The sequence below is a fragment of the Equus asinus genome, chromosome 8 (assembly GCF_041296235.1).
Source record: "Equus asinus isolate D_3611 breed Donkey chromosome 8, EquAss-T2T_v2, whole genome shotgun sequence".
Lineage (NCBI taxonomy): Eukaryota > Metazoa > Chordata > Mammalia > Perissodactyla > Equidae > Equus > Equus asinus.
In genome coordinates this window covers 34,668,529-34,944,922 of record NC_091797.1, presented here as the reverse complement: position 1 = coordinate 34,944,922, position 276,394 = coordinate 34,668,529, and the positions used below count along the sequence as shown (strand labels likewise).

The following is a 276,394-nucleotide window of genomic DNA, read 5'->3' as shown; positions in this document are numbered from 1 at the left end:
AGAAATAATACCAAATCCACAGAATCTCTTAAACAGAACACAATAGGGCGGAATATTTCCCAACTAATTTTATGAGGCCAAGATTGTCTTTATCCAAAACCAGAGAAGAACACTACAAGAAAACTCTACAGGTGAACATCCTTCACGAACACAGATGCAAAAATTCTCAAGAAAAACTTAGCAAGTCGAGCCCAGCAATTACACAAAGGATAACACATCACGACCAAGTGGGGTTTACCCTCCAAAAGCAAAGCTGGTTCAACACTCGAAAATGGATCAATATAACTCACATTAAAAATCTAAAAAAGAAAAATCATGATCATATCAATTGATACATAAAAAGCATTTGACAAAATTCAACATTCACTCATGATAAAAACTCTCAGCAAGTTAGAAACAGACAAGAACATTCTAAACCTGATAAAGGCTACTACAACAAACTACAGCTTCCATCACACTTAATGGTGAAAATCTAAAGCTTCCCCCTAAGACTAGGAACAAGGTTAAGAATGTCATTCTCTCACTACTCCTGTTCAACTTTGGATTGGAGGCACTAGCCAGTGTAAAAAGGCAAGAAAAAAGAAATAAAAGGCATCCAGACTGGAAAGGGAAAAAATAGACTTGCCTCTATTTGCAGAGAGCATGATTCTATATAGAAAATCTCAAAGAATCTACCAAAAAAGCTACTGGAACTACTAAGTGAGTTTATCAAAGTTGCAGGACTAAGGTCCTAATGTACAAAACTCAATCGCATTTCTATAGCCTAACAATGAACAAGTAGAAAACACTTTTGAAAGTAAGTACCATTTACAGTAGCATCAAAACCACCAAATACTTATGAATAAATGTAACAAAATATGTGCAGGATCTGTAGGCTAAAACTACAAAAAATGATGGGAAAAAATAAAAGAAAGCCTAAATAAATGGCAACATATACTGTGTTCACAGACTGGAAGGCTTAATCCTGTGAAGCTGTCAATTCTCTCCAAACTGATCTACAGATTCCCAGAAGGAGTTTTGTAGAAACCTATAGATCCCAGCAAGAGTTTTCATAGAAATCAAAAAGTTGATTCTAAAATTTATATGGAAAGGCAATGGGATTAGGATAGGCAAAACAATTCTGAAAAATAATTAAAAAGTTAAAGAACTCACACTACCCAATTTCAAAATTTACTAGAAAGCTGACAGTGTGCTACTGGCAAAAAGACAGGACCACAAATCACTGAAAGAGAAGAGAGATTCCAAAATTAACCCAAACATACAAACTCAAATGATTATAGAAAAAAAGATAGTCTTTTGAACACTTGGTGCTGAAACAATTATACATATGCAAAAAAAAAAAAAAAAAAAAAAGGAAAGAACCTCAACAGTTACCCCATCCCCCCACAACACCTCACACCTTAAACAAAAAAGTTACTCAGGATGCATTATAGACCTAAACGTAAAACTAAAACTAAAAACTTCTAGAAGAAAATAGAGGAGATAATCTCTATAACCAAGGATTAAACATTTCTTAGATATTACACTAAAAGAATTATCCATAAAAGAAAAAAAAATAAACGTCAAAATTAAAACCTTCTGCTCTTCATACTATTAAAAGAACGAAAGGAGAAGCCATAGCCTGAGAGAAAATATTTGCAAGACACTTATGTGATAAAGGACTCATAACAGAAGATATTAAGCACTCTCAAAACTCAATAAATAAGAAAACAAACAACCCCATTAAAAAAAAATAAAAGACAAAAGATCTAAAGTGACACGATCAAGACGATATATAAATGGTAAACAAGCACACTACACATCTACTAAAATAGCAAAATAAAATAAAAACAAAAAGTAACCAGCAGTACAAGTACTGGCACAGATACAAAACAACCAGAACTGTCAGGTTGCTGGTAGGAATGCAAAATGTTACACTTTGGAACATAGTTTAGCAGTTTCTTACAAAGCTAAATACATACTTACCATTTAACCCAGCAATCCCATTCCTAGGTACTTACCCAAGAGAACTAAAAACTTACTTTTACCCAAAAACTGGTAAGTCAATGCTAATAATGGCTTTATTCATAACAGCCCCAAACTGGAAACAACCCAAATGTCATTCAGCTCGAGAATGGATAAGCACTGTGGTACATCTCTACAATGGAATACCCCTCAGCAAAAAAAGGAATGCACTAATCATAAATGTACAGCATGGTTGAACTGCAAATGCATTATGCTAAGTACCTGGGCGTCCCAAAAAATTTTTCTCCCATATGTGAATGGCTTAATGGAAAATAAAGAAAACAACATAGAAACAAGATTATTCTGTGTAATAGTTTTAATGACAGTGACCCACTTCATTAGCTAGTACACAAGTTCAGCAGCTGTAACTGAGACTCCAAGTAACAGGCTTACACAAATTAGGAGTCTATTTCTCTGCCATGTGATGGGCCTGCTGTAGGGAGTCCTGGACTAGGGTGCTGTCAGCAACACAGGCTCCTTTAACGTTCTGTTCTGGACTCCCGAAGGCAGTGATTCACAAACTCTGCTTCACAGTGGAATCACTTGGAAATTTTTAAAAACACTCATGTCTTGGCTCCCACCCCCAGACATTCTTATTTGATTGGCCCACAGCATAACCTGGGCATTGGAATTTTTAAAAGCTTCCTGGGTAATTCTAACGTGCAGCAAAGTTTGGGAATTATTGTCTTAAAGAATTGCTTGCATCCACACGGTCCAAGACGGTTTATGACCACATCTGCATCCCAAACAGGAGGAAAGAGGATGGAGGCATGAACCAGAAGTGCCAACATCATTTCTGCTCACAGCTCACTGGTCAACCACATGGTCATACCTGGTTGCACGAGATGCTGAAAAAGGTAATTTTTATTTTAGTCAGCCATGTGCCCAACTAAGAATAGTTTTATTAAAAGAAGAGGAGGAGGACAGATATTGGGAGATAACCAACAATCTCTCCCACCACTCCCTCTCTTTTTCATTCAAACAGAAACAGTCCAATCTGGCAAAAGCGCCAAATCCTTAGATGTGAAGAAAAACTCCTAACGGTCTCTTTGACTTGGTCAGGTATCTTCCAACCACATGCAGACTGAGCCAGAGATTGTAACCCATCATCATCAGAGGGAGGAAGGTCCAAGCTTGGTGACATATGTATCAGAATGGCTACCTCAGAAAATTCCTGTGTTTTCACTTGAGTGGTGTGCCGGAGGAGTAAACTGTTCTGTTGGCCAAAAGCAGGCAGGGACATCAAAACTCCATGAACCCACCCAGCTGACTGATACAGTGAAGAGTTCTCAGCGCAACATAGAGAAACTTCAAAGGAAGGGGTCTTCCTCTAAAATCTGCCAAATATGTTGTGCCTGAAATCTTATTTTTGTTAAACTACTTGTTGAGGCTCTTCATTCTAGTTTTGCTTGGTTTTGCCTTTGCATTCAAGCCTTGTTTTCCAGAAGAAATGCAGGCACAATCAAATTGTAATTTCATCATCATGCATCTTGGATGCTGCAGTTAATCTAAATAAAATAAAATATACATAAACATATGAAGTAAGAGATACCTTAGAAAGTAACATCAAACTATTTATAAATGACTCAACTTTCACATTATCAACCTAGCATTAAGTAAACCATTCCTTTACAGAAAATCCCCTTTATGACACTCTAGTATCATATACTCTTTACCAATGAAAAACACTCAAGTACAGAAAAATTAATTTCTTGAAAGCCACATAATTAGTAAATGGTAGGACTTCTGGATTGGAACTTCTAATGGTCTGACTTCAAATCTCTCATATTTCCATTATACCATGGAGCATCTCATGTATCCTTATATAGCTATATCGATCCGTAGTTTTTTATGTCTAAGTTATTTTCTGCTGCTGTTCCACGTCTGCCCTCCCTCTCACCCTCCTTCTCTCCTACTAGACAGTCCTTGCCTGTCTGCTGGCCCCCAACCCCAAGACCACATTGGAAGGAGGGAAGGCAGGGCAGAAAGGGCCCACTGGCCCACCACCTCTCAATGTCCCTCCGTAGAGCCTGGGCCCATTCAGGCGCCCCAGTCAAAGCCACATCAAGCTTCTGGCTACTGCTCAGCACACCCTTAGGTGTGGTTTCTCTGGACTTCTCATCTGTAATTTTGGTTTTCTGGTTTGGTTTTTTTTGAGGAAGATTAGCCCTGAGCTAACATCTGCCGCCAATCCTCCTCTTTTTGCTGAGGAAGCCTGGCCCTGAGCTAACATCCATGCCCATCTTCCTCTACTTTATATGTGGGATGCCTGCCACAGCATGGCTTGCCAAGCGGTGCCATGTCTGCACCTGGGATCTGAACCGGTGAACCCCGGGCCGCCGAAGTGGAACGTGTGAACTTAACCACTGCGCCACCAGGCCGGCCCCCTAATTTTGGTTTTTAGTTAGTCTAATTCGGGCATTCCTTCATTTCACACTGAGCATCTATTTCCTCTCTGATATCCCTGTCTCTGGCCTCCCCTCTGCTATTCACTTGGGAATCCATTACAAAGTAAAACATCCAAAACCCTATTTTCATCATCTTACTCCCTAGCCAAGATCACCAGAAGCTCCCCGTTAGCAATTCACATGGAAAACTCTCCAGTGCTACTATGAGGAAACCACCCAATATTTTCTTCTACACCGTTAAGCAGCATTGAGTTTGCCTGATGTCTGTGTTAAAGAGCAGGCTGTAAAATAAGAAAACCTGTAGTGGTTTCTAAGGCAACTAGCTGTTTGTTAATAGCAGTTATGTGCTGGGAAAGGGAAGATGAAGAAAAATCTTCTAAAGAACTTTTAAAAAAACCTGTTCCTTTAAGTAAAGCATATACAGGGAAGTACAGAAATCATAATAAATGTTCACAAAGCAAAACTCAACACATCTGTGCTCCCACCACCCAGATTCATAGAAGTAGATCAAGAAGCAGTGCCTAAGGAAATTCCGATTGAAAGGGGACAGCCACATGATATTTCTCTTTTCTTTTGCTCTCCTTTGTGTACCACAGAGGATACTTAGGCTAGAGACTTGGACCTCAAGACAAATTTTCTCTGGAAAAATTAAAAGCAAGCAGTTAGAAGTCTTGCATACAGAAGGGTCAAAACTGAAAGAAAAACAGACATCTGATGCCAAAGAGTTTTTTGTTGTTGGTTTTTGGTTTGTTTTTTTTTTTTGAGGAAGATTAGCCCTGACCTAACATCTGCTGCCAATCCTGCTAAGAAAGACTGGCCCTGAGCTAACATCTGTGCCCATCCTCCTCTACTTTATATGTGGGACGCCTACCACAGCATGGTGTGCCAAGCAGTGCCATGTCCACACCTGGGATCCAAACTGGCGAACCCTGGGCTGCCAAAGCAGAACGTGTGCACTCAACCGCTGTGCCACCGGGCGGCCCCCACAAAGAGCTTTGTACTCACAAAATGCCAGAGCAAAAACAGGAGTAGCATATATTTCCCATAATATTTATAATCATAAGAAAAGATCCAAGGTGAGTTTTCTACTTAAGCCTGAAAAATACCAGTACTAGCTTAAGCAGGGAATTGATAATAGTTGAAGTTTAGTGAAAATGGCCAAATTGTATGCTGGAGTTTACAGAAGTATCGGTTGTAATTTCCAAAAAATTTCCTTAAAAGTGAGGGGATGCTAAAAGGACAATAATTAGTTAAAGAATACATAAAATAAAAAGCTGTAAAAGCTGACATCAAAAATATAAAACATGGGAGGAAGGAAGTAAAAATGTAAAGCTTTGGAATGTGTTCAAATTTAAGTTGCTATCAACTTAAAACAGACCAATATATACACAGGATGTTATATGTCAACCTCACAGTAACCACAAAGCAAAAACTTATACTAAATACACAAAAGAAAATGAGAAAGAAACCTAAACATACACTAAAGAAAACCATCAAACCACAAGGGAAAAGAAAGTAAGAGACGTAGGAACAGAAAGGAACTACAAAAACAGCCAGAAAACAACAAAATGGCAATAAGTACTCATCTATCAATAATTACTTTAAGTGTAAATAGATTAAACCTTCTAAATGGACTAAGGGACTAATAGACTAATACGCTCTCCAATAGGAAGACAGAATGGCTAAACAGATTAAAAAGCAAGACCCATCTATATGTCGCCTGTGAGAGACTCACTTCAGCAGGCCACACACAGCCTGAAAGGGAAGGGAAGGAGAAAGAGATCCCAAGCACAGGAAACAAAAAGAAAGCTGCTGTGGCTACACTCACATCAGACAAAACAGATTTTAAAACAAAGACTGTATAAAAGACAAAGAAGGGCATGACATAATGATAAAGGGTCAGTCCAGCTAGAAGATATAACATTTATAAATACATACGCATCCCACATAGAAGCACCAAAAAACATAAAGTAAATTAATATGGACCGAAAGGGAGAAACCGACAGCAATACAATCATAGTAAGGGACTTTAACACTCCACTTACATCAATGGATAGATCATCCAAAAAGAAATCAATACGGAAACATCAATCGTAAACAACACTTTAGGCCAGATGGACTTAACAGATTTATACAGAACACTCCATCCAAAAGCAGCAGAATACACATTCTGCTCAAGTGCACGTGAAACATTCTCTGGGAGAGATCACATGCCGGGCCACAAAAGTCTCAATAAATTCAAGAAGATTGAAATCATATCAAGCATCTTTTCTGACCACAGTGGTATGAAACTAGAAATCAATTACAATAAGAAAAGTGGAAAAACCACAAAAATGTGGAGATTAAATAATATGCTACTGAACAATAATGGATCATTGGAGAAATCAAAGAATTAAAAAAAAACCTAGAGACAAATGAAAACAGAAATACAACATACCAAAATCTATGGGATACAGCAAAAGCAGTTCTAAGAAGACAGTTCATAGCAATACAGGCCTACATCAAGAAACAAGAAAAGGGGCCAGCCCAGTGGCACAGCAGTTAAGTTCGCATGTTCTGCTTCGGTGGCCTGGGGTTCACAGACCCACACATTGCTTGCCAAGCAATGCTGTGGCAGGCATCCCACATATAAAGTAGAGGAAGATGGGCATGGATGTTAGCTCAGGGCCAGTCTTCCTCAGCAAAAAGAGGAGGATTGGTGGTAGATGTTAGCTCAGAGCTAATCTTCCTCAAAAAAAAAAAAAAGAAAGAAACAAGAATCTCAAATGAACAACCTAACTTTATACCTAACAGAACGAGAAAAAGAAAAACAAGCAAAGCCCAAAGTTAGTAGAAGGAAGGAAATAATAAAGATCAGAGTGGAAATAAGTGAAATACAGACTAAAAAGACAATAGACAAGATAAATGAAAGTAAGAGCTGGGTCCTTGAAAAGATAAACAAAACTCTCTATTTGCAGATGACTTGATTTTATATATAGAAAAGCCTAGAGACTCCACCAAAAAACTGTTACATCTAATCAACACATTCAATAAAGTTGCAGGATACAAAATTAACATATAAAAATCAATAGTGTTTCTATACACTAACAATGAATTATCTGGAAAAAAATATAAAGAAAACGATTCCATTTACAATAGCATCAAAATCAATAAAATATTTAGAAATAAATTTAATCAAGGAAGTAAAAGATCTCCACAAGTGAAACCAACAAGACACTGATGAAAGAGAAGAAGACACAAATAAATGGAAAGGTATCCTGTGTTCATGGATTATAAGAATTAATATTGTTAAAATGTCCATACTACCCAAAGCCATCTATAGATTCAATGCAATCCCTAACAAGAGTCCAACGGCATTTTTTTTACAGAAGTAGAAAAAACAATCCTACAATTTATATGAAACCACAAAAGACCCTCAATAGCCAAGCAATCCTAAGAAAGAAGAAAATGGGAGGTATCTCACTTCCCGATTTCAAGCTATATTATAAAGCTATAGTAAATCAGAATAGTATGGGACTGGGGCCGGACCGGTGGTGCAGAGGTTGAGTGCTCACGTTCCACTTCTCGGCAGCGTGGGGTTCGCCAGTTCGGATCCCAGGTACAGACATGGCACCGTTTGGCACACCATGCTGTGGTAGGTGTCCCACGTATAAAGTAGAGGAAGATGGGCATGGATGTTAGCTCAGGGGCCAGTCTTCCTCAGCAAAAAGAGGAGGATTGGCAGTAGTTAGCTCAGGGCTAATCTTCCTCAAAAAGAAAAGATAATAGTATGAGACTGACATAAAAACAAACACATAAACCAATGGAACAGAATCGAGAGCACAGAAATAAACCCAGGCACAGATGGTCAACTAATATTTGACAAGGGTGCCAAGAACACTCGATGGGAAAAAAAGACAAATCTCTTCAATAAACGGTACTGGGAAAACTGGACATTCATATGTAAAAGAATGAAACTAGACCCCTACCTTACGCCACTTATGAAAATTAACTCAAAAGGATTAAAGACTTAAACATAAGACAGAAACCATAAAAGTTCTAGGAGAAAACAGAGGAAAAAAGCTCCTTCACATGGGTTATGGCAATGATTTTTTTGGATGTGACACCAAAAGCAAAGACAACAAAAGCAAAAATAAACAAGCAGGTCTACAACAAACTAAAAAGCTTCTGCACAGCAAGGGAAACCATCAACAAAATGAAAAGACAACTTCCCAGAATAGTAAAAAATAACTGCAAATCATCTATCTGGTAAAGGGTTAATATCCAAAATATATAAAGAACTCACACAACTCAATGGCAGAAAAACAAAAAATCCAATTTAAAAATGTGCAAAGGATCTGAGTAGACATTTTTCCAAAGAAGATATAGGAATGGCCAACAGGTACACGAAGACGTGCTCAACATCACTAATCATTAGGGAAATGCAAGTCAAAACGACAATGAGATTTCATGTCACATCTGTTAGAATGACTATCATCAAAAAGACAAGAGATAACAAACGCTGGCAAGGATGTGGAGAAAAGAGAACCCTTGTGCACTATTGGTGGGATTGTAAATTGGTACAGCCACTATGAAAAACAGTACAGAGGTTCCCCAAAAGATTAAAAATAGAACTACCATATAATCCAGCAATTCCACTTCTGGGAATATATCCAAAGGAAACAAAAATACTATGTTGAAGAGATATGTGCACCCCGATGTTCACTGCAGCATTATTTACAAAAGCCAAGACACGGAAACAACCTAAGTGTCCACTAATAGATGAATGGATAAAGAAGTTTTCATACATACATATATATATACACACACACACACACACAATGGAAGATTATTCAGCCATAAAAAAGAAGGAAACCCCACCATTAACAACAACATAGATGGACCTTGAGGGCGTTATGCTAAGTGAAATAAGTCAGAGAGAGAAAGACAAATACTGTATGATCTCACTTCTATGTGGAATCTTTAAAAAAAAAACACCTCAAAGAAAAAGAGATCAGACTTGTGGTTAACAGAGGTGGGTGGCAGGGGTGGGGGGGATTGGATAAAGGTGGTCAAAATGTACAAACGCCAAGTTATAAGATAAATCAGTACTGGGGATTTAATGCACAACATGACAACTATAGATAACATTGTTATATGGTATACTGAAAGTCACTAAAAAAGTAAATCCGGGGCTGGTCCCATGGCCTAGTGGTTAAATTTGGCACGCTCCACCTCGGCAGCCCGGGTTTGTTTCCCAGGCATGGAGGTACACCAATCGTCAATGGCCATGTTGTGGCGGTGACCCACATACAAAATAGAGGAAGACTGGCAACAGCTGTTAGCTCAGGGCTAATCTTCCTCAAGCAAAAAGAGGAAGATTGGCAACAGATGTTAGGTCAGGGTGTATCTTCCTTATCAAAAAAAAAAGGAACATCAAATGGCCTATAAACATAGGAAAAGGCATTCAATCTCATTTGTAATCATGGAAAATAAAAATTAAAAAGTGACACCACCACAATAGTAAAAATGGCTAAAATTCAAAAGTGTGAAAATATGGAGTGTTGACGAGAATTTGCAGCAATGCAGACTGTAGTTATGGTAGGGTTGAGGAGAACTTATAAAACCTCTCTGCAAGGCGAGCCTACAGCGTAGTGGTTGAGTTCACATGCTCCATCTTGGCGGCCTGGGGTTCACCAGTTTGGATTCCGAGTGCGGACCGAGCACCACTTGTCAAGCCATGCTGTAGCAGCATCCCACACAGAAGAACCACAAGGACGTACAACTAGGATATGCAACTACGTACTGGGGCTTTGGGGAGGGGAAAAAAAGAGAAAAGGAAAAAGAGGAACTGGTAACAGATGTTAGCTCAGGGCCAACCTTCCTTACCAAAAAGCATACCTTTGAAAAAAAAAAAAACCTCTCCAGGAAGTGGTGTAGAAGTAACCACTAAAGTTGAACACATGCTTAACCAGTGATCCAGCAACTGCACTTCTAGAGTTATTCACAACTGTAAGCACACACGTGTAAGATACACATATGAATATTCACAGCAGCCAAAAACTGGCCAAGAACCCCAGAGTCTATCAACAATAGTATGAATAAACTGTGGCACTCATAAAATGAAATACTGCACAGCAATGAAAACAAATGAACTGCGGCTACAAGCAACAACAGCTGAAGAAGAAGTGTCATGTTGGCAAAAGAAGTCTGACATACAAAGGAATTCAGTATGTGATTCTTTTTTACATAAAGATAGAAAAACGGTCAAAAGTAAACCACACAGTGCCTAGGGACGCATACTTAGGTGGTGGCAAAGCTATAAAGAAAACCATGGACAAAAATGCTGCAGAGGTCGGGCAGCTGTATGAGAGAGGCGGTGAAGATGAAGAGGCGGCACAAGGGAGGGGGCTTCTGAAGGGCTGGCAATGTTCTATTTCTTGAGCTGGATAGCGCTTACAGGGTGATTTTTTACTGAAATATCATTGTGCCACACTTTTTACGTTTATGACGTTTCTGAATGCGTCAATTTCACCAAAAGCACATCTATATCTATCTACCTACCTATCTATCTACTTTTAAAGTAATTGGGGGAAACAATTCTTCCTCATTCTCACGGTTTCCTGAAGAAGAGATTTCCTCAAACCACTCCCCACTCCCCGACCCCTGGCCTTTTGAGGACTGACCCAACCAGCGGGTTTTGGAACAGGAGCTGAGCATGTTTGGCCCAGCCCCTTGCCCTTTTCCTCTTCAAATCTTCGTGCAGAGGGGATGATTTCTCATCTGTTCCGTCAAATGGAAGCTTAGCTAGCAAGTTCTGATGGGGTAGGGGTAGGGGGCGGGGAGGCCTCAAGTGTTGGGTGACAAGTTCAACTCAAGGGAGGGTAAGCAAATCAACTAGCTATTTCTGAGTTATTCCCTCAATTACAGTTTCATAAAACTAATAAAGGTGGCATTTTAGTCTCTGTCTGACTCCTGTACCTCTTGTTCTGAAACTGGCAGGGAGAAAAGAGGATGTTATTTATTGTGCCCCCAATATCACAGCAAGAAAGAACAGATAAATGATTTTTTTCTCCTAGCACTAAAGTTCACTATTTTCCTTTCCTTACCGCTGACAACCAGGGAGTAACCTCCTACATACACCAGGATTCAACTTTTAATTAAGAAGCAACAATACACTAACAACAAAGTAGCAGAAAGAGAAATTAAGAATACAATCCCAATTACAATTGCAACAAAAAGAATAAAATACCTAGGAATAAACTTAACCAAAGAGGTGAAAGATCTGTACACCAAAAACTATGAAACATTGTTGAAAGAAATCGAAGAAGACACAAAGAAATGGAAAGATATTCCGTGCTCTTGGATTGGAAGAATTAACATAGTTAAAATGTCCATACTTCCTAAAGCAGTCTACAGATTCAACGCAATCCCTATCAAAGTTCCAACAACATTTTTTACAGAAATAGAACAAAGAATCCTAAAATTTATATGGAACAACAAAAGACCCCGAATAGCCAAAGGATTCCTGAGAAAAAAGAACAAAGCTGGAGGTATCACACTCCCTGATTTCAAATCATACTACAAAGCCACAGTAACCAAAACAGCATGGTACTGGCACAAAAACAGACACACAGATCAATGGAACAGAATTGAGAGCCCAGAAGTAAACCCACACGTTTGTGGACAGCTAATATTCGACAAGGGAGCCAAGAGCATACGATGGAGAAAGGAGAGTCTTTTCAATAAATGGTGTTGGGAAAACTGGACAGCCACATGCAAAAGAATGAAAGTAGACCATTCCCTATACCATGCACAAAAATCAACTCAAAATGGGTTAAAGAGTTGAATGTAAGACCCGAAACCATAAGACTTTTAGAAGAAAACATGGGCAGTATGCTCTTTGACATCGGTCTGAGCAGCATATTTTGAAGTCCCATGTCTGACCAGGCAAGGGAAACAAAAGAAAAAATGAACAAATGGGACTACATCAAACTAAAAAGCTTCTGCACAGCAAAGGAAACCATCAACAAAACGAAAAGACAACCTAACAATTGGGAGAAGATATTTGCAAACCACATATCAGATAAGGGGTTAATATCCAAAATATACAAAGAACTAATACAGCTCAACAACAAAAAAACCAACAATGCAATTAGAAAATGGGCAAAAGATCTGAACAGAGATTTCTCCAAAGAAGATATACAGATGGCCAACAGGCATATGAAAAGATGCTCAACATCATTAGCTATCAGGGAAATGCAAATCAAAACTACAATGAGATATCACCTCACTCCCGTCAGAATGGCCATAATTAACAAGACAGGAAACAACAAATGTTGGAGAGGATGTGGAGAGAAGGGAACCCTTGTTCACTGCTTGTGGGAGTGCAAACTGGTGCCGCCACTATGGAAAACAGTATGGAGTACCCTCAGACAATTAAGGATAGATCTACCATATGATCCAGCTATTCCACTGCTGGGTATTTATCCAAAGAACTTGAAAACACAAAGGCATAAAGATACTTGCACCGCTATGTTCATTGCAGCATTATACACAATAGCCAAAACATGGAAGCAACCTAGGTGCCCATCAAGGGACGAATGGATAAAGAAGATGCGGTATTTATACACAATGGACTACTACTCAGCCATAAGAAATGACGAAATCTGGCCATTTGTGACAACATGGATGGACCTTGAGGGTATTATGCTGAGTGAAATAAGTGAGAGGGAGAAAGTCAGATACCAAATGATCTCAATCATAAGTAGAAGATAAAAACAATGACAAAAAAAACACATAGCATTGGAGATTGGATTGGTGTAAGTTAACAGAGGGGAAGGGGGAGGGGGAGGGCAAAAGGGGTGATTAGGCTCACATGTGAGGGGGTGGACTATAATTAGTGTTTGGGTGGTGAATATGATGTAATGTACACAGAATTCCAAATATGATGCACGTCTAAAAATAATTTTAAAAAAAGAATATCTTTCCAAGAAAAAAGAAAAGCAACAAAATCTGCAATGAGGGCCTATACTATCTATATTTAGGGTCATAAATGATACTACTAAGTTTATTTTTTTTAGGTTAGTGACTTACAATCTTAATGAGTTCGTTTAAAACTTAGATATATCAGCAGGGAGAGGGAAGCAAAAAGAACAATTTAGAATAATACAAGGTGCTAAAATTCCAAGCTCAAAGGCATACTACAATGGCAGAAGTTCTGGAATGACAGAGGCCAGAAAATCCACAGCACGAATAGCACTGTAATGCTGGGCAGGACAGCCACAGGCCTTGCTAGCTGAGACTGGGACTGCTTTCCTCAGCAAAGCTTAACACCTACTGTATTCCTCAGGGCTTCCTAACCAAGAAACTGTACGATAAAAAGAAAATTCCCTCTCCAATCCCTTACCGCTCCTGAAAAACAGCACTGTGCTCCCTCTCATTTTAAACATTGTATGCTTATTACTATGGGAAAAGAGAAGGGATCAGGAATTTGGAGAATTCATCCTACATTAATTGAGCACATATACGCCACAAAATGTTTTAGGTTCCTAGGGATAAAGATAAAAGACTATTTCTATCCTCCATGTGCTCAGTCAAGGTAAGGAGACACATAAAAACAAAAACAAGGTGAGGGATGGGAGTGCACATGCGGGTGTTATGAGAGCCAGAAAAGAAGTTCAGACAACCAGCTAGGAATTAGAGAAATGACACCTGCATAAAGTTTTTAAAGATAAGAACTGAAACAGTGTTTGGGAACTATATAAAGTTCATTATGGCAGGTGCATGTGGTACAAATAAGTGAGCGGTGTGGAGGGGCCTGTGCATATCATGCTATATGTGCTAGGCTAAGGAGTTTGGATGAGATCCTAAAAAAGCACTAGAGAGCTACTGAGTGGTGGAGGTAGAAAATCAAATCTGTGCTTGAACTGGAAAGAGGCAGAAGGGGCAGGGAGCCTACTGTGACAGTCCAGGTGGGAGAGAAGGGCAGCAACTGAGAAGAATTCTCAGAACTTAGCAACAAATTAACTGTGAGGGGTGAGAGGGAAAAATCCCAGGTTTTGTCCTGAGACTGAAAAGACCAAAACTCTTAGCCAGAATATAAAAAGAGTAATCTTTCTTTTGTTCTTATGAGAAGATAGTGTGTTCAGTTTTGCACATGTTGAGCTCCAGGTGTCTGAGTTTCAGGAGAGAGATATAAGCTGGAAATAAATTTTGAGAACATTTAGCATACAGATTAGCAGATCTCAAATATACTTTTCTGGCCAAATGCATAAGAATTATCTGGGGAAACACTGAAATCATGGAGTGCCAGTAACACTTAAATAAACTCTATAGTTGAAAAAAAAAAGTACTATTATTAGTAAGTGATTATGATGGGGGTCTAGATATGAGAAACAGTCAAATAACAATTATTTCTTCTTTATCCAAGCAATGAAGCATCCAGTTTGCTTATTGGAAAATGGGGGGAATCTCCCTTCATCATAGCAATAAAAATGATAAAAGAATCTGTATCAAGAAAACCCCAAGATCTTAATTGAAGAAATAAACCAAGACCTGAACACACAGAAAGCAAATCACATTCTTGGATGGCAAGACATAAAAAATGCCAACTCTATCCAAATTAAGTTATATATTTAATGCTTTTCCATTTAGAATCACAATATATTTTTTCTTTGAGGGGAGAGAATGGCAAAAAATGATTTCAGAGTTTATGTGGAATACACACCCAAGAACATGTATGGAAAAGCATAAAAGTAACAGTTAGCTGAGACTTATCTTTCTAAATTTCAGAAAATACTATAAAGTCAATGAAATAAAATCTGTGGTATTGGTGTAAGAAGAAAGAAACAGATGAGAGGATTAGAATATAGAATCAAAAAATCTAGAAACAGGTTTATGAAAGAATTTCATATATGACAAGTGTGGTAGTTCAATTCAATGAAAAAAGGACAACTATTTAATAAGAAGCTACCACAACAACCCATCCATCTAATGCATGCTGTCCAATATAGTAGCCCCTAGCCACACGTGGCCAGTGAGCACGTAAAATGTGCCTCATCTGAAGTGAGATGTGAAGTTTCAAAGACTTACTATGAAAAAAGAACATAAAATATCTCATTAATAACTTTAAAATTGATTGCTTGTAAAAATAGTATTTTTGATACAATGTGTTCAGTTGGTAAAATAAAATGTTATTAAAATGAATTTCACCTGTTTCTTTTTACTTTGTTTAAAGATTGGCACCTGAGCTAACAACTGCTGCCAATCTTCTTTTTTTTTTCCTTTCCATTTTTTCTCCACAAATCCCCCCAGTACATAGTTGTATATTCTAGTTGTGGGTCCTTCTAGTTGTGGCATGTGGGACACCGCCTCAACGTGGCCTGACGAGTGGTGCCATGTCCGCACCCAGGATCGGAACCAGAGAAACCCTGGGCCACCGTAGCAGAGCATTCGAACTTAACCATTCAGCCATGGGGCCGCCCCCTCTTTTTACTTTTTGTAATGCTGCTACAACTAGAAAACTTAAAATTGCATAACTAGCTTGCATTATATTTCTATTGGACAGCAATGCCTTAGAGAAAAATAAAGATTTTCCCTTTACATATTTTTTAAAATAAAGATAATGACTTAAATGTAAAAAATAAAAAATATTCTAAGAAAACCTAGGAAAGCAAATTAGAATCTGGGGGCCAGGACGGATTTCTTAACGAGGACAACGTGCTGTGTGTATATGTAAGTAGAAATCGATAATGGACAAAGGACAGGATTGGAAATGCACAGAAACACAAACACCAACGACAAACAAACAAACAATGATACCAACAAAAGATACTCAAAATTACTAAGGAAGAGAAAATGTAATTCAGTCACTAAGACATCTCTTTACTGGCTGTAAAAAAACAAAAACATAGATAACACCTGTCTTTACTGGGAAAGAGGGAGAGGGGCAAGCTCATACATTGCTGCCAAGACAAATGTAAAGAGTAACAGGCTTCTGAAACAACAAACGGAAATATCCGTTAAAATTAGAACTACATAATATCCTTCGACCCAGAAACCTTTCTCACAGTAATAAATCCACTAGCATAAGGACATATGTTCAGAAAATCTTTACTGTAATACTGTTTGTGTAGCAGCAAAAAAAAAAAAAACCAAAGTAAGGAAAAAGAGAACACTAAGCAACAAACCATCGACAGGAAACTAGGTAAACGCCCATGAGCTGATAAAAGGTTGAAAATGCATGGTACCTACAGAATAAGACCTGCTAGACAATCATTAAAAATTTTAAATGAAAAACAGTAAATTTTTTAAATATGAAACTTTCAGCACTGGCTCCACTGGAGGGAAATAGACTATCTCATAATATGCTGGTGTGGGTATAAAGAGGTACAGCTTTATGGGAAGGAAACTGGAAGACCCCATCAGAATTTTAAATTTGCATGCCTTCCAACCCAACAGCCCAACTTCCAGGAATTTGTCCTACTAATACATGGCACGACAATCTAAAGATACATGTGCAAATATGTCAAATTCTTGTGTTGTATCTTTAACACAATGTTATATGTCAATTATATCTCAATAAAACAGGGAGAAAAAATATATGTGCAAGAATGTTCACTGCAGGCTTTATTTAATAAGACATGGAAAGAACCTAAATGTCTACTCTTTAAAAAAGGTTGAGTAAATTATACATCTACAAAATGAAGTAATAATGCAGACTTGAAAAAGAGTGGGGTAGTTCTATGTCACTGAACAGGAAAGATAAAAGACAGCCAGCAGAAACTATCAAAAGCAAACTGAAGACTGTCTTTCTGTATGTTTGAAATTTTTCATAATAAAAAAATGATGAGGGAAAATTAGATGCTTTGCCTTAAGAATCCCAGAAGTCTGGACAACTGAACCCTCTCCCTCCCCAACCCACCATATCTGGCCTCAACCAGTTTTCTACCTGCAACGCTAATAATATATCTGTTTCCTCTATATGACTCAGAGATTTCAAGATATCTTTTATTCTCCTTTCCTGATATAAAAACAATATTAAAAATATATATTTTAAAAAATTTTAATGACCCTTTATCTCATTACTTAATTCATTTTTGCATACTCCTGGAAATCTCTTAGAATAATTTAACATTATAACTCAATGCTATTCCACCTCTACTGAACTACAATTCCTTTTAATCTTAAACAAGGAATATCCTCCCTTGTTTAAAGAATGTACTTCTATCCTAGTACATTCATAAATCTCAGCCCACCAAGTTTTACAGGTCACATAACAAACTTGTGTTAAGATCTCAGATTTCCTTTATTATTATTTTGTGTTATTATACAGACAGCTGGAAATAAGAGATCACAGCATTGTGTTCACCCTCTTTCCCAATTATTCTCTCTTGGAAAATACTGTGTCCTTCATTATTGTTCTATGTCAGGGGTCAGCAAACTATGACCTGCTACCTATGTTTGTGTGGCCTGAAAGCTAAGAATGGTTTTTACATCTTTAAATGATTGTGGGCAAAATCAAAAGGAGAACACTATTTCACCACACATGAAGAATTTATATGAAATTCAAATTTCAGTGTCCATAAATAAAGTGTCATTGGAACAAAGCAATGCTCGTTCATTTAGTATTGTCAAATGCTGTCTTCAGACTACAAAGACAGACTATGGGCCACAAAGCCGAAAATATGTCTTATCTGGCTCTTTAAGATTTGCCAATCCCTGTTCTATGTCATACTACATGTCCTTCATAATTTTACAGTTTTACCTAAACATTCTCCCGCCTCCCTCAATATCCAGCATAAAGTTCTCTTAATAATCTATTAGTCTCCAAACAAATACATTTCTTCATCATCCTTGGAAATGCACTTCAATCCTGGGAATTTCCTTAGTCTAACCACATCCCTGGTCACCTACAGAAAGCCAGAATGGAGGGCGAGAAACACCTTAAAAGTTACAAATAAACAAATCAAACCCAGAACCAAACCTCACCATCATCACTCTCCCTCCAAAAGCAAGGCTAAAGAGGCTGACCGCCCAGTTGGTGGCTTTCAAACTATCCTACCTTAGGATTGAGGCGTTTTGTGAACTAGAATAAGTACTGCCGCTAAATTCCTAAAGGCCAAATAGCAATGAGGGAAAAAAAGTTTACGTAATTTTCTCAAGTTTAACCCTCTTCAAATCATTGGCTCCCGAAAAAAGTGAGCAAAAAGCAAAGGAACAGTAAAGAACAAGTAGACCAATTGTGATCCTAAATCTTTATACCTCAAACATTTGATATTTTCTGCAAGCAAACAGTTTCTAGTCTTCCAGAATGAGAGGTTAAATACTGCACAGTGTTTGTAAACAGCATCACAACTTAACAGAGGAGCAACGGTCCATTGGGTCATTTCCTCTCGGAGAGTACACCGAAATTTGCTCATCTCTCTCAGTGGGCATTCTGCGGCCAAGCCTAGGGGGAGAGAGGGCAGGGCAGGCTGCCTTTCCTACCAGCAGTGTCAGACATTCCTAGCACTAACGCCTCCCCGGCCCCACCACACCTCTACCCAGCACTAGCTCCTCCCCAGCTCCAACACCTCTACTCAGCACCTCCTCCCCAGGCTCATCACACCTCTCTCAGCGGACTCATCTCCAGCCTCACCACCTCGCCCTCTTCCTCCAAAGTCACAGGCCTGCGAAGCTTCCAGCAGAGGAGAGGAAAGCAGGGAGGCTATAATGCAAAAGTCTGGAGTCCCACACAAGCACCACCTGCTCTTGTGGAGAATTGCAAGTCACAGCCCCCAAAGTGGAAAGAACAGGCCGCGGTCCGTACCCACTTAACAGTGTTTACCGCGCTTGCTGCTGTCGGGCCCGGAGCCAGGAGCTGAAGATACAAAGGTGAACCGCGGAGTCGCAGTACCAGCTCTTTCAGGGCTCCCGCTTCGGCGGGGGAAGTAGGTCATTTCAGCAAAGCCAGCCAAGCAGGGGTAGGGCGAGGAGCATTCGAAGCCCACGGCACGGAGAACTCACTTAATCCCTGAATGTTAAAAGGCTAGACTCAAGTAATCGGAAGTGACGTGCCAGCTGAGACCCGCAGGTCCGCCACGCAATTGGCCGCCGCCTCCACTAGCCACCTTCCCCCTGGACTGGCTGCATAGAGGATAAGTGTAGCTCAAAGTCCCCAACCCGCCCTGGCCCCGCCCCCGGCGGCTCCCAGCCCCACCCGGGCCCAGACGAGCCTGGCCAGAGCCCAGGCCCGCAGCCTGGACGGGACAGCCCCGCCGGCCCGGGAGTCCATCGGCGCCCTGCGGGCAATGGGCTTCAGCGCTCAACCACGCGCATGCGCGGCCCTCTTTCTCCGGAGGCTTCCTCGGGTCACCTGGACGACGGCATTTCAGCCACCTGCCCCTCCGGGTCCCTTCTCGCCCTTGACTCCTCCTGGGTTCTCACCTCCGGCCCCCGCCTTCTCCTTCCTCCACAGGCACCGCTAGGCCCTCCCGCGGCCACCCGGCGACACCCCGGCTTCCACTGACACGAGCCTCTCGGCGCGGCTTCCGCTTCCGGCGAGTATTGTGTGTCGCGCTGCGGGGCGGGGGCGGGGGGAGGAGGAAGGAGGGAGGCAGCGCTCCGGCGGCTCCGCGCCCCGCACTCCCGGACCCGAAGCCGGGAAGGTAGGTGCTGTCCCGCCTCCGCGCCCGGGCCCTGGGGCCTGCCCCCGCCGGCCGGCTCCGCACGCCGCGTCCCAGCGCCCCAAGACTGCGTCACCGGCCCCCCGCACGTAACCACTGCTGCCTCCGCCCGCCTCGGGCCCGGGCGGACGTTTTGCCGCCCCGGCGACGTCAGCGCGTCCGGCGTTGCTTGGCTACCCCGCCGTTCCCCCGTCCCGCTGCCGCTCGCCTCCCCGGGTGCAACTCTGACGCCGGCACCGCGGCTCTCGGCTGCGTCATAGCGGCGGGCATCCCACCTTCACGTCACACCTCCTCCTCACCTGGACACGCACCCCTCCCTCCCTGCCGACTACGACGTTTCCTCCCCCCTCCTCTCCAGTCCCCCTGCGCCAGATCTGGCGGGAGAAGATGGAGACCGGGGTGGGACCGAGTTGTGGACCACGCTCAGGAGAGGGTCGCAAAGTGGGACCCCGGACAGTGGTAGAAACAAAATGAGGACGTCCCTGAAGTTTGCCCTTCTACTGAGACACAAGGAATAGAGGGAAAGAAATGACCAACCCAGAGGCACCCGAGGCCTCACCATGGCTGTAGCTCCAAGCCCTCTCCATACTTCCCTAACCTTTTCCCCATTTCTTTTCCACATCACTTCTTTGCCAGTCTAGATCCATCCTGGTCCCTAACTGCATACAATTCAACTTACTCCAGGTGAGGAGGCCACCTAATTTCTAGAAGATTGGGGAAGGGACAGGGTCACTAGTCAAAGTCGGATTTCCATAGGTAGCGAAAAATCATCTGACTGAACTCTCCTGGTTGAGGGGAGAAATTCAGCTCCAAATAAGTTATCAGCTCCTACTCCAAATTAAACACTTTTCAAGTGTGCCATCAATATACACAGGAATAATCATTGTTAACCCAACTCATTACATGGCCACTTCTCTCTCAGCACATAGACCTACTAAATTTCCTTCCTTCTTTTGGGTCCCTTGATGGGGGTGGAGGGGGAGGGTATGGAATAGAGAATCAGCTATTTCATTGATAAAAGAGGTGACATTTAAGGATAAAGTAGAGGACCAGCCTTCTGCTTTATAAATCTCTTTGATGCGTTTCCAATTCTTTTGAGGCTTCACTTGAGGGAGATTTTGTTACCTCTTTTCTTCCTCTTAATTCCCAACCACTCTAGAACCTATTGGAGCCACAGTATGTCCGAGGAATTAGTTATCAATATCTATTTCAAAAGACTCCATTCACTGCTGAATATTTAGAATAGACTCGTCAGCCCTCTTTTCAAGAAGTTATTGGCCTGGGCTCAGTAATATGCTCTGTAGTATAGTTGCCATGAATTTATCACTTTTCAGCAGTTGCAGATGTCCAAACGCACACAAATAGAAATGGGATGTCATGTGAATCATTTCATTCCAAGAAGAGGGCACAGTTCTTCTAGGCTAGTCTGATAAAAGGAAGAATTTCAAACTTTCCTGAAAAGAAGAGGTTGTTACCATTGCCTAACTCATGCCATTTATTACCCTTTGAAAGAGTAAGAGAACAGTGGCAGGGAATCAAGCTTAGGCTCCCATGGACTACTGCAATAAAGCTCTTTATAACATTAAACTTTGTATTTAAGAAATCTTAATTAATACTTTGACTTTTATGGCACTTTTTGCTTTCCCAAATTCCTTTGTCATCTATTGGAAAAATATGTTAAGCTAGGGCTACATTAGTCTAGAATTAGTGGTTCCAAGATACAGGTGGTATGAGCCTGCATCAGGAGAAATACACTGGGTTGAAAGAAGCCTCTGTTTCTAACAAGAGGAAGCAGAGGTAAAAGACAGAAGAGATTGGGGGTTGTGTGTCAGTTTGGTGAAGAGGGAAAAAAATTAGATTGATGGCTGGGAGTCACAAGTTTTGGAAATGAAGAAACAAAAGACAGGTTGAATTTAGTGGAAGAGAGGTGTAAAGTACCAAGATGGGGCTAAATCTGGAGTTGGGATTTAACAGGGGGGTAAATGTCAGACGAGGGATGCTAAAAAAAACCTCCAACTAATATTTTTCTTTTCTCTGCCTCTTTCCTATCCTCAAGTTAAATAATGGCAGAGACAAGTCTGTTAGAGGCCGGGGCCTCTGCAGCCTCCACAGCTGCAGCTCTGGAGAACTTACAGGTGGAGGCGAGTTGCTCTGTGTGCCTGGAGTATCTGAAGGAGCCTGTCATCATTGAGTGTGGGCACAACTTCTGCAAAGCTTGCATCACCCGCTGGTGGGAGGACCTAGAAAGGGACTTCCCTTGTCCTGTCTGTCGAAAGACATCTCGCTACCGCAGTCTCCGGCCTAATCGACAACTAGGCAGTATGGTGGAAATTGCTAAGCAGCTCCAGGCCGTCAAGCGGAAGATCCGGGATGAGAGCCTCTGCCCCCAGCACCATGAAGCCCTCAGCCTCTTCTGCTATGAGGACCAGGAGGCTGTATGTTTGATATGTGCAATTTCCCACACCCACCGGGCCCACACCGTCGTGCCACTGGACGATGCCACACAGGAGTATAAGGTGGGGAACAAGACACATGATGCTAATGTGGGGGAAGAGGGAGGAACGCAGAGGGTGGGAGACTCCCTGGGTAGGGGATCAGAAGCTCCTGAGGGCAAGACTGTATCTGGTCCTCACTCTGTAGACCCTCAGAGCTACATATGCAGGGAGCACATAGTACGTCTGGTCAGTTATCCCCAAGCATGAAGAAGAGCAGTGGCGTGGAGTACCCCAAAATTTCTCTCTGACTTTTGTAACACAAAATTTGAGTATGTGGTCTTGGAATGTATCATATTTTTCATAAATGAATGAAACCACATGGAAAAAATCAAACTTGGGAAGAAGTGAGAAGTAGTCTGGTTTCTTCATTCTCTCCCCCTGCTCAGAATGCTGCTTGTTCTCCCGTTGGTATTGGGAATAGGTAACATAACGTTAGCCTGATCCCCACCAGACTAAGCTGAACCAGTCTGTAGTTTGCATCTTCCCCAATGGATAACATGGCATCTGGTTTAACTTACTGCTGAGACACAAGGTAAATGCTTGAGTAATAGGAACTAGAGATTTTAATGTCTTAGCACTTTATCAAGTACTTTGCTTAATTATGTTAATAAAATCTTGGAAACAGGATTTGAGGTAGTTTATAGTATAAGTAAGATTTTATTATGTTTGCCAGTGGTTAGAGTTGGATGGGAAGATGAGTTTGAAGAAGGATATGAGGGTACAGAAGGTCACTTTGACATGATAGGCAGTTACTTGAGTAAGAAAATGGATAGGGTTGGGGAAGGGCACAGAGTTGGTGACAGCTGGACAACTAGGAGATTCAGCGAGAGGACAGTTTGGTGAGCAAGGTGATGGGGACAAGCTGGTGGCAGGTGGAGGGACTTGTAGGAAGTTGACACCCCACATGACAGTCAAGGAAGAGTTGGATCAAGAGGTGGTGAGATGCATAGGAAGCAAACAAATGATTTAAAACAAAGGTAGGTTCTGCCAGCCAACCCAAACGCCACCTCTCCTGCTTCCCACCCCTCAGGAAAAACTGCAGAAGTGCCTGGAGCCCCTGGAGCAGAAGCTGCAGGAGATCACCCGCTGCAAATCCTCTGAGGAGAAGAAGCCTGGCGAGCTCAAGGTAAAAGGCAGGCAACCCCACTTGGCCTGCTCTGCAGGCAATTAACCAAACATTAACTTAACCACACATTATTTAATCCACTAGTTCTGATTTGTTAGAAAACTGCTATTCTCTCAGAAATAATGGCATTTTATAGCCATGACTGTCATTCAATATTGTACTTAAATTACCTGCCATGAATTAAGCATTGAAGAGAAGGATGTAAGAGGTAAAGGACAGACACAACATCTTACATCTGGCAAGCTGAGGGAGTTCATGCCCCTTGGTCTCGTTTTCTTTGTGAAGCAGGGAAGGAGGCTGTCTGCTGAGAGTAGAGTTTCTTAGAGGGATGGAGGAGAGGAGAATTTGGAAGGTTCACTGGGGAGGAAGGGAGAAGGAGCTGACCAAGAGCTCCCAGAAGAACTGCCAGTGACATCGGGACCACATTCTCTTAACTCAAGTACGCTACATGATGTTGGTTTATTCCTAGAATGTTCCCCTCCCCATCTTCTGTCTGTAGGATCCTATCCATCCTTCAGGCAGGATGAAAGCCACTTCTATGCAGCCTTTCCTGACCCTTCAGAAATTAACTTTTTTCATTTTCATAAAATTTTGCATCTCCTTTGTAGCATAACCATATTTGTAGCATGGTATTTTGGTATCTGCCCTTATTTCTTCTATTGAACAGTGAACAAGTATTAATAGTCCTATGCATTAATTCATTGGGTGTCCATGACATTCCAACCTTACAGGGTTATATTAGGTCTTAGGGTTCTGCCCAGGTTGCAGTTCTAAGAGTTCAGGCCACAGTTGGCACAAGTAGGACAAAGAGAAGCTACAAGACAAAGGGAAGGGAGTCCTGGAAGTCATCTTTGGCAAAGGTGAACTTAGATACCCCGTAAGGTAGGTATTATTACCCCCAGTTTACACAAGAGGAAACAGAACTTGGATAAGTGTCTAGTCCAAGATCATACAGCCAGTATGTGGCAAAACAGGGATTCTAGTTCTGCATGAAACAATAAATATTTATTAAGCTTCCAGTATAGGTCAAACCCTGTATTTGACATTGGGGAACGATGATGAGCAAAAGCACAGGCCCTTCCTCCTTGAGCTTAGAGTCAAGTAGGGAAAATAGAAAATGACATGGCACAAAAAGCACAGTTGCAAATTCATAAGAAGACAGCGTAGAAATTTGACGACATTAAAGGCTTCTAGAAGAAATAATGAGTTTTTGGAGTTGAGATTTAGGGATCACCAGAAATTAAACACAGGTTTTAAAATAGTAGAAACAATAACTTTTAACAATGACAATATTTCAAAAGAAAGCAAGTATTATTAACTTAGTCCTTTATACATTTTAACGAAGCAAGCATTTGAATTTTATAAAATTTGAACTAATTTTGATTGCAAAGGTGAGCTTTAAAAAAAAGTTCTTCATTCTTTTGGAGGGCCCCTGAAAAACTTAAAATGTGTGAGAAATGAAGCTTACTCCCAGCCATTAACTTTCCTTTTCCCATTGATCAGCTTCTTAATGGTAAAGGATGGAGAGGGGTCTAAAAATTTTTGAAACCTTCTAAATTCTGGAACAGAACTGTGCTGTTTTTAAAAAATGTAAGTTATCATTTCAGTGGTCTCTGAAACTACCAACATTCCTTTTGTGACCATTTGAATTCTCCTTCCCTCTCCCTCCAGAATCAGACCCAGTGCCCTTTTTAGAAATAAATAATTTGTAATTAACCGTACTGAAATGAAAATTATAGATAAGATAACCTATCTACATAATTTTTTAAAAAGACTAACATGCCCAAATATAGGATATATAATACAACATAAAGAAAAGTAATTTATAATAAAATCTTGCGTGGCTACCTTGAAAGACACTACAATGTAGTTTTATCCTTGCACCTATATGTGACCTCAACAATGCAAAAAATAAAAATTCAGACTGATGCAATTGGTAGTAATGTTGACTCAAATACCACAACCAGCTTAGCTCTTGGCAACATAATTTCTCAAAATGATAAGTAACTTTTGGTAAAGTTCTAAGAAAAACAAAGTACAGTCTTAATGAGTTTTATTCAGCCATTCCTGAAGAACCAAGGTATATTAAAAGCATATAAGAATTGCTCTGTATTTATATATAAAATGGCCTTCAAGTCCAGGCCCACATTTTTGAATATCCAGCAGAATATGAGAAAATGGTGCAGGCCAATTCATCTTGCTGGGTTATCTCATACATTGGAGGATTGCTAGCCTAGCATCCTTGCCAGGAGCACCCCCAATCATAGCAAACAAAAAAAATACCCCCCATTTCCAAAATACCCCTAGAAGGAGGTAACACCCTCATTAAGAACCACTGCCCCTGGCCCCGTGGCCAAGTGGTTAAATTCACGCACTCTACTTTGGGAGCCTGGGGTTTCACCGGTTCAGATCCTGGGTGTGGACGTGACACCACTCGTCAAGCCATGCTGAGGCGGCGTCCCACATAGCATGAGTAGACTGTACAACTATGTACTGGGGGCCTTCAAGGAGAAGAAAAAGAGAAGCAAAAGAGGAATATTGGCAACAGATGTTAGCTCAGGTGCCAATCTTAAATATATATATATTTATATAATATATATTTATTTATTTATATTTATATAATATATATATTTTTATATATATAATTTAAAAAAAAAGAACCACTGCCCCACTTATATAGAGTGAAAAAGAAAAGGGATTATGGGATTATACAAGGGATAGCCCTTCTGCTTCCTATTTACCAGTTATGAATCCTAAATTCTGCCCATACATGACCCCTAAGCACACACACAGAGGGAAAAAGGCTGTGTTTTACTTAAGGATAATTGTTGTGAGAATATGTTTTGTTGAGCGTGTGCCTGAGAAGGCAGCAGTGGAATGGGAAGCAGCAAGTGGCTCTGGAACTGGAGCTAGTCAGGCTCTGCTGAGAACTAGCCTGGAATCCAGAAACCCCAGGCTTGTAAGGCCCACCCTGGCTTTGCAGCCCCACTCTCTCTTCGCCCTCAGCCCTGCCTTTCAGGCCATATCCACTTCCTCTTTCCAGAGTCCCAGTGTCTGCTTTTCACTTGCTTCCCTGTTGGGTTGATTTCTCCCCATCAGTCACATGACGCTTAGAGAATCCTTCTTGAGGGAGATCACTTCTTGTTGCAGTGGAGGTACAGAAGGGAGGATGTACTTGCTGATAACCCTCAGAAAGGGTTATGGCTGGTATTTGAGTCCTATATTATCAAATTTCAGGAATGTTAGGGGTTTAAGTCTATGTGCTGCCTGAAAGAAAGGATGTTTCAAATTTCAAACAACTACGGTAGTCCCCTCCTATCCACGGGGGATACATTCCAAGACCCCCAGTGGATGCCTGAATCCGAGGATACTACTGAACCTTACATATCCTATGCATACATATTTGAGGCACAACAGCAAAACTAACACATACTTCTTTTTTCTTCTCCACAATTTCACAGATAGAAGATTCATTCTTACCATAGATCTTAGCAACCTCAGCATACAATTTTTTTTCTTCCCTTTTTAACTTGAGAATGTTTACCTTTTTACCTAAAGGAAGCATTTTGTGACTTCTCTTTGGCATATCCAAATTGCCAGCATCACTACCCTTGAGCTTTGGGGCCATTACTAAGTAAAATAAGGCTTACTTGAACACAAGTACTGCAATACTGTGACAGTCTATCTGATAACCAAGAGGGCTACTAAGTGACTAACAGGCGGTGGCGTATATACACTAGACGAAGGGATGCTTCAGTCGCCGGTGGGATGGAGCAGGACAGCTCAGCTAAAGATTTCATCACGCTACTCAGAATGGTGCGAAATTTAAAACTTGTAAATTGTTTGCTTCTGGAATTTTCCTTTTAATATTTTCAGACCACAGTTGACCTCAGGTAACTGAAACCACAGAAAGTGAAACCACAGATAAGGGGGGGGGCTAATGTAAGTTACTAATAAACTTCTAGAACCTGTTCCTGGGTTGGGAACTGTCAGTTCTCTGAAGTAACTTGAAACTGTTTAACAGGTTCAGCCCTGAAATCTACGTATATATTTTGTAACAAACCATTGCTAAACACTTACTGATTCTGATACTTTTCTAGTTGGTTCTCTGGTTTTTATCAGGTAGATATCTTGCAATATACAAATGATGACAATGTTATCTCTAACTTTCCAGTATTTGTACTTTCCTTTTCTTGATACATTACCTTGAACTTTAGAGTTGGGAGTAGCAGAGATATCTCTGTTATGTATAGTAGCAGATGTCTTAATATTATTGAGTTTTTCTGTCTTGAATTTTTTTACTAAAACGTAAAAGTACAGCTTTTTTAGAAATTAATATAATTAAAGAAAATAAAAAAATTTTAAACATTGATTTTTTTTTTATCCTCCCAATGGTCTTCACTTCACTTCACTTGGGAGCTATTCTTACAGAAGGAAATTCCAGTGGAGGGAAACATGAGTGTCCTTTTAAACTATTTCCAATGACACTGAAAGTCTGTGTTAATTCAAACACATGGAGGGTGGGGAAAGGCACCCTACGGCCACTGGCCCCGCTCAACATAACACCCTCCCTCTTTTCTCAGAGACTAGTAGAGAGTCGCCGACAGCAGATCTTAAAGGAATTTGAAGAGCTTCATAGGAGGCTGGATGAAGAGCAGCAGATGTTGCTTTCACGGCTGGAGGAGGAGGAACAGGACATTCTCCAGCGCCTCCGAGAAAACGCTGCTCACCTTGGAGACAAGCGCCGGGACCTGGCCCACTTGGCTGCTGAGGTGGAGGGCAAGTGCTTACAGTCGGGCTTCGAGATGCTTAAGGTTCGGCCTTTGCTCCTGCATAGCCCCTCAGGTGCAGCGCAGTATAGCTTTGCACAGGCCATTCTGTCAGCCCAGGATGCTCACTCTTCTGCTCTGCTTCTCTAACTCCAATTCTTTCTTCCAGACATACTCAAAGGATCTTTCTCTATAGAAAGGCTTCTCTGATTCCTCCCATCCCCTTCTAATCATTTCTTTGTTCTTATGTCTTGTCAACAATTATGTGCTTAATTTGTACCTAAGTAAAAATTCAGTCTTTTGAAAGAAGGGACGTCAAGTCTGAATTAGTGAAAAACTATTCATTAAGAATTGTGTAAATGCAGTTACCGTTACTTTTCAGTCCTAGAACTTGATTTATTAGTGCTAGAAAAGAATAGAAACATAGTTTGAAGGACACTTGAAATTATGTATAAAATAATATATTACTTTCGATATGTAAATGGTGCCTCTAACATGTTTGAACTAATCTGTTCTCTTAAGCAGATGAATGGTGTTAGCAAGGCTGTAGGAAACTTTTATCTTAGCGATCAGATTACCAGCATTTGAATCAGTGAGGCTTCATTGTACATTTATCTGCATGTTATGTATTGCTTGGTATTTATTCTTATGTCCTTTCATGTATGTGTGTTCCGCCTTCCACATTAAACTGGGAAATCCTTGGAGGGCAGAGATTTGTCTTCTTTGTTTTCTGGACCCCAAGTATTCACAAATCAGGATTGGCACACAGTTATTAACGTTTATTAAGCAATACCAGACCGGGGATACCAAATCACCACAGGAAAGTATGAATCGTTCCTATGCCACCAGTCTGGAACTATCTCTACTGATCCTCAAGGAGACAGGTGTGTGGTTGGTACTTGGGGGACAGAGTAAAGAGCAGACAGAATCCCTGTCCCTTTCATGGAGCTCCCAGTGTCCTTGAGGAGCCAAGACAAACACACAAGAAACCATTTGGAAGTAATATAAATTACCAAGCTTCATGATGACCAGAAGTTGAAAGTGGGAATTATGTTGTGAGAGATGTACTCAGATCCCTTTAGAGTCCCCTTGCATTGTGACCCTCAGTTTGCCCTATCCTATTTTATAGATCTAGAACTTTTGGGAGGAGGGGGAACCTTTTGCCTTTAGGACCCTTGAATACCGGGACCAATATTGCTTTCTTTTCTCCTTCCCTCTAGGATGTCAAAAGTACCCTGGAAAAGTAAGTGATTCTTGCATCTCTTTGAGTGAGTTAGGTCTTGGCTAGGAACTAGGGGTACAATAAGGAGTCGGAGGAGTAAGGATGGAAAAGTCATGTAATGTCTGGGTAGGAGAAGGTTCATTGCATCCATCAAGCCAGTAAGAGAGCAAATCATCAGGAGTCATAGGCCCTTACCTTTTCCTCTTTGAGCATTAGGACTTCCTTGGTGAGGAAGATACCAAGATAATATAGAACCACATTCTGCCTGTGCCTGTGGGTGGAACTGTGCCCAAACGAGATGTAAGAAGGGAGGGGTTGGGAGAATAGGGGAGGGTGACTATTTGCATGAACTATAACAGTATCGCCAGAATCTTTTGAGACTCATTCTTAAGATAAGGGTCTGTTCAGGGGACCACATGGCTCTCTATAGATTAGCAAAAGAAAGCAGCAAGCAAGTACTTGTCTTCAGGGAGAAGGGAGAAAGTGGGAGGATGGAAAATTTTAGTGTCTCCCTAAAGATGACCACATCTGAACACACTCGGCTGCAGCTTCCCCTGACCCTGCCCTCTCTTCCCCTATCTCCCTATCCCTCTTAGATGTGAGAAGGTGAAGACCATGGAGGTGACTTCAGTATCCATAGAGCTGGAAAAGAACTTCAGCAATTTCCCCCGACAGTACTTTGCCCTAAGGAAAATCCTTAAACAGCTAATTGGTGAGTTGTTCCCAAAAGGAAAGTAGCAGGGAGAAGGAAGTCCTTAGGTCCTGCTTTATCTGGGCTTCAGTTATCCCATCTGTCACTTTTCATGCCCATACCCGCACCTACCCCTTTACCTGGCTTTTGGTCTCTGGGTCGCAGAACTCAAAGGGAGCAGCCTTAGATGTCGTCTACTCTTAGTCCCACAGTTGTGTCTGAATAGGGACCCAGAAAGGTTAAATAATTTGCCTAAACTCGTCCCCTCTTGAGAGTGAAAGGGAGTGTCATTAATATTTACTCATGGAAAATAGTCCTAAACCAGGACTGTTCCAGGAAAACAGACACATGGTCACCCCATCCCTAGACCATAACGCTGTCTTGTCCTTCTTAACATTCTCCGTTCTTTCTGGCCCTGGACTGTGCCTTGCACTTCTCCACACAGTGAGATAGATGATGATGTCAGAGGGGGATGGAGAGAGAACCAGGCGGGAGCCTAAACCACCAGCCCTTGCAGAGTCAAGCCATCACCATCTGTTTATTTTAGGGCCAGGGTGAGAAGTGAAGCCGTTGTTCCCTCCCCTCCCTTAGATGACACCATGGATTGAGAAAGTTAACCAAACCACGGTGTTCTGGGACCTTTAAGGGAATAGGCTCTGTAACGGCGGGCTGGGAGAGTGAGGCAGGGGCGTTTAGCTATTCCCGTCCTCATCTAGCTCCCCACTCTGGCTTCTCCCGCCAGCGGATGTGACCCTGGACCCTGAGACTGCTCATCCTAACCTCGTCCTCTCAGAAGATCGTAAGAGCGTCAAGTTCGTGGAGACGAGACTCCGGGATCTCCCTGACACACCTCGGCGTTTCACCTTCTACCCTTGCGTCCTGGCTACTGAGGGTTTCACCTCAGGCCGACACTACTGGGAGGTGGAGGTGGGCGACAAGACCCACTGGGCAGTGGGTGTGTGCCGGGACTCCGTGAGCCGCAAGGGCGAGCTGACTCCACTCCCTGAGACTGGCTACTGGCGGGTGCGGCTATGGAATGGGGACAAATATGCAGCCACCACCACGCCTTTTACCCCTTTGCACATCAAGGTGAAACCCAAGCGGGTGGGCATATTCCTAGACTATGAGGCCGGCACACTGTCTTTCTACAACGTCACAGACCGCTCTCATATCTACACCTTCACTGATACTTTTACTGAGAAACTCTGGCCCCTCTTCTACCCAGGCATCCGGGCTGGTCGGAAGAATGCTGCACCACTTACCATCAGGCCCCCAACAGATTGGGAGTGACAGGTAGGGTCGTGGGAATAACTGGGGTGAGGCAGGGTCAAGAGTATGGGCCTTCCTCCCTGTGACCTGGTGGAATGTCTTCATGTCTGCCTGGTTCCAGTCCTGAACCATCTGGGAGAAACACCTTGGTTTCTGGAATGGTTTATATGGAGGAGTAGGTGGGACTGGGCTGGAATGAGAGCACAGCTGTGTCTCCCTCGTAACTGTCAGGGTGGGGAGCTGGTTCCCAGGGGATTGTCTCCTCTGAAGTCCATCAGGTTTCCTATTGCACAAAGACGGGTTGGGAAGGAAGGAGAGACTTTTCCAGAAACAAAAATTCTGTGAGAGGTCTGACTTGCTCAAACCGAAGGAGGAAACAGAAACTCCTGTACATCCTTTTAGGGGGTTCTTTGACCCAGAATAGTCTTATTTCTTGTGGAAGATCACAGGGGTCTGTGTACCTCTAGACTGAAATAAAGATGAATAACAGTTGCTCTTATGGGTCTAGAAGTTAAGGAGTTTTTTTGAGGGCAGAGATTGAGCATCAAGAAGGTTAGAAAAAAGGTCAGGGAAGGGGGCTAAAGGAACAGATTCCTAGAGACTAATGAAAGGGAGAGGGGTTTCTTTGGTCTTCTATTCCCAGAGTAGGGTTGCCATTATGAGTAGGATTGCCAGAGGTAGGAATGTGGGGAGGAGAGGATGAGAAGAGAGAAGAGGAGAACCCAGGTCCCTGCCTCAGCCTTCAGCAGAGCTGGCTTATTGCCTGCCTCCTTATAGTTGATTTTCTCCAAGAAGTCAGCCACCTTGTTCCTCCTCAGAAGCAAGGTGCCACAGATTCTGCAGGACACGTCTGCCCTTTCACCGCTTTCCCAAGGGAACTTGGAAAGTAGAGAGTCAGGTATTAGAGGAAAGAGAGAAGTATTTCTGTCCAAAGCCCTGGCCTTAAAGAATGTTACTAAGTAGCTACTCCCCAAATGTCAGCCTTGCTACCTGGCTGAGGGGTCCAAGCCAGAAAGGGAGAAAGGAAATGGAGTCTTCCTCACCCTGAGGACAGGGTAGAAGAGCGTGGTCTGTAGGGAAGGGCCAGATAGGCGTCTTCCTTTTGCCTGTGTGCATCTGGCCTGGAACTAGTGTTCACAAGAGCCAGTCTTTTGCTTGTTTGTTGCCATCCTTCACCGTTTACCATTTCCCCTATCGGAGAATGTAAATCATTTTAATGTTAGGCCAAAACAAACAACCTGTAGGGTACATATGTTGTCCAAAAAGGTAAAGCGATGCATGCCAAACCAACCTAAAATGACTGGGATTATCTGCTACTTGGATAATCGGGTTCACAGAAGATTGGGACAAGAAACTGCAGTTTATTGAGGGCATTTCAGTTCCTCCTACCACCTCAACAGGACTTTGTCCAGACTCTCCTCTTACCTTTGTGCCTTGACTGTGGTTCTTTGTGGCAAGATTTTGGTTGGTAAACATAATATGGAACAAAGGATCCACTGAAGTGATCTCTGTGTTGTGTGGTCATTGACGATAGTCTTGTGTTACTACGTCAGAATCATTGGGGGTTAAATGCATGTTCCTGCGGCTCACCCTCAGTGATTGGTCAGGGTCTGGGGTGGGCCTGGGCATCTACATTTTAAACATACTCTCCTCTCATTTGAGTCTGGGGACCCTTGTGAAACTCATTCCAGAGGAGGTTTCAGCCATTTCCTCCAAGCTGGAGGCCTGGTTCCTCACCCAGGATTTTTTTCCAGGGGTTTTGAGGTGGGGGAGAGGCCTCATCCTCTCCTGACTTAGGTTGCCCTCTCCCTGTCAAGAGTTCATTCCTGTTCTGTCCCTCCAGCTTGCATCCCTCTACTTCTGACCTCAGGAACTGGTGGTCATTAACTATGAGGCAGAGATAAATACAAGATGCCAAACAGAACAAGTGGGAGACAGAAACAGGTCATAGGGAGGGGTGTGAAGTACATGTCTGTGTTGGGGTTGGGGTGTAGTTTCAGGGGCAGGTGATGCCTTCGGCAGGTCTCTGTGTGTCAGTACCTGAGACTAGGAGTTAGTGAGGATCACCTACTGTGTGTCCAGCATCGCATAACAGGGAGTGTGTTTCTTTGGTGAATGGAAAAGAGTGGAAGTAAGCTGTGCTTTCTGAGGGCCAGGAGCCCTCTTCCCTTGCTCCACCATCCTCATGATGCCTTGTAATTTCACTCCCAGTGGCACCAGTGCTTTTTTTAATGTATAACCTCTGTTCCTTTGGTGTGTAGATCTTCCAGGCATCCGCCCTTGGCTTCAGGAGAGTAGGGCAGAAGGTCTAGCTGGACATAAATTGCACGTGACCAACTCCCCAACCTATCTGCGTAAAGAGACCAGTCTTCTGTCCAGAAAATGCTTAGCAGTTTAATATCCTCTCCCGTTCCACTAGCCTCTCCACTCTCTACCTAGTGTAATTGATCATACACCTGAAGAAGACTAGAAGAAAGCCAAAACATAAAGGGACCCCGGGTTTGGATTGCGAGGGGATGCGTTTACAAATAGGTCTGTGAGGCCGCAGGGTGGCGCCAGAGTAAGAACCTCAAGGGACATGCGCGAGGGAGCGCTTCGCGGGACCAGGAACTACGCTTCCCGGGAGCCCTTGCGCGGACACCGGGCGGGGTTCTCCGAGAGGCGGGACCTGCGGACAGCAGCGTGTGGGGCGCTCAAGCGACGCGGATGGCGGGGCCCGTGAAGGACCGGGAGGCCTTCCAGAGGCTCAGCTTCCTGTACCAGGTGAGTCCGCGTCGGAGCCGCACCGTGAGGTGGCCGGGTGCGGCCAGGCCCCGAGTGACCGCTCCCCTCCCCCAGGCCGCCCACTGCGTCCTTGCGCAGGACCCCGAGAACCAGGCGCTGGCGACGTTTTACTGCCACACGGAGAGGACCATCGCGAAGCGGCTCGTCTTGCGGCGGTGAGACGGAGCGGAGCCTGGCGGTGGGCGGGACGGGGAAGAATGGGAGAGGCAGCGCAGGAGCCCAATCCCCATGCCCCTCCGCCCACAGGGACCCCTCGGTGAAGAGGACCCTCTGTCGTGGCTGCTCTTCCCTCCTCATCCCGGGTCTGACCTGCACGCAGCGCCAGAGACGTGAGTGTTCCTGGGGCAAGCGACCCCTTCCTCCATTTGGAAGGGTGTAGAGCGTGGGATTTGCAGGAGCAGGCTTTTTCCAGCTCGGGGTTAAGTTGCTAATTGCACGTGGACAAACTAAGGTTTGGGCTTGGCTTTTATACTCTATCTGGGCAACAGAGAAATGATGTGGCCGTAAGAGGCAATCCCACCCGTGCGTAATAATAGATATTATTTGGCGTCGTGGAGGACATGATTCCTATCATCATTCATTCATTCAACAAATATATAATTTTCTAAAATGTGCCAAGTATTGTGCTAGATTTATTATTCTCATTGCAGTTCTAGTCTTATGGGACAGACTAAGATAGAAACAGTTAAAATAGTGTAGAAAAGTGCTTTATCTGGGAGAGTGGGGTGCTAAATTACTTATGCCAGGGGTGATGAGGTTAAGCAAAGGGAGTGGAAAATGGGAATTCTAGGCATTTGTGAGGACTCTGAGACAAGAGAGCTTGTGGTGCTGCCCAGGAAATGAGAGTTCAGGAGGCTGGAGTTTGAGGTAGGCAAGAGAAGAGGTTGGAGAAGGAAACAGGGCACATCTTGAAGAGTCTTGTTAAGGAGTTTAGGCTTTATCATAAAGAATACCAAGAAATTGGTAGAGTTTATGCAGGGGCCTGACACCATCAAATTTGCATTCCAAGTGGGGAGGTGGTGGAATTCCTACTGGAAACAGTGGAGGCAAAACCAGGTACAGGAGACCTTTTCCTCTCCTAAACGTGGGCACTCTCTTCCTTTTTCCCACTTTCACCCCAGGCTGCAGGGGACGGCGCTGGACAGTTCAGACCTGCCTAACATGCCAGCGCAGCCAACGGTTCCTCAACAATCCTGGGCATCTGCTCTGGGGAGACCGGCCTGAGGCCCAGCTGGGGAGCCAGGCAGGTGAGCAGCGGTAGAGAAAATGGGGGATAGGGACAATGGGGAATGTCCCAGTGTGTCCCAAAGAAGACACATAGGTGAGCTCTGGGTTGGTGAGAGGTGCTAAAGTCTTAGAACGCTCTTCTGCTCATCTACACAGATCCCAAACCACCAAAGCCCATGCCGAACACAGCCCACCCCATTCCAGCCCACCTTCCTGAGGAGAAAGTGCAGCCTCCGAGCTCCAGTCACCAGTGACAAATTCACCCTATCTTCCAAATAAATAAAGTTTAATTTTGTTTCACTTTGTGTGATTATGTTTTGTGAGTATTTCAGCTCTTAATTCATTTTCCTCTGTTTCTCTATTTCTCTGTCACTGGCTAACCTCTCCTTTGTCCTTACCATCCTCGTAGTCCTGCCATTTAGGGAGATCCTGATTTCCATAGACCACTTGGTCCCACTCAGCTGCTCCCATTTCCAGGATCCTGACCCCAGTGCACCTTCGTCTCTTCTTCCTCAGTGCAATGCCTCTTTTGGAACTCAGGCTCCCAGGTTGTCTGCAAGGGCCTGAGCCATCTTAAGGCATTCCATATTTAGGGAGCTCTGACTGTTGACTAAAGGGCTGGACAGACTGCTGATGCCACTGATGCTATTTTTTAAAAAGTTTGGGTGGAAGGAGCTTCAGATCCTCCAAGCCCACTCAGAGTTGGTCTTTTCCAAACCTCTAGATTTTTCTTCTGTAAAATTCTAATAAGGGAAATTGTACAAACCTGAACTAACCAAGTCAAAGGTGCTAACAAAAGGACACTGGCAGATATCACACAAGTATGCTCTGTAGGGAAACCTTCAAGGTTTTCTTGAGAATCAGTGAACAACAAAAATTGTTTTGTTTGACATCCCTAGAGAACTACTCAAGGACAGAATTTCAGACTGACCTCTTTCCTAGGTGCCAGCCAGTCATTCTACCCTAAAAGCATCCAAACTAAATTCACTATTCCGAGGATATAGTTTTCTTTCCTCCCCTTCTCTTATGAATCCTGTGTTGCACTTACTTATTGCTGCATAAAAATCGCTCCATAACGTTGTGGCTTAAAACAACAATGATTTCTTATTTCCCCTGATGCTGTAGGCTGGGCTGAGTGCTTGGCTGGGTGGTTCTTCTGTTCCATATGCATCAGCTGGAGTCCTTCAGCTGCATTCAGCTGGTGGCTGGTCCCTGGTCTGGAAGACCCAAGAAGCTTCATTTGCATGTCTGGTACCTCATTGCTTCTCCATGTGGCCTTGCTATGTAACTGGCTTTGATGTCATCACAGAATGGCTGTCTGGGGGTGGTTGGACTTCGTACATGGCTTCTAGCTTCCACAGAGAGCATTCCAAGTGAACAAGCTCCAAGGTGCAAGTGCTTATCCAGCCTCTGTTCTTGTCACACTTGTTAATGTCCCCGTGACCAGAGAAAGTCGTATGACCAAGCCCAGAGTCAATGTGGAAAGGGCTACACCAGGGCGTGAATACTGGGAGGGTCGTTGGTTGCCTGGGGACCACCAATGTAGCAATCTACAGCATCCTTGTTTTGCCTTCACCCCTGACTCAGTCTTTCCACTGATTACTTCACACGTCAGTATTCTCATGGAAAATACTAAACAGTGTGCACATAACTAAATGTTTCTGAGTTCTTTGACAGTTTATTTCTGTAGATAGTGCCTACCTGGGTCAACTGTAGCAGCCAACAGAAATATGTACCCTTGGGGCCGGCCCAGTGGTGCAGCAGTTAAGGGCGCACATTGCACTTCGGTGGCCCAAGGTTCACTGGTTCGGATCCCGGGTGCGGACATGGCACTACTTGGCAAGCCAGGCTGTGTAGGTGTCCCACATATAAAGTGGAGGAAGATGGGCACGGATGTTAGCTCAGGGCCAGTCTTCCTCAGCAAAAAGAGGAGGATTGGCAGCAGATGTTAGCTCAGGGCTAATCTTCCTCAAAAAAAAAAAAAAAGAAAAGAAAAGAAAAAAAGAATGCGTACCCTGAAAGTGCACCCCTTGGAGACCTGGACCCTTTGTGTCCTCACTCTCCTTCCTTGGTTCCCCCCATGAGTCTCATTTCTGAGCTCGGTTGTTCTTACACACTAAATCTGATTTTTGGCCAAGTTTGTTTTGAGTGTGATTATGCTCGCGCATGACTGTCCACGTCCACAGTGGGATTTCTCTAACTGGAGATCAGAGCCCTCTTCCTCCTTCCAAAACCATCCTTTTTCATGTTTACTTATTGTGACATAGTAATTGTCAACATATTCAAAAATGGATTTCCTATATCAGAGGAAATCAAATCCTAGTATGTAATAGTCAGCTTTCTTTAGTGTTTATGAATGATTTACTAATTCAAAATTTGTGCCTTTTTAGGACCCTTGAAATAAAATTAATAGAGGAGAGAGACCAAACACATCATTCCTACTGAATCAAGAAAATGAGGTCTTCCAAAAGCAATAGAAACCAAGACTTACTCATTTCTGAATCTTATCATTCCTAGACCTTAGGTTTAGCATTTTTTAAAACTGGTAAAAATGAGTATCATTGTTGTCACAAGGAGAAAGAAGGATTGAGAGACTGTCCTCAGTTCAGAAGGAAATTAGAAAATTACTTAGATTCTCAACAAAGAGAATAATAAATAATAATTCTAGCTTTATCTATGTCACATAGTTACTGTAACTATCAAATGAGATAATACATATGGAGGTACCTTGAAAATTGGGTATTATAGGGCATTTTGATAGAGTGTAAGTAGTAATCAAAATTATGCTTTGGGAATAATAATAAGTATCAAAACATATTAGAAAAGACATTTCGTGGACATCAAGGAACCTGAGTTATTGTCACCACAATATGTATTAGTAAAATGAGACAGTTTGACTATGTTCTTTTCCTAAAGTTTCTTCCAACTGGAAACTAACAAATGAAGTTATCCAATTTTTCCAGTAGATGTCAAAAAGCCAGATTTCTTTCGGACTTTTTCACGCATTCATTCAATAGATATTTTCTGAGGGCCTCGTCTGTGGCAGGACATTCCTCAGGACTTAGGATATACATCAGTGAACAGGAGTTAGGGGTAAGACAAGCAAAAAGTAATGTTTGACAATAAATTATATATCATAAAAGGATGTGTGCAATACAAGAAGTCAGGAGGGTAAGGAAGCTGTGGGGTACAGGGTCCAGTTTTAATTAGAGCAGCCTAGGGAAGCAGCCCTGAGAAGGTGACCACAGCAGACTCCGCAGATGCTTCTTCCGTTCTCAGACAACCCCAGAGAAGGTCACTTCCTGCAGATACTTCCCATACATGACAAGAATTTCTGTCTCTCTACCCAAGGGTATTATGTGGAAGCAGGAGCCATGTAGGGTAAGCCAAAACTGCCAGGGAGTGATGCCCCCGGGAGCAACCCCAAACAGTGAGGGATGAGAGTTGGTGGATAAATATTCTACATAGCGTCTCAGGGTCTCCAGCAGGTGGCTTGAGCCCTGGTGGCATCAGTGCTTAGATGTGCCCTTCACACACTTTCCTCCCTCCCCCGTTTCACTCCCTACTTCCTCGCTTTAATCCCTGGGATGATCTTCCAGGTAAACTACTTGCACCAAAGTCTGTGTCTCTGGGTTTGCTTTGGAAGAATCAAACTAAGTGTGACATTTGAAAAAAACAACTTGAAGGAGCTAAGGGACCTATCCATGCAGGTGACTGGGGCGAAGCTTCTGGGTAGAGGGAACAGCTAGGGCACAGGTCCCGAAGTGGGAGTCTGCCCAGGACGTTCAAGGATCAGAAAGGAGGCCAATGTGAGTGGAACGGAGTGAGCAAGGTGGAGAGTAGTAAATGTCCCCAGAGAGAGAATGGGAGGCCAGGGATCTTTAGGCCTTCATCAGGAAATTGACTTGTTCATTGAGAGGCTGCTGGAAATTTTTAGCCAGGAATGACATGACCTGGCCTAACATTTTATAAGGATCACTCTGTTCTTTTAACAGTAGACTAGGAAAGCAAGACTGGCAGAAGGGCAAACAGGAGGCTGTTGCAGTCGCCCGTTTGAGAGATGATAGTGGCTTGGACCGTGGTGTTAGCAGTGAAGATGGAGGGAAGTGTTCAGATTTTCAATACAGTTCGAAGGCAGAGCCCACTGATTTCCTCGTGAACTAACAGTGGGCTGTGAGAAAAAAGGATAAACAATTCCACAGAACTGAAGTTGAAAGGGTCTCCTGATACGTACTATAATATAACATTCATAACAAGGTGTTGGTCTGTACTTTGAGAATATCTTTTGAGAAAGATATTTGACGAATTCCTGTTTGGTCAGAATGTAGAGAGAGTCCGGTGTATCTCCGGCCCCAGTGTGGGGAAGGGAGGTGTGGATTTGTTGCCTAGAGCTGCCATAACAAAGTACCACAAAATAGCTGGCTTAAAACAACAAAATTGATTCTCGTACAGGTCTAGAGGCTAGAAATCAAGCCACGAGCAGGGCCACGCTTTCTCTGAAGGCTCTGGGGGAGGATCCTTCCTTTGCCGCTTCTTAGCCTCTGGTGGTTGCTCTCAATCCTTGGCTTGTAGACGCATCATTTCGATCTCTGCCCCCATCATCCGATGATGTTCTTCCTGGGTGTATCTGTCTCTGTTCAAATTTCCCTCTTATGAGGACAGCAGTCATTGGAGTAAGGCCCACCCTAATCGAGTACGACCTCATCTTAACTTGATCACATCTGCAGAGAACCTATTTCCAAAGAAGGTCACATTTGCTGGTTCTGGGTAGACAAGAATTTTGGGGGGACACTATTCAGTTCAGTCCACACTGTGAACCACATGTGTAATTTGAAATTTTCTATTTGCCACATTTTAAAAAGTAAAAAGTAGTAGGTAAAATTAATAGTATTTTTATTTAACCAATACATGCAAAAATTATAATTTTAGCATGTAATCAATATAAAAGACTATTGATGAGATATTTTATATTCTTTTTATTGTGCTTAACCTTTTTGAAATTATTGTTTTGAGCCTCCAAGGGTTAGAAATTCTCTAATATTATGTCCTACCACGGGAAGTCTTTCCTCCAGATCTGGAGATTCCAGAATTTGCTGAACACATCAGAATTGCTTATACCTCAAACTCCAGATGAAGGGCAGAGTGAGCACAGAGACAGAGTTGGGAGTAGGACCCCAACTCAGCTTCCTCTCCCAGCTTTCTTCCACACAGTAGGCCCTTCACCCTCCCCAATCTCCAGGACTTCACAAGCCCCAGGCACAAGTCAAGAGCAGTCAGGAGATAGCAAACCCAGAAGGGAAGTCCTTCCTGCAGTCTAGCCAGCCCCATTCCTGCTGTAGCCTCAGTGCTTCCCCAGTCGAGCCCCAGGTCTATGCAGATCCTAGGACACTCTTCCTCCCTATAAGGCAGGGCTCACTCTTTCACCCCCTTCAGGACTTAGCTAGAAAGTCACCTCTCAGGAATGCCTCCCCCGAGGATAATATTTAAAATTGCAACCTGCTCCCTTCATCTTCTCTATTTTGTTCTTTTTCTCTAAATCACTCTTTCCTTACTGACACCCCAATAATTGACTTCAGTTACTTTATTTACCTGCCCTATCTTCCACCTGAACGTAAGCTCCATGAGGGCAGGGATTTTTCCTGTTTTAGTTTGATGCATCCCAAGTACCTAGAATAGTGGCTGATGTGTAGTAGGTGCTAAATAAATAATGAAAATAAATCAAGAAATCAGAACTCCTTAAAGTTGAGTCTGGGGCAAAAGGGGTAGGCATGTTCCTCAGTACGTGATTTTGAAGTCCTTTTGGGGTAGGGAGAAGCAAGGTTGCTCAGCTTTCCCCTCCGGAGCCTCGCAGAGAGCCCGGCAGCTCCCTCACCACTCCGGACGCAGCCACATGCACATGGCCCCCAGATGAAGTCCCACCACCAGCTGTCTCGCCAGCCTCTTGGGGGGTTCTAAGATCCGGGGGTTCTCAGATAAAGGAGTAATAGCCACAGCGCCAGAAGGCCCTATGGCTCGGGGGCAGCCTGTGGGGCCCTGGGGAGTCCTCCCCTGGCCCGCGACCCCCAAACTCCTGGGTCTTCGGCAGGGACAGAAATTACATTTGGGTCCAGGACTGCAGGACCTCTAACTTCAGAAATTGGAGGTGGCAGGGAGACAAGCCTGAGGGGGTCAAGACAGCAGATCGGCGTCTGCTTAGGTCCACGAAGAGAAAGAAAAGAGGCGGATACCGGACTCTCCTGGCTAGGGAGGGGATGCCTTTCAGGCTCCAAGAGATTAAGTGGTCTGACGCCAATGGGGGCAGGGTTCATCCTTGGTGTCCGGGGAAATGATGGTTGGATGCCTGGATCCTGGAGGTGTGGGGAGCCGCGGAGGGACCTCCCTCAGGGTCCGCGGGCCGGGAGGATGTTAGAAGAACGCTTCACTCAGTGTCATCGTGGATCTCCTTGTAATAGAATACGGTCTCCAGACCCTACGCCACGTCCTGCCCTTGGTCCTGCCGTACTAGGGTTGGAGAATCACCCGGTTGATTCCTGGAGGCATCTTCATCCCTGGAAGCATCAACCAAACAAGTCTCAGGGACTCGGGAGTCCAGGTCTCATTCCAGGAGCCTGAGGGGTTGTGGGGGTCCACCACCGACCTGGGAACCAGCTATTATGGCCTGTAGACCACGCTCTGCCCTGAGGGCAGAATCCACGGTCATTCAACTGGGAGGAAACATCTGTGGCAGTGTGGAATTTGGGAAACACTTCGCACTTCGAACCTAACACGGGATAGGGGCTTTTCCATGCGTACAGAACTCCGTGCACCTGCTGGGGGCCCAGGAAGACCTTGGAGGGGTCCTGACTACGCTGGCGAAAGTGGAGCCCGAGTCTTCCGTCCTCAGCCGTGTGACCACACGGGGGCGCCGCCGCGCTGCTCTCGGATTCTAACTGATGCCCTGGAGACACCTGAGTCTACCAGGGAGCGGTGGCTGACCTGGAGGCTGGGCATCAATGTGAGGAAGAAGAAGCAGCCTTCTGAGCAGCCCAGGACTCTGCAAGGCTCTGGCTCGTCGGTGGGGCAGGGACTGGAGGAGAGGAGACCTCTGGATGCCTGCTCTGTCTCTGAGGTTTCCATCTCTTCTGTCCACAACTCTTTTCTGTAGCCCTGAGGTGGCAACACCCACGTAAATAGAAAAGTAGATAATATTTTCTCCTACTCCCCATTCTTTTCCTGAGGGCTATTTTTTTAACTTTTTATTTTAGAATAGTTTTAGATTTACAGAAAAGGGGCAAAGATAGTACAGAGTTACCATATATCCCACAGTTTCCTCTACTGTCAACATCTGACATTACTATAGTACATTTATCATACCTAATGAAGCAATACTGACATTATTATTAACTGAACTGCATACTTCATTTGGATTTCATTGGTTTTTCCCTGATGTCCTTTTTCTGTCCCAGGACTCTATCCAGGAGACCACATTACATTTGGTCCCCTTCATGTCCCCTTAGGCTTCACTGACTGTGACAGTTTCTTGACTTTCCTTGTTTTTGATGACCTTGACATTTTTTAGGAGTACTGGTCAGATATACTATAGAATGTTCTTTGAAGTGGCTTTATAAATTTTGATCATGATTAGACAGGGATTATGAGTTTGGGGACAAGACGAAGTGCCATTCTCAACACAACGTATCAAAGGTATATAATGTCAACTTGATTTATCATTGTTGATGTTGACCTTGAGCACCTGGTGTCCTAGTTTTCTGTCACTGCTGAAACAAATTACCACAAGTTTCATGACTTAAACAACAGAAAATCATTCTCTCACAGTGCTGGGGGCTTGAATTCTGAAACCAAGATGTTGGCAGCCCTGTCCTCTCTCTGGATGCTCTCGGGAGAATCCATCCCTTGCCTCTTCTAGCTTCTGGCAGCTGCACAGCATTCCTTGGCTTGAGGCCACATTACTCCAGTCTCAGCCTCCTTCTTCGTATCACTGTCTCTTATGTCTGTCTCTATTATAAGGATATTCATCATTGGATAAAGGCCCACCTGAATAGTCTGGGATGATCTCCTCTTCTCAAGATCTTTAACTTAATAAAATCTGCAAAAACTCTGTTTCCAAATAATTTAACATTCACAGGTTCTGGGGATTGGAACATGGACATTTCTTTGAGGGGTCACCGTTCATATCACTATACCAGGCTAGTGTTTCCCGCATTTCCCCCACTATAAAGCTACTTTTCACTGCCCCCTCCATATTCTGCTGAAGGAAGACACTGTGGGCAGGAAGTTTTGCTCCACCTTCTTGAGGGCAGAGTATCTACATAAATTATTTGGATTCTTCTATATGGGAGACATCTATTCTTCTCATTCAGTCATTTATTTGTATCAATATGCACTCATGAGTATTTATTTTATACTTTGGCCTATAATCTAGTATTACCTCATTTTGTGTAAAATTGTTCATTTTGTCCCTTGGGACTTCTTTCAGTTGTCTCCTGAGTCCCTTTGACATATCCCCATGCTTTTATTTTTTGAGGACTTTCTTTCTTTCTGGCGCTTACTAAATGCTCTAGACTTACCATGTATATTCCCTGATCCAGCCCCAGAACCAGACGTTTCTCCAAGGAACCTAGATTCCTTTCATTAGAGAATAATATTAGAAACCAAGTTCTGGGCACTGTGTTGCTTGTTGCTATTCAAGTATCATTGCTTCAGCCTTTCTCAGTGGGTAAAACTGGTAAATATGTGTGGATATAATAATCCATGTATACACACATCTAAAATTTTTACTATATGTGTATATGAGGCATGCATATACACGTATATATTAAATTAAACATAATTCCAACTGAGGCCTCCAGCTCTAAGTCAGCACTGTGGGGTTCACTCTAGCTTTTCCACCCTTGCTTGTCTGTAACCTCCCATATCAACAGTAAGAAACTTGGCTCCCACAGTCCACCATCCTTTTTCTTATTGTCAATCCCAATATACGTATACAACTATTTCAGAATTTTTAACCTGTCCCCCGGAGGAAAACAACTTTACCAACTAGAAAACAGTGCTTGTGTACAGTTCCTTTTGTCTTTAGTCTTATTGTTTCCACTTATTCCCAAAGTTACTTAGGCATTGTCTCTTTCCCCACCACCTTCAGTGAGGTGAAGTCAGACATTTGTAATACAGTTGGATGCTTTTATCACAGTCTGTATTCCACCCTGGGATCCCCCACCCTCCTGGTTGACTTTGTTAAATTTGCGTACATTAAGATGAACTCTTCATGCTGTAATGTCCTATGGTTTTGATGCATGGATAGTTTTGCATCTGTCCCTACAGTACCATGCAGGATAGCTCACAGCCCTAAAATTCCCCATGCTTCACCTAGTCAACCCTCTCCCCTTCCAAAACCCCTGGCCATCACTGATCATTTTTTCCATCTCCAAAGTTTTGCTTCTTCGAGAACGTCACATAAATGGAATCATACAACATGTAGCCTTCTCAGACTGGCTTCTTTCGCCTAGCAATATGCACTTAACATTCATCCATGTTGTCACATGGATTAATAGTTCACTCCTTTTGTTCCCTTAATAGATTTCTGCTTAATGGTGTGGATATAGGCCACCATTTGTCTGCTCATCTATTGAAGGACATCTTGGTTGCTTCTAGTTTTGGTGATGATAAATAAGGAAGTCATGAAAAGACAAATATTCTATGATTCCACTTATATGAGGTACTTAGACTAGTCAAAGGACATAGAACATAGAATGGTATGGGGCTGGCCCGGTGGCGCAGCGGTTAAGTTCACAAATTCTGCTTCAGCGGCCCAGGGTTCACCGGTTCGGATCCTGGGTGCAGACATGGCACTGCTTGACAAGCCATACTGTGGTAGGCATCCCACATATAAAGTAGAAGAAGATGGGCATGGGTGTTAGCTCAGGGCCAGTCTTCCTCAGCCAAAAAAGAGGAGGATTGGCAGCAGATGTTAGCTCAGGGCTAATAGTCCTAAAAGAAAAACCACAAAAAAAAGAACATAGAATAGTAGTTGCCAGGGACTGGGGATGGGGGTGAATGAGGAGCTATTGCTTAATGGGTAAAGAGTTTCAGTTTTACAGGATGAAAAGAGAAATGAAAATGGATGGCAGTGATAGTTGCATAACATTATGAATGTATTTAACACTAGTAAACTGTTCATTTATAATGATTAAGATGGTAAATTTTATGTTGCATATTTTACCACAATAAAAAAATTTGGAAGAAAAAATTTAACTTAGAGTAAGATGACCAAGCAATTCCACTCCTAGGCGTACACCTGAGAGATTGAGCACGTGTGTTCAAACGAGAACTTGTGCACAAATGTTCATAGCATCGTTATTCCTAATCGCCGAAAGGTGAAAATAACCCAGCTGTCCATCAACTGATTTATTCATAAATAAAATAGGGTAAATCAATGTAATGGAATATTATTTGGCAAAATAAAGAAATGAAGTCCTGACATATGCTGCAACATGGATGAACCTTGAAGACACTATGCTAAGTGAGAGAAGCCAGCTGGAAAAGACCATACATTGCGTGATTCCATTTATATGAACTATCAAAAACAGGCAAATCCATAGAGACAGAAAGTAGACTAATAGTTACCTAGGGCTAGGAGATTTGGAGATAAATAGGAGGGAGGAGCAACTGTTAATAGGTACAGAGTTTCTTTTGGGATGATGAAATGTTCTAAATTTGATAGCGATGATGGTTGCAAAACTCTGTAAAGATACTAAAAATCATTGCATTGTACAGTTTAGATAGATGAATTGCATGGTATATGAATTACATCTCAATAAACCTATTATAAAAACACATATCTGTAAAGACAATGCATTGGAACTAGTTAGGGAATTTTTCATTATTTGTAACATAGATAAAAACACACTTTGGTTAATATTCGTACACACTACTTGTTAAACTTTGTGAATAAGTTATTTCCTAAAGGACTGTCCATAGTGATTGGTCTCTGATCCATGGATCTAAGAACAATCATGATTTACTTCAATCCCAAAGTCACACAAATGTTATTCTTTGATGAAATGAACTCAGTTACATTATGTTGTGCTTTGTGAAGCCAACTAAAAGGTACTTTGACATATGAGAAGTGGCCACAATCCTTCTCACGGAAATTACCTGGGGCTCCTGGTTCTTTAGGGGATATGATTATCAAAACAGAAATTAACAAACAACAATAAAAACAGTCTTACGTGAACCACTATCTAATGCCTTCAGCCATTAGTGGAACCCAGGATTAAAGAAGAAGCCTCCATCCCACCACCTTCCGTTTTCCAACGGTGCTTCCTGTCTGTCCTCAGGCTCTGTGGGGGAAAGAGTCTTTCTAGAAGCACAACGCACAGAGGAATACCAAAGACTTTGACGAGAAGGCTCAGTTAAAAGCTTCTCTGAGCCCTTTGTCGGTCCAGCATAGGGTAAGGGATTCTAGAAAAGAAAGAAGAAAAGTGGACTGAGAGACAAGCTGGTGTCACTCTCTCTTCTAGGAACCAGGGAGACAGCCGGCAGGAGTGCCCCGTGTGGCAGAGGAGAGGGCTCATGGAAAGGTCCAAACGTCTCCAGTTTGGGAGCTCAGCATCTCCAGCATGGAGAGCGATGTCTGGGAGGCAGAAGATGACTAAGGTGGTGGAGTGGGGCGAAACAGTGGGAGGGAGCACCGGAGAATGCCCCTCTACACAGGGCTTTTTCAGAAGTTCCACTTTTTGTTTTCCAACAACCCCTTTTCAGGTTATTCTGCCTGGAGACCTATGATGCTTGCCAATTTCTGTTTCTGTTGGGTACGCTTTCTAGAGAAGCTAATTAGAGGAGGTTATTTTCACAGAGGAGCCCGAAGGTACCCAGAGTTCTCCCTCAACTCCAAGAGGTCCAAAGGCGCCAGATCACCGGGGCCCAAAACCTCCACCTGCTCCTCTGATGCTGGTCCTGACAGAGACCCAGGTGAGTGAGTGTGGGAAGGGGAGTGAAACTGCCTTTGGGGAGGGAGGAAGACAGGAGTGTCCCTGAGCTAACATCTGTGCCAATCTTCCTCTATTTTGTATATAGCATTCAGCCACAGCACGGCTGCATGAGCGATGTGTAGGTCCGGCTGGAGGAGTGATGTGTAGGTCCGGCTGGAGGAGTGTTGTGTAGGTCCGGCTTGAGGAGTGGTGTGTAGGTCCGTGCTGGGATAACTGGACACCCCAGGCCTGGGAAGCGGAGGGCGCAAACTTAACAGTTATGCCACCTGGCTACGCCCTGGTCTCAACTTCCCCCTTGTTCAGTTTCCCTCTTTTCACTTTGACTACCCCACCCTCAGTCCAGTCACGTACACACATTGAGGAACCTGCATTGGGACAAAGCCTGCAGGAGGTCGGGCTGAGTCATTGTCACCCTTTCTACCCCAAAAGCCCCACTTCTTGAGGGGTTTCCATAGCACCCTGAAGGGCCAGGACTCGCAGACCCGGATACTTCAAAGGCAACTGGCTGGACAACGGGCCATCTGTCTCCATGGCCGGGACCCACTGGGACCCCACTGGCCCCTCAGACCTGAGGGGAGAACACACTAGTGTTTGTACCTCCCTACAGTGCCGAGTACCTGACAGCTGCTCTGGCTCATTACTGTCTTGGAGTCAGGATCCGGCGGTGCAGGGGCCAGGGTCTCACACCTCCTGCCTGAGTTCAGCGGCGGATGCCCGGGAATCGGGAATCGGAGCCTGTGCGCGGGTGTGAGCTGCCTGCCTACCTCTGAGCAGATTCCAGAATAGGGACCCTCGCTCCGGAGCAGAGGCGGGACCCGAGAGTGGAAGCCAACCTGGATGGCAGTGCGCTTCCAGACCTACCTGGAGAGCACGTGCCTGGAATCGATCCATAGGTCCCTGGAGAACTGGAAGGAGATGCTGCTTCGTGCAGGTACCAGGGCCAGCCTCCCTGGACCTCCTCTGAGGCTTGGGATGTGTCCACAGCACTGTCCATAAGGACGGGAGAGAGCAAGGCATCGATCAGAAAACCCTCCCCGCAGCTTAAGGGGTTCCGATGGGGAGGTGAAATTTTTCCGGAACTCTAAATGCTTTACCTTGGCCCAGCGCTTTCTGGGACATTTAGGGACCACGAGGCCTGGGGGAGAGAAGGTAGGAAAAAGGACTGAGACATAATGGAAGGGCAGTTTCCCTTTGAATCTGACCTTGAAGACCAAGCTCTGCCTGGGTTTCTTTCTCTCAGACTTGGCCCTAAACCTCTTTCCAAGGCCTGCTGCTCCATGTGGCCCTGCTTTACCTATGATGGACCAGAGCTCTCTTCCTCTCCCCGATGCTTCTGTGACCTCCTCTTCTGTGTGTCTCACCTCCAGTCTAGAACCTGCTCTAAAAGGGCATTTCCTCTGAGGCGTCTGTGAAGGAAGCCAGTGTTTGACTTTCTACTTTCCCTCCCAATTCTCCTGTCTATTCCCAAAGTGGTTACATATGCCTCTGTTTAGTGAATCGTGGGAAGAAAATCAATGGAAATTTTGCAAGTGTAACTGTTCAGAAACACGACTAATTATCTCAGCTTTTTTTGCTTTACCTAAAAATAAGTTAACTTTGTTCATCTTTCTAAAAATTGCTTTGGTTATTTTAAATATTTTTTAGGTCTTTTATGTTTACATATAAATTTTTTAAATCAGCTCATCAATTTCTACCAAAAGCCGCCTAGAATTTTGTTTGGAATTTTGTTGGATCTATGGATCAATTTGGGGAGAATTGCCATCTTAGCAACGTTGAGCCTCACTATCTAGGAAAAGGGGGTGCATTTATTTGTGCTTCTTCCTCTCAGCAGCGTTTCTTGGTTTTCAGTGTCTTGGTTTTCTGAGGTCTGAGACATTGTTTCTAAGATTTATTCCTAAGAATTTGATGATTTCTGGCACTAGTGTACTTGGAATGATATTTAAATTGTATTTCCAATTATTTGTTGCTTATATATAACATATTTGGTGACAGTTTTGTATATTAAACTTATATCCTATTAGTTTGTTTTGCTAAAAGATTTTTGCCTCTGTAGTCCCGAGTAATATTTGTCCCTAAATTTCTTTTTCTTTTTTCCATTTTATCGTTTTGTTTTAATTTAAGTTGAAATTTAACAAAACAAATTTGTCCGTTTCATCGAAGTTGACATAGAGTTGTTCATAGCATTCTCTCACTATCCTTTTAATGTCTGTAGTATCTGTGGTAGTAATCCCTTTTTCATTCCTAATACGGTGATTTTTGTTCTCTTTTTCTTTTTCTTTTGGTGAGGAAGATTGGCCCTCAGCTAACACCTGTTGCCAATCTCCCTCTTTTTTTTTCCTTCCCCAGAGCCCCAGTACATAGGTGTATATCCTAGTTGTAGGTTATTCTAGTTCTTCTCCATGGGCTGCAGCCACAGTATAGCCTGATGAGTGGTGAGTACTTCCGTGCCCAGAATTCGAACCAGTGAACGGGGAACCTCCGTAGCAGAACACATGAACTTCACCACTGGGTCCTGGGGCCGGCCCCCTATTTTTATCTTGATTAGTCAGCTTAGAGGTTTGTCAAGTTACCAAAGAACAAAGTTTTGCCTTGTTAATTTTCTCTGCTGCTGCCTGTTTTCTAGTTAGCTGATTTCTCATCTTTCTTTCCTTCCTTTAGCTTACTTTGTTCCTGCTCTTCTTCTTCTAGTTTCTTAAGGTGTAACTTACATCACTGATTTCAGATCTTTCTTCTTTTCTAATCCAAACACTTAAAGCTTTAAGTTTCCCTAAAAGCACTCCTTTAGCTGCATTCCACAAATTTTCATGTTGTATTATTGTTATCATTCAATTCTAAATGTTTTTGTACTTCTTTTGTGATTTTGTCTTTGACCCACGAATTATATAAAAGTGCGTTCATTTCCAGATATTTGGGGCTTCCTGTACTATATCCAAGTGGTGTAATTTCTAATTTCATTACATTATACTCAGACAATACACCCTGCATGATTTTTATACTTTTAAATTTATTAAGATGTGCCTTCTAGCACAGTACATTGCCCCATCTACCTTGTGCCCTCGAAAAGGTTTATTCTTCAATTGCTGGATGTCATGGTCTACAAAGGACAATTAGATCAAGATGGGTGATAACTCTTTTCCGGATTCTCTCTTCACTGATAGTTTTTTTAGTTCTATCAATTGCTGAGAGATGGACTCTAAATCTGTTTTGATTGTGGAATTGGAGGAGCAGGGGTCTTTCGTTTGTTTTGGTTTTGGTTGATATCTGACCACCGCGTGTGCGCAGCTTTGCCAGAGAGGAGTCTCGGCCGCTTGTTTCCCGGAAGGACCGAGCCCAAGAGGCTGTCAGCTTCCCCAGACGGACGCCGCGCCAGCAAGGCGGCTCCTGGGCCCAGGAAGCTGAGGGCTAATGTTGTCTTTGAACAGAATTGTAAAGAAAAAGACACGTTCCCTGGCCTTGGTCCTACCGAGGTCAACGTGTCAACGTGTCAGTAAACCGGTCCCAGGGAACGAGTCGACGACGACGACGACGACGACGACGGGCCTCCCGGCTTTCGTGTAGCTCCTCCATCAGGGCCTGGGGTCCCCTCTGCTCTCCAGATATCGACCCCCAGCCGACGATGCCCGCCCCGAGGCTGATCGAGGGACCCCAAGACAACCCTCTGCTGGGGCCAAAGTGCCCGCAGGAGGTGACTCATTTGGGACCTGCGAGGCGAGGCGAGGCGCGCGCACTGTGCTGCCAGTCCCCCCAGCCCTGCCCGGGGCAGACAGCCTTCTCGGAGCAGCACCAGGACAGCAAAGCCTGTTTGGGAGCTTATTGAGGCCGCGGATTCCGCTACGGAACTGCGCGCCAGGCGGGAGGCAGAGAATGATGACAAGCAGATACCGGAACCTCAGATTCCGGTGTGAAAAGGCGACACGTGACTTAATGACTCCAGGCCTTAGGAGCCAAGAACGGTGCTAAGGAAGTGGCTGCCCAAGCCAACTAGGATGAAAAGGAGGGATGGGGGCTGGGTACAGGGCAACTAGAAACTGACAGAAGGGGGTGGGGGCCGCCAGGCTGGAAACTGAGTGCGGGTGCGTTTTAGCCAGTTTCTGACAACGTGGCGGAGGAGTCCCGGCTGCGGGCGCGGGACCTGGGCGCCCGGGTGGGACCCGCCACGTTTGGGCTCCGGAAGTGAGTCGCAGGCCCGGCCCAGCGCTCGCAAGTCGCCGGCCCCCTCCCCGCCGGGTTCGTCTTTTCCCCTCTTTCTTCCAATTCTGCCCACTTTTCCTCCCTCTCTTGCCACTCGGGCTGCAACCCCGACTCAACCGTCCTTCCTCTCCGGCAATTGGGGTAGAGATGGCAATGAGGGCGGCAATGAGGGCGGCGTCAGCCGTTCCAACTGGGGTTTATGGAGACATCCCCGGTGGAGCCACCAGGGCCTTAACGTTTGCGTCGCGCTCTCTGGTTACAGAGCACGTTCCCCCACAGCTTTCCTCGCCGCAGCTGCACGGAGGGTCTGATCATCCGGGCCCTGGAAGGAAAGTGAGGCCCGATCTAGGAGGCCGGCCCCAGGACACCCAATCCTTCCGCAGGACCAGAATCCAGGCTTCTCAGAGATGGAGCCGGTCTTCCCAGGGCTGGAAGAGTCAGAGGAGGTCCCAGCCCAGGACCTTATATTTCTCGGCCTGCTTCCGAGAAATGAGGACAGGAATGGCGCTAACTCTCCCCTGCGCTGGCTCAGGGTGGGGTCTCCTGGGCCTGGCAGCCTGCTCCAAAGACTCGGCTTTCCCGGCCAGAGGCGAGCTCAAGTCCAAAATCTATCCCCGAAGAAGAGGAAGAAAAGCAGATATGCATGACTCAAAAGTTTACCAGCGCAAACCACAGACCCGACAAAGGACGGGTATCTTGACCACCTAAAGAAAACTACCATCCATCAATTTTAAAAAATCAAACTATGCTGTAGGAAACTGGACAAAGACATCAACAGAAATTGCATTAAAGGGAATATGTGGGTGGCAAATAAAGACAGGAAAAGATGTTCAACATCACTGGCCATTAGGGAGATGCAAATTAAAACCAAAATCAGAATGGATAAAATAAGAAGCAGCAATAACAGCAAACACTGGATTCATTCATTGCTGGAGGGAATGTAGACTGGTGCGCCACTCTCCACAGTGTATGGTCGTTGTTTCTTTTTTTTTTTTTTAACAAAACTAAACATGCAATTCTATGCCCAGAAAAGCCTGGGGCTGAGGATGCCTTTGGAAAGAATTATACAATGACAAAGTCAAGGTGGATTTTTTTTTTTTTTTTTTACCATCTCCTAATGAGACTAGCTTGTCAGTTAGCTGGTCCCAGGGAGGATGGTGCCTGAACTGAAACTAGACTCCTGGGTTCTTACCCACTGGCTCTCCTTTAAAACGGGGTCTCTCCTCCTCTTGAAGAATAGAGAACCTCCAGTAGAGGATTCTAGCTCCCTCACCTTGAATTCAGCCACCCACGCCCTGCCACTCTGCTTGCTCAAACGCTGCCCAAGAACTGATAACATGTGGAACAGATTGTAGCAGCTGGAACCCAGGAAGAGCATTGTGGGCAGAGGTAAATGAGTGCAGAGGGGTACAGGGAGTTGTTGGGAACCTGGAGCCATCTGGTGCGGAGGCTGTCCTGCAGTCCCCACCAGGCCAGTCCTGGAGCTGAAAGGGTGTGTCAAGAGGGCAAAGGCTCTGCAGGGCTCACCTGGGCTCTGTTGCAGAACAAGGGAGGGAGATGGGAGGTGAGAGGAAACCCTAGAGTACAGGGTGAATAGGGAATAAGTGTTCCAGTCATTCAACGCTTTGTCAGTCATGACAGGAGCCCAAAGAGTGGAAGGAAGAAGAGCAGGATGGGAAGGAGAGGGTCAAGGGTTGGGGATGGGGATGGAGAGACAGGGAACAAGGGAGTGAAGAGCTGGGGAGGATGATGGTGCCACTCTGAGAATCAGGTGCCTAGTTCCATCTTAGTAGGTTTGTAACCACGTTAGTGTGGGTGTCCCAGCAGGTGGAGGAGTCTTAGCTTGAGACCAGCCAAATCTGGGTTTCCAAAGATATTCCCAGGCCCCTCCACCACCACACCTAATAGGAATCCCCGGGTCTCTTCCCAATGACACTATCTTTCTTCCTCATTTCCCTTCCCCCTTCTTCTCCCTGCCTTTTCTCCTGGCCTTGAGCCCCATTTGCCCTGCCTCTCCTCTCTTTCTTACCCTCTGATAGTTCAAGAAAGAACAGAAATGCAGGCAGAAGTCAGATGTTTTCAGAATCTATTTGGTGATCTCTGGGGCTGTGTTTTAGGATGATAACGTTGTCCCAGGCTTCAAAGCATTTCCCCCTACATCTTTTCCTTAGGTATGTGAGAAAGGCCATCAGATCAACCCATTGCCCAAGGAAGGAAATTCAAACCCGGAATCCCGAAGATGCTTGTGCAAGATCACCCATTCCTTCAGATTAACCTCCCCAAACAGAGACTTGCACAGGCTCTAAGAATCAGACAAGACCTCAGGCCTTGGTCTTTGTTAGTCTGCCATTTGCTTATGAGATCAGGATGGGAAAGATTCAGACTCTTCATGCATTACAGGGTCATCTGTGATCCTTGGTGGGGATCTTCCTGTGATCCTACTTGTTCCTGCTGGGGGTCACCATGACTCCTGAATCAAACCCTGTAAAATAGGAAGAAAATCAGACATGAATGCATCTAAAATTTTCCTCTCATGAGCCCTTTTTTGGGAAGTACAGCAATGTGCTCCAGGAAAAGAAGGGAGTATACTGAAAAAGAGGAAGACTTGGATCTGGGAAACAAGGGCATCAACCCATGAGAAGGGAAAGGGAGTCACCAGGGAGAAGGGCAGGGAGAGGAGTCTACAGGACAGCTGGCAGTGGGCCCAGACAGGAGCAGGCTGGGCTGGGTGGGTGGGAACGCTGAGGGGAGGCTTCACCAAGAAAGGACCTAGACAACAACCATCATGAGTGTGAAGGGATTGAGAAAAGATTCACTTAACTGGGGGAGCGTTGGGGGATAAATTTATGAAATTAGAAGATCATGGAAAGTAAGAAAATGAAAACATCAGGCAATTTTTAAACCCCTCAAAAACATCAATATGTCCAGAAAGGACAATTAAGGAAGTTTAGCATGTAGCTCAGACCTGAGGAACATTCCCATAAGTGAATAATTGTAACTCTGTCTCCTGGTCCAGTTAAAACAACCATATACCTACACTAGGAGGATGAGATTGCATTTGTTGGGGGGCAGGATAGGAACTGCGGGAGGAAGCGATTTTGGAATGTCAAAGATAATGTCTAAAAGTGAAAAATCAAAAGCACGAATGTATGCTATCAAGAGACATGGAGGTAAAGAACAAAACATAAGCTAAAAGGGTTGAAAGTGGTTGTTTACCAGAAAGGGGACAGATGGGAATGGTTGAGGGGAACGGAGGGGAGACATGGTGTTCTGTAACAGGTAAGTTAAAGAGGGGGAAGCAGGCAGGCAGCCTTCCTCAGGTTTCCAAGAAGTCTGTGGGTTCCTGAAACCCTTTTCTCTGAACCAGCGCAGGATTGGCCCTGGGGATGAGGTCCCCAGCACCCAGTGCTATCAAGGGCACCGAGGCTGCTGTAATGTGGAGGGAGGAAAGAGGAGTCCTCCACCCTTTGACCTGAGCCAGGAGGCATTCTGTAGTCTCCCTCTCGGCTCCTTTCTGGGGTCAAATGACAAATTGCCTCTAAATTCATTCACTTGAATAAAATTCCTCCCCTTACTTCCTATACCCCTCACCACCGCCATTTCATCGAACTGTTGTTCTGCACATTGTTCATGGATTCCTTTTTGCCAGCCAGAGAGAGAGGGTAGAAGGCGAGCTCACCCAGCACAGCCAGAAGGAGGCAGCTCCAAGGACACCCGCAGTGACCAGAGCCCACCCCAACCCAGGGCTGGAGGTGCTCAGTGAGATTCTCAGCTGCGAGGGAGATATCTCCTGTGGGTCGAAAGAAAAAATTAGAATTGAGAAGCTATTCCTTATTTGACAGAGAGTGCCAACACAATGGGAAAGCATAGATAAAAGCCAGAGATTCTCACCACAGAAGATGGAAGCATGCGGGGCAGGGGAGGACAAGGAAGAAGGTTGTGATCAGGGAGGGGCACTCAGGACTCCTGGGCCCTGGCCAGGCTTATAACTCTTGACCAAGAGAAGGATACTTTGGGGTTCAGTATAATTACTAAACGAGGGTCACATATATGTTCTAAGGACCTTGATGCATGTAGATCATATTTTACAATTGAAAATAATGAAATAAGAAAGGAAACTTCAAAAATAACAAGCCGGGGTGTTGTAGAATCACCAGTCAGCCCCGAGTCCTGCATTTTCAACCCTACTCAGGTACTGGCCCTGTGACCCCATCCATGCCTGACCCTCCCACCCTGCAGTTTCCTCTCCTGTAAGGAGATGCTGAGGTTGTCAGGACAAGTGGTGAAGGACAGAAGGACCCAAGCTGAAGCCCAGTCAGTCACCTGTACTTACAGATGGGAGAACCCAGCTTAGCCTGAAAGGGCACTAAAATGGGGGAAAAAAGAAAGTTCCCACCCCAGCTCAGGTTTTCCTGCCTCCTGATGCCCCAGGGCTGAGGGCTGAGCCCAGTCGGGTTTTGATCATGAGCCTCCTTCTAGCTCTGGGACCCGGACTTTCCCCCTCCTCCCTCGAGACCCCCAGATCGACGTACCAGGTTCAGGTTCATCTTGGGCACTGCTCCCTCCGACATGGTGAAATCTGTGGTCCAGCCGCTGCTGACAATCTGGTGCAGCCTCCTCTGGAGAGCGCGCACCGGGCCCCTTGCTGAGAGCTGGGACTAAGGGAGCAAGCCAGCTGAGACTGAGACCTCAGAAAGTTTCTCTCACAAATCGTGCCGGGGTGGTATGATTACGTACCAATGACACAACCACATGCAAAACTCAACCACTGTAATGCTTGCTGTTAAGTCTTTCCTGTCTTAAATTTGAAACCACTGTCTTGGTTGCTTGCGGTTGAGGTTTGCGGAATGCTAAAAAGCACACAAAGCTTTGACTGATACAAGATTCCAGGGGTCTTGCGGCAAGCGCTGGGTCAGGGCCCACCTCATCCACCCCCACTCCCCCTCACCCCCCCTACCCCCCCACCGCCCGCAACAGGGCTCTCCATCTCCTTCCCTCCCCCGCGGGGCGAGGCTGCCACAGGAGCAACGTTTCCCTCAAACCTGGGATATTCAATTCTGGCTCCAAATCCGAGCTGCCACTGGAACAAGCCTTCACAATGAGCCAGACCAGGCTGACCGGGAAGAGGGGTCCGAATTGGGCGAAACCAGCGGGATTCTGCCCCAGAGCGGAGCACTCGGGGCCGCGGAAGCTCAGTCAGAAGGAAAGGGCTGGACCATGTGGGGTATAACCAGCGGGTGGGACCCTTGGTTCCTCAGGACGCCGGCTACCCTCCCCCCATAGCTTGGGGCGGGACAGGCCCCATCGCGCGCTGCGGGACCGGATCTGCGTTCAGCGGGTTTGGGAACCGCTCTCCCTTTGAGGACTCAGCCGGCTTCCCCGGATGCTCAGCGCTGGGACCCGGGAAGAGGAGGGCAGGTGGCCTCTGGCAGCAGGCTCCAGCCTCCCGATTTCTCTCTCTGATCATCTGATCACCTGGCTTTTCAAAATAGTGAAAGTGAATAGTGAAATCTCCGCCTCCCTCCATCCCCCACTCCCACCCCGTTCCCCCTTTACCGGAGAGGGAGACCCTCTCTGGGCTGGCGGCCTCGGGGTGTAGAGGGAGCCCCGAGCTGAAGCTCCTTGCAGACACGCCTCAGAAGTCACTGCTGTTTGGCAGGAAACTCTTCAAGATGATCTCAGAATCCAGAAGTTGGATTCATGGCGGGGAGGGGTGTGCACCCCTTCCACTCCTCCTACCCATCCCCCCCACCCCCTACCCCACACTCCCCCACCCCCAATCCCCACCCCCCCACCCCCCCACCCCCCAACCCCGCCAGCTCTCAGAGAAGAGCCTGGCCGGAGTCCAGGGACCCAGGACTAGTTCTTTGAATGGTAATCAAAAAACGTACTTGTGGGCTGATGAGATTGGACCTGACGAACTGGGAAATGGGACCGCAGGGGTGGGATCCAGGAGGGTGGGAAGCCTGCCTCGACTGCACAGAGGGCGAGTAGGCGATGGGCGTCACGGGAACCGAAACGCCGGCGTCCATTTGGAGACTTGGAGGCGCAGTCAGTTGTATTTCGTACCTGCCCGTCCGAGGGTCGAGGGTCGACAGCTCTGTGCTCAACGAGCTGGGGACGCTCAGAGAGGGAGAGAGAGAGAGAGAGAGAGAGCTGAGCCCGAGACACTTTAACGCACAGGTCCGACCGCCCCTGTGCCCAGGCATGCAAGCCTGCGAGCGATGGTGTCTTCGAAAGAGTGATACAAAGATAAAGTCAAACTAATTTCTGCTTTCCCTTAGTGAGTGCAGCCGATCAATCAACCGGTCCCAAGGGAGACGGTGCCCGGACTAAGACTGGGCCCCTGGGCTCCTACTCAGGACCTCCCCATAAGGCCGGGTCTCCCTTCCTCTTACAAAAAGCGAGCCCCCAGCGGAGGCGCCCAGTCCCCGGGCCTCCAGTTCCTCTTGGCGCGGCCCGCACCCGCCACACCGCCCCGGAGAGGAGGATCCCAGCGGGAGCTGCTGTAGCTCAAAAATCCCAGAGAGGCGCTCGTGGGGCGGGGAGTGCGGAATGGGACAGCGAGCCCTTTGGCGCCCCAGGGGCCCGCCGGCCCAGACTGTCCTGCAGCTCGTCGCCAGGGCTCGACCCGAGCAGAAAGGGCGAACCCAGGGGAGGACAGGAGGAGGCAAAGGTCAGTGTCAGGTCGCCTGGACTTTGCTGCGGAACAGGGAAGGGAGACGAGAGTCCAGGAATAGAGATTCCTAAGCAAACCTGCGCCGCGGTGGCATAAGGGGACCAGTGCGTTTGCACTCAAGCCTTTGGCAGTCAACACGAAGCAAAAGGAGCAGCGGCCAAAAATAAATTAGGGGGCTTCTGGGGAGAGATGCTGGCCCAGGTCAGAACGCCTTCGAGCTTGTGGTTCATCCTCCTCATAGGCATTGTCCTCTTTGTCAGGGCGGACCTTTCCCCCCAGGCGCTCTGAAGCCCCGACCTGTAACTTCTGAGGAGCGCCGACTGCGCCTGCGGCTGGTGGCTTCGCACTCCAGACCCCGCTGGCCTCTCAGAGTCCAGGGTGGGACAGCTGTTCCTGAGAAGAACCTTCGTCCTTCCAGTTTTTCCCGCGGACTAAACGGGTATTCTGTTCACCCAGAAATATACTCTCCTAATAAACAATTTTGAGGTGGGAGGGAATGACATAGGGGAGGGGGCGATTTCACACATTGCGTTTTCGAGGTTGTACTGTTTTTATTTTGTTGCTGATTTTTATTTGTTTGTTTGTACAGCTGTAGCAAAAACTAATTTAATTGTCATTCTGTCTTAAAGTGTTGCCGCTGGCACCACACTGTGCCTGGGTTATCATTACCTGAGGACCCTAAGAGTAGTGCCTACCACAGAGGGGGCTGATCAGGAGACAATGAGCTAATATTGATTTCCCTCTTGTACTGTTAGCCTTACAAGTGATCTTCAACACCATGAAACACAGTTGATTCTAAGTGTCCACAAGCTTGTTGATTGTTTCTGTTGGTGGGTGAGGATTGAATAGAGGGAGAACTTGGTTCCACCAACTGAGTTAGTTCCTGTTTGGTGAATCAAAAAAAAGCCAGCTGCAGTTCACACTGAACACTTTGGAGCCAGTGCTTGGCACTCTAACAAAGGAAAGCTTTTTTTTTTTTTTTTTTTTTTTTTTTTTTTTGCAATGAAACTTTTACCCTGAGCTGATCTTCCTCTTTCCTTGGGGAAGATTCTCCCCAAGCTGACATTCACTACAAATCTTCCTCTCTTCTGAACGTGGGCCAGCACCACAGCATGGCCAATGACATTTTTTGCAGGAATAGAAATATCCATCCTAAATTTATTACAGAATCTCAGGGGACCCCAAATACTTAAAACAATCTTGAAAAAGGAGGACAAAATTGGAGGACTCATTTTTCCTGATTTCAAGACTTATTACAAAGCTACAGTCATCAAAATAGTGTGGTACTGGCATAAAGTCAGACATATAGACCACTGGAATAGACTAAAGAACCAAAAAATAAACCTGCACATATACAGTCAAATGATTTTAGAAAAGGATGCTACCATTAGTCAATGGGAAAAGGACAATCTTTTCAACAATTGATGATGGGAAAACTGGATATCCACATGCAAAAGAATGAAGTTGTACCTTTACCTAACAAGATTAAAAAATAAATTCAAAATTGGATCAAAAACATAACTATAAGAGCTAAAACTATAAAACTCTTAGAAGATAACATAGGGGGAAAGCCTCACAATGTTGATTTAACAATGATTGCTTGGATATGTCACCAAAGGCCCAGGCAACAAAAGGAAAAACAGACAAACTGGACTTCAAAAAAAAAAAAACCCTTGGTGTACCAAAGAACATTATCAATAGAGTAAAAATGCAAATCATAGAATAGGAGAAGATATTTGTAAATATCAGGTATCAAAGATCTAATAAGGAGTTAGTACTGAGAATATACAGAGAACCCCCTAAAACTCAACATCGAAAAAGAAAATAACCCAATTCAAAAGTGGGTAAAGGACTTAAATAGACATTTCTCAAAAAAATATATATGAATGGCCAATAAGCATATGAAAAGATGCTTAATATTCTTAATGATTAGGGAAATGCAAATCGAAACCACAATAAGATACCATTTCACACACATTAGGATGGCTACTATCAAAAACACAGAAAATAACAAGTGTTGGCAAGGATGTAGAGAAAATGAAACCTTTGTGCACTGTTGGTGGAAATATAAAACAGTGGAATTACTATGGAAAACAGTATCGTGGTTCCTCAGAAAGTTAAAAATAGAATTACCATATGATCCAGCAATTCTACTTCTGGGTTACACAGAATTGAAAGCAAGGACACAGAGACATATGTGGACATCATGTTCATAGCAGTATTATTCACAATAACCAAAAAGCAGAAGAAACTCAAGCATCCCATGATGAACGAATGGATAAGCCAAAGGTGGTATATCCATACAATGTAATATGATTTGGCCATAAAAAGTAATGAAATACTGACACATGCTACACTATGGATGAACCTTGAAGACATGAGTGAAATGAGCCAGTCACAAAAGGATAAGTACTGTATTATACCACTCATACGAGGTACTTAGAGTGGTGAAATTCATAGATACAGAAAGTAGAATGGTGATTTCTAGGTGCTGAGGGAAGAGGAAATGAGGAGTTATTGCGTAATGGGTACAGAGAGTCAGTTTGGCAAGGTGAAAAAAGTTCTGGGGATGGATGGTGGTGATGGTCTCACAACATTGTGAATGTACTTAATACCACTGAACTGCACACTTGAAAATGGTTAAAATTGTAAATTTTTTACACTTTCTTTTAAAGATTGGAACCTGAGCTAACATCTGTTGCCAATCTTTTTTTCCTTCTTCTTCTTCTCCCCAAAGCTCCCCAGTACATAGTTGTATATTCTAGTTGTAGGTCCCTCTGGTTGTGCTATGTGGGATGCACCCTCAGCATGACCTGATGAGTGGTGTAGGTCCACGCACAGGATCCCAAGCTATGAAATCCTGGACCACCCAAGCAGAGCACATGAACTTAATCACTGTGCCATACGGCTGGCCCCTACATATGTTTTTATTTTTATTTTATTTTTTTTTAAGGAAGATTAACCCTAAGCTAACGTCTGCTGCCAATCCTCCTCTTTTTGCTGAGGAAGACTGGCCCTGAGCTAACATCTGTGCCCATCTTCCTCTACTTTGTATGTGGGATGCCTGCCACAGCATGGCTTGATAAGCAATGCATAGGTCTGTGCCTGGGACTGGAACTGGCAAATCCCAGGCCGCCAAAGCAGAATGTGCGAACTTAACCACTGTGCCACTGGGCTGCCTCCCTTACATATGTTTTTATAATCAGTTCTACTCAATAACATACTTAATCTAACTGAAAAATCCAAGAGAGTACTAACCAATCAATAATATACAAATTTTAATTTAATTTAACTGAAGTAAATTTATTTTAAAAGATGAATAGTTACAGAAATAGCTTCAAAGACAATGAGTACACAGAATTTTTATATCACACTAGCATCACTCAGAATTTAGATTTTGACACCCTCAACATGTATACAACTATCATGAATCCAGCAGAAAATAAGACTCAGAAAGACCATACCGCAGTAACAGACCTAATATAGACAACTGTGTCTAATGTAATGGAGAAAATGTGAGGCAAGAAATTCAAATAGCATCAAAAAGTAACAGCGGATAGTTGACAGAGTTGACCAAACCACCACTATAAATCAGAAAGACAACTTCAAAATTAGTAGTGGACTATTTAATGACATGAAAAATGGTGCTCATTCTTCAGTAGCATCTTGAGGACTGATTACAGATGAGAACACTGATATGAGATATTTAAGAAGTTAAATTATTATAATTTTTTTCTTTTTTTTCTTTTTATTATTTTTTATTGAGGTATAACTGACATACAACATATTAGTTTCAGGTGTATAACATCATGATTCAGTATTTGTATATATTGCAAAATGATCACAATATGTCTAGTTAACATCCATCACCACACATTGTTGCAAAATGTTTTTTCTTGTGATGAGAACTTTTAAGATCTACTCTCTTAGTAACTTTCAAATATGCAATACAGTATTATTAACTATAGTTGTCATGCTATACATTACATCCCCAGGTCTTATTTATTTTATAACTGGAAATTTGTACCTTTGATCCCTTTACTTATTTTGCCCAACCCCACCCCCCACCTCTGACAACCGCCAGACTATTCTCTGTATCTATGAGCTTGGTTGTTTTTTGTTTTTTGTTTTAGATTCCATGTATAAGTGAGATAATATGGTATTTGTCTCTTTCTGTCTACCTTATTTCACTTAGCAAAATGTCTCAGGGTCCATCCATGTTGTCGCAAATGGCAAGATTTCATTCTTTTTTATGACTGAATAATATTCCATTGTATATACCATATTTTCTTTATCCATTCATCTGTCAGTGGACACTTAGGTTGTTTCCATATCTTGGCTGTTGTAAATAATGCTGTAATGAACATGGGTGCCTATATCTTTTCAAGTTAGAGTTTTGGTTTCTTTGGATAAATACACAGAAGTAGAATTGCTGGATCATATGGCAGTTCTACTTTGATGTTTTGAGGAAGCTCCATACTGTCTTCCATAGTGGCTGCACCAATTTACCTTCCGACCAACAGTGCACAAGGGTTCCCTTTGCTCCACATCCTTGCCAACACTTGTTATTTCCTGTCTTTTTAAAGAAGAAAAAAAAAAAAGATTGGCACCTGAGCTAACAACTGTTGCCAATCTTCTTTTTTTTTCTGCCTTTTCTCCCCAAATCCCCCCAGTACAAAGTTGCATATTTTATTTTTTTATTTTATTTTTTTACAGATTTTATTTTTTTTTTCCTTTTTCTCCCCAAATCCCCCCAGTACATAGTTGTATATTCTTCGTTGTGGGTCCTTCTAGTTGTGGTATGTGGGACACTGCCTCAGCGTGGTTTGATGAGCAGTGCCATGTCCGCACCCAGGATTCGAACCAACACTGGGCCGCCTGCAGTGGAGTGCATGAACTTAACCACTTGGCCACGGGGCCAGCCCCCCAAAGTTGCATATTTTAGTTGTGGGTCCTTCTAGTTGTGGCATGTGGGACACCACCTCAGCATGGCCTGATGAGTGGTGCCATGTCCACACCCAGGATCCAAATGGGTGAAACCATGGGCCACCAAAGCAGAGCCCACGAACTTAACCACTCGGCCCCAGGGCCAGCCCCTCTCGTCTTTTTGATAACAGCCATTCTAACAGGTGTGAAGTGATATCTCATTGAGATTTTGATTTGCATTTCCCTGATGATTAGTGATATTGAGCTTCTCATGTGTCTGTTGGCCATCTGTATGTCTTCTTTAGAAAAATATCTATTCAGATCTTCTGGCCATTTTTTAATTGCATTGTTTGAGGGTTTTTTCACTATTGAGTTGTATGAGTTCTTTATATATTTCGGATATTTACTCCTTATCAGGTTTTTTGATATTTTTTTTGCAAATATTTTCTCCCATTCAGCAGTTATCTTTTCATTTAGTTGATGATTTCCTTTGCTGTGCAGAAGCTCTTTAGTTTGATGTAGTCCCACTTGTTTATTTTTGCTTTTGTTACCTTTATTTTTGGTGTCATATCCAAAAAATCATCACCAAGACCAAGGTCAAGGAGCTTATTGCCTCTGTTTTCTTCTAGGAGTGTTATGGTTTCAGAACTTACATTCAAGTCTTTAATCCACTTGGAATTAATTATTGTGTATGGTGTAAGATTGTGGTCCAGTTTCACTCATTTGCATGTGGCTGTGCAGTTTTCCTAACACCATTTATTCAAGAGACTGTCCTTTCCCCATTGCATATTCTTGGCTCCTTTGTCATAAGTTAATCATATATGTGTGGGTTTTTTTCTGGGCTCTCTATTCTGTTCCATTGATCTATGTGTCTATTTTTATGGCTATACCATACTGTTTTGATTACTATAGCTTTGTAAGATAGTTTGGGAGTCAGGGAGTATGATGCCTCCAGCTTTGTTCTTCTTTCTCAGGATTGCTCTGCTTTTTGGGGTCTTTTGTGGTCCATACAAACCTTAGGATTGTTTGTTCTATTTCTGTGAAAAATTCCATTGGAATTTCTATAGAGATTGCATTGAATCTGTAGGTTGCTTTAGGTAGTACAGACATTTTAACAATATTGATTCTTCCAATCCATGAGCATGGAGTAACTTTCCCTTTGTTTGTGTCTTCTTCAATTTCTTTCATCGGTGCCTTATAGTTCTCAGTGTGCAGGCCTTTCACCTTCTCAGTTAAATTGATTCATACGTATTTTATTCTTTTTGATGTAAATGTAAATGGGATTGTTTTCTCAATTTCTCTTTCTGATAGTTTGTTGTAAATTTTTAGGCATATTTTACACAATTTAAAATTAATTAACTTAATTTTTAAGTGCTAAAAAATTTTAAGCTTAATTTAAGAAATATTTACTGAGTTCCCATCCAGTATCATGTAATTTATTATATTCTAACCATTTCTCGTTTAAAATTGGCACTTGTGTTTTCTTGCCAGTGGTTTGTCATATGTCATTTCTATAGTCTCTTCAACTTCTCACCCATGGTATTATTTATTTATTTTCGTATAGTCAGTAATCCACATAATTCCAGTATAGGCTACCTGTCAGCTTTAATAACTGAAACATATGTATTATAGCAAGGAAAGTACTCATTTCTTGTTTGAATCTTATTAAATTAAAATCTCTAAAGATGTTTTACTTTCCCAGGATTTAAGTATTCTCTTTTCACAATTTCTATTAAAGTGAATGTGTCAGTCACAGGACAGCACGAAATGGATGACACCCTCAAACAAGATAATTGAGTACAAGTTAATGAGGAGATTATTTGAATAGATGTGTCAGCTTTAAGGAAAAGTAAGAGGGCACAATGAAGCGTTTTGGGACTAGCAACACTAGGAATACTAGGCCTGAAGGGGCCTGCAGGGGCAAAGGGAGTGAGCAGCTGCTAGTCCTCTGAGAAGGCAAGCTGTGGCTGCAGGAGAGGGCACCCAACCAGAGCTGTAGCCTTCAATAGAGGAGTGGGCTACTGCCAACCCACAGACGAGCAAGAAGGAACCCTGGGAAATAAATATCCCTACCTCACTCTCCTCTTGACCCGTAATCCAACTGGTGTTTCCCATTGTGTGAAAACAGCCAGAAGCCAGAGGGCAAGGGAGCCCATCCACGCTGTCCAAAAAGGGTAGCCTGGCAGGGCACAGAGCATGGTCAAAAAGGTTGAATAGTGGCAAATGTAGATGTCCAGTATAGACTATCCACCATTTTTTTTAATTCATAGACTTTACTCTTTAGAGTAATTTTAGGTTTACAGAAAAATTGAGCTGAAAGTACAGAGAGATCCCATACACCCTCTTATCACCCCCATTTGTTTCCCCTATTATTAACATCTTGCGTTAGTATAGTATATTTGCTACCTTACTGATACATTATTATTAACTAAAGTCCATAGTTTACATTAGGGTTCACTCTAGGTGTTGTATATTTTATGGATTTTGACAAATATATAATGACACATATCCACCTCTCTAATATATATATGTGACAAATATATAGAGAGGTAACAAATGCATACACATATATAACAAATATATTTAATACATATATTATCCCTCTCTCCCTCCCTGCAAACACTTGGCAACCACTGATCTTTTTACTGTCTCCATAATGTTGCCTTCTCCAGAATGGCAGATAGTTGGAATCATACAATGTGTATGGTTTTCAGATGGGCTTCTTTCGCTTACCAGCATGCATTTAAGTTTCCTCCATGTTTTTTTTTCAAAGCTTCAGCACATGGTTGTATATCCTAGATGTTAGTTTCTAGTTCTCTATGTGAGCTGCTGCCACAGTATAACAACTGACAGACAGATGCTATGCTTCTATGCCAGGGAAACGAACCTAGACCAGAGCAGTGAGAGCACCGAATCTTAACCACTAGACCACCAGGGTCGGCTCTCCTCCATGTTTTTTTACAGCTTGATAGCTCATTTATCTTTATCACTGAATAATATTCCACTGCCTGGATGTACCTTAGCTTATTTATCCGTTCACTTACTGAAGGACATCTTAGTTGTTGCCAAGTTTGGGTAATTATGAATAAACATTCATGTGCAGGATTTTGAGTGAACAGAAATTTCCCACTCACTTGAGTAAACACCACGAAGTGTGATTGCTGGATAATATGCTAAGAATATGTGTGGTTTTCTAAGAAACTGTCGAAGTGGCTACACCATTTTGCATTCCCACCAGCAATTAATGAAACTTCCTGTTGCTCCACATCCTCACCAGCATTTGGTGTTGTTAGCGTTTTGGATTTTAACCATTCTAATAGATGAGTAAGGCTATTTCATTATTGTTTTAATTTGCAATTACCTAATGGCATATGATGTGGAGCATATTTTCATATGCTTATTTGATATCTGTTTACCATCTCTGGTGAGGTATCTGTTTAGATTTTTTTGGCCTATGTTTTAATTGGGTTGTTTGTTTTCTTATGGTTGAGTTTTAAGAGTTCTTTGTATATTTTGGGTACCAGTACTTTATCAGACGTGTGTTTTGTACATATTTCCCCCAGGCTGTGGCTTGGCTTTTCATCCTCTTAATAGCGTCTTTCACAAAGCAGAAGTTTTTCACAAATTTAAGAGCTTAGCAAACTCTAAGCAGGCTAAATACAAAAACAACCACACCTATACAGAGCTTAGTTAAATTGTTGAAAATGAGACAAAGAGAAAACCTTAAAAGTAACCAGAGGGGCCAGCCCGTTGGTGTGGTGGTCAAGTTGTAAGCTCCGCTTAGGCACTGGGTTTGCTAGCTGGATCCCAGCACCCACCTATACACAGCTTATCAAGCCATGCTGTGGCTGCATCCCACATACAGAAAGTAGAAGAATGGCACAGATGTTAGCTCAGGGGCAATCTTCCTCACAAAAATAAATAAATTAGATAAAATAAAATATTTCTTTCTTCCTTTTTTTGGTTACAGAGACCTCCCTTTATTCTCCTCATCAGTATCACTGATACTCTCTGGTTCACATTTCCCAATGCAGCTCGGCTCCTTAGAGTACTTAATGTGCAATCTCACGTTGCGGCCGGGGAGGGAGCTTGGGCCAGGGGGCAGGGTGTTAGCACACAACGCGGACAGGCGCAGTCTGTCCTGCGTGGAAGAGGTGCGGGTGAGTGAGCAGCCGGGGGAGGGGCACCGTCACAGTCTTTTTTGCATTGGTCAGTGATCCTCCATTCGTGCTTCTTCCTGACTTCCGGGGTGGGGAGACCGTGCAGCTCAGATCAGGGCAGGGCAGAAGGAAAAGCAGCAGGCCACCCAGGAGGGGGGTCAGGGTGGGAGAGGCGCAGGAGTGGCTCCTGGGGTAAGCCACAAGCCCGGTCTTTGGCTCTCCCAGTGAGGAATTTCCTCCCCTGCACCGCTGCCCAGCCCCTCTCCCCACCCCCCAACTCCCACCCGCCGAAACCAACACACAGTCCTGGAGCTAGGGGCACCTCCTGGGATCCCTGAAATGAGGGGCTCTGCCACCCGACCCAGTGCTGCCGGGCCTTGGAGGAGGGGGTCGAGGGCAAGCCCCACTCAAGGACAGGCAGGAACGGCTGGGCAGGGCCCTGCCCAAGACAAGGGGGTAGGGAGGGAGAAGACCTCAGTCCCAGACAGTGGCCCCCGCTGAGGTCTGGAAGGAGGGGAGCGCCTGGGAATCCTACTTCCTTTTGGGGTCTGGTGGGGCCCCAGTTCCCTGGCCTCGGGCGACTTCCCAAGAGACCAGGATATTGTGCTTTGGCATCCACCCTGGGGCCAGGTCAGGACGCGGGGGCGGGAGAGAGGAGACTAAGGTGCTTGTGCTTTAGCTGGAGATGTTGACTCCGTCGCACACGCGGGCCGCTAGGGGCCAAAGGGCCAGGGCCGGGCAGCCCAGCGGAGCGCCAGGACCCCAGCCCGACCCGACACCCCAGCCCCGCAACAAGCAGATGCCAGAAGGCACCCAGCCCTGCAGGCTGGCAGAGCTGCTGGTCGGAGGGAGGCCTCTCCGTCAGGTTCCAAGGGTCCAGTGCGGGCGGGCCCCCACCCCGCAACGCCCTGTCTCTGGAGAGAGAGCCCGCTGGGCTCCAACGGCCGGTCAGCTAGGGAGGAGACGAGAGGCGGTGAGGACAAGGTCCAAGACAAAAATACAAAATGTGAAGTGACACCCAGTGTGGGGTTGAGCAGTAAAAAAGAGCCCTCCCAGTTCATAAGTACAACCCAAAACAAAACCGCTTGCTCTGGGCGAGGAGAGAGATGGTTAGAGAGAAGATTCTACAAACGACTGCTAACAATGAAGTGGACCTACCTTATTCTCAGAGCTGGGCTCGCCAACTAGCCAAGGCAGCCGGGGACACCTTTCAAGGCAGCCCCAGGACGGGGGTGGGGGAGCAGCGGGCGTGGGGGGCGGGAGGGCGGTGGTGGGGAGTGGAAAGGAAGGAGACAGCCGAGCCTGGGCCCCCTCGGAACGCGAACCCACACTCCACACGCTCGCACGCATGCAGCCCACCCTCGGCCCCCACCCCGTCCTGCCTTACACGGCCCCAGGAACAGAAGGGGACATCAGACACAGTCCCGCTGGTTCACAAAGTAAAAGGAAGCTTATACTTCAATATCTCACTGGCTAAAAACATGTTTTAAAAAGTATGTACAGGGGGTGGGGGCTGGGAGCCCTGCCGTGGGACGGGGTAGGGGTGGGGAAGGGCGGGGGGACAGCAGGCCCCCAGCCTGCTCCCCTGGGTTCCAACCCTGGTCCTACAGCCTCCTCGATCTTCATTTGCTTAAAAGCAGAACTTCTACAAACGCACGCGCTTCTGCCAACCCGGGAAACCTCTTCTTCTGTCCTCAGAGACTTTCAGTCTGCCCCCAAGAGCCCCCTCACTCAGGACTGCCCCTCGCAGGCCCAAGGGGACTGACGGCGGCAATGGAGGCTGCGCCCGGGGAGGGAGGGAGAAGGGTACCAGGCCGCGACCGCAGGGGAGTTGTGGAATTTCTGGACCCGCTTCTTCGCTGTAAAACGGTCAGTCCCCGCGGCCTCGCCTACCCCAGCCCCAGGCTCAGGGACAGACGAGGGAGACAGGAAGGCGCTTTTGGAAACAAAGAAGCACTGGGAGGTGGTGGCGGGAGGGGTCCTGAGAACTCTGGGGCCCCTGAGAGTCCCAGGGGACCGCAGTGAGGGGCGGGGCCTGAGGAATTCTTCCTCGCGGGAAAAGAAAGTAACCAGAGAAGAATGCACACTGCGTTCAAATAAGCAACAATAAGACTGATGCCTGATTTTTCAACAGAAACTGTGAATGCCAGAAGACATTGTGATGACAGCTTTAAAGTGCTGAAACAAAAATCTCCAACTTAGAATTCTGTATTTCTCAAGAACAGCCTTCAAAAAATGAAGATAAAAGAAAGATGTGTTCAGACGAACAAAAACTGAGGGAGTTCATCAGCTGCGCACCAGCACTATAAGAAGCACTGGAGGAGGCTCTTCAGACTGGAGGAAAATTATCCCAGCTAGAAGCACAGAACCACAGGAAGAAATGAAGGTGCTGGACAGGGTTAATATATAGATAAATACAAAATAATAATGCCCGGGGAAAATTATTTTTTATTGAGTTGATAATAGTTTACATTATTGTGAAACTTCAGATGCCATTATTTCTTCTCTATCACCATATAAGTGCTCCCCTTCACCCCCTGTGCCCACCTCCCACCCCCCTTCCCCTAGTAACCGCCGAACTGTTTTCTTTGTCCAGGTGTTTATCTTCCACATATGAGTGAAATCATCTGGTGTTTGTCTTTCTCAGTCTGGCTTATTTCACTTAACATAATTCCCTCCAGGTCCATCCATGTTGTTGCAAATGGGATGATTTTGTCTTTTTATGGCTGAGTAATATTCCATTGTATATATATACCACGTCTTCTTTATCCAATACTTGGTCGATGGGCACTTGGGTTGCTTCCATGTCTTGGGTATTGTGAATAGTGCTGCAATGAACATAGGGGTGCATATGTTACTTTGAATTGTTGATTTCAAGTTGTTTGGGTAGATACCCAGTAGTGGGATAGCTGGATCATATAGTATTTCTATTTTTAGTTTTTTGAGGAGTCTCCATACTGTTTTCCATAGTGGCTGCACCAGTCTGCATTTCCACCAGCAGGGTATGAGGGTTCCCTTTTCTCCACACCCTCTCCAAAATTTGTTATTTTCAGTCTTGGTGATTACAGCCATTTTAACAGGTGTAAGGTGGTATCTTAGTGTAGTTTTGATTTGCATTTCCTTGATGATTAGTGATGTTGACCATCTTCTCATGTGCTTATTGGAGATCTGTATATCTTCTTTAGAAAAATGTCTGTTCATATCCTCTGCCCATTTTTTGATCAGGCTGTTTGTTTTTTTGTTGCTCAGTTGTGTGAGTTCCTTATATATTATGAAGATTAACCTCTTGTCAAATATATGATTTGCAAATATTTTCTCCCAATTGGTGGGTTGTCTTTTTGTTTTGATCCTAGTTTCTTTGCTTTGTGGAAGCTCTTTAGTCTGATGAAGTTCCACTTGTTTATTTTTTCTTTTGTTTCCCTTGTCTGAGAAGACATGGTATTCAAAAAGATCCCTTTAAGTTCGATGCCAAAGAGTGTACTATCTATATTATCTTCCAGGATTTTTATGGTTTCAGGGCTTATCTTCAAGTCTTTGATCCATTTTGAGTTTATTTTTGTATATGGCGTGAGATAATGGTCTACTTTCATTCTTTTGCAAATGATTGTCCAGATTTCCCAACACCCTTTGTTGAAGAGATTGTCTTTTCTCCATTGTATGTTCTTGGCACCTTGTTGAAGATTAGCTGTCCACAGATGTACAGTTTTATTTCTGGGCTTTCAGTTCTGTTCCATTGATCTGTGTGCCTGTTTTTATACCAGTACCATGCTGTTTTGATCACTATGGCTTTGTAGTATATTTTGAAGTCAGAGATTGTGATGCTTCCAGCTTTGTTCTTTTTTCTCAGGATTGCCTTAGCAGTTTGGGGTCTTCAGTTGCCCCATATGAATTTTAGGATTCTTTGTTGTATTTCCGTGAAGAATGCCATTTGGATTCTGATTGGGATTGCATTGAATCTGTAGATTGCTTTGGGTAGTATGGACACTTTAACTGTGTTTATTCTTCCAATCCATGTGAATGGAATCTCTTTCCATTTCTTTATGTCATCATCTATTTCTTCTAATAATGTCTTATAGTTTTCATTGGATAAGTCCTTCCCCTCCTTGGTTAAATTTACTCCTGGATATTTTATTCTTTTTGTTGCGATTGTAAATGGAATTATATTCTTGAGTTCTCTTTCTGTATGTTTGTTATTAGAGTATAGAAATGCAACTGATTTTTGTAAGTTGATTTTGTACCCTGCAACTTTATTGTAGTTGTCAATTATTTCTAATACTTTTCCAATGGATTCTTTAGGGTTTTCTATATATAGGGTCACATTGTCTGCAAACAGCAAGAGTTTCACTTCTTCACCCACACTTTGGATCCCTTTTATTCCTTTCTCTTGCCTAATTGCTCTGGCCAAAACCTTCAGTACTATGTTGAATAAGAGTGATGATAGTGGGCGTTCAGTTTTTGCCCATTGAGTATGATGTTGGCTCGGGGTTTGTCATATCTGGCCTTTATTATGTTGAGGTAATTTCCTTCTATCCCCATTTTGTTATGAGTTTTTATCATAAATGGCTATTGGATCTTGTCAAATGCTTTCTGTGTGTCTGATGAGAGGATCATGTGGTTTTTATTCCTCATTTTTTTAATGTGGTATATCACATTGATTGATTTGCAGATGTTGAACCATCCCTGTGTCCCTGGTATAAATCCAACTTGATCATAATGTATGATCTTTTTGATGTATTTCTGTATTTGAGTTGCCAATATTTTGTTGAGGATTTTTGCATCTCTTTTCATCATTGATATTGGCCTGTAGTTTTCCTTTTTGTGTTGTCCTTGTCAGGCTTTGGTATCAAAGTGATGTTGGCCTTGTAAAATATGTTAGAAAGCGTCTTCCCTAATTTTTTGGAATAGCTTGAGAAGGACAGCTATCAAATCCTCTCTGAACGTTTGGTAGAATTTTCCAGGGAAGCCATCTGGTCTTGGGCTTTGATTTTTTGATTACTGTTTCAATCTCTTTACTTGTGATTGGTCTATTCAGATTGTCTATTTCTTCTTGATGCAGCTTTGGGAGGTTGTAAGAGTCTAAGAATTTGTTCCATTTCCTCTAGATTGTCCATTTTGTTGGCATATAGCTTTTCATAGTATTCTCTTATAATCCATTGTATTTCTGTGATATCTGTTGTTATTTCTCCTCTTTCATTTCTAATTTTATTTATCTGAGCTTTCTCTTTTTTCATCTTTGTAAGTTTGCCTAGGGGTTTGTCAATTTTTTTATCTTCTCAAAGAATCAGCTCTTTGTTTCATTGATCCTTTCTACTGCCTTTTTTGTTTTAATAGCATTTATTTCTGCTCTGATTTTTATTATTTCTCTCCTTCTGCTGACTTTGGGCTTTGTTTGTTCTTCTTTTCCTGATTCAGTTAGGTATAGTTTGACGTCTTATTTGGGATTTTTCTTGTTTGTTATGGTGAGCCTGTATTGTGATGAATTTCCCTCTTGGTACCACTTTTGCTGCATCTCAAGTGAGTTGGTATGTTTTGTTTTCATTTTCATGTGTCTCCAGATATTTTTTTATTTCTCCTTTAATTTCTTCAATGATCCATTGGTTGTTCAACAGCATGTTGTTTAGTCTCCACATCTTTGTCCCTTTCTCAGCTTTTTTCTTGTAATTAATTTCTAGCTTCATACCATTATGATTGGAAAAGATGCGTGTTTTATTTCAATCTTCTTAAATTTGTAGAGGCTTGCCTTGTTTCCCAACATATGGTCTATCCTTGAGAATGTTCCATGCACCCTTGAGAAGACTGTGTATTCTGCTGGTTTTGGATTGAGTGTTCTATATATGTCCATTAAGTTCAACTGGTTTAGCTTTTCATTGAACTCCACTGTTTCCTTGTGGATTTTCTGTCTGAGTGATGTATCCATTGATGCAAGTGGAGTGTTGAAGTCCTCTACTACTATTGTATTATTATTGATTTCTTCTTTTAGGTTTGTTAATAGTTGCTTTATGAACTTTGGTTCTCCTGTGTTGGGTGCATAGATATTTATAAGTGTTGTTTCTTCTTGATGGAGTGTCCCTTTCATCATTATATACTGCCCCTCTTTGTTGCTCTTTGCCTGTCTTGTCTTGAAGTCTACTTTGATACAAGTATTGCAACACCAGCTCTCTTTTGTTTGCCATTAGCTTGGAGTATCATCTTCCATCCCTTCACTCTGAGCCTGTGTTTGTCATTGGAGCTGAAGTGCATTTCCTGGAGGCAGCATATTGTTGGGTCTTGTTCTTTAATCCATCTTGCCACTCTGTGTCTTTTTATTGTAGAATTCAATCCATTTACATTTAGGGTGATTATTGACATATGAGAGCTTAATGCTGCCATTTTATCACTTGTTTTCCGGTTCTCCTGCATTTCCTTTGTTTCTCGTCCTGTGTGTTTTGGTCTACCAATTCAGTTATGTGGAAACCAGCCTGGTGGCACAGTGGTTAAGTTCACGTGCTCTGCTTCAGCAGCCCAGGTTTCGCCTGTTCAGATCCCAGGTGCAGACATGGCGCCACTTGGCAAGCCATGCTGTGATAGGTGTCTCACATGTAAAATAGAGGAAGATGGGCACAGATGTTAGCTCAGGACCAGTCTTCCTCAGCAAAAAAGAGGAGGATTGGCAGCAGATGTTAGCTTAGAGCTAGCCTTCCTCAAAAAACAACAAAAAACAAAAAACAAAAAAAACACAAACCAATTCAGTTATATAGTTTTTTATGTTGGGTTTCTTTGTTTTCTCCTTATTTATTTGTGTCTCTGTTCTGCTTTTTTGTTTAGTGGTTACCATGAGGTTTGTATGCAAAATCTTGTAGATAAGATAGTCCATTTTCTGATGGCCTCTTCTTTCCTTAGACTAAACCAGTTCAGTCCTTCTTCCCTTCCCCTCCTATCTTGTTTTTCTCACACCTTATTCCATCTTGTGTTGTGAGTTTGTGGTTAAAATGACAAGATTATCTTTGTTTTTGGTGTTTTCCTCCCCTTTATCTTTAATGTTATACTTGAGTATTTGCTAACCTGTTCTGATGTACAGCTACAATTTTCTGATTCTTTCTACCTATTTATCTCCTTATTCCATGCCTTGTAACCCCTTTCTCCATTTTTTTTTCAGGTATGAAGGCCTTCTTGAGGATCCTCTGTAGGGGAGGTCTTGTGCCTACAAACTCCCTTAGCTTTGGCTTATCTGGGAAAGTTGTTATTTCTCCATCATATCTGAAGGCTATTTTCACTGAATAGAGTATTCTTGGCTGAAAGTTTTTGTCCTTCAAAGATTTGAATATGTCATTCCAGTCTTTCCTAGCCTGTAAGTTTTCTGCAGAGAAATCTGCTGAAAGTCTGATAGAGGTTTCTTTGTAGGTTATTTTCTTCTGCCTTGCTGCCCTTAGTATTTTTTCTTTGTCATTGACTTTTGACAGTTTCACTACTATATGCCTTACAGTAGGTCTTTTTACATTGGCATATTTAGAAGATCTGATAGGCTCTTTCATGCGGATTTCCATCTCCTTCCCCAGGTTTGGGAAGTTCTCTGCTATTATTACTTTGAACAAGCTTTCTCTTCCATTCTCCTTCTCTTCTCTGTCTTGAATATCTATAATTCTTATGTTGCATTTCCTAATTGAGTTGGATATTTCTCAGAGATTTTCTTCATTTCTTTTTAGTCTTAGTTCTCTCTACTCCTCTGTCTGGAGCATTTCAATACGTCTATCCTCGATTATGCTGATTCACTCCACTATGATGTTGCTCAAACATTCAGAGAATCCAAATTTTGTTTTATCTCATCGATTGTGTCTTTCATCTCTAATATTTCTGATTCGTTCTTCTTTATAGTTTCAATCTCTTTTGTGAAGTAGCTCCTGAACTCGTTGAATTGTTTCTCTACATTTTTTTGTAACTCATTGAGTTTTTTGATGATAGCTATTTTGAAGTCTCTGTCATTTAGATTACATATTTCTGTGTCTTCAGGACTGATTTCTGGGTACTTGTCATTTTCTCTCTGGTCTGGAGATGTAATATAATTTTTTATTCTGCTAGAGGGTGTGGCATTGTTCTTTCACATCATGGTATTATTTGGTCACACTTACTGCTTACCACTGGGTGGGGGTCAAGAACTGCATTTTCTGAGCCCTCTGACTTCTGCCAGGATCCCAGGTGCTGGAGCTGGTGCTAGGTGGGGAGGGGGAGGGGTGCTTTCTTCATTGTGCTCTTGGGGTTTTCTTACTCTACCCTCGATATCTGCTCTCCTGTGGTATTGGCTTGATGAAGTCACCCCTGTGATAGCTTTCACCTGGGTAGGGAGCTTTCCCCTAGGCTGAAAAGGACCTTGGGGAACTTTGATGTTCCTGCAAATGGGCATCCCCTCCCCTTTTCCTTCCATCTTGGAGACTGCACAGTCCCAGATCACAGTCTTTTGGGGAGGGAGCGAAGTTTTCTCTTACCCCATTCCACCTCCTCCAAGGGGGACTCCAGCCTCTCCACCCTCCCATGTATGATTGTGTTGGTCTTTTGTGTTGTGTGGATGTCCTCTGCTGGAGGATAAATGTCTTTTTCATTGTATCATGGAGGGAAGAGATCACTGGGAGAGCTCACTTAACCATGATGCTGATGTCACTCTCTGGGTAAAATTTTTAAAGTAATGTTCTGTAAAGTCTGTAACACATATAGAAGTAACTGTGTATGAATACAACCCAAAAAATCTAATGGTACTGCCTAAATATTTTTCATTTGTCTTATTAATAAATGTTAATACAAATTTGGGAAGATTTTATTATTTCAAATAACTGAAAGTATTTAATGATGTTAATTTCATATTTTCTTCATTGTTGTCTACAAGTTTTCTATATTCGGAACACTAATCTTAACAGAACATGAATTCCATTCTGTTAACATTGTTTAGCATTTTGAACTTTTATCAAACAGCCTTTGAGTACAATTTGTATCCAACATTTACATCATTAGCAATAGTACCCATTATTCTTTTTGGATGCTCAAATTGCTTTTCATTTAAAAACAAAAATTACAGGGCTAGCCCAGTGGTGCAGTGGTTAAGTGCACACATTCCGCTTCGGCAGCCCAGGGTTTGCCAGTTCAGATCCCAGGTGCGGACATGGCACTGCTTGGCACGCCATGCTGTGGTAGGTGTTTTACATATAAAGTAGAGGAAGACAGGCTAGATGTTAGCTCAGGGCCAGTCTTCCTCAGCAAAAAGAGGAGGATTGGCAGCAGTCAGCTCAGGGTTAATCTTCCTCAAAAAAAAAAATTATTTGTCATATTTAGCACCACTTCTTACATAATATCAAAAGACATTCTATTTGAATAGAGAGAATCAACATCACAAATATGTCAATTTGTCCAAGTTAATTTATAAATTTAATGTGTCCCCATAGCTTTTTCCTGAAGTTATTCAGTTTTACTATAAAGCTCATATAGAAAATTAAACAAGCAAGGATGTATGAAAAGGAAGAACACTGAAGGTAGGGTAACTTGAGCAAATATTTAAATTATATGAATCCTTCACGATTAAGAGAGTATGATATTAGCAAATGAATAGACAAATGGATTTCTTGGGGGAAAATACGATATTAAGAAATAGGATCAAGTAAACATGAAAATTTGGTATGTGATAAAGTGGCATCTCAAATCCCTGGGGGAATGATAGGCTTTTTTGTTAATAGTATTAGAACAACTAGACAGCCTTCTTGGAGAAGATAAAATTAAAGCCATTCTGGGGTCAGCCCTGTAGCCAAGTGGTTAAGTTCGCACACTCTGCTTCAGTGTCCCAGGGTTTCACCAGTTCGAATCTTGGGTGCAGACATGGCACCAATCACCAGGCCATGCTGAGGTGGTATCCCATATGCCACAAGAGAAGGACCCACAACTAAAAATATACAACTATGTACCAGGGGGCTTTGGGGAGAAAAAGGAAAAATAAAACCTTTAAAAAAAAATTAAAGCCATACTTCATACCACACACCAGAATAAAACCCAAGATCAGAAATTTAAATACAAATAATGACACCATGCAAGTACTAAAAGATCTCACTGGTTAATTCCTTTATAACCTTGGGATTGGGAAGGCTTTTCTAATTATGATTCAGAATACAGAAGTAATAAAAGAAAAGATTAACAAAGCTGATTGTATAAAAATAAAAAATATTTTTGTTATAAAAAACATAAACCTTGGGCCAGCCCCATGGCCGAGTGGTTAAGTTTGGCACACTCTGCTTTGGTGGCCTGGGTTCAGTTCCTGGGCCTGGACCTATACCACTTGTCAGTGGCCATGCTGTGGCAGATACCCACATGCAAAATAGAGGAAGATTGGAACAGATGTTAGCTCAGGTCCAATCTTCCTCAGGAAAAAAAACCCAAAACACAAGAACCACAAACCAAATTAAAAGACAAATTACAAATATGTGTAACATATCATAGATAAATAGCTTATCTCCCTACCACAGTTCTTAAAAACCCAGAAGACACACACACACACCAAAAAAAAGGAAACTGAGCAAAAGAGATCAATGGAGAGTTCACAGAAGAGGCAAAGCAAATGGCCTTTGTTTATATGAAAACATGCTTAATTGCATTCATAATAAAATAAAATTAAAGCTACACTGGGATAAATTTCTCATCAATCAGATTGAAAAAAGTGCCAAAAGTTGTCAAAACAGCCTGTTAGTAAGGCTGCAGAGAAACAGGTTCACTATTAAACTGCTGATGAGAGGACAAAATGTTTACTAAAATCCCTCTGGGGTAGAATTTAGCACCATCTAACAAAATTACCTCTATATTTACCCTTTGACTCAGAAATTCCAGTTCTAATAATCTATTCTCCATTTGCATTTCCACAAATGTGAAACATACGCATGAGAGTATTCATTTTGACATTATTTGTCATAACAAAACATTGGAAATGACACTCTCTCCATCAGTAGGAGACTGTTTGAATAAACTATGGTGCATCTGAATAAACAATGGAATGCTACACAGCTATAAAAGGAATGAATAACATCTGTATATGTATACTAATATGGAGTAATCCTCAGCATATATGGTTAAATGACAAAAGCAAGGTGAAAAGATATATCTATACAATGCTACTCTTTGTGTAAGAAAGGGGACTAAGAATATTCATGCATGTGTGTTTATTTTTGTAAAAAGAAACTGTGGAGGAATAAAACAGAAACCAATAATAATGGTTACTTAAAGGGGGGAGAAAGAAATGGATGGGGAGGATAGGATAAAAAACTTGTCTCAGTGCATCTTTTTTAATCTCATTTTTACCTTTGGAACATTGTAAATATTTTACATATTAAAAATGAAATTAATTTAAAAAGAAAAAATCAAAGTCTAAAATTGAAAACTAAAGCAAATGAACACGTTTATTTAGCAAATTTTAAGGTAACTATTAGAGAAAATAATCATCTCAGGTGACTTCTGAATTCAGTACTTTGTACATCCTTCATGGTAACTATTCTAAAGACTAAAAGAAAAGCAAATAAATACTAAATTTCATTCATTAATTTTATTGTTAGTAGTAGTAAATATTGCAATTTTGAAACTATTTTATGTATATTTTAGGATGAAGCAAATAGGTCAATATGTCAGGGTTATTATGAACCAATATTTTTAATTATCCTGATAAAAGATATAAAATTCAAAATCAAGAAGTTAAGGGAGGAAACTAGAATTAAAATTGATTTGGAAATATCAATATGAATTCAAGATTTTTCTAAACACTGAAAATGTCTTAAAGCAGTGATACCTCCAGAGCAGTGAGCTCTCTCGGCACCTAAGCAGTGCTTTCTATACTGTTCCTCACCAAAAGAACCAGTGCTCCCTGGAGAAATGGCTGATTCCATGTCAGGAGCTTGGGAAAGTAAAAACTGAGCCTGGGACATCTTGTTGGGCCAAAAGCAAGAATAGTGCTCACAGACAACTTTGAGGGTATGTCAAAAGGACAACTAGATTCAGCTTAAAAGGGCTCCCACTGGACACATTCAGTACAGTTTGAGCAAAAAAAGAATAATGACTGTAATTGATTGTAAAATACTGAATGGATACAAACCCAGATCTATAGTTTAAAAAAAGAAAAAGATTAATTTTCTACCTTTGTAGATTAATATTATACCACCACCTTACACTGAAAATTGGTAATTAAGGGGAAATAAGCATTTACCATGCCTTTCTAGAAGGAAACCTAGTTTCCCAGTTAACTCTCCAGGTAACTACCTCCTAATAAATGTAGGAACGAGAGAAGTAGAAAAGCACCTTTTTGTAACCCCTGATGAGATAACTCATTCAGGCAAGGATCACTATGGATGCCAATTATTAGGTGAAAGGTTATTTTTAGAATATTCACACAGTGTCAAAGAACCATGCAGATGACTTACTAATTGCAAAGGGTAAACTGTACCTTTAGGGAACAGATCTGACAGTGTCCATCTGAATCAAGTGAGTATCTTTAGCTTCACTAGCTATGGGATGACCTCATACTATATGCCTTCTGATGTAAAGCAATGTGAAGTATATGGCATTTTTGAAGCATTAGTTCCAAAATTGGGTAACTAGAATCTAATTTTAAAAGTTGCAAAAATGCCGCCCCCACCCCACAACCAGCTCAGCAGTTAGCCAGAGCGCACACAGACAGAAAAGCAGCCAGAGGCTAGGGGGACCACATGGGTGAAAGAAAGCACCCTCCCCCCTCAGCAGGGCACACCAGCTCAACAGTCTGCCAAAGAGCACACAGACTGAAAAGTAGTCAGCGGCTGGACTTAGGAGCGATCAATGGCAGGCTCAGAATACACAGCTCCTGACTCCCACCCAGTGGCAGCAGGTGGAAGCTGTGAACAAATACTATCACCATGCAGAGGCAGAAATCTACCCCTTCAAGCAGGATGAAAAAAAATATATTAAATCTCCAGATGAGAAAGAAAACAACAAGTATACAGAAATCAATCCTGAAGGCACAGAAATTTATAATCTAAATGACAGAGAATTCAAAATAGCTATCATAAAAAAAATAACTCAATGAGTTACAAGAAAATAAAGACAGTTCAAGGAAAACAGGAACTTCTTCACAAAACAGATTGAAACTATAAAGAAGAACCAATCAGAACTGTTGGAGATGAAAAATACAACAAATGAGATAAAGAAAAATCTGGACTCCCTAAACAATGAAGCTGATATTATGGAGGACCAAATTAGCAATTTAGAGGACAGAAATCTAGGAACACTTCAGATGGATGAGGAGAGAGAACTAAGATTAAAAAGAAATGAAGAAATTCACCAAGAAATGTCCAACTCAATTAGGAAATGCAACATAAGGATAATAGGTATTCTAGAGGGAGAAGACCAGAAAGCTTGTTCAAGGAAATAATAGCTGAGAACTTCCCAAACCTGGAGAAGGAGCTGGAAATACAAGTGAAAGAGGTCAATAGATTTCCCAACTATATCAACGTAAGAGACCTCCTCCAAGGTATATGGTAGTAAAGCTGGCAAAAGTCAGTGATAAAGAAAAAATATTAAGGGAAGCAAAGCAGACGAAAACAGCTTAAAAATGAACCCCTATCTGACTTTCAGGGGACTTCTCAGCAGAAACATAGCTAGGAGAGAATGGAATAATAATATGTTCAAAATTCTGAAAGACAAAAACTTTCAGCCAAGAATATTCTATCCAGTGAAAATATCCTTCAGATATGATGGAGAAATAAAAACGTTCCCAGATAAAGAAAAGCTAAGGGAGTTCATTGCCACAAGAGTGAAGGGGTAGAAGATGATACTCCAAGCTAATGGCAAACAAAGGAAAGCAAGTGTTGCCATACTCATATCAGACAAAGTAGACTTCAAGGTAAAACAGGTAAAAAGAGACAAAGACATAACACATAAATATTTATGCACCCAACGCAGGAGCCCCAAAGTACATAAAGCAACCATTAACAAACCTAAAAGGAGATATTAATAACAACACAATAATATTAGAGGACCTCAACACCTCACTTACATCAATGGATAGATCTTCCAAACAAAAATCAACAAGGAAATAATGGAATTAAACAAAAAACTAGACCAGACAGACTTTATAGCTATAAAAAGAAGACTCTATCCAAAAACAGCAGAATATATATTGTTCTCAAGTGTGCATGGAACACTCACAAGAATAGATCATATGGTGGGAAACAAGGTAAGCCTCAACAAGATTAAGAAGATTGAAATCGGGGGCAGCCCTGTGGCCGAGTGGTTAAGTTCACGTGCTCAGCTTTGGCAGCCCAGGGTTTCGCCAGTTCGAATCCTGAACACCGACATGGCACTGCTCATCAAGCCATGCTGAGGCAGCATCCCACATGCCACAACTGGAAGGACCCACAACTAAAAATACACAACTATGTATCGGGGGGCTTTGGGGAGAAAAAAGGAAAAATAAAATATTTACAAAAAGAAGACAAATCATATCTACCATCTTTTCTGACCATAATGCTATGAAATTAGAAATCAACTACAAAAAAAAAAAAAAGCTGTTAAAGGGACAAAGATGTGGAAACTAAATAACATGCTACTGAACAACCAATGGAGAAATTAAAGGAGAAATAAAAAAATATCTGGAGACAAATGAAAATGAAAACACACCATACCAACTCATATGGGATATGGCAAAAGCCATCATAAGAGGGAAATTTGTAGCAATACAGGCTCACGTTAACAAAGAAGAAAAATCTCAAATAAGTAATCTTAAACTACATCTTAAACTACTACTTAAACAGAACTAGAAAAAGAAGAACAAAGATCAAACTCAGCAGAAGGAGGGAAATAAAAATTAGAGCAGAAATGAATGAAATTGAAACAAAAAAGATGATAGAAAGGGTCAATGAAACAAAGAGCTAACTCTTTGAGAAGATAAACCAACTGACAAACTCTTAGGCAGACTCACTAAGAAAAAAAGAGAGAAGGCTCAAATAAATAAAATTAGAGGGGCCAGCCCCGTGGCCGAGTGATTAGGTTCGCGGGCTCCGCTTTGGCTGCCTGGGGTTTCGCTGGTTCGGATCTTGGACTCGGATGTGGCACTGCTCATCAGGCCATGCTGAGGCGGCGTCCCACATGCCACAACTAGGAGGACCCACAACTAAAATATACAACTATGTACCAGGGGGTTTTGGGGAGAAAAAGGAAAAATAAAATCTTTAAAATTAGAAATGAAAGAGGAGAAATTAGAATGGATGCCACAGAAATACAAAAGATTATGAGAGAATACTATGAAAAACTGTATGCCAACAAATTGGACAGTCTAGAAGAAATGGATAAATTCTTAGACTCTTACAATCTCCCAAAACTGAATTAGGAAGAAATAGAGGGGCCGGCCGGGTGGCACAGTGCTTAAGTGCGCACATTCCGCTTCGGAGGCCCAGGGTTCACCGGTTCGGATCCCAGGTGCGGACATGGCACCGCTTGGCAAGCCATGCTGTGGTGGGCATCCCACGTATAAAGTAGAGGAAGATGGGCATGGATGTTAGCTCGGGGCCAGTCTTCCTCAGCAAAAAGAGGAGGATTGTCAGCAGTTAGCTCAGGGCTAATCTTCCCCCCCAAAAAAAAGAAGAAGAAGAAGAAATAGAAAATCTGAATAGACCAATCACAAGTAAAGAGATTGAAACAGCAATCAAAAACCTCCCCCCAAATAAAAGTCCAGGACCAGATGGCTTCTCTGGAGAATTCTACCAAACATTCAAAGAAGATTTATTACCTGTCCTTCTCAAACTATTCCAAAACAATTGAAGAAGATGGAGCACTTCCTAATACATTCTACGAGGCCAACACCATCCTGATACCAAAGTCAGACAAGGACAACACAAAGAAGGAAAATTACAGGCCAATATCACTGATGAACATAGATGCAAAAATTCTCAACAAAATATTGGCAAACCAAATACAGCAATACACCATGAGCAAGGGGGACTTATATCAGGGACACAGAGATGGTTCAACATCCAGAATCAATCATTGTGATATACCACGTTAACAAAAGAAGGAATAAAAACCACATGATCACCTGAATAGATGCAGAGAAAGCATAAGATCCAACATCTGTTTATGATAAAAACTCTCAATAAAATGGGTATAGAAGAAGGTACTTCAACATAATGAAGGCCATATATGACAAATCCACAGCCAACATCATACTCAATGGGGAAAAACTGAAAGCCATCCCTCTGAGAACAGGAACAAGACAAGGAGACAAGGGTGCCCACTCATACCACTCTTGTTCAACATAGCACTGGAAGTTTTGGCCAGAAGAATTAGGCAAGAAAAAGAAATAAAAGAAATCCAAATAGGCAATGAAGAAGTGAAACTCTCACTGTTTGCAGACGACCCGATTTTATATATAGAAAACCCTGAAGAAATCATCAGAAAACTATTAGAAATAATCAACAACTACAGCAAAGTTGCAGGGTACAAAATCAATTTACAAAAATCAGTTGCATTTCTATACTCCAATAATGAACTAACAGAAAGAGAACTCAAGGATACAATTCCATTTAAAATTGCAACAAAAAGAATAAAATATCTAGGGGCTGGCCCCGTGGCCGAGTGGTTAAGTTTGTGCACTCTGCTGCAGGCGGCCCAGTGTTTCTTTGGTTCGAATCCTGGGCGCAGACATGGCACTACTCATCAAACCACGCTGAGGCAGCATCCCACATGCCACAACTAGAAAGACGCACAACGAAGAATATACAACTATGTACCGGAGGGCTTTGGGGAGAAAAAGGAAAAAATAAAATAAAAATAAATAAAAATAAAATACCTAGGAATAAATCTAACCAAGGAGGTGACAGACCCATACAAAAAAAAACTATAAGACATTACTGAAATAAACTGATAATGACATAAAGAAATGGAAAGATATTCCACGCACATGGATTGGAAGAATAAACATAGTTAAAATGTCCATACTACCTAAAGCAATCTACAGCTTAAATGCAATACCACTCAGAATCCCAATGACATTCTTCACTGAAGTGGAACAAAGAATCCTAAAATTCATATGAGGCAACAAAAGACTCCAAATAGCTAAAGAAATCTTGAAAAAAAGAACAAAGCTGGAGGCATCACAATTCCTGACTTCAAAATATACTATAAAGCTATAGTAATCAAAACAGCATGGTACTGGTACAAACACAGGCACACAGGTCAATGGAACAGAACTGAAAGCCCAGAAATAAAAACACGCATCTACAGACAGCTAATCTTCAACAAAGGAGCTAAGAACATACAATGGAGAAAGGAAAGTCTTCTTAATAAATTGTGCCAGGAAAACAGGACAGCCACGTGCAAGAGAATGAAAGTAGACCATTATCTTACACCATACATAAAAATTAACTCAAAATGGATCAAAGACTTGAAAGTAAGAACTGAAACCATAAAACTTCCAGAATAAAATATAGGCAGTACACTCTTTGACATAGGTCTTAAAAGAATCTTTTTGAATACCATGTCTACTCGGACAAGGGAAACAAAAGAAAAAATAAACAAGTGGGACTTAATCAGACTAAAGAGCTTCTGCAAGGCAAAAAGACAACCCACCAACTGGGAGAAAATATTTGCAAATCATATATCTGACAAGGAGTTAATCTCCATAATATATACAGAACTCACACAACTGAACAACAAAAAAAGCAAACAACCTGATCAAAAAGTGGGCAGAAGATATGAACAGACATTTGCCCAAAGAAGATATGCAGATGGCCAATAGGCACATGAAAAGATGTTCAACATCACGAATCATCAGGGAAATGCAAATCAAAACTACACTTAGGTATCACCTTACACCCATTAGAATGGCTATAATCACCAAGGCAAAAAATAATGAATGTTGGAGAGGTTGTGGAGAAAAGGAAACCCTCATACACTGCTGGTGGGAATGCAAACTGGTGCAGTCATTGTGGAAAACAGTTTGGAGATTTCTTAAAAAATTAAAAATAGAAATACCATATGACTCATCTATCCCACTCCTGGGTATTTATCCAAAGAACTTGAAATCAACAATGCAAAGAGACTTATTCACCCATATGTTCATTGCAGCACTATTCACAATAGCCAAGACATGGAAGCAACCCAGGGGTGCATCAACTGATGATTGGATAAAGAAGAGGTGGTATATACGTACAATGGAATACTACTCAGCCATAAAAAAAGACAAAATTGTCCCATTCGCAGCAACGTGGATGGAACTTGAGGGTATTATGTTAAGTGAAATAAGCCAGATGGAGAAAGACAAACACCATATTATTTCACTCATATGTGGGAGATAAAACACACAGACAAAAAGAACAGTTTAGTGGTTACCAGGGGAAAGGGGGTTGGATGCAGGCACAAGGGGTTAAGGGGCACATTTATATGGCGACTGACAAATAACAATGTACAACTGAAATTTCACAATGTTATAAACTATTATGACCTCGATAAATAAATAAATATAAGTCATGGGGGTGTAACGTACAGCATGGTCACTATAGTTAATAATTCTGTACTGCATATGAAAGTCGCTAGGAAAGTAGATCTTAAAAGTTCTCATCACAAGAAAAAAAATTCTGTAATTATGTATGGTGATGGACGTTAATTAGACTTATTGTGGTGATTATTTTGTGATATATACAAATATTGAATTATACTTATGTCAGTTATACCTCAATTAAAAAAAGAACAAGATTTGAAACTCAAAACACACAAGCTTTTGGAAAATACTTGTTCAACTTTTTCAATTTGTATAAAGAGTTTTTGTAAGTTACAAAAAAAAATTTAGGTTTTTGTTTTCGTACACCATTGATTTCAAGACTACTTTTTAAAAGCAAATAGTATGGTGAAATATCAAAAAAAAATTGAAAAGAACAAAATACAGGGAGATAGAGGAACAAGTTAAACAACACCACAGAAACAACAAGACAAACCCAGAATGTAGAACATTCTGTAAGACAACTGGCCTAGTCTCTTCAAAGAGTCAGTTCCATGCAGAAAAAAAGACTGGATTGTTCTGGATTAAAAAGAAAAGGGGAGCGAGGAGGACACAGCTACAAAGCAATGTGTGGAGCTTCACTGGATCCTGTTGAGTTTTTTTAAACGCTATAAAAAAAAATTTAAATTGGGAAAGCTTGAATATGGACTAATGTTAGATGATGTTAGGAATTATTGACTCATTAGATGTGATATTTCTATCGCAGTTGTGTAAAATATATACTGAAGATTTGGGGATGAATTGTCCTGATGTCTGCGACTTGCTTTCAAATGGTTCAGGGAAAAAAAGAAGAGAGAAGTAGACAGATAAATGGGTGGATAGATAAGATGGACACTAGCAAAGCAAATATTTCAAAATGTTGGGATTTGTTGAACATTTCTGTTCCGTGTTTCGGTGTTTATTGTCCTTTTTTTCCCCAGTTTTTCTGTGTGTTAGACAATTTTCAAAAAAAAGTTGGAAAGAATTTCCACATTGTTCTGATTTTTACATAGTAACAGAAGACATTCCAGGCTGCAGCATATTAATATTATTTCTTCTTTGTTCTCCTGAGAAATAAAAAGATTCTATTTATGATACCTCCAAAGGCACATTAAGAAACATATCCAAACTTGGCTGTCTCTTTATTCAAGTCTGGCTTTAATACTGTATTTAAAATTCTTAAATGTGTAAATATTAAAACACTGCAACTTACTGCTGACACAAAAGTGGCTATGTACTCGCAACAAAATCAAAGTAGAAGTTAAACTAGTTAGAAGCAGTAGCAACTCCGTCTAATTATAAGATCATTTAAACGGGCAATTTTAAAGAATGCTTCGTAACGGTGCAAAGCTGCCTCTCAGCCTGCAGTGACGCTGCCAGGCCAGCAGGCGGCGCTGCAACGCATCTCAGGTGCAGCGAAAAGCTCATTCACCGATGGCTGTTGCCAACTCTGAACTTGAATTTTCATATTAGAATTCATTCTATTAATTATTTTAACTGCTTTTTGCAGTTACTCTTAAACTGCTTACTAATTGGTACAGAAGTGTTTGAACAACTGGTTGAGCCGTAGCAGTGCAAACCGGCTGAACGTCAGCGCTGTTTCCTCCCCTTACGACAGAAGCCAACCCGGCTCCCGCCCGAGAGAGTAATCTCTGCACGGGGAATCTCAGCGCCACCCCGCCTACTGTCCAGAGCTTGTTTATCCTAATCTCCACCTTCCTGCATTTTCAACCTTTCCTCCTCCACTCGATCCTTCCTCCAAACATCATGTGAAAAAGCTCAAAACTTGAAAAAGTGCCTCAAGTCCATATATTCTGCTCCCTCTGTTTTTCTCTTGCAAACACAACCGAACTTCTTGAAAATTATATCCTTTCCTCCACTACTTCCACTTCTTTCCTCCAAAGTATTCCTCAGTCCCCGACATGCGGGGCTTCTGATCTCACCTGTCCGATACAACTGCTCCCACCAAGATCACCAAGGCTCCTTGTTGCCAAATCCAGTGGGCACTCTTCATTCTTCATGCCATCTTCATACCATCACTGGGCGGCAGCAGGCCACACTGCGCCCGTCCTTCCTTCTGCCCTTGGCTTTCACCACACCACACTTTCCTAGGTTTTATCCTGTCCGCTGGTTCCTCTTGTCCTGCCCTCCCTTTGGTATGTTCACTTTCTTCCTCAGCCCTCTTCTCTTCTCAGCTACACACTTTCCATGGACGATCTGAATTACCCTCCTCCCACCTATATGTCGAGGACGCCCAGATCTCTGTCTGCAGCCACAACCTCTCTTCCCCGAAGTTCCACTTGCATAAACCCTGTCTCAGGAAATGGCTCCAACCCACTTCAACTTCTTTAAAGTTGCCAAGTCAGAAACTCGATGTGTCCCTCTCCCCACTGCCCCCCACAGCAAAACAATCCCCACACCCTGTCAACTCTACCTCCTAAGCATCCCATAAAACTATTTCTCTGGGCTGGCCCCGTGGCCAAGTGGTTCAGTTCACACGCTCTGCTTTGGTGGCCCAGGGTTTCACCAGTTCGAATCCTGGGCACGGACCTAGCACTGCTCATCAGGCCAGGCTGAGGTGGCGTCACCCGTACCACAACTAGAAGGACCCACAACTAAAATATATACAACTATGTACTGGGGGGCTTTGGGGAAAAGAAAGAAAAATAAAATCTTAAAAAAAAAAATATTTCTCTTCTTCCATCTGCCACTACCTTAATTCTGGTGTCCATTCTCTTCCCCTGGGATCGTTGAAAAAGTTTCTGATCTCTCCCCTTTCCAAACCGGTCTCCACACTGCAACCAGCATGGTCTTTCTAAGGCACAAATCTCATAGTCTTAGGCCTTAAGTTCGTCAGTGTTCCTCTGGATAAGGCGTGCATCTTTAGCATGGCTGAGCCCACCTCTCCAGCTTCACCCTTCCTCACTCCTCTCTTGCACCCTCTGCCCCAGCCATGCTGAACAATTCCAGTCTTCCAAAGTTGTCATGTGCTTCCCTGACCTTTGCTGTCCCCTCTGGAACGCTCTTCCCCTCTCACTGCCTGGCTAACTCCCGTTCAGTCTTCGGGCCTCAGCTTGAAGGTCTGTTCCTCCAGGAAGCTTCCTCTGACTCACCAAGCCTGGCTTAGTTGCCCCTGTCAACTGTTCCCATAGCAACTCTTTACTACATACTAGTAAATTTTTTTGGTCTTAAATAACTTGCTACACAAACACAGCTTCCAGCCCTGTCCTCACTCCTTCCTGGTCAGCACCCCAAGGCCCCTCCTATATGGAGCCACCACTATCCTATGGGACCCTTTACTACCCTTCTCACAACACTTATCACACTTTTTTGGTAATTATCTATTTAATTGTTTCCATTCGCCAATAAATTTTGAGCTCCACAAATGACTATTTCTATATCGCTTACGATGTGGCAGTGACAGGCAGATAGTAATTGCTCAACAAATGTCTGGTGGGTGAATGAATGAATGAATCCTTGGGGCGACTATAGTTCTATCCAGCTGACTTACAACAGCTCAGTGGTTAGATGTAAACTAATTCTTTTATAATTTACATAGTGCTATAGAATTGTACTATTAGATTATTATTAGTGTCTGGCTGTTCTACTCCTTGAGGTAGGGTCTATGCTTTATTCAATGTTTTGGCCCAGAATTCAGCATGTCTGACACATACTGTTTTCAAACAATTTTTGTTGATTGTATCAATGATTATAAGCAATGAAGAAACAGAGGCCCACATCATTGAACTTCTCTGGACCAGACACAGCTACCTTAAGAAGCAGGACTAGAAGTAAGTCTGGAAAAAGGGAAGCTTGGAAGGAAGTGGGTTCCATGTCTAAATGAAATTTCAGCATGAATGAGAGAAGCACTGCTTTCTCTCCAAGAGACCGGCCAGAAGCTGTGGGAACTGCCAGAGCCCAACCTCCATGGTCAAGTATCCCCACCGTGGACGTGACCCAGGCGGGAGGGGTGTGAGGACTGGGGTTCCAGGCATCTCAGCATGGAGGGGAGCTTCTAGGCAGCTCCAACCCCAGCCTCAGGCACTGGTGTTGGGTATTATTTACCCTCCTCCTCCCGGTCTGTTTGTTGCTAAGATAGTTCTTCCCTCAGGGATACTTTCCGCAGACCCATCAGTCACTGACGGGCCTGGGAAAAATCACTTACAGTCTAGCCCTTGGGGATGTTACAGTTGCCTCCTTCCAGGTCGGCAGCATAAAAATCCCCCCTCCTCAACTCAGGTCTCAACTCCTCATCCCCACCCCCCACCCTCCCAAATACCCCTGGTGAGACTCATGTGACAGCATAAGGTACAGGGAAGAGAAGCAGCACAGAGGAGGAAGTGGGGTACAAAGAGCATTCTGATTTTTCTTCTTTTTCTCTGCTTTTTGACATGACTCCAATGTCCCCGCCCCACCTCCAGCAGCAGAGTCCCCTGACCTTCCCTGAACATCAGGAACCCTCAGAGGCAGCCGAGCTGGGGCCTTTCTTCCATCAGAACACCCAGCCCGAGGCTAAGGAGCCCAAGGTGGGAGACAGGTGGGTTTTTCTCTCAACTGGGACTTTTTCTCGCTTACACCACATTTTGGGCAACCTTTTAGCACATTTACCTGCTGGTAGTATTTAAACTTTGCACTGGAGTGCAAACTCCAGGACTTGTGTTATCACTGGGACCAATGGAGGAGGTTGCTTGAGGGAACGTGGTCCAGACACCTCAGCTTCTTTTGCTCCTGGGTTGACAGGGTCACTGCCGGCATCACAGAAACGCCCAGAGACCCAGAAGCTGAATAGGATGCTTTACAGTGAAGACAAGGAATCTGGTACGCCGTCTTCTCCTCACCCTGACATCTAATGGTCAACCTGTCAAACACTTTTTGCTACCACCCAACCCAGAGAACACTGTGGCAGCCAATAAATCAAAACTCATTCTGCCTTTTCTCCAAAAATTAAACCCAGGAGTCCAGCTGATTGCCGAACAAGGGAGAAAGACAGCAGGATGAAGATGCCCTGACTCACAAGAGAGCTGATCTCTACTGACATGCAGATGACACCAGCTCACCTCGGCTCCATCCCAAACCAGGGTAAACGGGATTCAGGAAGCTGGTTCTGTGCCATCCCTATGAATCTCACACACTTCAGTGTGTACGGGCTTTGAAATAATCAAACTTAACGCTGTACTTAAAGGACTGTTCTGCTCAAATCATAAACGTGCACGCTACTTGTCTGTCAGCAATTAAGACTCTACTCATATAGGTTGAATCAACATTCTCACAAGCGTTTAGTCTTAACTAAAAATTCCTATGCACAGGAAGTCCTAGAATTATACTGTACAAGCCCCGAGGATTTGGAGAACATCACACACCCTTCCTAATCCAAAAACTTGGGTGCCTGAGAATGGGGTCTTGATCACGACCAGGCTGCAAATTCAGGTCAGGCCCTGTTTGTGCATCTTTATATGCTCAGTGCTTAGCATAGGTTAAGACGCACAGTCAGCCCTCAATAAATATTTGCTGAATTTGAATAAATCCTGTAAAAATCTCACTTAAAGACATCAGCTCGTGATGCCTTCTCTTACTGCTTCTTCTCTCAGAAGCTCCTGGTATAACCCAGGTCTGGCAGCAGGGGGCGCACAAGGCTGCTGCACAAATCGGAGAGGGAACGGCACAAACTCCAAAAGGGGCTGGATTTCCACCAGGCCTCAAGTCTGAAGTGACCTCCCCTTCCATGTGGATAATGGCATTCCTAAAGTGCAAGTGGGAGAGTGAGCACAGGAGGTCTGCAAACATGGCAGCCGTTTGGGCCTGAATTAACTCCCAGGAGAACTTCTCCTTCACAAAGAGGGTGCACACAAAAAGGGCGAAAGGAGAGCGCCTCCCACAGCTGTCAGCCTGAAACAGCCGCTCTCACCTCAGTCCATCTGGGGAAGGAGCTACAAAGCAGACAATCTTTATTCACAATTGGGGTGGCAGAGGGAGAGACCCCCAGGTCAGTCCAAAAGCAAAGATAAGTGGGTGGGGAAGATGGCGCAGGGCAGAGACTCAGCACTCGTCCTCGCCCAGCAGGGCGTAAGGGTTTCGCGCGGCCAGGCTGGACCCTGGAGCTGAGGTTGGGGTGTCCTCATCCCCTTCCCCCTCCTCATCCGCATCCCGGTCCTCCTCTCCCTCCTCCTCACAGGAGCTGCTCAGCTCTTCCTCTTCCTCCTCTTCCTCGTCACCTGCCGGCCCCACCCTGCCCTGCAAAACCACCAGCTCCAGGGTCTCCGGATGCGACTCCCAGGTGCCTGGGGAACCAAAACAAGAAAGAGAATGGAGGAGAGTTTTGAATAAGGAACTAAAGCCAGAGAAAGATGGCGAGATGCCAAAACTAAGAACAACAATTTTTATAGCTCCTGGCATTCACTCATTCATTCATGCAACTCATGCACTGAGCACTGAACAGAAGCTCTGTACACATTAACGCCAATCTTTACCACCACTGTGCCGGGGGACGACTATCACCCTGGTCTTGCAGATCAGGAAATCGTCTCAGAGGCGCTCAGTACCACAGCGCTGGCTGAGGGTGCAGATTCCCGAATCCTTGCTGGGTGGCCACAAAACCCACCCCCTTTTGCCAACACTATAGCAGGGGCTGGGGGAGCGCACTGGCTGGCTGACCTTTCTGTTCAGTGTAGCCGGGGGGATGAAAACACAGGCTGAGGCGGCCGTCCAGCGCCAGCCGCAGGAGGCTATTGGCTGCTCTGTACACATCGTTCCGGGCCGCCCTGGCTGTCTTGTAACCACGTTTCTCGGCCCAGGCTGGAAGGAAAAAACGATAATGGAGAGGGAAGCCTGTTAACCAGGCCCGGTCACCATTACCCTACTCCCATAACAGAGTCCTTCTAATTTTCCCCAGAACATTCCAGGCCAGAGATCTTGCTGGCCCTGAGACAGAAATCTAGGAATGAGTGGCCAGCTGCTCCATCGACGGCAGGACCTCTGAGAAGAGGAGAGGAGATGGGGCGAGGGGAGAAGCCAGGCACACAGACCCTACCTTCACAGATGTCCCAGGCACACCAAGGGTGTTCTGCGGAGGGGTCCTCGGCCTCGGGGTGGCGCAGGTGGAGCAGGACCTGCACAGGGATCCGGGAGGCTAGATAGCCCACGGCGGTGTATGGCTCCTGGATTTGGGCGATGGGGTAGATCCCCGCCAGAATCTGAGAGGAAACAAGAGCACTAAGCACCTTCCGAAATCCCCTGCCTTCCCTCCCTCTCTGCCCCCTCTGCCCTCCTACCTGCAACTGCCTGGGCAGAAGGGAGGGGAAGATGAGGCCCGGGCAGTCACAGAGCTTCACGGAGGGGGTGAGAAAGTAGGTCTGAAAGTATCGAGTGTGGCCCGGGGTTCTGGAGACACTCACGACCTTCCGCCCCACCAGCCCATTGATCAGCGAGGACTTTCCCACGTTGGGGAAACCTGAGGAAGGCAAGGAACATTAACATCTGACAGATCCTTACTCTGTGGCGCTATAGCTATCCATGAAAGGGGAACTAAGGCTCAGGAATTAAGGAAGCGGTACAACACTGCAAGTTACAAATCATGCTGTGCACTGCCAGGATTGAATCCTGGCCTCTCCACTTACCAGCTCTGTGACCTCACGGCAACTGACTTAACTTTCTCAGCCTATTTCCTCATTTTACCAGCGCAGAGACCTCCAGCCTCAGAGCGGTCAGGATTAAATGAGAAACAAACACAACTGCGTGGTTCAGTGCCTGCAGCAGACTAAGTGCCAAGTGAGACACGCATCTCACGATTATCGTAACTTCTCCAAGGAGAAGACTGCAAGCCCTGGGGCTCACTGCCGCTCCCTTCATAACCACCCCCTTCATTCTGGCCGGGTTCAGCATCTCCACTGATCTCTTCTGCACTCTGGCCTCTCTGTGCCAGCATCTCACTTCCAAAGGTCATTTCCTCCACCCACCTCCGATACCCACTCCCATGGTCACACCCTGGACCGTGTCACTTCATACCTCCAAAATCTCAACTGCAAGCACCTCTCTCTCTGCCCTGACATCCCATCTTTCCAGCTCACTTATTCTGGTTCCTCCATCCCAATAATTCCTTGACCCTGCCTCTAGCATGGGAACACTACTCAACACCCAACTCATGTCCTCACTCCCCTTCTTACCCAACTTAGACTCCACTATCCAGCTCTACAGCCAGTCCCTTTCACAGACACTGAACTTCCTGGTCCCACCTCTCCCCTCCAGCTTACTCAGCTGCCAAAACCCAACCCTGTAAATTCAACTCTGCCCATTCAGCACCTGCTCCTGGGCAGCTGACTGGGGCTGGCAAAGTCACCACTGTGCTGACTGCGCTCTGCTTACACCCACTGAAGTCTCTCCTCTCGAAGGAGGGAGGGAGTAAACCACCCGCCTTTGACAACCCCCACCAGCTCCCTTTCTCTGTTCCCTTTATAACGAAACTCCTGAAAAAATCTACTTTTTGTCACCACTTCCTGCCATCTTCTTTGTGTCCATAAACTATAACATACACAAAAATGCATGAAACATAAGTGTGCCTGATGAGCCCCATATCACTCGCCCTGGGCACAGAGTGTGACACACTTCCTCAGAGGCCCCATTGGTCCTTCTGGATCCTAACCCTCTCCCTCTGCACATGCAAGCCTTATCCTGAGCTGTAAGCGATTCCACTCCTTATGTTTCTTTTGAGGTTTATGACCTGTGTTATCTCTGAACGATGCCATGCAATTTTGCAGCTTTTCAACTTTACACAAATAAAATTGTGCAGGATGGATGCTGTGGTGTCTGGTTCCTTTCTCGTACAATGTTATGTGAGGTTCTGCCATGTTGGTGCCTGTTATCTCATTGGTCTACCCTTACCTGGCTTTCTCTCCTCCAGTCCACTGAAACCACTGATCCACACACTGCCAAGCCCGCTGAGCAAGTCTCTGTGCTCATCTCACTCAACCTTCAGCAACATGGGACACAACTGGGCCCTCCTTTGCTCTCCAAACACTGTTTTCATTTGACTTCTGGGACAGCCTCTTGGTTTCCTCCTCCTTTGCCCAACCTCTAATTGCTGGCTTGGCTTCCTCTTTCCACCTGCCTCCTCTCCCCAACTCATCCAGTCCATGCCTTTAAATACCACTTATATCCACCAATGGCTCCCCAAATTTATAACCACACCCAAATTCAAATCTGCAGTCCTGTCCCCCAAGCTCCCGGCTCCTCTGCTCACTACTGATTCCACATCTCCACTCGGGAAATTTAAAAAGAATCTCAACTTCAAATCCTAATTCCCCTCCGCCCCCCAGCCCCTCCAAACCTGCTCCTCTCCCAATCTTTCTATCTCAGTATTCCCAGTACAACAACCTGGAACTCCCTTTCTATTACTCAGTTTCTCTAGGCCCCAAGTGCAACCCATCTGCAGTCTCATTTTCTCTACCTTTTAAAGGTAGAGACATCCTGTTCCTGACCCCGTCCCACCACCTCCACCTCTACCACTCTGCTCGGAGCAGCTCTCATTTCGCCTCAGACTACTGGAATAGCCTCTGACTGCACGCTCTCTGCTTCCTTTCTTGCCCACCCCCCACCATTTATTCTCTACTTGGCAGCTAAAGTAAACATCTACAAAAGGAAATCAGACCCTGTCACTCCCCTGCTCAAAACTCACCAATGGCTTCTCATCAGACTTGGAATAAAACCCAAAAAGCCACAGGACTTGACACGATGTGGTCCCTGGCGACCTTTCTGGCCTCATTCCTGATCTCTTTCCTGTTCCCACACCCCAGTGCCCTGGGCGCTCTGGCTCGTCCCACAATCACCAACCTCATCCCTTCCTCAAGCCCCTCTCACTGACTGACCCTTGAACTTTCCCCACATCTCCTAACAGCCAGTTCATCTCAGCATCTCGGGCTCTTCTCAGGAGCCTTCCCCTGAGGACCCCTCCTTTCCAGTCACTCTCTGTCTCCTTCATTACTTTATTTCCTTCATTGCCCCTAAATAATATGATTTCAGATCACAAATCAATCTACTCACAAGAAAACAAGCTCTGTGAGGGTAGGGACTTTTCTGCCATTTTCACGGCCTAGAACAGCACCTGGCACCTGGTGCCAGTAAACATCTGTTGAATGGACAAACGGATGAGAGTGGGAGGGAGCTCCAAGCTCAGGGCTGCCTGTGCCATAGCACACGCTCTCCCTATCACATCACCCTAAACACAGACAGGTCAGTGCAGAGCCTCCTGAGAGGAGAAACATGGCCCCCCAAGAGGGAAAGCCGGGATCAAAAGTCCGGGGAGGGAAAGCCAGGGCGAAATGACTGGAAAGGGAGCAATCTGTCAGCAGGCAGGCAGGTTTTCCCCAAGACAAAAAGGAGACCGAAAGATAAGCCAGGAGCGTTTCCAAGGGGTCCAGCCACTCTGCTCCCCCTAATTTCTTCAGGGTTGGGCCTTTTTTGGTTCCAATGTCACCTCAGATACTACAACTTTGCCAAAGTCATTTTTCACCTCTCCCACCCAAAATGAAAAGGAGGCCTAGGTTCTAATCATACATTCCTTTCTCCCCGACCAAGAGCAGAGACAACACTCTCAACTAAGGGAAGATTCTCCTTGACAACAGATTTAAAGGGTTAAGACCCAGAAGGAATGAATACTTGCTAAGTTCCCACTATGATTTAATGATCACTCCACCACGACTAATTACTACAATTGAAACAGTTAATATATACAAATCACTCAGAACAGTGCCCAGTACACGGTAAGCATCATCTAAGCGTTAAATGTTGACATCTATTTTTATTACTGTTATCACTATCTGTCTAGGCTTTGTTAGGCTCTCTCTACACTACTCCCTTCACTCCTCACATCCACTCTTTTCATTGGGTATCAGTGTTCTCATTTTTAAAATCAAAGCAACGAAGACTCAGACTAAGTATCTCAGACTAAGACAAAGCAACTAAGACTCATAACTTGCTCAAGATTAGAAACAGCTGAGAAGAGGCGGAATTTAATTCAGGCGTGCCATGACCGTTCCACTACAGCCCATGGCCTCCTCTGCCCTCAGAGACCCTGGAGCCGAATGAGACCTGATCACCTTCCCTCTTTTCCAAATATCAAAACTCTGTACCTCCGAGGAGGCCGTCACGCCTGGGCCATGCTCCCTTACCCACACAGCCGATGGTCACCACCCCATCCTTGTAGCGCTCCCGGGTCGGGCCGGTTGGCTCCATCGCTGAGTCAGTCTGCTGCTCCACCAGGACTGCTGGCCCGTCCTCCTCTTCCTCCTCCTCCCCGGAGCCATTACCCCAGGTGGCCCCAGCCACATCCCGGGCAATCTTCTCCCGCCAGCTGCTCAAGTCCACTGCTCAGGGAAGAAGAGGAAGAAGGTTCTCCCCAGGGCCACCATGTGAGGGCACAGACTACGCACTGCACAGCTGATGTAACTGGCGCCCTCTGGAGTTGGGTAGTGCCAACCTGCACAACAGCTGACTCTCCCAGCCTTCACTTGACCCCACTGTGCAATCATGTGCATTTCCCTGAGTTTCTGAAAAGTACTGAAAAGACTGAAGGCAGTAACCACTGGAGTTCCTGCCCACCTGCTGCCTTCCTTGTCCCACCGGTCAGTCTGTCTGCTCCCTCCTCCATCCCTCCCTCTGGTCTCTTGCCTGTATTTGTAATAGAGGGGAAGGTGAGCAAAAGGACTCCGGGCCTTGGGTCTCCCCCATGGCCTCCTACACTCCCTCCAAGGGACACATACCTTTCCCTGCAGTGATGGCTTCACAGGCTCTCAGCAACTGCTCTGGCCCCAGGGCCCGAGTCCATCCTCTCCCCCGCCTCCGACTCTTCTTCAAGACTGAGATCAGAGGGCACAAAAAGGTTAGCACCCCATCGGTCCCACCACCCATAGGCGTAAAATCAGGCACCCCTTGTCAACAAGCCTCTCTGTGCTCCTCTTTACCCCCTGACACCCACCTCTCCCATGTTGCCCTCCTCATAGCCTACTCACCACTACTAGGGTCCTGTGGGGTACGGGGGTCCCGAGGGAAAGAGGTGAAAAGGACGATGTGGAGCTGGGGATAGTGTTGGTGGAAATAATGCTTCCAGGCAACCACGAGAGCCGGCGGGGCCAGATCCACCTTGTTTAGGACCAGCACCAGAGCCAGCCCAAGTTCTCCAGTCACGTACTCATAAAGTGCTGGTGGGAAATTCACAACCTGGGAGAGGGGTGGTAACAGGATGCAGCAATGAGAGGTCAACCCAGAGTTCTGCCTCCAGTTCCCCACTCACCAGGCACAGCTCAGAGACACGACCCTGGTGGGAGCAGATTCTGGGGAAGAAAGGTAAATCAGCCAAACTGAACTAGGAAGACAATGCAGGGATAAGTAACACCTGTGCACGTGTCTCTGCGGGGCTTCCTACAGGTCCTGATTAGGGATGGAAATGAGCTGAAAACAAGATAAGGAAATAATGACACATAGCACACTGGGGTAAAGGCTGGAAGCAGGACAGGGATGGCAGCTGGGGTAGAAATTACTATCTATTTTTGTGTGTACACAACTGCCTACATATGTACACATGCATACATGTGTCTATGCACATATGTGTATATTTGCATGTTGAGCATGTGTGGCTGTGTATGCGATTGTGTGAATGCACACATGTATGTGTTTGTGAGTATATGTGTAGGAGTGTGTGCATCCACGTCATTAAGGACATCCAACCTAAATGTCCCCACAGACCTCCCTTTCTCCCACTGGAGGACAACAGTGAAGCGGCAGACAGGATTCACACAAGGGCCGTCTGGCAGCAGAGTCCAGAGCCTGAACCACACCCTAGCATTCCAGGTAAGGCTGAGTCCTGTGGTGACTGATGTGGCAGGGCAGGGGGATACCCCAGCTGCCTTCGGAGAAGCTCCTGGAGCTCCATACTTGGACTTCCTATTGGTCTAGCTCTGGTGGGCTGGGAAACAGAATATGTAGTTTTTCATCAAAGGAAGTAAAAGAGAGGATAGTCACTTGGCCAGGGGAGGAGTGCCAGGCTGTGGTACGGATGAATAAAGGACTGAGCTCCTGACTGCGGCATCAGCACGGGGCAGGGGAGACTGGAAAGGAAAGCGCACACCTCTCTGTCTCCCAGCTCCTGCCTCTGCCCTTTAGCCCACAAGAATCCTCCTCCCTCCACCCCCTTGTACTTTCATCCCCAGTACTCACTGGATGTCGGATATCAGTGATAAGCAGGACGATGTCAGACATCTCTAACACTCGCCACAGCTGCCTCCATGTCTGAAAAGACAAGGTCGCAAGAAGAGAACCTGAGTCCCTCTCCTGCCTGATCCTAGACCCATTTGAGCCTGGGTCACTAGGCCCCACTCCTGTCCCTACTCCATTCTCACCTCCAGATTATGCTCAAAGTAGCTGAGTTTCTCAGAGCTGTAAGCCCCATGAATCTTCCCAAGATACTCCTGGAAGCTCCGCTCCTCCTGGCTCATTAGTTGCTCCTTGGACATCTCATAACTCCAAGGAGGACGTCGCGGAAAGTCCAGAACTGGGAAATCAAGAAAAAGTCCCAGTAACTATGAGGATAGTTTCAGGACTCAAGGGTGCTTCCCAGACCCCTCCTTCCTGACAGTCAGCTCTTCCTCTTCCAAACTCCCTCCCTCAGCCCACTGCCGGTCCCAAACGGCCAGATGTTGAGCTCTTACTCACCTGACCCAGGCTGATAAACCTCCCGGATGTCCAGCTCCAGCACCTCAGCGCTGACTGGTTGCAGTACTTGCTCCCGGGCCGCTCTCTTTCTCCTCTCCACCTCCTCCCGGCTCTCTCGCTCAAAATGCAGCCGGTATCTAACGGGACAGAGACCACGGCATCCATCACAATCCTGCGGCCACAAACTCCAATCTTCTCTCCTCTTGGGCAGACAACTTCGCAAAGCTTTCTCTCCGGAGTTGTTCAAATCTCTCTGAGTCGGCCCTCCCCCAAGTCCCTCTTTCACGTAACATTAGCCCTTCCCCTAAGCCTCGCTTTTCTATAAGCCAAACTGTCTCCAGCCCCTCCGGAAGGGAAGACTGCAGCCCGCTCCGGTGAGCCCGGCGGCCCGCGGAGATCCGGGGCATCCCGGCCCCACCACCTCCAGTTTCAAGCCTCCACCAGCAGCAGCCTGCTTTCCCCCAACGCTCTGACTTCCGCGTAGGCGGGGAAGCCCGGGCCAGCGACCCCCGCCCACTCTCACCGATTTGGGGCATAGCCTCGCGGGCCCAGCCCCTGGGAAGGCTGCTGATTGAGCCTGCGGATGTGATGGGTCACAGACTCCCCGTCTGAGGTGTCGGTCTGCTCCTCCCGCCGCTCCCGGCTCCCGCTGCGGCTGTTGGAACTGGATCGCAGCCCATCTTGAAGCCCTGCGGGGAGGAGCTGGCTGGTGACGCCAGTGCTGGCCGGCTCTCAGGGGCCTTAAGACCCCCTCTTCGGCCGGCCTGGCTCCCCCTCACCCTACCCCACTTCTTTTGAGGCCCGGTCCTCCCAGCCACCCTGCCACGACCCTCCCGGATGTGCGTGGGGGGAGTCACTCCTCCTCCAGGGATCTGCGGGGATGGCGCCCCGTTCGAGCTGGAGAGATTCCCCTCCCCCAACTCTCCATCCTTCCCCACTCCTTCCAGATTTAGTGAGGCTGGGGTGAGGAAATCCCCTCCGTGGTCGCCCGCGCGCGTCGGCGCGAGGCCACCACCCCCTCCTACGCCCCCCAGAGGTGCGGCGGGCACACCCCTCCTTCCAGATGTGCGGGAGCCGGAGCCCCGCCCCCTCCTCTCGCTCCCGCACTGACCTCGCTTCCGCTCCCGCTTGTCCTGCAACTGCTTCTTCTTCTGCTTCACGCTGAAGGGCTTCTTCCTCGGCATGGCCCGGACCAGTCACCTGGCCCGCCCTCCGCCGAGCTCCCGCCGCCTCAACTGACTCCCCCCCGGGGCAGCCCCCGCCGCAAGGGCCCGGGACCCTTGAGGGGGCGGGGCTCTGAGGTGACGTCAGCGGGCGGGCCCGGCCGATTCGCCCAGGCGGCCGGGGTGGAAGGCGGACGAGGGGAAATACAGTCACTTTCCTCTAGGAACGAGGCGCGAGGATGATGCGGGTGGGCTACCCGCACGTAAGAGCCAGTAGCATCCAGAGGGCGCAGCGGCGGCGAGGAAGGAGGCGCGCGTGGGAGGATCGGGCTAACTTCGTCACGGACGCTACCAACTCCCGCTCGGAGGAGGGGGGACGCGTGTCATCACTACCTTGCGCGCCGGGGAGAAGCTACCACTCACCTGGAGGGGGGCGGTGGAGCGGAGGGCGGGTCCTACCACCTGGGGGAGAGGGGGTGTGGACACGCAGAAGCTACTTTAGCAACCGCCGGGTGTGACCTTAGTGGAAAGCGGAGACTGCGTGTCCCGGGATTGAAGCCAAGTTGCTGGGCTACACTGGGGGCAAGGTCAGAGGTCTTGAGCGACGGATGGTGGTCTGAAAAGTCCCGGGTCCCGCCCCGCTGGGACCCAAATTCCTTGTGGGAACGATGATAAGGAGCAGGTTTACAGATAAGGGTAAGCGCCGGAGAGGAGAGACATCCAGGTGGGAGAGGCACTTTTGGAGGGAGGTCAGAGGGCACGAAGTTGTGCCTGCAGCAGTTGCCATAGTAACCGGGTACCGGATGTGGCGATCTTAGGATGCGACAGCCCTCTCTTCTCAGGCCTTCTGGCCCGAGAGCCTATCCACTCTATGGCACACTGTGAAGAACCGGTTGTGGGTTTTTTTCGGTGAGAGAAGAAAGAAATTTTCTTTTTAAGCTTTTATAGGAACGCAGCAGAGGGAAGGTTTGAGATTGCCGCCACGCCTGGCAGAGACTGAGGGAGGCAGCTGGTGTGAGAATGCGGCCGCACAAAAGCCCCCTGCAGCCTTCCGGAAGTGAAATGGCGGGAGCCTCAACCTCACTGTCCACCGCCCCCCCGGAAGCGGAAACAGAATCCCAGCGTGCCCCTTCCTCACTGCCCTCCAAATCCCGCTGCAGCCATTGCCGCAACCACGATGCCGAAACGAAAGAAGCAGAATCAGCAGCAGCAGCCGCCGCCGCAGCAGCCCCAACTGCCAGAGCGGGAAGAGACTGGAGATGAGGAGGATGGGAGTCCCATTGGTGAGGAGCCCGGGAGGGGTGTGCACATGCCTGTCAGCCGGTCAGGACGAGGGGTTAGGGGCTGAAAAGGTGCGGGGGAGGGGGCTCTAACGGAAGGAGGAAGGGCGCACGCGTTGGGGCGGAGGTGGGGGCTGTCCGGGATGGAGCTCTGAAAGAGTTCTCTTACTTGAACCCTCAACTTCAATCTGGCCCCTAAAGCTTTCTAAAGAAGGCAGGGGAGAAGATAAAGAACTCGTGTGCGCAGCCGCAGAATGGCAGGGGAGAGGGGGCGTAGAGAGGTTGCAGATTTCGTTGACTGGGATGACAATTTGTGACCATACTTTCACAGGGAATGTGAAAGTGCAGTCTTCTCTAAAACTACTCCCGGGCAGGGCGAGGGGGTGGTGGGGAGGGAAGGGAAGCTATCTGATTGGCCGGCAGTTAAAGAGAGGGATTGGATTATCTCTGGTATCTCTGAGATGATCTGGATAACAACAATGGAAAGGAAGGAGTTGTAGGTAACCTTCCCGCGTTATCCCCCTTGACTGAGTCTCCACTTTTGGCAAACCCTGAAAACGCTTTGCGAAGGAAAGGGCAGATAGATGGGGTGAGAATTCTTAACACCCTTAAGAATATACCTGGCTTTACTGGTTGGATTAAGAAATGAGTAATAGAAGAAAACCATAATAAGAACAGGATCATCAGTCCTTTAGTCCATTCTGATGACCATGTTTTCATGTCTACTCTTAGGACCACCCAGCCTTCTGGGCCCTCCCCCCATGGCCAATGGAAAGCCTGGTGACCCCAAGTCAGGTGAGGAAGAAGGGGCCCCCAATCTTTTGATTAGTTCCTGGAAAAGGGAGTAAGGGAGGGAGTGAAACTCAGAGAGAATATATCCTTTAAAATAAAAAAAAATCAGTGATTCTGTACCTAAATGAATGGAGAGATGCTGTATACTCACAGTTTGAAAAACTCAATGTTGTAAAAATGTCAGTTTTTCCCAAATTGCTCTATAGATTCAGTGCATTCCCAGTTAGAATCCCTATAATGGTTTTGTGGAAGTAAACATTCTACATTATTATTTGGAAATGGAAATGCACAGGATCCGAGTGAGACAATGCAAAGACAGTCTTGAGGTGGGAGGGCTTACTCTGAATATCAAGACTTAATGTAAAGCTATAGTAGTTATGACAGTGTGATACTGGCACAAGCATAGACATTTAAATCACTAGGACAGCATAAAGAATCCAGTAAAAGGCCCACACATATCTGGACACTTAATTAATGATGAAGACGAAACTGAAATAGTGGTTTTTTCAGTAAATGATGCTGGATTAATTGGACATTCATGTGAGGGAAAAAATGAAATTTGATCTATTCGTACCATATACAAGTGGCTTATAGATCTAAGTATAAAAGGTAAACAAATAGTTCTAGAAAATAAATATATTTCATGGTCTTAGAATGGATAAGAGTCCTTAAACAGACAAGAAATACACACTAACTATAAAGGAAAGATTGATAAACTGAACTACATTAGAACTTACTATTAAGAAATTAATAAGAAGCCATAGAGTAGAAGATACTTACAACAAATATAACCAATAAAGAGCTCATATCTAGAGTATATAAAGAACTCTTTCTAGACAACCTGTTAGAAAAATAGGCAAAAGACAAGAACAGCCACCTCATAAAACCTGAAATCTAAACGGCCAAAAACACGAGAACAAGAACTCAATTGTTAGTCGTCAAATAAATGCAAGCTAAAAACACACCGCTTTGAAATGGAAAGCCTTGCACACTGTTGGTGGGATTGTAAAATGGTACGACCACTGTGGAAAACAGTATGGAGGTTCCTCCAAAAATTAAAAATAGGACTACCATATAATCCAGCAATCCCACTTCTGGGTATATATCCAAAAGAATGGAAAGCAGGATCTTGAAAAGATATTTGCCTTTCCATGTTCATAGCAGCACTATTCACAATAGCCAAGAGATGGAAGCAACCCAGATGTCCATTGACAGATGAATGGATAAACCAAATGTGGTATATTCATACAATGGAATTTCCCCAAAAAGGCAGAAAATCCCATCACGTGCTACAGCATGGATGAACCTTGAGACCATTATGCTAAAGGAAATAAGCCAGTCACAAAAAGGCAAATACTGTATGATTCCACTTGTATGAGGTATCTGAGGTAGTTAAATTCATGGAAACAAAGTAGAATGGTGTTTGCCAAGGACTGGGTAGACAGAGAAAAGGAAAGTTATTTAGTAGCCATAAAGTTTCACTTTTGCAAAATGAAAAAGTTCTAGAGATCTGTTTCACAACGATGGCACTTGACTTAACACTACTGAGATATACACTTAAAAATAGTTAAGATGGCAGATTTTTTGTTACATGTTTTACCACAATTGAAAAAAAAAACACCACTTTTCACCCTCATCAGAATGGCGAAAATGAAAAAGATTGACAATACAAAGTGTGGTCAAGACTATGGCACAGCTGCTGGTGGGAGTGTAAATTGGTACAACCACTTTGAAAAAACAGTTTGACTTTATTAAACTCGAGCATACATGTCCTCTAGGACCCAGCAATACCTCTACTACATATATACTCAAGAAAAATGCAAACGTGTGTGACAAAGACATGTATCAAAATGTTCATGGCAGCATTTTTCGTTATAGCCCCAAACTGGACTCCACCCACATGTCCACCATCAGTAGAATGGATAAATAAGTTGTTGTGTGTGCATGCAATGGGATGCTACACTGCCATGAAAGTGAACGAACTGCTGCTACAGGCAACCTGGAGGAATCTCACAAACACCATGTTGAGCGAAAGGAGCCAGACACAAAAGAATGCAGACTGTATGATTCCATTTATGCAAAGTTCGAAAGCAGGCAAAAACTAACCTATGGTGCTAGAAGTCAGGATAGCGGTTACCTTTGGGGAGGAGGGTGGAATAGTGGGGGGCGGAGGGGCACAAGTGGGGGGACTTCTGAAGCGCTGATTAGGCTTTATCCCTTCACCTGGGTGGTAGAAACACAGATATGTTTACTATGGTGATAACTGAGTTGTGCACTTAAAAGTGGTGTATTTTTGTACGAATATTGTACTTCAATAGAAAGTTAAAAAAAAATCAGGGCTTCTCTATCAGGATTAAGCTGGCCACTGATCACCTTTCCATCTCTCTCTCTCTCTCTCTCTCTAGCTCTTCACAGAGGTCCTCCGGGATCAAGGGGACCAATGATTCCACCACTACTGAGTCTCCCACCTCCTCCCCGGGGCAGAGGCCCAATTCGGGGAGGCCTAGGCCCCAGATCTGGCCCATATGGTCGTGGTTGGTGGGGAGTCAATGCTGAACCTCCTTTTCCTGGACCAGGCCATGGGGGTCCTTCCAGGGGAGGCTTTCACAAAGAGCAGAGAAACCCTCGAAGGCTCAAAAGCTGGTCTCTTATCAAGAATACCTGTCCGCCCAAGGATGGACCCCAGGTTATGGAAGGTGAGGTCCTTTGTTGATGCCTGTACACATGTAATACCCATCACTCTTAGAGTGACTTAATTCCCAGAATGCCCGTGACTCTTCTCCTTTGGGCTATCCTTTGTCCTTTTGAAGTAGGAGTAGCCTTGGATGTTTTTTCTCCCAGAAGAAGCACCACCATTCCAAAATATCTAGAAATGGTAGGGAGTAGGAAATCTGACCACCCTCTCTTTGCTTTTTGTTACATTTGTGTTCTTTCTTGCATTTTAAACTGTTTGATTTTCACTTGTTCACAGACAAATCCGACCGCCCTGTCTGCCGACACTTTGCCAAAAAGGGCCACTGTCGATATGAGGACCTCTGTGCCTTCTACCACCCAGGCGTCAATGGACCTCCTCTGTGAGACTGTGCCTTCCCATCCAGGCTGGAAGGAGCCCTCTGTGACCTAGCGGCCATATATTTCCCTGTGGCCCTGTGATGGCTACTGTGAGGCTGTTCCACCCACCACCCTCAGTCAGTGACGCCCACCCCCATCTGCCACCTCCCCCATTTGGGGTCCAGAGTTGTGTTTCATCACTGGTGCGCGGTGTGCACTATTTCTGCTGATCCAGCCTCCAGAGACTCGCCTTCAGGACCCCATCGTTGCTCCCTTCAACTGCCTCCTGGATCCTCTTCCCCTCGCCAACTGACTGCAGAACAGGAAACCTCTTTGGTGCTGTTTCTTGTGCATCTGTCCACCCAGCCCCATATTGCCCTCAATTCCTGAGAGGCCTGGAGCAGTTTCCTACCATTCCCTTCTTCTAGCTGCTTGTTTTAAGTCCTTTTTATGTGACACCCCTCTACCCCCAATGTTGTCAGCTGCTCTGTGAAACTCACCAGGTTGTCTGACCTGGGGTCAAGTTTGGATGACTGGTACAGAGTCACTCCCTGAAAGGCCACTCCCTGCTTTTGGATTTCGTAGTTTCTGCGTCAGTAGCATGATCCCCACCGCTATGGTCTGTGATCACTGTGCTTTGTGAAACTGTACATCCCTTCGTAGCCTTCCTCAGTGTCTGTGGCATTTTCGTGACTTCCCAACACTAGCGTAAGTTTTTCTGCCAAAATGAACGAGGCTCTTGGTGCCCTCTAGACGTTCCCCACCTCCCAACCTGGGAGAATTGTGCAACTTTCCACAAGACTGCCTCCCTGGTCCTCCCTATTCTTCTGGTGTCAGTTTTTCTGGATTCAACCCAGGCCCGTGAGATGTCCCGTGAAGTCTCTGATGGGCCTGCCCTATCTCCTCTCCAGCCCTTTTCAGTTAGACTACGTCATGTGAGGCCACCAGCCCTTTCATTTGAATTCTGTGAATCTCCACCTGGCCTGCCTTTGGGTGGAACCTGGACAGTACTGTCGCCCTTTTCCAACCCTCTTCCCCTACATCCCTGGTACTGGTTGTTTTCTGTGAAAACGGCAGTGAACAGGTTCAGTTTTGAACTGGCCCTGAGGAAATGGGTCAGGAGTTGTATGGGCAAGAGGGAGGGATGAGAGCCGTTGGAGAACTGAGAATGAATTTTTTTTCTTTTTAACGTTTTTTTACATTAGTAATAAACGCAGTGGAAACAAGCATTTTCTTTAATCCCTGTGTTCCAGTCATCTCTGGAAGTGCAGATGAAGCTGTTCTTGTTGGAGTTAGTTTATTCATTTAGTTCATACACAGTGATGGAAAAAGGCAAAACTTAAGTTTCTTCCAGTCTGAAGGAACCAGTGGGGTCCCCTTAATCGATAGGCGTTAACCATACCAGGCTGCCTTATGTTCAGGGGTAAAGTTTTGACGGAGAAAAGAAAGGTCAGGTACCTATGGAGTAATATTTCAAGCATTTTACCTGTGTTTGTAGGTTTGATATTTATGGACTGGCAGTGACAAAGCAATCTTTCAGCAAATATTTGTAGCGTGCCTGTGGGCCAGGCAATAGACTAGGCACTAGAGATAACTGAGCCCAAACCAATCAGTTTTAAATATAAAGAGGGAGACATGTTTATGAGAAAATCAAATAGGTGTAAAGTTACACATGTCAAAAGTGCTGTGGAGAAGCGAGACGTGATGAAAGGGGAGTATGGGGAAGATCACAACTGAGCCAAGTGCTGAAGGACAAGCCGGAGGTGAGGTGGGAGAGTGTAGTCCAGGCAAAGATGTTTGCTAAGAGACCAGAAAAGGGAGGTAAGGCAGGAGGAGGAGGAACTGGACCACACAGGGCCTTACAGAACGCAAGGATTTGGATCTTAAGACAGAAGGCTTTGAGGGGTGCTAGGCAGGTGAGTGTCATGGATTAGATTGGTTTTTTCAAAAAGGTCAACTCAATGTACAGAGCTGGCCAGGCTTGGAAGTGGCCAAGGTTACTTCAGTAGTCCAGATGAGTTGTGATGGTGGTATAAGCTTGGGCAGTGGGATGGGAGGAAAGTGGACATAAGAGATCAAAATGAAGGTATTTTAGGTTTTTTGGGGTAGTTCTGGCTTGCATAACTAAGTGCCATTTAAAAAGAAAGATGTTGGAAGAAAACAGGCAGAATGCCACTAATTTGCTTTTGGAGTGGTTGAGTCTGAGCTGCCTTTTAAGACATCCAAGGAGAGAGAGAAAGTAGATAGTTGGATATACAGATTTGGTATTCAGATTAAAACTGGAGACATAAATGTGAGTTACCTGCTTTTAGGTTGTGGCTGAAGCTGTGAGCATGGATACATTGATTCACTTGGTGAATAGTAAGCACCTTCTATGGCCCAGTTTATCACATTTAAGTTCAGTTGTAACAGAAACCAAAATTAGTCTTAAAGCAAGATAGAAGCTTATATCTCTCACAAGTCAATAGGTAGATAGTCCAAGGCATATGTGACAATCATGCCACAAGGTCTTCAGATGTTCAGAAACCCCCTCCCCTCTCGGCTTTTAGCTCCACAGTCCGTGGGGTCAGACCCTCCTATTCACAGTCCACAGTGAAGCTCTAGCTTGCTCATCCATGCTCCGAGCCTCAGGATGGAGGAAGGGCAGAGGACACCAGCCATCTTGGAGGAAATTTCCCCAAAGCTAGCACAGAGCTCTTCAGTTTATATGCCACTGGCCATAACAGTCCTATGGCCAATACCTAGCTACCAGCAAGGCTTGGAAAAGTATTCTATTCAGGCAGCCATGCGCTAAGCAAAATATTGGACTTTCAGCAGGTGAGAACTTTAGGGTCTGATAAACATCCTCTACCAGCCACTCCCTGCTAAAATTTGGTGATTCAATAGAGAATAAGACAGTGAAAGTGTCAATGCCCTCCAGCCAACAACCACCAGGGCACACCTGTAGTCAAAGTTGAGTTTATTAACTGCAGAGGTTATTAAGAGAGGGTTAGGAATGACAGGATTAGGGTTTATGTCAGGTGATTTGGGGAAGGTTCAAGGAAATGGGAATTGTTCTGGACTGGGTGTTGTTAGGAAGTCGGAGCAATTCTATGATTGCTCATCTTAATAAAGCTCATCTAGAAGAGGGGAGGAATGAAATATGGCTAAAGGAGTATCTGGTAAAAAAAAAAAAAGCAACCATCTTCCATTTTAGCGAGAGAGGGCTGTTTAGTCTTTATGCTTTTGCACAGCGACCTTGTTTTTGTCTGTGCTTAGCCAAGATTACGAACTCTGTCTGACTTCATCATGGTCACAGAATGACCTTGCCTGACGTTGGTGTTCTGTTTGATTGTTTATGTTCAATAGGAGAGCACCATGGCCTGGAAGTGAGCGCCAGGCCAGCTCTTAGCAACACCAAGGCCTGGCTGTCAGTGTCAGCCCAGTTCCCAGTTGTCAGGAGCTGTTTTTCTCAAAAGTAAACAAATGAGTAATTATAGATCGTGACTAATGATAAGAAGGAAATAAACGGGATACTATATGGAGAATAATGGTTGGGGGTGCTTCTCAAGACTTGGTGGTTAGTATAGGCCTTTCCAAAAAATCTAACTGAAATCACCTGGGAGAAGAATGCCAAGGGGGGAGAAGAGAAGGCCTAGGACTTAGCCTTGAGGAACGCTGACGTGTAATGGCCAAGTGAAGAAGCACAAGGATGAACCTAACAGGGAGACTGAGGAAGGGTGACCAGAGAGGCTGGGAGAAATCTCACAATGTAGTGTCCTGGTTGCCCGCTCTGTGTCAGGGACCACTCTCAGTTTATATACATTGTCTTATTTAAGCCTCACATTCATTCAGTGAATACTTTAGTGCCTACTCTGGGCCAGGGACTGTATTAGGGGCTGGGGATATACCAGTGAAAAAGACAAAATCCCTGCCCATATGGTGCTTACGGTCTATTGAGGATGATAGACAATAAGTACATGTATAATATAATCGAGTAATAAGTACCCTGAAGAAAAACAAGGTGAAGGAAAAGGCTGGAGGGCGACAGTTTGAAGAAAACAGGTCAATACTACGATTGATAGGGCTTCTTTCAGCAGGTAGCATGAACAGAAGCCAAAATTAAATGAGAAAGCAGCCATATGAATATCTGGATGAAGTGCATTCCAGGCATAGGGAACAGCAAGGACAAAGGCCTTGAGGCAGGAATGAGTTTGAGGTGTTGGAAGTAAAAATAGAAGACCAGTGTGGCTAGATTTGGGGGAGATGAGATCAGGAGGTTCAACAGGGACCAGTTCATACAGTGCCCCAAAAGCTGTGGCAAAGCATTGGGATTTTATTCTGAGTGTTCTGAGCGAATGATTTATATTCTAGAACTGCCACTGACTGTAGACATGAAGGATGGACTAGAGGATGGCCGGCGACAGGGAGACCAGTTAGGAGGTTACTTCGGTGGTCCAGGGGAGAGAGATGGCGGCTTGGTCTGGGGTAGAGGTGGAGAGAAATGGGCAGATTTGGGATATGTTTTACAGTCTCAGTTGATGGCAACTCCATCTTTCTAGTTGCTCAGTTCAGAAACCTTGGAGTTATCCTCAATTTTTTGTCACACCTGACATCCAATTCATTAACAAAACCAGCCGGCTCTTTTTTCAAATCTATCCAGAAACCAGCCCTTTTCACCACCTCCACTACTGTCACCCTGGGTTGAGTCACAACCACCTCCTATCAGGTCTCCTTGCTTCTGCCATTCCCCCTATTCCACACCCCTGTCTGTTCTCAGCACAGCACCCAGTCATCCCTTTAAAACATATGTCAGGTCATGTCACTCCTCTGCTCAGAACATTGTAATAACTTCTATTTTAGTTGAGAGTAGAAGCCAAATCCTTAAGATGACCTAAAAGATCCTTCTCAGTCCAGCCCCTGCTTTGCTCTTCTATTCTCCTCTCCATCGCTCATGCTTTGCTCACTCGCGGCACTCCACCCACACTGGCCTGCTTGATGTTTGTTCCTCATATATCCCAAGTATACTTCTGCTGTAGAGCATCACTCTAGCTCTTCTTATTGCCAGGAAGGTGCTCCTGGAAATCCATGTGGCCAAAATTCTCACCTTCTTCAAGGATTTGCTTGAATTTCACCTCACTGAGGCCTCCTGAACACTCTGTTTAGTACTACAACCTGCCCTCCTGATACTTTTTTTCCTCTTTTTTTGAGGAAGATTATCCCTGAGCTAACATCCATCACCAATCCTTCTCTTTTTGCTGAGGAAGATTGGCCCTGAGCTAACATCCTTGCCCATCTTCCTCCACTTTATATGTGGGACGCCTACCACAGCACGGCTTGCCAAGCGGTGCCATGTCTGCAGCCGGGATCCAAACTGATGAACCCTGGGCTGCCAAAGTGGAAAGTGCGAACTTAATCACTGTGCCACCAGGCTGGCCCCGCTCCTGATACTTTTTACCTTGATCTATATTTTCTTTTTTCCATAGTATTATCTCTCCTGCTAGAAATGTAAGCAGAGAACTTTATTTTATTCAGTGATATCCCAAGAGCTTAGATGAGTGCTTGGCACATACTATGCACTCAATAAATATATTTTTTAATGAATGAATGAAGCAGACATGGCTTGCTGATGAGGAAGAGGAATGGAAAAAGAGGATGACCTTTCAGTTTGGGCCCAAGTATCTGGATGAAAGGTGGTACAATTTCTTCATGTGGAGAAACCTGGAAGAGATGCAGTCTTGAGTAAAAACAACAGCTCAGTTCCATGTGTATTAATTTGAGAAATTTATTAGAGATCTCAGAGAGGATGTCCAATAAGCAGTTGGATTTGTGAATCTGAAGTTTAGGGCAGAAGTTGGGCCCAACAAGACACATTTGGGGATCTTCATCTGTTATAGAGGGTATTTAAACTGTCATCTATGCCATCTATAAGCATCTATTGCTTAGTCATGAGATTTAGGTAATAAGTCTAGATAAAGAAGAGTATCAAGGGACTGGCCCCATGGCTGAGTGGTTAAGTTTACGTGCTCCACTTCAGCGGCCCAGGGTTTCACCAGTTTGGATCCTGGGCACAGACCTAGCACTGCTCATCAAGCCATGCTGAGGTAGCGTCCCATATAGCCCAACTAGAAGGACCTACAACTAGAATATACAACTATGTACTGGGGGGCTTTGGGGAGAAGAAGAAGGAAAAAACATTGGCAACAGATGTTAGCTCAGGGCCAATCTTAGAAGAAAGAGTGTCAAAGAATAAGCCCCAAGGCACTTCAACATTTAGACTTCAGGAGGAGAAGCCAGGAAAGGAGGGAAAAGAGAGCAGCCACTGAGATAAGAGGAAACCTGCAGAGAGCAATGTCCCTGAAGACAACAAAGGAAGAAGGGAGTGACCATCTGTATCAAATGCTTATGGGAGAGTGAGTAGGATAAGGGCAGAGAACAAGCCCCATTTTGCTGACCTTGGCAAGAGTGGGTTCAGGCAATGGAGAGGACAAAAGCAAGATTGTAGTAGTTTAAGGAGAGAATGGGAGCTGACAGAGCTATGGGAGCATCTTGCTCCAACACCTATTAAATGGTAATGTTAGAAGTGCAGTCAAATCTTCATTGTGATTATGGTTTAATGGGTGTATATACGTAAGACTTATCAAAGTGTACACTTTGCAGTTTATTGCCTGTCAATTTATTGTATGTGCAGTTTATTGTATATAATTATACCTAAGTAAAGCTGTTACCAAAAAAATAAAGTGAACCCAAGCTCGTGATTTCTGTTTATTAGGCTAGAGTTCCTCGTTTACAACTCTTACAATATTGTGACATACCTTAACGCTAGACCCACAAGGCCTATTCCTGAGTCGATGAACTGCGCCTATCTGCTCTTAACCAGATGTCAAGGGCTGGTAGAAAGTAGCATCCACTTTAAAAAAGAAAAGATGCCTCCATTCCTTCATACTAGTCGCAAATTACTATGTTCAGTCCTCAGTCACGCGGCGTCACGGAGTCACCAAGTCGGGGTTCCCCGACCGTCATAAACGCTTTGCTGACTCGACAAGAGCCGGCAGCCCCGCCCCGTCACTGCAGGCCACGCCCCCGGCAGAGCCGCAGGCACGCCCCCGAGATGACGGCGCGGCGAGCACGTGCACCTCCCGGGGGCGGGGTTGGCCTCGTGGGCGTGGAGAGCCCGCCCCGTTCGGGCCCCACGCTACCGGAAGCGGAAATAGCACCCGGCTCCGCCAGAGTAGTCGTAACTGCAAGCGCGATGCCGAAGGGGCCAAAGCAACAGCCGCCGGAGCCCGAGTGGATCGGGGACGGAGAGAGCACGAGCCCCGCCGGTGAGGCTGGGAGGCAGGGAGGGAACGAGAGAGGGAAGAGAAGAAGAGACGGAAGAGTGCTTGCGCCTTAGGAAAGGGTCACGGGGCGTGAGAGTGACCGGGCCGTGCGGGGGTACTGCGCATGCGTGCTGTGGGGCCGGGAAGAGTTTGCCGCGGCGGGAGTGGTTTAGGCGTGCGGGCGAAAGAAGAGGTGCCGCGGTGTCGCACACGAACTTTGCTGGGACTGGGCAAGAGACGAGGAAGAGCATATGGTACCGAGGGAGAGATGGGGAGAAATGAGACAGTCCTCTTTTCTTTATTGGACGTCTTTCCACCACACTAGATTCCACATCCCGCAGGATTGCATAAGCCATGCCTCGGCCTCCTACCCCACCGCCTGCGCGCGCGTGCGCGCTCACACACACCTCGCCAGCCCGTGATCCCACCTACTTTTCAAGAGTGTGACTCCTTCCTGTGCTCTCTCATAGAACATATCTCTCTCAACTAGAGCAAGAGTGTAGATGCTGGGTGTTGGAATGGGCGTTAGGGTTTATTTAAAAGTGGCGAATTTTTGTTGGGTACGTATTTTTTTTTTTTTTACTAAGCACTGTATATACGGTGCTTTGGGGAGGGAAGGAAAAAAGTATGAAGACTGCCCTTCAAAGGGGAGGTACAATGGACACAAATAATTACAGTAGGTGCACAGTGACTAATTTTACAAGCATTTATTGGATGTCTACTTTATACTTGGTGATGTGCAGAGGACTTGGAAATGTGGCGATAAAAGATAAGCCTTGCCCTGATGGAGCACCCAGTCTAGTGGAGGGGACAGAGGATTAACCAGACAGTAGTTGACAGAGTGTGATGAATGTACCTGAGAATTCTATGGGACTCAAGAAGAGAGGAGAAGCATCTACTGAGACAGGTAGGGTAGGAGTGTCCGCAGAGCCGCCCAGGAATATGTGATAGCTGAGTTTATTCTCAAAGGATCAGTATGGATTGTAAGGGGCAGAGGAAGAAGTTTATGTGAAGGTAGAGACATAGATGAGCCTGTCTGGTTTCCAGTATCAAGTGACTAGTGTGATGGTGTTGGAAAGATATACAGGAGACGGATAATGAAAGGCTTTATATGCTATTCAAGTTTAATCCTAAGACATTGAGAAGGAGGACCCATTGAAGTGCATAAGGAATGATAGGGTCAGCTCACGCTGACAAGACTGAGCAGTGAAGGATGACTTGAATTGAATTGATCAAGACTGAAGACAGGGAGCCCATTTAGGAGGCTCTGGCAATGATCCAGGTGAGAAGTAGCTAGAGAGTAAGCCAAGGCAGCAAAGCCTAGAGAGTTACTAAGGAAGTAACATTGACCAGAACTGGGACTGGCTGAATGAAGGGAGAAGAATTGAGGATGACACTCACTTAAGAACCTCAGTGGGTAGTGGACTTACTTGAAAGACGTAATGGGCTGTAGGGTGAGGAGTGGGAAGAGAGAAGGGCAGCTTTTGAATGCTGAGCTGGAGATTTCTGGGGAATTTCTAAGAGGAGATGACGAGGAGAGAGCTTATTAGTGACTGTGGAGTGAGCTCTAGACCGGAAGTAAAGACACAGGCGAGTGTAGTTGAAGTGTTGGCTGTGGAGGAGTCCCCTAGAGAGTGTTTGCAGATTGAAGCAAAAGAGGGCAGAAGATGGTAACCCAAAGAACCTCGACAGGTAAGGGAAGTAAGGTAGGGGAGGAGGCTGAGGAGATGAGATTGAGAAAGGCGAGCAGCCAGAGAAACTGGAGGCAAACCAGGAGTAGCAGGGTCCCTGAAGTTAAGTAACTACAAGAGAGGAGAACTGAAGGATGAGGAGGTAGGTAGCGTGGAATGTTGCAGAGAAGTCAAGCAAAATTAGGACTAAAACAATACTTTTTGGGTTGCGCAACTAAGGGGACAGAGGCAACTTTGGCAAAAGTATTCGTTAGGAGATGATCCCCACATCAGACTGCAGTGTGTTCAGAAAGGAGTGGGAGATGAGGAAGTGGAGCTAGTGTGGGCTGTGCTCTGAGACTTGGTGAAGATAAGGATAGAAAACAGAAATTGGAGGAGGAGCTGGTAAGGTGAAGGGAAGTGTTTTATCTGGCTTTGGAGTAAGAAGCAGGGCTGGCCCAGTGGCGCAGTGGTTAAGTGCCCATGTTCCGCTTCAGCAGCCCAGGGTTTGCTGGTTCGGATCCCAGGTTCGGACACAGCACCGCTCAGCAAGCCATGCTGTGGTAGGCATCCCATATAGAAAGCAGGATGATGGGCACGGATGTTAGCTCAAGGCCAGTCTTCCTCAGCAAAAAGAGGAGTATTGGCAGTGGTTAGCTCAGGGCTAATGTTCCTCAAAAAAAAAACAAAAACAAAAAGTAAGGGACCATAAAGTTAGAAGCAGCTTAAGTGTTGTACTGAAGGGGAGGAGCTTTTAGAAGAGGAGATGGAAGATACAGCATAGCTTCAGCCAAACACAGGCTTTTCCTCTTCCTTGGTTGTGATACTTTCTCGCAATTTCACGTGTGCACAGGATTTTCCTCTCCGTAGGTCAGGAGGATCAGAGTGATATTTAAAGGAAGGCGAGATGGTGTGATTGTGTTAGTCCTTGGGGAGAACTTAGTGTCTGGGATGAATCACTCCTCGGTGTTGTCACGGTGAGCTGAGCATGTCATTCCTTCTGGTGTACTGCCATGGATTGTCCTTAAAGCCTTTAGGAGTAGACTCCTTGGAATAGGATATAAAGCCTTTCGTTATTTCTCCTGCACATCTTTTCAGCTCCATCACGCTGGTCACCCAATACTGAGATCAGATTTTGAGATGTGTTCTGGGTGGAGGATACAGATTAAGCAAAGACAGACATAAGCATGCCTGGGACTTAATCAGGGAGCGGGGAGAAGCCAGTGTCCAGAACATAGGGGTGGATAGGGCAGCAGATAAGCAGAAAAGATAGTCTAGGGCCCTTTTAGTCTGTGAAGCCCTAAACTATAGAGATTGTCCTTCGTTAATGTCCGGTTTTGGGCAGAGTAGATGCTCAGTAAAACTTTACTGAATAAATGATTACTATGGACTACGTGGAATTATGGTCTGAAAGTGCTTAATGTGATAGGTAGTAGAAAGCCTTTGTTTTGTTTTGTTTTGAAAGCTACACGCTTACAGGCGTGCTTTTGGATAGAATTGGGTGGCAGTAGATGGCATGATCTGGAGGAGAATATGACTCTGGGTAGGCCTAGACGTGAAGGCAAATCATGAGGGTGCTGGTTGCCTCCCAGGCTGATGTGGGGAGGGAGAGAGGGAGTTAGGTATAGCCCCCCGCCTTCAGGAACACAGGGCTGGACAGAGGGAGGAGCTGGGATCTGTTCAGTCAGTAAACTTTTATTGACTTCCCACTTTGCTCCCTGGGAACACAAGCTAAACAGTCTCTCAGGTCCCTCTCTGGGATGACAGACTGGTGCACAGACAGTTAAGTGTAACATGGTGTGATTTGTGCTAGAATGTTGTGCGAGATGAGCAGGTGGGGCCTAGACCCAGATGTTCATTTACTGATCTTCGCATGGCCTGCAGGTCTCACAAACGGCATATCCCAAATCATCATGTCTTGGTCCTCTCTTTCCCCCCATGGGCAGGCAGGGGTAGGGAGAGGAGACCTCTTCCAGTGTATCCTGGGTTAATATACGATACCAGTAGCCCAACTAATTTTCCAGCTAAAAACATAGGAGTCATCTTTGAATACTCTCTTACTTCTCACTTCTGCCTTCACCCTATGAATTCTGCTGCTGTCCCTCCCACTGCTGCCCTGGACCAACCCACCATTGGCTTGTCTGTCTTGTGGGACCGTGCAAACATCTAGGGAGTGATATTGAGCTAGAAGAACAGTAAAATAGGGTGGAGGCCGCTAAGAGCTTTTGCAGGGGAGTTCAGGCTGCTTTGGAATTTGTAGATAGGCATTCACAATGTCTGCTTAACCTTCTAGATAAAGTGGTGAAGAAAGGGAAGAAGGACAAGAAGACCAAAAAGACGGTGAGGAAATGAGGCTTGAGGATGAGAAATGACTGTGGCTGTTTGCAAGCAAAATATGGCCACGTGAAGGAGGTGGGGCCCGAGGGAGGAGGAAAGATCTTGTAGAGAGAGGAAGCAAGGCAAGGGGGGAATGGAGGGTCGGTGGGCCTGTGTGTGGCAGAGAAGGGCTTGGTTGGTCTCTGAGGCACGTTCACCTATATCTTAACTCCCTTTACAGTTCTTTGAAGAGCTGGCAGTAGAAGATAAACAAGCTGGGGAAGAAGAGAAAGTGCTCAAGGAGAAGGAGCAGCAGCAGCAGCAACAGCAGCAGGTACAAGTGTCAGAGGGCCCACCATCCTGGGAGGCATCTTGGGTCCACCAACCCATCTCCAGGCCACATTGGTTCACTCAGCTCATGGGGAACTCTCTGTGGGGCCAAGATTCAGCAGGAACATGGGCTTCATTCTTTCACTCTTTTTTTGCTTTCAGCAGCAAAAAAAGAAACGAGATACCCGAAAAGGCCGGCGGAAGAAGGATGTGGATGATGATGGAGAGGAGAAAGAGCTCATGGAGCGTCTTAAGAAGCTCTCAGTGCCAGCCAGTGATGAGGAGGATGAAGGTAAATGACCCGAGGGGAAATGGGTACCTGGTATCGCTGAGTCGTGAGGAGTGAAGTGCCTTGTTCCGTGGTCTCTGAGTTGGATTAGATTGAAAAGCCAGACATTGTAATGGTCTTTGCTACCTCATTGTCTCCCCTTGTCATTTCAGTACCTGCCCCGATAGCCCGAGGAGGGAAGAAGACCAAGGTAAGCCATTGGTGTAGTAAACAGTGACCCCAGGAGGACAGCCTTGACCATCCCATTGACTTCTTTGGCCCTTTCATTCTCTAGGGTGGTAATGTCTTTGCAGCCCTGATTCAGGATCAGAGTGAGGAAGAGGAGGAGGAAGAAAAGCACCCTCCTAAGCCTGCCAAGCCAGAGAAGAATCGGATCAATAAGGTGAGCATGGTGGCTCTGCTGGTCACTCCCACCCCATGTAGCACCTTGTGGCCATGGTGTGTAATCCTGGCTTGTTTGCCTGCTTTTAAACCAGCGCTTCCAGGTCTGTCTTGCTTACAGTGTCAAAATCAGCTTTTTAAAATACTGTTGTCATCCCTCTGAAATCTACAGTGATTCTGTTACTTTCAAACTCAAAATCTAAAACAAAGTCCTTCCAGTCTTTGCTCTTCCACTTGGACTCTCCACATTGTCTCTTGGGACTCTTCCACGTTTACCTTTCAGATCAGCCTGATCTCATCTTGGCATCCAGGTTGACTGTGTCTGTGTTGAAGCCTTTGTTCTGTATGCTGTGTCTTCCCTCTTCTCTAGAACGCCTTGTCCAAGCCCACGTCCATTACCTCTTCTCAAGATTCACCCTCTTGAGGAAGCCCTCCAGGGCTAGCTAGTACTGCCCCACCCACGTTGCTCACTGGGCCTGACTTCCAGCCCCTTTGCTTTGCTAATATTCTCTAATGATCTCCTCAGCATCTGGTCTCAAGCTGGAGGCAGAGGTTTTTAGGGTCTCGTTTTCTCCTTGGCCGCACTCAGTATGGTTAACGCCCAGTCCTAGACTCCCTAGAAATGCTTGTTAAGCAACAAAGGAGCAGATTAATTTGTGTGTCTGTCTCTCCTCCAGGCTGTATCTGAGGAACAACAGCCGGGGCTCAAGGGCAAAAAAGGAAAGGAAGAGAAGTCAAAGGGGAAGGCCAAGGTGAGAGAGAAGTGGCAGGAGGGGGTGCTGGGTCTCAGGAATTTGAGCATTTCATCAGACCTGCTATCTTTTCCCTTCAGCCTCAGAGTAAATTTGCTGCTCTAGACAATGAAGAGGAGGATGAAGAAGAAGAAATAACAAAAGAAAAGGAACCACCCAAACAAGGGAAGGAGAAGGCCAAGAAGGCAGAGCAGGTGTGTATTTTGGTGTTGGGGGAAGGTGGGCTGAGGCACTGGGGCTCTGTGGCCTAATACAGGGGGACAGAGGGCAGGATCTGGAGGTGTTAGTATCCAGAGCAGGAGTTGGTAAACGTCTATAAAGGGCCACATAGTAAATATTTTTGGCTCTGTGGTCTGCATACAATCTCTGACACTTACTCATCTTTTTCTTTTTTTTTTGACAACTTTTTGAAAATGTAAAAATCATTCCTAGCTCACGGTCCATATAAAAACAGATGTCAGGTCAGATTTAGCCCACAGGCCCGAGTTTGTAGCCCCTGACCCAGAGAGGAAAAGACCCTGGCGTTAGCCTCAGACAGTCTGGGTTCTGGCTCTGCCACTCACGGGCTGTGTGACCTTGAGTACATCTTTCCACCTCCTTGGGTCTCACTTGTCTCATCTGCATGACGTAAGTGAGTCTGGTGATCTCTAAGGTCCTCTGTATCTCTGATACTTTTCACTTCTGTGATTCTGCGGGGTTTCTCATTGGCTGTACATTAGGGCTTCCAGACCTCTTCTTTGCATGTTAAGGTGTAGCCACAGAAATTCAATTTTGATGCGTGAGGAAAAGAACCTGTTCCATTTACATTGTATTGGTAGTTGTATTTATAGGTACAGATACATTGTTAATTTTCACATATACTCACTCACACCCTCTGTCTTGTACCATTCCTGGTGGCAGAAATGGATAAAGGACTGCAGGAACACCCAGGGTAGGTATGAGTGAGAGATGATCCACCAAGATACCTCAGGACTGAGTGGAGAAGGAAAGAGCATGCTGCGGAACTGGGGGTAGATGACATGAAATCTGGGTTCTACAAGGGGTCCTTCATTTTCTTTACCATCCCCTGGTTCTCACAGGGTTCTGAGGAAGAAGGAGATGAGGAGGAGGAGGAAGGGGAGTCTAAGGCCGATGATCCCTATGCTCACCTTAGTAAAAAGGAGAAGAAAAAGCTGAAGAAACAGGTAAGACCTTATGTTGTTAGTGGTCAGAGGTAGGAGAATTTGATTTTTTTTTTTTTTAAATGCTTCAACTAGGGGACGTGAATTGGGGGACAAGAAGTAGAACTTTGGGTGCTACTTCAAGTAAAACAGTTGGAGTAAGGAAAGAATTGTCTTCTGTGAGCCTGTGTCCATGTCTGATGACATGGGGCTGTATCGTGGTGATGGGAAACTGGCAGACAGTGGCCTCGAATGTGATTTTTCCTTCCTTCTCAGATGGAGTATGAACGCCAGGTGGCTTCATTAAAAGCAGCCAATGCTGCTGAAAATGACTTCTCCGTGTCACAAGCAGAGGTGTCCTCCCGGCAAGCCATGTTAGAAAATGCATCTGACATCAAGGTAAGGTCTGAGGGGGCCTGCCCAACCAGTTCGCCTGGGGAAGTGCCAGTTCTCACATGTCCCTGACTGGCCATGGCAGCCAAGGGAGGTGGGGCATGAGTGGCTTGTCCACTGGGAAGAAAGCTTGGGGGTGTTTTCCACACCTTGACTTCTGGCAGCTTGAGCGAGAAGGTAGAAAAACCAGTAGAAGTAGAGGAGTCCACCTTTGGAGGGAAGGAGGGTGGGACGGGCTGGACTGGCTTCGTATTTGGGAGACTCCCATTAGAGGCAGTGAAGGCGGTGGCCTACTAGGGGACCGGCATGGTGAGGGCAAGGCATTCTGCTGTAGGTGCTAGTTTGTCAGAGGCTTCTCTGGGGAGAAAGCTGCATCTCCTGGCTGAAAGGGAGAATTCTCATGTGCTCCTTCCTTCCCCCTGCCACTCTTTCCCTACTGATTGCAGCTGGAGAAGTTCAGCATCTCGGCCCACGGCAAGGAGTTATTTGTCAACGCAGACCTATACATTGTAGCTGGCCGCCGCTACGGGCTGGTGGGACCCAATGGGTAAGGAGAGGAGGGGCAGGACGGAAAACAAGGGATTCCTGTGGTGGTCTGGTCCTAATAGCTCTCATTCCCCAGCAAGGGCAAGACCACTCTCCTCAAGCACATCGCCAACCGGGCCTTGAGCATCCCCCCGAACATCGATGTGTTGCTGTGTGAGCAGGGTGAGCCCAGTGGTGGAAGGGGGCTTGGTGGGGAGGTGAAACTGAGTGGCTTGAGGGGTGGGCAATTGGAATAGAAGAGCCAACCAAGAACAGAAGGAATTGTGGCTGTGGGGTTGGAAAGGTTATGGGGGGATACTGGGGACTGGGAAATGGATGCTAAAGAAAGAGGGGGAGTAAAGGAGGGGCTTGAGAAGATTTTACTTAGAACAAGTACAAAGAGCTGAGCAGGGTCAGGCAAACCAGAAATGGAGCTGAAGGGAAGAAGGAATAGGAGCCTTGGCCCTTGGGGCGAGCTAACTGTTCTCCCCTTGCCCCCAGAGGTGGTAGCGGATGAGACACCAGCAGTGCAGGCCGTTCTTCGAGCTGACACCAAGCGATTGAAGCTGCTGGAAGAGGAGCGACGGCTTCAGGGACAGCTGGAGCAGGGCGATGACACAGCTGCCGAGAGGCTAGAGAAGGTAGAGGAGATGGCGCAAGGGACACAAACGAAGACTTGGGGGTTCCTGGGACCTTCAGACTTGTGTCCTCTTCTCCCCCCTCCCAGGTGTATGAGGAATTGCGGGCTACCGGGGCGGCAGCTGCAGAGGCCAAAGCCCGGCGGATCCTGGCTGGTTTGGGTTTCGACCCTGAAATGCAGAATCGGCCCACACAGAAGTTTTCGGGGGGCTGGCGCATGCGTGTCTCCCTGGCCAGGTGGGCTACCCACCTCACTACTCTCCCTTCTAGCCTCAACCCATCCAGACTCTTTGCCTTCTTCCCATTCTTCCAAGGCCAGTAGGGAGGTTCAAGGCTATTTTCTTTTCCTTTACAGTGTTGTCAGACTCGAGGTCGTTTCTCCATTTTTCTCCCTGCCTGTGGTATATTACCCATGTCTCCTGCACAGGAGCTCTCTAAGGATAGATTGGGAAGGAGTGTTCATGGTCTTAGGCTCCAGCTACCAGAGGCTTCTCAGGGGTTCTCTGAGCAAGGATCTTCCTCCCGCTGACCCTACACTCTGCTGCCTCACCCTCTAGGGCGCTGTTCATGGAGCCCACGCTGCTGATGTTGGATGAACCCACCAACCACTTGGACCTCAATGCTGTCATCTGGCTCAATAAGTGAGTTGCCCTTGCTTACAGTCTTTGCATCATTGGTTCCTGTTCTGCCCTCATTTCTTCTAGCTGTTCTCCCCTCTGCCCTTGACAGCTCTCAGTCCAGCCCTCCCTCTTCTCCTACCTGCCCCTGTTGTCTGTGTGCTTCCCCTGACTTAACCCTAACTTGACCATTGTGACATTTCCACACTCTCCTCTAAAACCCAGCTACCTCCAGGGCTGGCGGAAGACGTTGCTCATCGTCTCCCACGACCAGGGCTTCCTGGATGACGTCTGCACTGATATCATCCATCTCGACGCCCAGCGGCTCCATTACTATAGGGGCAATTACAGTAAGTAGGAGTATTTGTGGGTAGAGGGAAGAGATGGGGCCTTGAGGCCTGGGAGAGAGGGCTCGTAGGGACATGGTGACAAGCTCAGTCTTTTCAGAGTTCTGGACAGTGATGCCCACCTTGATCTTCCCTAATCCTGGTCGCCCCTCTCCTGGGGAGAGGGGCAACCATTGATGCCCATCCCCATCTCCTGCCCCAGTGACTTTCAAGAAGATGTACCAGCAGAAGCAGAAGGAACTGCTGAAGCAGTATGAGAAGCAGGAGAAGAAGCTAAAGGAGCTAAAGGCGGGCGGCAAGTCCACCAAGCAGGCAGTGAGCACCTCGGGGTCTTCCTTGGCTGGGGGGCCCTTCTCTCAGGAGAATGGAGAAAGGGGGTGACTCTGGGACGCCGACCTACGTTTCCAGGACTGCTGTGAAGGGTGTGGGTTTCCCCCTTTCTCCTTCCTCTCCAGGAAAAGCAAACAAAGGAAGCCCTGACTCGAAAGCAGCAGAAATGCCGACGGAAAAACCAGGATGAGGAATCGCAGGAGGCCCCTGAGCTCCTGAAGCGCCCAAAGGAGTACACTGTGCGCTTCACTTTCCCCGACCCCCCGCCGCTCAGCCCTCCTGTGCTGGGTCTGCACGGTGAGCGCCTGGAGGCCTGAGCGGCCGGGGGCGGAAGTGTGTGCTGTGTGCCTCAAGTCCTCTCTGCCCAGCAATGGGGTCTGTTCCTTGTCTCCAAGGCCAGCATTCAAGGGACATTCACAGGGACCTTCAGGGTGACTCTAGAAAGAAAAGAAACCTCTTCTTTTCTTGACTTTCAGGTGTGACGTTTGGCTATGAGGGGCAGAAACCACTCTTTAAGAATCTGGATTTTGGCATCGACATGGACTCAAGGAGTGAGTTGGGGCTGGGTGGCTCGGGAAGTGGAGCAGGAGCTCCAGGGAAAGTTTCTGGGCGCCTCTGACCACCAGCTCTCCTCCTTGCAGTCTGCATCGTGGGCCCCAATGGCGTGGGGAAGAGCACTCTGCTGCTGCTGCTGACAGGCAAGCTAACACCGGTGAGTCCTGGAGCCTGGGAGGGAGGACTGTGACGGGAGAGCATGGAAGTGTGAAAGCGCAGCTGTGCACCAGGGCCTGGAATCAGGGAACCCCTTCTGCAGTGGACAGTTAAATCCGGAACTCGTCATAGGTGCTTAATTTCCCCAAGAGGAGCCATAGGGGAGAGCAGTTTACATCAGTTCAAGGAGAGCCAGGAGAATGGGGGTCGAGCTGAGGGCATCCCCCTACGTGTGTGTTTTGGTTATACAAGAAATAGACATCCATCATAGAAAGAGTAGAAATTGGCTAAGCCAGAGAGAAATCTAGAGATAACCAGTATTAATTTTGGCAGATTACTTTCTTCTTTTTTCCTTTCCAAATGTGCATAGAATTTTTTTAACAAAAATGGGGTTATCCTATGAATTGTTTTATAGCCAACTTTTTCCAGATAATACACATCAAGCGTTTTTTCATGCCAGTAGTTAAATGTGGACATTTATTTATATGGATCTACCATAATTTATTTGATATCATTTAGATTATTTCTGATTTTTTTTAAAAAAGATTTTATTTTTCCTTTTTCTCCCCAAAGCCCCCCAGTACATAGTTGTATATTTTTAGTTGTGGGTCCTTCTAGTTGTGGCATGTGGGACGCCGCCTCAGCATGGCTTGATGAGCGGTGCCATGTCCACGCCCAGGATTCGAACTGGCGAAACCCTGGGCCGCCGAAGCAGAGCGTGGGAACTTAACCACTTGGCCATGGGACGGCCCCTGTTTCTGATTTTTCACTAAAGGACAATACTATAGTAAATATTATACAGCTTTATGAATTTAGTTTTTCCTTAAGATAAATTCCCTGGAATGGCTTTTAGGACTTTTGCGATAGATCTCTGTATCACGCTTTAGAAAGGCTGTAGCCGCCTCAACTCCCTCCAGGAAAGTGTGGAGAGGACCGATTTCCTCACACCCACCGAGCAGAGCTTTAGAAAGGTGCTCTTAGATCCTCCCACGCACTGTCTTCTGAGCCCCATCTGCGCTGGACCCCTGGAACCAGGCGTGTGGGTGTCGCTGGCTGGGAAGGGGCTGCTCTTTGGTTGTGGTTCTGAGTCTGCACTTTCTGTCTCCCCTCCATGATGCTCCTCTCTTACTCCCCTTTTGCCCTGTGCTCTCCTGATTTCCTGTGTATGCCTTTGTCACATTAAGGAGACCATCCATGTTCCCTTTCCTGTGCTACCTTGTTCCAAGCCTGATCTGATATTTGTCTCCCGTTTAGAAAGTTGGGGTGCAGAAGCAGGTATGGAGCTGCAGGACTTTCCCCGTTTTTCTTATCTTACCCCTGCTCTTTCCTTGCAGACTCGTGGCGAAATGAGAAAGAACCACCGGCTGGTAAGTTGCCTTTGGGAACTGGGGAATAAGAGTGCTGGAGGAAGTAGGACTTTCACTGACCACCTCCCTCTCTTCTCTGGCAGAAAATTGGCTTCTTCAACCAGCAGTATGCAGAGCAGCTTCGCATGGAGGAGACGCCCACTGAGTACCTGCAGCGGGGCTTCAACCTGCCCTATCAGGATGCCCGGAAGTGCCTGGGCCGCTTCGGCCTGGAGAGTCACGCCCACACCATCCAGATCTGCAAACTCTCTGGTACCACTGGTGGGGGCTGGGGAAGGTGTCCTCCTGCTTAATACTCATACCTCCAGACTGTACCTAGAGGCAGAAAGGAAGAGGAACCAGGACTTGGGGGACCTCAGCACACACACAGATGCACATTCAGGGTTTACCTTCAGAAATGGAAGGTAGTAAAGTGTGATGGACTTCCTTTTCCTTTGCTCCAGGTGGGCAAAAAGCCCGAGTTGTGTTTGCAGAGCTGGCCTGTCGGGAGCCCGATGTCCTCATCTTGGTGAGTGAGCTGGACTGTGGGAGAGGGATAAGAGTGACAGTGATGACAGGTAGCCGTAACGCTCAGTCGTGGAATGTCTGTCCATAGGACGAGCCCACCAATAACTTGGACATCGAGTCTATTGATGCTCTGGGGGAGGCCATCAACGAATACAAGGGTGGTAAGGCAGTGTGCCCTCCTCCTTTCCTTGGGGACCGTAGTGTCCTTCGGCTAGGGCTCCCTTCTTCCAGGTCTGATTCCTCATTTCCTCCCTTCTCCTTGCCCTCCCATCTTTCCATGTTTCTTCAAAGCTGTGATCGTTGTCAGCCATGATGCCCGACTCATCACAGAAACCAACTGCCAGCTGTGGGTGGTGGAAGAGCAGAGTGTCAGCCAGATCGATGGGGACTTTGAGGACTACAAGCGAGAGGTGTTGGAGGCGCTGGGTGAAGTCATGGTCAGCCGACCGCGAGAGTGAGCTTTCCTTCCTGGAAGTCTCCCGAAAGATCAGCTTGCGTGGCCTGGAAGTCTCCTATTGTCACCCTCTCTTCACTCGGAAGCCTGCCTTTGGTCTGCAGCTGACCCAGCAACTACTCAGGCACACAGAGGCGGAGTGTGGTCTTGATGTGACCAGAATACCACTTTGCTTCCTTTTCTCTGAAAGACTTGTCTGTTCCGCTTTTCTAGAGATAACTGAGCTGGCCTTATCCTTGACTTCCCTCTCTACAAACAGAGCTGACCTTCATTAGTGTGGGGTTCCATCCAGCCAAGTTAACGTGGCCAGTTGTCTCGAGACTCATCACTCAAAGCCTGCCGCTGGGCCGCCCTCCAGCTTCAGGCCCAGCTGGTCTTTGAGTGGTGCTCTTCTTCTCTGGTGGATTCAACGCTGACTTACTGAGACAAACAGCTGTCGCAGCTCAGAGCTGGAGGAGAGTTCTGAGCCCAGCCTGGGATTTGGTGCCTGCAGCCTCTTGTCTGGTTGGGGACTTGGGGGCAGGAAAGGAATGCTGCTCAACTTGAATCTCCCTTTACAAGGGGGAGAAATAAAGGAAAGGAGTTGCTGCCACCCTGTCACTGTTTGGAGATTCATGGGAGCTGGAACGGTTCTCAGTCTTGATTGGCTTTATTCAGCGTTCTCTCAGCAGTTAGTATCCTCTCCTCCCCTCTAATGCAGACGGACCTAACTTGCAGTCTTCCTAACGTGCAGTAAGACTGCACCTAGACGGCTCTTTGAGGAGCCTCCCTCCCCTCCCCCAACCCTTCAGGCGAGGAGAAGGGAAAGTGATTGATCTCTTCTAGCGCTGTCCAGGCTCTCCCTGTGGTCAGAGGCCACAGGGCTGATCCTCTCAACAGTTACTAAGTCACCTAACACGCACACTCCTGTGGGGTACACAAGAAGGGAAAAGTCGAGGTCTGCCTCCATGAATAGTCTACTTAGAGAAGACTTAGAAAATAAGACAGGAGCACACAAGGTGATGCGACTGCCAGGTGTGTGGTACTTTGGATTGTAAATTGCCACATGTTCATAGAAGGGAGAGATTATCCATGACTTGATTATTTGGCAGGATCACTTGAAGGTGGACCTTGAAAAGTAAGGATTTGAATAATGAGGGAATCGAGAGTCATTTTTGGAACCTAGGAAAAGGGCAGATCTAAAGCTTGAAAGGAAGAAAAACTATTTGGGTGTTAATGAGAGCACATGGCTGGTGTGGCCACTTTTCTCATTAGAGTTTGATTGGAAAGTAAAATAACAAGTGGCCAGTGGTTGGTGGTGATTTTAGGAAGTGGTGAGCAAGGTGGACTATAGAAACTTAGGGGTGGACCCCGTAAGTTTTGTCGTGGGCATGAGGTGATAAATCCTGAACTAGGGTGTGAGAGGGACAGAAAGGAAAGGACAGATGGGAAGAGCTAGGTGTGGCAGTTAGAGAGAAAAGAAGGATCAGATGTATCCAGTCCCAGGGTGAAAATGAAGAGCTGTTCAGTTGAGACTGACTGAGTTTGGACAACCGCTCTTGGAAAAACATTTCCTGGAAAAATACTAAGAATAAATAATACTGGACCTCAAGTACAAGGTCTGTAGTGGAAGTGAAGGTCGGTGTGGAGAGAGGTGCGGAGGAGCTCTTAGGAAGGAACACCCCCCTTAATGAAATTTGAGGGGAAAAAATGAGGGTCTTGTTTCCAGTTCCTGAGTAAGACATTAGATGTAATTTCCCCAGTTCCATGAAGCAGATCTACCAGAATAGGGGGAGCCAAGCTGCAAGTTCACTTACTAATGGTGTAACCTGGGACAAGCTGCTTAGCCCCCTGGTACCCGTTTCCTCATTTGTAAACGGTGAGAGAAAGGACCTACCTCACAAGGTTGTTAAGGGGTTAGATAGCAAATTATTCATAAAGTGCTTTAAATTCTTTTGTTACATGTATCTCCTATTATACTCTACACTTAATTTTCACTTCACTAGTCTAGATGAGATAGTACATAAAATATATGGGAATGTTATTTATAAAATGAATACCAAAATGTTGTATTTCGAGTTTTTAATCACTAACTTCATTACAGATACTTCAGATGCTCCAAAATAACATCCGTCCACGGGCACAAATTTCATTTCTTCCTTCAATATACATACTATGTAATGGAATTATTAACAACACACATAAATATGGGCAAAAGGATGCCCCTCCTCTAAAAAAAAGCAGCATAGAAATGGAGTGCGAAAGGAAAAGAAAGAACACATGTACATGGTACAATATATGGAGAACCGAAAGCCTGGGAAATGGAATTTCATTCACAGAATTATCTTTATTCATAAGCAACTTTTATTACTTACAAATCATGCACTAATGCACATAATGGGCACCGTAGAAATGTTTTTAAGAAGTAGCGATTCTTCTCCACACTTCTTAATGAAGAAACTTAAGACTCAGAGGACAGTAACTTGCCCACAGTCATGCAGCCTGTAGAGGGGGTTCCTGGGATAATGGCCCTTGTTATCTGACTCCAGTTTCCTGGGCATTCTCCCTAATGTGTAGAATGTGGATAAGATACCCAAAAGATGAGTCCTAGAGGGGCATGATAGGACTGTTGTAGGAACACAAAAGACACATTAGGGAAGACGCAGCGCTACAATGGAAAGAATGGAAACTGGAAAAGGGCCCTGTGGCTACACTGGACTTAAAGGAGGCCTGGGGATATGAGAAGTTATTCTTGTGTGGCCAATGCTGAATGCAACAACCAGGATACTTGAACTGACTGTTCCAGGGCAGTGGCTCTCAAAGTGTCCTAGAACAGCAGCATGAGCATCACCTGGGAGTCCATTAGAAGTGCAAAGAGGAACTGAGTGGTGCCTTTGGAGGGGGTCACCTTTAGATTGAGTGATTAGGGAAGACCTTGCAGGAAGTAACGAAGTTAAAGCCTGAAGGTGAAGAAACCAACCAGATAAGTAGGAAAGAAGAGCCTTCAGGAAAGGGACCAGAAGGTGCAAAAGCCCAGAAGCTGGAAAGCGATGTGGTCAAGGAACATGGCTTGAGCTTAAAGCTTGAGCAGGGGGCAGAACGCACAGGGCCTTGCAAGCCTTGATGGGGACTTGGGATATGATTCTAGGAGCAACGAGAGGCCATTGGTAGTATTTGTGCAGGAGCTGCTGGGTGAAGAATGGTGGGTCAAGGGGAGTCAGGAGATGCCAGGAGAAGAGTTGGATGTTTCTATGGAAATGAGATAACCCTTCTTCCTCTAAGAAATGAAGGAAGATAGTGTCAACTCAGCTGTTTGCAGGTGAAGAGAAGGGGAAATGGTCGTCGCATTGGAGGGGGCTCACTTGCTCAGGAGTTTTGGTGCCAGGGGGTCGAGGAAGTTTGCCAAGCAGCAGTAAATGTTGAAGCAGTGCTAATAGTTTGTACTGGGCCAAGAGGATAGGATTTCGTGATTTTTCAAAATTACATTTACTGCCTGGGAGCAGGAAGGGGAGAAATAGAATAATGATTCAGAATTGGAGCTTGAAGTGGTGTGCCTGGGGAAGGGTTGACAGAGAACGCCTAAAGTTGAAAGGTTATCTTGGGGGGGAAATGGAAGCAAAAAGGAAGAACAGACCAGCTGGAAACGGGGGAGAGAAGTGCCTGCAGGGCTTGGTGAAGAAACAGACCTGGGTCACCAGGCCTGCTGAAATGGAGGCCATGCTCAGCCTTTCTCTCCCTACTAAAAAAGGGAAAATCTTCTCTTTAAGTAACAGGTTACTTTAAATTTTCATGGCGAATTTGAAAGAAAAATGGTTGAACTAATTTTTGAATTAAAATAGAAAAAGCTTTCAACTCTCTTTAAGGGTTCTTGTGGCCTCTTGCAGGAGACACAGGGAAGAAGGTGAGAAGCAGGCAACAGATGGAAGCAGAAGGAAAGAAACGCGAGTTAAAGAATGACCCGCTAGGTTGTGACGTTGGTTTGTTTTTTCACTTGAGCTGTGTACTTCATTGGTATTTCACCTTTTAGCTTGGCCCTTAGATTACATCCTCTTCTCAGGTCGTCTCCCAAGTGCACAGAGCAACAACAGGCTGACTGACTGAACTCTCCCATCCCGAGACTGCGCAGGAGGAGGAGAAAATTAACCATCCGCCTTACTAAATGTAAATAGCGCCTGTGAAACTTGGGGAGTTGTTGCCCTCATGTGGCCGATCCTGGAAATAACAGCCAAGATACTTGTGTTCCAGGGCAGTCTTTTCAGTGTTTTCCAGATCAGCATCAGCAACACCTGAGAAGTTAGAAATGCAAAATCTCGGAATCCAGACCTACTGAATCAGTTTTGCTGGACCCCACCCCAAGCCCATCTTTTAACAAGCCCTTCTGATGATTCTGATGAACGCTAAAAGGTTGAAAAACACTCTTTTCAAAGCAGTTCATGCTCCAGTATCCCCATCATCCCCCAAAATGTAATATATTGCTAATTTCTAGTTTCAAGAATAGCAGCACTTCCTAGCGTTAATCCTACCCCTCCATGTTCTGGTCTCCAAAACCTCCTGTCTCCCCAGGAATCTTATTCCATCAAGCAGCCCCTCAATTTAATACCTGTGCTTAAGAACCCAACCTCTTCTTGCAGCAGGGCCGTTTCCCTCTACTCTGCAGAGCCGCCTTTTTGGGGAGAGCAGTCTGTTTCCCATTTCTTGCTTCTCACTTTCTCCACTGTAACTGCTCTAAGAAGGACCCACGTATTTTTCTCTCCTTCCCCAGAAACTGCTCTCGGATTTTTCCTTCCTCAGCCAGTCTCCCTGCTCCTCTCTTCCACCCACCCTCACTTAAATTCCTTTCCCTGAGCAACTCCGCGGGTAAGATGGTAGGTTCATCTAGAACTGATGCGCCCACACCGCCTGCAGCTCCAGCAATCTGTGAAGAGCTCTGCATTCCCCAAGGTCCCGCTGCGCAAAGAACGCTGACCCATGGGGTCCACTCCATAGCCTGTGGTGTTCTATATTGAGTATTCTTTCACCAGTATTTCACTTGATACCAACACTGTGACTTGAAGGTAGAACAAGCGTTAGCTCCAAAGGATTGAAAAACAGATTCCATAAGGGGTTGTACTTTTGTTTGAGGACGATTAGCCCTGAGCTATCTACTGCCAATCCTCCTCTTTTTGCTGAGGAAGACTGGTCCTAACATCCGTGCCCATCTTCCTCTATTTTACATGGGATGCCTGCCACTGCGTGGCCTGACAAGCCGTGCACATGTCCACACCAGGGATCCAAACCGGCGAACCCTGGGCTGCTGAAGGGGAACGTGTGAACTTAACCACTGCGCCAATGGGCCGGCCCCCAAGGGGTTGTATTAATGTACCTTAAACAATAACTGATAATGGGTGGGCTTCATTTTTTTTAACAAAGCGTCCAAACACACCAGGGGTTAAATAAGCTGCTTCTCTTTCCACTGTTTATTATTAATGTACAAAATATACAAAACCAAAAGAAAAAGAAAATACTCATCCTCAAATCCATTGTGGCTCGAACCCAAGACCCTGCACAAAACCCAACCGATCCACTGTTTTCATAGAAAACAACTGATGCTGAGACAGGTGAAGGAGGGGGCTGGGAAAGGGCAAGTCATGTCGAATCCACCCAGGAAGGCACCTGGTGGGGATTCAGAGGTGGCTGACAGGGCAAGGGAGCTGGAGGCCTCACACCGACAAGCTTCCAGGTGGGGCAAGGAGCGTGCTAACTCCCAAAGGCAGTGCATGTAGTGTGACGGTCAGGCCCAGCACGCCGGGCTTAAGCTGATGAAAAGCTGGTCTCACTGAAGTTTTACAGTTTCCAGAATGAGCTGCAGGCAGGGGTGGACCAACACCATTGGCCTCACCTATGCCAGCTAAAACTTCCACTTGATGCAGACGTAAATTTGCCATCATTGAACCTAGCAGACCCATGATGCAGCCTTGGGTGGTCAAGGAAGGTTGCAAAGTCTTACTTGAGAAGAGACTCAGAACGTAAAGCCTGTGAGGGGAGGAGTGGGGATGATGTGTTCCAGAACTCAAATCCAGCCTGATTGAGCCCTCTCAGTGCAGTGGGATATATAATACCCCTTTTACCATCTCCCCACCCCAGGAGGAATAATGAACTTGGCTGGGATGATTTCATAAGTGCAGTTGATCCTGTGTCAGTTCTGTGTGCACGTGGAGGACCCACAATAGGAGAGCAGAGGTGTTCTCCAGGATAACCAGCTTTAGGTTCTCAGGCATAAAGGGTAATACTGGAAAGGGGTCTGGGGTTACAGGGCAAATCTCCTCAAAAAGTGAAGCCAAATGGGTCTCCTCTTCAGCAGTCCAGGGTACAGAATGTGTCCAGTCTCTCTCCTCCCCAGACTGGAGGAAAATATGTACATCAATGCGCACCAGTGATCAGAAAACCCCCAGGAACCCAAACAGGTGGGAACTGAGGGGGCCGGCTCCTCATCAGCTGGGGAAAGGGAAAAATGGGCCTCACAGAAGCCATAAGAAGGTGGAAGGAGCAAGGCTGCAGTCCACAGGGGTGTGTGTGGGCGGGGCAGGCAGGTGGGCCCTAGGGCAGGGGGGGCCCATTGACACCCGGGTGGTAGAAGGCACAGTTGTTCTCATAGCGGCAGTTGCCCTTCATCATGAAATGTCGGCAAACAGGGCGGTTTGACATGTCTGTGGGAATGATGGTGGAATGGTTAGACAGGAGATGGCTAAGAGGTCAATGCCACCCTCACAGCCCCCCAGCCCCCTCCCAGTCTATGGCATCCTAGAACTTTCAGACAGAGGCAGAGTCTTGGGGATTTGGGGGAAGGGCAAAGGGTAGGAACTGCCATGCATGCTGGGAAAGGGACGATCTCATGTTCTGCCTGGCATACCAGGGTAGTGATGCTCCCCAGAAACTAGTATGGGACACCAAGAGCCACAAGGGGGACAGGGAGCATCCTCACCTCCTCCATGGCTGTGGCCTCCATCGTGCCCTCGGTGGCCCCCTCCTCCATGGCCAGGGCCATCATGGCCACGGTGTTCATGAGGGGGTGGCCCTCGATGGTCGTGGCCTCGGTGACCAGGGACATCATGAGGCCGGTGGCCATGGGGCCCCCCATGTCCAGGACCTTCATGGGGGCGATGTCCACCACTTCCACCCATACTCCCGCCAGGGCCTTCATGGGGGCGATGTCCACCACCAGCACCCATTCCTCCGCCAGGGCCTTCATGGGGGCGATGTCCACTGCCTCCACCCATGCCACTGCCAGGGCCTTCATGAGGACGATGGCCACTGCCACTGCCCATGCCGCCGCCAGGGCCTTCGTGGGGACGATGTCCCCCACCTCCACCCATGCTACTGCCAGGGCCTTCGTGGGGGCGATGTCCACCACCCATGCCACTTCCAGGGCCTTCATGAGGACGATGTCCACTGCTGCCGCTCATGCCTCCACCAGGGCCTTCATGAGGACGATGTCCACCACCTCCAACCATGCCCCCACCAGGGCCCCCTCGTCCATTTGGGGGTCCTCCTCCAGAGCGACCTCCTCTGGCCCCTCGGAATGGAGGAGGAGGAGGAGGTTCATTTCCGCCTCGGCCACCACGGCCTCTATGATATGGTCCAGGACCCGGTCCTGGACCCCCCCGCATAGGGCCACCCCGCATGGGGTCACCTGGGCCATCCCAAAAGGGATCGCCCCCCCGGGGAGGGGGTGGGGGACCGAGGAGACGTGGACCCACTGGCCCACCAGGGCCCCCAGGGCCTCCATGGGGACCTGATAGGGGAAAATAGAAAGAGAAACAATATCAGCTACCTATTTACCCTCAGGAACCTCCACCTTCCAACCTAAAGTACCTCCCACCTTTTGGTCAATTGTATACTATTACCAGGCAGAAATTAAGCAGATAAGCCCATTCCAACCTCTCACTCACTACTTACCTGGCATAGGTCCCCCAGGTCCAGGGGGGAAGTGCTGCATGCCCTTGGGGCCCCCAGGACCTCCTGGTGGGAAACCATTGGCTATTGGACCAGGGCCTAAGAGTCCATGTGGCACTGTTAATGAAAAAAGGAATAAAACAGTTGGCAAGAAGATTCTAGAAGAGTGCTATGACTTCCCACTTAGATATCCCCAACTGACCCTCTCAGACCAACCTGGCAGAGCAATGCTCTCTCTGTCCAGTCTTCCCCTCCCATGTCTTGCCACCTAGTGGCAACACCCCTGCTCTTCAGGGTCTGTGAACTCTGCTTCCCCTAACTCCACTGCAGGCTTCCTCCCCCAGGCCCCGGGGCTGGCCCTGATGATTACCCAGCATCTGCTTGATCTTGTCCGAATAGTCTGGTTGCTTCAGCAGTTCCTCTGAGGGATGACTATTTGGGCTACCCTGTGAGGCAAGTGAATAGAGAGCAAGGTCAACAGAGAGCAGTAAGGGTAAAGCCAAGAGAGGAGGGAAGCAGGAAGATGAGGACGACTGGAGTAAAGAGAAAGGGAGGTTCCAGAGAAAGTGGCAAAGAGGAAGGAGGGCTCATACCATGATGGAGGTGAGGATCTCCTGGACATTGATGCCTCCTCCTCCAGGACCCTGGGGGCTCTTCCCAGCACCCATGCTTCCCATAAGATTGGCCAGAACAGGAGGCAACTTGGAGCCACCTGCCCCATCAGGTGAGCCTCCAGCGCCCCCAGGCTCCAGGGCCTCCGCATATGGGGTCTCATCCATGGAACACTCCTGAAAGAACAGGAGACAATCAGGACTAACTAAAAGAATGGAGAGAGAGTCTCACACAAAGATTCATTAAAGCCAATCACAACCTCCACTGCCACGGAACACCTACTCACCTCGTCTAGGGGGATGAGTTTCGGGGGTATAGGTTCATAGGGCTCAGGATCAGGCTCGTGAGGACTGTCAGGAGTGCCGCAGGCAATGGGAAAAAGAAGAATGATAGTCAAATTGTTTATTTATTTATTTATTTATTTTTTGAGGAAGATTAGCCCTGAGCTAACATCTGCTGCCAATCTTCCTCTTTTTGCTGAGGAAGACTGGCCCTGAGCTAACATCCATGCCCATCTTCCTCTACTTTATATGTGGGATGCCTGCCACAGCATGGCTTTTTCTGCCAAGTGGTGCCATGTCCATACCCGGGATCCGAACCCTGGGCCGCCGAGAAGTGGAACGTGCGAACTTAACCGCTGTGCCACCAGGCCAGCCCCAAGTCAAATTATTTATTCAGGCCCTCAACTTTCTTCCTAACCTTGACCCCCTTCTTAGTTACCCCAGGACACGTTTCCCTCAGGAGTCCAAGTGCTCAACAGCCCAGGGCCTGAACCTCACTCTGCTCACCTTTCCTTGTTCAGGAATAGCTCCTGAAGGATTCCTTTCTCCCGCTCAGCCTGGATGTATCGCTCCTGGCTGTTGCTTCCAGGCGTGACAAGAGGTGAAGGCAGAACCAGGGGCCGGGGGCACACCCAGGGCACCTTCTCCTCCATGTTGTCATGGCTCAGACGCCGGGCTGTCTCAAATGCATGTCGGTCTGACAATATCTCTCGCTTAGCTGCCTCGCCAAAGTCCTTGATCTTATTCACATTTACTATTGGGAAGGAGAGAAAAAGCAAGAAGAATGTAAGCACAACCAAGTCCTTTGGAAACTCTCTATACCCACATATTATAAAGGAAACTTGCCCTCTAACCTCGTTCAGTTTCATCCAGTTCAAAATAGAAATATTCTCTCAGTTTGCCCTCCTCAGGCCACGTCACACTTTTCCTCTTCCTGCCTTTCCGGGTCAGCTGGCTGGGATCTCCAGGACTCTCCACTGGCTTTGCATCCAGAGCTCCTGGCTCCAAAGAGGCTGTAAAGCCGGAGAGGTTTCAGACCCAGGCCATTCCTTTCAGGAAACCTCCCAACCTGAACTAGTTTTGAGACTTACCTGTATCCATGAGCTCTGGGACTTCAACAGGGGGAACTGGGGTCCCTGGACGGTCTGTGTCCATGGCCTCAGAAGGAGGTGCTGGTTCTGGGGAAGAAGGTTTGGCTGTGCTTGGTTCTATGCTCGTTTTCCCTTCAAATGGGCTTGGCTATTATGAAAGAAAAAGAAGTTAATGAGCTGACAGGAAAGCCAGGGCAGTCAGTCCAGAGTCCTAGGCAGGATGGCCCACTGCTTCTAAAGGAAGACTCTGTCTCTAACACTGCCCCACGGCCACCAGTCTGCATCTGAGACCACCTCCTCTTGCTTTCCTCCCCAAGCACTCCGAGATGCTGGGCTCTTCCTTCTACTTTACCTTTTATACCCTGTCACTGAAACCTACGGCCCAGGGCCCATACCTTGGCAGCTGTAGGTGACAGCACCTTCTTCTTCTTCTTAATTTTGATCCCAGGAACAGGGGCTGAATTGAGTGCATCCAGAAAGCCCAGGCCCTCCATAGCTACAAAAGGAAAGAGCAGAAAATGGAATCATCAGATCTCCTTCACAACCCTATTCCTACAGAGAGTCTGGGCAGGACACAGGGCAACGGAGACCCTGCCTCAACTTAGGACACAATAAACTCAAGGTGACCAGGTAGCATGTGCAGGAGAATTCATACAAGAAATTCTCGTCGTTATTCTTTCTTTCTTTTAAAGGCAGGCAGCCGTTGCTCTGGATGTGAATTAGAGCTCAAATGACTGACGAAACCAGCCCTGCTGACATGACAGATTATCCTGCCAGCTGGGAGGGCCCTAACCAAGGACTGAACAGCATAAGCCTCCCTAGCTCATCTCTAAAATTACTTCTAAGTAATCCTGTGAATGGGGAGTTCCAGAGGCACAAAAATTAAAGGACATAAGAAATCAGAGGAAAACAATAAAAGAGAAAAAAATAACTTCCCCCCGCCCAGGACATTCATTCCCATGAAGTCTTGCTCCCAAATCAAAGTAGATCCCCCCACTGTAGACTCACGCTGTGGTGGGATGATCTTCACTTTGATCTCTTTGGTGGCATTGGGTGTTGTGTTGAGTGGCTTGTATTTCTTCTCTGCAGGGGGGGCAGCATCTCCTGGAGAAGCTGTGGAGCTGTTAGAAGAGGAACTGTCAACAACATCAACTAGCCCCTTCTTTCTCCCTCGTGTCCACACACCCAGCCCATTGAGAAAGCCAGAACATGGTCTATACCTCTGGCGCTTGAGGGGGATGGGTTTAAGGTTATACTTGTCAGAGACCACCACTGCACTGGCGTTCTTCTTCACAGGCACCAAAGATGGGGTTTCCAGCTCCAGGCCTAGGGGAAAAGACATGGTGGTGGGGTTGAACTCACTCCCCACCCTCTTGACTTTGCCTCCCTGTTCCCACCCTTCAGTCTTCATCTAACCTTATACACCACCCCAAAGCTTTGCCCACTAGTCTTCCCTCCTCCACAGGTTAACCGTATCATAAATCCAAGCATTCCACCACAAGGCTCTGGGTGTGCATATACCCACAGACCCCCCTGCCCCCCCCACACACACCCCACTCAGAGGCCAGCCCACGGCCTTACCGGTGGAACGGAACTTGGCGTGACTGGGTGCCGTGGTCCGAAGAGACTTGGGCTTCTCCTTCTTCTTCTCTGGGGCCTCCTCAGTCCGGGTTTCAGCCTTCACCTCAGTCAAGGGTCGCTCAGGAGGGGTGGTTCGACTCTTTCCTTCTTCCTTACGTTTCTTCTTATCTTTCTCTGTTGTGGAAAAGCAAAGCAGAAAAGGATTTTGTTTAGGTAAAGAGAAAGACCGTCACTACGAGGTGAAGCAGGCTGAGGGCACTGAAGGCCGCGTCCCATAGGAAAGAAAGAAATACACGGAATAAAGTACTAAGGAACTTACCAGCAGGCTGAGTACTGCTCTGGGAGCGGATGACAGCCATCCAGTCACTGACAAGGACTGAGGCCAATTTCCGGAGCTCTGCAGGTGAGAGAAAGAGGAAATATCTCAATAATTTAAAATATTATTCTTCCAGTAATAGAAAACAGAGATGTTTAAAAATATACTGTGAAAATCTGGGTAATGGAAAAAGTAACCCAGAGTTTTAAGAACATCATGAGATAGGCTCAAAGCCCAAACTCTTAAAAATGGAGCTATGAATCACAGAGTTGTCTTCTATTCAGATAATTTTCAACCCTGATGGGATCTCGACACTAGGAGGTGAAAAGAATTAACACTTATTACAGAGGATGTTGTAAAGACTACATTACTGCATTACATGTACCTCATGTGACTTGAAAATTTTTTTTTTTTTTGAGGAAGATTAGCCCTGAGCTACCATCTGCTGCCAATCCTCCTCTTTTTGCTGAGGAAGACTGGCCCTGAGCTAACATCCATGCCCATCTTCCTCTACTTTATATGTGGGACGCCTGCTACAGCATGGCTTGCCAAGCAGTGCCATGTCTGCACCCAGGATCTGAATCGGCAAACACTAAGTGCACACGGCGAACGTGCGCACTTAACTGCTGCGCCACCGGGCCAGCCCCAGATTTTTTTTTTTTTTAAGGAAGATTAGCCCTAAGCTAACATATGTTGCCAATCCTCCTCTTTTTTGCTGGGGAAGACTGGCCCTGAGCTAACATCCGTGACCATCTTCCTCCATTTTATGTGGGACACCTGCCACAGCACGGCTTGACAAGCAGTGTGTAGGTCCACACCTGGGCTCTCAACTGGTGAACTCCAGGCCACTGAAGCAGAAGGTGCGAACTTAACTGCTGCGCCACCAGGCCGGCCCCAACCTGAAGATTTTTAATCTCCCCTCATGGACACAGAAGCATAGAGATTAAAGCCACAAGTCTATACAGAGCCAGAATGAGGCCAGTGCCTCTGCTCTTCCCCTAACCACTTGTTGAAAGAAGAGAAACTAAACTCAGGAGAAAGGCAGGCAGGGTTCTAGTATCTGAAGGGCTGATAGATTTAAAAAGAAACAGTATTAGCCTGTGTTGTCCTGAAGGCAAACTTAATGAAAAGTTTCAAGGAGGCAGATTTAGACTCATCTTAAAAAAATTTTTTCCAGGGAACCTTTTTTCCTAGAATGCTGTTAGTAATAATGGCTTTAAGAAAAAAAATTAAATGAGGCAAGGGTGAAAAAAAAAGCTTAAAAACAGACCAATTTAGGGTTGTGGAAGCAGAGTTTATCTAGATAAAAAGGATGCTCAGACAATTTAAAGATAAAGAACAGAATCTGTTTCTAAATAAATGAAAAAAAAGCTTTGTAGCTCTTTCCTTTTGTACTTGGCAAATACCATCTCTTATCTATGGCCCCTCTCTTCTTGCCAACACCTCCACTTATGAACTCATTCAATAATGAGATTGTCATAGAACTTTAAAACATAACCCTTCAAATGAGTCACACAACCAGCAATTTCTGTACCTAAGGCAACATGAACTCCAGTGCAGGAATATCCTAAAGCCTTCTTGGAGCACCTGATGCTAATTAGTCCAGTAAGACTTAACTACAGTTGATAAGCAATTTACACATTTCAGGATCTAAAAGTACAGAATAATAACTAAATCCTTTTTCATAGAAGGCATCACAATGAAGCCAGGTGGAAAACAGGAACAATGTACCCAAGATGAAGAAACAGAAGATGGGCAATGATTTAATGGGATTTCCCGTGTTCTATGTTACACTACAAATTATTACAGACACTCTAAGATGTCACAAAATTAGGTACTAAAAGGACCTGAAACCTGAGAATTAATACAACTAAAAGAATAGAAAGCTAAGGAATGTTTTTCACTTGAATAATACCGTGAGTTAAAATAAAATTGGGATCCTTTATCTTGGAAAAGTGTTCCCAGAATTTTCCCCTATACTAAAGGAACTTTAGACAAACTTACCCAAGCCTAGATGCTCCCTCCACATCAAACAGCCAAAGCCTCTTTCCAAAAAAGACCTAGCACCCCACTCCCTTTAGACACAGAACAAGTCTGTATTTTGATCGGGGGTCATCTTGGCTGGAATATTGCTCACTTGTGGGATACTAGTACCTTGTGCTCCTGGGTTTATGCCTTGGGTAGGGATTAAGGAAATTTTTAAATTTCATTTTATTTAAATTTTTAAATAAGAAATTAAAATTTTCATTTCCTTAATCTCTAAAGAAAAGGCTGTGACCTTCTGGAGCCAAGCTTTGTCTTCTGGCCCTTACCAGGAGCTCCAAAACCCTTTGTCTTAGGAAAAATAAAAATCTGTTGCTATCAAAGCAATGATATACTCCACGAGTCAGGATGATGCCATGTCTTATAGGAAGGTGTTTATTGGTAGAACCAGTACATCTATTGTTATGAAAACAGACACAGAAGGGACCAGAATATGCTCTATTTAGGAAAAGAGAAGGAAATGACGATGAGACACTCTAGGATGACATTATTTCCCAAAAGAATTCTAAGTGTATGCCTTTTAGGCCAAGAGATCTTAAGAATCAGTTTCTAATTAAAGTATGGTACCTTATCTTACATTCAGTGGCATAGAAATGGACAAATCTCAAGAGGAACTGAAAACAGGAAAGATGGGACAGGTTAGAGGAATTAAATTTTCAAAAGAAAGAGAAAAGTAAGGTGAGGTAGAAAGAGGAAGGTAGGAGTAGAGGCACAACACAAGGATGGGGAAAGAAAGGAAGGTAATTAAGTGGAAGTAATGGACGAAGGCCCAGGACAAGAGGAGGACAGGCCCCTACCTTCATCTTCACTTGACTTGCTCAGTTGCTTCACCAGTTTGGCTGTGTTGTTCTGTGAGAGATGGGGAGCAGCAGAAAGGTAAATGCCATGAGGAAAATAAGCCCACTCAGAACTAACCACCCCACAAACTCACTCACAATCTCTTAAGGGTCCCTTAACAGCAACTAACACTGATACCTTACTTTACCTTTTACAAAACCTTTGTAGACATATTCTTACTTAATCCTTACAACAACCCAGATAAGTAGGTACAATTACTCCCATTTCATAGATGAAAAAATTGAGGCTCAGACAAATGAAGTGCCCCAAGCCCCAAATATCAAAAAGATAAATTCAAATCAAGTCTTCTAATTCCAAATTCCTATTTTTTCTACCATTCTACCTCAGAGACACAAGACTGCAGGCAATGAGAGTTGGTGTGAGTTTTGCATCTATCGGCTATACCAGAAAGGAAGAACTGGGATTGTAAAGACTGAAGGTACCTGTTTGAGATGGTCCACAGTGAGCGGTAGGTGCTGCAGGGTCAGTAGAATTTGCTGCAAGAGGGGAATGTTGTTGGTTGTCTTTGAATATGTCAGCCAATTGTTAAGAAGCTTGTAACCACCAACGTCAATAAACCTGCAGGCAGGTAGGAGAGAGTCTGTACTGCCCTTCTTGGGTTTTTGGAAGTACAATATCCCACATTCCTAGTCCCTCATCAGCAACCCAGGAACCCCATGCCTCACCTCCCCCACCTTCTAACTACGTCCTCCCATTCCAGCCACCCAGATCCCCACTTACTTGACCAATATTTCTGGTGAACGGGTCTGCAGGAGAATGTTCAAGTAAGTGCATCGACTCACCATCTTTCGTGCTTCCTTCATGAGACTGTAAGAGATGAGTTAAGGTCAGCAATGGAGCAGCCAGAGAGCACCTCTTCTTTTAGCAGGAGAGTCTCTAATCTGTGGGAGTGCCTCGAGATCTCTGATGGTTTGGGACTTTGCTCTAGGGTGAGAGGGTCACACAGGCCTCTTTGAGGATGGGATGTGATGGATCCAGAGTGAAATGGAAACCCAAGGGAGGATGGAGACATTGAAGTCTCTGATCTGGGGAGGTGAGCGTCACTATTTCCCTGACACGCAGGGCACATTTACTTCTGCTCCCGGGTGAAGAGTCCTAGCCCTTAACAACCATTCTTTCTAGTCTGTTCAGGACTGGCTTAGTCATTTGCTTTCCCCTGGGAAACCTGAGGGTCCCTGAAGGAAAATGACGTTTTGGGAATGTGAAACGTGACCGAAAACAGAACCAAGAATTCTGTTACCTGGCTCCCCTGCTTCCTTCCTGCCTTCCAAAAGTGTGACTCCCTGAGGACTGTGAATTTCCAAATATCCAGATTCTATTACAGTCAGGGACCAAGGGATCATCTTTTCTTATTACTTATTCTAAAATGATTGGGTTTGAATTCTATTCTACTGAGTCTCCCTTTCCTCTCCAGAAAGTCATTCCTGCCTGCCTTAGAAAATTAGTTACATATTACAGCACACAATACCCTCCACTCACAATGAATCCAAAGAACAGTACAAACTCACCTGAAGATCTTGGCAATCCCATCCACACTCTTGACTTCCCCATCTCGGTTAAGGAAGCTATCCAGGCCCTTGAGAAGCTCTTTGGGGTCTATGGGACCCGAACCCATGATAGAGGTTTCTAAGATGAGAGGACAAAACAAACCACAGAATAAATGGGAGGCAAGGACAATCCCAGTAGGCCCTCTAACAAATTCTATCTCTGCATTTGACAAAATATAGTGACTGACTACAGAATCTACATTCAACTATACTCATCATTTTCTAGATAAGAAAAAAACAACACAGACCACTGTCGCTGAGAAAACAGCCCTGGTAAGTTAAGCATGGTGTTAATACATGACGGAACAGGAAGACGATTAGATTGGAGGACTGGGGCAACACACCTTTCTCTCCCAGTTACATCCTTCCTAGGACAGCTGAACTTCACTAGATTGTATTAGGGCTAAGATTCACGTCCCCATAACAAAATGTGCAACTCTCTGAGGCATTTTTGCTTATCATTAGGTCCTGTCTCTCCTCAGTTGCTAATAAATCTGGCTTGAAAAAAAAAACCAAAACTGTAGCTTCTTAAAAACAGGGCCAATCTGGAGTGCCTGGGCTAAATGTCTTCTAAGAGTCAATTCCTTTGCCTCTTAGCCCATTAAGAGTCATAATCACCACAAGTGGCTGGATATGTTCTGCTTGCACCAGTAAACAATCAGCTCAAGTGGTAGGTGATGGAGAAGAAAACAAAACTTGAAAACAGAACCTTTCCCCCAGGGGAGTTGTGGGTTAACTCCCAGAAACAAAGACAAATGGATACAGAGGGAACCACACAGGTCCACCTAAGCCTTGAACAGAATGTCACTCGTTAACCAAACACTGCAGAAGTTTTTACTGTTTCAAAATTTAGAGCAAGTCTGGTTTGTGGTTTCAAAACCAAAGATGTGAATCTCACCCCCTACTCCCCCACAAAAATCACACCATCTAAGACCAGGCCCCCCAAGAAAGGCCTGAAATTAGAAACCATGGAGCCAAAAATAATGGAACAGATATAGCTAGAAGCTTGAAAAAGCCAGTAAATGTTAAGTACTTTAGACCAGCTTAGAAAAGAGTTAATTAAACGCTAGACTGCTGTTATGGGACAGAGAAGAGTGAAGCAATTTCAAGGCCAGAATCAAGTTCCAGAGAGGTCATTCAGAATCAATATGGTTCTGAGATTTTTATCCAGCCTTAACTCTAAACACCGGCTTCTGAGATCCAAAAAAGAAAGGCACCTTGTAATATCTGCATTTGGAAAATGCAGCTAACGGGGTAGGAAGGAGGAAGGAGAAATCCCCTGCATCCTGCTTCTAGAAGAGATAACCCACATCCCAGCAGAAGGGTGGGCAAATCAGGGTTTTCCAAAGATGTGCAGAAAAGAGAACAGGTTTCTTATAATGTGAATTAGCTCTATTTGTTCTCAGACAAACCAAAAAAGAAAAATAAGCATAATAATCTCAACTTTTCAGCCCTCTCCCCCAAAAAGGTCAATAAATTTCTAAATTTATAGGCCCTAAGAACCTAGACAAGAAGAGGCAGAAGCAGGGAGGAGGCTGGTTCTTGGGATCATAACCTGCGGGCTGAACAGAGAGAGAGATGAGGTAAAAAATGCTGCGAGGTGAGCAAAGCTGGGTTAACCGTGCTGTCACTGCTGCCCTGGAACCGCCACAAGTACAGGTAGAACCTGAGGTAAAAGGAAAAAACATTCAAGGAGAACACCAGGTAAGATTAGAAGTCCACAGGCCAAATCCACTGAAGTGTAGTGATCCTTACAGAGACAGACACAAGGGAGAAAGGAATTTTTCCCATGTAGTAAGACACTATAAAGTGATAGACACTATAAAGTGATATATAGACACAATAAAGGGATATATAAAACAGATTTCCTGTCTGTTAGAGACTGGAAAAGCAATGAAGGAATCCAAAGTAATACATATCATCAAAATATATACAATTTGACAAAAAAGCCTTAAATTATCACTTCAAACCAGTCCCCCCTAAACACAGCTGACCCCACTGATCCAAACCCAGAATTGAATATACATCACCTCAGAGAACTCCCTTTTGCACACCCAACTGCCAGCTAAGCCAACAGGTCTGCTATCCCTTCTTCCTCCAGAAACTCAAACTGTCACCTAAGTTCAAATGTCCTTTCACTTGAGAGACTAGGAGTCAAGAGACAGAATAACCATCCTTAGAGAAAAAGAGACCAATGAGCACAAAGCTAAATTCTGTCCAGTGCCTTTTGCTGGGAATGGGACCCAGGGACAACTTTTTAATACCCATTCATAACAAGCAAGAATAATAGTCAAGGGAAGCTAGGAAACAAAGAAGAAATGTTAAATATTCACTTTCCACTATTATTTTTCCTATTATTTATATCTTGGAAACATAACTAAATTTTGTCTCACAAGCACCAATCATGTGAGAAAACATAAGCAGGATTTATCCTGATGGCTTCCCTCCAGGCAGATTAGTTTCATAGTGATTTAAAATTAAGGACCCCAAGTATCTTACAACCTAATTTCCTGACTTTGAAGTCAGTGCATTTTGAAAGAAGTTCCAAGGCACTCAAGCGGAAAGGAATGAAGAGCCTAAATTCCTGGCCCATGCCTACAGTAGGAAAGGCAAACGAGCTGACCAGGGAAGGAGGGGCAGTGACCAAGTGTCCTAACATTACCTACTCATATTTGGAGCCTGGAAGGAAAGTCTGAGGAAGCTTTCTGGAACCAAAAATAATCCAGGGCATGATACGTTTTAATTTCCTTGAAGGCAGAACATACAGAGGGAGGGGGGAGAAAGCAACCCCTGGCCTTATCTCCACCTTGTCCTAGGCTGTGCTTTCCTTACGGAGGATGTTGCAGGCAGAGACATGAGCTACTGACAAAAGGCACTGGGGAATTTCCGTTTTTACCAGAAATAAAAATTAAAAGTCCAGAAGTGACACTGACTCCTGCCTCCAAAATGCATATTACTTGAGGTTTATTTAATTAAATAGGGTGAAAACTATCTAGCTCAGCTAGTTATTCTATAGCCATCACCAATGACACAGAACTGAACTGGCTCAGGGCAGAAACTGTATGCAAGCCACAGCCCTTTTAAAAACAATCACAACACTCTTCTAACAAAGGAGGAAAGAGTCTGAGTTTACCTTAACTTAGAGGCTTAAACACTTCTGGAAATGAAAATGCTTTGTACCTAACCCCTTATATTCTCCTTCCTTTCACTGGTGTTTGAGGCATTTCCTAGGCATTTTGAGGCAAGAGTGGACTAAATTCTCTCTCAGGTGATTTACAAGGTTGTACCCCTCTTTTAGGTAGTAAGCCCCTATTCCTCAAAGTCATTTTGAAAACCTGGTACAGGATCTCCCCAAAAACGCTTATTTGCCTTTCAATAAGGATGTAAACTCACACCCACCCCCCAATAGAAGAGGGTCCTAGAATAGAACTCTGGCCACAAACTACAAGGATCAGGTTCTCCGAGTTTCTCTGGATGGACTGGATTTGGTTTCCCTAGAAGACCTTGTTTGCCATCTCCCATGTTAAGGAAGATCTTTATTAATCCCCTGCTCACTAGAGATCAGGAACCCCAGTGGGTAGAATGTTCAGCTCCCAAGGAAGGTATGCTGCAGAGGCACATGGCAAACTGCTTAAAAGATAAAAAAAAAACTTGTGGTCAATAGACATGTGGAAGAGTCCCTCCCATCCAATCCAGAAGTTTAAGTAATAATTTGAGAATCTGTACCCAGTAGAAAATTAGCCCTGAAGTCTCACCCAAGTCACCACAGGACAGTTGTACAAAATGGCTTTCCAATTCTGCCTAGAACCTCCACGCTTTAATGTAGGACTTTAAAAAATGAGAAGTATATGGAGAGTCTGATAAAGATCTGACTTTGAAAAAGTTGGAGGAAGAAAGATAAGAAAGGGACAGGACCCCATACCCCCCTCAGATAGGGCATGGCTTTCGAACATGCACCCCTTGCTACAGCACTGCACGAGTTGAAAAATGAAGAGGACAATATTTTCCCATTAATGTTTTTAAGGAATTTCTTTTAGAAGGGAAGGAAAAAGAAATTCAAAAAAGGTGGCTCTTTGGAAAAAAGAAATAAAGGTTGTGAAATGTAATACCAGAAAGGGTTTGCTTACCAGAAACCGTAGCTTGATTCCCCCTGCCTTGAGTTTACAACTGCAGCCTCCTTTCCTAAAGATTCACTTCTCATCCTAGTACCAATGTACAGGAGCTAAGCAACTGGAGAACGTGATACAGCACTGAACACAAAGAGTTTATCCCCAAACCCAGAGGAGGGAATAAGGGCGATTTAGAAGAAAGTCCTAAAGAACCCACCCTCCCCCAGATTCTCATTATACAAAGCGACCAAATGCAGGAGGCCCAAGGACTGCTTCCTGAGCAGAAATGGCACATTCCAGTGTCATTAGGCCCCATTTGTCTATTCGTTATTCTTTCACAAGCTCGTGTCTTTCCCCAGTATCCCCAACACACATATATACATACACACACGCTCACACACTCTCCTAAAAAGCTCCCAGTCTTCTAGTTGGTTGGACGGGCTTTCCACCCCTGGCAACTGAAGCAGGGAAAACTTCCAAGCAGTTGCGATGAGTGAAAGGTGAAAATAAAAGCAACAGGCTCTCATTATTAAATGTAAAAACCAGAGCCGCCCAAGGAGACGGACAGCATGAAGACCTAATTCCTATAAGCTTTTTTCCTGTTAAGATAAAGGCTATAAAAGATAACATTGTAAAGAAAATAAGGAAAATGTCTTTTCCTGTCTCGCAGCAGCGTGCACAGGGACTCCAGAAGGCATCTGCTCAGGGGTGGAGTTTCAAGAGGGTGGAGAGAGGAGGAAGAAAGCTGATTACATCACCTTTCAAGGCTGCTCCTCCCCCTTGACCAAGTTTCTAGGGCGGCCCTAAGCTCTGGATGGCAAAGGGGGAGAAAAACAACAAAGAAGCAGGGACGCCATTTTGTAATGGAGAAGAGGAAAACTTAACAAAGCTGTCCGGGCTCTGCCGGGAGCTAGTTACATTAAAAAACACCCTTTTTTAGTAAAAACAAAAACAAAAAAAGCCCCCCATCCCGAATAGTCTTTGACCTATTTTGAGTCAATAAGAGCGTTGTGAAAATAAAAGCAATTAAAATATTAAAAGAACAATTTTCTGCGGGGAAGAATTGAATTTGCAATCGAGGTTCAACCCGCTCCGATCGACCACCCCCATCCTCCCTAGAAAGGGAAAGGGGGAGGACTTGGACCCCTCTCAACAAATAGGGCTGAGGTGGGAGGACAGGAGAAAAATGGGTCAACACACAACCTGCGACGCCGCTTGGAAGACAAAAGGACAAGGAAAGTCGCCATATTGAAGCAGGGAAGAAAAAAATTCCTTTTAACGACACAAATCTTTTAGAAAGCTAGCATTCAATTGCACTAAATGGCTTTTAAAATTATACTCCTGCATTCCACATTTCCCAACCTTTCCACCCTCTATTTATTTAACTGTATCCCCCCACCATAAAGTATCAAGTTAAAATGTTAATCACTTTTTGCTTTTAAATAACCTATGCAATCTGCAACAATTACAAAACATTTCTACCTCCCCAAGTATTATCTTGTATGTACTGGCTCTAAGATTATATTTTGCCCTGATTTAAGTGTCTTGCAATCTTTATTCCTAGATTGCCACCTATTTTAACCACACAAATATATACCCCAAGCAAATTACATTAAAACTGAGAGGATTTAACAATCATTTTAAGTCATAGCCAGCTATTATTTCTCTCTGCCCATCTCCTTACCCTGCAATCTTTATGTACAGATTGCTTATTAATCTGGCAAATTGAAAGGCGCCCTGCTTGTCTCACACACAAAGAAGTGGGACTTCTGGGCCACAAGATCCACCATCTTTTGTATGTGAGCTCATTAACCCTTTTGAAGACTGCTAACGAGAGGAAGGTAACCATTCCTCTTTATAAAAAGCAAACACTATGGCTTTGGCAGTCTGGAAATTGGCTGGATTACCAAGGGTTAACCATCAAAATCCTCATTTGCTGGCCCTCCCTCCACGCTCTCCTTGCCTGCAGCAGGGCAGGAAGAGGTAGGTGGTAGGGGAAAGAGAACAAGACTGTTTAGACCCAAAGGCCCTTTTTTAATGGAGATTAAGTGACCGGCTTGGTCCTTCTCCAGTTCTCTATTTTGTTCTATGGTCTCACTTCTTCCTCTCATTATTTTTGGTTTCACAACGGGAAACGTTGATTTCTTGTTGCAAGGCTGGTTTTTGAAAATTCGACACTTACTATCCAATTTTTTTGCGACGTCAGCACCTCGGGCTCAGGGGGGAGGGGGTTAAAATTTTGGAGAAAAAAAATAAAACAACCAACCAGGACCCAAAACTCAATTACTTGGGGGCCTCATTGGATCAAAAAGTCTCTTAAAAAAAATAAAGGCCAACTCAGTATTCATTTCCCCCCCCACCCAACTCCATTTAGGGAGGGGGGTCGTAGAAAAAAAGTTCTGAGTGGATTCAAAAAAGTAAACGCTGGATGAGTGAATTTGGGCGGGTTTGGGAAGGGAGGGTGGTTGATTATTTTTGAAGTTATGTGGTGACAGTCCTTCGGCCACAGATTTCAAGTCCCAAGCAGCGTGGGCTGGTGGGGCGGACAAGATAGGTGGGAAGGGGCAGAAGACACAAGTGGTTGGGCTGGTGGCTGCTGTTTTCCCTTTCCCCCCTCTCAGGATCCTTTCAAGGGCTTAGATGTTGCTGCGGCTTGTTTCTTTTTTCCTCGTGGCCGGCCTGTCTTTCTCCGAGAAAATTCAAACCTGGGATAAAAGGAACACAAGGGAGAAAGATGTAATCAGTACGGGCTGCTTTTAAACACCCAAAAGGTCCATCTTGGTTATCCCCGAACACCTCCATGTCCCATCCCGAACACAGCCGCTTTATATAAGCCATGGCTCTCAACGGAACCCGTGCCTACCCCGTTTCCCACTGCAACGCACTCCGCAAAATTTTACCCCCTAACCGCCAAACCACCGAAACTTACCTCTAAACGAACCCCAGAATGGCGGCTGCCCGCTCGGGCGGAGTCTTTTATACCCGGACGCCGCCCAACGCGCCTAAACGTGCTAGTGAAACGCCCTTGTCGCGCGACATTGTGCGTGAGGCGTGAATTCATTGGTCAACCAAAAAGACAACTCTCTAGCTTATTGGCTCTCCTTCCTTCGCCTTCGCTCAGCCCCTTCCCCCCCCGGCACCTTCTTCCGCCTCCTTCCTGGCCCCCACCGCGTGCGCGTGACCAGAGAGCCTAGCCCCTCCCTTTCCTCTCCTTCCACCACTTCCGCCCTCGAGACAGTTCTCACCCTGGGTTGGTAGAACCAGGCCGGCGCATGCGCACTGACAGGATCTCGGTCCAAATCGCCTTCGAAATTGTTTAAAAGGCAAACTCTAAGAATGAGATTTAAGAGTCATAGTGACTGGCTCAGCAAAAACGCAGTTTTGAGGCCGAATTCGATTGTGACGCAGTTGAAATTAGCTTCTCCCCACGGCCCCCCTTTCACGCTTCCGTCCTGACGCAAGTACGCGGCCGCCTCCCGCACTGCGGGCTTGTCCTTGGCCCTACCCTAGTCAGTTTCCTGGAGCATGCGCAGTCTCCCTTTCGGCCATTCCTGCTTTGGGCGTACGTCAAGATGGCGGCCTCCGTATTGAATACGCTGCTGAGGCGCCTTCCTAGCCTTTCGCCCTTCAGAGGTGCCTACGGAGTTCAGGTAACTCCTTGGAGCACACTTTGTACAACCCCAACTTACCTATATCTTCTCTAGGTCGTCCCTCCACTGCTGGGAATCCAGGAGCGGAGACCTTGCCCAGTGCTTGTGCCTCGGCTGTGTAGGCAACACATTGCTTCCACCGCCTTCCCCCTTTCCATCGCCCTCCTGGATACTGCGCGTATTTTCTAATCCCGAGCCAAGGGCAAAGAGCCAGGCTTAGATGTCATCCTCTTCCCAAGTTACCATCTCGGCTAAATAACTAGGTGAAGAAATGGACCCCTTGGCCATGCACAACCAGCTCTTGACCATGCAGTTGGTGTCTAAACCTGTGATGCTCTGGCGTGTCCTTGGGTTGCGGGACACGAACTTCTACCAGGCCTGCTATCTCCGAATAAAACAAGGATACATTCTCACGATCTGGGGACCAGTTTATTAGCTCTCTATCTCACTAAATCAGTTTCTTATCAGAGCATACATGAGAGCCTTAACGCAGTCCTTTGGACTGAGATTTTCCTCCAGTCTCATGTACTCACCACCCTGGAGGTTCTTGGTAGAGCCAGGACAGGTTCTTGGTCGGGCAGGGTGAGATAGGAAGGCTTACCCAGCTGCCACTCCCAAAAGTGGGATTGAAGAGTAGGTGACAGGGGTCACCATGGAGTTAATAATAGGCTTGGTAGCTTTAAAGCTGGCGTTAGGACTCAGGTTTGTTCTGCCATGTGGAATGTTGTTGACCTTCCATTTTTTATAAGGCTGGGCAACTCAATGATTCGGCTTTGAATTGAGCTGAACACTCACCTGTCCTCTGTATCCCCTCCCTGCCACCCATCTTACTTCCAAGAAGCTAGACATCCTCCCTTTTCCTTTATTCTGTCTTTTCCTCCGTTAGACTCAGTTCATCCCCACAACATGAATACCTTATATGTGTCAAGTTTTTCAGTTGTCTTTTCAAATAAGATTGTCTCCCAGGCACCTATCCTAGTTATCCCTTAACATTAGCTTCTCTTTCAAGATCCATTTGGAGATAGGGAGAGTGGTTGTTGATGGTGTTAATTTAACACTAACAAAAATGCTACCTTCCATATGTATTCCTGCTATGTTCCATTAACACAATGGGCGTGCATTCCCCTTCTCCTCAAGGTGTAGGCAGCAAAACAATCAAGTGCCTTCCTTGAACTCATTCTGCTATTTCTTGTCCTCTTTTTGTAGGTTCCCTGCCAGACTCTTTGCACTGAAGCCCCCCCTGAGGAAGAGTCTTTGCCTCCAGTTCCTATTTCCCCTTATCAGAATGAACCCTGGAAATACCTGGACTCAGAAGGTACCTTTAAATGGGGAAGGGGAGAGTCACGTGGGGACTGAAATAAATGGACAAAGACACCTTCTCCACCCCTACCCAGGAATTCCTTGTGTGGTCTTTCATTTCAGAATACCAGAATCGCTATGGGTCTCGCCCAGTCTGGGCTGACTACCGTCGCAACCACAAAGGTGGGATACCGCCACAGCGGACTCGAAAGACATGTATTGTAAGTTTCGGAGGGTGGCCATGGGTGGGATGAGGTGTAGAGGTGGAGGCTACAGTGACAGTGGCGGCAGCACTTTTTCTGACAGGCCTTTGAATACCTTCACCTGCTAGTTTCTTCTCTCTACAGCGTGGAAATAAAGTTGCTGGGAATCCCTGCCCCATCTGCCGGGATCACAAGCTGCATGTCGACTTTAGGGTAAGGAGAATATTTTCTCCAGCATGAAGATTTGGAGCCTCTTTTCAATGATAAGGAGATCACCAGAGGTGCCCTACTCTTTTTCATATCCTAGTGCCCCTACAATCCATTTTGTACTGACTTTCTAGCAATATAAAAAATCCTTCCTAAGGCTGGCCCAGTGGTGTAGTGGTTAAGCTGGGAGCACTCTGCTTGGGTGGCCTGGGGTTTGCCGGTTTGGTCCTGGGTATGGACCTATACCACTCATCAATCAATCAATGAATGTAGTGGCAACCCACATACAAAGTAGAGAAAGATTGCCACAGATGTTAGTGCAGGGCCAATCTTCCTCACCAAAAAAAAAAAAAATATATATATATATATATATATATATCTTTTCCTTCATCTTTTTGCCCTCTACTGTGAGTTATACTAAAAAGCTTCATCCCTTAACTATGAAATTTACAGTGTAAGTTGGCAGGCAGGAAAAATGCCTATTTCTAATGGGAAATCAATGCCCAAAGCTCATTTATAGCCATCACAATTATTAGCAAGTAGATTGGGCTAGTTTTTTCCTGAGGTTTTCTTATTTTATCATGTTGATGTTTGGTGTGTCCTGAGACTTGGGGCTGGAGGGCAGATACATGAAGCAAGGTATAGAGTCTAGTTATTTTTTCAAAAAGGCTTCATCATGAGAAGGACAGGAATTGCTCCTTAAAGACTTCAGAAACCTTATAAAAATGAAAATGGGAAAATGCTCTTCTGAGCATGCAGTGAAGGGGTTAGCGCAGAAGTTGAACGGATAGTCATCAGGAAAGTTGGAGGGCATTCATCTGTCAGTCAGAGGGTGGGGATGTCCGACTGCCCTCAGGCTTCTTCTGACACAGGTTGTAGAGAAGTCTAATAGATAACTTCTCGATTTCAACTGTGTACGACTGGATATAAAAAGAGATTATAACCAGTTGAGTATATCGTTTATAATCAATTACATAACCAAGGGAGAGAGAAAGATTACAACTTGAATAGTTCAGATGAATCTGCCTGCCATTCCACTCTACGAGTGTACCTGCTTTTTCCTTGGGTCTCACCTCCTGTGATTAACTTGCTGGCTGAGAGTCATTCTACATAATTAAAACCGTAAAATTGACCTTAATAAATACATATATTACGTACAGCATGCTATTATATACATTAATCATTTATACATTCATATTACAACATATACTACATTTCCTGGGTGATATCAGGAATTGCCAACTGACAGTCCCCAGTTTTTTGCATGAAGGGCTGATTTTAGAACCTAACCCCTGAAGAAGAGAATTCTATGTGAGTCTCAATGACAGAATGTAAGGTGTACATGTCAAAGGGTTGAGAGGCCGGGAAAGGGGGGAAGTTTGCTGGAGGTTTCAAGAATGTGTTCAGTCAAGTGATGGCGCTAAAACTGGGACGTGAAGGAGGGTAGCATCTGGAAAGACATAGAGGGATTCTGGTTGTCATGTGGGTGTGTAGGGATTGTGCACCTTCAGTCTCTCAAGGTCTTACTGCTCTCCCCTCCCTCTCTCATGTTTCTCTACCACTTTCCCCCACAGAACGTGAAGCTCTTGGAACAGTTTGTCTGCGCCCACACGGGCATCATCTTCCATGCTCCATACACAGGTTAGCCCGTCATCCCTGACACCAGCAGAATAGCTTTTCCTTGGAGCACTTCTCATTTAGTCAGTCAGACAGCAGGTATTTGGTGGCTCCTACTATGGCATGAAGAGTGTGATTGAACTTTGTGGAAGTCTTGGCTTAATGGGGATACTTATATGCTAATATGTGAACCAAAGATACAGGCAGGTACGAATGTAAGCAAACGATCTAACTGTAGCTCTTAAAAGATAAATGGTGGTCATTATTTTCTTTCCATAGCATTACTTCACTTTTACAAAAGGCTCTCAAAAATTGACTGTCACACGTCAGTGCATTTATACCACTGACAATTCAATTAGATTTCCCAAATTTGGAATTGTTATCTTAACAATTCAAGATTATATCTATTCCTTAACTACAACCACAGGCCAGATCTAGCTTGCTGCCATGTCCATTTGTTTTCATATTGTCTACAACTGCCTCCAGGCTACAATGGCAGAGTCAAGTAGCTGAGACAGAGACTATAGGACCTGCAGAGCCTAAAATATATGGCCGTACACAGAAAAATTTTGCCAGCCTCTGCTCTAAAGCAAGATCAATTTGCAAAGGATAATCTGAATCCACCATTTGGAGGGTGGCAGCATGTTCAGTGGAGTTCGGTTTGTCAGAGAGTTTTATGGTCAGGCTGTAAAAGCCTGAAGGGACTATTTTGCTACTCTCTCAGATCACTTTCCCCGGATCTGAAATCCTTTCTTCTTTTATTGAATCTTTTTCTGTGGGTTATCTGACTCAACCCTTTAATTAACCACACCTGCCCTTTGAATTATGCTCCACTTCCTGTCTTGGAGTCTTTACTATTAAATGGCTTCTCTATAGTGGCTAGACACTCCGAAGTCTTCATCCCAGCTCTGAGAGAGAGAGAGAGAGGATTCTTCCCATTAGGCAGGTTCCCATTAGGCAGGTGGGGAGGCTGAGGCCCATGGAGGGCTCAGGAGAATGGGGTCATTAGGTAGAGCCAGGTGTTCCAAATCCAGCTCTCTGTCACCATATAGAAACACTTGTGTTCTTTATTTACCGTGTCTCATAGAAGGAGCACTGAGTTACCTTTTTTCTCCCTACAGGGGTGTGTATGAAGCAGCACAAGAAGTTGACCGAAGCCATCCAGAAAGCCAGGGATCATGGTAAGCATGAGAAGGGGCACAGGGCAGTTTTGATAGATGTGGAGAAGGTGGCTTAGGGCTAGAGGGTGGATGTAAATGTTCTTACCTATCTGAGAAGATAACACCCAACATATTCTTCCCAAGATACTCTTCTTTCATCACTTCACTGTCCCTTGTTCCCTCTCCTGACTCTCTTACGTTGTCATTGCCTTGTCCCCTTGTTCCTCCTTTTTCCTTCTCTTTTTTTAATACTAAAGTTTCCTCTCCCAGGGCATTGGCGTATTTTTTTTAAAAGATTGGCACCTGCACTAACATCTGTCGCCAATCTTTTTTTTTTCTTCTTCTTCTCCTCCCCAAAGGTCCCCCAGTACATAGTTGTATATTCTAGTTGTAGGTGCTTCTGGTTGTGCTTTGTGGGACACTGCCTCAGCATGGCTTGATGAGCAGTGCTAGGTGTGCGCCCAGGATCCGAACTGGCAAAACCCTGGGTCGCTGAAGCAGAGCACACAAACTTAACCACTCGGCCACGGGGCTGGCCCCTCCTTCTCCCTCCCCCCTTCCCCCTCCCAAGCTGAGAAAGAGTCTTGAGCTAACATCTGTTGCCAGTCTTCCTCTTTTTGCTTGAGGAAGATTTTCCCTGAGCTAACATCCATGCCAATCTTCCTCTATTTGTATGTGGGTCACCATCACAGCATGGCCACTGACAAGCGTTGTAGGTCTGCACCCAGGAACCGAACCCAGGCTGCTGAAGCAGAGCACTCTAAACTTAACCACTAGGCCATGGGGCTGGCCCCTCTTTCCTTTCTTCTCCCGCTTGTTTTATAACTATTGGTCCCAGTGCCATAGGTAGATCACAGAATGATATTTGTATAAATTTCTGGCCCTGGGCTCCAAGACACCTTTGCACAAATTCGAAAAAGGTGCCCCTCCATTAGGGCAGATGCAGCTTCATAGCCTTGGTGCAGGCAAGAGCCCAGGCAGTATGTCAGCCCACACTTGCTCCCTTGGCCAGTTGCCTTTCTATAGTGTACAACATGCATAAATGTACACAGTGGCTCTGACTGGTCCCTCCTTCCCTTTATAAGTCATTTTCCTTACTGCCTTAATCTTAACTACTCCTCCTTGCTTTCTCTTTTTTAATCCCCTAGGTCTCCTCAATTACCACGTTCCCCTGGTTGAACCGCGGGACCTTGACTTCAGTACCTCTCATGGAGCTGTGAGTGCTACTCCACCAGCCCCCACCCTGGTTTCAGGTGACCCCTGGTACCCGTGGTACAGCTGGAAACAGCCACCAGAGAGAGAGCTGTCCCGCCTTCGCCGGCTCTATCAGGGCCGTCTCCGAGAAGAGAGTGGCCTCCCACCTGAATCAATGCCCGAGGTTCCCCTCACAACCCCAGCTGAAGGCTCCTCCACTGAGCAGGCAGGCCCCCAGAGGGCTCTATAGGAGCTGTAGACTGGGCAGGGATTAGGAGATTGTGCCTAGGAATTACGTGATGAGATTTCACCCTGAAAAGTTGTGTCTATTTTGTGGCCAATGGCAGGCCCAGGGCCAGAGAAAGAAAATGATTGTTAAAGGGGATAACTACATCCGAGGCTGAGGGAGGGCGATACAGATGTGCATGGGAACCCCCAACTCCTATGTATTGTAAATAGATGGGCTAAATATTCTGTCGGTGTTTCAGACTTCTCCCATCTCGGCTTTTCCACAATAAAACTGTCTCCTGCCTCTGGGTTGACTTTCAGATGAATTCCATTGTTTGGGGGGAATGGGTGCTGTTGTGGGGAAAGGAATAGTCAGGCTTGAGACAGCCTGGCCAGTGACTCTTGGGACAAGAAGCCACCTGGGATGGGCAGTTGTGCCATTCTGTCATGATTACACTTGTGGCCCCCTGTGCCCGACGCAGTGTTCCCACCATACCCAGCTGTTCAGTGAGGGGCTAAAGGGCTGGAATGAGACAACTAGGCCTAGGAAAAATGCGTTGCTGTGGCATCTACTGCCATGGGAGGCGGGGGTAGGGAGAATGGCGTTGCTAAGGGACAGCTGGTCTAGCAAGAAGAACAGGGTCTCCGGAGTCGGCCGACAGGGCACTGGCGGGTGGCAGGAGCAGGCGGCCCCGTAGGGGCGGGTCCCGGGCCCCTCCGCACGCGCCGGGAAATAAAGGCTCCGCAGGGCGGGGCGGCGAGGGAGGGGCGGAAGTGACGTCGCGTGGGGCGGGCCCGGCCGCGCACAATGGGCCATGGAGTTCCCGTTCGATGTGGACGCGCTGCTCCCGGAGCGGATCACGGTACTGGACCAGCACCTGCGGCCCCCGGCCCGCCGACCCGGAACCACAACGCCGGCCCGGTGACATCTCAAACCCGCCCCATGGCCCTTCTCTCCCCGTTCCTCTCGAAACCTGGTCCAGGCACCACGCCCCCTTCTTAGTGACGGCCGCTCCTTTTGACGTCCTGGCTCGCCCTTTTGGTGACCTTTGACCCTAGACTTAGTGGGTTGATCGGCGCTTGGATATGTGACCTTTCACCACTTGGCCCAATATGTGGTCCCAACCAAAGGATGTGGTTGACCCGGGCTTACCTTAAGGGAGGAGGGAGTGTACCACATTGAAAGGATATGTGGCAAAACTTTGGGTTCCAGAGGGGTGGAGTGGAAAATCAGAGCGGAAGACTCCAAGGTAAAGTCAGAGAGTCTTCAGTGCTAAACCTGGGTTGGGGTTGTAGCCCAGGTTCCCAGCGAGTGATTGCTCAGGACTCTCTAATTCAGTGCAAATCTGACTCTTTATCTCCTTTCTTTCTATAGTGTTGATTTGCAGCAGCAAATTATGACCATTGTAGATGAATTGGGCAAGGCTTCTGCCAAGGTATTGGGGAGTCCTAAGAGGGAGTAAAGGGAGGCCTCTCTGGGGACAGTAGACAAGGAAGGCCTGAGTTCTTTGGAAGAGACTTAAGAAAGTCTCTCTTCACATTCCCGCAGGCCCAGCATCTTCCTGCTCCCATCACCAGTGCATCGAGGATGCAGAGTAACCGCCATGTTATGTATGTGCTCAAAGACACTTCAGCTCGACCGTGAGTGCCAAATGTTCTTTTTAAGTCTCGTACTTAATTCCTTCCTTCCCCAGTCCCTCTCCCATTTTTTTGACTCTGCTTCTTCTGCTACTAGCTTGTTTATTATTTTCCCCATCCTGCAGGGCTGGAAAAGGAGCCATTATTGGCTTCCTCAAAGTTGGATATAAGAAACTCTTTGTATTGGTGAGTGTTATTGGAAGCTGAGAGTTCATATGCCTTGACTCCTGAGAACAAAATTGCTGGAGGTTGGGAGGTGGGTCCTTAAAGATATTTGTTGTTCTTTATCCCAGGATGATCGTGAGGCTCACAATGAAGTAGAACCACTTTGCATCCTGGACTTTTACATCCATGAGTCCGTTCAACGCCATGGCCATGGGCGAGAACTCTTCCAGTATATGTTGCAGGTATCACTTATCTCTTCACTTATGTCCAAAATGGAGATCAAAGGCACCTTTGCCCTGAGCCCTTCCAGAAGCCCTGCCTCCCACCCCCCATATTCCCATATGCTTCCATTCCCTTCCCAGCTCCTGGGTTTCTTTGGTATGCTCTCCCCACCCCTGCCCCTACCTGAATCTCCTGTTCCCTGCAGAAGGAGCGAGTTGAACCACACCAACTGGCCATTGACCGACCCTCACAGAAGCTGCTGAAGTTCCTGAATAAACACTACAACTTGGAGACCACAGTCCCACAGGTTAGAGGTTTCAGAGGGTAGATCCCCACTGAGCATTCCCATTGAATTTATTTATTATTTGGGGGCAAAAAAGTGGCACCTTTCAAGCGCTCCTTATTCTCCATTATACAGGATTCATTTTATACAACTAAGCTCTTTCTTTCTTTCTTTCTTTCTTTTTTTGTGGTACTATTTCTCATCCTGCAACTCTCATCTGTTTTGATTCTTCATCATGGGCCGTTCTGTACACGTAATAATATGTTCTTGCCCCACACATAACCAGCTCATTGTCACCTCCTTGTTTTCACACAGGCCATTGCTTAGTCAGTTAACATTTATTAAGGGCCCAGAATAAAATACATTTCCTGTTCTCAGGGAGCTTTGGTCTACTGTGGGGAAGGTGATTTGTTTATAAGTAAACGCAATATAATGTTACAAATGCTATCCATTCATTCAACAAATGCTTACTGAGCACATTGGACTGTACTGGGCCCTAGGAATACTTAACAAGACAGATCAAAGTCTCTGCCCTTGTGGGGCTTATATTCTAGTTGGGGAGACAGACAAACATAAATAAGTATGTACTACAGTTGACGTTGAGTGCTCTGGAAAAATGAGAGGCCATGAGAGGACTTGGGAGTGCCATGGTGGAGAAGGGAGTGTGTGGATTGCAAATTTAAATGGGATAAGCAGAGGAGCCGCACTGAGAGTGTTATTTGAGCAATAACTTAAAGGAGGTGTGAATAAGAGCCGACTAATGTCTGGAGGGAGAGCATCCCTGGCAGAGGGAACGGCTGGTGCAAAGGGCGTGAGGCAGAGTGTGCCTGGAAGAGTGAATTGGCTGGTGTGGCTCCAGCAGCATGAGTTGGGGAGTAGGTGTGGTAGATGAGATCAGAGCGGTAATGGGGGAGCAAGGACATTTGGGGCCTTATAGGCTGTTGCAGAGACTTTAACTTTTACTCTACGTGAAAAGAGGAGCACCATCCTAGGGGTCTGAGCAGAGGGATGATATGATGTGACTTAGGTTTTAACAAGACCACTTTGTCTCTTAAGAACAGGCAGTAGGAGAGCAAGAGTAGAAGCAAGTAGACCAGTTAGGAAACAACAATCCCGATGAAAAATAGTGGTGGCTCAGACCAGGATGGTGGCAGTAGAGATGGTAAGGAGTGGTCAAATTTTAAATATTTTGAAGTTAAAGCAAGTAAGATTTCCTGATAGATTGTATGTGGAGAAAAAGAGGGAGAGAGTTAAGAATGATCCCAAAGTTGGCCTGAGCAGTTGGAAGGATGGCATTGCATTAACTGAGATGGTAGGTGGAGCAGCTTTGGTGGCAATAGTAGGATTCTGTTTTGAAGATGCTGACTGGAGATGTCTGTGATGAGTCCAGGTTGAGTAGACAGGTCCGTCTCTGGAGTTCAGAGAAGAGGTTTGGGATGGAGAGTTTTCAGCATACACAGGGTATTGGAAGCAGTGAAACAGGATGAGATCACCAAGGAGTGAGTACAGAGAGAGAAGTGGTCCAAGGACTTGAGCCCTTGGCACTTGGGCACTCTTTTAAGAAGTCAGGGAGAAAAAGCAGAACCAGCAAATCCGACCAAGGATTGGTGAAGTAGATGAAAACTTGCAAGAAAGGTGACCTGGAAGACCAGTGAAGAAAGTGTTTCCTCGAGGAAGGAATAGCTTACTGAGTCAAATGCTACTGATGAGTGAAGTAAGAAGACGTCTGAGAAGTGACTGTCGGATTTAGCTGCGTGAAGCCACTTGTGATCCTGACAAGCAGTTTTGGTGCAGTGGTGGGTGGAAGCCTGGATGGAGTGGGTTTAGGAGATTGAGAAGCTAGGAGCTCGAGACAGCAAGAATAGGCCAGTCTTATAAATGCTGCTTTAAGAGGAACAGAGAAATACAGTAAGAGCTGGAGAGGGAAGTGGATCAAGAAAGGATTGATTGTTTTCATTTGGAAGAACTAATAGCCTAAGAATGATTCAGTAGAGAGAAAATTTGATGATGTCAGAGAAAGTGGGGAGAATTGCTGTCGCAGTGTCCTTGAGTGGGTGGGAGGGGTTGGGATTTAATTGACAAGTTAGCTTGGATAGGAGCATGGACAGTTAATCCATTGTAACAAGATTTGATTGACATGCTTACACAGGTGGCTTAAGGACGTGGTGGTGAGCACTACGTTTAGGTTTGGGTTGAGTAAAGAAAGGCTTGACTTATGTTTATTCTTGAAACGTTAGTGTTTATCAGGAGGACATAAGTGGGTGGGCTGAAGTGCTTTTCATGTAGAGGAGCCAGCATGAGCAAAGGCAGAGAGCTATTAAACTACCTTTCAGGGCACTGCAAGCAGTTTTGTGTGGCTGAAATGCTGGGCGTGTGTTTGTTGGGAGAGGATGAGGATGGGCTGGTAGACATTACAGCAGGATCAAGACAGGAGATAGGCAGAGTCTGCTTAGAATGCCCTCTCACGGTACAGTTTTCCAGTAAGAAGCAGCAGAGAGCAGTGGAGGGAGCATAGGATTTGACATCAAATGCATTACCCAGGTAACGTGTAGGACCAGAGCAGCGTAGAGTGCAAGCAATGACTGTTCCATGAGCTCTGTGTGGTATCTGCATGCATCCTCTCAGTGCATCCTTGTACATCTCTTTGAGGTAGGTGCTATTATTGAGCTCTTTTTGGGTAGATACAGATTAGTGACTTGACCAACTTCACATAGCTAGTAAGTGGTGGAGCTCAAATTTGAACCCATAGCCCACTCTTAATGACTACACTGTATTCCTAGCTGAAACGCTACAGCCAGAATCAGGAGTCAGGGGCTTGAGGCCAAGCTCTGCCATTTGTAGCTACTTGGCTTTGGGCAAGTCATGTCTCCAAGCCTTTTTTTACTCTTCTTTAAAATGCAATCACGCACCGCATAACGATGTTTTGGTCAATGACACACCAGATATATGATGGGGGTCCCATAAGGTTAGTACCATGTAGTCTAGGTGTGTAGTAGGCTATACCATGTAGGTTTGTATAAGTACACTCTGTGATGTTCACACGACAACAAAATTGCCTAATAACGCATTTCTCAGGATGTATCCCTGTCGTTAAGCAACACATGACTGTAGTGACTCCAAAGATTGTGGTGGTGGCCAAATTGAATGTGATGATACAATGAAATCACTCTATCCATGACTCGTTATCAAAGTGACCCGCCCATCCTTCAGCATGTCTTCCTCGACTGGCCCCACTGTGTGAACCCTGCTTAAATCTTTGTTTTTCTCAGTATTTGTATATTTGAGCCATTTGGCCTTCTTCATGTGTTTTGAAGTTGTTTTGACAGTTTGGAGGCCTTACCCTCCTTGATGTTTTGTACACTGTGTCTCTATGAGCTTGGGTCCTGGAGAACTTAAAAGTAGGGACTGGGTTTTTTGTTTTTGTGATAAAATTCACTATTTTAACTATTTAAAATATACAATTAGGCGGTTTTTAGGATATTCACAATGTTGTTCAATTATCACCATGTCTAATTCCAGAACCTTTCTATCACCCAGAAGGAAACCCAGTATTCATTAAGCAGCCACTCCCTCTTCCTCTTCCCCCAGTCCCTATCAACCACTAATCTCTACTCTCTCTATGGATGTGCTTACTCTGGACATTTTATATAAATGGAATCATAAAATATGTGGCATTTGTGTTTGGCTTTCCCTTTCACAATGCTCAGGGACTTCATTCATGTTGTAGCATGTGTCACTACTTCATTCCTTTTTATGGCTGAATAGTATTCCATTATATGGATATATCAATTTGTTTGGACATATATTTCCATTTCTCTTGGATATGTACCTAAGAGTGGAATTGTTGGGTCACATGGTAATTCAACGTCTAACTTTTTGAGGAACTGAGCAACTGTTTTTTCACAATGACTGCAACATTTTACATCTCTACCAACAGTATTAGGATTCCAATTTCTCAGCTTCCTTACCAACATTTGTTATTTTTTTGTTGTTGTTGTTGTTGTTAGACCTATCCTAGTGGGTGTTAAGTGGTATCTCTTTGTGGTTTTGATTTGCGTCTCCCTAATGGCTAATGATGTTGAGCATCTTTTTTTTTTTTTTTTAAAGATTGGCACCTGAGCTAACAACCGTTGCCAATCTTTTTTTTTTCCCTGCTTTTTTTCCTCCCCGAATCCCCCCAGTATGTAGTTATATATTTTAGTTGTAGGTCCTTCTAGTTGTGCTCGAGCATCTTTTCAAGTGCTTATTGGCCATTTGTATATCATCTTTGGAGAAATGCTTATTCAAGTCCTAAGCCCTTTTTTTTTTTTTGAGGAAGATTAGCCCTGAGCTAACATCTGCTGCCAATCCTCCTCTTTTTGATGAGGAAGACTGGCCCTGAGCTAACATCCATGCCCATCTTCCTCTGCTTTATATGTGAGACGCCTACCACAGCATGGCTTGCCAAGCAGTACCATGTCCTCATCTGGGATCTCAACTGGCGAACCCCGGGCCGCCAAAGCGGAACGTGCGAACTTAACCGCTGCGCCACCGGGCCAGCCCCAAGGCCTATGCCCAGTTTTTTTTTTTTTTTTAAGATTTTATTTTTTCCTTTTTCTCTCCAAAGCCCCCCGGTACATAGTTGTATATTCTTAGTCGTGGGTCCTTCTAGTTGTGGCATGTGGGACGCCACTTCAGCATGGCCTGATGAGCGGTGCCACGTCTGCACCTAGGATTCGAACCAGTGAAACTCTGGGCCGCTGCAGCGGAGTGCAGGAACTTAACCACTCAGCCACGAGGCTGGCCCCATGCCCATTTTTAATTGTGTTCCTTGTTCTTGACTTGTAAGAGTTCTTGATATATTCTAGATACAACACCCTTATCAGATACATGATTTGCAAATATTTTCTCCTATTCTGTGGGTTGTCTTTTCATTTTCTTGATAGCGTCATTTGAAGCACAAAAGTTTTTACTTTCAATGAAGTCCTATTTATCTATTTTTTTATCTTGTTGCTTGTGCTTTTGGTGTCATATTTAAGAAACCATTGCCTAACCCAAGGTCATAAAGATTTTCCCCTATATTCCTTCTAAGAGTTGCATAGTTTTAGCTCTTACATTTAGGTCTTTGATCCATTTGTAGTTATTTTTTGCCTATGATGTGAGGTAGAGGTCCACATTCATTATCTTGCATGTAGATATTCAGTTGTCCAATCACCGTTTGTTAAAAGAGACTGTTCTTTCCCTGTTGAATGGTCTTGGCTCCTTTGTTGAAAATCAATTGACCATAGACACATGGGTTTATTTCTGGACTCTATTCATTCCCTTAGTCCATATGTCTATCCATATGCCTCTACACATATTTTGATTACCATAGCTTTGTAGTAAGTTTTGAAATCAGGAAGTGTGAATCCTATCTTCTTTTTCAAGATTGTTTTGGCTATTTGATGTCCTTTGCAATTCTGTAATCAACTTTAGCATCAGCTTATCAGGATCTGAGTTTTTGACTAAATCTACCAACAAGGACAGGAAGGCTGGCTTTTGTTCCTCCCACTGTGGTTTTTCTTTTCTTTTTATTTTTTTATTATCTTTTTTTTTTTTTTTTGAGGAAGATTAGCCCTGAACTAACATCTGCCACCAATTCTCCTCTTTTTGTTGAGGAAGACTGGCCCTGAGCGAACATCTGTGCCCATCTTCCTCTACTTTCTATGTGGGACGCCTGCCATAGCATGGCTTGACAAGCAGTGCATAGGTCCATACCCAGGATCCGAACTGCTGAACCCCAGGCAGAATGTGTGAACTTAACCGCTGCACCACCAGGCCAGCTCCCCAACTGTGGTTTTTCTAACACAGGGTTCTCTACCCAAGTATGTTCTGAGTGGCTGAATGGACAACTCTGTCTTGCTTGTTTCATCTTATAGGTGAACAACTTTGTGATCTTCGAAGGCTTCTTTGCCCATCAGCATCGTAAGTTTTCTCACCTTGTGTGTTTGGTCAAGTAGTTGGGGTGAGGGGAAGGAAAGAGGTGGATTCTTGGTCCTGCTGGCCCCCTCACTGAGGGACACCACCACTTCCTTCCTCACAGGGCCCCCTGCTCCCTCTCTGAGGGCAACTCGACACTCTCGTGCTGCTGCAGTCGATCCTACGCCCGCTGGTAAAGCTGCATTGAATGGGCGGAACTGTAGTGCCATGATGGCTAGTTACTCTGGAGGCCACGGAGAGCACAGTGCGATCTGTGGGCAGTTTGGGAGAATTCTAAAGCAACCCAAGTCTCCAGCAGTCGTTACCCATTTGCCTTTGCCCTTGTGGGACCTCAGTACATTTCCTACTTGTCAGGACTTTTAACTAAGCATGCTCATTGAGAGCCTGTTTGATGACAGAATCTCATTCCTTTGTGAACCCCTCAGGTTTCTGTGAGGGAAAGTCATCCCTTTCGTTTTGAGTCATAGAATAGCAATATGAAAGTTCAAAGTTTAAATATTAGTTTTAGAAGATAATGCTCAGAATTTGTAACATTTCCGACCAAATAATCAAATTGATCTGGAGACATCAAACCTAGGAGGGAATGAAATGCTGCCCAGGTTTCCCATTCCACCCTCATACACACACACTCCCTGCCAGTCTGAGCCCCACTCCTCGCTCTTCCTCACTGCCTCCCAAAGGTGGGGAAGCACAGCCTGCTGCTGCCGTGCAGTGCATGCTTGCTCAGGAGGGCCGCCTTCCTGAGCTGGCTTTGTGGCTAGCTCTCAGCTCTTCCCAAAGAAGAGTCTGTTACCAGTCATTTCCTTCAGCCAGTGTCAGGCACTGTGAGGCAGTTCATATCCATGACTCACTTTGGTTTCCAAGGCTTCCCCATCTCGCTCCTGCTCACCTACCTACAGGCTGTGAGAGAGTGAGAGCCAACAAGGACGGTGAGGACTCAGGTCCACAGGGAAGGGGACTGTGGATAAAGCTTACGTGGATTTGCTGAGAACGCTCTCATTTGCCACACATGACAGAGAACCTCTTGAGAGGGGAGGGGAGGGAGCACAGGTAGAGAAGTGAGCAGACGGCAGGCAGAACTTTGGACAATATGTTAGCCTCCCATTTACTCTGGTAACTCCTTTTCAGATGTCTGTTTTCTCCTCATCCTTTTTTTTTCCCCCTAATAAAACTTAAATCTCTTCCCATCTTTGTACCGAAAGGAGAGGTTCTGCCCCACCCCAGCCTCCCCTGACCTCTCCACAGTAATTCCTGATTAACCAAGGGCTTTGTCCATCTCATCTAGAGGGACCTGGGGTCCTCGGTGGCCCAGCTGGGACCATTCCACTGCCCCCGAATCCCAGGGGGGCATGACAGCACCCACTGACAGTAAGAGCTTGCCTCCCTTGGCCACCCTTCTCCTGCACCTCCCAGGCCCCGGAGTCTCACCCTGGATCTTTTCCCCCTACCTCTGCATTTGGCCTACTCCTTCTGGCTCTCCTTAAAAGTGCTCCAGCATTCCCCCTGAACTCCCTTTTGTTGTGATGGCATTGCCACAGAGCTGCTTCTGCGATGGAGCTGAACTCTCCTTCTCCGGGAGGAACTGTGGTGTCAGGGAGCAGAGGTTTGGGGTTGTGGGGGGAGTGGCCGGGAGGAGGGGTACAAAGTATGTCTCCTAATGCTTACGTTGCCTGTGTCCTCTCCACTGCCAGCTCCAGCAAGGAAGCTGCCACCCAAGAGAGCAGAGGGAGACATTAAGCCATACTCCTCTAGTGACCGAGAATGTAAGACTGGGGTAGGGTGTCTGGGCCTGGGGGACCTGAACCCAGGGGAAGGATTAGTTCTCTCTAAAGGCTCTGGTTTCTTTTTTCACCCCTAATCTTTGCTGTCATGACTCTCTTCCTTCCTTCTCCTTTTTCTTCTCTCTCTTGCTCTTTATTCTCCCTCTCCCCAGTTCTCAAGGTAGCTGTGGAGCCTCCTTGGCCCCTAAACAGGGCTCCTCGCCGTGCTACACCTCCAGCCCACCCACCCCCCCGCTCCAGCAGCCTGGGAAACTCGCCAGAACGGGGTCCCCTCCGTCCCTTTGTACCAGAGCAGGAGCTGCTGCGTTCCCTGCGCCTCTGCCCCCCACACCCTACCGCCCGCCTTCTGCTGGCTACCGACCCTGGGGGCAGCCCAGCCCAACGTCGCCGCACCAGGTAATAGAATTGGAGGGTTAGGAAGACTCAAGACTGTCAGAGAGGGTGTTAGAAATGGCAGAGGGCAATTTGAATCCCTCAGAGACAGGAAGCAATAGGATAGGTGGATTGGAAGGTCCTGAAACCTTTTGAGAAGAATATATTGGAAAATATTTGTGGGCGTGGTCTGGAAATAAATTACAGTGAAGGAGCTGAATAGGACTTTATATGGAGTCTGGGGACTCTAGTTAAAGTGAGAGTTGGGAGGATGGGTAAGAAGAACACAGATCCATTGGTTGCAGGGGAGCTGAGCCTCTAAGATTGGGGAAATCTTGGCTTAATAATTGCTGGGAGGGGGCAGTGTCTCTGACAGTTTGGGGAGCCACTTGGCCCAGGTCAGGGCCTGTGTGGCAGGAGTCCATCCCAGCAAGCAGAGTGGGCATCTCCTTTATATCTCTCCCTAGCTTTCTCTTCACCTCTGACTTCTCTGTTTTTCTCTCTCCCCCATTTTCCCTCTCCCTTCTTCCTGTCCATAACATCCTTCCATAGCTCCCTTCCCCGGTCTGATGAGAGTCGATACTGATAGACAGCTAACCCCCTCTCCTCCCTGGGAGACCTAGCGGGGCAAAGACCCCTTTCCCTGAAAACCCCAGACCCACTCTTCCATTACGTCCCCCAGGATCCAGTGGAACCTGACAGAATCCATAGGATTCCCTCTTCCCCTTTCTTAGACAACTGCGTTGTCAGGGTCCCAGATAACCTAATACTTTGTAGCTTTTCTTACCATAGAAAGCACCCCTTCTCTCCTAACTTGGGCTCTGAACCCTCTCTGAACAGATAGCCCTATTCGCTGCCAGACCCCTTGGTTGGGTGGCTCATGCTAATTATCCAGAGAAGCACACTCTTGCTTGCTGTTAGATTCTAGAACACCGTGGAAGGTCCAAGGGCCTCCTCTGCCAGGGAAACCTTTTAAGGAGTCTTGTCCATAGAAGAACTCCCACATTCCCTCTACAGTGTCTGCTGGTGGCTCTAATGCTGCTTTGTGCTGCCTACCACCCTTCCCCTTTGAGCCTGCTGATGCTGACCAATGAGCTCTGCTTCAGAGCAGTCCAGTTAGGTAGGATAGGGACTTACCAGCTCCCCAAAGGGATCCACTCAACATTGCCAAACTCTTAATTTCCACGTTTTGTGTATGCGTATGTATCGGGGAACCTCCAAGCTGATGTCTGCTTTGGGGCTCTAAAGACTTGCCACACTTCTAGAGACACCGCCACTTCCCCCAGATCCAGATTCTATGAAGGAGTTTGTTTCTTGGCAGTAGATCCCAGCAAGCACCGTGGGATCACTCTTAGCCATGTTTCAGAAAATAAACCTGAGTCTCAAGGATCTATTAGCTCCTAGAATCCCCTCTTGCATCCATCCCTCCCCAGTAGCTAGATGCTGATATTTCCTGTCTTGTGAGGTTGTCTTGAGAAGATGGGGGAACTCTTCCTCTGGCCTTCCTTTTTTCTTTCCTCCTAGCAAGAACCTTCTTCCCTGCTCCGTACCCCCTCCCTACCCTCTGAGTGTGTGGTAGACCAGGTACCTCCACTGCCTAGTGTGTTCCCCAAATCCTTGGGAGCAGGATCTCCCTCTCTCCCGACTCACTCCTCCTTTTTCTTCTCCCTCTCAGTGTTGTCTGAATAAAGTGTGAATTCTTTTGTGTTTTTTAAATGGACATTTTCAATGAAAAAAAACACTAAAAAAAAAACAAACTTAAGGTCTCAGCCTCATTTGTGCGTCACCCCTTATTTTCCTGGGATCTCAGGATTTCTGTCCCTCTCATCTTTCTCACCTCTGAGATCTGCAGATCTTCTCGCAAGGAGTCTCAGAGCTCCCCTTGCAGGATCTGCCGTCTACCCATCCCCATTTTCATTGCTGGATCTTCTCCTGCAGATTCTGACTCCTCATGTAGTCACTGGATCCCTTTGTGTAGGCTTCTGTATCTACTCCCCCATTCCCTCCAGAAACCTCCAGCTCTCCCCAGTGACTTCTACCCTTCACCCTAGGCCAGACTTTGCTGAGATGTCAAGATTTACCAACCTCTCTGGGATCCACTAATTGCCTCCCATCTGTTCCCTGGATTCCTCTTCCCATTCTGATTTTCTGCCCTCTCTCCCACTAAACCCTTGGATCTCTGTCTCAAGACAATCCCTTACTAGGTTGAAAGTTTAACACAGTTACCTATCCTCCAAAGGCTCCCTTCCTTTTCTTCCTAAATTCGGCCTTGCCACTCCCTATTTCCCTCTGGTCTTAGGTATCCTATAATTAAGGTAACCATGTTTTCCAAACCAAATATGAGGGCGCACCCAGTCTAACAAATTCTTTTTTGCCTGTATGTGAGTCTGTTTTTATGACATGATTTGGATCACATTTGGCCTTACTTTTAACACATTACCTCAACGAGAAATAATAAAGCAACAAATCAGGACTCCTCCAGTAAATCTCAGAGTATAAAATGAGCTCCGTCTCCTTTTCTGGGGCAGAGCTTAGATTAAAACCCCTTAGGAGGGATAACTACCCCTCCTCTTTGTTCCTGGGCTATTCCTTTTATTCCTCTCCTCTGATTCCTCCATACCCACTCATCCTTCATCCTGGAGCCTCTTCCCCATCATCGCCCATTTCTTCTGCAGGGGGACTCCCCCAGGGCTGGTAGCCCAAAGCTGCTGCTACAGCCGCCATGGGGGGTTGAATTCCTCATCCCCCAACACAGGTACGTATTCATCCCTCCTTACCCACTCAAATCAAGTAGGCCATATTCACTACCTGCTCCGGCTTTCCTATCACATGCCTGGTGTTTCCACAGGCAACCAAGAATCGAAGCAGGGGGAACAGGAAACAGAGACTAGGTGAGGTCTGAGCCCCTCCCCTATCAGCCTCACACCACCTTTGACTCCTTTCCTAACAACACTCTCAGCTACTTCCTCCTCCTAAATGTTACTCTTTGAACTGGACACCAGCTCCTCCCACAAATCCTTTTAGCTAACATCCTACAAGCGTCTTTCCCCATAGGTTCAACTCTGGTGCTTCCCTTTAGCACTCTCTGAGGGGTTTCAAATTTGGACATAGCACTAATGGTTCCAGCTTCATACCCCATCGTGTGTCCTCTGCATTAAGAGCCAGAAAGACCAGAAAAGACCTTGAAGAGTCTATGATCTTAATTCCCACTTTAGTACCCCTATAACCCACTCTCCATCTCCTTCCCACCTACCAGGTCTGCCAATGAAGAGCAGGTTTTCTCACAGGATGGGTCTGGGGAGGAACCCATGCACACAGTTCCGCCACAGGCCCAGGCCCCACCAGCCCAGTCCTGGACAATGGGTGGGGACGTGTTCAACGCCAGGTTCATTCGAAACTTGCAGGAACGTCGCAGCACTAGGCCTTGGTGACCGCAGCCCCCTCTCACACCTTCAAAGTCAGTATTATTTCTATCGCTACAGGAGACAGCCAAAGCCCCCTCTCATAATGGATGTATTCATTCATTCATTCAACAGGCTTTCTTATCAGCGCCAAATCATTTGTATCTTATTTTTAACCAGAACAATAAAAGTATTTATTTTTTATCACGAGAGCTACTGGAAAACTTGTCATTATTTCAATCCCACCCCTCACTCTGGTAGCACCGGGTTCAGCCCCATCATCGCCCAGTTTTTTGCGCAAGCGCCGCAGAGTTGAGAGCGGTGCTTGGACCGCTAATTTACTGCGCAAGCGCTCTGAGGCAGCCTCCGCTCAGACGAGCGCAGGCGCACTGACTGCAGCCCGATCGCCTCTTCGCCTCCCTGGAACCTGCAGTGCGCAAGCGCGCAACATCTCCGTTTGCCTCCCCTTAGCCCCTCACCCCCCCTCCTTTCCCCTTCAAGAAGCCGGCTCCAGGGCGTGCTCACCCCTGTGAGGAGGCCGGAGGCCGGACTCGGGAGGCGCTCTCTCCACTCCCGGAAGATCATGTACCAGCCCGGCCGAGGGGCGGCCCGGCGTCTCGGCCCCTGCCTCCGTGCCTACCAGGCGCTCCCCCAGGTGAGAGCAGAGGGGAAGCGGGCGGGTAGGAGAGGGGGCGGGGAGAGACCCTCCTCAGAGCCGGCGCGTGGGGCGGAGCGCGCGCCCCGTTCCGCGCAGGCGCAATGACGTCCCACCGCCCCTTCCCACCTGTGCCGGGCGGCGCGTGGAGGGGACCAGGGTCGCGGGCGCGCGAGGGCGGCCCTGAGGGCCTTGGTGCGTCGGGACTGTGGTTCCCCGGCGTGGGCAGGCGGGGTGGAAGCTGGGGCGGCGCGTTCGCATTTCGTCCGCGTCCCGGCGGTTACCTGCGCCTGGAGGTGATTTGAAGGGCAGGGGGCGGAGAGGTTCGCAGCCCGCCGCGGCGCCGCCCCAGAATTCCCTGGTCGCGACCAAACAGACCTGCGAGCCGCGCTCTGCAGCCCGCGCATCTTGCACCGGATAGCGGTCCCGGCAGGAAGGCGGGCCCGGTTGGACCCGGTTCGGGGCCCTGCGCCCGGGCGGGCAAGATGGCCACGCCCCCGGCGGAGACGGCGCCTCAGGGACACCGTCGGGGACAGAGGTACCCGCGCGGCCGCCCGCCTTTCCGGGAGACCCCGGGCGGTTCCTTGGGAGCGGAGGGTCTTGGGTCAGGCCTGGCCTTGGGTGACCTCGCCCTCATCGCAGTTTCAACGTCGGTAAAGCAGAGAGAATGTAGTCCAGCCTTTTACAGTCTCCTGGGCTTGTTTGTGTCATTAGAGGGGCCCGAAATGATAATAGCTTACATTTATATACTACTTTATAGGTCTCAAAGTTTTATTTACACTTATCTCATATAGTTCTCATAATAACTCAGCGTGGCTTCATCATCCTCATTTATAAGAGAACTTTTATAGGGAACAGGCATGGAGAATGGGAGTGCCTAAGGTTACATGATAGAATTGGAACTCAAAGAAGCGTCTCCTAGTTCCAGCTGTATGTTCTTTTCTCTATACAACATCTGCCTCACACACTTAATCGTGAAGTTGTGTTCCAGGCCACATCATTTCATCCGAAGTACAATAAAACCTGTTATTCATTCGTTTATCCTTCAAATATGTATTCTTGTGATTCTTGCTATAAGAGAGGTGGAACTGTCCCTAAACAATGTTGAAATCTTAAACAAATGTAAAAGTATTTGCTGATGTTTTGGGGAAGTACTTGTACTGTTAACCTGTTTTCAGTAGAGATGGAGATGAACCCATCCCATTTTTCCTTTAATTCCATCTCTCCTGTCAGAAGGAGCAAGTGGAATTGGAAGCATGTTAAGGAGCAGAGTTTGGATGAAGGGGCATTACGCAGCTGAATTCTTATCTTTTTCCCTTTGGTTCCTCCTTAGGACCAGCTTTCTCCACGGGCTCTACCATTCCCACCCCTTTGGCCCCACTCCACAACCACCATTTCTCCAGCTTCTCCTCTCCTCCTCTGGTCTCCCCCACCCCCACCTCCCCCACCTCGGCTGCTTCCCCCGGCTCCCCCACTACCTCTCCCTCAGATCAAGGCCCTCAGCTCACCATGGGTGGTTCTCCCTCCAGGAAAGGGGGAGGAGGGACCAGGACCTGAATTGCATAGTGGCTGCCTAGATGGGCTTAGAAGCCTATTTGAGGGACCTCCCTGCCCCTATCCTGGGGCTTTGATACCTTTCCGAGCCCCTGGGACAGCCTGCCCTTCCCCTGCCACTCCATCGGGAGATCCGAGTATGGAGGAACACCTGGCTGTCATGTATGAGAGACTGAGACATGAGGTAAGTCAGTTGGAAGTGGCCTTCATCCACAGTGGGAAGGAACATAGGTAATACTTGGAAATAGAGGGGTTAGTTCAACTGGATTCTTTCTTGGAACCATGTGGCAGGCATAGAAATATATTAGAAACATTTCCCGGGGCTGGCCCCGTGACCGAGTGGTTAAGTTCGCGCGCTCCGCTGCAGGCGGCCCAGTGTTTCGTTGATTCGAATCCTGGGCGCGGACATGGCACACTGCTCATCATACCATGCTGAGGCAGCGTCCCACATGCCACAACTAGAAGGACCCAAACGAAGAATATACAACTATGTACTGGGGGGCTTTGGGGAGAAAAAGGAAAAAAAATAAAATCTTTAAAAAAAGAAAAAAGAAACATTTCCCAAGGGGAAAATGCTCCTCAGTTTGGCTTAAGGGAAATTAAACATGGGATGAGATGACCTTTTACTCGGAGGGGAATAAAGAGACACTAAAAATAGAAAACTAAGGAATAGAATCACCTTTTCTTTCCCACTGGGCTGATGCCTCCTTCTTCCACCTAGCTCCCCAATCTCTTCCTTCACTCCCATGACTACACTCTCTACTCATCGGATGTGGAATTCATCAATGAGGTCCTGAACATACGTACCAAGTGAGAATCCAGGCACGGGTACGCCTTGGGGAGGAAAAGGACCCAGTGCTATATACCTGACCCTTTTCACTAACTGGAGAAGGTCCTGCTCCTCACAACTGTTCCCATTCCTCGAACAGAGGCCAGTTTGGTTTTCTGATTCTGCCATCATGAGCTTTCTTTTCCATCCCTTCTTTACAGGGGCAGGACATGGTACATTCTGTCCCTAACCCTCTGCCGCTTCCTGGCCTGGAACTATTTTGCACAACTTCGGTTGGAGGTTCTACAGCTGACCCGTCACCCTGAGAATTGGACCCTGCAAGCCCGCTGGCGGCTCGTGGGGCTGCCCATCCACCTGCTCTTTCTACGTTTCTACAAGCGTGACAAGGAAGAGCTTTACCGGTGAGGGAGAAATGAGAAAGGACCCACACTACAATCAATTTCCTAATGTTACCTTTTTAGGAATCTGATGGTCTAGTCTCCCAGACAGTCCTTGATCTGCCCTGACTTGAGTGCAGGTTCCTTGAGGGCAGGGATCTTGTTTCAGTCTACTTTAATATAATAAAAACAGGGACTTTGAGTATGTTAGGAAACCTCTGAACTCAGTTTCTTTATGTACGTTACCTGGCACATAGTAGGTACTCAAATACTTAGTGAACAAATGAAAATTGCTCTTTTCTAAGGTGAGCCCCACAACCTTAGGTAAAGTAGCTGGTAAATTTCTGGCACAGAGTAGACTCCCAAGAAGTTGTTAGGCATGGCCCAAACCAGTGGTCCCCAAACTTTGCTGCACAGTAGAATCATCTAAGGATCTTTAAAAAATACTGGTGCCAGACATGATTTAATAGGGACAGCGTGCAACCTGGGCATCAGGGATTTGTAAAGTTCCTTAGGTGATCTAATCTATGGCAAAGCTCAGGAACTACTAGTTTAAACAAATACTTGACTTAAACTTTGGGACCAGTCACCTTCACCTTCTCCCTTCACCAGGACCTACGATGCCTATTCCACCTTCTACCTGAATTCCGACGGCCTCATTTGTCGCCATCGCCTAGACAAAGTGAGTCCTTTCACTGGATGGGGGTGGGGGCAAGGGGTGGAACATCCCACCAGTTGCCACTAACCTTTCTCCCTGCAGCTGATGCCTTCACACTCACCCCCAACACCTGTGAAGAAGCTGCTAGTGGGAGCCCTGGTGACTCTGGGGCTGTCAGAGCCAGAACCCAATTTACACCTGTGTTCCGAGGCCTGATCCAGGAACGGGGGTGGAGACAGCACTGAAGACTTTGCTACGCACAAGAGGAGGTGGAGGCGGCCAAGAATCTCAGGAGTCAGCTTCCTCCCCTCTTCTCTCTCTTTCCTTCCTTTCCATCTCATGCTGTGTAAAGCTGCTGTGTAATTTAACTTGTAAATAATAAAGTTTAAGTGAATATATGAGAGAATTTCCATGTCAGTTTCTCTGGATCCTAAAAGTTCCCACAAGCTTTATTCCAAAAATATTTTTATTAATAGATATTAAATAATGTACAGAAGGAAAAGGAGCTGGTGTCAGGTTCTGTTTTATGTCCCCTTCTCTTTACCCTAGCTCTTCCCGTGTCTTGCCTATTTTTTTGGGCATTTTCTTAGCATGGGGATCTTCTAGCTCCTTGGCCTTATAATAGTGGGGAGCCACCTCCAGAAGCCAACTGCTCTCAATCTCCAGTACCTAGAAGGGGAGAGAAAAGGTCAGTAGAGTTCCCTTCTGTCCACCCTAGATCCTCACGTGTGTGTGATCAAAAAAAGTTCTCTCCCCTTTGACTGCAGGCCTAGGAGAAAAGGTGCCTGGCTCTATTACTATATACCCCAAGGACAGACACACCTCTACGAGTATTCAAGACCCCAAGTAAGCTATCCTGAAAAAAAGCCTGAATGTAAAGGCTAAAGTACACAGAGGACAGAGACCACCTCTGCTTTGTTCACCATTATCACCTCAGCACCTGAAACACTGAGGCAACAGGCATTCAAATAATTGAATGAATATACAGTTCTCAGATCTTTGTAGGTGCTGAGACAGCTGTTAGAAAGGATGTCTTGGGGCCGGCCTGGTGTAGTGCAGCGGTTAAAAGTTCGAACGTTCCGGGGCTGGCCCCGTGGCCGAGTGGTTAAGTTCGCGCACTCTGCTGCAGGCGGCCCAGTGTTTTCGTTGGTTCGAATCCTGGGCGCGGACATGGCACTGCTCATCAGGCCACGCTGAGGCAGCGTCCCACATGCCACAACTAGAAGGACCCACAACGAAGAATATACAACTATGTACTGGGGGGCTTTGGGGAGAAAAAGGAAAAAAATAAAATCTTTAAAAAAAAAAAAGTTCGAACGTTCCACTTCTCGGTGGCCCGGGGTTCGCCGGTTTGGATCCTGGGCGCGGACATGGCACCGCTTGGCAAAAGCCATGCTGTGGTAGGCGTCCACATATACAGTAGAGGAAAATGGGCACACGTGTTAGCTCAGGGCCAGTCTTCCTCAGCAAAAAGGACTGGCAGTAGTTAGCTCAGGGATAATCTTCCTCCAAAAAAAAAAAGGTGTCTTTCTGTTTTATCCTACCTTAAGCCAATGTGTTTTCCTGTTTCTCTGCCAGTTCCAGCAACATGAACCTGGGTTCTTAGCTTACCAGGATACCATCCCCCTGTACAATTTCCACTGCCTAGGCAGGGGATGGTCCCCTCACCTGTCTCATGAACTCCTTGGTGGTCAAGACAAGTTCATGGTAGAGCAGCCAGCGTGGCTGTTCCTCAAAGAGGGAGGAGTTGGGATGGATGAACACTGTCTGCTGCTGTTTCACTGTGCGATAGCCGCTGCGAGTCAACCGCGCTGTGTGGTAAAAGTAACCAGCAGTGATGGCCTAGGGGCAGGCAGGAGAGAAAGTCAATGGGAAAGCCAGACATCCAGGGACCCTCAGCACTCACTACCTTCTGAGTTCAGGCTTCTGGAGAACCAGAAAGGTACAGAATGCATGAAGAACCCCCTGAGAAGGGGCCTTCAGTGGTCCGGGGAAGAAAGCATGGGGGCAGCACACCTTCCACAGTGGAGGAGGGCACACTCAGGCTGGTGGAATGGCTGCAGACCCCCAGAGAAGCTTGCTCCCTGGGAGACACTGGGTGGGCAGCAGTAGACTAAAACACTGACCTTGCGTACACGGATATAGTCCCCCTGGCAGGAACTGAGACCAACTTCCACGCGTTCCAAGAGCCCCTCCAGCTGTTCCCGTACATCCCGGGCTCGGCGCATTGATCTGAACTGTACAAAATTCTCATAGCACCACTGAGAAGAGTAACCACTCTCAGCCCACTGTGAAGACAAGGGGGTGAGGGTTACGTATAGAGAAGGACCAGAGTCCCCCATGTTTCCCTCATTCCCACTCACCCAAGCCCAGTGACCTGTGTATAAACGTTTAGCAGAACCAGATGGTCCCCACCAGGGAGGAAGAAGTTGACACGCGCATTATCAGCATGGACGACCTTGTCCTTGGGTCGGTAGAAGATGGAATTGTTGACAGAGAGCATGGCAGCCACCGTCAGGATCTCCTCTGAACAGCTGTATCTGGGGCAGGAAGGGAAAAACATGAGATTTCAAAGCAAGACACATCGGAACAGACACACGCAGGGGGGAAGGTGATGGGTGTGTCCTCCCGTGGGGGATGCTGGCTGGGATAATGGCTACAAATCAGAGCAGACAGATTTGATAGCAGTGCCAGCAGTATGGGGGTCAAGGAGGTGGGGACCATAGACGAAGCAGTTAGAGAGCAGGCATATCCACGGAGGCGGCGGCAGGGAAGCACTGAGCACTCCACGGCTTCTGCAGTAGGAAAGTGTGTGGTAGGTGCATTGCAGAAAGACAGCAGTTCTTTAAGCTCACGTAATGACCTCTGACCCTCAACCACGGGAGAGGAATGGCATTTAAAGGTGGTCTCTCCACAGTTACATCTAAATGTTCCAGTGTGAAACCTTAGAAATAAGTGAGTCCCCAAACCAGCCCTCACCCAGCGCTCCTCGCAGATGGAAAATCCTCCACTTTCACCCATGCCCCCAAATTTTCTGTTTGTCAATCTTAGCCATTTGATATCATGATCAAGGACAGGACAGTGTCTTACTGACATTTACGGGCCTCAAAAGGGGCAATAAGAGTTTTGTAGTAACTTATTATTTGTTAAAGAATACTGTGGCAGAGGGAAAAAGAGCAAGGAAAGCACCAGAGACAGGAGGAGGCATGGCCAGTTTGTGCTGGGGACCCGGCCAGACTGGGGGGCTTACTTCTCAGAGGCCAAGATCATTTTAGACAGCATGGGGTCCACTGGCAGCTCTGCCATCTTTCGACCAGACTAAGGAGAGGAAAGAGAGTGAGTTGAAGCCAGTTGTCCCTCAGGTGTCCCTCCACCACTCAAGGGGTCACCCCGACTCCTTCACCCTGCCCCAGCCCGCTGCCCTCCCACCTCACCGTGGTGAGCTCCCCCAAGTGGTTGAGAGCTCCCAGAGCGTACAGCTGCTCCAAAGCCAGCAGCAGGGTCTCATATGGTGGCGGGTCCAGGAAATCAAAGTGCATTAGGTCATGGATCCCTGGAGAAAGATGTTACAGGGTAGAACAGAGTCCCTTCACAAGGACCAGTGACTCCAGCCCCACCTCCCTCCTCTCTCAGGGGGACAGGGGACCCCAATCACCCAAGCTCTTGAGCAGCAACACGACATTGCCCAGGCTGGTCCTCTGGATCTCGGGCACTGTGGTTTCCTCCAGCTCATGCTGATAGGCCCAGGCGGTATACAGGCGGAAGCACTTCCCAGCAGCCACCCGACCTGCCCGACCAGCTCGCTGATTGGCTGAGGCCTGGAAACAAAGAAGAGGCAAGCTGGCTGACAACTGAGTTAAGGAAAAGAGAAAGGGTAGTATTTACACAAGAAATCTGGGAGGATGTAGACTGCTTAGCCCCCATTCCCTAAGAAGCCCTCGTAGGCTTCTGAGTTGGACCTTCCTGTAGGCTGATTCCACTCCCCCCTCCCCTCATGGAGACCCTGCTGACCTTGCTGCAGGGTGTGACAGTGAGCGATTCCATGCCTGTGCGGGGGTTGTAGCTCTTCTGCTTACAGAACCCTGGATCCAGCACGTAAATGATGCCCTCAATGGTGAGCGATGTCTCGGCGATGTTTGTTGCCACAACCACCTGAGTGAGAGGATACAGTCACCCAGAGACCCCGCCCACCTAGTTACCTAGAAAAAGTAATCCTGGAAGATCGGGAGGAGAGAAGCAGGTACAGGTAAGGGGCAAGAGCTAAGGGGATTAGTGTCCAAAGGCAGGAGAGGGGGACTAGACCAGCAGAAGGAGAGGGAGAAGTAGGGATCAGCAGGGGCATAAGGTGGAAAGGAAATGGAGGAGAGGACTTAGGGTTTTTTCCAGAGATGGGAGATGGGGTAGCCAGGTTCCTGCCCCTGTCTTCCCCACCACCACTTTCATATTCACCTTCACACATTTCTTCCTGCAACAGCCTCCTAAGGAGTCTCCCTACTTCTACTCCTAGCCCTGGTTACATGGCATCCAGAACGGTCCTTTTAAAATGTAAACCTGTCACATCACTCCCCTCATCCTTCAGTGGCTTCCCATCCTGCTAGAGAATTGTATCCAAGTCCCTTAAAGCCCTGAATCATCTAGCCCCTGGCTATGTTTCTGATCTCATCTCCTAGCATGACTGGCTCCCTCGCTCCACTCCTGCAAGCTGCTGCTCCCTGGCAGGTCTGAGCGCACGCCTCACTCAGTGTCTCCGCAAGAGCTGTTCCTTCTGCTGGGTGCACTCTTCTCCCAGATATCAGCCTGGCTCCCTGCCTCCCTGGTTCAGGCCTTGGCTTTATGGCTTTATGTTCACCGTACAGGAGAGGGAGAGGCCTTCCCTATACCCCAAGGAAAATACCTTCCTGTCATTCCTCACTCCACTCCCCACAGTCAGTCTCCACCTTCCTGTGCTGCACTGTATCTCTTCCCAGCATTTGTCACAAATGGACATTATGCATTAAGATGTCCATTGTCTCCTCACTTAGATTAGACTGTAAGGTCTGTGAGGCTAGGGACTCTGTTTTGTTCACCACTGTATCCTCATCCCCTAGAACAGTACCTGGCCCGTGGGAGGAACTTATTAAATATTTGTCAAATGAAAGTTACATCTTTGCTCAAAACCCTTTAATTGTCACTCAGTCATCTGAAGTACAAACTCGTCCACCTGTCATCAAAGGCCCTCCCTAATCTCAGGCCAAAATTGTTTTTAGCCTCTCTCCTCCGTCACCGGGTGAACCTTCCACTGAGCCTTCTAGATTACACTCTGACCTCAAACATACCTTAGGCCTTCCTCTGATACCCCCACCACTTTTCGTAGAGGTCCAGATCAAATCCAACCTCCCAGCACACCAAGGGCTTCCCTTCTCCTCTGCATCTCTACGGTGCTTACTTTCCCAACCATGCATTTGGCTCTCCCGGTTCATACCACATTCATCCTCTCTCTCCAGCTCCAGAGGCGAGGGACTGACTGCTACTCAGCCTTGTAGCTGCAGCAGTGCCCAAGACACACCTTGCACAGGGCAGGCACATACTTTCTTTTTCACTACTAGTTGTGCGAACTAGAGGGGTGAAGAATGTGGGTTTCTCCAACTGACCTTCCGTGCCCCAGGGGGCGTGGGCTGGAAGATACGAGCTTGCATGTCAGAAGGCAGGTTGGCATAGATGGGCAGCACCAGGAGTTCCCGGATTTTGGAGCCCAGGCGGCGGCAGCGATCCTGGAGCATCTCACAGGCAGCCTCGATCTCCTCCTGGATTTAGGGTGGGGAGAGCAGCGGGGGTCCCAGAGTCACAGAAGGCAGACCCACCAGCCGTCTTCCCCTGGGATACACATATTATCTCCCCTCCCCCTACATCACGTACCTGTCCTGTCAGGAACACCAGGATATCCCCAGGGGGCTGGGTCACATGGATCTGCAGCACCGACACTACACAGGCTTCCAGGTAGTCAGCCTCTGGAGCCTGGGGAGGAGGCGAGGGCTCACAGGAAGGCCACCTACTCAGGCAAACCTCTTCCTCTCCTCCCAGTGCCCCTATGGACTCTCCGCTTCCCCCTTCCCTCTTTGGACAATCTCCTCCAAAGGCCCCAGCTCCACTGTCTCACACTTAAGCCCACCCTCCGAGAGGGCACCTTGGTATAGAAGATGTCAACTGGAAACCTGCGTCCAGGGATTCGGAAGACAGGGGCATCATCAAAGAAGGTGGAAAAACGGGCAGTGTCCAGTGTGGCTGAAGCCACCAGGACCTTGAGCTCAGGTCGGAAGCGAGCAACATCCTTGATCAACCCAAAGAGAATGTCTGTGTGTAGGGTCCGTTCATGAGCCTCATCCACCATCACCACGCTGGGGAAGGAACGGGGGAAGCAGTGAGCAAGGAGAGCTGGGCAATGCAGGAATGGACACTAGGGTCCCCTGGATGAGGGGATGGATGGAAGCAAAGAGCCCAAGATGAATGTGGAGGAGGGGGCTCCAAAGAGAAGCCAATCAGCTCAGTTAAGTAAGACCAACAGAAAGTTAGAGAAGGCCAGGGCCCTGTGGTCTGCAGCCTATCCCAGCCTGGGCAAACAACAGCAGCCAAGATCTGGAGGTTAGAAGCCGAGGCCAGAACAAGTCAGACATCCCCTCTCGATCAGAGTCAAGAGTCTGCTAGACTCAGTAGAAGTAAGAGTATCTGTTTTAAAGGGGGAAAAAAATAAGGGCAAGGTCTCTTTAAATAAGGCTGGGCCCCCCAGACTGGCTGGGAATGAAGAGAGAGACCTGAGCCACCAAGATTTGAACAGCCCAGAAGCTCCCAAGGTCCTGTGGGACTGCTGCACATCCCTGTTGGCCCTGCTGCCTCCTTCTGGAGAGAGGGGTTGGGTGAGCCTTTCTACCCTGACCTTAGAGGACTCTGCAGACTTCATGGTCTCCTAACTTAGTTATGTGTGTGTCACCTTCCTTCTCCTTGCTCCAGTCTTTGGATTTCTGGGTGGCTCCAAACCCAGAGGAGCTCACCCCCAACCTTAACCCTTTGTGCCTAACCCTGACCATGATGATGAAGTTCCCCAGCCGTTTCACAAAGCAAGCTGGCTTGATGAGAAAACCCCATATCCCAATCACTCTTGCATTAGCTAGCCTCCCATGGGTTCTCATAGATTTTTTGCAAGGGATGGGAAGGATCAAGTCATAGCTCTTCCATCACTGTGATCTTCTAGGACCAGAAACCCACAGCTTCTAAGAGCTGAAAAGGCACGTACTGCTCAGCTGGCCTGACCCCACCCCATCCCACACATGAATCCCTTCTCCCCCTCAATACATGCTCAGCCAACCTCTGCTTGGCCCATGCCAGCACTGAGAACTCACTATTCATAGGCCAAGCCACCCCAAGACTTGAGCCAGAGGCACAAAAGCCAGGATCTGAGCCCTCTGGCAGCACCTATAATCTCTGCCACTCTATGGCTTCTTGGTATTGAGTTGAAATCCATCTCCCTGTAACCTCCCCATGGTCCCTAGTTGTGCTCTCTGGAGTCACACAGAACAAGTCTGATCTCTTTGTCCATGTAACAGCCCTTCACATATTTAGAGGGAACCGGCATGTCTCCCCTGAGTCTCTCCCCTTTGAGCTGAACATTCTAAGTTTCTTCAAGTGTTCTTCACATGGCTTTTCAAGTCCTCACAGCACCACACTACCATCCTGGTTTTTTTCTAAACTCTGGAAACACTGGGAGGGAGGGACAGACTTTCTCTGCAGTCTCTTCTACTTGCGGCCTCCTCTCCATGGTCCTGGAGATCAGTTCTAGGACCCTCTGAACCACAATGATTCACGAACTGCTTGATTAATCAGAAGACAATGGCCAAACTGGCTGGGTGGGAAGAAAGGAGACAAAGGCCAGAGATTATAAGAGATACAAGAAGGTACTAGAGGGAGGAGGGCAGCAGACCCAGGGAAAGAGAAAGCGGGTGGCTCTCCCATGGGAGACAGGGACCCTGTGCATACCTGTAACTCGCAAGGTCAGGCTCAGACAGGAACTCTCGGAGAAGCATCCCGTCTGTCATGTAGCGGAGGACAGTTCGCTCTGATGTGCAGTCCTCAAAACGGATGCTGTAGCCAACCTGCCAAGTGGGCCATTAGCAATCGAGAGTGGGCTGGTATATCCCTGAAGGGAGGGCAGGGCTTGGGGACAAGGGGCCAGTGCCTGGACCTGTGGTGTGGGGCTCTGAGGGCAGTGTGGGCTGAGTCCCTGACCCTAGGGCTTCCCTTGCCCCTCAGGCCCCACAGATCTCACCTCATTGCCAAGCTTCACACCCATCTCCCGCGCCACTCGGGCGGCCACACTCATGGCTGCCACTCTCCGGGGCTGGGTGCAGGCAATCTTCATACCCTTCTTTGTGTAACCCTGAATGACAAGGAGAAAGAAGAGGTTTGCCCTTTGCTATATATGCCCCTGGGGCCCAGGACAATTGAGAGGAAGAAGCTGTAAATGCAGGGCAGGGGGAAAGGAGGAAAAAGATAGGAGCTAAAAACAGACAAGAAGGGCAAACGGATAGGATGGCAGACCCAGGGGCCTCAAGGGGGACCTCAGCCAGCCCTGGCAGTCCAGCCCTTTGGGTAACCAGGTTCAGGGCTCAGCCAGATTTAGCTGGAAAAGGACAGACCAGCTGGGGCAGACCCAGAAGCAATGAGGAACAAAGGAAGGTAACAAAGCAGGAAAGTGAGTCCTTTCACTCCTCATTCTTTGGCCCTGCAGAGGAGCAGAGGCCAAGCGGTTCACACACACCCTACCATCTGTCCATCTACACGTCCTGTTCAACATGAACGCACCGACTGCCTGCCAGGATGGACACAGTGGCAGCAAGTGAGAACAGAAATGTGAAAAACGGTATGGTCTGTATTCTCAAGAACCTCACAATCTAGTGGAAAAGACCAAACAACTAAAGTGGAAAAGGTAAGCGACTATTCAAAATATCAGGTAAAGGAGCTCGGACAGGACCACCTGCCAAGGGCCGGTACCCCCCGCAGCCTGGAGGGTAAGAATGCCATACCTCCTCAAACAGATACTGCGGGATTTGGGTGGTCTTCCCGGAGCCTGTCTCGCCTTCGATGATGAGGACCTGATGATTAGCAATAGCAGCCAGGAGCTCCTCTCGGAATGGGAACACGGGGAGGCTGCGGCGGACAGCCTGGATGGACTCCTTCTGCTGGGCCTGGGTTGGAGGGGGTGGAGCTGACGGCTCCTAAGAGAGCGAAAGAGGGGTCGTGAGCTTCAGGGCCAGCTCCTAATCCTCCTCAGAGTGTCCCAGAGCTCTTCCCCTCACCTCGTCACCCTGGAGCTGAGTGGCCCGGACAAACTCGATGGTCTCCTCTTCCTCCAACACCAGCTGATACTTGGGCTCCTGAGAGGCAGCATCTCGGGCCCCAAACTTCAGGGATGCTGCCCCAAGCCGGGCCTCCTCCCAGCGCCGCTGCTCCTCCCCAGGGGCGCCCGATTCCTCCTCCACTAGATCCACAGCTCGTGCTGGCTGTGGAGAGAAGGGCACATGAAGACAAAGGCTGCCCTCTCCACCCAGTCCTCTACCCCCAGTCACTACCCACCACCCACTGGGAAAGGCAAGACAAGGAAGGGGGCAGCCCAGGCACTGCCCATGTCCTGAAGCCTTCCCTCCCCTCAGCTTTGGGACCAGAGCTGAAGGAGATGCCCCTTCACCTCACCTGTCCTCGGGTCTCCTCGGGCATGTGGTAGCGATTGGTGGCCTCCAGCTTCTCCTGCTCCCCGGCTGCCCGGTACTCTCGGGCCAGATCCCGCACTCGCCGTTTGTATTTGAGTTCCCGCTGCTCATGTCGACTCAGCTCCACGTCGCCAAAAAGGAACTCCTCATCAGCCAGCTCGGCCTCCAGGTCCTCCAGCTTCTCCCGCTCCCTCTTAGCCAGGTACTCTCGGCGCGATTTCTTCCGCAGCTCAGGGACCTGGGTCAGCACGGGGCAGTCAAAGCCTCATCTTGGACAACAGCAACCCTTCCCCTCCCTACCCGCAGGAGCGATAAATTCCCTGACAGGCTTCTCAGGACACACTGTGGATGACAGAAGAAGACTGGCCACATCCTTCAGGCCCTTCTCGGCTCTAACCATGACCCCTCCCACTGCAGCAACATCGTCTGTCTTCCCTGTGAGCCTGACAGCCTCCTCTACCACAGTGGCAAAACCCAATGCCCTCTCCTTGGGAGCTCTGATTCTATCTAATTGCTAGGCTTTTCTTGTTTGTTCTGTGAAGATTTCACATGGAGTTTACGCTCACAACCTAATCTGAGTACCATAATCAAACACTCCTTTGGCCTGACAGGGTTTTTTTAATTTTTAAAATATGGGCAAAAAAATCAGGGCAATTTAAGCATCAAAAAGAATAATGATATGCAATAACAAAATATTGAGAAATAAAAATTCATGGGTCCAATGTGACACACATACACACAAACAAAGAATGGGAAAAAAACTTTTGCCACCAGTGAGGTGACTGTCACACCAAACTCCTTACTCTGAAAATTAGAAATTAAAAGGAAATAAACATTTGCCATGCCTTTTAAGAAGGAATTGTACCTTATTCCTAGTTTTTGAGGAAAAGCTCTTCTTTATATGAAAAGGCTAGCCAATAAATGTAGAAGGAATGTCAGAACCCAAAAATCACCCTTTTGCAATCCCCACTGGAATACGTGATTCAGGAGGGCATCAGTGGTTGCTAAAACCTCAGATGAAAGGCTGTTGGTAGAAAGGACACCTACACTAACAGGCACACAACCAGGTAGTATGTCCCCAGTGTGATGCCATGTGACGTGCGCATCACCACCCAAGAAGAGTTCCTGCCTCAACTGTTGAATCTGAGCCTAGGCGAGCTTTAGAGCCAACTTCCACTTCAAAGGAAGCACAGGGCATAGAAGAACTTAACACCACAAGACGAGGATCAGATAAATCCAGAATATAGGACACGGTACAAGACGAGACAGAGGGAGCAGGGAGAAAGGGAAAGAAGCAGACAAACTTATGAGACCTAAAGTCCAAGAGCAATGATGAACTTGACTGGATTTGGTTTGGCAAGAGCAGTTATTAAAGACATTTTGGGCAAACTGGTAAATTTTCCTGTAGACAGGTTCTTAGTCGATATGTGAGAATTACTGTTCATCTTCCTGGGTGTGACAATGGCACTGTGCTTTTAGAAGAGAACGTCTTTATTCTTAGGAGGCACATGCTGATGGGATAAAATGCCATGATGTCTAAAACTCTTTTAAATGGTTAAGAAAGAAAAAAAAATCCCACATTTACATAGACAATACTAATACTGCAAACAGTATTAGCAATTTTTGAATCTGAACAGTCTGTATGAGTGTTCATTATACTATTCTTTCAACTTTCCTATTTGTTTGAAAGTTTTCATAATTGAAAAATAAAAGAAAAATTAAATTCAGGCAAATAAATCACTACACTAGCACTGATGTCTCAGAAGTCTCTGACCACAGTCATTTTGTGGGGTGGGACATGAGATGGATTGATCAGGAGAGACCTAAGGGCCACTAGGCCATTCTTAGGACACTAAGAATCTCGAAATTCTTTTGGGAAATCTAAGTGTGACCTTATTTCGAAGGACTAGGCCTTTAGAAAACTGCCTACCCTACCTAGACTCACAGCACAGGTCCAGTTCATGAATTACAAGAGCTCGGCCCCTGTCCAGTGAGGAAATTCAGGAAACCAGAGAAAGATCACAAGGCCACGCAGGGGACAGAGGCATTAGGTGGAAGGAAGGTATGTGGAGACGGTACGCCCGAGCTGAAGGGTGAGCACATCCCTGGGCAGTGGGAAAGCTGCCCTGCCCCTCTCCCCCAGTCATCCCCTTGACGTTCTAGCTGCCTTTTGATTACCTCTTGTTAAGTCTCAGGAACAGAGAAAGCTTGCGTATCCCTCACTAACACACAGTGTGATTTGATCCTATGGAGTCAAGGAGGGTTTGTGGGTAGCTTCCTTCTCTCTACAACTTAAGTCATCCTCAGCAGGCTCCTGTCAACCAAACCCCATCCTCCAGAGACCTGACACCCCATCAGCATCCCCACCGCATCCTTTGTATCCCTTCTCCCTACCCCTAACCACTTCATCAGAAAGTCTTTTCTTTCGTCTTCTGATCTTGACTTCGTGGGTACTGGGACTCACCATGGCTTTCCGGTCTTCCTCAGCCATCTTGAGGCGCTTCTGAGCTTCTTCATAAGCCTAGAAGAAGAAACCAAGAGTGGAGGGGTGTGAGGCCAAAAGCCCCCCACACCCACGACCATTCCCCCTGTGGAATCACAAGGATCATTCAGATGTTCCCTAACACACAAAAATGTCCCTTCTCAAGGAGGAACCTCTATGGCGACAGGTTCAGCAGAGTCACCTTAGCCAGAAGGGTCCTCTCACCATAGAGATGAACTTACCACTAGAGCCCGCCCCTTGTATTCCCAGAGATCACTATCTGCAATCACACCCAACCTCAGCTTTGATCCAGGCATTTTCCTGGGGATTTACAGAACGTGCTGCTCCTAGGCACCTTCTTGTCTGACCGCTCCAGGACATTACGAGTCCGATCCTTGTCCCGCTGCCGAACCCGCTCCGCGAAGGCATCCCGCTCCTCCAGGTCCTGAAGGCGCTCTCGCTCTGTCCGCTCCCACTCATCCTCAGACTCTGGCTTCTCTGTCTGCTGTTTACTCCCCCTGTAGCCCAGCCCGGAGGGGTGAATAAGGGCATTCAGAAGGCTTATCATCCCGTCACCCACTTGCCCCATCCTCTCTCATCCTGCTTCTGACTTACTCTGTCTTTCTCTTCCCTTTCTCAGGAACTTCTTCTTCTTCTTCTTCCTCCTCCTCCTCCTCCTGACGTTTCTTCCTGAGGTGTTTCCGTTTTTTACGCTTCTTCTGGAGACTGCTCCCAGCCCTGCCCACGGTCTCCTCACTGCTCTCCTCACTGTCTTCCAGCAACTTATAAGATCGGTTCTTCTCCAGCAGGGCTCGGGCCTCTCGCTCGGCAGCCCGAGCTGGCTTTTCCACCACTGCCTTCCGAGGGACCTGTCAGGGGAGGAGGAGATGAGGGAATCGCAGCAATTCCTGATCTCTGCCCAGCTACCTGCCCTGTTCTTAATTGAAGGAATGCCTTGATCTCAAGCCAGCCTTCATGCTCTCTCTTCCCCATGGCTTCACGCCATGTTCATCAGCCTAAATGGGGCCTCTCGGCTTCTGAACTTCCTTTCAGTCATTCATTTAACAAACGTTTACTGAATCCTGTTCCATGCTCCAGGGACTTACTAGGTGCTAGGGATACAGAAATAGGGAAAAGAGACAAACATCCCAGCCTTCGTGGGGTTTACATTCTCAAACCCAATTCTCAATTGCTCAGCCTCTGCTGTTCGCAATGATTAAGTCATTCCTACACAACGACTGACCTGCTACGAGGATTATTTTGCAAAAGCCTGCCACAGGCCTGGCACTCTAACAGACTCCAGGGATAACCTGGTAAACAGATTAACATAAAGTCCCTACCCTCACATCACTTACATTCTAATCTCATCTCCCTCACCAAGCACCATATGGGACAGCCATGCTAGGCTATCTGTCATCCCCTGAACATGCTGAACACTCTCACTCTTCCTATATACTCACTGAGCACCTCTTCTGGAAGGTACTCTTAGGTGGTAGGAATACAAAGACAAGATATACACTCTCTGGTCCTCCAGGAGCTCCACCCCCCCTTTTTTTTTAATATCTCCTCTTCTTAAAACTCATTTTATTTTTTTATTTTTGAATTTGTGATGTATCTTTATTATTATTATTTTGAGGAAGATTAGCCCTGAGCTAACGTCTGCTGCCAATCTTCCTCTTTTTGCTGAGGAAGACTGGCTCATCTTCCTCTACTCTATATGTGAGACGCCTACCACAGCATGGCTTGCCAAGCGGTGCCATGTCCGCACCCGGGATCCAAACCAGCGAACCCTGGGCCACTGAAGCCGAACCTGCGAACTTAACTGCTGCGCCACCTGGCTGGCCCCAGGAGCTCCCCTTTTATACCTTTACTCTGTTCCCCGTCTCTACCTGACAAATTCCAGGGTGTCTTCAGGCCTGCTTTTCCTGATCACTAGCCCCACCTCCTGGGTCCTCCCACAGCACTTCTCGCACATCTTTTTTTTTTTTTTAAAGATTGGCATCTGAGTAATAACTGTTGCCAATCTTTTTCTTTTTTCTTCTGCTTCATCTCCCCGAAATCCCCCCTAGTCCATAGTTGTATATCTTAGTTGCAGGTCCTTCTAGTTGTGGCATGTGGGACGCCACCTCAACGTGGCCTGACTAGCGGTGCCATGTCCGCGCCCAGGATCCAAACCGGCGAAACCCTGGGCCGCCGCAGCGGAGCGCGCAAACTTAACCACTCGGCCACAGGTCCGTCCACCCCCACATCTCTTCTATAGCCTGGCTATTCAAAGGGGTGGTCCGTGGACCATCAGCATCATCTGAAAACTTGTTAGAGATGCAGAAACTGAGATCCCATCCCAGACCTACCAAATCGGAACCTGCCTTTTTTTTTAAAGATTGGCACCTGAGCTAACATCTGTTGTCAATCTGTTTTTTCCTCCTTCTTCTCTCCAAAGCCCCCCAGTACATAGTTGTATATTCTAGTTGTAGGTCCTCCTAGTTCTGCTATGTGGGACGCCGCCTCAGCATGGCTTGACAAGAGATGCTAGGTCTCCGCCCGGGATCCTAACCGGCGAAACCCTGGGCCACCGAAGCCGAGCGCGCGAACTTAACCACTCGGCTCCGGGGTCGGCTCCGGAACCTGCATTTTAACAAGGGCCCTGGATGAATCGTATGCACGTTAGAGTTCGAGAAACACTGCTCTATAGCACTTAACCTAGCACACTTAAGCCCTCCTAGGTCTCCTCCCTTAAGCTGGACGTCCAGCGCCTAGCACAGGATCCAGACGACAACGGACAAAGGATAAATGCTTGCTAACTGAGCTGACTTAACTCCCCAAAGGACAGTTACCCCAGCCTCACCTGGACAAAATAACCTGGGCCCCTCCCCTGCTCCACCTCCTCTCCCGTGGTTCCCACGCTGGGCCCCGCCCCAGCCGCGCCCCACCCCTCCCGACACCTTGTTCCAGAGTCTCAGCGCGAAGTCCCGGGCCGGCCCGCTGAGGTCCAGTGTATCAGTGTCCCGCAGGCGCTGCACGAACTCCTCGGCCGAGGCGCAGCGCTGCGCGGTTCCGATGAGGAACTGGGCCACGTGCCGCTCGCTCAGGCCCAGCACCGAGTGCAGCTCGTCCTGCACCCAGCGCTCCAGCCCCGCCGGCGTCGCCATGTCGACCCACGCTCTGTTCCCGGCCCTGGGGTGGCTCCAGCAGCCGCCCTGGCGGCCAGGCCGGTCCGAGGCCTGGAGCCCTGGGCTGGAGCCTCAGCTCCTCAGGGGAGCTGCCTTAGGACCTCGGGGTTCGGTTTCCGACACCTCAAAGCCGTCTTCCCTGACCGCGGAGGCCGGAAGCGGCCGCCCCTTTCCGGCCTAAGCACTACGGTGGCCGAGCGAGTTCAAACCTCGCGGAATCGTATCTGAAGCTCGCGGTGAAACAATTTCGTTTCCACCCCTAACGAATCTCTGTCGCCTCCTGTTGGTCAGTTCGTGGGAGTTTCATCATTCATTCAACTAATAGTGAGAGCCTAATGTGTGCTAGGCACAATTTTCGTTGCTAGGGATTTAGCAAAGAACAAACCAGACAAAAATCCCTTACCGAATTTACATTGCAGGGGGTGGGGGGAGGCAAGATACATAATAAATAAAACCTGTAACTTCTCTGGAGCCAAAAATAATGCAAGGTGTGGTTGTGTTGCGAGGGGATTCCATTTCAAATCAGAAGATCAGGTCCACCCTTATTAAAGATTAGCCCATGCTGATCAGGAGTGACGTTTGCTAGGACTGGCACCTGAAGCAGGGGTGAATACAGGTTACGCATAGGCGAGGACCTCCAGGTAGGAAGTTGGGATCTGGGGAAAAAACAAAGGGGCCCTCTTTTCTTGGTGCTGTGTCAGAAAGTTGTTTCAAAAGATCTCCAACTGGAGCTGGTGGTGGCAGAGTGGTTAAGTTCCCACGCTCTGCTTCAGCGGCCGGGGTTTTGCCAGTTCAGATGGCCGTAGTGGACATTGCACTGCTCATCAAGCCATGCTGAGGCCGCATCCCACATAGCACAACCGGGAAGACCTATAATTAGAATATACAACTATGTACTGGGGAGCTTTGGGGAGAAGAAGGAAAAACAAATAAATAAAAATAAGCAGACCTTGTTACTTGACTCTCTGCTGTCTGACCTGTTTGGCTCTGCTTCATGCTTTTATGATTAATTGGACTTATCAGACACTACTGCTGGGAAATGAAACATTGTTGTTCCAATGAACAGCCACAGGTAGCTCCATATCATTGACTTCTTGGGTGCATTGTTTTCTGAGACGGACTTTGGGCACCCCTGGCATCTCAGAGCTTCCTGCCTCTGCTCTCCTGGGTCACAACTGATTAGGTTTACCTAATTAGCTACGAATGTAAGCATTCTGTTTTCCTCCATGCCCACAGCCTCTCTGAACTGGCTCCTTCTTTTGACACCTTGCTTGTTCCCTTGCTAGTAAATTAAGGACCTTTGGCATATGTTTAAGATGGATTTGTCTAATACATTTTGGTTTTGGTGAAGGGGAGGCTCTTCTGACTAGGCTGAGAGGAGCATCCTGTAGTCGTAGAAGGACTAGAACTACTCAACTGTGTCTTTACTAGCCTGCAGACTTAAATAAATGACCTGGTGAGAAGTAAAACACAGATCTTCCACATTTGGAGAAGACAGAAATTCTTTGAAATGGGAAAAATCTCCGGATAACAACGATACTTAGGCAACAAAGCCAAAGCCATGAATTATGGATGGTTCTTTTTTTTTTTTTTTTTTTTTGAGGAAGATTAGCCCTGAGCTAACTGCTGCCAATCCTCTTTTTTCTGAGGAAGACTGGCCCTGAGCTAACATCCCTGCCCATCTTCCTCTACTTTATATGTGGGATGCCTGCCACAGCATGGCTTGCCGAGCGGTGCCATGTCCACACCCAGGATCTGAACTGGCGAACCCTGGGCCGATGAAGTGGAATGTGCGCACTTACCTGCTGCACCACCGGGCGAGCCCCTGGATGGTTCTTAAACCTTTAGGAATGTAAAACTCATTGTCTATCAGAGGAGACTCTTTTTCAGGAAACTGCATTTCTAAATACACTATATTTTGCAGCAACTTCAGATTTATTATTTATGGTCCCGAGTCTTGGAGCAAATGCCCTTGGATTAGCCAGTGTCATACACTAGGTGGCTGCTGGCACTGCAAGAGGCTTCTGAATACTGGTATCCTTCAATTGAGAGTGTCCTTTGCTTCCAACTTTTTACTTTTTCATGTATTCATTTATTTGTTCAGTCATTCATTCTAGAACTAATTTTGTGTGTCTCTTAGGTGCTGGGCATGGGGATGCTGCATTAAACTCAACTGCCGTAAGTCTGCCCTCATGGCACTTCCAGGCTAGTGGCTAATTCCTACCCTTCCTCAAACCAGTCCTTCTCCAGCTAGTCCTTGAGAAACCAGTGCAGGGCTCTCCCAGAGCCCTTTCTACATGTCAGTGCTGAGTTCTTGATTCCTCCCCATCATTTGCCCCTCCCACAGCCATGGCCACTTCCTCTTCAGGAGAAATAGGAAGATGGGAGAGGCTCGGAATGAACCCAGAGCCTCCCCCAACATGTACTTTTTTTCTAAAGAAGGAGAACCAGCGGGAGTCGGAGAGCTCCATTTTATTACGGAAAGTTTAAAAAATAACAAAAACAGGTAATGGAGAAGGAAGGAGAACTGAGAGAGTCGAGGTGCCTCCTTAGTCACCCCACACCCCTGCAATTCAATTCAATTGTGAACCACTAGGAGGAACAGAATTAAATAACTAGATGGGGGAACGGAGTTAAGATTCCCAGCCTTCCCTCTTGGGGAAAACCGAGGCACAATAATACTGAGCAAAAGTGAAGGAAGCCACACCCCCAGGTCACTCCCAATGAGGCAACAACAGGGGACAGGGGAGAGGACTCCACATGTACACGGCAAGTAGGCGTGGCTTGTAAACCTGGGACTTTGGCAGGTGGGGCTGGGAGCTGGTGGGGTTTGTAAACCTGGCTGTGGTTCAGAGAGGAGGCAGGAGCTGTAGACAAAGGGTCAGTGACCTAAGGAACAGGAGGGAGAAGTGCCTAGAAATGGAGTGGGGGCCAGGCCTCCCAGGGAGATGAGTGCTGACATCCTGAGAGCCCCAGGGGGTGGTGGGGGGTCAAGGAAAGCTGTAGGGAGAGTGTACCCTGCTCATGGAGATGGAGAGGGTACTCCATCTCCAGCCCGCTGTGAGCTCTGTGCTCCTCCCCAGAACTTGGTGCTCACTCTTGGATCACCTAGCATGCACCAGCACGTCTGACACACTCACACCAAGACCTGGGGTGAGGGTGGAAATTGGGCCATTCGTTCTGCCCCCAGAAATAGGATGAGGAAAGCAAGCTGGAAGATGTTGGTTGCCCTTCCCTGCCAGGCTCATTTTCAGGGTCTGTCTGTTCTGAATCTTCTGGGCTCCAGGATCTTCAGTTCTAGGAAGGAGGGAGGTATATCCCTGTGTTGGAAGAAGGTCACCTCCGGCAGGACTCATCTGTGCGAGAGGAAGCAATAATGATAGAGAATGAGTGAGGGCCTCTGCCTCCCACCTGCCCCACCCACTCCCCACACTGAAGGCCAGTTGGCATATAGGAAATCCTATAGCGTCTTTCACATCTTGAGTGCTTGTTACTACCAGCAACAGCAGCCATCATTCATTTAGCTCGAATTCTGTGCCAGGCATTCTTAGAACTCGTTTCATCTCACCCCAGCAGAGGTTAAGTAATCTGATGTCCAGCTGTAGTTCCTAGGTGCTTCCCAAACGTTACTTAACCGTCTCAACAACTCCAGGAGGTAGTTATTATTAACCCCATTTCATAAGAACAACTTGAGGCCAAAGGTCAGGTGATTTCCCTGAGGTCACACTACAAGTGAGAAACAAGATGGAATTCAAACTCAGGCCTGTCTGACCCAAACCCTGTGGGGTTTTTTGTTTTTGTTTTTGTTTTTGGGGAAGATTAGCCCTGAGCTAACTGCTGCCAATCCTCCTCTTTTTGCTGAGGATGACTGGCCCTGAGCTAACATCCGTGCCCATCTGCCTCTACTTTACATGTGGGACGCCCACCACAGCATGGCATGCCAAGCAGTGCCGTGTCCGCACCCAGGATCCGAACCGGGGAACGGCGGAAGACCAAAGCTGAACGTGCGAACTTAACCCCTGCGCACTGGGCCAGCCCCCCAAACCCTGTGTTTTTAACCACACCAGAGCGCTCAGAAAGAGTCCTGGTTTTGAAATCTGGAGACCCCACGTGCACTTCGCTTCCCGGGACCTCCGTTTCCCCATCTGTTAAAGGGGTGGGTTGGGGTAGAGATTCTGCCTAGCCCCTTCCAAGCGTCCACGTTAAGTCCTCCCCCTCTCTCTTGGACCGCAGTGCCTGCTCTGGACAGCAGGGGGCGCGCTCGAGCTGGAGGAGCCTCCGCTCACCCACTATCAGGGCCTTGGTGCGCAGCCCGCCCTGGAGCTCAGGCTGCAGCAGCAGCAGCTCCTCCTCATCCTCTTCGTCGTCGGGTTGGGCCGCTGGGGGGCTGAGGGCACTGGGGGCCTCAGGCTCCGGGCCCAGCTCCTCCAGCACCGAACTCTCGGAGGGGTACTGGTACGTGGTCTCCAGGGCCGTCTCGCTGAAGGAGATCTTGAGCTGAGAATGAGAAAGGGGGAGGAGGTGAGGTCAGCCTGTTAGCCCAGCAGGGGAAGCCCCAGGGGAACAGGTGCAAGGCGGGGAGGAGGAGCTGGATTTGGGCAGCCTGCAACTTTGCCCTCCCCATTCACCCTGGGGTCTAGTTTTCTTTTCCATACTGGCTCTCCAATCCCTGCTTTTCCCTCTTCAATCATATCATTTCAACATCAGACTTTGGCCTGAGCTTTGGCAGGGCCCTGGGCAGCAGAAGTGAGTAATACAGGACCAAGGTTCCCACTTTCTAGAGTGTGGAGGCAGAAGGGTAAAAAGAAATTAAAATACATAGAGATAAGTCCTATGATCAGAACTGAGTCTTTAGGGGCTGGCCCCGTGGCCAAGTGGTTAAGTTTGCGTGCTCTGCTGCAGGCGGCCCAGTGTTTCGTTGGTTCAAATCCTGGGCGCGGACATGGCACTGCTCATCAAACCACGCTGAGGCAGCGTCCCACATGCCGCAACTAGAAGGACCCACAACGAAGAATATACAACTATGTACTGGGGGGCTTTGGGGGGAAAAAGGAAAAAAAAATTTAAAAAAATAAAAAAAAAAAGAACTCTTTGGGCGCCCTGAGGGCAATCAGGAAGGCTTCCCAGAGGAGATGAGATTTGAGCTGGCAGTAAATAGCTGGCTGGGGAGGGAGTCCCAGGCAAAAGCAAGGACAGGCACGTTGATTCCCATACCCTCAGCCCCTCACTGTTGCTGGGAAACTCAGGACCCTGGACACCGGACCCCTCCCTCTCCTGCTCCCCTCACTCCTCTCCTACAGCTGGAGTGGGCCCACAACAAAGGGGGTCTAGGGCCTGGGAGGGGAGAGGAGAGCAACAGAAAGGCCCAGAGGAATCGAAACTCTTCTATAACACATGGGGGAGAAGTCGAGCCCCTGAGTAGGTGCAACTGGGGGAGGTGACAGGGGCAGAGAGGAAAGTCCAGGCAAACACAGGGTGGGGGTGGAGAGAGCACCAGAAGGGACACACAGAGACAGAGGCAAAGGACCAGAGAGGGGATCTGGAGGGGGCAGAAAATCCTTCATAAACACACCGTCCCCAGAGCAGGCGAGCCCCAGCTGTTCACGGCCTTCTACGCTTCCCCTTTGCCCTCCTAAGAAGCTCAGGGGGAAGGGGCAGGGTGGGATTAACTCTGGGAGCCAAAGCGATTAAAGAGACAAACAGGAGGATTCATGTAAACTACTTGGAAAGGTCCAGATGATCTACTCAGGCCTTCCCTGGCGTCTGTTTGGGAAACCTGCGGCTGGGGCCCTGTATCCCTGAGTCTCCGTGTGGACCAGGGTGTGAGAAGAGAGAAGCTAGGAGGTTGGCTGGACAGGACACATGGATGCTAACACCTGGGTCCCCATGGGAAGCTGGAACTCAGGGACTGTGTGTGTCACTTCTTGGCTCCAAACCCTGCACTAGCTCCCCATCTCACTGGGAGCAAAAGCAGGAGTTGACCAACGCCTACAGGGTGCTCCCAATGTGCCACCCCCCCCCCCCCCACCTGTGGGACATCCTTCCTTACTCCAGCCACTCTGGCCATGGTGATTTCCTCCAAGCCCACCAGGGAAACTTCCACCTCAGGGCCTTTGCACTGGCTGTTCCCTCTGCCTGGAACACTTCCCTCAAATATCCCCAATCACCATCTCTCCCAATCACCCTATTATAAAGTTGTCATATTTACTCCCCTTACCTCCTGGCACTCTAGGTTCTACTTACCCCTGTTCTAACTTTTTTCCCATAATCACTTAACCACCTTCTAACTCACCAGAGAATTTACTAATTTATTATCTTTCGTCTGGTGTTGACAGGAGCATGGAAGTTGCTACAGTGGGTAAGGAAGGGTTGGTCCAGACCTCAGATGAGGTCCCAAGAGAGGACCAATGCTGGGGGATCATGTAGGGGGTAGCCCAGCGTGTACACAGTCGCCCCCCAGTCTGTCTGGGGAACAGCTGGTAGAATCAAGTGACGGCAACCAGACTCCTTACATCCCAGTTTCTCAAAAGGGACCACTTCTGGTTCTGTTACTGACAGATTTACCTAGACTTCTGGGAACACATTTTGGTTTTCTTTTCATATCCCCTTTTGGGATCACAAGCTCCATAGTTTATTGTCCACTCTGAAAAAGGATTCATTTTATTTTCTCTCAGTCCATGTTTGTCTCTTTCCCCCCACCCTGCTTCTCTCCTCACTGCCCCCCCCCCCAACTTCTGACTGGGCTTCTCAGGAATGCATAGCCTGCATGGGGGGGGCAGGGCGGGTAAGGAGGGGGGTGACTCACTGGCTCCTCTCTCATCAGCTATATAAGGTCACAAGGGGGCTGGAGAAGGGAGGGGCCCATCTCTCAGCCAGAGGGGCCTCTGGGGAAGGGCACCAGCCCCAGCCCATCCCCTGGACTCCAGGGGCAGGGCTGGGATTCTCTCCCGATGGCAGGGAGACATTTGATGGAATTAGCAAACACGAGTTATTTAGGGAAGGCGGGGGGCAGGGGGGTCCTCCTCTCCCTGAGCCAGTGGGTTGGGGCAGTGCTGGGACAGGGCATGCCAGCCCCTGAAGAGCAGGGTGCTGAGAGAGCAGAGAGGACGGAGGGGCAGGTGTCTGGGTCTAGAGAACTCTATGCTGCTTCTTCCCCGCCCCCACCCCAGCCTGGCTGCTTCCTTATTCTCTCACCACATCCTGAGCACACTTCTGGCAGGCCCATGGCCCAGCGTTCCCCACTCGGCCCCACCAGCCTTCCGGCCCCCACCCCAAGCTTCCTGTTTGGGCGATCTGCTTCCGGCTCCCCTGCTCCCTGATCTAGGTATGGTCACCACCACAGGTCCTGCCCTGCGCTCAGCTGGTTCCTGTCTTTAGGCCCCAAACTTCACGCCTCCCTTTCTTCGTTCCTCCCCAAAGGCACAAGCCAACCTTAGTAGGAAGTGACTTTCCTGAACCCCTCACCCTGGCAGTTTGCAGACCTACCCCCTTGCATGTGCCCAGCCCTACGGGGAAAGGGCTGGCAGCAGCCAGAGGACTCAGGATAGACTCAGGTGCCGCGGGTCAGGGATGGGAGCTTAAGCTCCACATGAAGATGAATGGGGTGATCAAGTGACCCCCAAGCTTAACCTAGGTCTTCGGTCTCTGTGGTTTCCCACTGATACTGAGGACACAAAACCAAATCTGAGGACGTCACACACAGGACGAGGACTGGAGACGAGGAAGGGCATCCCGCTCTTTGGGGAGATGTGTTAGGTGTGGGGACCTCTCTTTCCTTAGAGATTTTCGAGCTGGAAAGTGATTGGTGTGTAGGGAAGGGGTTGGGCCAGGGCCAGGGGAAGAAGTCAGCCTGGCTGCTCCCACTTCCCTGCAGGTCCTTATTCCAGTTTAACCTCTGACCTTCTGCCGGCCTCGGCCCCCACCCCTGTCTCCAACTCCCATTTGGAGGCGTCTCAGCAGGGCGCCTCCAAATTCACTTCTCTCTTTTTCTACCCCAAGGGGAGGGCGAGGCCAGAGTGTCAGGAAAAGAGGGGGGAAAACCATTGCTGAGCCAGTACTGGGGAGGGAGGGGAAGTCCAGGGAGGAAGGACCGGGAGTGAGGGGCGGGGGTATTTTGGAAGAGGAGAAGGCTTTTCTTGTCCCAAGAGAGAAGGGAGCACTGTCTGAAGCAGTGGCCCAGCTGGGGGTGTGCAACCCCGAGGTCACCCACTTCAAATGGCCTCTGTGTGCGTCTCTCCCATGGGGCAGACTAGGGGTTCAAAAGCCTTCTCTCTGCTCCCTGGTGAGCCCAGTTCCATTCTTCCTCCCTCCCCCCTCTATCCTAGGATGTCCCCGCTCAGCTCTGCCCCCTCTTCCTTGGGACTGTGAGACCTTCCCCCACTCTCTTCTCCCTGCCATTTCTCCCTAGAATCCCAAAGCCACCCCCTCCGCCTCCCCAGGGTTCCTGCCCAGACAATCTCTACCCTGAAAGGCTAGAAGTGCTTTCACCCTGGTGACCTGCCCTCATAGATTCAAGGCTGTCACCTTGGCTCAGGTATCCCACCAGATGGACTGGGTTGGGTCACAAACTCAGAGGAAGGGAAGGAAAGAAAGGGGGGGTGGGGAGGGTGGCACTCAGAGCCTGAGGCAAGGGTGAGTAGTGAGCAGCTGGGCACACCCTGAGCGAGACACACCCAGGGACACCGCTTGATTGTGGGGCAGGATCCTTGGGGCTTGGAAATGAATGGAAAAGGAGGGCTACAAGAAGGAAGGGTGTGTGTGCAGGAAGGGTGGTGGCAGGAATGAGCAGTAAAGAATAGAGGAAGACAAGAATACAGGGGTATAAAAGAGAGAAAGATGTGGTCCAGAGAGAACTGCCGAGTGCGCTTCTAAGAAGTCTGCTTGGCGGCTCCCTACCTGTTTGTGGTGCCTTTCAGGGGACCCCTTGACAAGGCAGCTGCGGCTGAGGCGGAGGTAGCCCCCCAGAACCAAGATCTCCTCGGCAGTCGGGTACCGCTTCTTCCCAGACCCCGGGGCTGCAGCATCAGCTGTGGCTGAGGTGGCTGGAGTGGTGGGGGCTGCAGGGGGCGCGGACCGCCGGGGGTTGACTGTGAAGGTGTGCCCACTGCGGCGGGGGGCCCCAACCCCTGGCCCTGCCTTCACTCCATAGAACAGACGGCTCATGAGGGGATCACCAGGGGACTGGGGGCCAGGTGGGGCTGGGGGTGGGGGAGAAAGAGGGGCTGCTGATGGGGGCCGGAGTTCTACTGCTTCCTCTTCCTGCAGTCTAGAGCCTCCAGTCCCAGCGTCCTCTGGTGGGAGGGGGGAGGGCACAGAGCAGCGGTTCTGCAGGACGCTCAGAGGCCTGCCCTGAGCCCCCGCCTCCTTCTTCTCAGCCTCTCCATCTCCAGCCTCTGCACCAAGAGGCCCCAGATGCTTCTCAGCAGACTCTGGAGGTTCCGGTTTCTGAGTTTGAATCTCTGTGTCCCTGGGTGTCCATTCTCGACACTTCCCAGAGTTCAGGGTCCATTTCCACCCATCTGTCAGCCTCAAGCCCTTCTCGCCATCCTCCATAGGACTGGGCCTCTGCTCTGCTGCCTCCATTCCCCCAGAGCTGCTGTCTGGGGCCTCTCGTGTCAGGGTCTCTGAGAGCCCTGTAATCTCTTCTGGGGCCATCCTTGGAACTAGCCTCTCTTCTTTTCTCCCACATTCCTCCAAGCAGCCTTTTCTTTCTTCGCCTGTGCTCAGCCTCCACTCTGAAGCCTCCAGTTGTACCACACTCTGTTCCTGAGACTCTCTAGAGTCAGATCTCCATTTGTGGGCCTCTGTCAGGCCCTGCCTCTGGTTGTCAGACTCTGCTGGGCTCAGTCGACTTTCCACCACCTCTTTTCTCCTGGGGCTTTGTTCTCGAGGCTCTGCCAGCCTCAGACTCCGCTCTGGAGTTTCTCCAGGGCTCAGCCTCCATTTCCGCGCCTCTGACAGTCTGGAGCTCCTGTCTCCAGCCTCTCCTGGGCTCTGCCTCCAGTCCCGAGCCTCAGAAGGCCTGGGGCTCGACTCTCGGGCTCCCCCTATCCCCAGCCTCTTCTCTCTGGCCTCCCTGGGACTGAGCCGCTCTTCTCTTGACTCTCTTCCCATGGGGCTCTGATCCCGCATCTCCCCAGGGCTGGGTCTCCGCTCCCGGGTCTCCAAAGGTCCAGGCCTTCTCTCCGCAAGTAGCTCTTCACTCCGCTGCTGCTGCTGCTGCTGCTGGCGCTCCTGCCGAATGAATCGGTTCTGGTGCACTGGCCCGATGGCCTCCAGGAGGACGGCAGACTCATCTGGGTCTGGAGGTCCAGCCTCCGTAGTCCCAGGCACAGGGCTAGGTTCCCCAGGAGACAGACCAAGCTTGGCCCGGCGGCGTTCCAGGAGCCCCCGCTTCCAGGCTGGCATCTGGGACAGCCGCTCCCGCTCCGCCTTCTCCCGGCCACGAACAGCGGCCTCCTCCTGCCGGCGCCGGGCTAGCAGCTGTAGCTTCCAGTCCGGAATGGTGGCCATGGTCGCCTTGAGGTGAGGTGAGGAGCACTGGGGGCAGAGAACAGGAAGGAGAGGCTCCAGAGAGGCCAGGGGGTGAGCCCGGGGGTGGGGGGAGAGGAAGTGGAGGGGGAGAGGTGGTACACAGAGAAGGGCAGAGGAGCTGAGGGTGAGGACAGTGGGAAAGAGGGTGGAGAAGGAGGAAAACTGAGAAAGTACAGAAAAAGCTATGAGCCAAGTTGGTGGGGGTGGGGGGTGGTGCGGTGAGAGGAAGAGTGAAGATTCAGGGCAGAGGCAGGAGTCAGATTTGGCAGTACAGGGTTAGGGGGTATCAGAGACAGTCCCAAGGATGCGGGAGGAGAGAAGGACGAAAAGAGAAGTTGGCGTGAGGGAGAAGAGAGAAAAGAGAGGCTGGGGGCGAGAGGGGACAGGGTTCAGGCGAGGTTGCCTCACCACCACCCCAGGGGCAGCGAGAGTGGGCAGGCAGGTCAGAGAATCCTGCCGGAGAGGGGGCAATGGGACCTGAGGGGGTGTCGGGGAGGTAAGGAGGGGGCAGAGTGGAGAGGTCGAGGGGAGAAGAGGGAGTCAGGGGACAGAGGGGAAAGGGAGCTCCGCGGCTGCAGTCTGGCGCGTCTCGGCGCGGGCCCCAGAGGTCCGGGCTCCCCTTCCAGCCCGGCTGGGGCCACGCCTCTCCGGCCCCAGCCCCCACCCCTCCGCCCGGCACTCCGCCCCAAGGCGGGTCAGGGGAAATACCCTCCCCCGGGGACTTTCGGAACCCGGGCGTCTGGGCTGCCAGGTCGTTCCCAGAACCTTGGCGTCCACCGTCCCCCGCCCCCAGGGCCGTCACCACCGCCTGCCTCCCCCACCGGCTGTGCCCCAGGACCCAGGCGCACGGAGGACCGGCTCCACGCCTCTTCTCTCCGGAGCCTGCGAATCCTGTGCCGGGGTCCCGGCTCTCATGGCACCCTGACATAGCCGGCCATCCCCACCCGGCTCTGCTTGCACAGACAATCTCGGCACAAAGAGGAGACAGCCCAAGGTGTCCGGGCCAGGGACGGGAGCGGGGACGGGAGAGAGGAGACACCCCCTCTCCAAGTCTGAAGCCCCTCAGTCAACTCACATGCCGCGGGGTTCCCAGGGGAGGGGGTGCGGAGGAGCCTGGCATCCGGAGAGAGGAGGAGAGAGGAAGAGGAGGAGAGAGGGATTGAGGGAGATCCGGAGACAAGAAGGAGGGGAGGAGGGAGGGAGAGGAGGAGGGAAAGAGGGAGTCTAGGAGGAGGGACGGAGACAGAGACCTGGGGGCCGGGCGGGGGGCGGCGACCGCTTTGTCTGAGGACAATGGGGAGAGAGAAGGGGGCGCGGGGCGGAGCCCGAGGTGGGGGTGGGGCCTCGCTCCCCGCGACCCCGCGTGGGACTCGGCTCCGGAACTCCCCTCTTCCCGCCACAACCCCTGACCCTCCGTGCTCTGTCCCCAGGGCCCCTCACCTCGCTCCCGCCCGGTACCCCTGGAGAACCCAGGTGTCCAGACGCCCGCCCCCACCTCGCCGACCCAGGGCGGCGGCCCGTGACTCAGGCCCCTCGAGGGACTTAGGGAGGAAGCAGCAGCTGCTCCGAGCCGGCCCGCCCTTCCCATCTCCCGCTGCTCCTCCCCACGCTTTTGCCTTCCCCGGCCAGCCTTTGTTACTGCGGGGTCCAGGGCAGCCGTCAGGCTGCGGGGGCCCGTGGGGAGGGGGCGGCAGGAGAGGCGCTCGCAAGCCAAGTGCTTTGGAAGGTCATTTCTCTACCAGAGCCACTGCCCGGCTCTTTTTAGCTTCAATCTGTCTCCCATGGATCCCCTGGTCTGCAGCAGGGAAATTGGAAGATTGGGAGGAAGGAGGACTCGGCCGCTCCGGGAAAGTGGGGGTGGGTCCAAGGGGAGTGGTCGCCGCCCAGCCGTCGCCAGAGGGCGCGGTGTCTGCCCAGACTCAAGTTCGGCGCCCAGGCTCTGGCTCGCCTTCCTTCCCAAACCCAGCCCTGAAGCCTGAGAGACACTGAGAGACTGCATGCCATATGTCGAAAAACCAGGCTCGATTTTATTTTCCTGCAGCGCATGTTCCTCGGGAGAACAGGGAGTCCTTAGACACCCGAAATAAGAGGGGCAGCATCCTCAATTAGGTTGAGAATGGAGCGCAGGGGCGGGGCCTAAGGAGGTGGAGAGGCCAGCCAGTGGGGCTGCACTGAGCAGCAAGGCATGGAGCCTGAAGGGGCAGCCACTACCATCAAACTTGCAGACCCTGGTCCACCTCCTAGGAGGGGAAGCGAGATGTGGAGAAGGGGATCCCTGAGGTACAGAGGCAGGTGAGTAAGTGTCAGGGGAGTGGTCAGGCCAGACCCTTCTCCTTGTGAGGAGGTTGTCGGGGGCGGGGAGGGGGGAGAAGGGTCATCAAGCCATAAACTGAGGAGACAGGTAAGTTCCCCACCCCCTCTTCCTGGCTGGTGAGAAGTGGACGTTGGAGGCCAGTGGCTGAAATTCAGAATTTAGGGTATGGAGCTGGACTCAGGGAGCCAAGTCTCAATCAGAGGGACAGCCCCTTCAGTTCATGGATTTGGGCCTCTGGTGTGAAGCAGCCAGGGCCTGGATGTTAAGGGATTTGGAATTCGAGGGGGAGAGGAAGTATAGGGTTTGGAACCAGGGTTAGCTCCTCATTCAGCCTCCCCATCCTGGGGCCGGGAGAGCAAGTGGAGTTTTCTTTGCAGCTGGGCCCGGAGGTAGCGAAGGTCTTGCTGGTCAAGTCCATGAGCCAGGCCCAAGTAGAGGGTAAGGAGGAGAGCAAGGAGGAGGCGGTCAGTGCCCAGGGTGGGGACCACCCACAGCACTGTCAGCAGCTCCACGCACACTGGGTGGCGCAGGTGGGAGAAGAGTCTCAGGGCCCGGGGAGACTTCAGGGCCAGAGGCTCACCCAGCCCCAGCACATGGTAGTACACCTAGGAGAGGGAGAACAGCTTAGAAATGGAGTCAAGCCCTTTTTGCAATTTAGCTGCCTCTTTTCTCCCCTTCCAGGCACCTTCCTTCTATAACTCCGGCCCAGGAACCACCCTTCTGAGACTTGGGCCTCTGACCCTTGTCTCTGATTCATGAATCTTCCCCAAGCCTAGGAGGCTCATAATTTTTGGCCTTTGAGGGAGGGCTGAGGGGAGACCATCTTACAAGAAAGGGAAGTGAGGGAGTAGAAAGCAGGAGGAAGGTGGAAGAGCATGCAAGGAGGAGGAGAGAAATCCTTGGAAGAGAAAGAGGCGTTCTAGAAAGGATTAGAAGTCTCAGGTAGGGATCTGGGAGCCTCACCTGTTTGAGGCCCATAAGCTCCGCGTAGTCAAAGACGAGAAGGATGCTGAAGATGAGGAGCCAGGAAATGACGTGGAGCACAAAGCAGAGGAGGGGCACCCAGGTGGCCCATGGCTCAGCCCGAGCTTCCCACAACACAGGGCCTCTGGGTACGGGCTCCCAGTACCGCATCACCAGCTGGGGAAGGATGAGGGGCTGGGTATCCCAGCAGCCCACCCTTGAGAGACCTAGACCCAGAGGCTGCCCTCCACCCCTGCCCCAGGCTGGCCTGCAGCTCTCTGCACCTCTACCGTGAGCATCACCAACAAATATCTACCATGTGGAGGGTGCTGGGTGGGGTTCTAAGGATGTAAGGATGACCTGTCTCTACCCTGATGATTTACAGAACAGTAAGGGGGTGACCAGATAGGTACACAAGGTAGCCTATGCCAAGCACCCAGTGAGAAAGCAGATGAGTACTAACTGGGAAGCCTTCTCTTGAGATCTAGGGAAGTGGTTTTGAAGAAAGGGCAGGACTGAAGGGGAATTAACTAGGGGATCCCAAGAAGGACAACATGAACAAAGTTGCAAAGGTGAGAATGCTCATATCGTGCTTGGGGAATGACAAGCAGTACACCCTTCTTGATAAAAAGTAGAATGTGTGCCGTGGAGGAATGGAAGCTGAGATTAGAGTCCTAACACCTTCCTTCAGTTCTCCTCCTAAACCCACATTTTATCAGAAGCCTAAGATCCTTGCCCCTCCAACCTAGGGCATCCTTCCCACATACTCTGTTTCCCTTGGGGACTCAGCTGCCAGAGCCTCATACCTGCAAGGCCAGGGCAGTGCATGCCACGTACAGTGACCTCTGAAGGACCCCAAAGTACCGGGACATCCATGCCTTCACTGTCTCAGTTGCCATGAGGCTGTGCTGCCCCACAAACAGTAGCAGGAGCCCCAGATCCCAAGCCAGGGAGGCAAGGATGCTGTGGTCCTGCAAGGCAGCCAGCCATCCTTGGCGGGCATCTAGAGGGAGTTGGAGAAAAGGACAAAAGTTCAGGAAGATAATGGGAAACACTCCCTACCTTCATCTCTTGGGGCTGCAGGCCATGCCCTTTAATGCTTTCAAGAGCCTTAATGCTTCCTCTCCAGGCTTTGCCCACCTCGCTTTTCCATTCCCTGTTTCTTCCCCCTTCCTCAGCCCTTCTTCAGAGCTGGGGAAGACGATTCATGTTGGGTACTCACAAAGTCATGGCTGGAGAGGTTACCATTGGATTGCCCCTCGTATTTCGGTTCTCCAAATGCTCCCTCTTTTTAACACTCTCCCCTCCATACTCTTCTCTACAAAGCACTTTCCTTAGAATACTCTGCTTATCGCACTTTCCCTCCCCCTCAATCCTCACTCTCCCGCCTCTCCAAACCGCTAATCCCTGAGCTCCTAAATTAGCCCTCCGGTCTCCCCTGCAGCTTCTCGGCGGCTTCCAAGGTTCTAGTTCCCTCTCAGGAGTTCCCCTGTCATTTGTCTCCAAGCCCCGCCCCGCTCCCCTCTCCTCCGGCCCCACCTCCCTACCCTGGAGCTCACCCTCGACCCCTCCCGCTCACCCGGACCACCAGACTCTGGGATCCCTCCAAGAAGCGGCCGAAGGGAGGTAAAGCGCACGAACTCCACTCCGGTACCAAAGGCCAGGATGAAGGAGGCGAGGGCAGCGGGGACCAGGAGCAGTGCTGGGGCCATGGCGAGAAACCGAGGGGTGGGGCAAGGGGCGGGCCCGGGATTCCCGCGGCTGCAGGCCCCGCCCCCGGCTCCGCCTCCTGCCTGGGATCCTGCCCAGGAGGGCGAGGCTCCCGCGCGCAGATGCCCCGGCTTCCGGCCACCGAGCGCGCTTTCTCCCACCAGACAGCAGGGTCCATGCACGCGGCCTTCTGGAACCTGCAGTCCGCGCGTCACAGAGGGAATATTAGAATTCCGAGTGAGAGGTGAAAAGGGCAGCGACTCTGCTGCCACTCACGTGGGTCGAATCGCAGCTCAGCTAGTTTTCCCATCTAAAATGAAGACAGTTCTTCTGTTGCAGGATTCTTGTGGGAACAGAGCTTTAGGATCCCACTTTTCTTTAACAGCCTTGGCTAGAAAACATAACCAGAGTCAGAGGTTACAAAGCCTCGGTTAACACTTTAATAACGAACGATGAGAGAACGGAAGCCTGTTGACTCAGCTGAGAAGCCCACGCCCTGAATCACCTAGTACATCTTGTTAAATTGAAAAAGAGTTAGTGACTGTTTTGCCACAAAATAAATTAATGCTTATTCTGTAACTTATAAAGTTGAGTTGTTGCTAAGAAGGGCAGAGAACTTCTCTGTTGTAATACTGAAACGTTTGTTCTAATAATGCTTAATGCTGTTGATTTGTAACCATGAGAGTAAAAATGTTGAAATATTTGTGCTAGAAAACTTTATTACAGTTGTAAACTTTGCAGTAGGTTAATTTTATCCACCCTTGTGATAATTATCTATGACTACTCTGCAACTTCATTAGTTTGACTCTATTTACTAGTCAGAAACCACCAAGATCTTTTGTTTTAACGTATTCTCCCTACAGGCCTGTTTATCATACCTATGGACTAACATTCATATCTAAAATGCAAAGTAAAAGTAAGGTTTTTCTCCATCAAAATTAAAGATGACGTAGCTAAGAACCTAGTCACAGTAGCTGTGACCATGGTAGAGACCTTAGAGATCAATAAGCTAATTCCCTCAACTTATGGATAGAAGAAACATAGGCCCAAAGAAATAAAGAAAATTTCCTAAGATGAGAATTAAGGGAAACTGCTAGTCCTGTGGGCTCAGGCAGGAGAAAATTGCCAAGTGGCATCCCACAGGCTCTGCATTCCTTCTCCCTCCGTGAAGCTCAGTACTCCCACCCTCCTCTGAATCAACGCTATTGTATACTGTACCAGGCATCTTATGTTTTCCCTCCAGATTCATTCTCCAGCCCGCTTCTGCTTCAGGAAGTTGTCCTGAATGGGCTACATCAATGAAGGTCACAGCTTTTCTTGAGAAAGCCCTCTCTACATAACTGCTCCCTCTTCTCAAGCTTTTGGGCTTAGAGGTGGTCACAACAGAGCTGTGGGTCCTGGGGTACCGCAATACTCTTTGTGACTTCTCTACGCTCTACCTACTTCTTTGTAATTTTCACCTTATTAAACTCTCCCCCAATTATCCTAATTTGACTGTGCCACCATTTCCTGCTAGGACCCTGACTGAGACATTTATTGCACAATGTGCCATAAGCTGTGGGATTCGTTGGAAGTGTAAGAAAAGATCTCTATTCTTGGGGCTGGCCCCGTGGCCGAGTGGTTAAGTTCACGTGCTCCGCTGCAGGCGGCCCACTGTTTTGTTGGTTCGAATCCTGGGCGTGGACATGGCACTGCTCATCAAACCATGCTGAGGCAGCGTCCCATATGCCACAACTAGGTGGACCCACAACGAAGAATATACAACTATGTACCTGGGGGCTTTGGGGAGAAAAAGGAAAAAAAATAAAATCTTCAAAAACAAAAAAAAGAAAAGATCTCTATTCTCTAGAAGTTTAAATTAGGGTGCTGAAATGGTACCAGTCACGAAGTGGGAGTGCATGTGAGTGCTAAAGAGGCTATAGAGACAGCAGGTACTGTAAGGAATCACGTGCACCTCAAGGACATGGACACTTTCACATGGTACAAGGCTTTGAGTTGTGCGAGAGGACTATTTCTTTGGGTCCTACCATGTGATCACCCACAATGGCTCTGCTTAATATGTATTATGAGATTTTAGGTATATTTAAAAGTCAGCATAGTGTTTGGCAAAGCTCATGCTATTTCTACTACACTAAAGTTTTCCAAACTTCAGCATAACTTACTTGCAGAAAAGTGCACAAAACTAATCAATCATCTTTTTTATTGGAGTTCACATAACATAAAATTAACTATTTTAAAGAGAACAGTCCAGTGGCATTCAGTACATTTATGATGTGTGCAACCACAATCTCTAGTTTCAAAGCATTTTCATCACCCCAAAATAAACCCTGTACACATTAAGTAGTCATTCCTATTTTGCCCTCCCCCCAGCCCCTGGCAACTACCAATCTACTCTGTTTCTATGGATTTACCTATTCTAGGTATTTCTTATAAATGGAATCATGCAATGTGACTTTTTGTGTCTGGCTTCTTTCACTTAGCATGCTTTTGAGGTTCATCCTACTTCATCCCCTTTTATGGCTGAATATTCCATTGTATGGATATGTCACGATTTGTTTATCCATTCATCCACTGATGAACATTTGTGTTGTTCCATCTTTTGGTTCTTGTGAAAAGTGCTGATATGAACATTCTTGTACAAATATTTGTCTGAACAACTGTTTTAATTGTTTTGGATGTATACCTATGAATGGAATTGCTGGATCACTTGGTAATTCTATGTTTTACTTTTTGAGAAACTGTCAAACTATTTACCACAGTGGCTGAACCATTTTACATTCCCACCAGCAATGTATAAAGGTTCCAATTTCTCCACATCCTTGTAATCAACCAACTTTTAAAATTTAAATTTAAGAAATGTTACATTAAAAAAAACCTACACTACACCATAAGGCACAGAGTGAATATTTATTTATCACAGAGGATAAGCCTAAACTCTAATTTTATAAAGACTGGAAAAGCAGGCCAGAAAAGTGCAGAGATTTGCTCAAAGTCAAAGCTAAAGGACACTTCTAACAAGATGGAGCCAGAGGAGGGGAAGATATTTTAGCAGCATTCTGTAACTGCACTCTCAAATTTACTCACTCCGAGCATCCCTTCAAGTTATTGACACTAGAATTGTTTCCACAATCTTTTGGAGGATGAGTAGGAATCCCAGTAAGAAAAGACAAAGAGATGGCTTCCAAATGGGAGGCAGGACACTGTGTATGCCACAGAGCAATATGTACATCAGTCTAACTAAAGATTAGAGCTGCTCAAGATGTCTGAGCATGGGATTAGCCAATTTTAAATGGCCATTTAAGAAAATCTGTGGCTCCCAAGCTCTCTATTGTTCTGTTTACCCATAAGTCTTTTCAGCTCCACCCATATTCCAAGACAAATCAGATCAATACATCCCAATCCTTTCTAAAGCCCTAAATTCTTTCTTCCATATATCTTCTAACACTTTATTTATTGGTCTGGGAGCAAATAGGGTGGGGTTTCAGGTGGATGACATTTCCAAAGCGGAGAGGACGAAGGCCTCTGGCTTGGCTTCCTGCTTCAGCACTCCTGTCAGCAGGAACTCAGGTGAGAGGATGGGCAGCCCGACCCGAGATGGAATGGCGCATCGGGGGAAGTCCTGGGAGCATGTGATCACAACTCTCTGAGGCTGGGGAAAGACAGAGCAAAGACAGAAAGTCAGGGGTGAAAAAGAATCCTAGAAATAGGGTCAAGACCCATGAATCAGTCTTAGCATCCCTAAAATAGTACCTCCTGATATGAAGCCAGATGGAGGACACTGCACTGTCAATGAAGTACTCTTGCCAGAAAAGCTGAACCTGAATTTATTCAAGCCTTTAAAATTAACTACAATTTACAGGAAATATAGAAAATAAAAGAATAAGATAAAGCATACAACAAGGGAGCAAGTAGAAAAATCCAGACTGCAGAACATTCTAAAGGACAACTAAGGGCCAGCCCCAATGGCCTAGTGGTTAAGTTGTGCGCGCTCTGCTTTGGCAGCCCAGATTGGTCCCTGGGCGTGTACCTATACTACTCATCTGTCAGTGGCCATGCTGTGGTGGCAGCTCACATATAAAAAGACCAAAAATTGGCAGCAGATGTTAGCTCAGGGTGAACCTTCCTCAGCAAAAAATAAAAATAAGTAAAGGACAACTGACCTACTTTCTGGGGAAAGTCAATGGCAGAAAAAAGGCTGGATGGGTGGGGGGATACTCTGGAGTAAAGGAGAATTAAGAGATAGAACAATTGTGGTAATACATGGACCTGCTTTGAGCTGTAAAAAAACATTTTCAGACAAGTGGAGAAATTTGATTCATGGCATATGAGAAAATGACCAAGAAACTATTGTTAATTTTATTATGCATCAATAACAGCATTGTGATTATGTAAGAAAATGTACATATTTCTTAGAGATGTATACTTTAAGTATGTAGGAGGAAATAATATGATGTTTGCAGTTTTCCTTTAAAATACCTCAGCAAAGGAAAAAAAGAGATAGAGCAAATGTAGCAAAATCTAAATTAATCTGCTGAATCTGAGGGATAGGTATATGCAGGTTCACTGCATTATTCTTGCTCCTTTTGTGTATATTTGAAAATTTCTTAAATACAAAATAAAAATAAGTCCATTTGGTATCATCAGACCTCTTCCCTCATTCCAGCCCCTTTCTGTACCATAGGTCTTCCCTCTACCTTCACAGTACTCTGTGTTCCCATCTGTACCTCCATTTTGTCCTCCAACCTTTTCCCATTCTGGCCACCTCCCCAGATCCAGAACATACCACCCATACCTTATAGGACCGGGGCATGCTGGGTAGGACAGTGCCTCCACAGCAGCTGATGATCTCTCCCATCTGAAGTGGAGGTGGCTGGACTCCAGGGGTCACATGAATCTCATAGCCCTAAGAGGAAGAAAATGGTGGAGCAGTAGATGTATGCACTGAGAGGCCATGGACCACTGGGAAACCTCTGGAGGGAGGGCTGAAGTATGGGGCAGAAGATAGCCTCTCACCTCCAGCAGCCTTCGCTCCCGAGCTCGGCTCAGAGCATCCCGAAGGCTGAAGCCAAAGTTCTCTTCCTGCTCAGGATCGGTCACCACGTATTCATCCGGTGGCAAGAAGCAACCAGCTTTGCGGGACTAAGGATGGTAGCAATCAGCATCAAACCTCAGCCCAGCCTCTCACCCAGCTGTTCTAGTATTTGTATGGAGCTCACAAAATGTTTTGAATCAAGCTTTCTGCCTCACCAACTTCCCTTGTTTCCTGTACCCCCTTTTCCTCCCACCACTTTCCAGAGCGTATGTGAGCAGTCTTCTCCAGTCACGATCACTATTGGTCCATCATCATCTCCTGATCTCTCACCTGGTGCAGCCAGTCCAGGGAGAGGATGGGGATCCCCCGCCCCAGGGCACACAGGAACTTGACCGTCCGGCGGATTCGATCAGTCACCAGGTGGGAAGCCTCTGCCACTGAGCTGGCCAGACTTCCCCCCAGGGCCAGTACTGCCCGCTCTCCTCGAACATCCACCACTCCTGTGAAGAGCACCTGTGGAGGGGGTTAGCCGGAGCTGGTCACAGCAACCCATGCCATCAGTGCCCATCTCCAAAATCCCCTTCATCTCCTCCCATCCTCCCAAATCTGTCTCCCTTGAAAGGCTCATGCCCTTTCTCTCCTACTTTGGGGGCTGTGGACTCTTGGTTAGGTTTGGTTCTTCGGAGGCTGCGGCTCAGTATTCCCTCTTCTTCTGCTTGGTCTCTCTTTCTCTTGCCTGGTCCCGGCATCACTACATTCTGGGATTGAGAAAGATCTTGGTAGGAGTTTCTGAGACCCTAAGCCCTTTGCTAGCTTTGTGGTCCCAGCCCTCTCCTCACCTCTTTCTTCCCTGGTCTCTCTGTGGGATCATCTTCCTCTTCCTGGAGGAACACTGTCTTCTGGGAGACCTTCCCTCTTTGGAGCCGTTTTTGAAGTGGGGGTAAATCCAGGGTAGCTAAAGGCCTCTTGTGGCTTTGAGAGGCCTTACGCTGGGGCTCTGGGGTGAACCCAGATGTACCTGCTGCCTCTACCTTTTCGATGTGGGGAGCATGAGTGGGCGCCTCAGGAAGCTGGGCAAAGGCAGGCTCAGGAATGGTTGTAAGGGACTCAGCTGCTCTCACTGCTCTTCGTCTTTGGTTCCTCGAGTTAGGTTCAGGGGGTGCAGAGCAGGGTTCATGGACAATGGGAGCTGTGGGGGACCCCTGCTTCCTAGTGGCCCTTGGCCTCCTGCTGCAATTGGCTTGAGGGATGGTCTCAGGGGGAATAGGCTGGTCTGTGGGGACAGGAGACCGGAATTCAGGGGTGGTAGGAACTGGCACAGCACTTATTATAGAAGTCCTTAGTGTCCTGCTCTGACTAGCCGGAGCTATGGCTTCAGGGGTGACAGGCTGGTCTGTATGGCTGGGAGGTTCAGGGCCAGGGGCTGTGGGTTCCATTGGTTGGGGAGTCTTGACAGAGGACCTATGTTTTCTGCCCCGAATATCCTGAGTTGTGGACTCAGGGGTAACAGATTGGTCTGTCGGGGTGGAAGGCTGGAGCTGTGAGGCTGTGGGGACAATTGGTTTGGGGGTCTTGACAGAAGACCTATGTTTTCTGCCCCGAGTGGCCCGAGATGTGGGTTTGCAGGTGACAGGTTTGTCTGTGGGGGTAGAAGGCTGGAGCTCAGGGGCTGTGGGGACAATTGGTTCGGGTGTCTTGACAGAAGACCTATGTGTTCTGCCCCGAGTGGCCCGAGATGTGGGCTTGCGGGTGACAGGTTTGTCTGTGGGAGTGGAAGGCTGGAGCTCAGAGGCTGTGGGGACAATCGGTTCAGAGGTGTTGACAGACCTATGTTTTCTGCCCCGAGTGGCCCGGGATGTGGGTTTGGGGGTGACAGGTTGGTCTGTGGGGGTGGAAGGCTGGAGCTCTGAGGTTGTGGGAACAATTGGTTCGGGGGTCTTGACAGAAGACCTATGTGTCCTTGGCTGAGATGTGGGTTTGGGGGTGACAAGTTGGTTTATGGAAGTGGAAGGCTGGAACTCAGGACCTGTGGGTACAACTAGTTCAGGGGTCTTGACAGAAGACCTATGTGTCCTGCCCTGAGTGGCGCCAGATGTGGGCTCACTAGCGACAGATTGGTCTGTGGGGGTAGAAGGCTGAAGCTCAGGTGCTATGGGGACAATTGGTTCAGGGGACTTGACAGAGAACCTATGTGTTCTGCCCCGAGTGGCCCGAGATGTGGGTGTTAAGATGCCAGACTGGTCTTTGGAGGTGGGAGGCTGCAGCTCAGGAGCTGTGGGGACAACTGGTTCAGGAGTCTTGACAGAGGCTCTGTGTGTTCTGCCCCGAGTGGCCCGAGATGTGAGCTCAAGGGTGACAGGTTGGTCTGTGGGGGTAGGAGGCTGGAACTCAGGGGCTGTGGGGACAACTGGTTCAGGGGTCTGGACAGAGGACCTATGTGTCCTGCCCCGAGTGGCCCGGGATATGGGTGTGGGGATGACAGACTGGTCTTTGGAGGCGGAAGGTTGCAGCTCAGGAGCTGTAGGGACAACTTGCTCAGGGGCCTTGACAGAAGATCTATGTGTCCTGCCCCGAGATGTGGGCTCAGGAGTGACAGGCTGGTCTTTAGAGGTGGAAGGCTGGAGCTCAGGGGCTGTGGGGACAACTGGTTCAGGGGACTTGACAGAGGACCTATGTGTCCTTCCCCGAGTGGCCCGAGATGTGAGCTTAGCGGTGACAGGCTGGTCTTTGAAGATGGAAGATTGCAGCTCAGGTGCTGTGGGGACAACTGGTGCAGGGGTCATTTCAGAAGACCTGTATGTTCTGCTCCGAGTGGCCCGAGATGTGGGCTCAGGGCTGACAGGCTGGTCTGTGGGGGTGGTAGGGTGGGACTCAGGGGCTATAGAAGACATTGGAGAGGGTAACATCCTGGAGGACCCCCGGGGCCTGACTTTGGGTTTTGGATGCAGAGGCTCCAGCTCTGAGGGAGGAATCTCTGGGGCTCCCTGACTCCCATTTTGCCTGGCCCTGGGAATTGGCAGCTCTAAGGAAGGCAGAGGCTGAGGTGCAGGATGTTTTTGGCTCTGAGGCATGAGGGCGTTTTGGAGTGGGGCTGAGGCTTCAGTCACTGCAGGAGGCAGACAAGCCTCTGGGGATTCCTGATCACCCTGGGGAGAAACACAAGAAGTGAGGCAGGAAGAGGCAGAGAGAAGAGAGAAAGGACTTGGATCCTGTTCTTGATACTTGTTTGCGTTTAGGGTGCGCTCACTGGCATTTCTATCTGTGACCCCCTTCCATTAGACGGGGAACTCCCTGGGGAGGAAGTAGTCCTCTTTCCCAGGGACCTCTCCCCATAACGCCAGTATGGTGTTCTCCATATATGGATGATGGTAATGAAGAGGATGGTTGGGGGAAAGGGGGAAGAGATATAAAGAAAGGGACTTTCTTTCTGAGTCAGGTAGAGGGAGACAGAACTTGGGAAACAGATATGGAAAACAACAGGTGCCAGGGGTAAAGGGATAGAAGCCATCTGAGGAGCGGTGAGAATGGGAGAAAAGTGAGATGGGGAAAGGCGTAGACTAAAGCAAGGTCAGGGGAAGGGCAGTGGAGGGGATGTGATCTTCATGGAGTTTGGAGAGGTGGAGAAAGCATGTCTCACCCTAGAAGCCTTCTCAGCAGGTGGCATCTTGCAATTCAAGTGGTCTAGACAGAAAGCAAAGACAAATGTGGCTGAGGTCTAAGCAGTCAGTTACTTAGGGGGTGATGGGGGCTATGTACCACCCTAGGTTCCCCTCTGCCTTCACTTACCTCTCTCCTGCCTCCTGGGACTCACTGGGACGCCCCTTCCTCCACCTGATTGGCTCCCAGAAGCTACCACAGCTGAAGCGAGTGCCTGAAGGCCCCCAGCCCCCACCCGAGGCTCTGGTGTTGGACTGGAGGCCTGCCCTTCCTGGTCCTGGGTCCCTCTCTCTGGCTCCCCTGCCTCAGGGCCTCTCTCCTGTATCACTTTGGATACCTTGACCTCTAACCCACCTACCTCACACACTCTCCCTGGTACTAATTTCTCTGCTTCTCTTTCAAATATTTCTCTTGCAAGAGTCTGCTTTTCTCTCTCTTTCTCTTGTATTTCCCTGGCTGTCTCAATTTCTACCTTCAAACTCTCCATACCACTTTCGGGACTTGCACTTGTCACCTTTTTGTCAGACTCTTGTCTCTGAGTGTCTCTAGCTAACACCTGTTTTTGTTGACTGTCCCGTAGCCCCCGAGTTAATTCTTGCTCTCCCATCACATCTTTTCTCTCTCCTTCTGGTGGCGGTTTCTTGGTTGCCCTCTCCAATGGTCCTCTCTCAGGGTTCACCCTGTCTGCTGTTTCTCCTGGTGTACCCATGTCTTTCTCCACAGTCTGCATCCCTCTTCCTTGAATCCCCAGTGGCTCTGCATGAACTGGGCTCTCTGGATGTTGTTCTCCTGGTGTTGCCCTAGGTGGTGAGGGGCAAGATCCATGGGCCTCAAGGTGGGCGGCAATGGGCTGGGTCTCAGAGGCCTCAGATTCTCTTGGACAGTATGGCTGTGTAGCCAAGACCTCCCACAGCTCATCCAGGGCACCTGGAAGCAGAGTTAGACAGAGAGAGGGATGAAGACCGAAAAGGTAACAGGTTGAGAAAGGATTAAGATAAATCCATGAATAATAAATCTAAATGGATTATTAAAGGAAAGCTGGAAAAAGGAGGATAGTCATAACATGTAATGTTTGTCTCAAAAAGTAAGACAATACCTTCATATAAAAGCTCTCTCGGTAGCCTCTTTAAAAACGATGCTAGACTAGTTGCTCCATAGGTCTGACTTAATATGGCATTTTTTTCTGATGAGATGGAGAAACATCAGCAAAAGAGTCAAAGAATATGAAAGAAACGTGTAGAGGGAGAAAACAAGGATGCCCAATCAGGGCATAGAGGAGGGGTGAGTTTCCTATACCTTCGGCCTGGAAGCTGCAACGGGAAGGGCCAGGCTCTTGGGGTGGACTTAACAGGAAGGCCTGGGTGGGTTCATCCTCCGTGCTCTGGACTGCTGCACAGGAAAAGATGGCCTAAGCACAGCTCCTCCACAGAACTCCAGGCTCCCATTCCCGGTCTCCTGCCCTGCCCATGCCAGCTTTCATGCCTTTCAAAGACCACCAGTCTAATCTCCCAGCTCCCACCAGACCCAAGTGTCCTCACCTTCCAGGCTCTGACCCTCTTTCTCCACAAAGCACTGGGTAGCCTGTAGGTCTAGATCTTCAGAATCTAGTCAGGGAGGAATATAGGATAGATAATAAAAAGTCATATCTGACCCTTAGCTCCTTACTTTTTCTCTACTATTCTCTCCCCAACTCCAACCCCTATGCAATGCACTGAATGTTTGTGTCCCCCCAAAATTCTTATGTTGAAACCTAATCCCCAATGTGATGGTATTAGGAGGTGGGGCCTTTGGGAGGTGATTAGGTCATGAAGGGGGAGCCCTCATGAATGGGATTAGTGCTCTTATAAAAGAGACCCCAGAGAGTTCTTTTGTGCCCTTCTGCCATGTGAGGATACAGTGAGAAGACGGCTGCCTATGAACAAGGAAGAGGGCCCTCACCAGACACTGAATACGCTGGCACCTTGAACGTGGACTTCTCAGCCTTTAGAACTATGAGAAATAAATTTCTATTGTTTATAAGGCACGCGGGCTATAGTACTTTGTTATAGCAGTTTGAACGGACTAAGCCACTCTATAAATATTCTTTCTTTTAAAGGTCAAGGGAGGAAGGAAGGCCAGCACTTACCATCACGGGCATCTGCAGAGTCCTTGGTCCCATCCATACGTGGTTCTCTCTTCCCTTCTTTGGGGGTCTGGGCTCCCTCTCTCCGTGGCTGGGTGGGTTCCCCTGGAGTGCCTGTGTCCACCACCAGATCTGTTAGGTTTTCCCTTGAGACAGGGAGAAGGCCCTGCTCCACTAGTGCCACAGGTGACCCACCCTGGGCCCCCGCCTCAAGAGCTCTCTCCTGCTCAAGAACAGCCACAGCCCATTCCGTCCCAGCATCCCCTCCTGTGGGAAACTGGCTCTTTCTTACATCTGTCACTGCTGAGGCATTTAAGGATGTGATCTCACAGTCCCCAACTGGAGGAGGCTGGGCTTCCTCTAGACACACCATAGGCAGCTTTGCTGGGCCCCTGTCTGCTTCCACATCTGTTTGATTTGTCCACGCCACAGGCACCTGATGCTTCTCCAGAGGTGTAACAGCTGGCCCTGGTAGGACTTCCTCCTTCACTTGTGTGTTGACGTCCACTGTGGCAGAGGCTTCGCTTCTCTCCAGGTGGACTGCAGGTGAGCTCTTATCTTTCTCCATCTCTATATCACTGTCCCCAAGAGGAGGCTGGCTCTTTTCTGAATGTGCTTTGTCTGTGCAATCCTTGGGGACAGTTCCTTTCTTTTCCACTGGGGGCCCCTCCTCCTCCACATCTGTGTCACTGTCTCTCCTGGCGGAGGTTTGGCTTTGCTCCAGAAGGACCACAGGTTGGGCCTTGTCCTCTTCCACATCTGTATCTCTGTGCCAGGTAAGGGCTCGGCTCTCTTTCAGACGTGCCAAAGTGAGTGCTGCTGAGACTTCTTCCTCGTCATCTGTATTGCTGTCGATCACCATGGAGGCTTGGCTTCTCTCCAGAGGGACCGTTAGTAGGGCCTCGCCCTCCTCCACATCTGTATCACTACCAGCTGGGCTCTCCTGCAGATTCGCCAAGCCAGGTGCCCCAGGACTCTTTGCATCATCTCCATGGAAGACTTGCCTCTTCTTCATAGGAACTACAGCTGGGGTCGTGGGGATCCCCTCTTCTTCCACATCAGTATCACTGTCTATGAAGCCAGAAGGCTGGGCACTTTCCAAATGGACTTCGGCTGGCCTTCCTGGAGGCCTGCTCTCATCATCCACATCTGTGTCACTGTCCTCCTCAGCAGGTTGGGTCTTCTCCAGAATCACTCCAACTGGAACCACTTCATTCCTTGCATCCCTCTTGACTTTTGTGGCATTGTCCCTTTCCTCCACTGAACACTGATCCTTTTCAAGCTGGATTTCAGTTGTGATGGCTTTAGGCGGTTCTGTCTCTACAGTGGCATCTGTCATGGCAGCTGAGAAGGCCTCCCCTGTTGCTGGTTGCTGACTTTCTTCCTCATCTGTGTCACTGTCCAAGTTGAAGGCAAAAGGTGGCCCAGGGCCACCTGGGCCAGGGGAAGGCCCCTCTTCATCACTGTGAAGGGAAGAGAACAGAAAGAGTCTAGAATCTATTTCCCAAGAAGGGATACCCCACTCAACTGTGAACTCCTTGAGGGCAGACACGAGGTAGTATTTGTTTTTCTATCTCCAGCAATGAATTCTCCACTTGGCACATCAAAGATGCTCAATAAAAATTCACCAGAGTAAAACAGTATGTGTAGTTCCCCAGCTATCACTTTAATGATAATTATCTCTTAGAGATGAATCGTCCAGCCCCTGGTTCCTCCTCCTTCTGAAGACTCAGATGTCTGGCCCTTCGGTACTCACCTCTCTGGAACTACTGTTGCCAAAGAAGAAGATGTGGTCCTTGGTTCTTTCACCACATGCCTTTCAGAAAGAGGATCTGTCAAGAGTAGACAGGAGTAAGTTGACAGTTTTACACTCCCCATCCCTGTCTCCTCACCCACCCTCCCAATATACACACTTACCTACTTCCTCCTCTGAGTCCTCAGCCAACAGGAGCCCCTGGGGATGAGTTCCTCCCTGTACCTTGGGTGTCTCCTCTACAGTTAGAGGGCCCCGAGAGACAAAGGGCAGGGGGGCATCCAGGCGATGGTACTGGCAGAGCAAGTCAGCAAAGAGAATTAACTCCTGGTCTCTCAGACGATGACTCACCCCAGGGCTCAGGACCTTAGGAGGCCTCAGGATTTGAGTCCCATTGAGGCTCCCAGAATCCCGGAGGATAGGTGCCTTGCCCCAGGCCAGGATTTCAATCACTGCATGTTGTTTGGAGATGGATGGAAAGGGCAGGGCCACAGAGCAATCAGGCATTCGGCCTACCACATTCTTCCCGAGGTAGAGTGGGAAATCTAAGAATCAGAGAGGCAGATAGGTTCCCAGGCCAGAGTCTTGGCCTGCTATTAGGAAAATGTTCCTGTTAAGTACCTCACTACTCACGCAAGGTCCCCATAGGCATTAGACAAATAATAGGCCCCAGGACATCTAGGTATTGAAGAATACATGTAATGCATTATTCATAGTCAATACCCCATCCATTCACGCTAGGTTTTTTTCTATTGTGGTAAAATGTACAAAAGATTTACCATTTTAACCATTTTTAAGTGTACAGTTCAGTGGCATTAAGTACGTTCACATTGTTGTGCAACCATCACTACCACCCATTTTGAGACCACATTGGATTTTTATTTGAATTTCTTCATCTCCTAGTAAAGTAAAACCACCCCCAGTGAGTCCAGGGCACTTGCCTGGAGCAATCACCTCAATCAGCCCCCTCTTCTCCATTCCCAGTAAAGAAAGTTTTTCAGATCTCTTTAAAACCTATACAAGCTTCTTGCAACCCTCCCACTACTTTCTACAAAAATAAGAGGTCTATATCAGTACTTCAGCACCCAATACCCCCTGACCTTTTTCTGGTCCATGGGCACTACTGAAGATACGCAGTCGCCCTACGGGCGCCAAGCTACACCCCAAGGATTCACTGGGTCTCTCTGTCTCCTCCTCTTCTTCAACCTCCCAGTTAATAGCCTGGGTGTCCTCCATCATCTGGGAAGGAAACACATCATCATCTCTATCATTGGTTCACACACACAGCCTCAGAGAAAAGAGTGATAACCGGGGTAAACCTGGATAGTTTCCGAGGTTCATGCTTCTCTTTCCACCGATCATTCTGTTATCCTTCTGAAGCATTTAAAGAATATTTTTGACCATGACACAGAATAAGAAATAAATATTATTACGTCCCAAGTACACAAATACATACAAACACATGGGCTTATTTATATAGACAAAAGTTTTGAGAAAAAATGCCTAGCCTTACTATATACAACACACCGATAGTTTTTGCTCTACTTTTTTCTATTCTCTATTTTTTTTTGGGGGGGGGTGAAGACTATCCTTGAGCTAACATCTGTTGCCTCTTTTTTTTTTTTTTTGAGGAAGATTGTCCCTGAGCTAACATCTGTGCCAATCCTCCTATTTTTTGTATATGGGACGCGACAGCATGGCCTGATGAGCAGTGGTGTGTCTGCGCCCAGGATCTCAACCTGTGAACCCCGGGCTGTGGAGGCTGAGCATGGGAACCTATCCACTATGCCACCGGGTTGGCCCCCTCTCTCTATTTTTTAAAGGCTGATTTGCAACCTACTAAATTTATTTTACTATTCACTATTGGGTTGCAACTCACAGTTTGAAAAACACCATTTTAAAGGGAGCTAACGTTTGCCAAGCATCAACTATATGTTGGGCATTGTGTTATGTGTCAGGCATAGTAACCACATGAGGCAGGCATTTAGGAAACGAAGACTAAAAATATTCAATAATTTCCTCCAGATAACAGATAAGTGGAAGGGACAAGAATAATGGTACTTGTGGCTGCAAAGCGCATGCTTTTTACCCTTTACCAGATCATCTCAGTGTGATCAGACTAAATTGCAAAGAATCATAACAGTGGACATATACAGACGCTTGCTATGTGTCAAGCATTGTTCTAGTTACTTTATATTAACTGACTCATTGAATCATCACAAGAATCCTGTCAAGTAAGTATTATCATTATCTTCTATTTCTCAGATAAAGAAACTGTAACATAGATGGGTTAAGGAATTTGCCCAAGGTCACCCAGATGTCTCTCCTCTGTTTCATATCTCTGATGGTTTTCCACGCCCACAGGATAAAATAAAATCTAAACTCCTTAGCAAGACCCTGTATGATCTGAACCTCATGTCCTGCAATGTGTGCCTCACTCCCAAGCCTATGGTTCAACCACACGAATCTTCTCCCCACTCTCTGAACACTGTTCCTATTGTCCCCCACATCTGCATGCCTTAACCTGCACCTTGGCCCTTTGCTCCTAGTTTTCTGGTCCAACTCCTACCTATCTTTTATCATTCAGTTTTAATGTCGTTTCCTTAGCAAAGCCTTTCCTGGAGTCTTCCCTGCTTTCTGGTGTTCCTACCTGTTCCACAGCGGTGAAAGGACTTGAAATTATCCTCACACTTCTCACCAGATGGTAACCATTACTTTCCCTTTCTGCCGTCACACACCCCCTCGAGAACTGGGCCAGCAGAACTGTCTTTTCGCCTAGGGTCCATCATATTCACTCAGCAGTAGTCCTTGCGCACCTAGTGCCGTTCGAAGTATTCAGGATACATTTATGAACCAAACATAAAATTAACCCTACTCTCCTGATGAAAGAAGAAAGACGAAAACTCAAAATAGCACGGATGGAATTCACTTAGAAAGATGGCAACCTAGAGGGAAACTGTTGACAGGAAAGGAAAGTAGGACGCCTCCTTGGAGACAGTACTAACTCCGTCCTCAAGATTGGCGAACTCAGCGGGTGCCCACGACCCTTGGCTCTAATCCAATGGCCACCATCTTTGATCCCCATCCCAGTGGGTTCCCTCCGGGCCCAACGTCTCCCTGTGTCTTCATACCTAAACTCGGGGAGGGGCATCAAGTAAAGACGAACACTACAATCCTAGAAGCTAACTTCCAAATCTCCTCCGCCCAGTCGCACCCCCGGCACGCCCCTCCCGTCCTCCGGGAGAACCAAGATGGCACCCGGGGAACTGTGGGCGAGGTCCCCCAGAACTCACCTACTTTGAGGCCCCGCGCGCGCCACCAGTAACGGCCGCGGGCCGGTGGCGCGAGTGCTTGCGCCGCGAGGGAGCCGATTCTCTGATTGGCTCCCGCCGCTGTCTTTCACAGTCTTGCGGCACGCCGATTGATCAGGTCTCCAATGCGGAGGCACCGCCGTAGCCCCGCCCCCGCCCCGCCCCCGCCCCGCCCCCTCACAGCTCAAAGGGGCGGCTTCTCTGAGGGGCCTGAGATCCGTTGTGTGAGGCGGCAATCAGAGGCCGTCCTGCGCGCACAAGAATCGCGCACCCCGATTGGGCAGCTCCAAGGGACAACCCACTACGACTTCACCACCCAAGGCCCACTTCCCGCGCAGATTTCCAAACCGCGACCACAGAGTCTGGCTGCCGGAGGCAGATAGAGGGGCTTACCATAGTCGTCGCCCGATGCGTCTGGTGCGGCCAGAGCGCCCTTCCTCAGTCCTCCCAGACATGGTGTCCGCTGACTCATGAGAAATAAAAATGGGTTGCGGGTTGCAGTCGTGGCCGGAGGCTGCAGTTTGGAGAACTGCCCGTAGGCGTGGCGCTTGAGGACTACTCACTGCAATGAAAGTTCATTTCTTTTTGATTTGGTTTGTTTAGTAGAAGTCATGTCACTTTCCCTCTGAGAATACATCCCTGATAGACATTTTGAGGTCATTTTCCTAAAGCAAAGATCCTAGGCGAACAGAGAGCACTGTTTTGCTAACCATCTTAAAGGCTGACCGAGGTCTTTCGAGGGCTGAAGAAGGATGATACAATCATTTATTTCATCATCTCACACTAAGAGGATGGTAACAACATGACATATGTATAATTTAGGAATTCCTTTTGCATTCGTTATCTCACTTCATCCTGACCACCGCGATCAAATAGGCAGAAGTAGATTTTACAGAGGGAAGTTGAGTGACTTGCCTAGGTTCCTACAGTTAGTATAAGGTAGAGACAAATTGAAACGTCCTCTGATTTTAAATTCTGAACTGTCTTCACTGCCACAAAATAACTACTTTCATTGTGATCATGCCTTAAAACATGAAACATTCTATTTTAAGTGGGTAGAGGGGTCCTACACAACTTGACATTCATTTAGGTGACTGAGAAATGTGTGTTGAATACAATGTGAATTATCAGTGATGACCTTGATATCACATGTCCTCTATTATGCTTACCACACTCCATGGTTTATACGCTTCCCACGAAACTGCAGGATCCTGGAGTCCAGGGAGCTAATTTTTGATCATTTTTGTATCCCTAGCTCCTGGTTTGGTGGACACTTAGTATCTAACAAATGAATTAATCCCTGAGAAGAAACATGCCACTTTGACTTGAGCCCATCCAATTTTCTCCCATCAACCCCTCTCCCTACCCCCTTTTTTTTAAATTCTGGGGTTTTTGAGAGCTTGCAATGGCAAGCCACCTGGTCAGTAAAATTAGCGAATTGAAAAAGAGTGGAAAGACACTGAAATTCTATCAGACACCCCACCCCACACTTTTGTTCGACAAGACCACAGTGTCTTCAATGCTGCTCTAAGGTCCAGATCCCCTACACGGAAGGAAACTTCTGGCTTCACAGATCCCAGATATTAGCTTCTCTAAACCATTCAACTTATTCTTTGAACGTAAGCTCTAGACAATTACATCTCTATCCTGACAAGCCCTTGTTGCAATTTTGTTTCTCTTCCTAAACATTATCATTAGAAAACTCCCAAGGGAATAGCAGGAATAGGCTTTCCGAGTATCTGGGGGAGCAGCGGCTTACTGGAGTTCACGCCTTGGGTCACCAAAGGACCAGCTGTTAGATAGCAGAGAGGGGTGCTGCATGTCTCCCCAGTTTTCGCTGAGCTAAGCAGTCCTGTCTTTCCCAAGAGCTACCGCAGCGGGGAGCTTTCAGGGCGTGCCCACTCCTCCTTCCAACCCCTGGCACCCCAGGGTTCCCAAATCCTGTATCCCCGAAAACGACTCCCTTTGTGTATAAAAAACTCAGGCATAGAGGAAAGAAATCTTGCGCAAGATCATTTTTCATAAAAAAACAAAAAAAGTCCAAAACCAAAAACTCAGTACCCACCCACTCGTCCCTTCATTTTGCAGCGTGGACAACAATAGAGGACTACGACTCCCAGAGCTGACTGCGCTCGTCCACTCGAGCAGAGACCAATGGACGTCTGATGCATGACCGGCCTCGACTAATCAGGGCCGGCCTCGATGAGGCTTTGTCTCCCGACCGCCGCGCGGGGCGCGTTCTCCCGCCTTCCCGCCCCGGCGCACGCGCGCCCCGCCCTGCCCGCCTTCCCTCCTGCGCCCTCCCCTCTCCTTTCTCCCTCTCAGAACCTTCCTGCCGCCGCGTTCGGACCTAGCTGCTCCAGCCTCCGGGGCACGTCCCATCCTTCCAGTCGGCTACCAGCAGCAGAGAAAAAAAAATTACTTATCAGTTTCTTGCCCCGTACACACCTTGAGGCGAGCAAAAGAATTAAAATAAATTTTAACCATGAGGGAAATCGTGCACATCCAGGCTGGTCAATGTGGCAACCAGATCGGTGCCAAGGTAAGGATTTTAAACCTCTTTTAACTGTATTTCTTTTTACTAAAGAAAATCCAGGTAAATGATAAAAAAAAAAGGTTGTAGGACATTCACTCTTTAGCCGAGCTTTGCCAAGAAAAAGTTATTATGTATATATACATATATAATACACATTTGTTGCTAGAATTTGCTCTTAAGAAATGAGGAATTATTTTTCTTGGCAGGCTCATTTTGGGGAAGCTATGAAAAGCACCCTACAGGTTTGGGGGGCGGGAAGATCGAGGTTCTGTAAGGTTTTACTTAAAGGGGATCTCCTAACGGTCCGAGGACTGGGGAGGGAGGAAGATGCGGAAACAGCCCGAGACAAAGCGAGGCGAGGTTTTCCCCGGGTGCATCTCCCTTGGCGCGGCTTCGTGTGGCTAAGCCATAGGGGGAAGGGACGGGGCTGGGCGGGCAGCTGCAGAGCTGGGATCCCAAGGTGGGGTCGCGGTGAGCCCCGGTGGGCTGCAGTGCGCGTTGCCGTTCACAAAAGATCAGGGCTCTCCGCGCGCCCGCGATCCCCAAGGGGCGGTCCAGTAGTTTTTCGTGGATGGAAGACTAATAGGTGCTGGCTTAATTTTACTTTCTTTCATTTCCCCTTAAAAGAGACCCTTTTAGGGAGTGAACAGATGAGAGAGGGCGGTAGAAAAGGAGAGGGTTTTTTTTTTTAAAGGATCCCTTACGACTAAAGAGTGGGAGAAAGGAAGAGGATCGTCCTTTAAAGCAAGGGGTAAAAGCGAAGAAATAAAATTGCAAGGCCAAGGGGGCATTTCTTTTCTTTTGCGCGCGGTTACAATGTAGCGGGGGAAGGGCGGGAGGAAGTGCGGCCGCTACGTTGTAGCAGAAGGGCGGGGCCGGGCGCCCCTGGCGCGCCGGGACAATGCGGTCCTGCCGGCCGGCCGGGGGCGCGCTTGCTCCAACCGAGCCCCGCCCCGGGCGCGCGGAATTCGCGCCTCGGCCCCGCCCACACGCGACGCCTCTCTTTGTCGGCTGCTCGGCCCGCGCGTGCGCCGCAGTCACGTGGAGAGGGGCGGGAGGTGGTCGACTGCTGCAGCGGCTCTTTATCTGCCCCGGGTCCTTTGTGCGCAGCGTGGAGGGGCGGTGCCCGGCGGGGGGGGCGGGCTCTTTTGCAGTCTAGTCAACCTCCTCCATTCCCCCACCCTGGTGCCTGCTCTGCCTGGGCACTCTCAGCGGCACATCAGCTCACCTCTTAAGTAGTGAAAGGCTGCGGCTTTCCCGAGGGTGCGGTGTCTAGGGAAAGGGCGGGGCAGGCAGATAGAGAGGATGCCAGGCCTTACAGCAAGGGCTACCACGGGCGAGCCTGGAACGAAAATGGTTACGAGGGGGCATAATTGGCTGGAACCTGAGCCACTGAGCGTTCATTGCTCTCCCCCGACAGTTCTGGGAGGTGATCAGTGATGAACATGGCATCGACCCCACTGGCACCTACCACGGGGACAGCGACCTGCAGCTGGACCGCATCTCCGTGTACTACAATGAAGCCACAGGTGAGGGCAGGAGCCCGGGAAGCTCGGGTCCCATCTCATCTCCCACTTCTCTGGGGTTACTCTTCATCCCTGGAGAACCCCTTAACCCCTTTTGATGAATCCATCACCCCTTTCCTTTTGAGAGCTTATTTGATTTGATTTCCCACCATCTGGGCCAAAGACTAGCTCTGCTGCCACCTGGTGGCAGCACCTGGAACCACAAGTTTGTGTCCCGGTTGTCTCCCAGCCCCGATTTATTACTTTTTAACTTTTTTTTTTTTTTGAGGTAACATTGGTTTATAACCCAGCCCCGACTTATTTACCTTCTTCCTCTCTGCCAATTTTCACTTCTCTATGTTCTTCCCTGTAGGTGGCAAATATGTTCCTCGTGCTATCTTGGTGGATCTAGAACCCGGGACCATGGACTCTGTTCGCTCAGGTCCTTTTGGCCAGATCTTCAGACCTGACAACTTTGTTTTTGGTGAGTTATACACGTTAGTAGATACGGTCGTATTCAATTTATTTGGGTGCAAGGAGACAGCAAGAGTTTGGAGCTGACTGTTGTCCGGGAGAGTTTGTTCAGGGCCGTGTCCTGTAATCTCTGTGGAGGGTGGAGTTAACGACTGCCCGAATAGTAAATTATGGGAGGGATGTATCACAGGCGAGAAAGAAAGAAGATACATCCAAGGGCATTATTCCAAAAGTTGGAAGGTGGAAATGTGGTCATGTATCTTCCACACTTTACTAATCAAGCTTGCCTCCTGACCCCATTCCAGGTCAGTCCGGGGCAGGCAACAACTGGGCCAAGGGCCACTATACAGAGGGGGCCGAGCTGGTTGACTCGGTCCTGGACGTGGTTCGGAAGGAGGCAGAGAGCTGTGACTGCCTGCAGGGCTTCCAGCTGACCCACTCGCTGGGCGGGGGCACGGGCTCTGGAATGGGCACCTTGCTCATCAGCAAGATCCGAGAAGAGTATCCTGACCGCATCATGAATACCTTCAGTGTGGTGCCCTCACCCAAAGTGTCCGACACAGTGGTCGAGCCCTACAACGCCACCCTCTCCGTCCATCAGTTGGTAGAGAACACCGACGAGACCTACTGCATTGACAACGAGGCCCTTTACGACATCTGCTTCCGCACCCTCAAGCTGACCACACCAACCTATGGGGACCTGAACCACCTCGTCTCAGCCACCATGAGCGGTGTCACCACCTGCCTCCGCTTCCCTGGCCAGCTCAATGCTGACCTCCGCAAGCTGGCGGTCAACATGGTGCCCTTCCCACGTCTCCATTTCTTCATGCCTGGCTTTGCCCCTCTGACCAGCCGTGGAAGCCAGCAGTATCGGGCCCTCACTGTGCCCGAACTCACCCAGCAGGTCTTCGATGCCAAGAACATGATGGCTGCCTGTGATCCCCGCCATGGCCGGTACCTCACCGTGGCTGCTGTCTTCCGTGGGCGGATGTCCATGAAGGAGGTAGATGAGCAGATGCTCAACGTGCAAAACAAGAATAGCAGTTACTTCGTGGAATGGATCCCCAACAACGTCAAGACGGCCGTCTGTGACATCCCACCCCGTGGCCTGAAGATGGCTGTCACCTTCATTGGCAACAGCACAGCCATCCAGGAGCTCTTCAAGCGCATCTCAGAGCAGTTCACTGCCATGTTCCGCCGGAAGGCCTTCCTCCACTGGTACACAGGTGAGGGCATGGACGAGATGGAGTTCACCGAGGCTGAGAGCAACATGAACGACCTCGTCTCCGAGTACCAGCAGTACCAAGATGCCACTGCAGAAGAGGAGGAGGATTTCGGTGAGGAGGCCGAAGAAGAGGCCTAAGGCAGAGCCGCATCACCTCAGGCTTCTCCGTTCCCTCAGCCTTCTTCCTCAACTGTCCCTTTCCTCTCCCTCAGAATTTGCGTTTTTCTGCCTCTATCTTGTTTTTTCTTTTTTGGGGGGGCGGGGTTCTAGAACAGTGCCTGGCACATAATAGGCGCTCAATAAATATTTGTTGTTTGTTGAATGTCTCCTCTCTCTTTCCACTCTGGGGAACCTAGATTTCTGCCATTCTGAGTAACCCTGCATTTCCTTCCAGTGCCCACTCCTCCCATCTGTCCAGTTAATATTTCTCTCTGTTTTCAAGATAATTCTCCAAGAAGCTGGACCTCACTCAGATCCCATTTAGAACTGTGCTGAAAGCCCAGAGAGATGGCCACCATCCTAAGCCCATGTGGTGGCCAACGAGAAAGGAAGCCAAGCTAACGGGCAGGTAGAAGCCCCTACAAGGGGTGGGGGATCCAGGCTATATTGCAGTCATAATTCCCAGATATTTCCCTGCTCCTCTCAGCTTCAAGGAGAGGAGTTAACAGTATTATCTCCATTTTCAGTCTCCCTTCAAGCCCTCTCCTGAGCTGTTTCCTTTGCAGGGGTCTGACCCCCCGGCCAAGTGGGGTCCTTCCCTGTCCCACTTTACCTCCCTCATACATTGGATCTTTCCTTACCCACCTTTTCTTACCCATAAAAAGGAATACCACTCTGCTGGATATGTATGGAGAGCTGTGTACTGCCAACCTAAAATGTGACTCATTCCCCAGAGGGGAGGGGACAGGACAGCATCTTTTGGCAACATCTCATCTCTTGCTATTGGCCTTTTTCCCCCACCCTTGGTTTTGTCCTATTCTACGCTTTCAATTTCTATTTTATGTTGAACTTGCTGCTTTTTTTCATATTGAAAAGATGACATTGCCCCAAGAGCCAAAAATAAATGGGAATTGAAAAAAAAAGTTGCGAGATGTGTGCTCATTTAGGGAAAGATCGCTGGTGGAGGCAGGGGCTCAAGTTCAGTTACACAGATGCTCTGCTTTCCGTAAACTGAGAATATCTGACATTTGACTCTCATCTTTTTTTTTTTTTTTTTTTTTGAGGAAGATTAGCCCTGAGCCTAGCTACTGCCAATCCTCCCCTTTTTTCTGAGGAAAACTGGCCCTAAGCTACCATCCATGCCCATCTTCCTCTACTTTATACATGGGATGCCTACCACAGCATGGCGTTTGCCAAGTGCCAAGCCATGTCTGCACCCAGGATCCAAACCGGTGAACCCCAGGCCGCCGAGAAGCAGAATGTGTGAGCTTAACCGCTGCACCACCGGGCCAACCCCGACCCTCATATCTTAATCCCCGGTACCCAAACCACCCCTCAACCATCAGTACCGGTCTTAATATCGGGGGTAGGCATACACTGAGATGCAGCATCTAGTGATAGAGGAGGGACTGAGATGAATGTCAAGTAGTGCATAAGCAGTTCCCAGACCAGATCAGCCCCCACTTGGAACTTGTAGGCATGCATGTTCTCAGGCCTGCCCAGATGTACTCAACCAGAAAGGGGTTGGACCCCAGCAGTCTGTTGTAACTGCTCCAGAAGAATCTCAGGAATGTACAGCTGAAAGCCACTGTTGTACCATTTAAATGTACAGTGCACCCAGGATGCCTTTGGGTTATGGGTATCTTGCTGTTTTTTGTAACCCTGTGGGTTTTCTCAACCTAAGGCAGAAATAACTAGTGGCAGTGCCACATCATGGTCCTATTCTAAACTGACACAGCTCCACCTAATATCTCATGTTTCTAAGTGCACAAAATAAATCTCAAAGCTACCCTGGAAACTTAACAATTTAATTTCCCTTGGCCATATTTCCCATAATTCTAGGGACTAGTGTAATTCTCAACATCCCATTTTAGCATTTTTTTTTTTTAAAGATTTAATTTTTTTTTCCTTTTTCTCCCCAAAGCCCCCCGGTACATAGTTGTATATTCTTTGTTGTGGGTCCTTCTAGTGTGGCATGTGGGACGCTGCCTCAGCGTGGTTTGATGAGCGGTGCCATGTCCGCGCCCAGGACTCGAACCAACGAAATACCGGGCCGCCTGCAGCGGAGCGCACGAACTTAACCACTCGGCCACGGGGCCAGCCCCCCATTTTAGCATGTTTTTTAAAAAATTTTAATTGCAGTAATATTGGATTATGACATACAGCTTTCAGATGTACATCGTAATATTTCAAATTCTGTGTAGATTACATCATGTTCACCACCCAACAAGTAATTATAGTCCATCCCCTCACATGTGAGCCTAATCACCCGTTTTGCCCTCCCCCATTCCCCTATGGTAACCACCAATCCATTCTCCAATGCTATATGTGTTTGTCGTTTTTATCTTATGAGTGAGATCATTCAGTGGTTGACTTTGTCCCTGACTAGTTTCACTTAGCATAATACCCTCAAGGACTATCCATGTTGTCACAAATGGCTAGATTTCATCATTTCTTATGGCTGAGTAGTATTCCATTGTGTATAAATAACATCTTTATCGATTCATCCCTTGATAAGCACCTAGGTTGCTTCCAAGTCTTGGCTATTGTGCATAATGTTGCAATATTATTTTTTTTTGAGGAAGATTAGCCCTGAGCTAACATCTGCTGCCAATCCTCTTTTTGCTGAGGAAGACTGGGCCCAGAGCTAACATCCATGCCCATCTTCCTCTACTTTATATGCAGGATGCCTACCACAGCATGGCTTGCCAAGCAGTGCCATGTCCGCACCCGGGATCCGAACCAGTGAACCCCGGGCCGCCGAAGCGGAACATGCACACCTAACTGCTGCACTGCCAGGCCAGCCCTGGCATGCTTTTCTGACTACAGCTTTTGGGGAAAAATTCTACAACTCTTAAGCATGTATAAGTAACTATTGCCTTTCATTCTAAAAAGCCTATTGAATGCAATGGAGCAAGCTACATTCTGGCATTCATTTTGAATGAGTTCTCCTTTGTTAATTGTTCATAAGTATTAGTACTTATTAATGGCAATTTATTTGACAAGTAAAGCTGAGAACTTCCAGGCTATCCCCCAGTCTTGGTGAGGAAAGAATTCTGGACAACAGGCTCAGGCAGTCTAATTAGGAAGTGAAAGTTAAATAAGTTGGGGGTGGGGTGTGATAATCAGAAGGTTGGCACAGGACCCCCAGGGGACTGGCAGTCTTGGCAGTGTGGGGCTGGGAAGGGGAGCAGCCCTTCCCCTCCAAGGCAAGGCACAGGCTATTTGGCAAGGAGAGATGAGGGGTGGAACCCCACTGTCAGGACATGCTCAGGGAAGCCAGTTGAAGTGCATGCAATATAAGGACCATTCAGGCAACTTGAGTCATGAGATGAAGCAGCAGCGAAGGTCCAGGGCTCAGGCTGTTCGCAGAGGCTTGTGGTTCACCTGGCAAGAAGATAACAGTGGATGACACTTGGGAACCAGATACCTGCTCTCCCAGGCCCCCATTTGGACGAATGGGCTGCAGGAAGTACATGCACTTGCAGGAGTTTTCTGGTTTTTTTCTGGCACCCTACCTCACTCCCTTTTGCGAAGGAGTCAGGATCCATGCATAACAACGAATTACAGAAAGCGGGTGGAGGGGCCGGAGCTCTGCTTGCATGGACCCTCTTTAGCTCCCCATCTTCTACTGCAGGCCTCAAGGAGGCTCCAAGGAACCCACTTGAAAGTCACTGATACAGTCCAATGCTTTTACTTATGTACGTAATTTTTTTTTTTAAAGATTTTATTTTTCCTTTTTCTCCCCAAAGCTCCCTGGTACATAGTTGTGTATTTTTAGTTGTGGGTCCTTCTAGTTGTGGCATGTGGGACGCCACTTCAGCATGGCTTGATGAGTGGTGCCATGTCTGCACTGGGGAAACCCTGGGCCACGAAAGCAGAGCACGTCAACATAACCACTCAGCCACGGGCTGGCCCCTATTAACCTGATTTTTTTTTTTTTTTTGAGGAAGATTAGCCCTGAGCTAACTACTACCAATCCTCCTCTTTTTGCCGAGGAAGACTGGCCTTGAGCTAACATCCATGCCCATCTTCCCCTACTTTACATGTGGGACGCCTACCACAGCATGGCATGCCAAGCGGCACCATGTCCACACCCAGGATCTGAACAGACGAACCCCGGGCTGCCGAAGCCGTTAAGCGCACTTAACCGCTGTGCCACCAGGCCGGCCCCTATTAACCTGATTTTAAGGTGAGGAAACAGATACAGAGAAGTTGATAACTTGTCCAAGGTCACACCTAGCATGCACTGGAGCCAGAAATCACATCACAACAGTCTGGTTCCAGGGCCCACTCTGACCACTACCATGATCTACAGGCACCAAGAAAAGCAGTGATATGCCTTGGAATTAATTAATTGTCAACAGGCTGCAACTAGTTCCTTGTATTAGTGGGCTGACCACAAGCACTGGCTCCAGAGACAGGTGGCCTGGGTTTGAAGCCTAGCTTCACTGGCTATATGACATGGGTTAAGTTACTTCACATGTTGGAGTTCGATTTCTTTACTTTGTACAATACTACATGCCCCAGTGGTAGTCTGATTAAAATATAAAAAAACAAACCGCTTGTGTAGCAGCTTAGTACTGTCTGGCACATAGAAAGCAGTTCATAAATATCATCGACCCCCAGGCCTCTGGGGTGCTGGCCCAGTGTTGGGCCCACTGCACCACATGCCACAAGAACTCAGCAGTTCTGCTCCACAGCCCCCACCCCACAGACCCTCACCTGGGAGATGCTGACGCCTGTGAGTCTCTCCACACACTCTGGCAGGCGGCTCAGGATGTCCAGGACTTCCCCAGTCACTTTGGCTGCTCCCATGGTTCCACTTCCACTGGACACCAGTGTGATCTTCTTGGCTGAGGTCAAGGGACCACTGATCTCCTCTGCCACCTGATAGGTGAGATGTCCACTCAGCTCCTGTGGTCTGACCATACCCCTCCTAGGATGCCTTACTCTGGGTTTTAAGACCGTTATCCTTCTTCACTTTGGTAAGGATCATCCTTTCTCACTTTGGGCATGGGCTTATAATTCCCACCCCTAATTTAAGGTCCCCTAGCCTGGTTCTCCCCAAGCCGCTCATTTCCTACCACCCCTCATTCCCTGGTTCTGTTCCTCCTCTCCCAGGACCCACACAACCCCCGCACCTGGGGCAGCTTCTCTAGCAGCATGTCCAGCTGAGCAGCCTCCTGGTACAGCTGGAATGCTTCTGCCTTCTTGGACATTTGCTCGGCATCAGCCCGGGCTCGGGCCCCTATGGCAAAGGCCTCGGCCTCCCCACGCATCTGAGGAAGGTACAGGATATAGTTAGGGACAAGAAACCCCAGCTCGAGCAGCAACCCCCACTCCCTCCACAAGCCAGTAAGAGCCACCTCCTAACTCACCCGCACAGACTCAGCTTCTGCCTCTGCCTGCATAATCAGCTGGGTCCTGGGCAAAGAAGGGAAGTGGGGGGAGGAGCTGAGAAGGGGCCCTCACTCCCAGGAGAAAGGCCACGAGCTGGAAAGACAGAGGCTCCCGCAACCTGAGTTCCCTACAAGGAGTCCAGGTTGTGAAGGCCTCAACTCTTCATCTGGGGATGCCCAGATGGCGAGGGAGCCAGAAGGGGGCCAGGGAGGGGACATTTACTTCTCTGCCTCGGCTAGGCGCTCCAGCTTGTAGCGCTCAGCTTCCGCTGGCTTCAGCACCCGGGCCTCCAGCTCCTTCTCTCGGCGGGCAATCTCCTGCTCCTGCACTGCCACCTGCTGGGCTCGCTCCACCACCTGCACCTGTACCCGCTGCTCCTCGATCTGCTGCTTAGTCTTGGCCACCTGGGTAAGAAGGATGCTCAGTGTCAGAGCTGAAGAGCAAGGCCCAGAACCAGGGTGGGATACAAAAACAGGATAGGTACAGGAAGTTGGTCCCTGGTGGGCTCAGCCAGCCCAATGGAGTCCATTTCCCACACAGATCCAAGGCATGGCCTGATCCTCCTTCTCAGAGCCAGAATCAAGGTTAGGGCATCCCCCAGGCAGCCTCAGCGTTGGAGCTGGATAGGGCTGGGACCCAGTCCCTGTTCTTCCTCTGGGTGAAGTGTCCCTCTGATGAACTCCCATATTAGTCAATTTCTCCACCGTGTCTCCCTCTGGAGTATGAGCACCTGGAGGGCACTGAGCACATGGTGGCCATCTTCTCCCTCCAGTCCTGCTCAAATCCACCCATTCTGTCCATCTGTGCTGCCATAACCTTAATGCAAGGCACTGTCAGCTCTAGCCCTGACTACACAATAGCCTCCTACTGACTTTCTTCTTTGGGGAGCCGCCCGTGTGTGTCTTTTTCATTTTTATCTTTTGTATATGGCACAAATTCAAAAGAAAAAAGTATACAATGAAAAGTAAGGCTTACTCCCATCTATTTCCTCAAATTACCCTGTTCCTTTCCCCAAAAGCAACCACTGTGACCTTCTTTTGTACTCTCCCAGGGACACTCTAAGCATCAACAAGAATGTGTATATATAGAATTCCTGTTATTAGGCAAGTTTCACTTTCTTATTCCTTGTAGAGCACAGGGATCAGAAGGCTCTCGCCAAGAAGCTGGTGAGGAGAGGCACTGAGGAGGAACACACTTTATTGTCTCACTGCTCTGCCTCAGCCATGCACCATCATCCCCGTGGGTCTCATCAATAAAGAGATGGTGCCCCTGCCTTTACTGGGTCCATGGTCACTGCAGAGGAAGGGTGCTTCTGGATATGGTACCCTGGACTATCTTTGACCCTAAAACTTCAAACTGGTTCCAAACTGGACTAGTTGCTTTCTACCCCAGTGTGCAGGATCATCTCTCTCTGTGTTGGAGTCATCTCTCTTTCTTTCTCTCTTTCTCATTTAGGCCCACCTTTTGGTGAAACAACCTCCAGGAGTTTCCTCCGAAAGAGTATCTGGGCAATAAGTCTTCCGAGACCTTGCATCTCGGGAGATGTTTCTTTTACCCTTCTATTTGAAGGACAATTAGGTTGAGCACAGGTTACTATGCTGGAATTCATTTTCCATCAGAATTTTGAAGGGACTGGTCCATGGTCTTCTAGCTTCTTGAGAAATCTGAAGTCACTTTGATGCCTGACCCTTTGTTTGACATCTGTTCTTTCTCCCTGGAAGCTTTTAGATCTTTTCTTTGTTCTCAGTGTTCTGAAATTTCACAGCGGACATGTCCTTCACTCATTGTGTTGGGCACTTGGAGGACCGTTTCAATCTAGAAAGTCACGCTCTTCAGAACAAACATTTTTGAGTTTTTTTCATGGGTGATTTTTTCCCATTTGTTCTGTTGGATCTCCTGGACTGGTCTCTAATATTTTTATCTTTTCTAATTTTTCCCAACTGTTCTGTTCTATTTTCTGGGAGATTTATTAGAATTTCTCTTTCAACATGATTTTTCCCATTTCTGCCATCTTATTAGTTTCTAAAAGATTTTTTTGTTTTCTATGTCTTGATTTCCTGAACGTGAATTCTTCTGTCTCACTGAGGATATTAAATCTTTTTTTTTTTAGATTTTATTTTTTCCTTTTTCTCCCCAAAGCTCCCCAGTACATAGTTGTAGATTCTTAGTTATGGGTCCTTCTAGTTGTGGCATGTGGGACGCCGCCTCAGCATGGCTTGACGAGTGGTGCCATGTCCATGCCCAGGATTCGAAGCAGCGAAACCCTGGGTCACCGCAGCAGAGTGGGCAAACTTCACCACTCGGCCACGGGGCTGGCCCCTAAATCATTTTTTAAAGCTTTCTTCTCCTTGCATAGTACTGTTAAAATCAATAAAGGAAACCTCAACTAAAATTGGAGTCAAGAATGCCTGTAGAGGGAGCTCTCATGCCCTAGCACTCCTGGTCAATTAGTGTCAGTTAATTACAGCCAGTCACAGACGCCAAGAGGAAGAGCCACCATACTTTGCACTCGCAAACAGGAAGTGCAACTACTTTACTGCTCCAGCAGGAGGAAGATTTCCTTCTTGCCCAACAGCCCCAGCCAACAGAAATACCGCAGCTCAGCCATAAGAAGCCATCATCGCCTGAACTTACTTTCCTCCAATGAACTTTCATTTTTTCCTTGCTGAAGACTTGTCTCCCTCTCCTATAAAAGCCTTCCATGCTGTGTAACCCGTGTGAGTCTCTCTGCTTGCCAGGTGAGATGCTGCCCAATTCAGGAATGGTTTAATAAAGCCAGTTAGATCTTCAAATTTACTCAGTTTCATTTTGTCCTTTTAACAGTATGTATCCTTCGACTTGCTTTGCTGTTTGTGGTTTTGGTCTCAGCCTACCATGCTGCAGGAATCCCTCATACATCAGGTAACCCCTGGTTGTCTGCTCACGGGTGAAGAAGGTGTAAAACACTGAAGAAGCTCTGGGTGTGTGGTTGAGGCTTGTTGATTCTGAGCTTCACTCTAGGGTGATCTGGGCAGGCCATTTGCTGAGGAACCTCTGATTCAGGATCTCTAAGTCTGTCCTTTTAGATTGGTCATGTTCCCCAGACAGTCTTCAGATCTCTTCTTTGGAAGATAGAGGGTCTAGGAGCCAAGTGGGGTGAGGGGGTTAAGGGAGGCTGTCAGCATTTAGCATTCAAAAGGCACACAGTTACTTCATGCCCCTGCTACTGGCAAAGTACCAGCCCTCACCTGTGCCTGGCTGGCCCCAGGTCACATCCTCTGGTTTACTTTTATCAGTTAATAAACCTCCAGATGTCTACTGGAGCAGAGAAGGGATTATTACCCAGAGGCAGGGAGCCAGAGAGGGGCTCTAACTGAGAAGTCACTTTTCACGTGTTTCCCCTTATTTCAACAGTCTTTATCACAGCTTCCTGGGCCCCTGATGATGCTAGCTCCTGAGCCTCAGATCATTTCAGTTTTCTCCCTGCAGCTTTGCACTCAGCTGTCTCAGACTTGCTTAGCCAATTACCATGGCTTTTCAGCTTCCATGATTTCTGTTCCTTCTGCTCCTTTTCTGTCCAGCTTTGTCTTTTCTTTCTTTCCTTCTTTTTTTTAAAAATCACTCTACATGGTTTTAGGGAGGTTTTAAGAGGGAGTGCAATTAGCTGCATTTATGCAATCCATCATCTTTGAACAAGCTTCTGACTCATCTCCCTGCTTCCTCTCTTCTCTTTTGATAATCAATTCTCCACACAGCAGCCAGTCTGATCCTTGTAAAAATGTTAATTAGACCACAGCATCTCCCTGCTTAACGTTCTCTAATAGTTTTCCATGGTGCTTTGAATTCTCTTCTAAGTCTCCATCACGGCCATCTGAACCCTACATGACCTGGCCCTGCCTGCTGCTTCTCACTCAAAGCACACCAGCCACACCAGATCAGAAATCTCCTTCCTGTTCCTGGGACATGCTAAGCTCTTTCCTACCTCAGGGCCTTTGCGGGTGGTCTCCCTGCCTAGTCACTAGCCACATCTGGCTATTTAAATTTAAATTAAAATAAAATGTAAGACTCAGTTCAGTCACACTACCTACATTTCAAGTGCTCAACATCACAGCACAGGATACAGCGCATCACCATCATCAGAGAAAGTTGTATTTGACCAGCACTGGCCTAGAATGCTCTTGGCCCACAAGTCTACACTCCTAGCTCTTTCTCATCATCTGGTTTTACCTCATCCTCACTGAAGCTTTCTCTGACCACCCCCAACCTAATATAGTACTACCCCACTGCTTTTCACATCCCCTGCTTATTTCCTTCATAGTACTTAAACAAGAGATTTAGAAGCTATGAAGGTTATTTAGTTGCTTATTAGCTGTTTCCCATGTTACAATGTAAACTCCATGAGGGCAGGAATCTTTTCTCATCCATACTTCTAACTTCACCTGCAAAACAATGTCTGCCACATAATAGGCACTTAATGGATATTTATTGAATGAATCCTTATTTCCCCAGCCCCTAGCACAGAGCCTGGCACAAAATGAGGAACTGATCAAGGCTGAACAGAGCCCAAACCATCCTGATCCATTGATATGCTGAGAAGGAAAGCCATGTTTAGAAGGTTAAGGACTTTATCCCTGGGTGGGTTAAGTACCACCCAAGCTAGCATTCATGTTCAATGCGTACATGAATCACCCAGGGATTTTGCTAAAAGGCAGATTCTGATTCAGTCAGTAGGGCTGGGGCCTGAGATTTTATATCTCTAACAAGCTGCTCAGTGATGCTGATGCTGCTGATAGAACACACTTTGAGTAGTAAAGCACTGTGCTACACTTCATTACCTGTAAACCACACGGGAATTAAACATCATAACTAAAGATGTTTTGCATCTCATTATGCTTCCACCCTGTACCAACTCTTGGCAAAAATGAGTTTCATGATATTGCTATCCTTTGAGTAAAGGTCTCAAAGAACAGTTGATTCTCATTATTCACAGCAGTTCTCTTCTATAAAGTAGCCATGAACCTTGAATTAGCAGAGAGTTATTTTGTTTCTATTAGGTTCATATGAGCCTCTGGCCACATTTTCACCAACAGATCAATCTATAACCTTATTTTACATGTGTTTCTGTTTAAAGACACCTTATGTGATATATATTGTTGATTCATTAACATTGAACTCATAGCCAACAGCACTATAACTCCTGCCTGAACAAAGTTTATCTAACACACGTGTTTTCTCCGTAAGACTTATATCATAGCCTTCGTGCACTTAGGAACATGAGACAGCAGTAGGCTTGGGGGCCATTTTCAACAGCCAAATCACCAAGAGCCCAAAAATGTGAAAAATGCGGCAGTAAATATGTGAAAATGACACTGTTTACAATGTGAGAGCTGAAACAAGAAAGCAAACATCTTCTTGTCCAACCTCAACTGGAACCTGCACATCAGGCTACTCCAGTTTTTCCTCACTCTGTGCATGTCTACAAATAGCCACAAAAGCACTCCAGGGACTGATTTTGGGGTTACCCATCAATTTTAGCAAGTAGGCAAAGTCTCAAATACCGAATCTGCAGATGAGGATCGACTGTACCTCCTTGCAATATCAAGGGCTGCCCATATTTCACTTTGCAGGACTCAATGCCCAGGTCCATGTTTTCCTTCCCCACACCCTTCTTTGATCACCATGGAAACTGTGAGCCTGTGGGATTGCCCTGTGCAAATTAGAAAAAGGCGCCCCTTCCTCTGGGTGGCTGCAGACCCACAGACCCAGGCCAGAATGCACAGCGTTCTGTACGAGTGGAGCACGGGCTGGATTTTAGCTCTGGCCCACCTCCATCCAGGGGCCCTTGCACAACCTGACCCAAACATATGATCAGCCCTATTGGTCAGATCCCTTCTCAGCCTTTTCTTTGCTTTTCAGCTGAAATGTTTGGGTCTTTTAAATCTTCCTCAGATGGAGAATTTGAATTAGAAATGGAAAGCCAGAATAAAGGGATCAGAGTAAGTGTATGAGAAGGAGGGAGGGCCTGAGGGGAATAGGGAAGGGGCAAAGTCCAGCCTAGCCATCCGCCCAGTGTGGTGGCTCTGACCTGAAGCTGATAGGCCAGGTCAGCCTGTGCTCGGCGGGTGTTGACTTGGATGTCATATGCGGCCTTCTTCAGCTCATAGTCCCTCTGCGCCTTGGCCATCTCGATCTCACTCAGGTACTGGGCAGACACCTTTTCCTGCTTGGCTTTGGCTTCCTGTCCACAGAGATCGGGTAGAAGTCAGAATGGGGAGACCAAGGCCGCAGGGGGAGAGTTGACTTCCCACAGTCTCCCCTGTCTTCACCCTGGCGCTAGCTTCATGCAGTTCCTCTGCCACCCCACCTCCACCAGCCCCCGCTCAGTTGTGCCCCTTCCATCTCCTCTCCCACCCGGTGCCCAATAAGCCCACGGTGACCAAGTGACCCCCATCTCTCTCACCCGGATCCCAGCATCTCTTTTGGCTTCCGCCTCCCCAATCCGAGCATCCTTTTGGACTTGAGCTGTTCGAGCCTTCCCCAAGGAATGCAAATAGTCCTGTGGGAGAGACGCAGAAATCAGAGTCCTCAGGAGGGTTTAAGAGATGGGAGCAGGGAAGCAGAGAGGAGCAGCTGCCAAGGTTTACCTGGTCATCATGAATGTCCTTCAGGGTGTAGCTAACCACACTGATGCCCATGTTGACCAGGTCTGAGGAGGCCACTTTGAAAACTTGCTCTGAGAATTTCTGCCTGTCCTTATAGATTTCCTAGGATAACAGGATGGTGGGAAGGAGGAACTCAAGCTTTCAGATCCTCCAGCTACTCTCTCCCACAGACTAGCTTGGTCCCTAGGCACATACCCCTGCCCCCTAACCGTGCTCTGACATCCCTTCCAGATCTCTCCCTGCCCTCGGACCCACCTCTACAGTCATGTGGGCCATGATAGCCCTCTGGTGGCCCTCCAGCGTCTCCAGTGCAATTTGGGCAATCTCAGCCTCAGTCTTCCCGAGGAACATCTGGCAGGCAGCTGCCAACATCTCCTTGTTCTGCCCCTGGATTTTCACCTGTAGCCAGAGTAGGGGTAGGGAGGGTATGGTGGTGGTCTCATGGGGCCAGGGAAGAAGCAGAGAGAGAAGGGGGAGCCCTCTAGGAGAAACTTCTTCCATCCCAGAGAGAGCAGGGAGAGGGAGTCAAGTGCCTTAGGCGTCCCTGGAAAAGGCGAGACTAGCAGAGAAATTTCTCTGCAGGCAGAGGTTGGGAAGGCCATGGTCAGAAGATTCTTAAGGTCTGGGGACAGAGAAGGTGATGGAGGTGTGGACTGATGGGGAAAGGCTCTGAAAGCCTCACCTGGGCAATGCCAGTGACTGAGATGGGGACCCCATGGCGAGTGTAAACCTTTTCACTCTTGACATTGAGGGTCAGTGTGTTGAGAGAGATCCTAGGGGAAAAAGAAGGGGTGGGCAGTGAGAAGATGAGGAAAGACAGAAAACTGGGGCCCCCTTCCCTGGTTCTCTTCTACCTACCTCTGGATTTGCTGGATGCAGGGCAGGACAAAGACACGTCCTCCAGCCACCATGACCGGGGGGCTCCGGCAGAAACCTGCAAGGTGAGGGGGCAGTGAGCTGCGGTGTCCGCGGCAGAGCTGGAATGTGGAAGACTGAAGAACTTGGTGGGGGGGGGGCAGCCTCACGAAAAAATCTGGGAGCTGCAGGGGAGGCCGTCTTGGCCTTGGAAGGGTAGCGGCCGGGAAGCACAAGTGGGTGGGGTGGGGCAGAAGGCTTGGGCTGGGGAGCTGGTAGGGAGAGGGGGAAGGGGCAGAGGCCAGACTCGCAGGGGTTTTGAGATCACTGACTGAGAAGAGAACAATACTTACCGGAGACCACCATGGCCTCATTTGGACCACAGGTGAAAAACATGGTTCAGGTTGGAGCTGGAGGAGAGGGAGAGAAAGCCTCTGCGGAAGGGGAAGGGGCGCTGTGGAGTCCACAGGAGTGAATCCCTTCCTTTCCCGTAGGTCCCGCCCAGTCTGGAGCCACCTAGGCCCAGTTCCTTCCGCACCCGGGGGTCCGCTAAAGCTTTTCCCTATGAAATCCCGCAGATCACCAGCGATTCCGGCCCCCGCCCGCTTACGGCCACTCCCCTCCCTTTGCCGCGTCCTTGCCTTCCGTGAGGACCGTTTCTCCCTTATCTGATAAAGCTCTTCAGCGCCTAGAAGCCCCCAGACCTTGCGCCACCCTCCCTGCTCCTCCGCAGCCCCATTCTGTCTTCCCGCCCCCACCTACCTTCCTGGTAGCGGGCGGCGGCCGGGCCGGGGTCCCGGGAAGGGCAGGGGCGCGCGGGGTACCCGGGAGCAGAGCAGGGAGCGCCTCACGCACCACCTTCTAGGAAGCCGGGCCCACGCTGGCGCCCCCCGACCCAGCCGCGCCCTGTTGCTGCAACAGACATGACCCCGCCCCCTGGGGTGGACCCTCCCCACGCCACGGCCCCGCGCGCTCGGCCCGCCCTTTTCCCAGCAGGCCCCGCTCGGGTCCGCAGCCCGCCGCCCGCCGGGCGCACTAGCGTAGCCTAGCAAGCCAGGGGTGGGGCCCCGCTTCGCCGCCACCCCGCCGCCGCCCTTCGCGAGCCGGGAGCCCCGCCCAGGCCGCTCCAAGCTCCGCCCCGGGGTGCGGGACATGACCTCCGTGGGTCACCCCAGGGAGATTGCCTCATCTCGGATTTGCCCCTCGCTAATTGGGAAAGTCACACACTGGGCAGCTAACGACTGCATCCGGTCACCGGATGCTGGGTTCCGAGGCTCCGGGAAGAGTGGCTTCGGGGCCCGGAGAGGAGCGCCTGCTGGGGACGTGGCCTCGGCTCCCCGCGCCGGTCCCTGGCTCCCGAAGGCGGGAGGAGTGGGGAGTCGCCGCTTGCAAAGACACACTCAAATGACTGCGGACAGTAAGTCGAGTTTATTTGTGTTCACAGAACATACCGGACGACCCCACCTCCGCCCCCTGACAGCTCACCGCCTCCCGACCCCGCAGCCACCCCTTGGGGGCAACTTCGAAGAGATCGAAGGCCAAGGACCGTATTCCCAACGGTCCGCCGAAGCCTCACACAGTAGACAAGCGGCGTTGAGATGCTGGAGGACGGAGAGGGTCAACGGCTAAACCTACGACCCACCACCGGCCTTGACCCCCAGCCCGGGCGCCCTCCTGGACCCAGGTCTTCTCCATTCCCTCTCGCTGTCTCCCTCATTTCTAGGCGCCCTGCCTCCACCAATCCCATAAAGCTCAATAAATACCAAGAGATCTGCATTTGCAGCAAGGGAGCACATCTCGCACCCGTGCATAAGTTAAAATAAATATTACACACAGCCCTCCATCACCTAGGGGGGACATACATAAATATATATAAATATTAATTAGGAACACTGAGAAATAAATTAACGACGCTCTCCTGCACCCGGCCCAGCCCCGGGGTGTCGCGCTTGTCTCCTCCCAGGCGCGGGCGGGCGTCTCCGCTGTAGTGTTCTGAGTCTGAGTTGCCTCGGAGTCCCACTTTGGGATACGCTCTTGCGCACCAGGTACACCTGGTGTTTCTTTAATTTTTTCAGGTTCTTTTTTGGGAGTATGGGGAGTCACGGTTAAAAGGCAGCCGGGTGTTGCTGGAGAAACGTGCTGAGTTCTAGAGCGTAGTCCGAGGGCTCCGAGGTCAGATTAAAGGGCTCGAGGACCGGGGCAGGGGTAGGCGCGGGGGACGCGGCGCTGGGGGCATCCTCCGGGGCCAGGGGTGCCGGCACAACCTCTTCAGCCATCAGGATCTGGCAGAAGATGATGGTGAGCAGAAGAAAGAGGAACTTTTTGGCTGGGTTCGGATCCTCGACTGGCAGTTGGCGCCGGACCTAAGGGGAGGCAACAAAGGGAACAGGTCAGCTCAGGGCCCCGGCGTCCAGCTGTTCCCCCCCGCTGTCCACTTCGGCGACACTCACCACTCGTGGGTAGAGGACCCTACGGCTGCGCTTTCGGTGCCCGCGGGAGACACTGGGGCGCGCTGCGGGGGCCACGGCGGGCTCCGGGAGAGGGTCGAAGGTGAAGATCTCGGGACCGGAGCCCCTCCTGGGTCCCGGGCTGGTGGAGGGGCCGGGTGTCGGGGCCCGCAGGACGGTCATGGTGGGGAGGGAGCTCCGAGAGTGACACATTTTGCGCCGAGCCAAGCAGCAGACCGAGTGCGGCCCGGCGGTCGCGCGGAGCTAGTTATATTGGCTGAGACGTGGGCGGGCCGGTCTAGACTCCACCCCGGGCCCGGAGCCGTGGAAATTCCGAGGATGAAGCAAAGGGAGGGGGTGGAGAGCTGGCCTGTGCAACCCCAAGTGTATATTGTGAGCGTGTGAGTCGTGAGTGGGGATGGGCGAGATGCCGGGCTGCAGGCACATGTTGGGACGTGAGGCAGCTGGAGAGGGTCCCACAAACAGTTTAGGAGATGGTTCAGCCACAGGCAGCATCTCTGGGGAGGCGGGAGGGCTTACATAAGATGTCTGACCGTCCTGCTACAATACGGACCCAGCAAACTCAAGGAACCACAGTTACACACGCACATTCACACACTTGTAGATACACATAGACAACACACGCCCCACCCCACGAGGGAGGTCATTACAGAAACAGCCAAGAAGAGAAAGAGAAATAAACACATTAGCACACACAGACGCAACCCTGCCTGCCTTAGCGTGTGCATACACACACTCACACATACCCCACATTGTTGAGGTGGAAACATTTTTCCTTCTTCCTTCTAGGTTCTTTGGCTGGTCTAATAATTAAATTGACATAAGAGAGATTAACAGGAGAAAAACAAATTTGCCTACTTGCGGGAGCCCACTGAGACAGAAGACTCACAAGCAGTCAGGCAATTGAGGCTTATATGCCGTCCTGAGCTAAGGAATGGGATAGGGGCCCGGGGCTTCCAAGGGGAGGAGGGCAGTTCACAGGGAGATAGAAGAGCAGGGGTTTGGCCATCAGATGCTGGCCCTGCCATGCAGGTAAGCCTTTCAGATAAAAAAGTTAATAATAGCTAATTATTAAAGTTAATAATAATAGCTAATAATAGCTCTCTTTCTAGGCCCGGTCCCCTATCTAAATTCCTTTAGGCAATTAAGGGAGAGATAAAAGCTTTTCCTGAATCTGCTGGTCTTGACTGCCTTCAGCTCAAAATAATCCACATGCTGAAGTGGGACATTTTGGGGTGGCATGTTCTGCTCCCCTTCAACATACACGTAGCGCGTGCACGCACTCACACCCACACACACAGGCCAAGGGTGCAGAGACTGCACAGGGAAAGCCCAGCAAAGCTACCCACTTAGAGGTGTGCAGAAATGTTCACACGAAGCTGGGGCAGGGGACCACAAAACACAAAGGCAAGAGGTTAGCAGCCACCCAGATTTGCCCCTTGTTGTATGGATCAAATGACAAAATGTGCGTGAAGGACATTTTAAACTGTGAGACATTATGCAGATGTTGTGGTAACGGTAACCCAGCTTAAGACAGAATGGACACATTTTCATAACTGCCTTGGAGATGGCTGCTCATAGATACAGGATTTAACATCTTTTGAGCATTTCCACAGGCCAGGCACCCTGTTAAATGTGCTGTTTAGGGGCCGGCCCAGTGGCGCAGCAGTTAAGTGCGCATGTTCCGCTTCGGCGGCCCAGGGTTCACCGGTTCAGATCCCGGGTGTGGACATGGCACCGCTTGGCAAAAGCCATGCTGTGGTAGGCATCCCACATATAAAGTAGAGGAAGATAGGCATGGATGTTAGCTCAGGGCCAGTCTTCCTCAGCAAAAAGAGGGGGGTTAGCAGCAGATGTTAGCTCAGAGCGAATCTTCCTCAAAAAAAAAAAAAAAAAAGGTACTGTTGAGAGTACTGAGGTTGGTTTCAGTGTGTGTTGCTGCCCAGTGGGGCAAGCCAGAGACAGTGGGCACCTCAGCCTTGTGGGCCTTAGCCTCTGGCATGGGGAGGGGACCCTGACCAGGAGAACTCCCTGGAGGGTCCTGAGAAAGTGGAAGAGAAAGTGCAAGGGGGACCCAAAAGAGCTAGTGTTCTAATCAATCAGACAAGGCTTCATGGAAGAGAGACATTTGAGATGACCTTGCACAGTGGGTGGCAGCCAAAGAGTCAGATGTGGAAGATGACTGTGAGAAAGAATGGAATCAGCAAAGGCCTTGAGCTGGAAAAGTACAGGATGTGTTGCAGGGGAATCACAAGAAAAACAATCCCAGGGTGAGTTTCCTGTAAAGGAGAAGTGGAAGTAATGATGGATGGGCAGAGTGGGGAGAGCTTTGCTGTCAGGCCAGGAGACTGGGTTTGACTCTAGACTATGAAGCGTGTGGGTCACAGCATGACATAAAAGGAAGGCAATTCAAGGTGGGAAGTGAGTGGGATGAGGAGTAGGCTCTGGATGGAGAGACCCTGAGGCAGGGACAGGAGGCTGTCGGAGAGGTTCAGGTGGAAAGAAACAAGGGTGTGAAAAGGGCCATGGCAGAGGGAAGCAAGAGGAAGGGTGGCTATAAGAGACAGTCCTAGCATAAGATCACCGGAATTTAGCAATAAGATGGGTATCTATGGAGTCAGGGAGATGGAGTGTGGGGGCACCAACAGCAAGATGATGAAGGGGTCACAGCTGACTCCCAGGATTTGAAATACATCTGGCTCAGATCTTTACACCAGATCATATCGTGCCTGGTGCACATGGCGAGCACATGTATGACCTTTTCCATTAGAGGCTGTGTCACACATATCTTTGTGTCCTCCATAGGATCCCGCATGGTACCTTGCATGTACTAGTTGTTCAGTAATCTTGGCGTATGAAAGGTGAAAATGCAGAACTATAAATGCACATATAGTAGTCACACACTGGCTGGGTCACCTCAAGCTTTTGAGATGTGGATGCACTCCTTCAAACTCCACATACAAATTTACAACCTCTTGAGAAAAGCTAGGACAATTTTTACACAGACAGAGAACAAGGAATGCTTCAGGGCCTTTCTCAACGAAGGATGTGTGAGGATGCAAAGGGGACAGCCCCACAATGGGAGATACTTTATTGCTGTATATACAATTGCTTCCTGGGCGTATGTGTCACTTTATTTTACACCCACTACTCCTGTTTAAACATGCAAGGCCCCTTCAGCATTACACACTTCTTCCTGACAGGCATAACACACACCTCCTCTGCAAACAAAGACACATCCCTTTCCCATGCCTACCGTCATCTTTACATTTACACTCAAGCACGGGGAGCCCGCACACCCACCTACACCCTTATTCTAAGGCAAGTGGCACACTACACAACGATCAACATAAATACATGACTACTTATAAGTGTGGACAGGTCCACATGCTCACACAGACATAAAGTGGGGGTAAGGGGAGCTGGCGATGATAGAAGAAAATTGCCTGGTGGGAGAGAGGGGGAGGCACCCAAGGTCAGGAATGCATAACTTGTTTATGATGGAAAATTTCTCCAGGGCATTAGACGGGGGAGGGGAAATGAAGGGGGAGATGTCAGGATCTTTGTTTCCCTCTCCCTCCCACATCTGGAATCCAGACCTCCAGCTGGGCCTAGTTATCCTCACCGTCCTCCTGGCACAGAGAGACCTTTCTTTATGGCAAGACCAAAAGGGGGCAAAGAGAAGAAGCAGAGAACCCAGATGGCTGGCTGGCCATTTCTTCTCAACCAATCCCATGCCCATTCCTGCTACCTTCAAAGAGCCAGGGCTCTGCTCCATACCCTCCGTGGCCCAGGAAGCTGGGGAAAGGTTGAAAGTGAATCATTAAGCCAAGAGGGGATGTGGGGGTGAGGGTTGGCGGAAGATTTAAGACCAGAAAGGGCCAGGGGCTGAGACCAGCAGCTGGACCGGTTCTCACTGCCCTCATCCTAGGCAAACAGGCCCTTAGCCTCTTCCATTTCCAGCCGTACTCATTTCCTCCCCATCTTCCCAAAATCACCATATGCCTTCCTTCCCCTCGTTTCTTAACCTCCCATAACCTTTCTTAGCCCCTTGTTTGTTTTCTTCATAACACTCACCACAGCAGGGAATCATTTTATGGATTTGTTTACTTTTTGTTGTTGTCCATCTCTCCCACGGGAATATAATCTCCTTGTGGACACAGGACCACATCCGCCCTCCCCTCGTGATAGCTCTGTGGGATCTCCAGGACTTGGCCTTTCACCTAGTAGGGGCTTAATCAATACTCTTAAACCCTTCTCCTCTGAGGTGTCTGTCTGGAAGGCTGTGTCCTCTCGGAGGCCCCCACACTTCGACTTCAGAGAGGAGTTTGGGGGATGTTCCCCTGAGGCTCAGGGTGACCTGCCATTAGATCAGGAATAACTGTGCAGGTGACACATGGCAAAGCCCTGGCCCTCACCCTTCATAAGTCCCTGACATAGGAGTGAGTCATGCCTGCTGCCCCACCTGGAGGACTGCTGCATTGCTGACCACGGGCGAGGCAGGGGCACAAAGGTGATGAGAAGGAGGCAGAATGGGAAGGGAAGAAGGAGACAGACATTTGGAAGTGGGGGCTTCTGAGAGAGGGAAGCAGGGGTAGAGGAACAGAGCCAGAGGACTCAGGGAATGAAATCTGAACACTCAGAGCTGCACCCGAGGGTTAGCAGATGTGGAATAACTATTTGTTGACTTGAGATGGGTTTGAGACAGAAAGGAAACATAGGGTAGCAAAAAGAGCATATTATAATCTAGTGGTGTTAGTGGAAACTGGATTTAAATTCCAGCTCAGCTACTTATTAACTATGTGATATTGGGCTAACTCCTTAACTTCTCTGAACATGTTTCCTCAATTGAAAAGTGGACACGTTGGCCATCAGGTTATCATGGGGACTAAGGAGATGACTACATTGCTCCTAAGCACGTAGTAGGTGCTTCTGCCGTGGGGGCCATTATTATGACAATGGAAAGAGGGCTACTTTGAAGCAGTTGTAGGTGGCGGTGAGCTAACCCAAGAGTAGGAGACCAGCATGAGCAGATAGCCTCCAAGTGCTAAGATCATCAAGAGATACGATTTCTCTTTCTCTTTTCATCCCCCCTTCCGTCCCTCTCCATCTCAGGCAGGTTTTGTGGCTTTTTCTTTTCTCCGGAGATGCAAAGTCTTCTGCATTCCTAGTTCTTGTTCAGCCAATGCGAGTGATTTTAAACACCCTTCCCCTGACCCCCGTGCACACACATTCTAGCTGGAACAAATCTCGCCGGAGGGGTGGAAATACGGTGGGGCGGTGTGTTCTTGTCAGCAAGTTAATAAATGACTCCCAAAGACTTTCATTTGGGCCTTAGGAGGGTCAAGATCAGGCCTTAGCAGTTTTCCCTGACGCAAAAGGATGGCAAGAGTGCCCAGAGTACCAAGGCAAGGTCACAAAAGAATGTGGTGTCTCCTGCCCTGGGCTGCAGCTCAACCCAGCCCAGCCCGGCCCAGCCCAGCTCAGTCCAACTCAGCCAAACTTCCCCGGAGGCTGCTGGGAGTGGGGACCTAGGAAAAGGACCCAGCATCCCTGCTCTGGTACGAACAGTGGCTTCCCAGGACCCCAGTGTTGTGGCTTCTTCCTCTGGCCTCGGTTTCCTTCCCTCCAGATTAAAGCTCCACGAGAGCAGGACTTTATCCATCTTGCTCACTGCTCTATTTCCAGAGCCTAGAACCATGCCTCTCAACCCATACAGGCTGCCTGAAAAGGCTAGACATGTAGGGCTCTTTAAGTCATTAGTGTCACAGAGTTGTTCATGTGGGAAGCAGCCTGCATCTCTCTCTAGATTGCTCCAATGTCAGCAGTGGAGAATGTGTTCGAGGTTTAACTCGAAGCATAATCATGGGTTGGGGGAGAGGGGTAGGTGCAACAACAAATAAAGTATTTCCCCTTTTGTCCCACTTTTTCAGACACCTTGTATTTACCCAATGAGTTGATCTGCAAAGTCAAGGGCTTAGATTAGAAGGCTCTCTGATGTCTCTCCCTCCTCTGTAACCCCATGATTCAGCAGCGTCTCCCATGTGTGGTCAAAAGTTAGACGTGCTTCCCTCCTACTTCCAAAGCGGCTGCCCTTGGCCCTTTTCTTTGAAGGTTGGGAGAGGCCCAGGCCCCACCCGAGAAAGGCCTCCGGGGCTGGGGCGGGTGCTCTGGGCTGGCCTGCCTCTGGCTCCCGCTGCCTAGTGGGGATCGCGTGTTAGGACGGGTTTGACTGGCTGCCAGGGGGTGAGCCTTGCGGCGTTTTTCTGGGAAGGGTAGATGCCCTGTGTGACTCAGAACCAAGTTAGGGAAAAAACAAGCTCTCTCAATTGCTGGCACTCTCCCACTTGGCCTGGCTTTGAGCATGAGCTCATGAAAGAGGAAGCTGGGCCGGCGGACAGTAGCCCTGCTTTCCCTCAGGTTTCCTCTCCATCGCCTCACAGATTCCCTACAGTGTCTAGGCCTCAGACTGCCGTCATCCTAACTCTGGGTGGCCCTGGCACTTTTATGACACTCTCCCTTCCCAGACGATTGGTCAGTGGTTTCCCCAGGTTGGAAATCCCACCCAGCGCAGAAGGGGATTGCTCACAAGGGGAGGCTGAAAATACCATTGTGTCCCTTGGCTCTGGTGATCTTCTCCACCATGGACCCTGACCACTTGGGTTTGCTCCTAGAAGCATTGCATCTTGGAAACAGACCCAGTGGTGCCAACACTGGGAGCCTGAATTAAGAGGTTGCTTAGGAGCTTGAACTGCTTTTCCAATTCAAGAAAGAAACAGGTGGTCACAACTAACTGGGCATCTGAGCTACCCTTAGGGCTGCTGTGTCCTAGTTGAGACCTACTTACCTAACACTTTTGGTATTCAGAACAGTCCACTACCAGAAAGGCACATTCTGTTTCAACAAAAATGATGACAAGGATGGGCCACGAAGAACCTTCCTAATTCTTCTCCCTCCAGTCCATCTTCTGTGTCTTCCCCAGAGCTTTCTGGTTAAAAGATGGACCTGACCAAGTCAGTGCCTATGTTAGTAACTTCAGTGCCTCCAGACTCTCTAGAGGGGCCTACACTGGCCTCCCATCCTGAATCCAGGCAACTTCACAGGCTCTCTCTCAACGCCCCCATTGCTTTCCCCGTGTCCTCACATAGGGCCTGTGTCTAATTCTGTGCTTTTTCTCACACATGCCAAACTCTTACCCATTGGACCCTTCACACATTCTGTTTCCTCTCCATCCTCCTGGGAAGACACCACCCCTGACTCCCCCATGCAGAATTAATCCATCTACTTTGTACAGCAACCTCTTGAAAGCATAAAACACAGTATATTATAGTATTTGCCTATTGATCTTTCTGACTGCCTGGAAATGCACAAGACATTGTGATGCAGCCATTTTGGTGTTTTGACAAGGCCAAAAAAGTTATTAAATTGTCAGTATTTAAAGAAAATCAGGGGGCCTGCCTGGTGGCCTAGCAGTTAATTTCCCACCCTCCGCTTTGGTGGCCCGGGGTTTGCTTGTTCGGATCCTGGGGGTGGACCTGTGCACTGCTTATCAAGCCACACTGTGGCAGGCATCCCACATATAAAATAGAGGAAGATGGGCATGAATGTTAGCTCAGGGCCAATCTTCCTAAGGAAAAAAATAAAAAAAGACAATGCTTCCTAAAGAAAATCACTAAGAAATGTATAAACCAGATATTCTCAACCCATCCGTGGGGGTTGTGCTCATCCTATCTCTAACTCCCACCCTTTCACATAGAATTTGTAGTGCTTGGTGAGATTACATTTTTTTTTAAAGCCAGGTGTATTGAAGTATAGCTTATGTAGAGTAAAGTCCATCCTTTTTAGGAGTACAGCTTGATGAGTTTTGACAAACTCATATAGTTGTGTAAATACCGCCACCATTGTGATGTAGAATACTTTCATTGCCCCAGAAAGTTCCTCATGCCCCTTTGTAGTCAATGCCCTCTCTCCACCCCAGCCTCTTGCAACCACTGATCTGAGTTCTGTTCCTGTAGTTTTGCCTGTTCTAGAATGTCATATAAATAAAACTATAGTAGGCACTCATTTGTGTCTGGATTCCTTTGCTCAGTATAATATTTCTGTGATTCATCTACATTCTTGCATGAATCAGTAGTTCTTTCCTTTTGATTTCTGAATAGTATTCCATTGTATAAATATACTACAGGTAGCTTATTCATTCACCATGGATGGACATTTGTGTTTTGGGCTGTTATGAATAAAGCTCCTATGAACATTTATGTCCAACATTTTTTGTGGACATGTGTTCTTATTTCTCTTGAGTTAATATCTAAGAGTTGTATAAGTAGGTATATATTTTACTTTATAAGAAATTGTCCTGCTGTTTTCCAAAGTGATTTACCATTTTACACTCTGACGGGACTATTTTAAGGAGGTTGCATTAAAACGTCCATGTTGTAAATTCCTGCTCCAAGTCTGCCAAGTCAGAATGCTTTCCTCGTCAGAGAATGGGTTCTTACTCAGGTTACCTCAGGGGACAGGGATGGGCTGGAATGTAGCCATCTCTGTGGCCAGCAGTCTGTCCCCAAATAACTGGCGTGTCCTCAGGATGCCACAGCAGTTGAAGGGCCCAGCGGCAGCTCCAGGAGCACACCCTGCCTCCCCAGCCAGACCACCTGGTGGCTCAGCACCTCTGTCTGCTGCTCTCCCACTGTTTCCGCTGCATGGCTCTGCACACGTCCTCTGGCGGGGTGTAAAGTAACGCGAGCCCACACTACCTGGACACATACAGTGCCTTGTAGGCCCTGTTCTGAGTGCTATACAGGAATCAATTCATTAAGCCTTCATGAAACTCTACTATTATTATCTAGATTCTCATTTGACAGATGTGGAAGATGAGAGGTTTGATGAGGCAGCTCACATTCCTGAGATTGCAGAACCATAAAATAGTGGGAGTTAGATTGGAACCCTCGTGTACCTCATTCCAGTACTCCAGCAGTGTGGCGTAGTGGTCAGAGAGTGGATGCCAGAGCCAGTCCACTTGGGTTCAATCCCATGTTCCAATTCATCTCATTTTCACGGTAAGCCTCTGAGAAGAGGACCATTATAACATTCATTTTACAAGTGGGGAGACAACACAGAGGCTTTACACGGCAGGGGCTTAGCATCTGGGAAGTTTGGCTCCAGAGACAGAGCAACCGACCTCTCTGTTTTCCCGCCTCTCAACAATCCTCGTTAACGCTATTATTCTGCTCACTGCCCTAGCTCTTTGTCTCTTTAGGGTTTCACACTGCTCTGACGTTGGCATCCTTGCTTGCATTTGCATCACTTTCAAACTCTGAATGGGCTATGCACACACTTCCCAGGATAGAATAGCTTTCTTGGGCAGCCCTATTGGGCATGCTCACCTCTGGCCATGTCGTTGGCCTCTTGCCAGCCCTTGGGAACTGCCTTTAGCTCACACAAGGATCCTAATCCAGCAAGTGAAGTTGGAGCTAAGATCATCAACAGAGTGACCCAGACCTAAGAAATCTCCAGCTACTTTTCTCAAGAGGATGTGGTGTAGCCAGAAGAACTTAAGGTCTTGAGGTCATCTAAACAGATCATTTGTTTCCCCCCCAAAATTATGAGCTCTTTCAGATGAAAGACTAGTCATTGAACCCACTGTCAGGGCTTAGTATTGCGCATGACAAATATTAGGTACTCAGATTTTGGTTAAATGATGAATGAATGAATGAATCAAGAGACAGAGATTCTCTAAATTTAACTCTGTGCTGTCCTATATGATAGCATGTGGCCTTTTAAATTTTAATTAAACAAAATTTAAAATTCCATTCCTCATTGGCATCAGCCACATTTCAAGTACACGATAACCACATGTGGCTAACGGTTACCATTTTGGACAGTGCAGATATGGTACACTTCCATCATCTCAGAAAGTTCTATTGGACAGCACTGGGCTGGATGATGGATGGGGTGAGAGAAGGAGAGGCATTGGGAAATGTTTATTGTAGTCTGATGGCTTTAATTTGCTTTCAACACTAACAGTCACGATCAGTGCTCTTTCATTGGCTTATGTCACATACTGCCTGATCAGAGGTTTAGAAACCACTTCTTCAGAAATCTACTATTGGAAAAAGGAAACATTTCTGATTATATTCGTGACCAAAAAATTCTACGAAAAAGAAGACAGGAGGTTGAAGGGGAAACTAAAGCCACCGAGTTCCTCCTGTCATAAGCCACAGGAAACTGACCAATCCAGGGTGCTTTGCAACCATTATCTCATCCAGTCCTCACAGCAGCCCTGTAGGACACAGGAGGGCAGTGAAGATAAGTGCCTGAAGGTCATAGTCTTATGAATGGTGGAGGCTAGCTCCCACACTCAAAACCTCAGGAGACTGACTGTCAAACGTCTTCCAACTAAGAGCAGTGGAAGGCAGAAAGATGGATAAAATATGGGCCTCAAGAAGTTTATAACCTAGTGAAGGGAAAATAAGAGACAAACCATAGTAACTGTAAAACTATAACTGTACATATATATACACACACACGCACATATATATACATATAGGAATTTTGTGAGCCAATTGAGATAACACTGGTAGCTTGAAGTTGACCTTGATGGGATTATTTACATCTTGAGAATTAGAAGTGCTACAAATCAGGACTCCCCTGGGCCCAGGCAGATGTTAAACATAAACTGCGTCCATTCCTTTCTTTCCTTCACAAGACGTGAGCAGAACCATGAAGGATTGTGTGTCAGTCAGGATTAGATTCAGCTGTGAATCAAATCTAATACACATAATCACATAATAGCTAACATTTGTTTGGTACATTAGAGCTTAACAAGTACTTTTCCTCGTATCAAGACCCAACAAATCTCTGTGGTGGATGTTAGATGAATGGAATGTTGAGACAGAAAGCAAGCATTCTAGCAATCCAGAGCGGGGTGAGATCACTGTGGGATGGGTGATAGGGGAAAGTTTTGGTTGAGGCACAGAACTAGCAGGAATGCCAGGCAGTCACACAAACCCGAATACAACTCCTGGCTTCACTGCTAGAAACCTGGCAAACTCTCCATCACTCATGGTTTTTAATGAGATAATTGTAAATTTGTTTTGCTTTCTGGATGATAAAATGCTGACTAAGAGTACTTAGTGGTCCTCCACCCAAATGATCAACGAATTAAAAAAAAACCTCCCATGCATTTTATAGTGATTCTAGAAACACAGAGTAACTTAGATACTCTAGATGTAAAATCATTTGCGTTGCCTTTATAATAACCCTGTGATGAACATCCAATGGTATAGCTCAGACAGCTTACTTAACACTCAGGGTTATACAACCTCAGCTCTACCCATAATTCCTGCAGCACAGAATGCATACTAATCCAGCCCTGCATTCTGACTGGGCTTGCCTAGGTTCTTCCTACGTAACTGTAGCCACTTCCCCACCAGTAGTGATTTAGAAATGAAAGCTCTGTGCGCTTTGCCTCAACTTCCTTTAATTTTTCTAAAGCTTCTACCCTTCTTCCTTAGCATTTGGATTTCTTGCGTTTCAAGCCACAGAAACTAATTGTGGCTCATTTAAACACAAAAGTTGAGTATTGAGAGGAAATTGGATAGCTCACAAAATCAGAGGAAGGCTAGAAAGCCAGGCTCAGGAAACATAAGAGCCAGCGGGCATTCGGTAGTAGGAGTCAAGTCTTGTCCTTGCTACCTGCTGAAATGAATGAGCAACAGCTAGTTTTTTCCATTCCTCCCATTCATATTCATCATTCAAAGCCAGCAGAAAGAGTCTGGTTAGTCTGGTTTAGGTAGGGGCTAGGGGAAGAAAGGACACCTTAGCTGACAGCTCATTAGGACAGCATACAGGTAATTCCCCAAAGAAACCCATGGCTGCTGTCAGAGGAGGGAGAGTGGATGGTCAAACCTGAGAAAATATCCACTATACCCCATTTTCTCTTCCTAACCTCCATTTCCTACTTGTTCTAATTATCCCTAATAGAAATGACCAACGTATCTTCCGCGGTTGTGGAAAAAATATATAAAAATAAATCCACCTGTATTGGGATTTTCCCCAATTGTTGGGGAAGCTTGGCTTTACTCCTCAGCATGGAGTAAAAGAATTAAAGAAGACAACGTGTGCAAAATGCCTACTGCAGTGCCTGGCATGTAGCAAGGTTCGTTAAATGTCATTGCCGTTCCAGCCCTTCCCCGTGACGTGCTGGAGCCAGTTCATACCAGCTCAGTAGCTCACGAGAGCTAATCATATTTTCAAGAATTTTGTGAGCCAATTGACCTAACATTGGCACCTTGAAGTTGACCTTTATGGGATTATTTACAGCATGGAAACTGGAAATGCTGCAAATCAGGACTTCCCTGCCCAGGCAGTTGTTAAACGTAAACTACTGCCTCCACTCCATTCTTCCCTTCTCAAGATGTGAGCAGAACCATGGAGGATCGTGTGTCAGGATTAGATTCAGCAGTGAGTTACCCCCCACCCCCCAAAAAATAGAACAGCTGTTTACTAGTAAAAATTCTTTCTTTCTTCCTTCTTTCCTTCTTTCCTTCTATCCTTGTTTCTTTCTTTCTCTCTCTCTCTTTCTTTCTTTCTTTTTTGAGGAAGACTGGCCCTGAGCTAACATCCGTGCCCATCTTCCTCCACTTTTTTACATGTGGGACGCCTGCCACAGCATGGCTTGACAAGCGGTATGTAGGTCTGCACTGGCGAACCCCAGGCCGCTGAAGTGGAACGTGTGAACTTAACCACTGCACCACCAGGCTGGCCCGAAGTTTGTTTTTTAGATCAAGGTGGAGAGTTCAGGGCGTGGCTAGTAGCTCTACTTTGTTGCCTCACCATCCTCAAAACATGGCTTTTACTTCATGATCTAAGATGGCTGCTCAAGCTTCACGTTCCAGCCAGCGGGAAAGACAAGGACAAAGAAACACACACCCCTCCTATTAAGGCCATTGACAGAAGTAACACACATTTCTACTTATATGAAGTAGGTTGAAGTGAAGTCACTTAGCCATATCTAGATGCAAAGGTGGCTTGGACATGTGTTATTTACCCCAGGCAGCTGTGTGCCCAGCTGGAAACTGAGAAGAAGGAGCAAGTGGATATCGGGAGACAGCTGTCAGTCCCTCCCACTAATGCGCAGGAGTTAGGAAAGTGGAGAGAGGGGAAAGTGGTGCTGGTGTGATGGCATGAATGTGGTTTGTGAAACTCTGAAGGAGTTGGCTGGAATATAAAATTAAAATACTGAAAAGCAAGGTTAAATAAAAAAGGTGGAAGCCAGATTGCAGTGAGGGTCCAGGAAAGCACACAAAAGAATCTTTCTCTAGTACCGTTAGAAACAGAAGACATTGCACTTTTGAGTAGGTGAGCTGGGTCCAGCCCAGAGGCCAAGTGGTTCAAGTTCCGTGTGCTCCCCTTCAGCGGCCTGGGTTCGCAGGTTCGGATCCTGGGCACGGATCCACTTACCAGCCACTCTGAGGAGGTGTCCCACATACAAAAAACTAGAGGAAGACTGGCACAGGTGTTAGCTCAGGGCAAATCTTCCTTAGCTTAAAAAAAAAAAAATGAGTAAGTGAGCTCTATAATCAGAGGCATTTAAGAAATTTAAATGTGGCACTTACGTGCTTGACACGTTGGAGGGAGGAAAAACAGGAAGCAGCAGGGAGGTCAGAAAGAATTTCACAATACAGGTGTGAGGTGATTACGTGGGGGCAATGGGAATGAGGAGGAAGAAATAAATCTGAGAGGCGTTTGCTAGAAAATGTGTTTGCATTGATGGTTGGCCTGATAGGGAGTTTCAGGCTGGGGTGGTGGAGAGACAGGAGTCACAGAGACAGGGAGCAAGCCTGTCTGGTAGGTATTTTAGATTGGGTCACCTAGAAGCACAGTCTGGCACAGGACTTTTGTGATTTTTGTCCAAGGGATTGATTCAGGGAGAAGGGATTGATTCGGGGAGGAGAAGGAGAGTGAGGGAAACAGGATGGCAAAGGGGAAGAAGCTAAGCAAGGGTGTGAGCTGAACAGCTGTGCAAGCCCGCAGGGAGGCTGTCCACACAAATTGCACCAGAGTTGGTTCTACCTTGAGGCAAGAGCACTGGTGTCTTGTAGCCCTTCATCAGGCAGTCACTGGCCAAGGTCTATCCAAAGTGTGTATAGGGAGGGATGGCTTGGCTCCCATTTGGTCCAGGGCAATTCTCTAGAAAAGAGGACAGCTGTGTGTGGTTATTGGACAACATGCCTGGCAACTGGGAGTTGAGTTGGCCAGCTGGTAAAGAGGAGCTGGATGAGGCCCAGGCAGCATCTATTATAGTGCGTCCATTTTGAGTGTGTTGGATTTGAAGTGGCGAGGAAATAAGGTATTGACACATGACTAGTGGGAAAGTGGAGATACAAGATAGGAGTTCATGTGGAAGAAGAGCTGAGCTATGTAGACATTAGAGTGGGAGACTCTGGCCACACAGGTGACAGCTTCAACAAGAAGCTCTTTGAGGGCCGTGGATGGAAAGAGGGGAGCAAGCCTTTGGAGAGTAAGTTGGATACCCCTTAGTGGCAAGGTGGGTGGAAGAGGAGCAACTAATGAATAAAGCAATGCAGAGACCAGTAGAGAAGCGTGTTTGTGTGGTAATTGACCTTACATTTTGACTGGAAGTCAAGGGAAGAAAAAGTTGAAGGGGAATAAGTATGGAGAAAAGGTTGAAGTTTATTTTTCATCAGTTGGGAGGTGGTTGATGGCCTTTCAGGGAGCAATGTCACGATAGGACAGGGTTAGAAACCACATGGCGAGGGTCAGTAATGATTTCCACATTTAATGCCATTCCATTCTGACTAATTCTCAAGTCCTTTCGGGCTCTTCTGCTTCAATTTATATGCTGCTCATTCTTGCTTGTCCTGAAGTTACTCTATATTCTGGTTATCTAATGTTGCCTAAGAAATTACCCCAAGACTTAGGGGAATGAGACCCCCTTTGTTATGTTCCTGGGTTCTGTGGGTCAGGAATTTGGACAGAGCAAAGTGGGGATGGCTTGTCTCTCCTCCACGATGTCTGGGGTCACACCTGGAAGGCTCGAAAGCTAGGAACTGGAATTGTTTGCATGATCCTTCACTCCCATGTCTGGCAGTGGATGCTGGCTATTGGCTGGGGGCCTCAGTTCCTCTCCTTGGGGTCTATATTGGACCCCCTTGCATGATGGCTGGGTAACTGAGAGAGAACCAGGCATGAACTATATTCTTTTTATGACCTCACCTTTTGATGATCTACACTGCTTTCCTCATACCCCATTGGTCACAGCAGTCACAGCCCCACTCAGATTCAAGGGGGGGGGAACATAACTCCACCCTGGAGTCTGTCACGTGACAAGAAGAGCATGGGGTGGGGTGGGGGGCTGCTATCTTTGGAAATACAATCTTCCATAATCTGACAAAGCTCTCCATTTGCTTCTTGTGAGTGGCCCCGTTTATTCAACTATCCTCAATAATAACAGCCACTGGAGGAACTTCCTGAGGGTAGGAGTCTGGCCTGTTACTCGTATCTTTAGATCCTAAGCATTTGCACAGTAAAAGGCCCCCAATAGATACCTGTGGAAGGAAGAACTCTTTTTAAAGCCTATCATCTCTTTTTCACATGCACTGCATTGTTTGATCCAAAACCAGCCATCAGGACCACTTGCAGCTGAAGAAATTGAGGCTTAGAGGACTCCGTGGGCTACCCCAGGTGACTCAGCGAGCAGGAGCTCAGCTGTGACATGAACCCAGGTCTTCTGCGTTGATGCTACTTTTATTAAGAACTTGATGCCTCCAAACAGCAAATAAAATTCCTAGGGGCTTCAGGGCCCCTGCCTCCTTCATCCTCATAGCAGCACAGGGCCAACTACGGGGCCATGGACAGAGATCCCTCAGCTGCTTACTGACCGGTCCTGCATTTGATACACCAATTTAACATGATGATTTAATATGATTTTGCATCTCTTTTCTCGTGGGAGCAGTCAAGGGCTAGGACACGGACCCTCATGCCACATGCAGCTTCAGGCTGGGTAGAAGGCCAGGATGAAGTTGTTTCTCCTCTCTCTGTGCTGGCAATGAGCAGGCAGCACCCACGTCAGAAGCGTGAGGTGAGTGGGAGATGCCAAGGAGAGCACAGGTGGGGCAATCAGACGGTGATCTGAGCTAACTGAATAGGAAGGCCACATAAGGAAAGCCTAGAAGGGAAGGATCTGAGGCAGTTCCTGTAGGTCCAGCTCAGAGGGGAGAGGGGAGTGGGGAGCCAATTTCCACCGCCTCCCCAACTCACATCCCAGCCCCGAAAATGCTTCGCCGCCTCAGGGGGAAATTCTGGGGAAGAAATGCAGTGTAGGTGGCAGGGGTGCTTATCGAGATCAGGAGTAGGTGGGAGCAGATCTTAGAACTTACATTAGGCCTCAATCTTCCAAATCCTGCCTGTGCCCTGTCACCGCCCCCACAAACCGATCTTTGACTTTATCTCTGTAGAAATGTCCACGGGCCAGCCGTTTCTTTCACAGAGATTGCAGATCAGGAAGGACCTTTGGAAACCACAGTTTCCGCTTCCGCCATAGGGGCAGAAGGGATGGGGCAGCCTAACCCCTTGAGCCTGGGAAGTAACAAAGAGGACCGAAGCTAGGTCTGTATGGTAGGACTACTGCCCTTCCCAGGTCCCCGCTTTCCCTCACCAATCCTGTGGGGACATCTTTGGGGTCTTTTTGTTTCTGGTTTCTCGCCATCCTGCTCCCCTCTGCTAAAACGTATATTCCCCCTGCTCAGGCCCTCTGAAAGCAGCTCACTCTGACTTCTCCTATCACCTCCAACTCCTCCGCCTCACCTTCATGAACCTTGGTGGACCAGCTTCAACTGTATCATTTGTGACTCACTCTTGCTACTTTGTTCCGGCCTCACCAATGTGCTTAGTGCTCTCCCCCACGTAGGAATTACTCACTGTTTATGTCACAGATCCCTCTGGAATGTGCCCCCTCCTCTGTGACACCCATTCTCCCCACATCCTTTATTATTTTGTTTAACAAGTCCCCCCCCCCCCCCGCTCTGATGATTAAAGTAGTATGTGTTTGTTGTGGAAAATCTGTAAAATGCAAAATACATGCAAAAGAAAATTAAAAGTACCCATGATTCCACAACCCAAATATAGCTAACGTTACCATTCTGGTGGATTTCCTTCTAGTAGTCTCACCAGAACGCCTTCCTGCTTCGGGCCTTCATGTGGATTCTTATTCCTTCTACCTGAAAGTCTCTTCTCTTCCTCCTCTCTTTGTCTCTTGCCTCCCTCATTCTGTGAGTAAATCAACTCATCGTTATTACCGTAGAGGTCATTCTCCCAGAGAAACCTTTCATCTACCCCGAGTTAGGTCTCATTCTTACACACTCACAGGCCTAGCACTTTCCCTTGTAGCACTTACCACATCTAGAAATAAACTGTCATTTTCGTCTTTGTGTGTTTAATGTCTGTCTCAGCTACTTGACTTGGCATAAGGTCAGTGAGTGGCTTTCTTGTTTATTCTGATGACCCTAGCACCCACCACAGTGCCCTGTATACAGAAGACACTTAAGACTTTGCATCAAGACGCCTTCCTAGAATAACCACGTGTCTATCCTCTCAGCACTTTAATCAACTTAACAAACACAATGAATCAATGACCATATGCCTGCCGTGGTTCCAGATACAGGATACCTGGTTCTTGCCCTCAAGGACTCCTCAGTCTTTTGAGGGAGATAGACTAGTAAATGGAGTATTCCAATATGTCCTTAAGCATATGGTGATCAGGAATGTTAAGTAAGGCATAGAGGAAGAGACCCTAGACTAACCCTGGGGGAAGTGACACCATTGTTTTAATTCGTCCTTGCTAATGCATTTACTTTGTAGAATCGTAGAATAACAGAATTGAATGGGACCAAGAGATCAACAGGCCCCCTCTCTTCCTGTAAGATGAGGAAACTAGAGTAGTGAAGGGCAGTAAGGTGACTCGGCCAAAGTCATTGGGTTGTTTATTGGTGGCAGATCTGGGATTAGAACCCGGATCTTGAGACTCCCAGCCCAGTGTCCTTTCCACTGTACCTTAAGGGCCTTTGGAGTCCCCTAAACCCCCGACTCCTCCTCCTGTTCTGTTAATCCTCAAGTCCTGTTGATTTTCCCTTGTAAAGGTCTCTCCAGTCTATCTTCTTTTCCTCACCGCCAGGTCACCACGCTCCAAGCCTCCATCATCTCCAGTCTAAATGCCGTCACTCACCTCCTACCTTGTCTCTATGCTTCTAGTCTTGCCCTGCTCAGACCCTTCTCCACTTTGCAGCCAGAGTGAGCCTTCACAGACCTAAGAGTGAGCGTGTCTATCCCTGGCTTAAAGCCCCCCGTGGCTTCCCACCAAGCTTCTAGGAATATGTTCAAAATTCTGTTTTTTATTTTATTTTATTTTATTTATGTTTTTTTTTTCCTTTTTCTCCCCAAAGCCCCCCAGTACATAGCTGTATATTCTTCGTTGTGGGTCCTTCTAGTTGTGGCATGTGGGATGCTGCCTCAGCGTGGCTGGATGAGCAGCGCCATGTCCACGCCCAGGATTCGAACCAACGAAACACTGGGCCACCTGCAGCGGAGCGCACGAACTTAACCACTCGGCCACAGGGCCAGCCCCTCAAAATTCTTTATATGATACATTGACATCTTTGGGCTATCATAATAAAATACCATGGACTGGGTGGCTTAAATAACGGAAATTTATTTCTTACACTTCTGGAGGCTGGAAGTCCAAGGTCAAGGTGCCAGCAAGGTAGGTTTAATTCTGAGGCCTCTTCTCTTGGCTTGTAGGTGGCCGCCAACCCCCCTGCCCCCCTGGTGCTCATATGGCTTTTTCTCTGTGCTCACACAGTGAGAGAGAGCTCTCTTGTGTCTTCTATCAGGACACAAATCCCATTGAATTAGGGCCCCACCCTTAGGACCTCATTTAATCTTAATTACCTCCTAAAGACCCTACCTCCAAATATAGTCACACTGGAGTTTAGGGTTTCAACATTAAAAGGGGACGCACTTAAGGGAACACATTTCAGACCATAGCGTGTGGTCTACCAGGTCTTTCTCCATCTAGTCCACCTTACCAGCCTCTTCCAAGCCACACTCTCCTTCCTGCCTCCATGCTTCTACATCTTGAATTTCTCTTGGTTTCTTCAACTTGTCCAGATCTCTTGCAACTCTGATTTCTCCATCACCTTCTCTTCTTCCTCTGCCTGCCTCACTCCTATTTAGTCTTTGTGCGTGTGTGTGTGTGTGTGAGGAAGATTAACCCTGAGCTAACATCCATTGCCAATCTTCCTCTTTTTTTTTTGCTTGAGGAAGATTAGCTCTAATCTAACCTCTGTGCCAATCTTCCTCTATTTTGTATGTGGGACTCCTCCACAGCACGGCTGATGAGTGGAGTAGGTCCACGCCTGGGACTGAACCTGCGAACCTAGGCAACCAAAGCGGAGTGCATAGAACTTTACTCAGCCACAGGGCCAGCCCCTATTTAGTCTTTGTAAGGGAAAATATCTCTAGCCTTGGAGCAAGTGGATATTGTTTCGCCCCCTTTTGCCTAGAGTCCACCACAACATCACAGGACACGTCTTGGACCTCTTTGAGAACCATCTGCTCTTTTGAGAACTGAGAAGCAAAGACCACCAATCACAAAGTAGAGCATACAACCCCCTTCAGGAGCCAGAGACCGGAACTCAATTCCTGCTTTATTGGTGAGCTTCTTCCTTTTGGACCCGTATCTAGGCCTTTCAATTCCTGCTTAGGGAGACCCACTGAACTCACTTCTTGAGGGACATGGCTCTCCCTCGCCTGTTAAGCAATAAACCCAGCTTCCCCACCGCTGTCAGCTTTGATGTCTCTGTTTTTTTGGTTTGTTACTTTCAAGTCTCAGTTTAAAGGTCAGTGTCCAAGGGAGGCCTCCCCTGATACCCTACCCTGTGTTTAGTTCTCGGGCTCTACATTCCCACGGCAGCAGCCTGCACTCCCCCTTTTGTAAGAGTCATCACTTCATTCCTGTATGTTTTATGTCTGACCTTCTGAGCTCCGTAGGGCAGGACTCGTCTCTGTCTTGTGGATTGTGGTATCCCCAGGCAAGTACAGTGTCTGGTACCTAGGAAGCCATCAGTAAGTATTAACTTTTATTAGTAGATGCTCCATAAATAACCACTGGTCTGAGTTGTCCTCAGGTGGTTTCTCAGATAGTATACGCACTTTGTGTCTAAATTGGTTGAAATTTCTTTAAGACGAGGATCTTCTGTGTTCCTTTCTTTAAATCTCTCACACTATGCCCATTGTGGGCTTCTTCATCCAAGCAACATTTCATAAATGATTATTAATTGGTCTCCCCACAACCACTTTCCAAACGGGCATCATATTTGAAGAAATGATCAAATTTAAAAGAATATGTTGTGTAGCAGGACAATTTATTATGACTTTATCGTAACAACAATCTATTGAGAATTAAATAGGAATGAAGGCATCCTTCTCCTCTCCCTCCTCTGCGGAGCCAGGACTTTGTTTCCTTGAAGTTGTGGGTTTCCTGACCCTTGAGGGGTTTGGCTTTTTTTGTGTGTTTAGAAGGAAAGAGAAGAATGAGGCCAGATGGGGCTCTAAAGGGGCTGCATGTCTGGTCTGAGAGGGGAAGGTGGAGGGGCAGTGGCCTACCTCTTAGCTGATGCCTGGACCTCTGGGGAGTGAGGGAAAAGAGAGGGGACGCCATTTCTCCAGGGCACGCGGAGACCTGGGCCTGTTCCAAAGCGGCCTCTCAGGTGGGACTGGCTGCCAGAGTCCACGAGAACCGGGCTGGGGTGCTCTGGATGCAGCATTTTCAGAGCCTCAGCAAATGCCCCCCAGCGCCCAGGCATGGCCAGATCAAGACGGTAAAGAAGCACTGAAAATATTACGGTGCCCCCAAAGTAATTAAAAGTAAAGGAACTCTATGAAACCAAAACCAGCTTTAAGGATGTACTACGGATTTGTGATTTTTCTTCAGAGCATGACTACTTTGATGCTCTCCTTCTTTCTCTCCATCTTCTTCTCCTCTCCCACCTCCTCCTCTACCTTCTCCTCAAATACCAATTATTTCCAAAGTTGCTTTTTTTCTCTCTCCTGGCTTTGCTGATGCCATGCTCACGTGATTAGGAACTGCCCGGGTCAGCTGAGTGGCCTGACCTCTGATGGACTCCACAGCCTTGAGCAAGAGCAAGGCAGGGCTGACCACTGTGGTCAGAGGAGCAGACTCTCCTCTGTTTCCTCAAAGCTGCATGAACCTACAGTTCCTTATATGACCCAAGGAGGGACGTCTGGAAACTGCCAGACACTAGAACTCCAGTTAGGGATGGTCAGGGCTGAAGCCAGATCTGATATGAGTGAGTCCATAAGAAATAGGACATTGCTTGTGCCCCAAGAGCTGCGGATCAATTCATTCATACCTGTTCCATATTCATAGACATACATACTTACATACACATAAATGCTTTTAGGTAGATAGAAAAGGAACTGGTAACAATTATGGCTTCTGGGAAGTAGGTCTACCTTTTTTTTTTTTTTTTTTTACTGTTTTGAGTTTTAAAAAAAACCATTGAGGGGCTGGCCCCGTGGCCGAGTGGTTAAGTTCGCGCGCTCCGCTGCAGGCGGCCCAGTGTTTCGTTGGTTCGAATCCTGGGCGCGGACATGGCACTGCTCATCAAACCACGCTGAGGCAGCGTCCCGCATGCCACAACTAGAAGGACCCACAACGAAGAACATACAACTATGTACTGGGGGGCTTTGGGGAGAAAAAGGAAAAAATAAAATCTTTGAAAAAAAAACCAAAAAACCATTGAACAGATGTTGTTTTGGCAATAAAAATGTACTTTGACAATTAAAATGACAGCATCAATAAATCATCAGATTGCTGATATCTTCATATTGCAAACTACAGGACAGCTGGAGACTCTGCTTTCCAGGAGGGGTGAGCTTGTGATCCAGACCTGGGCTCTGAAAGGGGGGCCAGTGATGACTTCCAGCTGTGGTGTGTCCAGTCGGCAGCTGGAGAGGAGGCCAAATAGAGACTAGCCTGTGATGTGTGCCAGGATGAATCAGGGCTGGAGCTGGAACATTCCTTCACTCTGTCAATGAACACCCGCCTCATACCTGAATCCAGGCACTGAAGATATAGTTGTGAACAAAGCAGACTAGGTTCCTTGGCCTCCAGAGTAGGAGTCTAAAGGAGGAGATGTGTGGGTCATGTGAGCCTAGCAGGAGAACAAGGAGGGGGAGTGTGAAGTGTAGAGGGCCCAGGAGAACCCAGAGCTCCGGGATGGGGTCAAGGGGAGGGAGTCGGGGTGCCTTTTTCAGGGCATCTAATTTTTTGACTCCTATTCTTGAACTCTCCTCTGTCTGTTTCAGGGGCTAGAGGGTTTCTTTTTAATTGAAAAGTATGTTTTTAATTAAAAAATACAGTAAAATTGACTTTTTTTCACTGTACAGTTCTATGAATTTTGACACATGTAAAAATTCATGTAATTGCCACCACAATCAAGATAACAGTTCTACTGTCCCAACAGAACTCCCTCATGCTATCCTTTTGTGGTCACATCCTCCTACCCACCTCCCACCAACCCCTGCTATTCTGATCTATGCTCTGTCACTATAGTTTTGTCTTTTCAAAAATGTCACATAAATGCAATCATATAACATGTAACCTTTTGAGACCTGATTTTTTTCACCCAGGATAATGCCTTTAAAATTCATCCAGGTTGTTGCATCTATTGATAATTTGTTTCTTTTTGTTTCTGGCTAGTATTCCATAGTGTGGATAAACCAAGTTATGCATTTACCCATTTTAACCCAGTTTTTGGTAATTACAAATGAAGCTCTCATGAACATTTAGCATATAGGTTTATGTATGAATGTGACTTAATTTCTCTCAGATAAATACCTAGGGGATTGTTTAGTTATATGGTAAGTGTACTAACTTTATAAGAAATTGCCAAACCGTGTTCTAGAGTGTGACTTTGCATTCATTCTACGGGTAACGTACGAGAGTTCCTGTTTCTCTGCATTCTCACTAACACTTGCCAAAATTTTTTATTTTAGCTCTTCTAATAGATCTGTAGTAGTAATTCATTATGGTTTTAATTTGCATTTTCCTAATGGTCAATAATGATGTGCTTATTTGCCTTCCTTATATCCTCTTTGGTGAAGTATCTATTCAAGGTTTTTGCCCATTTTCAAATTGGGTTGTCTGTTTTCTTGCTATTGAATTTTGAGAGTTCTTTATATATTCTGGATACACATCCTTTGTTGGATATGTGATTGGCAAATATTTTCTTCCACTTTGTACCTTGTCTTTTCATTCTCTTAACAGGATCTTTGGCACAGTAAATATTTTTTATTGTGATGAAGAATATTTCTTTTGTATTATTCATTTTTATTGAGATAGAGCTGATATACGGAAAAGTGTACAAATCTTAAGTGTGAAGCTCGATGAATTTTTACGTTTGTATTCACTCATTTAACCAACATCAGCCCAGAAGGTCCCCTTGAGCCCCTATCTGGTCAATATGCTGCACCCCCTTCCCTATCCGCTCTGCAATAACTGCTGGTCTGACTTCCATCACCAAAGATTTGTTTTGCCTGGAAGATTTCTAATGACTGTGCTCTAAGTTTTGTAACCTACTCGGTTTTGTCTTGGAAATTGGAAGTCTCCAAAAACCCCACCTTGGAGAGAGATTCCAATGCCCCTCACCAGATGTGATGCAAAGGTTGGTGAACAAAGCTGGATTTCTTATCACTTTGCTTCCGGTGTGCCAGCAAACCATGCTTCATATCAGGGTCCAAAAACTTGGTAGAAATGGCAGAAAAGGTCTAGGCAACCTTAAAATCCAGTGATGTGGGAGAGGCACCATCCCAGGAATCAAAAGGCCTGGGTTCAGCTCCCTCTCTGACATTTACTGCATGACCTTGAACAAACTCTATAACCTTTTTGAGTCTCAGCCACCTTGTCTGTAAAGTGTGAACAGTAATATCCGCTGTGGTTATCAGGCCTGTTCACCACTATTTGAGTTTCTCTCTCTCCTTCCAGGTACCTAGGAAGATTGTACTTTGCCACCCTATTTAACTCTTGCCAGTTAACCCAGGCATGGGTGACTTACTTTGGCCAATTAAAATGTGTCCCTGCTACATGGAAGTTTTAAAAACTAGTATGTGCTTTTCCACATTCTCTCCTCCTTCAACTATAGCAACTGGTAGTGTTCTAGATAGTGGCTGCTCTGTCAACCTGGGTCCTGGAGTGAGGACAACGATGGCCCAGAGCAGAGCCTCAGCCGATCCGCCATTGATACATAGCAGGAGCAATAGATAAATCTCAGTTGCATAGAGCCATTGAGATTTTGGGGTTGTTAGTTACAGAAGCAGAACCTAGCTGCTTGGATGATATGTCATATTATAGATATTACCAAGACTGTATGAGATAAAATGTATGGAACTTCTAGGTACATAATAAAGGTGATTTCCTTCCTTTCAAAATCTCCTTCTTTCTTTCTAAGGAGTCGTAAATCCAGGAAAACTCTTACCAGCACAGAAATCTTGATAAGAGGCAAGAGAACAGACAGATAACCACTCAACCACAAAAGAAAGAGGAAGAGAAAAGGATACAAAGCAACAAAAGATACAGAAATATGACAGAGCAAGGAAGAGAAACAAAGTGATAAGGAAGGAGAGACAAAGTATAAAGACGGGGAGGAAAGAGGTACAGAGAATGCTGACAGAGATGATTCTAAGAAAAATTCCTGGGGCCAGCCTGGTGGCGCAGCTGTTAAGTTTGCACGCTCAGCTTCGGCAGCCCGGGGCTCGCCGGTTCAGATCCCAGGGGCAGACATGGCACCGCTTGGCAAGCCAAGCTGTGGTAGGCGTCCCACATATAAAGTGGAGGAAGATGGGCATGGATGTTAGCTCCGGGCCAGTCTTCCTCAGCAAAAAGAGGAGGATTGGCAGCAGATGTTAGCTCAGGGCTAATCTTCCCCCCACAAAAAAAAAAAAAAAAAAAAGGAAAAAAAGAAAAATGCCTGCTTGAGATCAACGGAAGCTGTATCTGTCTGAGATGTTCACCCCAGCCCCAGGCAAGCAACATCATCTGTTATGACAGCTGAACAAACAAGCTTGGGCTTTATTCATCCCTGGTCATCCATTCATCAGTCTTTCCACCCAATGTTTACTGAGCACTTACTGTGCGCCTGGCAAGACCCAGTGCTGGTCTCTGCCTTCAGGGATCCCCCAGTCTGGTGTGAAACGGTTACATGGAGAGTTAGGATACAATTTGGCCTGTGCAATGCTGGAGGTGCCCACAAGGAATATAGGAGGAGAAGGGGAACCAAGCCCTGCTTGGGAGATTGAGAAAGGGCTTTCTGGAAGACATGAGTCTAAGAGTCTTGAAGGATAATTAGGAGTTAGCAAAGGCAGGGTGGGTGAGCGCATGCTGGGCAGAGGGGCAACGGGAGCCAGGTGGTGGAGATGAGAAGTTGCAGGAAGTTTGAGGTTGCTGGAGCCTCACAGAGAGACGGTGAGCATCGAGCATCAGGAGATGAGGCTGGAGAAGGACTCAAGGGCCTGTCACAAAGGCTTGATGCCTTTCAATAGATGGCCTAGGGCAGATTTGGTCAGTTAAGCAGAGAAGTGACACGATCAGATTTTAGCTGAATTGTTCTGCCTGCTGTGTGGACAGTGGATTGGGGCAGAATCTCTTTTTGTGAGATCTCTTGGGATTGGGCTGCATGTCCAGCCCAGGGCCTGCAAGTGCACAACTTGGTTTTGGAATAATCATTCCAGCCAAGGCTAATGAGAGCTACCCTGAGCTGGGCACTGTTCTATTTGATCTGTGTGGAGTAACTACTTCACCCTCCTGACAACCCTGTGAGGAGGGTATTCTTGTCATCCGCATTTGACAGAGAGGTGGTTGAGCACAGAGAGGTGAAGTTATGCGTCCCAGCCGCAGAGCTAGTAAGCAGCACACCACATTCCAGTACAGGCTACATGGCTCCTGGATCAGCCTGTAACTGGTCTCCATCAGGCCTCCTCCTTGGGGTCTGCTTTCTCAGAAGGGCTCTCTCAGAGGCGGAACTTCACACTGGCATCCTGCTTCAAGTTTATGAAATCTTTCACATGGATGACTTCACTCCAGCCTTGCAACAATAGCTTCCGTGAGGAAGATATTATTACTCATAGCTAAGAAAACCAACTGTAGGAAATCAAATGATTTGTCAAAGGTCAGAAGTTAGGTGGCAGAGCTCCGTCTCAGACTTGCGTCTTCTGACCCGGAGTCCAGTGTCAGGTCCCACGTTCACTTGTCAGTCGACGCTGCAGCCAGCCTCATGCTCAACACGTTGTGTGGTTCAAAAGCCAGGGCACTTTCCACTCCTGCTCAGCTGCCTCCTGTCTAGGAAAAGGCTTTTCTGAATTGAGAGAAAGAGTCACAGAGAACTGTGTCGTTGGCATCGATTTCCTGTGCTTGGGCAATGGCTTCCGCCATCTGGACCAGGTGACGTCAGCCATCTGGATTTCCGCCAGCGTTCTCCCGCCCAGGAAACAGACTTCCGGCTGGGCGCCCAGCCATCTCTGGCCTCCTGGGAGCAGACCTCTCAATTTGCAAAGTGAGAGATTGAAAATCAGATCTCAGGGAAGGTCTCGCTCTAGGGAAGGAGGTAAAACTGAGGAAGAGGTGGTCAGCGGACAATAGCTAGGGATGAGCGGGGAGCCCCTGTGTCTGCGGTCTGGGGTCCTTTCTGGGGCAAGAGGGGAGGATCCAGCGATCACACTGGGAGGTTTAACATTTTGTGACTAACAGACTTAAGTAAATTGAGAGAGGAGAGGGGAAAAGGTAAGCAAAGCTGAGGAAATCTGGAAAAAATTACACATAAAGATACAAACATAGAAGGTCAACATAGGCCAAGAATAGAATGTTGATCCCAACCCTCGTGCTGTTCTCTGTGGACGCTAAGTCTTGAACAAATCGGAAACAGGAATATGAGCAGCCCTCGTTTCTTCACTCTTTTAAGCTATAAAAATACACTACTTGCAAAAAAATCTAAGCCACAGATAAATGAATCAAAGTGGAAAGTTAAAGTGCCCCTCTCCCCTCCTCATCCCATCTCCAACCCTACTCCCTAGGCCTGGTTCATAAATGCTACCTCTCATTTTAATCATTCCTTCGGCCAATATGCATCTCATTTAATTCTCACAATGACCCTGTGGGGTAAGAACTACTATTATGCCTTTATTTATTTATTTTTAATTGCGGTAAAATATACATACCATAAGATTTACCATTTTGGGCAGCCCCTCTGGCTGTTGAAGGTGAGTAGGCCATCATGGCATTCTGGTCTACCTGACCCACCAGCAGAAGGTGTTACAGCTTTCTAAGAGTGTGCCGTGCCACTTCAAGTCTTGGTGCATCCGCAGGGACAAATACTGGTCCTTTGCTTATGTGATGAGAACCTGGTTTGAAGAACATAAGAATGAAAGGGATTTGGTAAAGGCTACCCAACTGCTGAAGGAGCCAGAGGAAGAGTTCTGGCGATCAGCATCCATGGCCGTGTGTCTTCCGTGACTCTCCGGAGGGCACCTCTTCAGAGGGAGATGAGTGTTCCAAGGCTCTGCACGGTGCTTAGATGACTGGCATCCTTCTGAGAGGACCATGTATCCTGATTTCTTTGCTGAGAGAGCAGTGGAAGTAACTGTGGAGTGAGAGACAGCTCTGGGGGGACAACTGCCTGGTGGTCCTCATACTGAAGCTTTGCCCCTGCCTGAAATGAAGGTGATTTGCCCCACTGTGGTGGCATATTGTGACCAGGCCTCAGGAGGGGCCCATGTAGAGAAAGAGAGAGGAAGACCCTTCACCATTCATTCTTGCAAGGAAGTAAGTTACAGAAATACGTATACTTGTTGTATTAAAAATAACTAGGAAAAATTTTACCATTTTAACCATTTTTAACTGTACAATTCAGTGGCATTAAGAACACTCACAGGGGCTGGCCCCGTGGCTAAGTGGTTAAGTTCGCACACCCCACTGTAGGTGGCCCAGTGTTTCGTTGGTTCGAATCCTGGGCGCGGACATGGCACTGCTCATCAAACCACGCTGAGGCAGCATCCCATATGCCAAAACTAGAAGGACCCACAGTGAAGAATATACAACTATGTACGGGGGGGCTTTGGGGAGAAAAAGGAAAAAAATAAAACCTTTAAAAAAAAAAAAGAACACTCACATTGGGGGCCGACCCCGTGCCCTAGTGGTTAAGGTCGTGTGCTCTGCTTTGGCTGCCCAGGGGTTCGCCGGTTTGGATCCTGGGCATGGACATGGCACCACTCATCCAGCCATGCTGAGGCGGCTTCCCACATGCCACAACTAGAAGGACCCACAACTAAAAATATACAACTATGTACCAGAGGGCTTTGGGGGGAAAAAAGGAAAAATAAAATCTTTAAAAAGAAAAAAAAAAGAAGAAATTCACATTGTTGTGCAACCATCACCACCATCCGTCTCCAGAGCTTTTTTTATCTTCCCCAACTGAAATTCTGTAGCCAGTGAACAGTATCTTTCCATTCCCTCTTCCCTTCGGCCCCTGGCAAGCACCATTCTACTTTCTGCCTTTATGAATTTAACTACGCTGAGTATCCCATGTAGGTGGAATCATACAATATTTGTCATTTTGTGACTAGCTTTTATTTCACTTAGCATAGTGTCTTTGAGGTTCATTCATATTGTAGCATGTGTCAGAATTTTCTTCCTTTTTAAGGCTGAATAGTATTCCATTGTATGTATATACCATGTTGTTTATCCATTCATCCACTGATGGACACTTAGGTTGCTTCTCCCTTTTGTCTATTGTGAATAATGCTGCTATGAAGGTGGATGTGCATGTATCTGTTCAAGTTATGCCTTTATTTTAAATAATAGCAGTATTGAGATATAATTCACATACCATACAATTCTCCCTTTTAAAGTGTAAAATTGAATGGTTTTTAGTATACTCATGGAATTGTGCAACCAACACCACAATCAATTTTAGAGCATTTTTATCACCTTGGAAGGAAACCCCATACCCATTAACAGTCACTCCCAATTTCCCCTCAGATCCCTCCCCTGTTCAGTCTTAGGCAACCAATATCTATAGATTGGTCTATTCCAGATGTTTCATATAAATGAAATCACACAATACGTGGCATTTTGTGTCTGGCTTCATGGCATAGTGTTTTCAAGATCCATCTACATTGTAGCATGCATCAATACTTCATCACTTTTTATTGCCAAATACTATTCCATTGTGTGGATATATATACCACATTTTATTTATCCATTCATCAATTGGTGGATATTTGCCTTGTTTCTATGTTTTGGCTATTATGAATAAGGCTGGTGTGAACATTCATGTAGGACAATGTGTGTGGGTATGTTTTCATTTCTCTTGTGCGTATAAGGAGGAGTGGAATTTCCAGGTCATATGATAACTGTTCAACCTTTTGAGGAACTGCCAGGCTGTTTTCGAAAGTGACTGCCCCATTTGACATTTCTGCAGCAGTGTATAAGAGTTCCAGTTTCTCCAAGCTTTCTTTTTGATTCTAACCATTTTAGTGGGTATGAAGTGGTGTCTCATTGTGGTTTAGATTTATATTTCCCTGATGGCTAATGATGTTGAATATCTTCTTATGTGCTTATTGGCCATTTGAATATCTTTGGAGAAATGTTTATTCAGATCCTTTGCCCGTTTTTAAATTGGGTTATTTGTCTTTTGATTGCTGAGTTGTAAGAGTTCTCTATATATTCTAGATACTACAAGCCCCTTGACAGATATGTGATTTACAAATATTTTATCCCATTCTGTGGGTCAGCTTTTCATTTTCTGGTTGGTGTTCTTTGAAACACAACAGTTTTAAATTTTGATGAAGTCCAATTTATCTATTTTTTTTTGTTGTTACTTGTGTATTTGGTGACGTATCCAAGAACTCATTACCTATTCCTTGGTCACAAAGATTTATGCCTGTGTTTTCTTTCAAGAGTTTAATAGTTTTAGCTCTTACCTTTAGGTCGTTGATCCATTTTGAGTTAATTTTTGTATATGGTGTGAGGTAGGGATCCAACTCCATTCTTTTGCATGTGGATATCCACTTGTCCCAGCATTCATAGGCCTTTTTACAGATGAATAGATTGTAAGCTCCATGAGAAAAAGGACTGTGCCTGGTTTTGCTCACCATTGTTTCTTTAGGATTTACTTAGCCCCATGCCTGACACATTCAGGATGCTTAATAAATATAGGCAGAGTGAATGAATATATAAGTGACTGAGACTCAGAGAGGTTAAATAACTTGTGTAAGTCAGACAGCTGGAAGGAGGACACACATGGTTCAAACCCAAGGCTTTTCATTCATCTTTCTTTTTTTTTTTCTTCTTCTTCTCCCCAAAGACCCCCAGTACGTAGTTGTATATTCTAGCTGTGGGTCCTTCTGGTTGTGGCATGTGGAATGCTGCCTCAATATGACCTGATGAGTGGTGCCATGTCCACACCCAGGATCTGAACCTGTGAAACCCTGGGCTGCCAAAGCAGAGCTGCAAGCTTAACCACTCGGCCACGGGGCCAGCCCTCATTCATTTCCAATTAAGAGTTTTTATGCTCTGAAATGTTCTCAGGTTACCAAAAGAAAGCAGATTTCCTCGAAGTTTCATTTGCTGCCTCTCTTTGTATCATCCCAATGATTCCATCTTTTGGGAACAAACTTCTCAAACTTCTCGAGTCTAGTGAGCCTCATGTTCCTTCTGCTTCTGACTCCCCACCCCTGTGTACTCTCCCCTAGCCTCAGAGACAAAGACTCTGCCTCCTCCTGTTGTGGTTTTATAGTTGGAAAGTTCTCTAGATATCTGACCACAGCATCCTGCTGTACAATTTTACCATAAATCCCCATTAGTGTTTGGTGTAACCATTCATTATGGGACCTGGTTTGATACGGGAGGCATTTGGGTGCACAGAGAGCTTTTTGCGCTTCGCACTGTGTGAAGCACAGCCCTGATGAAGCCCGAAGCCCCTGTTCTAATCCTGACGTAATGTCCCTCTTTGTGCACTGTGGTTTTTGATTCTGAGTATAGCTTGCCATCTCAGAGGAGAATGAAGCCAGGTGGCATAAACCCCAGTTATAGAACATTTTGATGGACTCACCTCTTTTGGAACGAGGACAAGGAAAAGTCCTGAAGAGAAAAAAGAGCAGTGTTCCTCAAAGCTTCTGAAATTAAAGCCAAGACTGTGGTGAGAATTGGGTTGAATTCCCAGCCCCCACCCTGACTGTTGAGTTTGGGCTCCCCCTGTTGGACCCGTTGGAAAATAATGATCTGGACTACAGTAAAATTTAAGATAAGGGTAGGGGGCAAAAGAAAGAACATTTATTGAGAGCTTGTTATATATTAGGTATTTTATTTAGGTATCTCATTTCATCCTTAAAGTGATCCCGCAGGTAGGTTTTATCACTCCTTTGCAGAGTTAGAAGCTGAAACTTACCCAAAGTCATGTGAGGATTTGAACCTAGTGCTTTCCTGACTCCCTAAAGACCATACTCTTTCCAGTACTCTGAGCCAAGGGAGCCGGAGGGCAGAAAAGGCACATGAGGGCCCCTCCCTCCCTTCACTTCCACTGGGTCTATTGGTCATTTTGTCAAGACATCTTAGGGGTGAGGGGTGGGGGGGCAAGGATGCTCCCCGGAACCAGTTGGTGTGCTGGAGCCAGCTCAGACCAGCTGGTGAGAGTAATTGTCAAATATTCAGCAATTTTACAAGCTGGTTGTTAAACCATTGACAATTGGAAATTGGTCATGGTAGGAGGGAGTATTTGTACCATGGAAATTGGTAACCTCAACAAATCAGGGATTGTGACCCACCAGCCCCACAACCCGCCACTCTAGCCCCCGACGCGGGTTTACCAGCATACCGCTGCAAATGAACTCTTGCTGAGGTTTTAAATGCCCCTAACAGAGCATTAACTTTGAGGCCCAGAATGAGAGCCGAGGATGACACCGTCTGCCCGCAGTGGTCACAAGCTTTCAACTACAGATTGAGGAAGGATAGACATATCTGGTGGAAAATGAGGAAGTGAGTGCACGTGGGAGAGAGGAAAGAGGCTGTGGAACATTAGCTATTCACACATGAACAAAGCGCCAACATTTTTAATCACGGGGAATTTTGGGGGAGGGATTATGGCTTGTCATTAGAGTCCTTTTCTTTCAGAGCAATGGAAGAAGAGATCCAAATCATGTGGAGACTAGAAAAGTGTCCTGGATTGGGGGTCGGGGGCACTGCACCACACAGAAGAGGGAGGAACTCTTCTATGGAAGAAAGGGTAGCTTTGAGCCTTGAGGTCTTGGGGTGGGAGGCAGTTTGTGGACCATATTCCTGATCCTGAGTTGGCAGTTGGGGTCCTTTTGCTTGCCAGGTGGTGACCTTCCTCTGGCAGGGCCCCTAGATTACCCAGGGCTATAGGGGTCTGTGACTAGCAGAACAACTCTAAGCTCTGGGGACTAGCTCTCCAGAGCCCACCCCTGGGGGCTTTGGGTCGTCTCCATCTGAGGTCTGGAGTCAGGGGCCTTCCTCAGCCAGTTTAGATGCTGTAAAGAACCAGCCACCTCCCATTATAAAATAAGACGTATATCCTTTGTGGGAGGGAGCATCTTCATGAGAAAAGGAAGGGACTTCCCAGCCCTGCCATGTCCCTGAGGTTTCTCTGTCCCTTTATGCTCAGGAACAACCACAGCTGAAGTCATCAGCACTGCAGTGACTTGGAACAATTAAATAAGACTTCCCTAAAGGCCTAGAGCTAAGAAAAGGGAAAACAAAGAATCCAGCAGCCGGTAACCAGATAATCTGATTCACAAGACAAAGCTGATTGATCTTCAGCCCACAGGCAATTGCAGGGGTCACGCCTCCCTTGCACCTGGCTTGCTGCCTCCATCTTATAGAAACTCGCTGAGTCTGAGGGGAGAAGATTAGAGATACACGGCAATATTGTCACCCTCCCCCCCCCCCCAGGCTCCCTTTCTGAGTTCCAGGTCCCTGCCTGAGCAACCAGCACACCTATGCCTGCCTGATGCCAGAATGTCCATCTTCCATCTCTTTCGGAGACCACACTTACTGTAGGTGTGTGACATTCTTCTACAGGGCACAGCAGGAAAGCCACCATCTCCAGGTCAACCCCATAGAATGAGGGGTGGAGTGGGGGTGTTGTCATTTGTCTCAGGTGATGTTGACTCTCTTGCGGTTCAACCCAGGGCTAGAGATTGTGATCAAAGGGACACCTGGCTCCGATAGGTGTACACAGGGCAAGAGCTATGAGATGGTAGTGACATTTAGTATTAATTAGCCCTTTTTGCAGGGCAGGCTTCCACTCACTGGTACAGCTCCCAGGCTAGGCGGGCCTGAGCAGACCTCACCGGTGAGGCAGACACCAAAAGGTGTGTGCAATGGGAGGGAGGCTTGAACTCAGAGGCTGCCGGTTTCTGTCAAGCAGAGGTTAGCACCCTGTGGCACAGAATCTGATAATCAGCTAATTATTGGCTGGTACCGCCTTCTGTAACCTGTGAGAGAGCCTGTTCCCACTGCTTGTTCACATCCATTTGTTCAACAAATATTTGCTAAGTCTCTCTAAGGTGCCAGGTGCTACGCAGGACACTGAAATTAGCAGAGAACAGGACAGCCATCTTGTCCCCATGGAGATCACAAGATAATGGGACGAAGGACACTGAACAAGTAACTAAAGAGTGATGGGTGTTAGAAAGGAAAAGTGCAGGGTGTATTGCGAGGTACCTAATTCAGTCTGGGATGACAAGGAATGCCTTTTGAAGAAGATATCACACCTGCGAATTAGCAGGAGTGAAAGTAGAAATTCCAAGAGGGCGGGGACCATGCCTGACTTGTGTACCAGCGTCTGGCATGGAGTAGGCATGGATGTGTTTGTTGAAAGCATGAAGGACTCTAGCTGAATAAAGGGATTGTGTGTGCGTGTGTGTGTGTGTGTGCACACGCGTGGGTGGGTGGGTGTGGTACAGATAACCCTCCTTTAGCTCAGCTTGGTAAATAGCTTTTGTAAAACTGCTGATGCTCTGTCTAATGAATGATAGGTAACAGAGTACTGTTAATGAGACGTACACCATTAGAGGCAGCTTACTGATGGAACAAGTCCTGACAGAGACTCCTTCCTATTTAGTTTGAAGCATGAATTTAGCGCTCACTAGCTATGAGAATTGAGTGAGTTGCCCACTTTTCCCAGGCCTTTTTTCGTAAGTTCTATCCAACTCCCAGCGTGGTGAGGATAAAAGATGACAAATAGACGGCAGCAATAAGATATATTGGAGTATATGAGGAAGCCATTTGGTGTAAACCTAATTTGACCTGACTCTG

General features: G+C 47.3%; 16 protein-coding genes, 4 long non-coding RNA genes and 1 pseudogene across 68 annotated transcripts; 11 read left to right on the top strand and 10 right to left on the bottom strand.

The window, feature by feature from the left end:
- Positions 1-2,302: 2,302 nt before the first annotated feature.
- On the bottom strand, positions 2,303-19,961 carry LOC139039699 (uncharacterized). 3 transcript variants are annotated; one of them, XR_011505536.1, is made up of 3 exons: positions 19,821-19,952; positions 19,204-19,407; positions 2,303-3,512 (listed from the first exon to the last, which is right to left on the bottom strand). It is a non-coding gene; the product is annotated as an uncharacterized lncRNA (long non-coding RNA). The 3 variants fall into 3 exon arrangements; XR_011505537.1 differs by lacking the exon at positions 19,821-19,952 and adding an exon at positions 19,750-19,773; XR_011505535.1 differs by lacking the exon at positions 19,204-19,407 and having other exon boundaries at positions 19,821-19,961.
- Positions 19,907-33,136, top strand: TRIM39 (tripartite motif containing 39). Of its 3 annotated transcripts, none has more exons than XM_044774964.2 (8): positions 19,912-20,041; positions 20,696-20,743; positions 22,116-22,575; positions 23,585-23,680; positions 28,264-28,494; positions 29,670-29,692; positions 30,268-30,383; positions 31,105-33,136. In XM_044774964.2, exons 3-8 carry the CDS (start codon positions 22,123-22,125, stop codon positions 31,650-31,652), a joined length of 1,467 nt encoding a protein of 488 aa, XP_044630899.1. In that variant the 5' UTR covers positions 19,912-20,041; positions 20,696-20,743; positions 22,116-22,122; the 3' UTR covers positions 31,653-33,136. The 3 variants fall into 3 exon arrangements, with proteins under 3 accessions (XP_014687774.1, XP_044630899.1, XP_044630900.1); XM_044774965.2 differs by having other exon boundaries at positions 19,956-20,041; positions 20,701-20,743; XM_014832288.3 differs by lacking the exon at positions 20,696-20,743 and having other exon boundaries at positions 19,907-20,041.
- A 1,097-nt stretch (positions 33,137-34,233) lies between these two features.
- On the top strand, positions 34,234-35,942 carry RPP21 (ribonuclease P/MRP subunit p21). Its single transcript, XM_014832289.3, has 5 exons — positions 34,234-34,394; positions 34,470-34,570; positions 34,662-34,744; positions 35,537-35,662; positions 35,799-35,942. Exons 1-5 carry the CDS (start codon positions 34,338-34,340, stop codon positions 35,894-35,896), a joined length of 465 nt encoding a protein of 154 aa, XP_014687775.3. The 5' UTR covers positions 34,234-34,337; the 3' UTR covers positions 35,897-35,942.
- A 21,220-nt stretch (positions 35,943-57,162) lies between these two features.
- LOC123287572 (uncharacterized) lies at positions 57,163-57,849 on the bottom strand. Its single transcript, XR_011505524.1, has 3 exons — positions 57,712-57,849; positions 57,377-57,468; positions 57,163-57,299 (listed from the first exon to the last, which is right to left on the bottom strand). It is a non-coding gene; the product is annotated as an uncharacterized lncRNA (long non-coding RNA).
- A 32,630-nt stretch (positions 57,850-90,479) lies between these two features.
- Positions 90,480-91,144, top strand: LOC139045981 (uncharacterized). The gene is made up of 3 exons (XR_011505523.1): positions 90,480-90,618; positions 90,822-90,899; positions 91,036-91,144. It is a non-coding gene; the product is annotated as an uncharacterized lncRNA (long non-coding RNA).
- An 865-nt stretch (positions 91,145-92,009) lies between these two features.
- On the bottom strand, positions 92,010-101,132 carry GNL1 (G protein nucleolar 1 (putative)). Its single transcript, XM_014832304.3, has 12 exons — positions 100,891-101,132; positions 100,303-100,468; positions 99,780-99,916; positions 99,467-99,618; positions 99,285-99,356; positions 98,081-98,288; positions 97,832-97,927; positions 97,241-97,435; positions 93,350-93,528; positions 93,109-93,271; positions 92,733-92,873; positions 92,010-92,359 (listed from the first exon to the last, which is right to left on the bottom strand). The coding sequence occupies exons 1-12, from the start codon at positions 100,961-100,963 to the stop codon at positions 92,118-92,120; spliced, it is 1,824 nt and encodes a 607-aa protein (XP_014687790.1). The 5' UTR covers positions 100,964-101,132; the 3' UTR covers positions 92,010-92,117.
- Positions 101,133-101,498: 366 nt separating this feature from the next.
- Positions 101,499-107,291, top strand: PRR3 (proline rich 3). 5 transcript variants are annotated; one of them, XM_070516739.1, is made up of 6 exons: positions 101,499-101,638; positions 101,882-102,225; positions 102,955-103,017; positions 104,893-105,075; positions 105,420-105,710; positions 105,986-107,291. In XM_070516739.1, exons 2-6 carry the CDS (start codon positions 102,120-102,122, stop codon positions 106,090-106,092), a joined length of 750 nt encoding a protein of 249 aa, XP_070372840.1. In that variant the 5' UTR covers positions 101,499-101,638; positions 101,882-102,119; the 3' UTR covers positions 106,093-107,291. The 5 variants fall into 5 exon arrangements, with proteins under 5 accessions (XP_070372840.1, XP_014687791.2, XP_070372841.1 ...); XM_014832305.3 differs by lacking the exon at positions 104,893-105,075; XM_044775033.2 differs by lacking the exon at positions 101,499-101,638 and having other exon boundaries at positions 101,698-102,225.
- Positions 107,292-113,210: 5,919 nt separating this feature from the next.
- On the top strand, positions 113,211-126,746 carry ABCF1 (ATP binding cassette subfamily F member 1). Of its 4 annotated transcripts, none has more exons than XM_014832309.3 (25): positions 113,211-113,369; positions 117,330-117,376; positions 117,594-117,686; positions 117,848-117,974; positions 118,124-118,161; positions 118,246-118,353; positions 119,030-119,104; positions 119,185-119,298; positions 120,184-120,288; positions 120,541-120,663; positions 121,104-121,204; positions 121,280-121,365; positions 121,684-121,823; positions 121,910-122,058; positions 122,379-122,462; positions 122,664-122,788; positions 122,988-123,100; positions 123,241-123,412; positions 123,592-123,666; positions 123,757-123,827; positions 125,161-125,193; positions 125,277-125,445; positions 125,637-125,701; positions 125,789-125,861; positions 125,992-126,746. In XM_014832309.3, the coding sequence occupies exons 1-25, from the start codon at positions 113,297-113,299 to the stop codon at positions 126,156-126,158; spliced, it is 2,526 nt and encodes an 841-aa protein (XP_014687795.3). In that variant the 5' UTR covers positions 113,211-113,296; the 3' UTR covers positions 126,159-126,746. The 4 variants fall into 4 exon arrangements, with proteins under 4 accessions (XP_014687795.3, XP_014687794.3, XP_014687796.3 ...); XM_014832308.3 differs by having other exon boundaries at positions 113,220-113,369; positions 117,845-117,974; XM_014832310.3 differs by having other exon boundaries at positions 113,221-113,369; positions 117,330-117,448; positions 117,845-117,974.
- Positions 126,747-131,562: 4,816 nt separating this feature from the next.
- Positions 131,563-150,720, bottom strand: PPP1R10 (protein phosphatase 1 regulatory subunit 10). 5 transcript variants are annotated; one of them, XM_070515391.1, is made up of 21 exons: positions 150,193-150,309; positions 149,749-149,833; positions 148,686-149,208; positions 142,356-142,473; positions 141,568-141,654; positions 141,270-141,405; positions 140,787-140,838; positions 137,950-138,027; positions 137,631-137,804; positions 137,270-137,375; positions 137,058-137,170; positions 136,445-136,545; positions 136,050-136,197; positions 135,813-135,971; positions 135,466-135,712; positions 134,964-135,027; positions 134,659-134,853; positions 134,436-134,511; positions 134,069-134,182; positions 133,095-133,904; positions 131,563-132,819 (listed from the first exon to the last, which is right to left on the bottom strand). In XM_070515391.1, the coding sequence occupies exons 4-21, from the start codon at positions 142,460-142,462 to the stop codon at positions 132,710-132,712; spliced, it is 2,877 nt and encodes a 958-aa protein (XP_070371492.1). In that variant the 5' UTR covers positions 142,463-142,473; positions 148,686-149,208; positions 149,749-149,833; positions 150,193-150,309; the 3' UTR covers positions 131,563-132,709. The 5 variants fall into 5 exon arrangements, with proteins under 5 accessions (XP_070371492.1, XP_070371491.1, XP_070371490.1 ...); XM_070515390.1 differs by lacking the exon at positions 149,749-149,833 and having other exon boundaries at positions 150,193-150,720; XM_070515389.1 differs by lacking the exon at positions 150,193-150,309 and having other exon boundaries at positions 149,749-149,986.
- Positions 149,989-156,381, top strand: MRPS18B (mitochondrial ribosomal protein S18B). Its single transcript, XM_014832279.3, has 7 exons — positions 149,989-150,153; positions 151,360-151,468; positions 151,576-151,673; positions 151,800-151,868; positions 153,437-153,503; positions 154,601-154,660; positions 155,788-156,381. The coding sequence occupies exons 1-7, from the start codon at positions 150,076-150,078 to the stop codon at positions 156,081-156,083; spliced, it is 777 nt and encodes a 258-aa protein (XP_014687765.3). The 5' UTR covers positions 149,989-150,075; the 3' UTR covers positions 156,084-156,381.
- Positions 156,382-156,760: 379 nt separating this feature from the next.
- ATAT1 (alpha tubulin acetyltransferase 1) lies at positions 156,761-170,333 on the top strand. 10 transcript variants are annotated; one of them, XM_044774970.2, is made up of 13 exons: positions 156,772-156,983; positions 157,437-157,497; positions 157,611-157,702; positions 157,825-157,885; positions 157,993-158,106; positions 158,292-158,393; positions 164,267-164,312; positions 164,431-164,499; positions 166,019-166,090; positions 166,261-166,504; positions 169,156-169,235; positions 169,329-169,371; positions 169,737-170,093. In XM_044774970.2, exons 1-13 carry the CDS (start codon positions 156,877-156,879, stop codon positions 169,909-169,911), a joined length of 1,266 nt encoding a protein of 421 aa, XP_044630905.1. In that variant the 5' UTR covers positions 156,772-156,876; the 3' UTR covers positions 169,912-170,093. The 10 variants fall into 10 exon arrangements, with proteins under 10 accessions (XP_070371495.1, XP_070371494.1, XP_044630904.1 ...); XM_070515397.1 differs by lacking the exon at positions 156,772-156,983 and adding an exon at positions 157,128-157,311 and having other exon boundaries at positions 169,737-170,092; XM_070515393.1 differs by lacking the exon at positions 169,329-169,371 and having other exon boundaries at positions 156,764-156,983; positions 169,737-170,330.
- C8H6orf136 (chromosome 8 C6orf136 homolog) lies at positions 170,222-174,321 on the top strand. Its single transcript, XM_070515399.1, has 6 exons — positions 170,222-170,536; positions 171,870-172,274; positions 172,812-172,900; positions 173,081-173,281; positions 173,870-173,939; positions 174,018-174,321. Exons 1-6 carry the CDS (start codon positions 170,465-170,467, stop codon positions 174,129-174,131), a joined length of 951 nt encoding a protein of 316 aa, XP_070371500.1. The 5' UTR covers positions 170,222-170,464; the 3' UTR covers positions 174,132-174,321.
- A 42-nt stretch (positions 174,322-174,363) lies between these two features.
- Positions 174,364-189,499, bottom strand: DHX16 (DEAH-box helicase 16). 2 transcript variants are annotated; one of them, XM_044774948.2, is made up of 20 exons: positions 189,077-189,499; positions 186,750-187,003; positions 186,490-186,652; positions 186,117-186,173; positions 183,636-183,890; positions 183,242-183,445; positions 182,969-183,160; positions 182,212-182,322; positions 181,923-182,038; positions 180,079-180,289; positions 179,811-179,909; positions 179,546-179,698; positions 177,927-178,067; positions 177,571-177,733; positions 177,350-177,468; positions 177,166-177,233; positions 176,293-176,455; positions 176,042-176,203; positions 175,584-175,757; positions 174,364-174,584 (listed from the first exon to the last, which is right to left on the bottom strand). In XM_044774948.2, exons 1-20 carry the CDS (start codon positions 189,281-189,283, stop codon positions 174,456-174,458), a joined length of 3,141 nt encoding a protein of 1,046 aa, XP_044630883.2. In that variant the 5' UTR covers positions 189,284-189,499; the 3' UTR covers positions 174,364-174,455. The 2 variants fall into 2 exon arrangements, with proteins under 2 accessions (XP_044630883.2, XP_070371489.1); XM_070515388.1 differs by lacking the exons at positions 186,117-186,173; positions 186,490-186,652; positions 186,750-187,003; positions 189,077-189,499 and having other exon boundaries at positions 181,923-182,027; positions 183,636-183,727.
- A 2,262-nt stretch (positions 189,500-191,761) lies between these two features.
- PPP1R18 (protein phosphatase 1 regulatory subunit 18) lies at positions 191,762-201,445 on the bottom strand. Of its 2 annotated transcripts, none has more exons than XM_044774959.2 (4): positions 201,278-201,445; positions 198,200-199,843; positions 193,591-193,801; positions 191,762-192,660 (listed from the first exon to the last, which is right to left on the bottom strand). In XM_044774959.2, the coding sequence occupies exons 2-4, from the start codon at positions 199,814-199,816 to the stop codon at positions 192,641-192,643; spliced, it is 1,848 nt and encodes a 615-aa protein (XP_044630894.1). In that variant the 5' UTR covers positions 199,817-199,843; positions 201,278-201,445; the 3' UTR covers positions 191,762-192,640. The 2 variants fall into 2 exon arrangements, with proteins under 2 accessions (XP_044630894.1, XP_070371486.1); XM_070515385.1 differs by lacking the exon at positions 201,278-201,445 and adding an exon at positions 200,913-201,061.
- Positions 201,446-201,840: 395 nt separating this feature from the next.
- NRM (nurim) lies at positions 201,841-206,903 on the bottom strand. 3 transcript variants are annotated; one of them, XM_014832284.3, is made up of 4 exons: positions 204,694-206,903; positions 203,921-204,117; positions 203,115-203,291; positions 201,841-202,756 (listed from the first exon to the last, which is right to left on the bottom strand). In XM_014832284.3, the coding sequence occupies exons 1-4, from the start codon at positions 204,824-204,826 to the stop codon at positions 202,475-202,477; spliced, it is 789 nt and encodes a 262-aa protein (XP_014687770.1). In that variant the 5' UTR covers positions 204,827-206,903; the 3' UTR covers positions 201,841-202,474. The 3 variants fall into 3 exon arrangements, with proteins under 3 accessions (XP_014687770.1, XP_014687769.1, XP_070371487.1); XM_014832283.3 differs by having other exon boundaries at positions 203,115-203,309; positions 204,694-205,088; XM_070515386.1 differs by lacking the exon at positions 201,841-202,756 and having other exon boundaries at positions 202,763-203,309; positions 204,694-204,958.
- Positions 206,904-207,007: 104 nt separating this feature from the next.
- Positions 207,008-221,232, bottom strand: MDC1 (mediator of DNA damage checkpoint 1). Of its 20 annotated transcripts, XM_070515368.1 has the most exons (17): positions 220,682-220,713; positions 220,039-220,204; positions 218,489-218,627; positions 217,553-217,933; positions 217,392-217,467; positions 215,639-217,098; positions 215,452-215,502; positions 215,052-215,117; positions 214,810-214,902; positions 213,643-214,440; positions 213,494-213,537; positions 210,696-213,002; positions 210,501-210,614; positions 210,187-210,369; positions 209,838-209,963; positions 209,617-209,727; positions 207,008-208,473 (listed from the first exon to the last, which is right to left on the bottom strand). In XM_070515368.1, the coding sequence occupies exons 3-17, from the start codon at positions 218,625-218,627 to the stop codon at positions 208,306-208,308; spliced, it is 6,117 nt and encodes a 2,038-aa protein (XP_070371469.1). In that variant the 5' UTR covers positions 220,039-220,204; positions 220,682-220,713; the 3' UTR covers positions 207,008-208,305. The 20 variants fall into 20 exon arrangements, with proteins under 20 accessions (XP_070371469.1, XP_044630874.2, XP_070371484.1 ...); XM_044774939.2 differs by lacking the exons at positions 220,039-220,204; positions 220,682-220,713 and adding an exon at positions 221,093-221,232; XM_070515383.1 differs by lacking the exons at positions 220,039-220,204; positions 220,682-220,713 and adding an exon at positions 221,093-221,232 and having other exon boundaries at positions 214,219-214,440.
- A 1,714-nt stretch (positions 221,233-222,946) lies between these two features.
- TUBB (tubulin beta class I) lies at positions 222,947-227,521 on the top strand. Its single transcript, XM_014832307.3, has 4 exons — positions 222,947-223,241; positions 224,656-224,764; positions 225,114-225,224; positions 225,520-227,521. Exons 1-4 carry the CDS (start codon positions 223,185-223,187, stop codon positions 226,575-226,577), a joined length of 1,335 nt encoding a protein of 444 aa, XP_014687793.1. The 5' UTR covers positions 222,947-223,184; the 3' UTR covers positions 226,578-227,521.
- Positions 227,522-228,706: 1,185 nt separating this feature from the next.
- FLOT1 (flotillin 1) lies at positions 228,707-240,559 on the bottom strand. Of its 2 annotated transcripts, none has more exons than XM_014832301.3 (13): positions 240,260-240,559; positions 239,851-239,907; positions 239,501-239,576; positions 239,325-239,415; positions 238,898-239,041; positions 238,625-238,744; positions 238,441-238,536; positions 238,066-238,218; positions 232,224-232,405; positions 231,980-232,025; positions 231,743-231,880; positions 231,324-231,488; positions 228,707-229,985 (listed from the first exon to the last, which is right to left on the bottom strand). In XM_014832301.3, exons 2-13 carry the CDS (start codon positions 239,891-239,893, stop codon positions 229,956-229,958), a joined length of 1,284 nt encoding a protein of 427 aa, XP_014687787.1. In that variant the 5' UTR covers positions 239,894-239,907; positions 240,260-240,559; the 3' UTR covers positions 228,707-229,955. The 2 variants fall into 2 exon arrangements, with proteins under 2 accessions (XP_014687787.1, XP_014687788.1); XM_014832302.3 differs by having other exon boundaries at positions 239,851-239,931; positions 240,260-240,558.
- On the top strand, positions 234,561-241,389 carry LOC139045866 (uncharacterized). Its single transcript, XR_011505121.1, has 3 exons — positions 234,561-234,739; positions 234,825-234,902; positions 240,942-241,389. It is a non-coding gene; the product is annotated as an uncharacterized lncRNA (long non-coding RNA).
- On the bottom strand, positions 240,907-242,852 carry IER3 (immediate early response 3). The gene is made up of 2 exons (XM_014832303.3): positions 241,948-242,852; positions 240,907-241,860 (listed from the first exon to the last, which is right to left on the bottom strand). Exons 1-2 carry the CDS (start codon positions 242,155-242,157, stop codon positions 241,603-241,605), a joined length of 468 nt encoding a protein of 155 aa, XP_014687789.1. The 5' UTR covers positions 242,158-242,852; the 3' UTR covers positions 240,907-241,602.
- Positions 242,853-269,452: 26,600 nt separating this feature from the next.
- Positions 269,453-269,837, top strand: LOC123287563 (NADH dehydrogenase [ubiquinone] 1 beta subcomplex subunit 9 pseudogene; annotated as a pseudogene).
- Positions 269,838-276,394: the final 6,557 nt, after the last annotated feature.

What these genes read in the sequence shown, in the direction of transcription:
- TRIM39 (XM_014832288.3), top strand. Translation starts at nt 22,123, where the DNA reads ATGGCAGAGACAAGTCTGTTAGAGGCCGGGGCCTCTGCAGCCTCCACA. An exon ending in ATGCCACACAGGAGTATAAG is followed by an intron (nt 22,576 to 23,584) that starts GTGGGGAACAAG and finishes CCCACCCCTCAG; the next exon opens with GAAAAACTGCAGAAGTGCCT. An exon ending in AATCCTTAAACAGCTAATTG is followed by an intron (nt 30,384 to 31,104) that starts GTGAGTTGTTCC and finishes TTCTCCCGCCAG; the next exon opens with CGGATGTGACCCTGGACCCT.
- RPP21 (XM_014832289.3), top strand. Translation starts at nt 34,338, where the DNA reads ATGGCGGGGCCCGTGAAGGACCGGGAGGCCTTCCAGAGGCTCAGCTTC. An exon ending in GGCTCAGCTTCCTGTACCAG is followed by an intron (nt 34,395 to 34,469) that starts GTGAGTCCGCGT and finishes CCCCTCCCCCAG; the next exon opens with GCCGCCCACTGCGTCCTTGC. An exon ending in CCAGCTGGGGAGCCAGGCAG is followed by an intron (nt 35,663 to 35,798) that starts GTGAGCAGCGGT and finishes TCATCTACACAG; the next exon opens with ATCCCAAACCACCAAAGCCC.
- GNL1 (XM_014832304.3), bottom strand. Translation starts at nt 100,963, where the DNA reads ATGCCGAGGAAGAAGCCCTTCAGCGTGAAGCAGAAGAAGAAGCAGTTG. An exon ending in CCCACAGGACCCTAGTAGTG is followed by an intron (nt 97,928 to 98,080) that starts GTGAGTAGGCTA and finishes CTCTGATCTCAG; the next exon opens with TCTTGAAGAAGAGTCGGAGG. An exon ending in AGCCATCACTGCAGGGAAAG is followed by an intron (nt 97,436 to 97,831) that starts GTATGTGTCCCT and finishes TTCCCTGAGCAG; the next exon opens with TGGACTTGAGCAGCTGGCGG.
- PRR3 (XM_070516739.1), top strand. Translation starts at nt 102,120, where the DNA reads ATGCCGAAACGAAAGAAGCAGAATCAGCAGCAGCAGCCGCCGCCGCAG. An exon ending in GCCTGGTGACCCCAAGTCAG is followed by an intron (nt 103,018 to 104,892) that starts GTGAGGAAGAAG and finishes TTTTCGTTATAG; the next exon opens with CCCCAAACTGGACTCCACCC. An exon ending in TGGACCCCAGGTTATGGAAG is followed by an intron (nt 105,711 to 105,985) that starts GTGAGGTCCTTT and finishes ACTTGTTCACAG; the next exon opens with ACAAATCCGACCGCCCTGTC.
- ABCF1 (XM_014832308.3), top strand. Translation starts at nt 113,297, where the DNA reads ATGCCGAAGGGGCCAAAGCAACAGCCGCCGGAGCCCGAGTGGATCGGG. An exon ending in TCCTGTGCTGGGTCTGCACG is followed by an intron (nt 123,413 to 123,591) that starts GTGAGCGCCTGG and finishes CTTGACTTTCAG; the next exon opens with GTGTGACGTTTGGCTATGAG. An exon ending in AGCCCGATGTCCTCATCTTG is followed by an intron (nt 125,702 to 125,788) that starts GTGAGTGAGCTG and finishes GTCTGTCCATAG; the next exon opens with GACGAGCCCACCAATAACTT.
- PPP1R10 (XM_070515390.1), bottom strand. Translation starts at nt 142,462, where the DNA reads ATGGGTTCGGGTCCCATAGACCCCAAAGAGCTTCTCAAGGGCCTGGAT. An exon ending in TCACCAGAAATATTGGTCAA is followed by an intron (nt 141,406 to 141,567) that starts GTAAGTGGGGAT and finishes ACCTGCCTGCAG; the next exon opens with GTTTATTGACGTTGGTGGTT. An exon ending in CAAGATCAAGCAGATGCTGG is followed by an intron (nt 134,183 to 134,435) that starts GTAATCATCAGG and finishes TTTCATTAACAG; the next exon opens with TGCCACATGGACTCTTAGGC.
- MRPS18B (XM_014832279.3), top strand. Translation starts at nt 150,076, where the DNA reads ATGGCGGCCTCCGTATTGAATACGCTGCTGAGGCGCCTTCCTAGCCTT. An exon ending in GAAATACCTGGACTCAGAAG is followed by an intron (nt 151,469 to 151,575) that starts GTACCTTTAAAT and finishes CTTTCATTTCAG; the next exon opens with AATACCAGAATCGCTATGGG. An exon ending in AGCTGCATGTCGACTTTAGG is followed by an intron (nt 151,869 to 153,436) that starts GTAAGGAGAATA and finishes TTTCCCCCACAG; the next exon opens with AACGTGAAGCTCTTGGAACA.
- ATAT1 (XM_070515393.1), top strand. Translation starts at nt 156,877, where the DNA reads ATGGAGTTCCCGTTCGATGTGGACGCGCTGCTCCCGGAGCGGATCACG. An exon ending in TGGAGACCACAGTCCCACAG is followed by an intron (nt 158,394 to 164,266) that starts GTTAGAGGTTTC and finishes TTCATCTTATAG; the next exon opens with GTGAACAACTTTGTGATCTT. An exon ending in GCCCAACGTCGCCGCACCAG is followed by an intron (nt 166,505 to 169,155) that starts GTAATAGAATTG and finishes TTTCTTCTGCAG; the next exon opens with GGGGACTCCCCCAGGGCTGG.
- C8H6orf136 (XM_070515399.1), top strand. Translation starts at nt 170,465, where the DNA reads ATGTACCAGCCCGGCCGAGGGGCGGCCCGGCGTCTCGGCCCCTGCCTC. An exon ending in CCTACCAGGCGCTCCCCCAG is followed by an intron (nt 170,537 to 171,869) that starts GTGAGAGCAGAG and finishes GTTCCTCCTTAG; the next exon opens with GACCAGCTTTCTCCACGGGC. An exon ending in ATGAGAGACTGAGACATGAG is followed by an intron (nt 172,275 to 172,811) that starts GTAAGTCAGTTG and finishes TCTTCCACCTAG; the next exon opens with CTCCCCAATCTCTTCCTTCA.
- DHX16 (XM_044774948.2), bottom strand. Translation starts at nt 189,283, where the DNA reads ATGGCGACGCCGGCGGGGCTGGAGCGCTGGGTGCAGGACGAGCTGCAC. An exon ending in AAAGGGAAGAGAAAGACAGA is followed by an intron (nt 186,653 to 186,749) that starts GTAAGTCAGAAG and finishes GCTGGGCTACAG; the next exon opens with GGGGAGTAAACAGCAGACAG. An exon ending in AGGAAGACCGGAAAGCCATG is followed by an intron (nt 183,891 to 186,116) that starts GTGAGTCCCAGT and finishes GTGCTGACCCAG; the next exon opens with GTCCCTGAGCTGCGGAAGAA.
- PPP1R18 (XM_070515385.1), bottom strand. Translation starts at nt 200,957, where the DNA reads ATGCCAGGCTCCTCCGCACCCCCTCCCCTGGGAACCCCGCGGCAT. An exon ending in CCCTGGGAACCCCGCGGCAT is followed by an intron (nt 199,844 to 200,912) that starts GTGAGTTGACTG and finishes CTCTGCCCCCAG; the next exon opens with TGCTCCTCACCTCACCTCAA. An exon ending in CACCAAGGCCCTGATAGTGG is followed by an intron (nt 192,661 to 193,590) that starts GTGAGCGGAGGC and finishes CCTCTCGCACAG; the next exon opens with ATGAGTCCTGCCGGAGGTGA.
- NRM (XM_014832283.3), bottom strand. Translation starts at nt 204,826, where the DNA reads ATGGCCCCAGCACTGCTCCTGGTCCCCGCTGCCCTCGCCTCCTTCATC. An exon ending in CCCAGAGTCTGGTGGTCCGG is followed by an intron (nt 204,118 to 204,693) that starts GTGAGCGGGAGG and finishes AACTCCCTCTAG; the next exon opens with ATGCCCGCCAAGGATGGCTG. An exon ending in GCACTGCCCTGGCCTTGCAG is followed by an intron (nt 203,310 to 203,920) that starts GTATGAGGCTCT and finishes TGGGATACCCAG; the next exon opens with CCCCTCATCCTTCCCCAGCT.
- MDC1 (XM_044774939.2), bottom strand. An exon ending in GGACTCAGAGGAGGAAGTAG is followed by an intron (nt 217,468 to 217,552) that starts GTAAGTGTGTAT and finishes TACTCTTGACAG; the next exon opens with ATCCTCTTTCTGAAAGGCAT. An exon ending in CTCTGCAGATGCCCGTGATG is followed by an intron (nt 215,503 to 215,638) that starts GTAAGTGCTGGC and finishes TATTTCTCATAG; the next exon opens with TTCTAAAGGCTGAGAAGTCC.
- TUBB (XM_014832307.3), top strand. Translation starts at nt 223,185, where the DNA reads ATGAGGGAAATCGTGCACATCCAGGCTGGTCAATGTGGCAACCAGATC. An exon ending in GCAACCAGATCGGTGCCAAG is followed by an intron (nt 223,242 to 224,655) that starts GTAAGGATTTTA and finishes CTCCCCCGACAG; the next exon opens with TTCTGGGAGGTGATCAGTGA. An exon ending in GTACTACAATGAAGCCACAG is followed by an intron (nt 224,765 to 225,113) that starts GTGAGGGCAGGA and finishes TCTTCCCTGTAG; the next exon opens with GTGGCAAATATGTTCCTCGT.
- FLOT1 (XM_014832301.3), bottom strand. Translation starts at nt 239,893, where the DNA reads ATGTTTTTCACCTGTGGTCCAAATGAGGCCATGGTGGTCTCCG. An exon ending in AGGACATTCATGATGACCAG is followed by an intron (nt 238,537 to 238,624) that starts GTAAACCTTGGC and finishes TCTCTCCCACAG; the next exon opens with GACTATTTGCATTCCTTGGG. An exon ending in CAGAAGCTGAGTCTGTGCGG is followed by an intron (nt 231,881 to 231,979) that starts GTGAGTTAGGAG and finishes TACCTTCCTCAG; the next exon opens with ATGCGTGGGGAGGCCGAGGC.
- IER3 (XM_014832303.3), bottom strand. Translation starts at nt 242,157, where the DNA reads ATGTGTCACTCTCGGAGCTCCCTCCCCACCATGACCGTCCTGCGGGCC. An exon ending in GGGTCCTCTACCCACGAGTG is followed by an intron (nt 241,861 to 241,947) that starts GTGAGTGTCGCC and finishes GCCTCCCCTTAG; the next exon opens with GTCCGGCGCCAACTGCCAGT.